Source organism: Drosophila novamexicana, unplaced genomic scaffold (assembly GCF_003285875.2).
Source record: "Drosophila novamexicana strain 15010-1031.04,08,12 unplaced genomic scaffold, DnovRS2.1 tig00000564-arrow-pilon, whole genome shotgun sequence".
Taxonomy (NCBI): domain Eukaryota; kingdom Metazoa; phylum Arthropoda; class Insecta; order Diptera; family Drosophilidae; genus Drosophila; species Drosophila novamexicana.
Genome location: NW_020824810.1, coordinates 3,236,057 through 3,509,190, shown reverse-complemented (window position 1 = coordinate 3,509,190; position 273,134 = coordinate 3,236,057). Strand labels below are relative to the sequence as shown.

Genomic DNA, 273,134 nt, shown 5'->3' with positions numbered 1-273,134 from the left:
CGATTTTTTAGTCGAAATTCATGTCCAAATCTTACCCCAAATTTCCTATATAGACATGGGTCAAAAATTACCACCCCCATATCTCGGCCAAATCTCATCCGATTTTCACTAAGTTTGAATTTTTCTTCATGGTTTTCCCTCTAGATTAATCTGGCATTCAAATCTGAACACCGATTTTTTGGTCGAAATTCATGTCCAAATCTTACCCCAAAATTCCTATATAGACATGGGTCAAAAACGACCAGCCCCATATCTCGGCCAAATCTCATCCGATTTTCACGAAGTTTGGCTTTTTCTTCGTGGTTTTCCCTCTAGATTAATCTGGCATTCAAATCTGAACTCCGATTTTTTGGTCGAAATTCATGTCAAAATCTTACCCCAAAATTCCTATATAGACATGGGTCAAAAACGACCAGCCCCATATCTCGGCCAAATCTCATCCGATTTTCACGAAGTTTGGCTTTTTCTTCATGGTTTTCCCTCTAGATTAATCTGGCATTCAAATATGAACACCGATTTTTTAGTCGAAATTTATGTCCAAATCTTACCCCAAGATTCGTATATAGACATGGGTCAAAAATGACCACCCCCATATCTCGGCCAAATCTCATCCGATTTTCACGAAGTTTGGCTTTTTCTTCATGGTTTTCCCTCTAGATTAATGTGGCTTTCAAATCTCGACACCGATTTTTTGGTCGAAATTCATGTCCAAATCTTACCCCAAAATTCCTATATAGACATGGGTCAAAAATTACCACTCCCATATCTCGGCCAAATCTCATCCGATTTTCACGAAGTTTGGCTTTTTCTTCATGGTTTTCCCTCTAGATTAATCTGGCATTCAAATCTGAACACCGATTTTTTAGTCGAAATTCATGTCCAAATCTTACCCCAAATTTCCTATATAGACATGGGTCAAAAATTACCACCCCCATATCTCGGCCAAATCTCATCCGATTTTCACTAAGTTTGAATTTTTCTTCATGGTTTTCCCTCTAGATTAATCTGGCATTCAAATCTGAACACCGATTTTTTGGTCGAAATTCATGTCCAAATCTTACCCCAAAATTCCTATATAGACATGTGTCAAAAATTACCACCCCCATAAATCGGCCAAATGTCATCCGATTTTCACGAAGTTTGGCTTTTTCTTCATGGTTTTCCCTCTAGATTAATCTGGCATTCAAATCTGAACACCGATTTTTAAGTCGAAATATATGTCCAAATCATACCCCAAGATTCGTATATAGACATGGGTCAAAAATTACCATTCCCATATCTCGGCCAAATCTCATCCGATTTTCACGAAGTTTGGCTTTTTCTTCATGGTTTTCCCTCTAGATTAATGTGGCATTCAAATCTCGACACCGATTTTTTGGTCGAAATTCATATCCAAATCTTACCCCAAATTTCCTATATAGACATGGTTCAAAAATTACCACCCCCATAACTCGGTCAAATCTCATCCGATTTTCACGAAGTTTGGCTTTTTCTTCATGGTTTTCCCTCTAGATTAATGTGGCATTCAAATCTCGACACCGATTTTTTGGTCGAAATTCATGTCCAAATCTTACCCCAAAATTCCTATATAGACATGGGTCAAAAATTACCACCCCCATATCTCGGCCAAATCTCATCCGATTTTCACGAAGTTTGGCTTTTTCTTCATGGTTTTCCCTCTAGATTAATCTGGCATTCAAATCTGAACACCGATTTTTTAGTCGAAATTCATGTCCAAATCTTACCCCAAATTTCCTATATAGACATGGTTCAAAAATTACCACCCCCATAACTCGGTCAAATCTCATCCGATTTTCACGAAGTTTGGATTTTTCTTCATGGTTTTCCCTCTAGATTAATCTGGAATTCAAATCTGAACACCGATTTTTTAGTCGAAATTCATGTCCAAATCTTACCCCAAATTTCCTATATAGACATGGGTCAAAAATTACCACCCCCATAACTCGGTCAAATCTCATCCGATTTTCACGAAGTTTGGCTTTTTCTTCATGGATTTCCCTTTAGATTAATGTAACATTCAAATCTCGACACCGATTTATTGGTCGACATTCATGTCCAAATCTTACCCCAAAATTCCTATATAGACATGGGTGAAAAATGACCACCCCCATATCTCGGCCAAATCTCATCCGATTTTCACAAAGTTTGAATTTTTCTTCATGGTTTTCCCTCTAGATTAATCTGGAATTCAAATCTGAACACCGATTTTTTAGTCGAAATTCATGTCCAAATCTTACCCCAAGATTCGTATATAGACATGGGTCAAAAACGACCAGCCCCATATCTCGGCCAAATCTCATCCGATTTTCACGAAGTTTGGCTTTTTCTTCATGGTTTTCCCTCTAGATTAATCTGGCATTCAAATCTGAACACCGATTTTTTAGTCGAAATTCATGTCCAAATCTTACCCCAAATTTCCTATATAGACATGGGTCAAAAATTACCACCCCCATAACTCGGTCAAATCTCATCCGATTTTCACGAAGTTTGGCTTTTTCTTCATGGTTTTCCCTCTAGATTAATGTGACATTCAAATCTCGACACCGATTTTTTGGTCGACATTCATGTCCAAATCTTACCCCAAAATTCCTATATAGACATGGGTGAAAAATGACCACCCCATATCTCGGCCAAATCTCATCCGATTTTCACAAAGTTTGAATTTTTGTTCATGGTTTTCCCTCTAGATTAATCTGGCATTCAAATCTGAACACCGATTTTTTAGTCGAAATTCATGTCCAAATCTTACCCCAAATTTCCTATATAGACATGGGTCAAAAATTACCACCCCCATATCTCGGCCAAATCTCATCCGATTTTCACTAAGTTTGAATTTTTCTTCATGGTTTTCCCTCTAGATTAATCTGGCATTCAAATCTGAACACCGATTTTTTGGTCGAAATTCATGTCCAAATCTTACCCCAAAATTCCTATATAGACATGGGTCAAAAACGACCAGCCCCATATCTCGGCCAAATCTCATCCGATTTTCACGAAGTTTGGCTTTTTCTTCGTGGTTTTCCCTCTAGATTAATCTGGCATTCAAATCTGAACTCCGATTTTTTGGTCGAAATTCATGTCAAAATCTTACCCCAAAATTCCTATATAGACATGGGTCAAAAACGACCAGCCCCATATCTCGGCCAAATCTCATCCGATTTTCACGAAGTTTGGCTTTTTCTTCATGGTTTTCCCTCTAGATTAATCTGGCATTCAAATATGAACACCGATTTTTTAGTCGAAATTTATGTCCAAATCTTACCCCAAGATTCGTATATAGACATGGGTCAAAAATGACCACCCCCATATCTCGGCCAAATCTCATCCGATTTTCACGAAGTTTGGCTTTTTCTTCATGGTTTTCCCTCTAGATTAATGTGGCATTCAAATCTCGACACCGATTTTTTGGTCGAAATTCATGTCCAAATCTTACCCCAAAATTCCTATATAGACATGGGTCAAAAATTACCACTCCCATATCTCGGCCAAATCTCATCCGATTTTCACGAAGTTTGGCTTTTTCTTCATGGTTTTCCCTCTAGATTAATCTGGCATTCAAATCTGAACACCGATTTTTTAGTCGAAATTCATGTCCAAATCTTACCCCAAATTTCCTATATAGACATGGGTCAAAAATTACCACCCCCATATCTCGGCCAAATCTCATCCGATTTTCACTAAGTTTGGATTTTTCTTCATGGTTTTCCCTCTAGATTAATCTGGAATTCAAATCTGAACACCGATTTTTTAGTCGAAATTCATGTCCAAATCTTACCCCAAATTTCCTATATAGACATGGGTCAAAAATTACCACCCCCATAACTCGGTCAAATCTCATCCGATTTTCACGAAGTTTGGCTTTTTCTTCATGGTTTTCCCTCTAGATTAATGTGACATTCAAATCTCGACACCGATTTTTTGGTCGAAATTCATGTCCAAATCTTACCCCAAAATTCCTATATAGACATGGGTGAAAAATGACCACCCCATATCTCGGCCAAATCTCATCCGATTTTCACAAAGTTTGAATTTTTGTTCATGGTTTTCCCTCTAGATTAATCTGGCATTCAAATCTGAACACCGATTTTTTGGTCGAAATTCATGTCCAAATCTTACCCCAAATTTCCTATATAGACATGGGTGAAAAATGACCACCCCCATATCTCGGCCAAATCTCATCCGATTTTCACTAAGTTTGAATTTTTCTTCATGGTTTTCCCTCTAGATTAATCTGGCATTCAAATCTGAACACCGATTTTTTGGTCGAAATTCATGTCCAAATCTTACCCCAAAATTCCTATATAGACATGGGTCAAAAACGACCAGCCCCATATCTCGGCCAAATCTCATCCGATTTTCACGAAGTTTGGCTTTTTCTTCGTGGTTTTCCCTCTAGATTAATCTGGCATTCAAATCTGAACTCCGATTTTTTGGTCGAAATTCATGTCAAAATCTTACCCCAAAATTCCTATATAGACATGGGTCAAAAACGACCAGCCCCATATCTCGGCCAAATCTCATCCGATTTTCACGAAGTTTGGCTTTTTCTTCATGGTTTTCCCTCTAGATTAATCTGGCATTCAAATCTCGACACCGATTTTTTGGTCGAAATTCATGTCCAAATCTTACCCCAAAATTCCTATATAGACATGGGTCAACAATTACCACTCCCATATCTCGGCCAAATCTCATCCGATTTTCACGAAGTTTGGCTTTTTCTTCATGGTTTTCCCTCTAGATTAATCTGGCATTCAAATCTGAACACCGATTTTTTAGTCGAAATTCATGTCCAAATCTTACCCCAAATTTCCTATATAGACATGGGTCAAAAATTACCACCCCCATATCTCGGCCAAATCTCATCCGATTTTCACTAAGTTTGAATTTTTCTTCATGGTTTTCCCTCTAGATTAATCTGGCATTCAAATCTGAACACCGATTTTTTGGTCGAAATTCATGTCCAAATCTTACCCCAAGATTTGTATATAGACATGGGTCAAAAATTACCACCCCCATATCTCGGCCAAATCTCATCCGATTTTCACGAAGTTTGGCTTTTTTTCATGGTTTTCCCTCTAGATTAATGTGGCATTCAAATCTCGACACCGATTTTTTGGTCGAAATTCATGTCCAAATCTTACCCCAAAATTCCTATATAGACATGGGTCAAAAATTACCACCCCCATAAATCGGCCAAATCTCATCCGATTTTCACGAAGTTTGGCTTTTTCTTCATGGTTTTCCCTCTAGATTAATCTGGCATTCAAATCTGAACACCGATTTTTTAGTCGAAATTCATGTCCAAATCTTACCCCAAGATTCGTATGTAGACATGGGTCAAAAATTACCACCCCCATATCTCGGTCAAATCTCATCCGATTTTCACGAAGTTTGGCTTTTTATTCATGGTTTTCCCTCTAGATTAATGTGGCATTCAAATCTCGACACCGATTTTTTGGTCGAAATTTATGTCCAAATCTTACCCCAAGATTCGTATATAGACATGGGTCAAAAATTACCACCCCCATATCTCGGCCAAATCTCATCCGATTTTCACGAAGTTTGGCTTTTTTTCATGGTTTTCCCTCTAGATTAATGTGGCATTCAAATCTCGACACCGATTTTTTGGTCGAAATTCATGTCCAAATCTTACCCCAAAATTCCTATATAGACATGGGTCAAAAATTACCACCCCCATAAATCGGCCAAATCTCATCCGATTTTCACGAAGTTTGGCTTTTTCTTCATGGTTTTCCCTCTAGATTAATCTGGCATTCAAATCTGAACACCGATTTTTTAGTCGAAATATATGTCCAAATCTTACCCCAAGATTCGTATGTAGACATGGGTCAAAAATTACCACCCCCATAACTCGGTCAAATCTCATCCGATTTTAATGAAGTTTGGATTTTTCTTCATGGTTTTCCCTCTAGATTAATCTGGCATTCAAATCTGAACACCGATTTTTTAGTCGAAATTCATGTCCAAATCTTACCCCAAGATTCGTATGTAGACATGGGTCAAAAATTACCACCCCCATATCTCGGCCAAATCTCATCCGATTTTCACGAAGTTTGGCTTTTTATTCATGGTTTTCCCTCTAGATTAATGTGGCATTCAAATCTCGACACCGATTTTTTGGTCGAAATTCATGTCCAAATCTTACCCCAAGATTCGTATATAGACATGGGTCAAAAATTACCACTCCCATATCTCGGCCAAATCTCATCCGATTTTCACGAAGTTTGGCTTTTTTTTTCATGGTTTTCCCTCTAGATTAATGTGGCATTCAAATCTCGACACCGATTTTTTGGTCGAAATTCATGTCCAAATCTTACCCCAAAATTCCTATATAGACATGGGTCAAAAATTACCACCCCCATAAATCGGCCAAATCTCATCCGATTTTCACGAAGTTTGGCTTTTTCTTTATGGTTTTCCCTCTAGATTAATCTGGCATTCAAATCTGAACACCGATTTTTTAGTCGAAATATATGTCCAAATCTTACCCCAAGATTCGTATGTAGACATGGGTCAAAAATTACCACCCCCATATCTCGGCCAAATCTCATCCGATTTTCACGAAGTTTGGCTTTTTCTTCATGGTTTTCCCTCTAGAATAATGTGGCATTCAAATCTCGACACCGATTTTTTGGTCGAAATTCATGTCCAAATCTTACCACAAAATTCCTATATAGACATGGGTCAAAAATTACCACCCCCATAACTCGGTCAAATCTCATCCGATTTTCACGAAGTTTGGATTTTTCTTCATGGTTTTCCCTCTAGATTAATGTGGCATTCAAATCTGAACACCGATTTTTTAGTCGAAATATATGTCCAAATCTTACCCCAAGATTCGTATGTAGACATGGGTCAAAAATTACCACCCCCATAACTCGGTCAAATCTCATCCGATTTTCACGAAGTTTGGATTTTTCTTCATGGTTTTCCCTCTAGATTAATGTGGCATTCAAATCTGAACACCGATTTTTTAGTCGAAATATATGTCCAAATCTTACCCCAAGATTCGTATGTAGACATGGGTCAAAAATTACCACCCCCATAACTCGGTCAAATCTCATCCGATTTTAATGAAGTTTGGATTTTTCTTCATGGTTTTCCCTCTAGATTAATGTGGCATTCAAATCTGAACACCGATTTTTTAGTCGAAATTCATGTCCAAATCTTACCCCAAGATTCGTATATAGACATGGGTGAAAAATGACCACCCGCATATCTCGGCCAAATCTCATCCGATTTTCACGAAGTTTGGATTTTTCTTCATGGTTTTCCCTCTAACTTAATCTGGCATTCAAATCTCGACACCGATTTTTTGGTCGAAATTCATGTCCAAATCTTACCCCAAAATTCCTATATAGACATGGGTCAAAAAAGACCAGCCCCATATCTCGGCCAAATCTCATCCGATTTTCACGAAGTTTGGCTTTTTCTTCGTGGGTTTCCCTCTAGATTAATCTGGCATTCAAATCTGAACACCGATTTTTTAGTCGAAATTCATGTCCAAATCTTACCCCAAGATTCGTATATAGACATGGGTCAAAAATGACCACCCTCATATCTCGGCCAAATCTCATCCGATTTTCACGAAGTTTGGCTTTTTCTTCATGGTTTTCCCTCTAGATTAATGTGGCTTTCAAATCTCGACACCGATTTTTTGGTCGAAATTCATGTCCAAATCTTACCCCAAGATTCGTATATAGACATGGGTCAAAAATTACCACCCCCATAACTCGGTCAAATCTCATCCGATTTTCACGAAGTATGGCTTTTTCTTCATGGTTTTCCCTCTAGATTAATCTGGCATTCAAATCTGAACACCGATTTTTTGGTCGAAATTCATGTCCAAATCTTACCCCAAGATTCGTATTTAGACATGGGTCAAAAATTACCACCCCCATATCTCGGCCAAATCTCATCCGATTTTCACGAAGTTTGGCTTTTTTTCATGGTTTTCCCTCTAGATTAATGTGGCATTCAAATCTCGACACCGATTTTTTGGTCGAAATTCATGTCCAAATCTTACCCCAAAATTCCTATATAGACATGGGTCAAAAATTACCACCCCCATAAATCGGCCAAATCTCATCCGATTTTCACGAAGTTTGGCTTTTTCTTCATGGTTTTCCCTCTAGATTAATCTGGCATTCAAATCTGAACACCGATTTTTTAGTCGAAATATATGTCCAAATCTTACCCCAAGATTCGTATGTAGACATGGGTCAAAAATTACCACCCCCATAACTCGGTCAAATCTCATCCGATTTCAATGAAGTTTGGATTTTTCTTCATGGTTTTCCCTCTAGATTAATCTGGCATTCAAATCTGAACACCGATTTTTTAGTCGAAATTCATGTCCAAATCTTACCCCAAGATTCGTATGTAGACATGGGTCAAAAATTACCACCCCCATATCTCGGCCAAATCTCATCCGATTTTCACGAAGTTTGGCTTTTTATTCATGGTTTTCCCTCTAGATTAATGTGGCATTCAAATCTCGACACCGATTTTTTGGTCGAAATTCATGTCCAAATCTTACCCCAAGATTCGTATATAGACATGGGTCAAAAATTACCACCCCCATATCTCGGCCAAATCTCATCCGATTTTCACGAAGTTTGGCTTTTTTTTTCATGGTTTTCCCTCTAGATTAATGTGGCATTCAAATCTCGACACCGATTTTTTGGTCGAAATTCATGTCCAAATCTTACCCCAAAATTCCTATATAGACATGGGTCAAAAATTACCACCCCCATAAATCGGCCAAATCTCATCCGATTTTCACGAAGTTTGGCTTTTTCTTTATGGTTTTCCCTCTAGATTAATCTGGCATTCAAATCTGAACACCGATTTTTTAGTCGAAATATATGTCCAAATCTTACCCCAAGATTCGTATGTAGACATGGGTCAAAAATTACCACCCCCATATCTCGGCCAAATCTCATCCGATTTTCACGAAGTTTGGCTTTTTCTTCATGGTTTTCCCTCTAGAATAATGTGGCATTCAAATCTCGACACCGATTTTTTGGTCGAAATTCATGTCCAAATCTTACCACAAAATTCCTATATAGACATGGGTCAAAAATTACCACCCCCATAACTCGGTCAAATCTCATCCGATTTTCACGAAGTTTGGATTTTTCTTCATGGTTTTCCCTCTAGATTAATGTGGCATTCAAATCTGAACACCGATTTTTTAGTCGAAATATATGTCCAAATCTTACCCCAAGATTCGTATGTAGACATGGGTCAAAAATTACCACCCCCATAACTCGGTCAAATCTCATCCGATTTTAATGAAGTTTGGATTTTTCTTCATGGTTTTCCCTCTAGATTAATGTGGCATTCAAATCTGAACACCGATTTTTTAGTCGAAATTCATGTCCAAATCTTACCCCAAGATTCGTATATAGACATGGGTGAAAAATGACCACCCGCATATCTCGGCCAAATCTCATCCGATTTTCACGAAGTTTGGATTTTTCTTCATGGTTTTCCCTCTAACTTAATCTGGCATTCAAATCTCGACACCGATTTTTTGGTCGAAATTCATGTCCAAATCTTACCCCAAAATTCCTATATAGACATGGGTCAAAAACGACCAGCCCCATATCTCGGCCAAATCTCATCCGATTTTCACGAAGTTTGGCTTTTTCTTCGTGGGTTTCCCTCTAGATTAATCTGGCATTCAAATCTGAACACCGATTTTTTAGTCGAAATTCATGTCCAAATCTTACCCCAAGATTCGTATATAGACATGGGTCAAAAATGACCACCCTCATATCTCGGCCAAATCTCATCCGATTTTCACGAAGTTTGGCTTTTTCTTCATGGTTTTCCCTCTAGATTAATGTGGCTTTCAAATCTCGACACCGATTTTTTGGTCGAAATTCATGTCCAAATCTTACCCCAAGATTCGTATATAGACATGGGTCAAAAATTACCACCCCCATATCTCGGCCAAATCTCATCCGATTTTCACGAAGTTTGGCTTTTTTTTCATGGTTTTCCCTCTAGATTAATGTGGCATTCAAATCTCGACACCGATTTTTTGGTCGAAATTCATGTCCAAATCTTACCCCAAAATTCCTATATAGACATGGGTCAAAAATTACCACCCCCATAAATCGGCCAAATCTCATCCGATTTTCACGAAGTTTGGCTTTTTCTTTATGGTTTTCCCTCTAGATTAATCTGGCATTCAAATCTGAACACCGATTTTTTAGTCGAAATATATGTCCAAATCTTACCCCAAGATTCGTATGTAGACATGGGTCAAAAATTACCACCCCCATATCTCGGCCAAATCTCATCCGATTTTCACGAAGTTTGGCTTTTTCTTCATGGTTTTCCCTCTAGAATAATGTGGCATTCAAATCTCGACACCGATTTTTTGGTCGAAATTCATGTCCAAATCTTACCACAAAATTCCTATATAGACATGGGTCAAAAATTACCACCCCCATAACTCGGTCAAATCTCATCCGATTTTCACGAAGTTTGGATTTTTCTTCATGGTTTTCCCTCTAGATTAATGTGGCATTCAAATCTGAACACCGATTTTTTAGTCGAAATATATGTCCAAATCTTACCCCAAGATTCGTATGTAGACATGGGTCAAAAATTACCACCCCCATAACTCGGTCAAATCTCATCCGATTTTAATGAAGTTTGGATTTTTCTTCATGGTTTTCCCTCTAGATTAATGTGGCATTCAAATCTGAACACCGATTTTTTAGTCGAAATTCATGTCCAAATCTTACCCCAAGATTCGTATATAGACATGGGTGAAAAATGACCACCCGCATATCTCGGCCAAATCTCATCCGATTTTCACGAAGTTTGGATTTTTCTTCATGGTTTTCCCTCTAACTTAATCTGGCATTCAAATCTCGACACCGATTTTTTGGTCGAAATTCATGTCCAAATCTTACCCCAAAATTCCTATATAGACATGGGTCAAAAACGACCAGCCCCATATCTCGGCCAAATCTCATCCGATTTTCACGAAGTTTGGCTTTTTCTTCGTGGGTTTCCCTCTAGATTAATCTGGCATTCAAATCTGAACACCGATTTTTTAGTCGAAATTCATGTCCAAATCTTACCCCAAGATTCGTATATAGACATGGGTCAAAAATGACCACCCTCATATCTCGGCCAAATCTCATCCGATTTTCACGAAGTTTGGCTTTTTCTTCATGGTTTTCCCTCTAGATTAATGTGGCTTTCAAATCTCGACACCGATTTTTTGGTCGAAATTCATGTCCAAATCTTACCCCAAGATTCGTATATAGACATGGGTCAAAAATTACCACCCCCATAACTCGGTCAAATCTCATCCGATTTTCACGAAGTATGGCTTTTTCTTCATGGTTTTCCCTCTAGATTAATCTGGCATTCAAATCTGAACACCGATTTTTTGGTCGAAATTCATGTCCAAATCTTACCCCAAGATTCGTATTTAGACATGGGTCAAAAATTACCACCCCCATATCTCGGCCAAATCTCATCCGATTTTCACGAAGTTTGGCTTTTTTTTCATGGTTTTCCCTCTAGAATAATATGGCATTCAATCTCGACACCGATTTTTTGGTCGAAATTCATGTCCAAATCTTACCCCAAAATTCCTATATAGACATGGGTCAAAAATTACCACCCCCATAAATCGGCCAAATCTCATCCGATTTTCACGAAGTTTGGCTTTTTCTTCATGGTTTTCCCTCTAGATTAATCTGGCATTCAAATCTGAACACCGATTTTTTAGTCGAAATATATGTCCAAATCTTACCCCAAGATTCGTATGTAGACATGGGTCAAAAATTACCACCCCCATATCTCGGCCAAATCTCATCCGATTTTCACGAAGTTTGGCTTTTTCTTCATGGTTTTCCCTCTAGAATAATGTGGCATTCAAATCTCGACACCGATTTTTTTGTCGAAATTCATGTCCAAATCTTACCACAAAATTCCTATATAGACATGGGTCAAAAATTACCACCCCCATAACTCGGTCAAATCTCATCCGATTTTCACGAAGTTTGGATTTTTCTTCATGGTTTTCCCTCTAGATTAATGTGGCATTCAAATCTCGACACCTATTTTTTGGTCGAAATTCATGACCAAATCTTACCCCAAGATTCGTATATAGACATGGGTGAAAAATGACCACCCCATATCTCGGCCAAATCTCATCCGATTTTCACGAAGTTTGGCCTTTTCTTCATGGTTTTCCCTCTAGATTAATGTGGCATTCAAATCTGAGCACCGATTTTTTAGTCGAAATTCATGTCCAAATCTTACCCCAAAATTCCTATATAGACATGGGTCAAAAATTACCACTCCCATATCTCGGCCAAATCTCATCCGATTTTCACGAAGTTTGGCTTTTTTTCATGGTTTTCCCTCTAGATTAATGTGGCATTCAAATCTGAACACCGATTTTTTAGTCGAAATATATGTCCAAATCTTACCCCAAGATTCGTATGTAGACATGGGTCAAAAATTACCACCCCCATAACTCGGTCAAATCTCATCCGATTTTAATGAAGTTTGGATTTTTCTTCATGGTTTTCCCTTTAGATTAATGTGGCATTCAAATCTGAACACCGATTTTTTAGTCGAAATTCATGTCCTAATCTTACCCCAAGATTCGTATATGGACATGGGTGAAAAATGACCACCCGCATATCTCGGCCAAATCTCATCCGATTTTCACGACGTTTGGATTTTTCTTCATGGTTTTCCCTCTAGCTTAATCTGGCATTCAAATCTCGACACCGATTTTTTGGTCGAAATTCATGTCCAAATCTTACCCCAAAATTCCTATATAGACATGGGTCAAAAATTACCACTCCCATATCTCGGCCAAATCTCATCCGATTTTCACGAAGTTTGGCTTTTTTTCATGGTTTTCCCTCTAGATTAATGTGGCATTCAAATCTGAACACCGATTTTTTAGTCGAAATATATGTCCAAATCTTACCCCAAGATTCGTATGTAGACATGGGTCAAAAATTACCACCCCCATAACTCGGTCAAATCTCATCCGATTTTCACGAAGTTTGGCTTTTTATTCATGGTTTTCCCTCTAGATTAATGTGGCATTCAAATCTCGACACCGATTTTTTGGTCGAAATTCATGTCCAAATCTTACCCCAAGATTCGTATTTAGACATGGGTCAAAAATTACCACCCCCATATCTCGGTCAAATCTCATCCGATTTTCACGAAGTTTGGCTTTTTTTTCATGGTTTTCCCTCTAGATTAATGTGGCATTCAAATCTCGACACCGATTTTTTGGTCGAAATTCATGTCCAAATCTTACCCCAAAATTCTTATATAGACATGGGTCAAAAATTACCACCCCCATAAATCGGCCAAATCTCATCCGATTTTCACGAAGTTTGGCTTTTTCTTCATGGTTTTCCCTCTAGATTAATCTGGCATTCAAATCTGAACACCGATTGTTTAGTCGAAATATATGTCCAAATCTTACCCCAAGATTCGTATGTAGACATGGGTCAAAAATTACCACCCCCATATCTCGGCCAAATCTTATCCGATTTTCACGAAGTTTGGCTTTTTCTTCATGGTTTTCCCTCTAGAATAATGTGGCATTCAAATCTCGACACCGATTTTTTGGTCGAAATTCATGTCCAAATCTTACCACAAAATTCCTATATAGACATGGGTCAAAAATTACCACCCCCATAACTCGGTCAAATCTCATCCGATTTTCACGAAGTTTGGATTTTTCTTCATGGTTTTCCCTCTAGATTAATGTGGCATTCAAATCTCGATACCGATTTTTTGGTCGAAATTCATGTCCAAATCTTACCCCAAGATTCGTATATAGACATGGGTGAAAAATGACCACCCCCATATCTCGGCCAAATCTCATCCGATTTTCACGAAGTTTGGCTTTTTCTTCATGGTTTTCCCTCTAGATTAATGTGGCATTCAAATCTCGACACCGATTTTTTGGTCGAAATTCATGTCCAAATCTTACCCCAAAATTCCTATATAGACATGGGTCAAAAATTACCACTCCCATATCTCGGCCAAATCTCATCCGATTTTCACGAAGTTTGGCTTTTTTTCATGGTTTTCCCTCTAGATTAATGTGGCATTCAAATCTGAACACCGATTTTTTAGTCGAAATATATGTCCAAATCTTACCCCAAGATTCGTATGTAGACATGGGTCAAAAATTACCACTCCCATATCTCGGCCAAATCTCATCCGATTTTCACGAAGTTTGGCTTTTTTCATGGTTTTCCCTCTAGATTAATCTGGCATTCAAATCTGAACACCGATTTTTTAGTCGAAATATATGTCCAAATCTTACCCCAAGATTCGTATGTAGACATGGGTCAAAAATTACCACCCCCATAACTCGGTCAAATCTCATCCGATTTTAATGAAGTTTGGATTTTTCTTCATGGTTTTCCCTCTAGCTTAATCTGGCATTCAATTCTCGACACCGATTTATTGGTCGAAATTCATGTCCAAATCTTACCCCAAAATTCCTATATAGACATGGGTCAAAAATTACCACCCCCATAACTCGGTCAAATCTCATCCGATTTTCACGAAGTTTCGATTTTTCTTCATGGTTTTCCCTCTAGATTAATGTGGCATTCAAATCTGAACACCGATTTTTTAGTCGAAATATATGTCCAAATCTTACCCCAAGATTCGTACGTAGACATGGGTCAAAAATTACCACTCCCATATCTCGGCCAAATCTCATCCGATTTTCACGAAGTGTGGATTTTTCTTCATGGTTTTCCCTCTAGATTAATGTGTCATTTAAATCTGAACACCGATTTTTTGGTCGAAATTTATGTCCAAATCTTACCCCAAAATTCCTATATAGACATGGGTCAAAAATTACCACCCCCATAACTCGGTCAAATCTCGTCCGATTTTCACGAAGTTTGGCTTTTTCTTCATGGTTTTCCCTCTAGATTAATCTGGCATTCAAATCTGAACACCGATTTTTTAGTCGAAATATATGTCCAAATCTTACCCCAAGATTCGTACGTAGACATGGGTCAAAAATTACCACTCCCATATCTCGGCCAAATCTCATCCGATTTTCACGAAGTTTGGATTTTTCTTCATGGTTTTCCCTCTAGATTAATGTGTCATTCAAATCTGAACACCGATTTTTTGGTCGAAATTCATGTCCAAATCTTACCCCAAAATTCCTATATAGACATGGGTCAAAAATTACCACTCCCATATCTCGGCCAAATCTCATCCGATTTTCACGAAGTTTGGCTTTTTCTTCATGGTTTTCCCTCTAGATTAATGTGGCATTCAAATCTGAACACCGATTTTTTAGTCGAAATTCATGTCCAAATCTTACCCCAAGATTCGTATATAGACATGGGTGAAAAATGACCACCCGCATATCTCGGCCAAATCTCATCCGATTTTCACGAAGTTTGGATTTTTCTTCATGGTTTTCCCTCTAGCTTAATCTGGCATTCAAATCTCGACACCGATTTTTTGGTCGAAATTCATGTCCAAATCTTACCCCAAAATTCCTATATAGACATGGGTCAAATATTACCACCCCCATAACTCGGTCAAATCTCATCCGATTTTCACGAAGTTTGGATTTTTCTTCATGGTTTTCCCTCTAGATTAATGTGGCATTCAAATCTGAACAACGATTTTTTAGTCGAAATTCATGTCCAAATCTTACCCCAAATTTCCTATATAGACATTGGTCAAAAATTACCACCCCCATAACTCGGTCAAATCTCATCCGATTTTCACGAAGTTTGGCTTTTTCTTCATGGGTTTCCCTCTAGATTAATGTGGCATTCAAATCTCGACACCGATTTTTTGGTCGAAATTCATGTCCAAATCTTACCCCAAGATTCGTATATAGAAATGGGTGAAAAATGACCACCCCCATATCTCGGCCAAATCTCATCCGATTTTCACGAAGTTTGGATTTTTCTTCATGGTTTTCCCTCTAGATTAATCTGGCATTCAAATCTCGACACCGATTTTTTGGTCGAAATTCATGTCCAAATCTTACCCCAAGATTCGTATATAGAAATGGGTGAAAAATGACCACCCCCATATCTCGGCCAAATCTCATCCGATTTTCACGAAGTTTGGATTTTTCCTCATGGTTTTCCCTCTAGATTAATCTGGCATTCAAATCTGAACACCGATTTTTTAGTCGAAATTCATGTCCAAATCTTACCCCAAGATTCGTAAATAGACATGGGTCAAAAATGACCAGCCCCATATCTCGGCCAAATCTCATCCGATTTTCACGAACTTTGGCTTTTTCTTCATGGTTTTCCCTCTAGATTAATGTGGCATTCAAATCTCGACACCGATTTTTTGGTCGAAATTCATGTCCAAATCTTACCCCAAGATTCGTATGTAGACATGGGTCAAAAATTACCACTCCCATATCCCGGCCAAATCTCATCCGATTTTCACGAAGTGTGTATTTTTCTTCATGGTTTTCCCTCTAGATTAATGTGTCATTCAAATCTGAACACCGATTTTTTGGTCGAAATTCATGTCCAAATCTTACCCCAAAATTCCTATATAGACATGGGTCAAAAATTAACACCCCCATATCTCGGCCAAATCTCATCCGATTTTCACGAAGTTTGGATTTTTCTTCATGGTTTTCCCTCTAGATTATTCTGGCATTCAAATCTAAACACCGATTTTTTGGTCGAAATTCATGTCCAAATCTTACCCCAAAATTCCTATATAGACATGGGTCAAAAATTACCACCCCCATATCTCGGCCAAATCTCATCCGATTTTCACGAAGTTTGGATTTTTCTTCATGGTTTTCCCTCTAGATTAATCTGGCATTCAAATCTGAACACCGATTTTTTAGTCGAAATTCATGTCCAAATCTTACCCCAAGATTCGTATGTAGACATGGGTCAAATATTACCACCCCCATATCTCGGCCAAATCTCATCCGATTTTCACGAAGTTTGGCTTCTTCTTCATGGTTTTCCCTCTAGATTAATCTGGCATTCAAATCTGAACACCGATTTTTTAGTCGAAATATATGTCCAAATCTTACCCCATGGTAAGACATGGGTCAAAAATGACCACCCCCATATCTCGGCCAAATCTCATCCGAATTTCACGAAGTTTGGCTTTTTCTTCATGGTTTTCCCTCTAGATTAATGTCGCATTCAAATATCGACACCGATTTTTTGCTCGAAATTCATGTCCAAATCTTACCCCAAAATTCCTATATAGACATGGGTCAAAAATTACCACCCGCATAACTCGGTCAAATCTCATCCGATTTTCACGAAGTTTAGCTTTTTCTTCATGGTTTTCCCTTTAGATTAATCTGGCATTCAAATCTGAACACCGATTTTTTAGTCGAAATATATGTCCAAATCTTACCCCAAGATTCGTACGTAGACATGGGTCAAAAATTACCACTCCCATATCTCGGCCAAATCTCATCCGATTTTCACGAAGTTTGGCTTTTTATACCCTGAACCCATTAAAAATGGGTACAAGGGTATATTGTTTTTGTGCAAAATCCAAATGTATGTAACAGGCAGAAGGAGCTTCTCCGACCCCACAAAGTATATATATTCTTGATCAGCATCAATAGCCGAGTCGATCTAGAAATTTCCGTCTGTCTGTCCGTCCGTATGTATGAAAGCAAGGATCTCAGAACCTATAAGAGCTAGAGAAATTTTAGATGTAGATGCTCCTAGTTCCCGCGCAGATCGAGTTTGTTTCGGATAATCGATAACTTACTCCGTTTCCAAGCAATCGATAAAAATCGATACCGATATCCTGTTTTTTGGGCAATTTTGGTAAATAATAAGAGCTAGAGTCACCAAACTTGACATGTATCTTGTAAAATAGAATATATATATTCATTTGATGCTGGAAGAAGAGAGTTCAGGGTATCCCCTAGTCGGGAGCTCCCGACTAGAACCCGTTACTTGTTTAATTTTGTTTAATTATTTTTATGTCATTTACTTAACGACTTTTTGCATATACATTTGCTTTCATAGCATATATTTAGATTTGGGACATTGAGTAGTTTTCAATAAACATAACTATTTGCTTTTAATTTGGATTATTTAATTTTATCTACATCGCTTTTGAGTGCAGCTCTCATTAAATTTCAATTAATAAACATTCACAATATCATTTAAAAGTCCAGCTTCCAATATATTCTAATAAAAGCAATATTCACGCTTTAGTCCCAGTTCTGTAGTACAAAAGCCAACTTCGGGGTTCGGCTACGAGCATGTTTAAAACATTTCTACTGCTCTTTCTGGCTGCCACGCCCACGGGCAGCGCGCGCTTTAAGTTAACAGGACTTGAATGTCAAGCGTTGGATCCGAAGTTTTGTGCCTTCGAGAATTGCGTAATAAAGCCAGTGAGTCGAGGCATCAAGGAGATCAACGGAAAGATCATATTGCTGCAGGTGCCGGTGAATAATGTTTCGGTAGGTTTCGATTCAAGTAGAGCCTAGCAGCCTATTTATGTTTCTACAGATACGCCTTGAACTGACGCGCCGCGGATATGTAAAGCACATGTTATACGCCGTCGATATCGATGGCTGCCAGTTTTGGATAGGTAAACGCCGCAATCCTATTGCCAGCAGCATTTACAAGTCCTTGCGCCTGGACGTCTTTACCAATATCAATCACTCGTGTCCCTATAATGTGAGTCCTTCCGCTTTTGACTGAATGGGTATAATAATTATTGGGTTTCAGCACGATATTATTGTGGATCACCTGCGACTCGACGAGAATCTCAACCTCAATCTGCCCATCGCTGTGGGTGAATATATGATTAAGCTCCATTGGAGGGCCTATAATATTCTGCGCGCAATTATCAGCTGGAATTTTCAAATTGAATAAGGCTTTGAGAGCTACTAAAGAGCTGCAGTCGGTGCTGGAATCAAAGGGTTCAGGGTATTCCCTAGTCGAGATTTCCCGACCAAAGCCTCTTACTTGTGCATATTTTGGTATTGAACAGCCATTAAAACGTATTTGCTTTTAATTTGGTGTAATTAATTATATCTAGATCGTTTTTAGGCTCAGCTCTCATTATATTCCAGTAAATAACTATCCACAATATCAGTCTGGCTTCCATTATATTCTAATACAAACAATATCCACGCATTAGTCCCAGTTCTGTAGTACAAAAGCCAACTTCGGGGTTTGGCTACGACCATGTTTAAAATACTTGTGCTGTTTTGTCTAACTGCCACGCCCACTGGCAGCGTGCGCTTTAAGTTAACAGGACTTGAATGTCAAGCGGTGGATCCGAACTTTTGTGTCTTCGAGAATTGCATAATAAAGCCAGTGAGTCGAGGCATCAAGGAGATCAACGGAAAGATCATATTGCTGCAGGTGCCGGTGAATAACGTTTCGGTAGGTTTCGATTCAAGTAGAGCCTAGCAGCCTATTTATCTTTCTGCAGATACATTTTGAAGTGGCGCGCCGCGGCTATATAAAGCACATGTTATACGCTGGCGATATCGATGGCTGCCATTTTTGGATAGGTAAACGCCGCAATCCTATTGCCAGCAGCATTTACAAGTCCTTGCGCCTGGACGTCTTTACCAATATCAATCACTCGTGTCCCTATAATGTGAGTCCTTCCGCTTTTGACTGAATGGGTATAATAATTATTGGTTCTTAGCACGATTTAATTTTGGATCACCTGCGAATCGACGAGAATCTCAACCTCAATCTGCCCATCGCTGTGGGTGAATATATGATTAAGCTCCATTGGAGGGCCTATAATATTCTGCGCGCCATTGTCAGCTGGAATTTGCAAATTGAATAAGGCTTACATTCGAAAGTTTACAACTGAGTAATGAAACGCGCATATTACGTTAGACTTCTCGAATAGACTTCTTTCTGAGCAGCAGAGCTCGCTGTGTCAAAACTGTGCACAATTAGAAATAAATAATTATTATGCCAGAATTAACCTTGATTGATTTATAATTTCAATTGGATTGTTGAAAAAACTAACATCAACTGTTATTTAGCAACAAGCTAATGAGCTACTTTAGTCTATTATTCGGTTTGTAGAGCTGCCGCCCAGTTGGTCGGTGTATCGAGGCCTGATTTCCTTATGGAAACAATGTCTATAGTTTTGCTTCTTGTTGCTGTGCTTGCCACACCCACACGGAGTACACACATTAGGTTTAAGGCACTTGACTGTCAGGCCGAGGATCCGGCATTTGCAGTCGTCCAGAGCTGCATTATGAAGCCTATAGGTCGTGATGTCAAGGATATTTCCATAGTTGTTAAATTGCTGCAAACACCGGTGACTAATATAACGGTAGGTGCCTGTCATATAGATCTGTATTTATATATATATATATATATCTATATACACCCATATTCCACGGCAGATTCGTGCAGAAATCATGCGACGCGGCTTCTTCAAGCCCCCGTTATACACCTTCAATGTGGATGGTTGCCGTTTTTTGGAGTCCGAAAATCGCAATCCCGTTGCCAATGCTCTCTATAAGTTCATGCGCTTTGACATGTATTCGAACATGAATCATACGTGTCCCTTCGATGTGCGTGAGCCCAACTAAACTAACTTAAATGAATTCTATATATCTTATTTATTGCAGCACGATATTATTTTGGATCACATGCGGCTCGACGAGACCTTCTATTTGCCGCTGCCCATCGGCCTGGGCGAGTTCACGATCAAATCCTATTGGCATGCATACAATGTCCTGCGTGCCAAAGTCAATATTAACATTGAGATAATATAAGGCGGCAAGGATTTCAGCTACATATTTATATATACCAAGTATACAAATCGGCAATTATAACTGTTATGATAGTTCCTTTGACAAAATACAACTTTGTCCGAAGTCATGCGTAGCAAAATATGTTGCACGATAATAATATGTTTTGGTTATTAGGGAATAAATTCTGATCGATTTACTTGATTGGGCTTCGTTTACACAATATTTAATATATGGAATAATAATAATGAGTTGGCCGCTTAGTCAGTTGGAAAGTTCAATGGATAAAGTTGGACGTATAATGCGCTTTAAAATATATACTAGATTTAGTGCGCGTTGTAAATGGTCCAAATGAGGTTCTGGCAAAATTGCTTACGTTTTAGCATGTGGATTATTTCTATCTTTTAAGGATATGAAAGTTCAATATGGGCTTAAATTTTGATTAATGAAAAACTCGCCCTAATTCCAAATGGGGTTTGTTTTCAGAGCTGCTTGGGCTTAGCCTAAGACATCTTTTCTTTTACAGGAAGTCGAAGATAAAGGTAATGTTGAGTTAATTTTGTTGATCAGCTAATACGGTCAAGTCTTGCAGGCATTATAGTACTTTTTATTAGTACATATACCTGATTTAAGTACGAGTTTCACGATTATTTCTCTCCGTGTAGGCTCTAGCGATTCTTTGAAATATTCAAAACCAAAATGTCGAGCAAGAAAGTGAGCTAAAATGAAAGCCAATAGCTCTTTATTAAGCCTGCCGAATATAAAAATACCCTTTCCCCTAACCTTAACCCTATCCATGCTGTGGGCACTCTCTTGAGCGGAAAGTCCACCTAGTACAGAGTGAAGGTAGCCTGACTTATGGTGTTAAGAAAGAAAATGTTCGCCCAAGTGGGATGTCCGCTTAACAGGAGTGTCCATTAGAAGAGTTTTCACTGTACTTGATACTGTCGAAGCTATCTTCTTCTGTGCCTGTCACACAATCTGCACGATTAAAAGCAATTTAATTGCCCTTCTATTTAAACATTTTAATAGGCATTTTATCAATACTTTTAATCAGCTGGTTGGATATAATTCAAAACAAATAAATAGGCAACAACAACAATGGCATAAAGCGGATTCAAACTAGATGGCAGTTAGGTGTGGAGATGATCAGTCAACCTTTACGTGCAATGCGCTTCACTTGTTCAATGCAAATATTGTGCGTGGCATTTTCACTGCTTGCCACGCCCACTTTGGCGGCATTCATAAAATTGACGGGCTTGGAATGCCTCAGCGTCGATCCGAGCTATCTTGTGTTTGAGAACTGCATTATAAAGGCATACAATCGCGAAGTCAAGGAGGTATCGGTAACTGTCAAATTGCTGCAATTGCCCGTGACAAATGTGACGGTAGGTGCACATATATCTGCTTATATAGAAAGTATTTATATATATTTTTCTTCTTGATCTGCAGATACGCGGCGATATCAGGCGTCGCTTCAAGCTACCATTTTACAGCTACAACATAGACGGCTGCATTTTCATGCAAAGCAACAGGCGCAATCCCATTGCCGATGCCGTCTACAAGTTCCTGCGCCTCGAATTCCACTCGAACCTGAATCATTCGTGTCCCTACAATGTGAGTCGTTCGAGAATATATATGGCTATCAAATTTATAATACTTGAGCTTTTGCTATCTAGCATAATGTGATAGTCGATCGCCTGCGCCTCGATAAAAACTTCAACCTGCCGATGCCCATTGGCACGGGCGAATACGTAATCACAACGCATTGGCATACGTACAACAAAAACTTTATGATTTCCGGATGAGTAAAAAAAAAATGTATTACTCAATTTGCAGAAGGATTTTATGGCAACAATATACAGAAAGAGCACATATGATAAACGTGAAGAAAAATTCGTTCTTTTCTTTAAATGGAGCAAATATTTTGATTGAAATGTTCAACTATTTGAAATATTCCAGAATTTTCTTAATAATCTGTCAAAGGAACAACAGCTAGAGGAAGGGCGAAAGAGCGAAAGTTCGCAAGCAAATACTTAAAAATTTCCACTTGAAAAGGACATCAAAGAAAAGTTTGATTCTTTTAAAGATATAATAAAACTCTTGCTTGTCAGTGCCTTGTTTACATATACTGGCATTCTGCCAGCATACTAGGGCAAAATTAAACTCTATAAGTTCGTAAATTTACAAAACAAGTACCATCATTAAACTGGGATTTATTTTTATTTAAGAGCCTCTTGACCGTGAGTAACAGCTTGGGTTTGCTCATTTGTCAGCAACTTGTTGACAGGCAGTTAAAGCATTTTTAGTTGCTGCCACAAGTGAAAGCAAAAGGCAGCATCACTAAAATATGAAACACAGCAAAACCTGAGCCAAATGCTGGCCAAGCTCTTGTGTACATAATTAAATGGTGCTGCATGTGGCAGATCGAGAGTTGTGTGACTGAATGTGACTGTGAGTCTTTCTCTGCCCGGTTCAATAAACAGCCAAACACACAGCAAGGCAACACCCTCAATTAAGCAAACGATGACAGCAAACAAATAAAATGGGCACCAAACTCCGTAGGTACGTTAAAGCCCCAAAGCAAACACAGTTGTAGCTGGACTCGACAACTGCAACGCATAGACTGCCTGCCCGCCCACAGGTTTTATGTGCATGAGGAATTATGAATATTGCATGCGCCCTGCCAGGCTCTAAGGAACTTCTCCCAACTTCTTTACAGAGTTGACATCAAATCACTTCTAAAGACCCTCTAAACAAGCGTGTGTTGTGTTTTGTGTCTAGGCTAATAAATATATGTGCCTGTTGTTCCTGTGTGTGTGTAAATAATTAAATTCTTAATTATCTCATGCCACACACTCGGTCGTAAACTCTTGTTTCAGCCTGAAGGCACCTGATTAGCCGCATTCAACTTCATTTGCACTTTGCCCAAAAAGAACACGAAAAATAAACCAAAAACAAAATCTCATTTAATTAATTTTAATAATTCATACGTCACAAACTCACACGTGAAGACTTTTTGGCTTTAAAGCCAACAACTAAAAGTAGAATAAATGTTTTCTCGCAACGTGTCAGAGCGTTAATGAGCGAATTAGTATTCATTATTAGGTGTCGCTTCGGGGCCTTGTGGTTTTTCCATTGCAATTTGCATAATGCTTCGCTTATCTCTCTGTCTTGCCTGCCAAGTGGGCGTGGCAGTTGCAAGCAGAGTGAGTAAATTAATATAAATGACGCCAAACATTGTCATTTTAATGGCCATACTTGTAGCTGGTAAGTGTTAATGTTCAACTGGGAATTTATGACTTTTTATCCTAGTTTGGAATAATTGCGTGTTGCAATTGTCTAGGGAGCATATCGTATAGATAAGCATGGAGGTAATAGCTACTAATACTAATGTCATTATAGCTTTTATTCGAAAGTTTTACACTAATGTTATTTATTTAACATGCATGTTAGGATCAAAACTGCTTAATACAACAAAATCGAATGCCTGAGGACTTTTATTCAAGCCTGAAATCGTTGGAGAAATTTAAGATTAATGTTATTTTTTTAACATGCTTGTTAACAAGGAATAAATGAGCTTTTAGCATTGCTCATTAAATTCAAACCGATTTTTACTGAATTATTTGGTTCCTTTACTCCTTAAAACGTCAGTGAAAATTAACATTAATGTTATTTTTTAACATGCATGTTAGCAATGAAAACGAGAAGTTACTTTCATCGCTCGTAAGACTCAAAATTAATTTTGTTGAAGTCCTCGCTGAATAATTTGCGGTAGCTACACTTATCGTAAGTCCAGGGTCTAGCAGGGCCTTAGAATTTGAAGTCTGGCAAAATTAGGCATTCATATCATATAACACCTACCCTATACATTTCAGTACCTCAGAACGATATAGCACACAGAAAAGTTACAAAATCGGATGCCTTAAGAAATTTTTTCAAGCCTGAAACCGTTTGGGAAATTTAACATTAACATTATATTCTTAACATGCATGTTACGAATGAAAAAGAGGAGCTAATTTCATTGCTCGTGAAACTTAAAACGATTTCTGCTGAATTCTTCGCTGAATCATTACCGGAAACTACACTCTGCAAAGGCCTATCGACTGTTAAGGCCTTAGAAATCGGAGCCTGGCAAAATTAGTCATTCATATCACATGACACCTGCCCGACTCATTTAAGCACCCCGCAGCGCCCCGGCGCAATTAGCCGCCGTTCAACCTTGGGCAAGCTTTTGTTCATGCAACACGGTCCACTTGACTGTCAGATGGTGAAAGGCAGCCCAATTGGTCGTTTGGAAGTTCATGACGCTTACCTTGCTGGCGGGTTGATGACTTCTAATCCAATTAGAAAATTTACTAGCAGCACGTAGTTGTCTCTACGACTGCGACTGAGACTGAGACTGAGACTGCGGCTCGTTAGGCAATTTACTTGACAAGAAGCGCGGGCCCTAAGACCAGTTTCTTGGCCAATTTCAATTGACAGCGACCCGCTGACAGTTGGGGTGTACGGTTAAGAGTGCAAATTCAATTTGTTAACATTTCAATTTTCACCTTCGTTATTCAATTATGCATAAATGCGAACACACGCACACACGTACACACACTCGCACACACTCAACGTCAACGTCATTAGAAAATCAGCACGCGTAATGATATGCGAGACGACAGTTCGAGTCCACTTTAACCCTTTGGCCCGGCGATGCGCTGAACTTGAACAAATTTAGCACAAAGCCAAAATACAAAATGCAACGAAGCGGAAATTTGTCGCGTCCTGTTGCAAAGTACAAACAAATTTTTTTTGGCTTTATGTCAAGGCTCGATTGTCCAAAACAATAATAAATGGCACGCGAACTCAGTTGGAAAGCGTAGCGAAGCTTTTACGTACACGGGAATGCGCCCCAAATTGTGGCAATATCCGCTTGCACGTTGTGTTGTGCCGCGTCTGAAAACCGCAACTGATTTGCCGCTGCCAGAAGCCGGAGACAAGGACACGCTGTCTACCAGTGGCAACATGCCTGGAGACGCCAAGTCTGGCATCGAACAACGCGCGCGTGTGTGTGTGTGTGCCGTGGCGTGGGTGTTTGAACACTTTGTTTTGGTTTGGCTCGCAACCGGCTTCAAACCGCGTTGCATACGCACAGGCGCACTTGGAAATTTACTCTTCGCTTGCATTGCGTGCGATTTGTCTAAGAGAACGTCTTGCTTTTGCCGCTCTCTTTCATATTTATTTTGCGTTTTTAATTGTTGCGAATTATATTATATTATGAGAGCTACTTGATGATGATAATGAGTCGAAAGCTAATAAAATTATAGATATATATATATATATATATATATATGTATATTAAATCAAGCAGGACAACGGATTTTTAATTTAATTTGTGGTTTTTGTGATTATTTTTAAAATATTTAATAAAATGAAGCTTGAATGGGATGCATTGTACTATGAATAATTTTACAGGTAAAAGTTGGGAGCAGCTCGAGTTTTAATAAATTAAATTATATTAAAGACATTTTAAAGTATAATTTGCAATAAATTGCATTTAGTTTTATGGTTACTTTTTTGTGCGAGTTTTTAAATATTTATAATTTATTAATTTAGCAATTACAATAAATATAACTGGAATCAGTTGTAATGTGAAGTAGAGTTGAGGACAATTGGATATTTTTAAAAAATGATTAATTAATCATTATAATTTTGTTATTTTGAATAGAAAAACGTTCTTTTTCCACTTTTCATATTGGTTTTAGTTAAACTTGAATTAGTTTTCAATGCCTCAAAATTATAGTTTCAATAAAAATCGAAAGCAATTCATCAAGTAGCCAGCTCAAAGGGACATTCAGCTGTTGGTCAATGAAACGTAATGAATGTAAATGCATGAGAATTAAAATCAATCAGTTTTAGTGTTAGTTAAGCCCCGACAATAATGCAGCCACTTAAGCTATCAGCCAGCACAGCGACAAGAGGAACTAGCTGGAGCGGCGAGAAAGACGAGCCAAGTTGAGGGACAACATTTATGCCACCCTTGAGATTTGGCATTTACGAGAGGCAGCGGCAGCGGCGGCGGCGGCAACGGCATCGTCGTCCTTGCGGCTACGCCACGGATGATGATGACGATGCTGCTGGGCATGAGAGGGTGGCGAAGTGGCCAAGTGTCCTGGCAACGGCCTGGCAAGAGGTGTATGGGGTGGCGACTTGTGGCCAGCACAGTTTCGCGGCAACTGGGCGGTCGGGGTTGGGAGCAGGGAGCACTTGTGCTTGAGCTGGGTCGTGTGCCTCGACAGCTTTGCTTAAAGTTATGCGCAATTCTTATAAATGTGCATGCGTTACGCAAGGTTGAACAATTGCCGGGGTGGAGGCCAATGAATGGCTGATGATGTTGCCCAATGTTGAGGACATCGGGGCACCGGCAAGGTGCGTCCCCAAAAGGCAATTCAAGCTGCATTTACCGCTGCTGATTCGACTTGGCAACTACGTATATTTATTTCTTTGCCTTTTTTTTGGGGGGGTTGGGCTGGGGTTGCTTTTGAAATCTGAAATTGAAATTACTTAGCATTTGGCCATTTTTATGTCAATAGCTTTGGCCACACTGTGCGCACTCATCAAATGCTGCCACTGAAAATGAATGTGTGAAAAGGCGCACAGCGACAGCAAAATGGGCACAGTTGGCTATAAAAGCCATGTTCTATTAAATAGTAATAACGATTGCCAGATTTCAGTGCCAGCAACAGCAACAACAACAACTACAGTGGGTCGCACAGTAGTCAACACTTTGTTCGCATGTGTCAGTCGCAATTTTACGAGCGAAATACTTTTGGCCAAAAAGTTTTTACGGCAACAAGCGGAAATGGCATTTTTACTGGCCATCTAAACAGCGCCCAGATTGTGCCCAGCTCCAGCTGTGCGGCCACAGCCCCAGCTCCATTGATGGGCAAATTGAAAACTATGAAAGCGAAAAGGGAAAAGGGAATAGCGCATAGGAAAAAGGCAAAACTTTGCTGGATTGTCGGGTGGCAACATTTTCTGCTGCAATGGCACAAAAATTGATTTGTTGTCGATTTCAGTTGCCTGTCCAACCCGCCCCCTAACCATAGTCCGCCTCCACCTTCCCCTTTGGCGCCCCTTTGTCAGGCATTACAGCTTCGTTTTCAATCTAATTTATGGCACTGCAAGTGCAAGTAAACATGTGCGACAAACGACCTTATGAAGCCAAAAGTTTTTCGGGGCCAAGAGCTGTTAAATAAAAATACTCTTTTTCTTAATATTTTTATTTTTATTTATTTTTGGTTTATTGGCATTTGAGTTGGACAGTGAGCAGTTGGAGCTGCAGCTGAACGGCTGGCCAGGATGCGACGGCTATGCGTCGCGCGCTGTCAACAGCAGAAGCGTTGGCCATTTGTCTTCTCGGGAATCGGGGATACGTTTCGAGTGCTGACAACGTGTGTTGAGTGTGTTGTGAGTGCTGTGAGTGCAGGGTGATTCGCGTTCAGATTGCAGATCGCAGTCAGTGATCGATCGAATGGGCACAAAACAAGCGACAGCGATGGCAACGACGACAGCAACGGCGTTGCCATATCTAATATAGTTTATGTGCATAGGTATTTTCAGCAGCGCCTTTCTATTAGCTTCTCACAAATTGCAGCTATCAGAGCAGATACAAGAGCGTTGCCATATCTCATGTGATGGTTGTCAGCAGCGCCTTTCTATACGCTTCTCACAATTGACAGAACTATGTCTAACTAGCTCTAACAGCAAGAGCGTTGCCATATCGAAATAAGAATTGCTTTGCGCTTATCACAAATTGTATCTGATCGGCACAGCAGCGCAGAGCAATAGAAAGACAGAGGATTGCGCCTAATAATACTTTTGATAAATAGAAAATATATATTACGCACTTAGAGACCGTGCCTTTCACTGCGCTTCTCATACGCTTAGTCGGATATATTGCTTAACCTCACAGCTGCTCATTAAAATTCCAAGCATAGGCAAGAGTTTTACCCACAATACGCTAGCATTTTTGCAATGTAGACCTCTCTATGCGCTTCTCATTAGCCAGTAAAATTACATATGGTTAACCCCAGAGCATTGTAGCTATGCGCAGACATTTAGCGTTGCCCTTTTAACTCATTTACCAATTTCGCTTGGGGCAGCCATTTACCACGTCTCGCGTCCACCTACTTAATTATTTGAAGCATTCGCACAATTTTCACAAACATGTTCTTCTTATTCACTTAATTCACTTTTTGTGTGCTGTCAGTTCGAGTCTTGGCCAGTTGAGAGAACAGGTTGTCAAGGTGGTACACCCAATACACACACACACACACACACACGCAGACATGTATATATGTATATATGCTTGCAGTCTAGATAGCAGCCGCACATTCCTTCGCTGGAAGCTTCACATTTATGCCAAAGTTAAGTGAACTTGAAGCCTTTTGCCAGTGTCTTGGCCACGGCTACTGGCTCTGCATTTGCCCTTATCTGCGCGGTATACCTATCCCCCCTCCCCACCACATGCCGTGCTGCTGCATAAGTTGTGAGTTTTTTAATTGCAGTCTAAATGGACTTCAATGAATGCTGCTGCAGCAACTGGCGACTTGCAACCTGCGTCTGGCGGCAGTTTATCTTTTGATTGTTGCTTCTGCTTCTGTTGCTGTTGCTGTTGCTGTTCCATTGGGCAACCACTCGAAGCGAGCGAAACAAAGTCACAAACGGAAGACGTCGACAAGGATGACGCCTTTTTCAGTCAAAGATTTTTAATTACTGCAGAAAATGTTTGTCTGCATTTACAAAGTGCACTCAAAACTGCAGCACAGACTTTGAGTGCACTGCCTGCCCCCTCGCACTTGATTCTATTTGTTATTTAAAAGAAATTAAGAGTTTGCGCTGAGACCACGTCATCGACGGGCTGGCTTAATGCAACGATTGATATGGCACATTAAAATCGCCGGCAACTGGCGATCCGTAAGGCCGCAAGATTGATGATGCCGCACGGCAGTCGTTCGTTGCCGGAGCTTATCGGTGGCAACCGCAGCAGGAGCCAACAGAATGCTGCAGCAATAGCAGCAGCAGCAGCAGCAGAAGCAGCCAAAGCAGCAGCAGCAGCTGCCCAAAGTGCACGTACTTTGTCTAACTGCCAATGGTTGAGCCAAGCGAACCAATGGCCATTGGCAATGGCATTGCGTTTGGCCACATGCCGCGCACGGCCACAATTCGTAAATTTATTAAACGTCAACACGGCACTGAGCCAAATAAACTTGTCTCACGACAACTGCCTCGATTGCCAGTCCAAGTCCAAGTCCAAGACCAAGACCAGCTCCGATTCAGCCGGCACGCAGCAAACGGTTAAAATTAATAAAGCATCTTTGCTTTTGCTCGTTCGTTTTGCTTTCGCCTCTACATGCCAGGTTCTAGACAGTGAATACGGGAAGGGAGCCGGGCTGTAAGACGTTTAGAGTTGGCGAAACGAAGACGTTGCCAATCTATGGCTCGTCTTACCATTTGCTGTTGACCACTTTTTCCAGAGAGTGCGCGCAAACAACGTCAACTTGGCCAGAAAGTTGCCCCGACCATCCCACCCCTTCGTCCCCCCTAACCGAACCCAGCGCAGAACCCATCGCAATTGCAGTCATGTGGGTTTTCTAACAGTGATATTTATCTGCTAGTGCAATTACCGTTGTATGGACTCGATTAGGGTTCGGTGGCATACTCATAACTTGGAAAATGAGCAGCGGTTAGACGTTCGCTTCGTAATGCATGCATATTATATATCCATGCCCATACAATGGGCAGCAGCAGCACAGTCAGAGCTATGTCTCTCATATCTTTTTCATGTAATGTGCCATAAAGTGGAAAAAGAAAAACCAGAGGACTTCATTTTTGACTAAAATATGTGGAAAGGTAAGTTGGTTTTAAATTCTTTATAGATTTTGGAGATTTGCACGCAAATCGAACTGGAGAAGAATACCCTAAGCAAAAAGTTAGACCTCATAAAAATCGGTGCCGTTTTGGCAAAGTTCTAATAGTGGCATATTTTTAAGCAAGCCCAGGCTTAAATTTATTATAACTCAAGGAACTGAATAGAGATGTAAACTATGCACCTTTGTGGCTTGGGTCCGATAAAAACAGATTCCTACACTAGCCTGGGATTTTAGCTCGAATTCATGCTTATGCTATTGTCATACATTTGAGTACATTTCTTACATGCATTTTGAATACGTATTATATACTCAAATCAAAAGTCAAAATCAACTCAGGGCTGCCGCTTGAATAGGCCTTCCGCATGAAGCTCGGATGAGTTTTAGTTATGTTCAAAGTCGACACAAATTTTTAACATGATTTTCGACTACAAAATTCAACAGCAAAAAATCAAATCAAAATGTAACTTGCACAATCCTTATGTGTACATTGCCTAGCGGGCAGATCATGTTTGAGCTGAGCTGAAATTCAGCGCAGATATCTGCATGTAAATCTAGAGATGTGATTAGAAATTTAATAAAGCAACTGCTGCGCAACGGCAGCTACAACGGTTGCAACATAATAAGTGGCAGAAAAAGAAAAAGTAAAACAGATCTTAACTTGTTGCTGGGCCTTTGTAATTGCCTATAGAGACGCTCGCTCAGGTTGCACGGGCCGTCCTCTTGTTTATGCAGCTCGTTTGTGTTAGTTGTCGTAATTAAAGTACGAAAATGGACGGTTGCAACAAGGTACAACAAACAAACACACACACTAGGGTACGCGATTAAAAAGGAAAATTTCTGCAGAACTGAGGAGCTGGCTCCAAGGGAGTCTCGCTGATGATCATGGTGATCAACAACAACAACAACAACAACAACAGCATCGCGTAATTAGACTAAGAAGCAATTTACAATTTCAACTTTAATCTTGTTAGTTTAATACGCTGCCGAGTCAACCAAGGCTGAAAGTGTGAGTGTGCAGCTGCGATTGGGAACTGGCAACTGGCAACTGGCAAAGGGGCCCTGGACAATGCGTTGCGTGTCTGCGCGAGAGGATGTGGGTGTGGCACGCCCAAACACGGCCAGCGACCACGCCCCAAAACAAGCACGTCCACACAGCTGAGGTCAGTCTACAATGGCCAGCCAAAAAAAAATCAAAAAGAAAGAAAGAGAAGGCATGTCATGTTTAAGTTGTCGAAGCTTTAATGCCCTTCCAGACAGACATGCACACAAATAACGGCAGCTGAATATGTGGGATATAGTTAGGTAATATTTTAAAGTATATGAGCTTTAAGTCGAGCTGAAAAAGCTCTCTTTCGACAAATTTATAACATGGCAGGAACCGATTTGACCTGATTAGGCAGAAAAGAAAAGCTCCAGCTCATTTTTAGGGGTAAATATACTTTTTGCTTGTGATTCCTATATCTTAGTAATGCATTTTTCGATCTAAGTGCACGTAAAGTGAATGAAAAGCAAAGAAATATTTTCGTTGATTCCGGTTCCAGCTAGGAGTTCGGTTCCTGCGAGCCTTTGCTCATCTCATAACAAATGCTACTGAGAAATATGATCGTTGGTTCCGGTTCCAACTCAAAATTCGGTTCCTGCGAACCTTGGTTCATAAATTTTCTTTCGTTTCGATTTAGACTCGGGTTGGCATCTCATGACAAATGCTGTAAACCCTTTAGTTAGGGCATACAACAAAAAATTGAGCTGTTGGTTTAGCCCTGCGCCTGGCAGCCTGACTCTTACGTTTGGTTGACTCCTGTGACTTATGTGGCAAATTACAGCGACTTGGCTTCCAAGAAATTGAAAAAAAAGGCGCCAAATTATCTGCATTGTGTTTTATTGCCCGGACAACAACAACAACAACAACAGCAGCAGCAGCAGCAGTAACTCTTTTCGCCTTGATGCGCAACGTGGCACGTCATGGACGCCTAATTGAATTTCGCATGAGGCGCTCCTCGGACTAATCCTTGCTCCAGCTCCACACGCTGCGTGTGTAAGCGATAGCTTTGTTTTGGCTTAAATATGGCTGCAGCTGGGCGCGGGTAGCGGGTGGTGTGCGGATACGGATACGGAGACGTCGACATGGACGGGCAACAATTAATTTCACACAGACACTTGAACTTTTTGGCTGCAGCAAATCCGAGTCATCTTCATGGGCAAAACTTTTGCTCCATCCCCAAGCCTTACCCCAGCTTGAGTTGCGGCATAGTTTTGTGTGTTTTGTGGCTTGCGCCAGCTTTGGCCAAAACAATTTACAGGCTTCCCAACTTGCCTGTTTATTGTTTATGGCATCATTGTGCGCCATTGTTGCTCCCGTTGCCAAAACTTAAATCCTTTTAGTGCTTTGTTTATGAACTTGCGTATAAATTTTGTAAATTTTCCGCTACAGCAAAGTTTTCACTTTTTTTCTCTGCTCACTTTTTGGCATTGTCAGATAATCCTCTTGGCTTGCCACAGTGTGTGCGTATGTGTGTGGCATGTGTTGCACAAATGAGTTGCAATTGCTTTATTAAAATTTGCTTAAAATATGCCATAAATTTTTGGCATTAAAATCAACAAAATTAAGCAGGGATAACCAAACATTTTGCTGCATATTCATTTCGTTGACAACACTGACAACTGGCTGGCAGTGATAAGCAGCGTTTGCTTATGCTAATTTGGCAGTGTTGCTTAACGTTTTAATTTACAATTTACAGTGTTTTTATGGGAATTAGTGCATTCGTTTGGCATGGGAATTAGTGCTTTTCATGCAGCCCGATGCATTAAATATCTGTTCATTTATGTTTTTTGATAAAGGCTTAAAAAGTATTTAGCATATGTATGCGCTTTAATCACTAAGACTGTTATGCAAGCGTTTGATAAGGCTGTTCACATGTATGTAACAGGTAAACGATCCACATATAGTGTATATTGTGTGTCTGTAGTCTGATGAGTAAGTCATGAGCTCTTGTCAAGCAGCTCTCACCCAGACACTACTCTCAAAGATAATACTGCAACAGGTGCATCTGAACCAAAAGCCAAGCTAACACACAATTAATTTCAGTGTACAAGCTGGAGCTGCTGTGATGGGACAAAATCTAAAACAGAGCTCGCTTTGCCAACGATTAGCATATTCCTGGAATGTATTTGGATTTAAAGAGGACATCAATCCAGAGCTCTTGTATGCTGCCAGCAAAGTGTTCGATTGTACACCAACACAAGCTGGTAAATGGGTTCCAAGGATGTCAACAACAAGAGCTCTGCTTCCAGCGGCTGGAAGAGTGCCATGCAGCAAGCACTCTATGTAATTTGATGGGCTCTACGCGTATAAAAGCTGACAAGATCGAGTTGTTGGCCATTGTCGCTCGTTACTTTCATTAGGCAGCCGCCGGTTGACAATGATGTATCCGCAGAGCATGTGAAAAATTGAAGATGTCCGCAACAACAACAACAGCAGCAACAACAACAGCAGAAGCAGCAAAAAATAAAAAACGGTCAGTCGGAACCGGCTCTGCATGTGCAGCCGCGTGTGAGAGACAAAAGGCTCACAAACTTAAATTGGGCTCCCCGTTTTCTGTATTTTCTCTTATTGTTGTTGTTGTTGCTGCTGTTGTTTGTTTGCTTAAATGTTGCATTGTGCAGTTGAAGTTGTGTGCGTGTGTGTGCTGGGCTCTGGCTCTGACTCTGACTCTGTTAGCCGCTGACTGCATTTAGCGTTCATTTGATGAACAATTCAGGCCCCGGTCTTTGCCTTGCACTTGTTGGCCAAGGCGTGGGCAAACAAACGGTAGCTGCCATCACAGCCCAGTCCAGTCCAGACCAGGCCAGGCCCAGCCACCAGTCGCCATCTCCATCTCCAAATGCATCTGTCGCTGTTGTCTTTCTTACCACTCCCCGGCTGGTCTAAATGACTTTGACATTCTTTAGCCGCAAAGCGTTTCTTATGCTCAAAATATACCCTTGCCAAAACCAACAAAAAGAGCTCAAAAGTTTTCATATTGTAATTGGCATGCATTTCGATAACTATATATCGAGCTGGAGCTGAACATTTTATTATAGGTTTAGAAAAATGTTTAAAGAATCCTCAATCGTTTGTAGAAGATAAGTAATATTCATTGTTATAAAGAAAAGCCAAAGTCTTTATATTGTCTTTGGTGAAGCTCATCTAAAATCTGTGTAAATAGACAGGAAATCAAAAGTTCTAAGCAAATATATTTCATGCTCTGTCCGAATTTGTCTTTATAAAATTAAAGACATACGTCCGGAGAATTTGGCATTTACACAAACGTACTTGAGAGCGGAGTTATATCAAAAAATGTAAAGAATTCATGGGTCGGAAAAGGATCAGCACACAGAGCATGAAGTTAAGGGCTCAAACCCTCGGGAAGACAAAGCATAGATAGCTTGAGAAGGTTTCCAATCCATGGTCAAAGTTTTCAAAAACTTCTTGGCTGACTTATACTAAGAATATTTGTTATTCGTTGTGCTGCTGCTGTTTTCGGCTCTTGTCTGCTTCTTATTTTTTGCTGTCTGTTGTGGCATGTTATGCGACTGCGATTTGAATTCAATCAAAATGAGGCACACACACACACACACTTGTGAACGAAAAGCGAATGCCGCTAAATTGGCCGCTGGCTTTTTATGTTTCCTGTGACGATTCTTTGTTTATTAAACTAGCAATTTCTACTTTTATTTCACAATTTAAATGCCACACACACACACACACACACACACTCACACACACACCAAAGGGGGCATATGGGCCAGAGACTATCTAGGCATGTCAGAAATGAATACATGAACTTTGTTGACCGCCGCCGCAGCAGAGATCGAGATTTATGTGCGCATGCGCAGTCCGCAGTTCGCAGTTCGCAGTCCGCCGTGATCTGGACTGGGCCGCCAATTGACGTTAATTTATGGCATTGGCATGCATTACTCGCCAGGCCTAACAAGCCCAAAATGCAGCCAGCCCCAAGGAGCTGAAGCCGGAGTCAAGCCAAAAACAAAATAAAAAAAAAAAAAAACAAAAGCCAGAAACGCAAAACTTATGAACTGCTTATGAGTATTTATTTTTATAGAAATAATCAGAAAGGCAGTCAAATTTATGGCCAGAACCAGAACATGGTCGGGCCCCGACAGAAATGCCCGGCCAAAAGACAAAAAGGTGGGGCAATGCAATGCAATCGCCTCGTGTCTGGCCAAAAGGACTCTCTGGGCTTATCAGCAGTCGCTAAATGCGCTGACATGTTTAATTTTCGGGCGTGTTCGATAAGAAATGCGCCGCTGTCAAAGCGAAGTTTATTATGCAAACGAGGTGCGCTTGCAAAGTATGCGAAAGATGACAATTGAAGAAACTAAAAAGTCTTATATAAAACAATTTTAAAATCCCTTTTTTAAGGCTATAGTAGGGTCAAGCATAGGTGGAAATACATACGTATGCATGAAGAGCGGAAAATCTATCAATATTTATGACAAAATAATAACTGAGTAAAATGTTTACAACTTAATTTTTAGCATAACGTTTAAATTTTGTAAGATTTTCATAGGCACTTTTCATGCTAAAAAAATATATTTTAAATGATTTTTTTTTAGTTTTAAAATCTTTGAATTAACCCACGTTGTGGATTTCACAGCACCTGTCCGAAAATGTAGTGTTATCCGAGTGGCTACCAGCTGTACCACCCAGAACCAACCTGGAGCACATTAATGGCAGACAAATGCTGATTGCTGTCGTTACTTAACGGTAGCTTCATGCCGCCAAGCTTGAGTGGAAATTATCCGAGGAATTCGTTTATCATGCGGATTGACTTTTAAGGTTGCTGCAGCAATGCATTGCCAAGCGGCTGCGTAATTGAAAGCGAAAGGAGTTTAAAGTGCCTGCGATATGCAAAGACATTTTCGTTGGCAAGCAGTAAAGTGTGGCACAAATGACAGCGGCAGTTGCAGCAGGCGTTGCATGTGGCCAATAAACGACGTCAATTGCGTGTTTTGCAAATGTTGATTTGTTTGGGTAAGGTGGGGTAGGGGTGGGAAGCGGGTTTACCTGGGGTGGGTGTGGATGTATAACACACTTCAGGCAGTTACTGCAACTGCCACTGTAACGTTGCATAAACATAAACACAGGCATAAACATTTGATAACATTCAAAAAGCAACTAAATTTGACAGTGCGCTATTGCGGCGCGTTTTGCGCGCGTTTTGTACGCGTTTTTTCGGCATACGCAACCAGCAGATGCCTCCGCTTGTTGCTGTTGTTGTTGCCGCTTATCTCAGATGCAACAACTGTCGATTTTTTCAATCTGGACAGTAAAATTACATGCAAATCCAATTAAGTTGTTAACTCAACGCTGGATGCCGCGACTTTTTGCTCTTTTATTTATTTTTTCCCCTTTATTTTTGCAATTTATTTTAAATTTTTGTTTTACTTTGTATTGTTGTCTTTTGGTTGTGCACACACAGCTCCCCTGTGTGTATGTGTGTGTGTGTGTTTTATTTAAGCTCTTTGGGGTCAGTGCGGTGCACTCTTTCTGTTTTTAATGAGCACAAGTGCTGCGGAGTCGCCTCCAGTTTGGGGCGCAGCGAGCTGTGTTTTCGCCGTCTGCCAAAGTGTTGGCGTTTGGGGCTTTTGCTATTGACCAGTTGTGATTTAATCACAATCCCCCCGTCCTTGTTTGCGTTGTTTCACTGTGGCCAATTACTCGCTGATTTACAATGCATCCAAAAGCCAAACGATTTTTGTGCTTTAATTTTAGTTTGCTTTGGTTTTATTTTTGATTTCATTTCGTTTTATCGGCTTAATCGGCATCTAACTGCAAGCCGCTTATAATTGGCAATTTAAAGCTAGCCACAACAGTGCATATTTAAATCAATCGACCACAAGGCAACTATATATAAGCCATAAAGCCAGGCGATTAAGTGCGCCCAATGATACTAGCTTAAATCAATGGCTGGACATGTCTAATTTAAAACACGAAGCAGGAGAGTACAGCAAAACAGTCGTATGGGAAGGGAGAGTGAGGGAGAGAGGGAGTGAGAGAGAGAGTGGGGGAGAGAGGGAGAAAGAGGAGAGAGAAAATAAGAGCGAGAATAAGAACCAGAGCGAGAGAAAGTGAGAGTTGTAACAAAACATAACCAACTTAGTTTGTCTTTTACAATTAATCGTATTTGAGCTTTAATGTGCTTTCAAAGCTCTAAAGCGTATTCTGTAGTTTTATGCTTGAATGTTGATAAGCTTCAGTCCTGGCATTGTCAATTAGCGATGGATAGAACAAGTTAAACTTGGAGCTTTCAATTAATTAAATGTGTGTGAGCTTTAATGAACTTCAATGAGCTTTGAAAGCTATTATTTAAAGAGACACCTGGACAAAAGATTTCGTCATGAATAAACAACTAAATAACTGAATATAGGTAGACTCTAATTATTAATCGCCAACAGAATTATATTCAGGATTAATCTTATTGCATAATGACAAAATAGGCTAGTGTCATTAAGTCATTTAAGCTATGTAAACTAATACATACTAATACATAGAGCCTTATTTAAACTGCACCATAATGCTGTTTGCAATTGCTGGACACGCCCTTGCAATTAACAATCAGCCTGCCTACACAAACTCACATAAGTATAAACATATAGGTAGATACATACAGAGTGCTCACCCGTGGCTGTGTAGTCGGTAATCCAATGTTGCTGCTAGTCTATAATTGAATTCACATAACTAATGATCCATAAGCAAGTCGTTGTCGGCAATTAGAAGACGCACACACACACGCACACACATTGATGAAGGGGTAATGGAGTCGCATGGAATGCATCGCAATTGCGTTAAATGCACAAATTTATGAGAATTTAAACAGTGATTTTCACGCTTTAATTATCCAGTTGCAGCGCAACCGGCAGGCTACAACAACCGACTAATAATAGTTCCAACAACTTGGACTTGCATAGAGAAGCGCGGCATTCACGCATGCGCGCGGCAACAGGGGCAACGACTGGTCTCTCTGTCTGCTTCTGCGCTGCTCTTCCTGGCCGCGGGCGGAGCTGCGGCTGTGCTACCTTTCCCAAAATTAAAAACTAAAGACAACAACAAAAAATAAACTAAACTAAACGTAGCCGCGCGAAACTGCAACCGTGCAACTGGCAACTGGCAACTGCTGCTGCTGCTTCGGCTGCGTTTGCCGTTCACAAATTTCATTTGGCCTCGCGGCAATTTTGGCTTTAATTTATTGCAGTTTTGTCGGCTTCGCACTGGTAGCGTTTTTATGCCTTCTTCTTCTTTGTTTTTTAATATATGCGCCGTGGTAAGTAGTTGCAGTTAGATTAGAGATCTTAGCTGCAGCAGCAGGAGATCATTCACATTTTGATATTTTACAACACTGCAGCCGCGCTTTAGTTCTGCACGCGTTGAGCTTTGTTTTCGCACTGGCAACATTGTCGGCATTCGCGCAGTCGCAGTCGCAGTCACTGCTACTGCTGCAGTCGCCGTTGACGTCGCAGTGCACAGCAACGAGTTTTCGGGAATGGGAATGGGAATGGAGGATGGGAGCTGCCGCTGCTGGTGCATTGGAAATGCGCAAGTTCTTTTACTCGCCGCACAGGTTTTATATATATATATATACATATATATAAACTTTTTTTCTGCCTTCCATCAGGTTGAAATTGAACTTGGGGAATGCGAGAGCAGCAAAGCGCATTAAAGTGGGGAGGGCATTAAAAAAAAAAGGGAGCGTTTGGCGTTGCCATATGACAAAATACTGCCAGAGAGCAGCGAATAGCGAATATTTATGTTTATTTTGTGAAGAGTTTCTTATCAAGTTGTTAGCGGCATTTAATGCAAACTGGGCAAACTGAACGCATTTTCGAGCTGAACAATGATAATAATATGCCTGGCTTAAGCGCAGTTAACAGAGCTCGAACCGGTAAGGCGCCTGTCAGCTTAGCCAAAGAAAACCCGGCCCCAACTTGGGCCATACTTTATTGCCCCAACCACTTTGCGGCTATCTGATGTACGCTGTGCGCCTTGACGCATCATATTTCATATGCAATTTTGAGTCCAGAAAATGCAAGCAGACAACTCCTTTGAGCATGGATAGCGACACTAATGGCCGTTGGTCTGTGATGGGCTGAGCCCTGGCCGAGAGCGAAATGCGCCTCATTAAAATTACAAGCTTTTATGCTATATAATTTAATTGATTTTCAAGCACCTTTCAGTGCGAGCTGTGACTCGATTTGAGCGAACAGCGAATAGCACGCAGCAGCATTTATGCTATTAGATAAATGATAGTGTTAATCATCGACAGCCCTGGTTCAGATCGGCTTGGGTAGAGCCATAAAAATGTAGCTGCCATTTGGCTCGCACAGATCATCATAATCATAGTCTTGTATTTTATGATGTAAGTAATTAAGCCATAATCGTAAAATGCCGTTGTTTTCTCATTTAAATTAACATACTAAATGCCGTAGGCTGTGCTAACAAACTGGAGCAGGCTGCCGCATTGGCCAGCTCTGTTAACGGTCCCAACTGCCAACCAGTTGCCTGCGGCCATCCGTCTACGTCCTCGTCACAGATCTTTGGCGACAACGACTCAGACAACGACCACGACGACGACTACGACTTGGCTCCGCTTTCGATAATGATGTGCAGCCTGTGAGTTTGAAAAATGCAACACCATTGACTGGTTCCGGCCAAATAAATTTATAGCCAGCAACTAATTCTTCTTCTTCAGCTTCGGTATTTTCTTCTTCTTCTTTACCTTCTAGGCAGGTGCAACCCACGCCCAGTTTTAGTCGCGAATTCCCATTGCATATAACAATAATTAGCATAAATGTTTGCCCATAACCATAACATTTCATAAACATAAAGAGCCCAACATATGCCCCGCCTTCCACTCCACAGGAGAGCCCTCTTCTCCTCTTCTCCGCTTCTCCTGTTCTCTTTCCTCTGCCCCTCCAGCAAATGCTGGGCATCAATTTAAATTGCTTTCTAATTTTACAAGCTGCAGCCTGTTGCACAATGTTTGGCCATTTATGGCCCGCTGCTCATTAGGCTGAAATTCTCCGTGAGCCCCACGCCCCTCCTGCTGCCATTTAGCCGCAATTTTAATGGCCAATGTTCTGTTCTTCGTTGGTTCTATTGGCGACTTCATTGGTGGCATAGCTGCCAATTTGCAGGTGCAACGGCAGCTGAGCAAATGCGCTATTACAAATTGCCCGCGACTTCCAATTTGGCCTTTGCACACTTCCGGCTAATGGCCAGACAATGTTTTGAGCATTTTCAAGATTTTCACTCCAATTAAGCATACTAATAGGCTTTTCAACAGTTGCTTAACTGTGCGTATTTATGTAGGAAATATTCCTTGATAAATACTTTTAGTTAACAGAAGTCCTAATACCTCTAACAGTATTTCTATTTACAGGAGCTCTAATTAACATACAATTTTTATGTTACAGTATCTCTAAAGATTTTAATTAAGCATACTAATTGGGTTTTCAATAGTTGCTTGGCTGTGTGAATTTAGTTTAATTTAGTTAACAGTCTAGTTAACAGAAGTCCCAACAGTACTCACAGAATTTCTGTTTACATAAGCTCCAATTAACATTAAACTGTTTTTCAAGCTTTTCATTTGAACATAGGTTTTTCTGTGAAAATGTATGTTTGAAATACATTAACATCGGAAATCCTTAGCAAAAGCTTATAGTTAGCAGAACTCCAAGCATGACTAACAGTTTATCTGTATATATGTTAGTAACAATTTATACGTATGTAAAATAAAGATATGGATATTTAAAAAGAAAATTCCGTTCGCAACTTGAACATTAAAAAGATGAACTGAATTTCACTTAGCGAGAATTACAGCTCGCCGAATTCTCTCAGCCTGTTTAATTTGGTTCCCAGCTCACCTGCCGGAGCACCTGAAAAGTCTGCGCATTCGTCACGTTTTTGTTGTATTTTTTTTTTTTTTTTTTTTTTTTTGTTGTTGCTGACGAGCTCAAGGAACGTGGCTTGGAACAGACGAGATGATGTTGGTGGCGGCTTGCGGAGTTTGCTTGCAGGTATTTTCATTTCTTTTATCGCACATTAAATTTACAAAAATAGTTTTAACACCTTTTAAGCTTACAAGCATGTGTTGGTCTGCTTTTCAGGCCTCGTTTGGCACCGCCGTTGATTTATCCCTGCCCTGGCGTACATGATCTTTGCTGGTAGACATGCGCTGACCATCGCTAACAACAACAAAGACGACAACGACGACGACGACGACGAAGTCGACATGATTCGTACATAATCCAGCCATTATTTCTGCTCTACCTCGACGCCCCATCCGTGCCAGTGCCCTGGCCCATTGCCCGTCTCAGTCTCAGTCTCATCCTCATCCTGGTCTGTGGCTCTGGCTGCGGCTGTCGACTTATCGCAAAAATTGCGTCAAGATGTTTTAATGCGGACCCGTCCGCAGCGCGTTTTGCGGCTATAAAAATGAAAGCAACTTTGGACAGAGTTGCGTTCGCCGCGAACATCCTTTTTAATTTAAAACATTATCGTAAATTCTCTGGCAATTATGCGCGTTGTTCAAACGCTGCCTCCCTTGGCCAAAATATATATATATATATACGCTTTTTGCATTGTCCGCAGTCACAACACATGTCGCCTGTTGCAGTTGCAGTTGCAGTTGCAGCTAATGCTAATGAATTGCTGTTGCGGCTGCTTCTTGCGCCTGCTACGGCCCGCAGATTAGCGGTTGCCACCTGAAGGCTCAGGTTCAGGCTCAGGCCCAGGCCCAGGCCCAGGCCGAGCGCCCGGTTCGTTATACGCGTTTTGACTAACTAGACAGCTCGTATCTTATCGCCGTGCCCTGTCGACACGTCGTTTGCCCAAAAGATATCACCATTTCAGCGTGTGCGTGCATTGTTGTTATAAGTCAAGCCCCAGCTCAAGTCCAGCCCAGTTCAGAACCCAGTCCAAGCCGCGGGCCAAGCCTTCCGCATAAATCGACAGCTGCTTTGGTTATAATTCCATAAAGCCGATTGTGCACATACATATGTATTTGAAAGGATTCTACAAGACGTGGTGTGCGTATTTATGACAGGCAGACACAAGAAATTACTTTATAAATAAAACTATTCTCAAAGCAGTTCGTTTTATTTTTGTCTCTTACTTATTGTCGCTAAATATATGTGAAGTAAGGTGATTGTCTAAGACAATATTATTAAGTTTTTATTGTATTTCTTAAAAGAAAAAGGAAATTAAAATACGATTCTTAACGGCGAGCAGGTCAACTAAGTCAATAACTAGGCCAATACTCATATGCCTTATTAGAATTCAAGGAATTCCTATCCAGAAAAGGCTCTTTAACATGAATGCGTATGTTATAGTTGACTCCCCAGCTATCAATACCATACATCCAGTTCGATAGAATCCATAAAATGAGAGCAATTTGAACCAGCGACCTTCTGAAATGCAAGGCAAATGTTCATTCCAAGCTTCAAAGCCCCATGAGCAGGCCTAAGCTAAAGTGTTTTCCTTAGGAAATACCAGTTTAATAAGGCGTTTATCAATTCTCAATGCTGACTTTTTCTTACTTGTAATTTTCTCACTTCTTAAACTGCTTTCTCTCTGTTAGTTAGCTTTTTTTTTCATTTGCAACTAAAAAGCAGCAGAAGCAATAAAACAATTAAAACCGCATTTGGTTGGGTTAAACAAAAGTTCACAACTTCTGCAAGCAGCCAACATCGTGCGGCTCCTGCGGCTCCTCTGGAGATAACTAAATGTATTCCAATCTCAATATGGAAATGTCTGCAATGTCTGCATATTTTACGAACTGCAAAGTAGACAAGTTTTGTTTTAAAACTGTCAACGCGAACCGGTCGCAACGCCTACAAAGGGGTGCGCCGTGCACAAAAAATGGGAAGAAAAAATACAAGGCGCAGGCACAAATCCTGCGTTGACAAAAAAAAAATAAATAGAAGGAAAACCCAATAAAATAAATTGTTTCAATGCACGGCAAGTAATCCGCTTTTCCGGCGCTCATTCCTTGCGGTTTAAGATTTATGCACTGCAAAGGCAAAGGCTTTTCATTGCGTTTTCTTTTCGCCGTTTCCTTGGCGGCGAAAGTGAAAGGGGTTGGCCATAAATTAGCTACGCGCGGAATGTCCTGTTCTCTCTCCTTCTCTCTCTCTCTCTCTCTCTCTCTTTCTCTCACTCTCTCTCTCTCTCTGAGTGGCACTTAAACACAGTTAATCCCCGCATTGCTGGCAACAGAAGTTTTGGTAATTTCGAGTGCTTTTTTGCACTCTACCTTGAGGCATTTTTCAATTAAAGTGTTGAAAATTTAAAGTCGCGCGTGCACAAACAAAAAAACACATACACACACACAAAACACATGACAAATTAGCTTCCTAATGAGCTGAGACATTAATCTTGACATGCTTTTGGCACGCACTCGAGCAACCCCCTCTAAACAATGGGGCAGGAGGCTGCCCCCCGCTCCGACTTTGACTCCGTCTCCGCCTGCCTTCCCAAATGTCTTGTACACGTGTTAAGGCAAACATGAAAGCCAGGCGACGGCATTAGGGCTTCATTACAAGGACTTGCTCCTGTGCGCGCTCCTGTGTCTTGTTGCTGTGTAAGCCGAGCTATTATTAAAATGAACTGTTAATACAAAGACAGCGCCACGCTTGATTTAATTGCACAACAACCAGGACGGGCAACCAAATTGAATTGAATTTTAAATCAGGAAATCAAGGAATTTGCATTTGACTAACAAGAAATCAACGAACCAAAGGAATGTGACTATTTGAATATAGTTAGAGAGGACATGAAGTGGACTCGGAGTACACATCAGGTTTAAACCCCGAACTTTATGATCAAGGGGACTTAACTTGTTTATAATAAAAAGCTGTGCATGCATTTTAAGTCTTTTCCCAAAAACCATTCGCAAGGCGTTCCAACAGCTTAGAGGCTCTTGGCCAAGGCAAAGATCAGCTCCGCTCAAGCCAAAATCCACTTTATTCTACAGCAAAACCAAAAAAACAGAACAAAAATCAAGGCGAACATAAAAAAAAATGCCCCACACGAAAAGCTTGTAAATATTTAAGAGGCCTTTCATATTTTTGTCGGTCAAACATAAATACCTCAAGCAGCTGTTATAAATAATATACAAATAAAAGTATGTATATTTAAATGCCCATAAATTTGCAATGCGGATTTAAGTTATTAAACTGTAATAAAAACGGCACAGTCACAAAATCACAAAATCAGTGCCTGCTTCTAGGCGCACATATATATGAGGCCAACCCACCCCTCTCGCCGTCCCTCTCTTGCAGCTGCCATAATACTCCAAGTTAACTGTTAAAGCCCCATTGGTTAGACCATTCCAGTGCGTATTATTAGCATAATAAAAATACAAGCACACATTCCACACACACACACACACACACTTAGACACTCTCGCATGATGAGGGCTTAGCCGGGAGCGATTTGGGCTTGGAATATTGCCGGACAGCACAGAGCACTGCGTGGACAATATAATTTTATGGCCACACTTTTATTGTGGCAAAGTGTCTTGAGCTTTGAGCTTCTCCGAGGGCGTCGGGCAACACCATCATCAAGATCATCATCCGAGGGTAGGCGTTGAAAGCCAGCGCTGCATAACATTTAAATGTTATGTGCTCACACGAATAACCATAAATGATATAACAAATAATCTGTTTTTCTTTTCATTTTTGACTAGCTAAAATTGCCATTAAAATATCATGTGCATATGGCGTTGACTTTCAAGTGCGGCCGCAGTTTTATTAAATGCCGGCTCTGACCACAAATTTCTATATATGTCTATGCTCAACAGCTCCCTGGCAGCACCTGGTTACAGGTGCCGCTGGCAGCAGCTGCCGCATGCCGTGCTCCGTATGCAGCTCGAATGTGTGAGCGTGAGTTCGGGAGTGTGTGTGCATGGAGCTGGAGCTTGGCCAGAGATGAGCACGTGCTGGCCTACGAATCGAAGGCATTGCATCCACAAATCGGTTTTGGAATCGAATCAACTTGAATCCGGAATTCCTATTCTTAAACCAGCCCCAAATATAATATAAATAACAATATAGTATCTATATTATCTCTACCTGAACCAAATCCATCTTTAATTTAGCTTGATAAAAAGCTAAAGAGCCGCACTTAATTCAACAATAGAACACATAAAAGCGCATTAAATATACTCTGAATATGTCGATCTCGGGAACTTTAGAAGCTAGATACAGCTAAAAGCTTAAATTCAGAACGTGCATATTCTTATTGCCGGACCAAATCAAGTTCATCTATAGCTTATCGATATCTTTCGGCTTTTGTGCCAAGCCGATAAGTATCGATTGTCAAATTGGATTGCTTACACATATCGCATGATGCATTAAAGCTAGAGATATATTATTTGTTATGCAGTTTCTCGAATGCATAGATCTACAATACTTCACAATTTTTTTAAGCGCGTGCTCCCACGGCATTTTTTGCCGGGAGCTGTCGTGTCACGCGCTCCGCTCTAGTTAGGCTTTTTACTGCACCTTCTTAAATATAGCTCGAGTCACATTAGGAGTCTCTTATGCACAGCTATTTATTTGACTCTTTCTTCACCTCGTGCTAGCACACGCATTTATCGCAAGCTGTCGTGTCACGCGCTCAGCTCTAGTTGAGTTTTGCCTGCGCTTGTTTTAATTAAATATTCCATTTGCCTAAACCAAAACCCAAAACGCGCAGTTAGTTTGTGCAATGGCCAATGTGGGCGGGTGTGTGTGTGTGCGAGTGTGTGTGTAGTGCATAAATTTGGCAGTGGCCCGTGGTCAAATTGGCAGCACTGTCTACCTGTGCGTCCTGTGCCCAGCTGTATCCTGCATGTTTGCATTAAGGATTATGTGCGACTGCTCACGGCCGCATTTGCGGACGCACACAATCACAACTGTTGGGGTTATGAAACACCCGTGCCCCACCTACCCCCCCAGCCACCACTGCACCAACCCCTTTAGCATTACGGGCACAGTCATTAACACGTGCGGCGGCAGGTGCTTTGCGGTTAGCGACAACTTTAAGGCTTAAAGTGCCTGACAATGTTCAATTTTTTTTTTTTTTTTTTTTTGTTTCCATCATATTGAATTTCAATTAGCCGTAAAATAACATTTTGCGCGTTTGTCCTGAAATGCATTTAAATGCAATGTGACCAATAATGAACCACAAACATTTTACAACTGAATAAATAATTTGCACATTAATTGCGCGTATTTATTGTAAGCTCTTAATTGCACAAACGTCAAAGTTTCCCTTTTTTTCAGATAGCTTAACCCACCACAGGCCTAAAAAACTGCACTTTAGTCATATTAAAAAGTGCTAATTAATTAGGTTTATTGCTTTAATTATATAAAAATATACTTATTTAGTGTTAATTATTTAGGTTTTTTTCTTTAATTATCTCCATATATAAAACTGCGCAGCACATACCGTAAGAGCTCAAAATTTATATGAAAATGGTGCCCTTAAATATCCTTATAGACATAGGTCGGAATTTCCCACTCCCATAACTCTATTTAACCTCATCCGATTTCCGCAAGGTTTGGTTCTAGAAACTAGATTTAATTAACAACAAAACTATTCGGACTAAACCCAGTCATAATTTTTATACCCTGAACCCATTAAAAATGGGTAAAAAGGGTATATTGTATTTGTGCAAAATCCAAATGTATGTAACAGGCAGAAGGAAGCATCTCCGACCCCATAAAGTATATATATACTTGATCAGCATCAATAGCCGAGTCGATCTAGCCATATCCGTCTGTCTGTCCGTCCGTCCGTATGAATGAACGCAATGATCTCAGAACCTATAAGAGCTAGAGACTTGATGTAGGTGCTCCTAGTTCCCGCGCAGATCGAGTTTGTTTCCGATAATCGATAACTTACTCCGTTTCCAAGCAATCGATAAAAATCGAAATCGATATCCTGTTTTTTGGGCAATTTTGGTAAATAATAAGAACTTGAGTCACCAAACTTGACATATAGCTTCTAAAATAGCATATATATATGATATAGGATTTTTCTTCACGGTTTTCCCTTTAGATTAATCTGACATTCAAATCTGAACACCGATTATTTAGTCGAAATTCAAGTCCAAATCTTACCCCAAGATTCGTATGTAGACATGGGTCAAAAATTACCACCCCCATATCTCGGTCAAATCTCATCCGATTTTCACGAAGTTTGGCTTTTTCTTCATGGTTTTCCCTCTAGATTAATCTGGCATTCAAATCTCGACACCGATTTATTGGTCGAAATTCATGTCCAAATCTTACCCCAAGATTCGCATGTAGACATGGGTCAAAAATTACCACCCCCATATCTCGGCCAAATCTCATCCGATTTTCACGAAGTTTGGCTTTTTCTTCATGGTTTTCCCTCTAGACTAATGTGGCATTCAAATCTCGACACCGATTATTTGGTCGAAATTCATGTCCAAATCTTACCCCAAAATTCCTATATAGACATGGGTCAAAAATTACCACCCCCATATCTCGGCCAAATCTCATCCGATTTTCACGAAGTTTGGCTTTTTCTTCATGGTTTTCCCTCTAGATTAATCTGGCATTCAAATCTCGACACCGATTTTTTGGTCGAAATTCATGTCCAAATCTTACCCCAAAATTCCTATATAGACATGGGTCAATAATTTACCACCCCCATATCTCGGCCAAATCTCATCCGATTTTCACAAAGTTTGGCTTTTTCTTCATGGTTTTCCCTTTAGATTAATGTGGCATTCAAATCTCGACACCGGTTTCTTGGTCGAAATTCAAGTCCAAATCTTACCCCAAGATTCCTATGTAGACATGGGTCAAAAATTACCACCCCCATATCTCGGCCAAATCTCATCCGATTTTCACGAAGTTTGGCTTTTTCTTCATGGTTTTCCCTCTAGATTAATCTGACATTCAAATCTGAACACCGATTATTTAGTCGAAATTCAAGTCCAAATCTTACCCCAAGATTCGTATGTAGACATGGGTCAAAAATTACCACCCCCATATCTCGGTCAAATCTCATCCGATTTTCACGAAGTTTGGCTTTTTCTTCATGGTTTTCCCTCTAGATTAATCTGGCATTCAAATCTCGACACCGATTTATTGGTCGAAATTCATGTCCAAATCTTACCCCAAGATTCGCATGTAGACATGGGTCAAAAATTACCACCCCCATATCTCGGCCAAATCTCATCCGATTTTCACGAAGTTTGGCTTTTTCTTCATGGTTTTCCCTCTAGACTAATGTGGCATTCAAATCTCGACACCGATTATTTGGTCGAAATTCATGTCCAAATCTTACCCCAAAATTCCTATATAGACATGGGTCAAAAATTACCACCCCCATATCTCGGCCAAATCTCATCCGATTTTCACGAAGTTTGGCTTTTTCTTCATGGTTTTCCCTCTAGATTAATCTGGCATTCAAATCTCGACACCGATTTTTTGGTCGAAATTCATGTCCAAATCTTACCCCAAAATTCCTATATAGACATGGGTCAATAATTTACCACCCCCATATCTCGGCCAAATCTCATCCGATTTTCACAAAGTTTGGCTTTTTCTTCATGGTTTTCCCTTTAGATTAATGTGGCATTCAAATCTCGACACCGGTTTCTTGGTCGAAATTCAAGTCCAAATCTTACCCCAAGATTCCTATGTAGACATGGGTCAAAAATTACCACCCCCATATCTCGGCCAAATCTCATCCGATTTTCACGAAGTTTGGCTTTTTCTTCATGGTTTTCCCTCTAGATTAATCTGGCATTCAAATCTCGACACCGATTTTTTGGTCGAAATTCATGTCCAAATCTTACCCCAAAATTCCTATATAGACATGGGTCAAAAATTTACCACCCCCATATCTCGGCCAAATCTCATCCGATTTTCACAAAGTTTGGCTTTTTCTTCATGGTTTTCCCTTTAGATTAATGTGGCATTCAAATCTCGACACCGGTTTCTTGGTCGAAATTCAAGTCCAAATCTTACCCCAAGATTCCTATGTAGACATGGGTCAAAAATGACCACCCTCATATCTCGGCCAAATCTCATCCGATTTTCACGAAGTTTGGCTTTTTCTTCATGGTTTTCCCTCTAGATTAATCTGGCATTCAAATCTGAACACCGATTTTTAGTCAAAATTCATGTCCAAATCTTACCCCAAGATTCGTATATAGACATGGGTCAAAAATGACCAGCCCCATATCTCGGCCAAATCTCATCCGATTTTCACGAAGTTTGGCTTTTTCTTCATGGTTTTCCCTCTAGATTAATCTGGCATTCAAATCTGAACACCGATTTTTTAGTCAAAATTCATGTCCAAATCTTACCCCAAGATTCGTATATAGACATGGGTCAAAAATTTACCACCCCCATATCTCGGCCAAATCTCATCCGATTTTCACGAAGTTTGGATTTTTCTTTATGGTTTTCCCTCTAGATTAATGTGGCATTCAAATCTCGACACCGATTATTTGGTCGAAATTCAAGTCCAAATCTTACCCCAAGATTCGTTTATAGACATGGGTCAAAAATGACCACCCCCATATCTCGGCCAAATCTCATCCGATTTTCACGAAGTTTGGCTTTTTCTTCATGGTTTTCCCTATAGATTAATCTGACATTCAAATCTGAACACCGATTTTTTAGTCGAAATTCAAGTCCAAATCTTACCCCAAGATTCGTATATAGACATGGGTCAAAAATGACCACCCCCATATCTCGGCCAAATCTCATCCGATTTTCACGAAGTTTGGCTTTTTCTTCATGGTATTCCCTCTAGATTAATGTGGCATTCAAATCTCGACACCGATTATTTGGTCGAAATTCAAGTCCAAATCTTACCCCAAGATTCGTATATAGACATGGGTCAAAAATTACCACCCCCATAACTCGGCCAAATCTCATCCGATTTTCACAAAGTTTGGCTTTTTCTTCATGGTTTTCCCTCTAGATTAATCTGGCATTCAAATCTGAACACCGATTTTTTAGTCGAAATTCATGTCCAAATCTTACCCCAAGATTCGTATATAGACATGGGTCAAAAATGACCACCCCCATATCTCGGCCAAATCTCATCCGATTTTCACGAAGTTTGGCTTTTTCTTCATGGTTTTCCCTCTTGATTAATCTGGCATTCAAATCTGAACACCGATTTTTTAGTCGAAATTCATGTCCAAATCTTACCCCAAGATTCGTATATAGACATGGGTCAAAAATGACCACCCCCATATCTCGGCCAAATCTCATCCGATTTTCACGAAGTTTGGCTTTTTCTTCATGGTTTTCCCTCTTGATTAATGTGGCATTCAAATCTCGACACCGATTATTTGGTCGAAATTCAAGTCCAAATCTTACCCCAAGATTCGCATGTAGACATGGGTGAAAAATTACCACCCCCATATCTCGGCCAAATCTCATCCGATTTTCACGAAGTTTGGCCTTTTCTTCATGGTTTTCCCTCTAGATTAATCTGGCATTCAAATCTGAACACCGATTTTTTAGTCGAAATTCATGTCCAAATCTTACCCCAAGATTCGTATATAGACATGGGTCAAAAATGACCACCCCCATATCTCGGCCAAATCTCATCCGATTTTCACGAAGTTTGGCTTTTTCTTCATGGTTTTCCCTCTAGATTAATGTGGCATTCAAATCTGAATACCGATTTCTTGGTCGAAATTCAAGTCCAAATCTTACCCCAAGATTCGTGTATAGACATGGGTCAAAAATTACCACCCCCATATCTCGGCCAAATCCCATCCGATTTTCACGAAGTTTGGCTTTTTCTTCATGGTTTTCTCTCTAGATTAATCTGGCATTCAAATCTGAACACCGATTTTTTAGTCAAAATTCATGTCCAAATCTTACCCCAAGATTCGTATATAGACATGGGTCAAAAATTTGCCACCCCCATATCTCGGCCAAATCTCATCCGATTTTCACAAAGTTTGGCTTTTTCTTCATGGTTTTCCCTCTAGATTAATGTGGCATTCAAATCTCGACACCGATTATTTGGTCGAAATTCAAGTCCAAATCTTACCCCAAGATTCGTATATAGACATGAGTCAAAAATGACCACCCCCATATCTCGGCCAAATCTCATCCGATTTTCACGAAGTTTGGCTTTTTCTTCATGGTTTTCCCTCTAGATTAATGTGGCATTCAAATCTCGACACCGATTATTTGGTCGAAATTCAAGTCCAAATCTTACCCTAAGATTCGTATATAGACATGGGTCAAAAATTACCACCCCCATAACTCGGCCAAATCTCATCCGATTTTCACAAAGTTTGGCTTTTTCTTCATGGTTTTCCCTCTAGATTAATCTGGCATTCAAATCTGAACACCGATTTTTTAGTCGAAATTCATGTCCAAATCTTACCCCAAGATTCGTAGATAGACATGGGTCAAAAATGACCACCCCCATATCTCGGCCAAATCTCATCCGATTTTCACGAAGTTTGGCTTTTTCTTCATGGTTTTCCCTCTAGATTAATGTGGCATTCAAATCTCGACACCGATTATTTGGTCGAAATTCAAGTCCAAATCTTACCCCAAGATTCGCATGTAGACATGGGTCAAAAATTACCACCCCCATATCTCGGCCAGATCTCATCCGATTTTCACGAAGTTTGGCCTTTTCTTCATGGTTTTCCCTCTAGATTAATCTGGCATTCAAATCTGAACACCGATTTTTTAGTCGAAATTCATGTCAAAATCTTACCCCAAGATTCGTATATAGACATGGGTCAAAAATTACCACCCCCATATCTCGGCCAAATCTCATCCGATTTTCACGAAGTTTGGCCTTTTCTTCATGGCTTTCCCTCTAGATTAATCTGACATTCAAATCTGAACACCGATTTTTTAGTCGAAATTCATGTCCAAATCTTACCCCAAGATTCGTATATAGACATGGGTCAAAAATGACCACCCCCATATCTCGGCGAAATCTCATCCGATTTTCACGAAGTTTGGCTTTTTCTTCATGGTTTTCCCTATAGATTAATCTGACATTCAAATCTGAACACCGATTTTTTAGTCGAAATTCAAGTCCAAATCTTACCCCAAGATTCGTATATAGACATGGGTCAAAAATGACCACCCCCATATCTCGGCCAAATCTCATCCGATTTTCACGAAGTTTGGCTTTTTCTTCATGGTTTTCCCTATAGATTAATCTGACATTCAAATCTGAACACCGATTTTTTAGTCGAAATTCAAGTCCAAATCTTACCCCAAGATTCGTATATAGACATGGGTCAAAAATGACCACCCCCATATCTCGGCCAAATCTCATCCGATTTTCACGAAGATTGGCTTTTTCTTCATGGTTTTCCCTCTAGATTAATGTGGCATTCAAATCTCGACACCGATTATTTGGTCGAAATTCAAGTCCAAATCTTACCCCAAGATTCGCATGTAGACATGGGTAAAAAATTACCACCCCCATATCTCGGCCAAATCTCATCCGATTTTCACGAAGTTTGGCCTTTTCTTCATGGTTTTCCCTCTAGATTAATCTGGCATTCAAATCTGAACACCGATTTTTTAGTCGAAATTCATGTCAAAATCTTACCCCAAGATTCGTATATAGACATGGGTCAAAAATTACCACCCCCATATCTCGGCCAAATCTCATCCGATTTTCACGAAGTTTGGCCTTTTCTTCATGGTTTTCCCTCTAGATTAATCTGGCATTCAAATCTGAACACCGATTTTTTAGTCGAAATTCATGTCCAAATCTTACCCCAAGATTCGTATATAGACATGGGTCAAAAATGACCACCCCCATATCTCGGCGAAATCTCATCCGATTTTCACGAAGTTTGGCTTTTTCTTCATGGTTTTCCCTCTAGATTAATGTGGCATTCAAATCTCGACACCGATTATTTGGTCGAAATTCAAGTCCAAATCTTACCCCAAGATTCGCATGTAGACATGGGTCAAAAATTACCACCCCCATATCTCGGCCAAATCTCATCCGATTTTCACGAAGTTTGGCCTTTTCTTCATGGTTTTCCCTCTAGATTAATCTGGCATTTAAATCTGAACACAGATTTTTTAGTCGAAATTCATGTCCAAATCTTACCCCAAGATTCGTATATAGACATGGGTCAAAAATGACCACCCCCATATCTCGGCCAAATCTCATCCGATTTTCACGAAGTTTGGCTTTTTCTTCATGGTTTTCCCTATAGATTAATCTGACATTCAAATCTGAACACCGATTTTTTAGTCGAAATTCAAGTCCAAATCTTACCCCAAGATTCGTATATAGACATGGGTCAAAAATGACCACCCCCATATCTCGGCCAAATCTCATCCGATTTTCACGAAGATTGGCTTTTTCTTCATGGTTTTCCCTCTAGATTAATGTGGCATTCAAATCTCGACACCGATTATTTGGTCGAAATTCAAGTCCAAATCTTACCCCAAGATTCGCATGTAGACATGGGTCAAAAATGACCACCCCCATATCTCGGCCAAATCTCATCCGATTTTCACGAAGTTTGGCTTTGTCTTCATGGTTTTCCCTATAGATTAATCTGACATTCAAATCTCGACACCGATTATTTGGTCGAAATTCAAGTCCAAATCTTACCCCAAGATTCGCATGTAGACATGGGTCAAAAATTACCACCCCCATATCTCGGCCAAATCTCATCCGATTTTCACGAAGTTTGGCTTTTTCTTCATGGTTTTCCCTATAGATTAATCTGACATTCAAATCTGAACACCGATTTTTTAGTCGAAATTCATGTCCAAATCTTACCCCAAGATTCGTATATAGACATGGGTCAAAAATGACCACCCCCATATCTCGGCCAAATCTCATCCGATTTTCACGAAGATTGGCTTTTTCTTCATGGTTTTCCCTCTAGATTAATGTGGCATTCAAATCTGAACACCGATTTTTTAGTCGAAATTCATGTCCAAATCTTACCCCAAGATTCGTATATAGACATGGGTCAAAAATGACCACCCCCATATCTCGGCCAAATCTCATCCGATTTTCACGAAGATTGGCTTTTTCTTCATGGCTTTCCCTCTAGATTAATCTGGCATTCAAATCTGAACACCGATTTTTTTGTCGAAATTCATGTCCAAAACTTACCCCAAGATTCGTATATAGACATGGGTCAAAAATGACCACCCCCATATCTCGGCCAAATCTCATCCGATTTTCACGAAGTTTGGCTTTTTTTCATGGTTTTCCCTATAGATTAATCTGACATTCAAATCTGAACACCGATTTTTTAGTCGAAATTCAAGTCCAAATCTTACCCCAAGATTCGTATATAGACATGGGTCAAAAATGACCACCCCCATATCTCGGCCAAATCTCATCCGATTTTCACGAAGTTTGGCTTTTTCTGTCTGTCCGTAAAGGATCTCAGAACCTATAAGAGCTAGAGACTTGAAATTTTAGATGTAGGTGCTCCTAGTGCCTGCGCAGATCGAGTTTGTTTCCGATAACCGATAACTTACTCCTTTTTTTGGGCAATTTTGGTAAATAATAAGAGCTAGAGTCACCAAACTTAACATTTAGCTTCTAAAATAGAATATATATATGCATTTGATGTTGGAAGAAGAGGGTTAAGGGTATCCACTAGTCGGGAGCTCCCGACTAGAACCTCTTACTTGTTCCTATTTATTCCGATTATTTGCAGATTCTTCTATAATATTCCGAATTATTTCGTATTTTACTAAAAATATTCATTTAATGGGGAATTTTTTATTTATTTCCTTTTTATATTCGATTTCAGCTGCATTTTCCAATTTTAATTAATTTCTCTTCAAATAGGCTTCTAATTTCTGGAATTAAAAACTGCTCTTGTAAATTTTCGCAGCACGTTTTAGCCATTAATCATTTAGCTGCCGAATTCGCTGCTGTCCCATGAACCCGTAGCCATAATTAATGAAATCAAAATCCTATCATTAAAATTCAATAGAGGCGAACATAAATTTTGGTACATTTAATTTGAGCAGCGCGACATAATTCACTTTACGCACAATTTTTAATGAAAATGTCAAAAGAAAAGCGCACAACGAAATGTGAAAAACGAAAAAGTTTTCCACTCCACACTTTCTGCTTCTTTTTGTGCCGGCAACAATGGCAACATGCAAATCTGAACACCGATTTTTTAGTCGAAATTCATGTCCAAATCTTACCCCAAGATTCGTATATAGACATGGGTCAAAAATGACCACCCCCATATCTCGGCGAAATCTCATCCGATTTTCACGAAGTTTGGCTTTTTCTTCATGGTTTTCCCTCTAGATTAATGTGGCATTCAAATCTCGACACCGATTATTTGGTCGAAATTCAAGTCCAAATCTTACCCCAAGATTCGCATGTAGACATGGGTCAAAAATTACCACCCCCATATCTCGGCCAAATCTCATCCGATTTTCACGAAGTTTGGCCTTTTCTTCATGGTTTTCCCTCTAGATTAATCTGGCATTTAAATCTGAACACAGATTTTTTAGTCGAAATTCATGTCCAAATCTTACCCCAAGATTCGTATATAGACATGGGTCAAAAATGACCACCCCCATATCTCGGCCAAATCTCATCCGATTTTCACGAAGTTTGGCTTTTTCTTCATGGTTTTCCCTATAGATTAATCTGACATTCAAATCTGAACACCGATTTTTTAGTCGAAATTCAAGTCCAAATCTTACCCCAAGATTCGTATATAGACATGGGTCAAAAATGACCACCCCCATATCTCGGCCAAATCTCATCCGATTTTCACGAAGATTGGCTTTTTCTTCATGGTTTTCCCTCTAGATTAATGTGGCATTCAAATCTCGACACCGATTATTTGGTCGAAATTCAAGTCCAAATCTTACCCCAAGATTCGCATGTAGACATGGGTCAAAAATGACCACCCCCATATCTCGGCCAAATCTCATCCGATTTTCACGAAGTTTGGCTTTGTCTTCATGGTTTTCCCTATAGATTAATCTGACATTCAAATCTCGACACCGATTATTTGGTCGAAATTCAAGTCCAAATCTTACCCCAAGATTCGCATGTAGACATGGGTCAAAAATTACCACCCCCATATCTCGGCCAAATCTCATCCGATTTTCACGAAGTTTGGCTTTTTCTTCATGGTTTTCCCTATAGATTAATCTGACATTCAAATCTGAACACCGATTTTTTAGTCGAAATTCATGTCCAAATCTTACCCCAAGATTCGTATATAGACATGGGTCAAAAATGACCACCCCCATATCTCGGCCAAATCTCATCCGATTTTCACGAAGATTGGCTTTTTCTTCATGGTTTTCCCTCTAGATTAATGTGGCATTCAAATCTGAACACCGATTTTTTAGTCGAAATTCATGTCCAAATCTTACCCCAAGATTCGTATATAGACATGGGTCAAAAATGACCACCCCCATATCTCGGCCAAATCTCATCCGATTTTCACGAAGATTGGCTTTTTCTTCATGGCTTTCCCTCTAGATTAATCTGGCATTCAAATCTGAACACCGATTTTTTTGTCGAAATTCATGTCCAAAACTTACCCCAAGATTCGTATATAGACATGGGTCAAAAATGACCACCCCCATATCTCGGCCAAATCTCATCCGATTTTCACGAAGTTTGGCTTTTTTTCATGGTTTTCCCTATAGATTAATCTGACATTCAAATCTGAACACCGATTTTTTAGTCGAAATTCAAGTCCAAATCTTACCCCAAGATTCGTATATAGACATGGGTCAAAAATGACCACCCCCATATCTCGGCCAAATCTCATCCGATTTTCACGAAGTTTGGCTTTTTCTGTCTGTCCGTAAAGGATCTCAGAACCTATAAGAGCTAGAGACTTGAAATTTTAGATGTAGGTGCTCCTAGTGCCTGCGCAGATCGAGTTTGTTTCCGATAACCGATAACTTACTCCTTTTTTTGGGCAATTTTGGTAAATAATAAGAGCTAGAGTCACCAAACTTAACATTTAGCTTCTAAAATAGAATATATATATGCATTTGATGTTGGAAGAAGAGGGTTAAGGGTATCCACTAGTCGGGAGCTCCCGACTAGAACCTCTTACTTGTTCCTATTTATTCCGATTATTTGCAGATTCTTCTATAATATTCCGAATTATTTCGTATTTTACTAAAAATATTCATTTAATGGGGAATTTTTTATTTATTTCCTTTTTATATTCGATTTCAGCTGCATTTTCCAATTTTAATTAATTTCTCTTCAAATAGGCTTCTAATTTCTGGAATTAAAAACTGCTCTTGTAAATTTTCGCAGCACGTTTTAGCCATTAATCATTTAGCTGCCGAATTCGCTGCTGTCCCATGAACCCGTAGCCATAATTAATGAAATCAAAATCCTATCATTAAAATTCAATAGAGGCGAACATAAATTTTGGTACATTTAATTTGAGCAGCGCGACATAATTCACTTTACGCACAATTTAATGAAATCAATTTTAATGAAATGTCAAAGAAAGCGCACAACGAAATGTGAAAAACGAAAAAGTTTTCCACTCCACACTTTCTGCTTCTTTTTGTGCCGGCAACAATGGCAACATGCAAATAGCAGCTGAAGGAGCTGAAGGAGCTGCAGGAGCTGATGATGATAATGGCGACTGGTGGCAGCCAACGGAAGCGGAAGTAATGCCAAATAAGAAGTCGACAAACAGGAAAAAAAACAGCACCAGCAGCAGCAACAACACAAAGAAATGTAGAAGGCGCCAACATATAAAAATAATAATAATAATAATGCCATCATCAATGCCAAACAAGCAACGGAAAACGGCAACTCAATCCAAAAGTATCGACAATGGGGAAACTGAAGCCGTCTTACGGGGGGGAGGCCAGCCAGTGGCAACAACAAATGATGGAAGATGCTTTAAATTAACAAGCAAATGCAAATAAGCCGCAGCCGTGGCTGAGGCTGGAGGCCAAGAAAAGGGAAATAAATTAGATAAAGGCAAAAGGCAACAACGCAGAACAACGCACAGGACAACGCCGCGAGCCGCGAGCCGCTCAGCACGCGCACGGAATTATAGCGTACAACAGGACAAAGCTACAGCAACAACAATAACAAACAAGAATACTTAAGTCGGAAGTGACCGACTAGCATATACCCTGCGCAAGGCATACTCAAATGTGAAGAGACCAAAGCAAAGCGCATTGAAACTTTGAGACTTTGTTTAGACTTTGTAGAACGAGGCGAGGCAGCGAGGATAATGAAATAGTCATCTAGGAAGATGAAATATCCCGGACCAGTATATACTCTAGAAGTTCCAAGAAGTAGTCACGATCTGTATATTATTAACGAGTTCCTAGGCAAGATTAAAAATTCAGGTTCTGTATATACACAAAGAGTTTCAAGACGGCATTGCACATTCCATTATCGGTTAACAGTGAGAAAGACTTCGATAAAAACAAATAAATATGTTCTGAGCATGATATAGGATACTATATGTATATCGAATTTCAGAGATATCGAGTTGAAGACCGGACTTTACCAGCTCGACTCAGCTTACCGACTTAATCAAGAGCATGTGCACTGCATGTGGACGAAAATGCCGCCTTCTGCCTGTCACATACCTCGGCACAACATCCCTATGCCCAACTCACACACAAGGCGAGCAGGGTATAACAACAACGGCAGCAACAACAATAGCTAACGCAAAAAGGACAACGCGCCCTCGGGCCAAATGGATATCCATATACTCGTATTTCTTTTGTATTGAAGCAGAAGATTTTGCTGGTTCGTTAAATATACGAAAGTCATTTTCGGTTTGGTGTGGATTTTGGGGGCCCAAGTCAAATGTCAATAGGTTAAGTGGGCATGGTCACGTTAAATGGCCGCCAGCCTGTGTGACTGGCATCCCAACAAAAGAGAGAGAGAGAGAGAGAGAGAAAGTTGCCTGTGATAAATATGATTAAAACATATTGCGAGGCGAGTTGATAAATGTTCAAAGTTTTTCCATGCCTCGGCCAGGCTTAAAGCACAGCAGGCAGCAGCGAAAATCCAACAGATGCCGATATAAATCCAATTTAGTAGCTACCATAAAAAGTGGCAGCAATTCCAGCGCCCAGGTCTATCCAACTATTTGCATGATAAAAATCTTTCATCAAGCGCCAGAAACAATCTCAGTTTCCGTCTCCGCCTCAGTTTTGGCTCCTCTTCCACCCCCAAGCCCCCCGTCCCCCCTCCCCGTCGGGTAAGCCATGATTTCTGCATAATTCGACGATTGCAGCGAGAAGCGGCGGCGGCTTTGGCCTTTGTGTGGTAAACACCTAAAGTAGTAAACTGGGATTTAAGCACACACACCAACACACACACACACACCAACACCAACACACACACACACACACATCTACGTGTGTCTATAAAAATTTTACGTCGTTGGCAAGGACAAAAACTTTTGCCAGGTCTGCCAACGGCAACAGCCAATGTTCAAGTTGTGCTGTGGCCAGGGCCAGGGGAGGGGAGTCGGGGGACGTGGGGTTAGGTGGTAAAACGTTATACAGGATATGGCTTTTATTGCTCTGCGAGCATGGGAAATTGTGATGCCTGAATACATACATAAATTCTGAGCTCGAGTCTGGGCTGCTATGAAAACCCAATAGGGACATTACGAGCACGAGTCCTACTAGAGAAATCTATAGAATATGTAAAATACTTTTCAGAAAGATTAAAATTTTTGCAATTTTAATAAGACAACACAAAGGTGTAGCTGGGAAGGACGACGCCCACACACGCACACACACACACGCACACACACACACACACGCACAACAACTCGTTGCAGAAAGTCTGAGAGCAAACAACAAAATTTAAAAGTTATGAGTGCGGGACGCAACTGTCCTCCCTCTCTTTGGGTCTGTGTTTGCACTGTAATTGTTTTTCGAAAAGTTTTATAAGCAGCTGTGCTTATAGCAAAACTCCGGCATAAAAAATTTCCATTGCCCTTTGCAAGAAATAAACTGAGATTCTATCAAGTTCCGTTTAAGGAATTCAAATTAAACATACCAATAAAATTGTATCAATATTTACTCCTTAATCGAAGTAGTTACAAAAAGATATCCGAGTCAAATTACATTTTTGACTACAGTTAAGGGTCCTTATAGATATAGATATTGCCCGTTCTTATTGAAGAAAATTCTTTAATTTCCTTACATTTTTAAACAGTTGTTGCTCTTGGCTTGAAATCTCTCATTAGTTCCTCTTGAGAGCATTTTCAAATTTTCGATTTTCATTGTGAATTTACTTAAACTTGCTTTTCGCCTAAATCATTCTTACCCTACTAAGCTCATTGGTCACGCTTTCGCCAGCTCGGACTCGAACTAATAACTCAGCCGGGCGTTGTCCCGAGTTTTAAAGCCGCTTAGGTTCATGAATTTCGGCAGCGTCCACTTCCGCTAGACCATCCGCTTATTAAACAACCCGCGCGAGCTGCTTCCGTTGCCCCCTGGCAACGCAGGACGGTGTGTTGCCTAGCTATGACCAGCCTGCCCAACCCTAGAAAATATAATCTAAAGGTGCCCCAAAAGAAGACGTTAGGACGCAGCAGCAGCAGCAGCAGCATACAAAGAAATGGAGCCAGCCCCAGCTCCAGGACTTGGCATTTAAGATAAATGATCGCCTGCCCAACAATGCACAAAGAAGAGTCACAAAAACTTTTGGTCACGTTTGTGCTATTTGGCGGCGCAGGCATATGCTACAATGGGGGTTGGCTCCATTGTCAGGGGAGGGTGGCTAGGCAGCGTCTAGGTTGCATTCACCTTGCCGCAAATTTTAATATGAAGCTCAAGTTTAAAATTCAAGACACATGCAGCAGCTTAAACGTTTTAGAAATCTATTTTTCAAAATGCCAACTCCGGACAGACGGATGGGCGAGGCGGGGCGGTCACATGTGTGCGTAGAAATTGGTAAACGTTGTGCGCATTTAATTGAAACGTCTGAGCGGCACACGGCTTGCAGGCGTGGCAAGAAGGCAGCAGGTGAAAGTGTTCATTCACTCAAAAGAAAAACGATGCCAAATAAAGGCCGATGAACAGCAGCAGCGCATATAGGATATACAGTTCCATTTTGAGGCCAGACATGGACTGCAGCCGGTCGAGCGTTCGCTGCGCCGCCTTCAATTTGGTGCAGTGCTCGTAGAGTATCAGCGTGTGCCGTATTATCGTGTGCTCCACCCATTGCAAGTGCTCCAGCTGTTTATAGAACTCGCCGAAACTGGACGTGAGCATCTGCTCATAAATCTGCGCCAGCACTCTGCTCGGTATATAAGTGTCCATGCTGGTAATTACACTGGCGTCCAATTCGGGCAGCTGCAGCTCATCGATTAGCGCTTCGCAGGCGATCAACGTGTCCATTTTTCGCATGCCCTGCAAACGTTTCAGCAGCTGGCGCAAGGACTGCTCCTGCCCGGGCGGCAGGGTGCCGCTCGAGCTGTTCAGCGAGTCCAGGGCTGGGCCATAGCTGCCGCGACAAATGGATGTGACGATGCCGTTGGCCACTCTGCGCTGCAGTGGTGTTAGTGTGTGTAAAAAGGACATAGCCTGCAAAGGCTTAGCCGTGCTCAATAAAAATATACAGTCTAAAACAGTCTAAAAATATATTAGTCTTGTAGATTCTCTCTTATCATGTGCTTAGCTCGTGGGGCGTGTAGGGTGAATTGTGGAGTGAGTGTGTTTGTTGTTTTTGTTTGTTTACATATTTTTAGAAATTTTGTTGTTTTTTTTTTGGTTTATTTTTATGTTTGAGTTGTAAAACTTTGTTTGCCAGTGTCATTTTTCAATATAAGCTCAGCTCAGCAGGGCGCTCTGTTAAGCTGCTGTTAAGCTTCCTCTCTATTCATTCATTCGATTACGCGCTCTGCTAAGCTGCTGTTAAGCTCTGCTCTCTCTTCATTAATTTGTTAAGCTTTTCTCTCTCCCTTTATTAATTCGATTGCGCTCTCTGCTAAGCTGCTGTTAAGCTTTCCTCTCTCTTCATTCATTCGAATGCATTCTCTGCTAAGCTGCTGTTAAGCTCTCCTCTCTCTTTATGCCAAAGCCCTTAATTGAGCATTTTAGTTCTCCATTTTGTTAGTATTTACCTTTCCTTTTTTCATATACCCTAATTTGTTAAAGTTGAAAACGTGCCTTAAAGTTGACGTTGCATACCGCTTGATGATGACAGGCGCGACTGCCTTCGCACACGGCTTGAGGCCCATAAATCGAGCCACATATGGGCGACATTACAAGTGGCTGCCGTCTGTGCGCTCAATTCAAATGGAAATCAAAGTGGGCGTTCATGAGTTAAACACTCCAGTACAGTCACAGCTACAGCTACAGTGGCAGCTCCTATGCAGGTCCTGCCAGGAAGTTGGAATGTGACAAAGTCGCTGGCAATGCGCGCACTTGTGGTTTACGACCTGGGCTTCAGCTCTTTTTGCTACTCTTGCCGAGCTCAAGTGTGGCCAGAGGGTGCGGCTGGGCTATAAAATGGCGTAGCGTTTCCGCTCTCGACTGCCACATTGCTCAAAAATTTATTATTCTCATCTAGATGAGTTCATTATTTTGCAGCATGTTGCATGCGGAATGTAAAGTGTAGCAAGTTGAATGTCGAATGCGAAAACAATTTAATTTTATTGTTTTGCACATAAATTTTTCGGTTTGCCATACGCCAGAATTATGCATTGTTTTTCATTGGAATGGCAAAAGGAAACAACTAGAAACAAATGCTTTCTTCGGCACGCATACCATTAAATACCCTTTTATATAGATAGAAAAAATACCCACTTCAAGCGTTTAAACAGAGCGACAAGAAAAATATAACTGTATTCCAATTGCGTACTTAAAGTAAAAATATATACATATACATATATACATATGCATTTTAATAATATATAAAGGAGCACGCTTACCTACTTTAGAAAAGCTCTCTCTCTCTCGCTCTCTCTGCACATGGAATACGTTTAATTGCCGCCAATTTATCTTCAGTGCAAAAGCTCTGCATCAAAAATTACGCAACGCACATTCTACCGATGGTTAAATATTGCAAGCCAGCTGATGAAAGGTGAATATCACTATTAAAAACTATTAAAACACACACTCTGCACATATTAAACGCATTTCACACAACATAATTATTGCAAATGGTTTTTAAAAACTATTTTTCACACACGCACAACAGAAACAACCGATCAAAGGGAGGAACGCGCACTAACTAAATGTTCTCATTAAGGAAGCGCCTACGCTAAGCCGGCAACGGCATATGCACTAATACAAGCACAGCCAAGAGCATAAATTTCACAGAACTCGCTCGCGCTCTCAGCTGAACCAATGTAACGGGATCATAAGTGTCGCGGCCAATGGTGGACATTGCACGACTTCTCCCCAGTGAGTGAGCTATAAGTAACTACTTAAATATGCAATGACTTCTCCCGGTCATAACATGCACAGTGCTCAGCAACTTGAGCATATAACGGAATCAAAAGCATGAGAGCAAATAATGTGTGCAGAATGGCCGAAAAAGTCATCTCCCACGCTCAACCATCTATGTTCGCTCTTCAGATAAATGCGCTCTCTGCCAGTGCCATGATCCGTGCATACGCTTCTGCTATGCGTTACAAATTTCATATCAAAATTATGATAGCCGCTAGCAGGGTATTAAAAAAGGAAACCCCTATGAAATCTGAGACACTCGCACATATGTGCATGTGTCTGTGTGTGTGTGGGTGGGGGGCGGGCATAAAAAGTTGCCTGCTTCGCTGCTGGCCATATAATTGAGTCACGTTTGGCCAGGGCTTAGATGCGCCTGTGTAAGATATTCAGATTTATGCCGCGATGTCGATGCGAATTGGAAAAATATATATGTATTACATACACATGTATATAAACAAATTGCTGTACTGTGATTTATGTGAGCGATATTCCTGATTGCATATTAGTAAAGTCGGGGGTTGGGTTTTTTTTTATTTTTTCGGCCACATTTTTGAGCTGAAATTAAATACAGAATGTTTTTAAGTTAAAGCATAGAAAACGTATCTACAGAAAATCTGAATTATTATTAAAATTATATCAATTAAACTGTTAATTGTATTTGGACTCAGATTCGAACCAGCAACTTCTCTTTTATATAAATATTTTGAAAAATATGTAATTAGTTTTAGTAAAGATATTAAAATTATGCAAAATTAAATAGCACAAATATTTTCTGAAATTCCTATTTGAACCCAGGGATAAGCACACACACACACACACACACACACACACCGAAGCGCATATCACAGCAGCCGTTAAGACCACAAATAAACGTATTTTGTACGTTTTTATTAAAGTAATATGCCAAACGCTATGCTCTCATTTTGGCTACGTGTTTATAATGCCAATAACCCGGCAAACTGCAGACCCAGCCCGACCCAATCCAGCCGGGGGCATCGTCAATAAACAGAAACTAATACATGCCAGGACTGCAGCAGGAATCAAAAGGCGTGCTGGCATCCGCGGCCAGGTTCAATGTACGTTGACAACGAAAATTTAATTTATCTGTATCAGTTCCACTTGCCCCGGCTGACGACTGGAGCTGAATGCCAGTTGACAGAAGGCACAGGAGCTGCTGCCGGCACAGCTGGCGGAACACATGTTTCAACAAATTCATCTGCCATGTCACAATGCGCAACGGTATGCAGAATTTTTGCCACCCCATTCCAACCCGCCCTGTTATTGACATGGATATGGATATGGCTATGAGGGAGACATGCTAGTTTCGGCCAGGCTGCACACAAACGCTGCACGTGACAGGACTCAACGAAAAGTGAAACTTTCTGTGCAAATATTTTGCAGGCAAACAGCTCGCACTTAAAGCGAACTCCCAACTGGAATCTTCCGGTCTCTGTCCCTTTAAGCTGTTAGTGTCATTAATCAAATGGCGCCCAATAACTTTGCCGGAGCGCGTCAGCGGTTGCCAACCCTTTCAGTCGGCTGCCCCGCCTGCCGCAGCAGTCCTTTTTCGATACCCTGTATTAAGCTTTAGAGAGTGTAGGGGGGTCCTATGAGGTTCAAACGGACAGCAGTAGGTGAAATCGGGCCCATTTAATATATATATATATATTCCTGATCAGCAAAAAACACTTGCAGCATTCATGCCGTGAAGTCCGTCTGCCTGTCCGCCTGTCTATCTTAGATCATCCTTTCGTCCTTTCGTCCTTCAACGAGAACTTCTTGAGACTTTCGAAATCCGAGACACACCACATTTAATACGAAAAAGGAATCTTTTAATAATTCGATATGGATTTTTGTTTAATCGAAATCGATAAGTATAGATTGTCATCATAAATATCTATCTTACCTCAAATGAGGCACGCAGGCTTTCGTTTAGTAAACATAGATCCTGTGTATTTTACTTAAAAGACAATCCTCAGAAATGCATCCAAAATGGTTGAAATAAATAGAGCTAGAGCTAAGATTTTTGGTATAAGTAGATACTAAAATGCTTTATTGAAGTCTTCAAAATAGCAAAGCGATCGCAGTATAAACACCCGAGTTATTGACGAATAACTTTACCGCAAGCTAGGCCTGTGTTAGCTGAGTACAGGGTATCTGGTCGTGGCGCACGCCCGACTAAAGCAGCCGCACTTGTTAGCTGTTGGCGCAGTTTCAGCTTGTTAGAAACCATTTTTGAAATATGAACTTTTTGAGCTGTTGTTGTTGTTGTTGTTGTTGTTGTTGTTGTTGTTGCTGACGAATGCCGGCAGTCATTAATAAATTAGGGGTTAAAATGCCAGGCGAGGAGGGGATGGGCGGGAGACGAGTCGGTGCCCAAAAAGTTGTTTATTTAATTGAAAGTGAAACGAGCGACAACTGATTTGCTTAACTCAATTAAACAAGGCGCCGCAGTGGGTCGAAGGGGGCTGTGCATTGATTTTACGTTCCAGCCAGTTGCTGTCAAATAGTTTTAGTTTGATTTAAGCACAATCTTTAGTTGGAACCCCAAGAGATGAATAAAATTTTAGGCAACTGGTACGTGGCCGGCGAGTGCCGTGCTCCGGGCCTGCTCAGCCCGGTGGAGAGCGAAATTCTGAGCGCCAGCGACAACGTTGACTTTGGCGAGGTGGAGGAGCCCGATCTGGATCTGGCCTACGATCAACTGGAGGCCATCAAGCGGCGTCTTAAGCAGCTGCAAGCCCACTTGATCTACCCGCCCGCCGATCCCTGCGAGCTGACGGGCACCAGCCGCACCGCGTCCGAGGACCACGGCTGTCTCACAGACAAACAGTTGATGCTCCAGCAGCTGCGACGCAGCAACTCTAAGCTGCGCTGCCAGCTGCGACTTCAGGCGCAGCATCTGCAGAGCTCCCGCAAACATCTGCGGCTGCTGGAGGACATGCGCTGCCAGCTGGGCAACAGGCTGCGCCAGATGAGCGCCCAGCTCGACGAGTTAGAGCAGTTCAAGCAATCCATCCAGCACCAGGCTGGCCTCTGTATCGAGCGCAACGAGCAGATCAAGGCGACCAAAATCGATAAGCAGAATTTCCAGACGGAGCTAAGCAAGCTCAGCATCCATTCCAGAAATCACATGCGCCTCATGGCGCCCCTGCGCTGCCACAATCAGCTCCGATACGATCTTAGCCTCGACTTGATACTCACGCGCATCTTCCTGCATGCGCTCTTCGGCAACATGGTCGAGGACTGGAAGTTCTGCATTCGCCGTCTCAAGTGAGTACTGTAATTTACTACTATCTACTACTATCTACTACTATATATTACTATCTACTACTATCTACTACTAATATCTATTAATATCTACTTGTATCTACTACTATCTACTAGTACTACTATCTACTACAATTTACTACTGCATACTACTATCTACTACTATATATTACTATCTACTACTATCTACTACTATCTACTACTAGCTACTACTATCTACTACTATATATTACTATCTACTACTAATATCTATTAATATCTACTTGTATCTACTAATATCTACTATTACTACTATCTACTACAATTTACCACTGTATACTACCATCTACTACTAGTTACTACTATCTACTACTGTCTACTACTATCTACTACTATATATTACTATCTACTACTGTATACTACTATCTACTATTTATATCTACTTCTATCTACTACTATCTTTTACTATCTACCATTTTACCACTATCTACTACTATATACTACTATCTACTACTAGCTACTACTATCTACTACTATATATTACTATCTACACTATCTACTACTAATATCTATTAATATCTACTTGTATCTACTAATATCTACTATTACTACTATCTACTACAATTTACTACTGTATACTACTATCTACTACTATATATTACTATCTATTACTATCTACTATTTATATCTATTAATATCTACTTCTATCTACTACTATCTTTTACTATCTACCATTATCTACTACTATCTACTACTATCTACTACTAGCTACTACTAGCTACTACTATCTACTATCCACTACTATCTACTACTATCTACTACTTTCTACTACTTTTATCTACTACTTTTATATTCTACTATCTACTACTACAATCTACTACTATTTACGTCTATATACTTCTATCTACTAATATTTGCTTCTATCTACTACTATCTACTACTTCTACCCTACTCCACTTTCTAGTAATACTATATAATACTATATAATACCACATATTTTGTACTTCTGCTACTATTTACTACTCTATTATATACTACTATCTACTACATAAAATACTACTATATGTTACCATTTTCTATTTATTTACAGAAAGAATTGCCGCGGCGTTAAGCTTCGCATGCTGCCGCCCACGGACTTCCCCCCGATCTGGCCCTGGCGTGATTAAAATGTTGACCCAAGTTTCGGTCATTAATTGTTTCAAAAATGTGTTGTGTTTTTCATTCGGCGTTTTATTGGCTGCGTTTTTTGGCTCCAAAGTTTTTGGTCTCGTTCTAATTGCTTTTGAAATGTCGCTCAATTAAGATTATTGGCGCTTGGCGGCTTTTATGGCACTCTTGTGGATGGGCCCGCTCGGTCCTGCGGCGCACTCGTAATAATTATAAAATTTCAGCTTGGCGCATCTGAAATTGCCTCAGATTAATGGCGTGCGCTTTTATTTGAAGGCGTTAAAGTTAAAGTAACAATATCATAGCAGGAAGCCACCCTACCATCCCGTTACCGTCCCCTGTCACCACATTCTAATCCGGCTTGAAACGCCACACAAATGTACGCATTCCCACCAGGATAAGAAGCTGCAGCTAAATACGAAATGGCATCAGATAAAAACAAAGCAGATTTGTCTCTCACACACAGAAAAATACCCTGAAAAACCCTCAAAAAAAACCTGAAAAACCGAGCCCCTGACAGCCCGCAGCTAAGCCGAAAGGCAGCCCAACACATTGGCATTGACACTGGGCTCCACATCCTTGTGGAGCCTTGTCAAACTGCGTAAAAACTCAATTGCTGCGCATTGGCAGACAAGGAGCACGCGGACACAAACTATGCATCCAGATCGGGTCCCGTTTCGTGTTCCCTTGCTGACAGTGCCCGGGGCCAAGGCTACATTGGGTTAAATACGCCTCAGTCCTTCGCCTGCTGCTGCTGTGCTGAGTGAGAGATAGCGCCAAACGGCAAAAGCGAATTTATTGGAGTCATGTCCTGATAAGCGTTCGCTTCAATTCCATGCCAAATTACAATGTTACATGGGCGAAAAAGCGATTAACCGCAGCTAAACGAAGGGCGAATGCCCTATAATAAGGCTGGGCGTGATTCATAAACTATATCAGAATATCTTGACTTTATATGGAGCTTACCCTCTTTGACTATTGCCTTTAGAATATCTAGACTTAACATGTAGCCTACTTGTTCTCCGCTGACTTTATCACTCAGAGTTGCATTGGGAATATCTGGACTTAATATGAAGTCTACACTTATCCTCACTGACTATATCACCAAAGTTTTTCCGCTTTTATAAGGGTATACTATTATTTCTCACACAGCCTTGTCGACCTTCATATAAACATTTATTGTTTCTTTATTGATCGATTCTACAAGTACATTTCATACTTATATGGAGGTTGAACCAGAATACTTGTTCAAATTTTCAAATATTTGCTTCTTGATTTGAACCAGAATCCTTTTTCAAATTTTCAATTCATTTGTTTCTTGTTCCAATTATAAATTTTTATTTTATTTGAAATCAATTCCATATGCTCACCTAATATGAGTGCCAAGCCCAATCAGAAAATCACCTTAATCTCCTTCGTCGTAATGTAGGGTATACAAACATAGATAGACACATCGAGATACAGGCAACATAACACATCAGACTACATGGCTGATACACAGGAAACGCATTAGATACTTTTTGGTACATACTCCTGGCTAACTGGGCAGGCTGTGTGCCGACTGGGCCGAGTTTGGACGGTTCTGGCCATTGCGGCGGCTGCTGTTGGCTGTTGCGATAAAAATCTGCGTAAAATGATGCGGCAATTTGATGAGCAACTAACTTCGAGCAATTAGTTTGGTCGATTCGTAGTCGGAGGCTGGAATTGGAGTTGTCGTTCATGTTTTCCGGCTGCTAAACTGTTGCTCCAGTCAATGAATGGCAACTGTTATGGCAGCTGACATTGGTAGAGGCAACGCATTTAGTGTTAATGTGTTTGGCAACTGTTTCAAGTTTTGGTGATTTATGTGCCAAGTAAAACTAGAAGCTTTAAAGGTATCTTTGGCAGTAGATACTTATATGGCTCAGGCGGACGAGCAAGTCGAGGCAATGCCCATTTGGTAAAAATTGGAAAGCCTCTAGCCAAACGCTCTGTGTCAGTGGAAACGGTGGCAGCGAGTGGGAGTTGAAACTCTGCACATTTGCCTTTGGGCTGTTTTTCAGCTGTTTAGCAGCAATCTCAAAGATACATTTCAAGTGCTTAAGTTGCTGCCCGGCCGCAAGAGTACAAATAATTTCCATTTGGCCAAAGGCAGCGCCAACATTTGCATTTATCTTCAGCTCTGCTCAGCAGCAACAAATAGACAAACATGCCTACTGCCAGCTGTAACTCTCCGAGTATTTGTATAGCGTGTGAGAAGGAGAGGGCGAGTGGAAGAGAGAGCGAGAGATATGTCTACTTATAAATACTTTGTGGACTGGCACACAAGTTGTAGATAAATATGGCATAGATTACATAACTAGTTCTTGCCGCCGAACAATAAAAAGTTTTCCTTCTCCCCCTCTCTCCTCATCAACTCACACACACTCTCTCTCTCCCTCTATTTAAGCGTTTCTCTATTTTCCTAGATGCTTTTCCTGTGCACAGTTATTTATGATTTTTCTCGTACTCCACACGGCGTCTGCGGCATTCGTGTAGCACATTTGTCCGACTCGGTTGTCAGGGCGCCGTGGCTTAGTTGGTTAAAGCGCCTGTCTAGTAAACAGGAGATCGTGAGTTCGAATCTCGCCGGGGCCTTTGCACTATGCCAACAAGTTGGTTGACTTTTTTTTAAATTTATTTTTCGTTTCATATTTTTCAATTGGAAATTAGCAAATACTGAGTCAGCCATTTGCCACTTATTGTTGTTTCCTTTTCCGCCCCATGTTGCCTTTACTGTTATTATTTTCTTTTCTATTGTTGTTGTTGCTTGTTGCACGCCAACTGACGCACTCGCCCATTAACATGACTTCAATTGCCGCAATAATTGTTTCCATTATCGTTAAAATCGCTGAAAATTGCGCCCTGCCATGAACTCTGTACAAATTTTCAGTGCCAGAAATAAAGCTTCAGCAGAAAAAAAGCTTTGCCTATTTTAGCTTTTTTCAGACAGGTACTTTGCCTATCAGAGCGACAGCTGATAAGCCCAACTATATTTAAAGCAAATTCTATTTATTAATGCATAAAAAAGGCAAAAGATAATGTAGACAGGTGTGCTTGTTGCAAACATACCCTGCAAAAAGCAGGGTATTTATATTTATTAGTATTTATAAATATATTTATTTGTTAATTTGTTGTGGGATAATAATTGTTGAATATATAAAAAAAATAAATTATAATATTTTCTTGGAGAAAAATCTTTTTACTGCACATTTTAAGTATCTATAGACTTGCCTGTAGGTCTAATTTCTAAATGATGTGTCGGATAATAAGCCATTTTTATAGGGTATGAGAACTTTAACCAAGTTTTAAACATATGTTTAAAAAAATTATATATTTGCTTATCTACTTGTAAACAAACTTTTTGCCATGTTGTACCCTATAAATGCCTGCCATTATTTATACTATTTCTCTATATATTTCTCAGATACTAGCAACAAAGCAACCCACAGTCACATCAATATTATTTTCTGCATTGTTTTCCATATCTGTACCAAAAACATTTGAACAAATATTAATTCAAACAATGAACCGCTGAAGTACCCAGCTGTCAGAAAACAAGAGAACTTCACAAAAAAGTTCTCTCAAGTTGACTATTTTTACAGATGAAATCACGAGGGCGCCGTGGCTTAGTTGGTTAAAGCGCCTGTCTAGTAAACAGGAGATCGTGAGTTCGAATCTCGCCGGGGCCTGCAATTGAAGAGTACGGTTCTCTTCAATTATATATTCTTTTTATTTGGCTACAATTTTAACTACTTTCTAAGCGCTAATACTCTGAAACAGTCCTTAGCCTATTATAATTTCCAACTGGTTTGTGCAGTGGCTGCCCAGCTTTTGACGAGCTTTATCGAAAGCTTTCACAACTTTCACTCGCAGCTAGTCCTGATAGACCAAATACAAGACAACAATCATGAAGTACGTGGGACGCTCAAAAACCAGTTGAGTAAAGTTATCTCGCTTCTCGTCCATCAGATGGCACATCCGCTGATAAATGCCCTGGTTCTGCTTCTCGGCAATCGACAGCAGACAGACAATGCGATGCCTGTGAAAGATGTATATATGTATATATATATTGATAATGGGGTCATTTGGTTGGCTTTGTGGCTGGCAACGCATTGGATTATGATTTGCAACACTCACCGCCTGTGGTTTAGCTTCTTGACCCGGTCTCGTATCTCCGCGGCCAGACTCTCGGCCAGCTGCAGCGCGCGCCAAGAGTCATAATTGCGGCTGAAACGATCCCACAGCAGACGCTCCTCAATGCAATCTTCGATGATTTTATGGGCACGTTCCATATTGAAATTGGTGTGAAAGAATTTCCAATCATTTTTCGGCTTCTCCTTACGCTCGCCGCCCAACTCGCCGCCCACGCCGCCAGCCTCACCCTCGCCCGCAGCACTCTGGAGCGCGCGCCGCCGGCTCAGCATGGACTCCGACAGCAGCGCATTCATGCGATTGGTTGTTCGCACCGAGGCGGTGATGCTGCAGATGATATAGAAATCGGAACAGGTTAATTAAGATCTCAGCCATGACCGGGGCGCACATACCGCGTCTTCATTGTGCTCCAGCTGGACGCGGCCGTAGCGCCCGACATGGTATATACTTAGTATAGTCGGGATTTGATATATTCAACAAGGAAAACAAATTCCATGCGCTGCTATCTGCACACTGACAGCGCAGCGACGTCAACAACAATGACGATGTCGGCACTCTGACATGCTGACACGACGAGCAGGTCTATCAACCTGCCAGACCCCCCCCCCCCCCCCCCTGGGATCGGAACTTTGTTGGTTTTTGCCAAACTCTTCCGGCTCGCGTGCCGCTTATCATAAGCCCAAAGGCAGGCGCTCCAATTGCAGCAAACGACGACGTGGGTGTCATCGGCAAACGGAGCACAATCAAAAGTGTTGCCATATGGACGCCTCACAACCCCTTTCACTCTCTCCCTCTCTCTCTCTCCCTCTCTCACTCCCACTCTATTGAACCCTGCATGCACGGCACGCGAAGACTTTCGAGCCTTGATGAGTTTTGATCGGTTTGTTTGGGACACCTTTTCCGGCGGCACCAAATCGCGGCCATTGTGCGGTTTACGGCCATAGTTCAAGTACTTTGATTGCATTTACGACACTTGGAACTTTCATCTATTCCTTATTCAAAGTTCGTGCCATCGCTAACTGATAGTTATTCCGGCAAAATTTATGAAGTTATTAAATTAGATATTGCCGCAGAGTCACGTGCGTCGTAACAATTTTCTTCGGGCTCTAATTGTGTGTTGGGGTAGTCCATGGAATGCATTTGTAGGGCATTTCTTATGCCGAACAGCGCCGGGCAGCCGAATAGAACAGGTGAAAATTGCATGATTTTGATAAGTTTGTCTAGTCTGCCTGATTATCCATCTCTTTTTGCTTTGTGTCTTCTCTCTTTCTATCATCAAATACTCTTTCTTTTCCCTCTCGCTCTCTCGTTTGCTATGTCAGTGTCTTTTCCGTCTCTTTCTGCCTCTCACTTTTTTGCCTTGTCAATGTCATTCAAAATCCCATCCTGAATCTCTCGTTCTCTCTCTTTCTCTCTCGCTGTCTCTCTCTCTCTCCCTCTCTATCTTTACCAATCTCTTTCCCTATTGCTATCGTCTCTATTTCTCTCTTTCCCTGTCTCTCGCTCTCTTTTTCTCTCTCCCTCTCTCCCTCCCTCTCTCCCTTTCTCCTTCTCCATCTCTAAGAATCTCTCATTATCGCTTCTTATCTACATATAGATAGATTCCTCGCCGTTCTTTCTCATCAGTTCTCCTTCTCTCTCCCTCTCTCTCTCCCTCTCTCTCTCTCTCTCTCTCTCTCTCTCTCTCTCTCTCTCTCTCTCTCTCTCTCTCTCTCTTTCTCTCTCTCTTAATTCTGCATTTCTTCTCAATGCTTTAAATGTTATATTATAATATTTCGACTCAAATTTTAAATCTTCTTTTGACCTGTGCATAAAGATTTAAGAGCAGATACGATAATTGGATGCACAGGATCGAGTATTTGCCGGGACGGCTATAAATCTTTTATTACTCAAGTAATAAAGATGTGGGACAATTATAGCCGAGCAGTTCCATAAACCAAATACGACGCGAACCCAGCAATAAGCAGTCAGAAGTTTAACTGTAATTTCTGTTACCTCTGAGGGGGTGGAGGGTGGGGGGGCGTGGCGTACGAACTACCTGGGGCTTACTAATTGCCGTAGCACAAAACTTTACGACACGTGAATATGTGCCAAAATTAAGCAGCGACGCCGCCGCCGGCAACAAATTAACCAATTTTGTTGCAGGGGCGTGTGGGCGTGTGGGCGTGCCCACAATGCCAACACTTTAGCTGTGATGGGGCACACACACGGCTTTTATATACGGTATTTGCATAAACTTACGCTTGCATGCGACTCATGAGGCGCCTCGAATTATGCTACGAACTAAGACGAGTTGACTGCCGACTTCTCACTGCTTACTGCAGACTGTTTACTGCGATTTGGTTAAACGGGCAAAACTGCACGTGAGCTCGTCTCGAATGTGACTGGCATTTGGCTTCCAAAAACATAAAAGCGCACATGGCCACAAAAGGTAAGGCATACAGCTCTAACGGCACGACCAGAAGGGTTAGCAGTGGGAGTGGCAGCAACAGAAGGGGCAGGTGCAGGGGCAGGTGCAGGGGCAGGGGCAGGGGCAGGTGCAGAGCTTTGCCCCAGTCCTGGTTGGTATCTTCATGGCGTCTCGCATTGGTTTCAGTGGCATGTCTAAGGACAACTCTGACTTTTTGGTAGCAGCAGCGGCTCATGTCTGTCTCTCTCTCTCTCTCTCTGTGTGTGGGTGTGTGTGTGAGTTGTCTAAATTCTATTTATTTTGAGTAATTTAGTTTCTATTTGATGCATGCCACACCCACACACACACACACACACACACGCAGCTGGCCGGGAGGCAATTAAAAACTTGGGTTACAAACTGTCGACAGGGCTGCATGCAAAACCGTTTACTCCGACTGCCAGTACAGGTGTGTACTGTGTGTGTGTGTGTGTGTGTGTGTGTGTGTGTGTGTGAGCTCGCGTGCCACATTCACGTTGAAACATGTCCACTTAAGAATTGCATTTAAAAATCCACAAAAATCGGAACTATATATGCATGCGCGCACCGTTTAGCTTTGTTGGCCAAAAATTGTTATGGGTCCAAAGTTTGCATTTGACATGTATTTATAAAAAAATATGTTATTTGAGCACAGGTGAGAGAATATGAAAGGAGCTCAATTTGGCGCCTTTCCAACTATGAGAAGGGATATTTTGGAAAATTTTAAAAAAGAAAACCAAACTCTGGAAAGTTTTTTATATTAAAATTCAAATAAATTAACGCTAAAGCCTCCAAACGTAGGCAAAAGTAAAAGTATTTTAGAATCAAATTTGTAGATATTGCAGATCTTAGTATTTCATTCTACAGAGCAGCTATTGCATAAACATTTTCCCAAACCAAAAACTCTCAAAACTAAAATGATATCTATAAGTTGATATATTCAAAAATATATTTCAATACTCTTATTCTTCTAGAGGTAAAGTTCAAGTCAAAATTTCCTAGCTAAATCGATTCCCATTGCTTTCCACAACATAGATTTGATAACTAAAACTTGCAGAATCTACTTCCAACTTAACATGGCCTAAATTTTCTCAAAACTTGTTAGACTAATTCGAAAATTAGTTCCCTTTGGTAATATTCTAGTCAACATTTGCTGGCTAAATCAGTTCCCATTGTTTTCTATAACCCAGATTAGATTATCAGACGTAATGGAGATTACTGAAGCTTTCAGAATTTCGTCTCAACTGGAGTTTTGATTGAACAATAAAATTCTAAGTGACGTGAGGATCATTCCGTTTTTCAAAGCGAAAAATACCAATAAATAAATAGTTAACTTAAATAATATTTTATTTTGTATCTACTCAAGCATCGTTAACATTTCGGAGTATGTCATATAGTAGTAGTACATGTTGATTGTATTTGGTATATATCCTAATATCTGGAACGACGTTGCTCGTTGTTAAAGTTGATGCCCAAAATGGTGGCACACACAAAGGCGGCGGCCTAAATAAAATAATAAATTAATGAGTCAGTTTGGCTAGTTTTGCTTTTTTTAGTTGCCGAGTGCGCAAATAGAGTAGATAAGTGTACTTACCTCAACGGCTATCAAAATCCAGCCAAATACCCTAACGAACTTAAAGGCGTGCTCGTAGAAATCGATCAATTTGTTTAAGCAGCCGTCGGGGTAAACCGTGTGCGTCGATGTGGTCGAGGTGCTATTGGTGACATAACAGCTCTGCGGGATTGTGATATTGGCCTTGGTATAATCGATGGGGCCATTGATGCCGCAGCACTTCAGCTGCAAAGGAAATGAGTGCGTATATATAGAAGAAGTCTCTTCGGAAATCGTCAAGAGCTTACGTTCGTCTGATAGATGGACATGGCATCGGTGCCATTCTTTTGCTTGTCCCAGGCCTGGTTCAGTTGCTCCCGCGACAACGTCTGCTCATCGATGCGCTTCAGATAGACAAAGCACAGCACGCTGCTCAGGATCAAGATGATCAGCAGCACGATGGCATACTGTGGGCATGATATATAAATTGATAGAAGTTATGTAAATATTATAGATGGATATAAATTTACTCACCGTCCAGGTGAGGCATAGGTTTTCCTTGATGGCGCCACAGCAGCCAAAGAATGAGATCAGAAACACAATCGAGCCGGTCACAATAAACAATATAATTATGGGGCGTGTCTCATCGGCGACATCTTTCAGTGCAATCGAATTAACCACAATTACGCTAATGCCAAGTATCTGTAAATATCCGAAAAAAACAAAAATGAAACAAAATTCAGTTATGAAATAACATTTCGTGCCACTTAGATATGAATGGGACTCTATGACGAAGCGCAACAGGTAAACAGCTTAAAAAAGTGTTTTTGCTTTTCCGTGTGTGCCGCACCCAGAGCCCTATCTCTACGTACATATATATATATATATATATATATATCTGTACAGTATATATGTGTACTTGAATTCCGTTGATAACCCAACTTTGCTGAACTTTGACGCTGACTAACTGCGACGCAGAGTTTTCCATTTCTTTTGTTTTGGTTTTTTTTTCTAATTTCTTGTATATATTTTGTTACTCACCGCGCAGAGGGCATTGAATATGAATACCAGATATTTGATCGTAGCCGTTGCACAACCCATTTCACTTTTGTTCTATTTCTAAGTATATAAACCAATTTGGCCCAAAACAATTGTTAATACTGCAACACAAAGTCGAATCGTTGCACGCTCGCTGACGACTTTTTTTAGACTGAATTACTAAAAAAATATACAACCGTCGGGCGGTCGCTTCACCGGCGGTTAGTTGCGATAAAAATTGTACGGGAAGTTTTTGTTTGACGGCGTTGAAAATAGAAAAAAAAAATAATAAAATAATAATAACGATAATAAGCGAGTCAGACATACACTGCGAGAAATGCAATGGTAACTCAACTACCTAAGCCCCAAAGACACCGTTTATCAGCAGGGCTAAGACCTCATATCTGGCTGACTAAACGTTACGTGGGGGTGAGTCGTTAACTTGGCTGAGTTATGGGAACTCAATTTTAACATATGTACTTTGTAGCAAAAACACGCCCATAAATATGACTGAGTTATTTAAATGGCAAGATACCCGCACCTAAGGTGTATATTTGGTTTCATTTGGGGGTAAAATAAATAATGCAGGTGAAATGCAAGTGAAAAGCAACGCAAGTGGAATGTATGTAGGTGGAATGCGAAATATTCACAACTCAGTTGAATATTTGGTTTCATTTGCGGGTAAAATAAAGTTGGGTGAAATGCAAGTGAAATACAAGTGAATTCAAATGCAGTAAAAGTGGAATACAGGTGGAATGTAAAGGGAGTACCTTGGAACTTTAAAAAGCTGAGTGAAATACAAGTGGAATATAAGTAAAGCACAAAATGCACATCAAACCCCAGTAAGCCTTATAAGGCAAGTGAAATATGGATGGAATGAAGGTGGAATACCTTGAAACGTTATGTGCTTAAAGTGACCTACAAGTGGAATTCTTTGAAGCATACATATTCACTGGATAAGTGGAATATAGGTGAAATAAAGGTGAATTAACCATAGGACTTATATGAAATGCAAGTGAAATATAGATGGAATATAGGTGGAATACTATGAGACACTGAACATAAGTTAAATGACAGTGGAATATAGGTGGAATATTTTGAGACACTGAACATAAGTTAAATGACAGTGGAATATAGGTGGAATACTTTGAAAAATTATATGATACAGTGTATTTCACAGTCGTGCATACCCGTTTGACGCTGCTTAACCCTGAACCAGTGAAGGGAACGTAGTGTAAACTAATTTGAAGATAACAGCGCTTACCTCACAAGCACTCAACTACACACAGTTATCACAACTGATAGTATTCGTTGACAATGCGCACTAACTCAAGTCTTTATGTGTGCGTATAAAGAAGCCAATTCTAAAATATATATACATATGTATACTTATAGTTTTTGCACCTGGTTGCGTTTGAGTGCACATCAAACTTGCTGGCTAATTGGCTGCAGGAGGCATTGCAGCTGAAAATCGATTTGTGACCAACTCATCAAATTCCATGCCATATATAAACTTTGCATGCCTCTGCACAGCTGTTTTGGTCTGTGAAGCAGCCTTATCAGCTTGAGCTGGAGCTGCTATCTTCGATGGCACTAAGCTTCAAATGGACATTCGTGTGTTATGTTTGATTTGGGCGTTAGGCTTTTTTTTATTCATGCCGCTCAGTTGGGTTATTCACGCTGTGCCTGGTCGACACGGCGAAAGAAAACGCTTTCAAATATATTCACAAAATGAGCTGCGGTACGCAAACGCTGAAAATCTCTTCATTCGTTTTGGATTTTCTTTGCTGCGTAAGTGTTTTTTTTTAATGAATTTTTTTATTGCTAATAGTTGTGATTTCTTGACTTATAGATATTTGCCTCACTGTCCATAGCTGCGTGCTCCTACGCATTGATAGTGTTCACACACAGCCAGGCCATACGCATACCCTGCATTTTGGGCATCGTGCTGGGTATCTTGCTCTTCGGCAGCACCGTCTTTGGCTGCGTTGCGGCGCTGCGTGAGAGCATACGGCTCAGCTGGATTGTGAGTACCCAAAGCAGATCGTTAAGTGTAGAGATTACAAATTGCATATTTCATATTTTCGCCAAAAGTATGCTGCCATTTTGCTGGCCTTGATATGCGCCCAAATTACCGTTATATTCGCACAACCCATCAACTTTGAGCTGCTGGCCAACGAGACCATCTCGAATGCCTGGCAGGAGCAGCTGTATTACAATGGCAGCATGTCCTACTATGAGATCAAAGTAAGTTGAAATTTAATTATTTAATTGATATAAATGAAAATAGCTTGTTTAGTACCACTGCTGTGGCAAATCGGGACCCCTGGACTATGCTGCCAGCGGACTGCGAATACCCGCCAGCTGCTATTTGAACCAGAACTCGACCATAGCCCCGGATTTATATACCGTGGGCTGTAACAAGCGTCTGGCCGGGGCTTATGTGATGGGCACCAGATACGAGCGCATCAGTGACTGGACTGTTGTTGGCCTGGAGGTACATATACATATATATATATTTCAAGTAGATTTACTAATTCCCAAAAATTTGCAGATATTGACTGTTATGGTTGCCGGCCTGCTTGCAATCACATTACAAAATGCGGAGCGTAGACGTTTGTACCGTTAGATCAGAAATTGGGCTTTAATTTGAAACAGTATTTAAAATTGTACAAATATTAAATGTTTGTTTTGTTAAGCATGCGATTTAAAATGTGCGCGTAAGCTAAAAGTTGCTCAGTTAAAAACAGCGCCATCTGTTGTGTATGAAAATAACTATTCATTTAAAATTAGCAGTTGAAGCAATTTAAATGCAAGGCATGTTTGCTGTTGTAGGTGATGCTGTGATCGGCAAACTCATCTGATGCATAAATTAATCTAATTCTTACCTAATAACGAACACCTTATTCAGTAAAATTGTTATGCATATTGCAAACTTATTAAGTATTGGCGCGCCTTTCATGGTTTCATTTGCGTAATGCGACACAGTGCTGCCATCTGTGCGCCCGAGTTATCGAGCGACCGCCACAATATATCGCATCGCCTATCGATATGTTGTTTACAACTTATAGCAGAATAGAAAAAAACAGGAAATTCGCAGCGCGTTCAACTAGTTTTCCGCTTAAAAAGATGAGATTTCAGCAGACAGCATGTATTCATAACGCATTTAGTAGCGTTGGCCATTAGGAGACGCACTCGCGGCTATCGAAGTGCTTAAACTGAACTGTGCATTGGTCGTGGCCAAGTTCAACGCTGGCCACAACAAACAACAGATCAATTTTCTTGGCCAACGCTTAGTTTGGCGCAAAGAGAGTGGGACTCCGAATTGTTGCCGGTCATTAGCACAGCGTAGCTGAAGCAGACAACAACAACGTGCGCGCAAGACACGGGTGTCCCAAAACAATTAATAAAGCAAACAGCCGTTCGTCAAAATGGGTCTGCGCTTCCAGCAGCTAAAGAAGCTCTGGCTTCTATACCTGTTCTTGTTGTTTTTTGCATTCTTCATGTTTGCAATTAGCATAAATTTATATGTGTCAAGTATACAGAACACTGACGCAGAGCCGCGGTGAGTAATGCAAATATAATCAGCTCTATTGTTATCTATGAAAATGGAGTGTGTGCTAAAAGTCTTAGTGAAATTTGCCACGAAATTGCAACCAAGCCTGGCTTCAACCGCGCATCGCTGCATTCGTCCCATTGCATAATTTTCTTCAAGGCAGCAGCGGCAGTTGTTGTTGTTGCAGTGTTGGCAACTTCCAAAAAGAAGCCAATGCAAAAATAAGCTAAAAGTAGCTGGCAGCTGCTTGGTTGACTGCCCACAGATAGCTAAAGCGGCTGAGGACCTCTGAAGCTAGCCAAATTGAGCTAGAAAACAGCTGAATTGTCAACACTGGTTGGTGTTGCAAGTGGCTGCCGGCGCTGCGGTTGTTTCCACTTGAGTGGGCCGCTGGCTGGACGGGTATCTCTCATCTCCAGCCTTGCTTTCGATTTTGCTGGCTACTTTGCATTTTTTTTACGGCATTTCTACTTGTTTTGCTGCCGCTGCTGCTGCTGCTTGTCTTATTGTTAAATGCCCAACATTATTGCTATTGTCATCTTTTGTTTGTTTGCTTGTTTATTTTTTTTATGTTTTTGTCTTTTTTCTTCACTTTTGGATCACTCAACGTGCAAAGTCATCCAAAACCGCCGCCCAAACGACGCTCGCTCTGGCCGTACAAAAACATTGTGGCCCACTATATTGGCAAGGGAGACATCTTCGGCAATATGACTGCAGGTTATTAAACCACAACAAAAAAAAAAAAAAAAACCCATAAAAAATTAAAATAAAATAAAAAACATTCAATGACCATACATTTGCAGATGATTACAACATCAACCAGTTCGAGCCTAAACAGGGCGAGGGCGCCGATGGGCGACCCGTGGTCATACCGCCGCGCGATCGTTTTCGTATGCAGCGCTTCTTCAAGCTAAACAGCTTTAATATCTTGGCCAGCGATCGCATACCCCTCAACAGAACGCTCAAGGACTACAGAACAAATGAGTAAGTCGTGCGTTAAGCTCTATTAATATGCTCTTGATTTGCCGTCTTGCCATTTCCAGATGTCGCGATAAACGTTATGCCCATGGCTTGCCCAGCACCTCGGTGATCATTGTGTTCCACAACGAGGCCTGGTCCGTGCTGCTGCGCACCATTACCAGCGTCATAAATCGCTCACCACGCCAACTGCTCAAGGAAATCATTTTGGTGGACGATGCCAGCGATCGCTGTAAGTCTCTACTTAATCTTAGTTAATCTTACATTCTTATCATCGCTGCCTGCATTCACAGCCTTTTTGAAACGCCAACTGGAGGCCTACATCAAGGTGCTAAATGTGCCCACGCGTTTGTATCGCATGAAGGAACGCAGCGGACTGGTGCCCGCTCGCCTCATGGGCGCCCAGCATGCGCGCGGCGATGTGCTCACCTTTCTGGATGCGCACTGCGAGTGCTCCCGTGGCTGGCTGGAGCCATTGTTGGCACGCATCAAGGAATCGCGCGAAGTGGTCATTTGCCCGGTGATAGACATCATATCGGACGACAATTTTAGCTACACGAAAACCTTTGAGAATCATTGGGGCGCCTTCAACTGGCAGCTAAGCTTCCGCTGGTTCTCCTCGGATCGCAAACGACAGACCAGCGTTAAGCCCAAGGACAGCACAGCGCCCATAGCCACGCCGGGCATGGCTGGCGGCCTGTTTGCCATCGATCGCAAATATTTCTACGAGATGGGCGCCTACGATAGCGAAATGCGCATCTGGGGCGGTGAGAACGTGGAGATGTCCTTTCGCATTTGGCAGTGCGGCGGACGCATCGAGATCAGTCCCTGCTCCCATGTGGGCCACATATTCCGCAGCAGCACGCCGTACACGTTCCCGGGCGGCATGAGCGAGGTACTCACCGCGAATCTGGCACGAGCCGCCACCGTCTGGATGGACGACTGGCAGTATTTTGTGATGCTCTACACGGCAGGTCTATCGCTGAGCGCGCGGGACAAGGTGAATGTGACGGAGCGCTTGGCATTGCGCGAGAAACTCAAGTGCAAGCCGTTTTCGTGGTATCTTGAGAACATTTGGCCGGAGCACTTCTTTCCCGCACCGGATCGTTTCTTTGGTAAAATCATTTGGCTGGATGGCGAAACGGAATGCGCCCAGGCGTACAGTAAGCACATGAAGAACCTGCCGGGACGTGCCCTGTCCAGGGAATGGAAGCGCGCCTTTGAGGAGATCGACAACAAAGCCGAGGAATTTATGTCGCTGATCGATTTGGAGCGCGATAAGTGCCTGCGTCCGCTGCATGACGATGTGCCGCGTTCAACACTGCAGCCGGTGACAGTCGGCGATTGCACATCGCATGCACAGACGATGGACATGTTTGTCATTACACCCAAGGGTCAGATAATGACCAACGACAATGTCTGCCTCACATATCGCCCGCCCAAAGCGGGCGCGCTCAAGCTGCTCAGAAATCGGAATGCAACGACTTCGAATGTGATGCTGACGCAATGCGCCACCGAGGCAAGTCAACAGTGGACCTATGACATGGATGTGAGTAATCAGTGGGCGTCGGGCCTGACTTTTCGATTAATTACATGCTTATCTCCATTACAGACACAACAGATTTCGCATCGCGAGACAAAGCTCTGTCTGACGCTCAAAGCGGCCACAAATGCGCGCAACCAGAAGGTGGAGAAAGTGGTGCTTACCATGGAGTGCAACTTCAAGGATATAACACAGAAATGGGGACTCATACCACTGCCGTGGCGCATGTAAAAACACGGCTTCAAAAACACGATAACGACAAAACGAGATAACAAAAAAAAACCCCCCTGCCAGCGATCTAATACAATGTGATATTTATTGAAATTGTTTAACGCCCCCTCACACACACACACCGACACATACACCGGGACACGCCCACAAGAATTGTTTTGAGTGTTAGCCTGGGAGCTTTTCTCCCCTGCACAAAAAACTTGAATGGTACTCTATGCAATTCTACGTCATATTTATTAAGTCAAATTTTTTAGGCAATTTTAAGTGGCAAAGTAACAAGTACTTTACTTAATACTTTTAACATTTTATAACACTTTAATTTTCTAACAAATTAAATAAACAAATATTAAAAAATTTAGCTTTGCTGCGGAATTTGAAACGGCGACCTGTCGCTTTTCATAGAGACTCATAAATTACATCAAAAGAATGAGAAATAATGTGGAAAATGTCAATGTGCTATCTCCACCTTTAATTCATGTTCATATATATAAATTATATTCAGTCTCTGTAGATTATCAGCTTTGCAGCCGCTTTAAAATTGCAGCATCTGCTGCAGATTGTCGCATTCGCGTTCGCAACATGATCTGCTGCTATAACACCATTAAATACACCGGACTCTTGTCCAATCTGCTTTATATGGTAAGGTGGCGTGTTAGCATTCGCTTAGCTTACATGATTAACTCAATCTTATCTCTTGCAGCTACTGGCCATAGGCGTGTTGGTCGCAGCTGGCCTGGGCCTGCAAATGGCACAGCCAAACACGCCGGAGCATACATACTTTGTGGAGAGTCTCGTGCTGGGCGCCACCATCTGCACCATAGTCATATTCGGCTGCTATGGCCTGGTCTGCGATCTGCTAAGCGTGAATTTAATTGTGAGTCTATGCATTCATGAATTATTCATGCTAATCTGTCTCATATTTCAGTTCACCTGCTTTATACTGATCGTGCTGGGCGTAGAGTATATGCAGCTGCACAACTATCAGCCGTATAGTCGCTATAGCGGCGCCTGGCAGCAGCTGGAGCTGACGCTGGCCTGGCATGGCCTGGACAAGCAGCCGGAGCTGATGCAACAGTATGAGCAGCAGCAGCAATGCTGCGGTTACAACGGCGCCAACGACTACAAGTCTTTGCATTTGCCCATACCGAAAAGCTGTTATCAGCTTGCTGCTGCCGACGACAAGCTCTTTACACGCGGCTGCCAGGCGACATTGAACCACAACCAGAGCCACATACAGCAGTGCGATAAGCTATTCATGTGGTGCATCATTGGCCTTGAGGTATGCAGCAGCCGCGGCATCCGCAGCTGCCAGTTCACTGATCTTTCTAGTAACTAATATGCGCATACCCACAGATCTTTATACTCGTCCAGACCATCGCGCTCAGCGGTCTGCTCTACAAGCTGCGTCAACGCGAGCGACGGGCACGACAACAGGTGCCGCCAGGTGTGCGCCGTGAGCCGCGCGCTAATCATGTGGGCTCGCGTGCCCAGCTGCTGGACAATATTTGAGTAGCTTCTCTATGGATCATAGCAGTTAAGTCGTTTATTGTAGTTTAGCAAATGCAGCGTATAAATCTTAGTTCTAGTACGCGTAACGGCGTGTTTTTGTGGTCAGCTGACAACACAGCGTTATGCCCAAAATAATGCCCACAATCTGAAAAGATAAACACACACATATAAAAGGATACATATTTTTAAATCAAAAGCTGCAGCTAATAATTCACCTCATAGCCAATAAGTCCGCCGTGCGCCCATCTCTCGGAGCGATAGATATTCAAATGGGCACGTTTAACGGCTGTCATGCAGCCCTCGGCATAGGGATAGAGCGCATGCACCCCATCCTTGGTATGGAAACAGCTCTGAGGCACACGCATGCTCAGGCTGGTGTAGTCCGAGAAGCCTTTGTCGCCGCAGCACTCGTACTGGACAACAGAAGTTACAAATATGTTTAACATTTGTGCGAACATGGACTTACCCTGCGCTCCACTTGATGCATGGCGCCCGGACGCACCAGCTCCTTCATCCAGACGCCCATGACAAACTCCTCCGTGGCATCCACATGCTTGGACTCATTGTAGTGCGCCAGACGATAGACGTGTGCACCAATCAGCAACACCAATAGAACCAAATGCTGGAAATCACAATCATTTAGCTAAAGCCCCTTTTTTGATATGGGATTTCCTTAATTACCACCGCCAGCACCTTGATGGAGCCCAGAAAGGCGCCCGAGCAGCCGATGACAGCGGCCAGTATAAGGCTGCCGGCCATGGCCAACTGCATGATCTTGTCCGCATCAATGTGATCCGCGGAGCCCTCGTCCAGTTTATAGAGCAGCTCATAGACGCCAGCCAGGGCGGCCAGGCTGCCAATTAGCTGTGCAAACATAAAAGTGAAATTAATTGGGAAAATAAGAAAATCATGTGAATTAACAACGCGTCACACAAAAACAAATTAAAAAACAAAAACCTGGCCAAAAATATAAAAAACAAAATAAAATCAAATATCTTGCCTGCCTTTGTCAGGCAGCAGAAACCAAAATAAAAACAAATACAGACGCATGAAATTACTTTCGGCTTTATTTTTAAATGCCCCGCCGGACACGCACACATACACACACACACACTCAAATTGTTGTGCGAAAAATGTTAGCAATAATTAAAAATAAGTAAAATGACATCTTGTCTGGGCATCGCATCGGAGGCAGGAGATTTGTTTGCTGCCAAATTGGCCATACAGAATATGTAAATAAATAGCAACAATTAAAACGTAAAGCGTGAAAAGTGATTGAAAATTTAATGAGATTTAACAGCATATATATAGGCTATATATATGTATGTGTGTGTGCAATCGAGTGCTTAATGAGCAAATTACTCATACGCACCGTGAGTCAAGCGGCGAGCTGTTTGTTAATGGAATATCTTGAGTAAAATCGTATAAATGCTAATGAGCGTACATATGTCAGCATAGCACTAATTCACATGCCTATTTTCGAAATAAGTTTATGCACTAAACTAAAACTAAACAAAGAGACTAACTGGATTTATGAAAACTCACCAAAGTAAATGTATTGAACACGACCGCGGTCCATTGCAGACACACCTGCAGTGTGGGCATTGCGTGTCGCAGCTACTAAATCGTTTTTAATTTATGCTAATATATATATATATATTTTTTTTGTCTTTTTTATGTTTTTTATATGGCATTCGCTCTGGTACGATCTCCAATCCGCATGAAGACGCGCGCGTCTCGTGGCCCAAACTGTTAATGCTTTTCGGCTGCCAAGAGAACTCAACTCGCTCAGTTTAAAGAAAAACTGCGAAATGTTTACAAAAGCGTTGAGTGCTTTTTTTATTTTTCTTTTCTTTTTTTTTTTTTTTTGTGGTCGTTACTCAAGAGACACAATTCCCAGCAGCTGTGCCCCGCTGCCCCGCCCGCCGCATCGTTCCACAACTGCGAATTGTTTCACATGTATTTTTATATATATTCAACTTTAAAGGCAGCCCATATATCTATCCACTTAGCCGCTTATACTAGATATGCCATGGCTATAAGTAGTTTGGAAAATTTACAACAACAACAACAATTCAAATAGGAAGAGATTTATAGCATTTAAACGTATTATATTAACTGAGTAAGTTTTCGTTTGCAAACGTTTTGTACGATATTTATTTATTTATCATGTGTAAAATGCCAACACTTATAGATGCTACGTTTAAGTTTCAATTGCATTACGAGCTATTGATTAAATGGGGGGTGGGGCACATCTTTCAGAAACGCTCGCGCCGCAGTTTATTGCGCACGGTGATGCCCAGGTGGGTGGCTGTGCCCAGAGCGCAAAGCTGTGCAGATGAAAGACAGAAGGTGAAATTGTTTAAATTTCAAAAAAAAAAAAATCGCTTACTTCGTTGCGCTGAAGATCAAATACCCTTATGGAAGAGCAGAAAGTGTGTGACATATATCTATGGGACTTAAAATTTTCGTGAAATGTTTCTAGAACTCAAATAAATAACCTATTTTTTTTTTTATTTCAGCTGTTTTATATAGTTATGCGATTTCGATTGGATGTTGTAATAAAGAACTTCGCACAGCTGAAAAGTCCTTCAGTGGAGTCTTCTAATTACAAAAAGTAAGTTTTCATTCAAACTTTTTGTTTTCTACCTTTCGTTCCTATGTTATCTATATATACAACTACTATATAAGTGATCCAATGTGGATATATATCTGACATGTATACTTCCTGCAACAAAACAAACAGGCAGACATAGTGATATCGAGTACACTCTATATACTCTCTCTCTCTCTCTATATATATATTGTTATGACCCCGCATATATCGTGCGACAAAATTATTATGCTCTTTATGTTCCACAAGGGTATGAAGAATTGTTTTCAAAAATCTTTTCTTGGCCCGCCTAAGCCAGCCATAAATTATTGTCTGTAATGATGTTAAGGTCGGACGTTGAAAACTTGCCTCGAGCATAAACAGCAACCACTTGATGATCAGCCCGTTAATGACATTGTCTGTGGCATGTGCCTGCACAGCGTCCAAGCAGCCGCCGCTGAAGAGTTGACTCTGCACCCGTTCCTTATGGCCATAGCAGCTGAGCGGAAAACCGGACCCCTGGAGTATATAGTCCTGTGGCCCGCTTTGGCCACAGCATGTGTACTGTGTCGAAAAGGAATGCGTGAATCATTTGTTAACTGTACTCCGCCGGCTTACCTTCTGCTCCAGATAACTAATGCGTTCCACGTTGCGTCGCTGATCTGACCAGAGAGCTAGGAAATCCGCACGTGCCCGTTCCACATAGTCCGTGAGATGGGCAGCCGCAATTATATAGATTTGCAAGCCGATCAATATCAGCATGCAGCTGACAAACTACAGGGTATACAGAGACTGTTAGGTAATATCTATATAAAAGTTTTTTGGGAGCTTGAAAATTTGAGCTGCAAGTAGGGAAAACAGAGGTTCGGACTAGCAAGCCAAAGGTCGCTGGTTCAAATTTTATATGTTATAATTCCAAATGATATAAGCTAAGCCAACAAATTTAAAAAGAAGCACATAAATTCGAGCTTCAGGACGGTGCTTAGGGAAAACAGAGCGTCGGACTAACAAGCGAAAGGTCGCTGGTTCAAATTTCATATATTTTTGCTATCATTTCAAATGAAATAAGCAAAACCAACAAATTTAAAAGGAAACACTTAAATGGCAAGGAAATAGATCTTTAGTTTTAATATGATCGGATTTGTACCTATGTATATGAAGTTGGCTCGAATAGCATAAAAAAGTTTGGTAACACTTGAAACTTTTCAACAGAATTTCTACGAACCGTGCAATGCCGATTATTTGCATCAAACTTACGCTCCAAATGAGTCCCAGCGAAATGCGCGCGCCCGCAAAGCAGCCCAGCAAGGAGCTGAGCACCACAAAAGAGCCCACAAATATCTGCACCACGATGGCGATATGCTGAAAGCTGCCCGGCGTGACGTTGTTCAGCTCGTATAGGGACAGTGCAATCAATGTGACGCCAACCAGCTGCAAATCAATCGGGCCGTGAACGTCTTGTGCAATGCCACAGGAAATAACTCATACGAATATTACGCATACGCACCGATAGCAGCACATTCAGTGCGATAAGTATGGCTTTCAGGCAGGATACACGACTGGCCATGTTCGCAACGCAAACCAATCGATAGTGCGTCCAATTGCGTTTCGGTAACTTTCGTTCGTATGATAACAAAAAAAACCAAGTAGTATATGTGTTGTAAATAATAAACGCGCTCCAGCTCCAGCCCTTTTGCCAGACACGTTCAACTACGACTAAACGACGCGCATTTATTTTGAAATTATGGCGCCCCCAAAAAGGCCAACAACACCCACCAAACAGCACGGCAATCCGACTGTCTGACATTCGGCTCGCTGTTTGTTATTGGTGGCTTCTTCTGAGAAATCAACGTTCGAGTGCTGACTCTTCTTGTTGCTATACCCTGTAAATGTTCAAAGCAGTTAGATAGATTGGTAGATTGAAATCAACATTCGTATGCTGACTCTTCTTGTTGCTACACCCTGTAAATATTAGGTAGTTGGACTGAGATTAGGCAGGTCCTGAAATAGTTGCTACTTTAATCAGGTTTTTATCATACTTACGCTTAGAAGTGGGAAAGCCCCACAAAAAAAGTTCCAAGCAGAAACACATTCAAATATCTTGAAAAATACCTAAGTACAGGGTATCTGTGAGCTCAACAGCTTCACCTATGGCCATAATACTTGTTGTGCTATTAATGTTCAGTCTCTTGGCGGAGCATTTGTCCTATATAGTATACGTACGTAAGCGTTCATTGATAAAGTGCGCAGCAAAATGCCATTTGTAAATGATACTGTGATAAGGATATGATAAGGACAACAAAAGCAATGAGCGAAACCAAGCAACCTTTTCTTAAGGAACAATTTAGCTGGTTAAAACCAAGTGGGCGGGGAGAAACTTCTTTCTGTAAGGTTCTATAATAAGCTGAGCAAATATTCGAACTATTGAAAATGTTGTCCAATTTCTTGACTTTTTCGCTATTTATTGCTCTTGTACGTGGCATCGGCGAGTTAAGCGTGCTGCAAAGTCCGATGTCAATGGAATTCACCGGCAGCGATTCACTGGAGAGTTTTTACGTGGGCGATGTACTTCTGGCTGCATTGGGCAATAGTGTGACTGGCAAATCCGAGTGGACCGGACTGACCATCAAGGATCCCTTTCAATTGGAGCAGACAACGGTGATTCTTGTCCATGTGAAGGGAGTTTATCGTGTGGCGACGCCGGGCAATTACATGGTATACGAACTGCTTGATTCGGACACCGCGAATTCGATTGATAATTTCATAGCACAGCTGGAGCCCGGCACAGTTAACGATTTCAATTTTATTAATCATAATCTGGGTGTCTTAACGTACAGGTCCTATTTTGGAAATCAGGACGTGCCCATGGCCGAGCCCATACGTTTCTTAAACCCTCGCGATTATCTGAGCCATCAGAATTTTCTCGAGGAGGTCGGCTATATGAATGCCATTGCGGGGAACTTGAGCGGCCTGCTAAAGTCCTCGCAGGTGATCGTCTTTCGCCTATCGCTGGATCGCATTGCCAAGGTGACCAAATACACCATACTCTTTGAGGCCAAGCAACTGGTCGCCGCAGCGATTGCAGATCTCCTGGCCGCTGCGAGGAATATCAGCAACACCTTGCTTTTCGTGCAGACCACGGACAAGCAGATGTCTGCAAGCAGCTTGAGACACGGCAATAAGTCGCAAAACTCGACAAATCCGTTCAAAAAATTCAATGGTTTCGATTATCCGATTATATGCAACATTGTGGTATGGCTCAGTCTGGCATATACGCTCTCGCTCGCAGTCATTTGCTATGTAATTGTCAATATCGATCCTGGCAGGGATTCAATCATCTATCGCATAAGCTCTGTCCACAATTTCCGCTCAGACGCAAATCAACATAAGAAGAAGCACTAAGAGTTGATAGATGTGCTGTTAAATTTATTCTAATGCACTAATTAAACGGCCAATATATGTTCACAAGCGATAAGAGCAATTTTCATTTGTAATTCGCAAACGGTTTAAGCGCTGGCAAAGATAAACACAATGCGTCACTTGAGGGCTCACTTAATATTTTACTTAGTAATATGCAAAAGCAAAAAATCCAATTTCCATTTCCATATATATAAACATTTCAATTAGTTAAAGATATCACATAAAGCGGCAACACTCAATGGTTCGCATTGGATCATCAGTTTTGGCATACCCTAAACTATGTGCCTTGTTTACCAATTAGCCAGCCCTCGTTTTGGCCAAAACGCATGCCAAAAAAGCAAAACAAATTTGACAAATAGACGCTAATACATATTTACATGTGTCTGTAGCTAAGGTATGAGGCTGGCAGATGAGCAACAAGTTGTCTGCCTCGGCCAGCGCATATTTTCATTTTGGCCCGGCCCGTACGCATTTTCCTCTTTTTGGCCTTGAACATGTGACGTTGCTCTATTTATAAACAAGCCAAATTTTGTTGTATCTTTGAAAACGGGAATCGTAGTTGAGAGCGCGCTCGCACCACGTGTGGTATACGCAATATTTTGAGATTTAACAAAAGAATCATAATAAGGGCTATAAAAATTCGCTATAAACTCTGACGGCATTGAATACGTTTCATGCGGCCAGATCGAATTACTTTATCATATAGCAAGCATGGGAATTGGTTTTGAACAAAACTGTCAAATTCTTATATGGCGAGCTTTACTGTTATTCCCATAATTCTTATTCTTATTCCTTATAATTCTCAACAAGTTTTTCAAAAGGAACTTTTGATAAGTTTCGCCTCACCTAATCCCAAAAACCCAAAACAAACGCTATCATTTATTAGAATACACGCACAAACACATACATATTTAGTTTTATTTGCTTTATAAACAGTTCAAATAAATTAAAAATTATAAATTAACTAAGTACTTAGCTTATGTTTGTAGCATTTGAAGTAAAGTTTGCAGCTTATGAATTGTATGCATATAATTTTTGTTTGGTTTGTTTGGTTTTTTTTTCATGATTAAAAATAAAGATTTATGCTCGAATAGGCGGAGCACAAATCAAATACTTAATATCCTGCCCCCGTTTTGTACTTGTCATCTGCCGCAACAGTTGGCCATTAAAATTGCATGCGCCGCTGTTTGTTGCGGAAACTGATGGCCAGAAAGACGGCCAGCACAAAGCACAACAGCTGCAATTGGTAACACGATTATTAATGTATTCAATATGTAGTTGTATATTCAATATATAGTGGACACCCACCTCGAAGGCCACCAGCACCCAGGAGACAATGATGAAGCGCCGCTTGTCGCTCTCGTAATGGCACTGCAGCTTCTCGATGCAGCCCTCGACAAACAGGTGCTCCGGCTTCTGCTGCAGATCGGCATAACAGCTGGGCGGTATCGATTGCCGTAGATGGACATAGTCCTGGGCGCTTGTCTTGCCGCAGCACTCGTACTTCTGCTGCAGTCCGTCCATGTTGTTCGCCTGCCAGGCCAGCTCCACGGTCTGCTGGGCGCTCTGCACCTCGAACTGATGCAAGAACATGCAGGTGCTCACAATTTGCGGTATGGCCAGCACCAGCAGAAACACAGCACTCTACAGGGAGAATATTGTACAGTAATTACTCGCTATAAATGCAACAGCTGCACAGTTGAACCCTACCGTTGCGGTCAAACAGACCGATTCGCGTATGGCCGCAAATATGCCCAGAAAGGCGAACAGCACAATTATCGCGCAGGCCACGTAGGCGGCGATAACAAACTCCTCGCTCTCCGTATCCGAATTGACGGCTATCCAACCGATGGCACCCACTGCGAGGAGCTGTAAGATTAACGCAACATATCAAACTGGAAATTCTACGGGTGAGTCATCTGACAATATATACTACATAGGATGCGAGCACAAGGTCCAAGTGCAATATTATGAGTTTGAGTCGAAATCGAAACGCTTTTCGCAATTTGTGGCACATTAATTGAGGTTTGTCAAATGATACAAATATATATAAATATATGGTATATAGAGATACCATATATGTGGCACAGAACCGCAGAGCGCGTCACTTGAATGATTTCTATACTCCTTCAACAAAGTGAAAAGAGTATATTGGTTGTGTACAGAGTATACTTATTTTGTTAATTCTCGCTTTGAACCTTGGAAAATGTATTCAAGCACCACAAACTCCTTTAAAGCTCAAATCGTAAATTTATATTTTACAGAGTTCTACAGCTTAAGTGACCAAATTTGGACTGGGAACGAGCATAGCCTAGTCTGTTATACCCCACGGCAATAATTTTAAATTTTACCTTTTTTACTAGCAGAGAGGGTATTAAATTTTGTTACGACTTACATCAAAGCAGACACCTACAACCACATTAAGTCTATATATATATATACATCTGATCTGTAAAAACAGGCTGAGTCATGGCTAGGAACATTCGGTCAAATGATCATAAATTGGCTTATGCGTGCTAGGGTATTTAATGTTCGAGAGCTTTTCACTTTATTTTCGTTCTTTGTCTGAAGACAGTCAATTGGTTGATTACATTCGGGCGGGGGTGTTGTTTGCGCCAAACACACCCCGTTTGGCATTGAGGGTTGAGGTTGAGGCCTATGCCTGGATTCGGATAACGCTATATAGGTCAAACTACAAGTAAGTGTAGTTTGCCATGATGACATCATTCGACAGCCAGAAACTGGTGCAATTGTGGGCGCAGGGCGTCCGTTTCCTGCACAAGCACAAGACTTGGACTCCCCGGCCCAGTCAAAACAAACCAAAAGCTGCAAGTGTAAACATGCTAGCTATGGTAACAGGGGCAAATCTCAGGGGGCGGGCAGGGGCTAGTCAAGGGGGTGTTGTGCGATGCGTGTGTGTATTGGCCAAAGACCTGTCGTCGACGTGGCTAAAGTGTGTGAAACTGACAAATGACAAAATATTAAAAATACAACATGGCCAAATATAAGTGGCCATACGTGGGTTTGTCTACTAAAGACGTGGAGGGAGGGGGGGTGCAAATAACATTGGGGCCATGTGCATGTGAGAATTTTTGAATATTCTAGCATCTTGCAGAACTGCGGTCTAGCCTTATTAAATATATATTTGGTTAAATTCGGTAGATAGCCCAAAAGCTGATTTCTTTTCGCTTTCATTCTGGGGCCATATGACATCATGCTTGCAAGTGGTTTATTTCCTTTTATTTTTTGTTTTTGTTTTTTGAATTGAATGCATCAGTGAAATAATAAATGTCAATGAAATATTTAAATAACAATTTGTGCATGTGTGTGTGCATTTGCATAACTTGCTCTGTCTCGCTTTTTGTTATATATACAATTTTTGTTTTTTTTTTGTTTTATCAAAACTTACCGCCAAAATGGCATTCAGCACAATGGAGCTAATCTTGACGGTTTTTATGGCGCAGCCCATTTTTCAAAATTGACTTTGGCAAGCTGAAAATTGAAAACAAACTTTTAATATATACAAATACTAATTCAATCACTTTTTACTACAAAACTAAATAGTGTTCATCGATAATAAAATGCATTTAAATCGCTTTGAATTGGATTTAAGTGCAATTTTGAAGTTATGTTTATTTTTATTTTTTAATAATTGTGCATAATTAGCTGGGAGCTCATAAGCATATGAAATTGTTCTCAATTTACACACACACACAAATATCATAGCACAAAGTTTCTTAACCTTTTGACTTCCAAAACAACAAAGCGCTGTTGTTTGTTTTCGAAATAACAAAGTAAATACTTTTTCAAATGTACTCGAATCCGTTTCAGAGACTGGCGCGTTCCGCGTTTGCTTGCAAACTGAATCCAAATAAAAAAGTTCGTTATTTTCAACATTCAAAACGCCTCACACACACACACACACACGCGCCCGCTCACCCACAAGCACTCTCTCTCTCACACACACACACATGCGCAGCAGTAGCCATTGGTCACACACAAACACAGTCACATCTTAAGAGAGAGCGCCAATGCGCTCGCGCAGATGAGCGCTGCTCGGCTGTGACGTCACCGTCAATCGCTCAATACGTCATATTGTAAAGCGGAACAAGTGCTTCTTCTTCTTCGTGCTGCAGACTTTTGGGGATGTGAATTGAGTAGCGGCTGCGAAATAAAGCTAATTCGGCCATATCCTTGCAGGTTTTAACGTAAACGTCTGAGGATCAAGCAGTTAGAGTCTTTGAGCGCATACGAATAGCTCCCTATTATCGCAGAGCTCGTCAGGACAATTTGAATGTGTTCTGACCAGCGGAAAGCACTTGCCTTTTCGAATTGTTGGACACTTAACTATCCAGATTCTATAAGGTTTTTGCCTAAATAAGCGAAATAAGTCCTTATTGGAAATATTTCTCTAAGTCGGCCGTATCCTTGCAGAATTTCAAAGGACATCTTTCATTAGGATCGCGAGAAAAAACTTTATCGATCAGCATTCAAGGATATGGGGATCATCTAAGAATACAACACACAAGTCCTGTTCAAAGGACTTTCGTCCTTTTAATTGCATATGTCGAATCTGCAGGATTCGAATTTCCTTTTAGCCAAAGGACATCGGGATTGTCCTACAAATGGCCAAGATATTCAAATTTTTGTGCACAAGTTCTTTTATAACAAGCGCGGAGCCAGATTGCTTTCCGTTGCGCTGCCAAATCAAATTAAACGAGATTATATTTAATGCCCTTCTACTCGATTTTCAAAAACTCAAGTAAGCGACGCAGGTTTCAGGCTGTGACCGCAAGTGTTTTTTTTTTTTGTCGTGTTTTTTTTTGTTCTGTTTGTTGTATGTCTGTATGTATGTAAGTATGTATGCATGTTTGCATGTATGCATGTACGCATGTATGTATGTATGTATGTATGTATGTATGAATGTACGCATGTATGTACGCATGCATGTTAGCATGTATGCATATACGCATGCATGCGCATGTATGCATGTATACATGCATGCTTACATGTGTGCATGTGTACATGTAATGTAATGTAATGTACATGCATGTATACATGCATGCTTACATGTGTACATGTAATGTACACATGTGCATGTGTACATGTAAGCATGTATGCATACATGCATGCAGGCATGGATGTGTGTGCGCGCGTGTTCGGGCATCTTATGCCAATCGAAGACAGGCGTACTTTTTGCTGTGCTGCAATTATCTGCCCCCTCCTACTATCAGATAGCAAATATTTATGTGTGTACATTTGCAGTTTAGGGTAAGCACATTTTTACATATATTTCTATATGAAAATAATCATATTAAAATCAATACTAAATCAATGCGTACTTTTGACTTTTTAATAAATTTAATTTTATTTCAAATATATTTTTTCAAGCTTGTTGCATTTGCGGTTCCTACTTAAAGCTGTCAAGATAAAACTGCAGCTCTCTCGCTCTCCTTCCCTTTCTCTTCCCCACTTTCTCTTAATATCTGGCCTTGGCCATGGGTGTAAACTTAAATATTGTAGATATCATTTTGGGGAGCTAAGCTGTGCCAGCTGCTTTCCCGCAGATGGGCTAGAGAGCTTAATCAAGCGTGTCGTCATTGGGAGCGCGATAATTTTTGGCTTTTTTTACCCCCACGTTTCGATTGACTTGCCTAATTGATTTGAAGAGCTTGCACTGTGGAACAAAACGCGATGGCTAGCTGTCGAAAAATGAAAGCAATTGCAATTGTTTATTCGAGCTAAGTTTATATTTAATTCATTTGATTGCTTGGCAAGTGAACACATGGCGCTCTGTGCGGTTCAAAGATTGCATAAGTAGGTACATTGGTGACACTTATAGATGAGGTACTAGGAGTACAATTCGACTGACTTAGTTCTGGCTAAATATAAAATTAATAATTATAGCGACGTCTGCGATTCGAATAGTGTATGGCTAGTATGATCGCCAGTCCGAGTATTATCAGCTGAAAGCAGACAAATTGTAAATGTTAGAGCGCGAGGCAGTCGGGCAGCTGACGGCGGAGGCACTTACATCGAAACCCAGCAGGCCCCATTCAAAGTAACGCGATGTGCTGGCCTCATCAGCAAAGGCCGCCTCCACTTTGCTCAGACAACCATCTGTATAGACATTCAATGGATTCAGGCAGTTGTTGCCCTTGCAACAGCTCGACGGCACTGTATTATTTCTATGCCCAATGGCAATATAGTCGCCAGCTCCATAGCGTCCACAGCAGGAGTACTATGCAAACGAGTTAACTTTAAATTGGAAACACTTTTAGTTAGCCAGCACTCACCGTCTTCTGTATCAGATCCATGCTGCCCGGCTTGGTCAGCTCCAGTTGCCAATGATCCTCCACCGTCTGCATTGCATACCTCTTGAACACGTCGCGGGTATTGAAGAAGATGAAGACGGCTATCAGCACCAGCAACACCAACAGCAGCGACACATACTACACAACAAAGAAGAGAAGTCTTAACCCAACTCTGCAAAACTCGTATCTATTGAAATACTCACCGTCCAGAGCATGCGCGACGATTCGCGTATGGCCCCAAAGCAGCCGAACATCGATATCAACAGTATAATGCCGCCCAGTACCATGATGCCGATGGCATATTGCTGCGGCATGGCACCCCAGCCAAGGCCGCCAAACACGATGACCAATATACCAAGTATCTGAAATGTTCAATATGGCACATAGAGAGCGTAAATTATAGAATGGCAGATTTCAGTATAGTGAATCATTATTCAAAAGTGGGCGTTTGGTTACACGCCCTCCCATTTCTACTGAGAGGCAAACAAATTATTGTTTCTATTATACTTAGTATTGCCTGAGATTCGAATCTGGATTCTCATTATTCTATATTATCTACCAAGGATCTCAAGGATTTGGATTCAGAGGGTTCTTCTCACACATACACCGTTAATACTTTTATTCATTGCCAATGCATGATCTAATTGGACATATCAGAGCTGATGTCATTACATATGTGAGCATATCGTCATTTTAGCAGCAAATGACTGGTTCAGTTAACTACCAAGCACATCAAAGATTTGTTTCTCTTAACTTTTCAGAGGGTTGTCTTCACACATATTCCATAAATGCATCAGACATTGCCGATTTCCGCAACTTTTCTTCAAATGCTTAAACTCATTATTTCTGATGCATGATATAATTGGAAATATCAGAGCTGATGTCATGAAATATGAGAGCATATCATCATACTATACAATATTCTGGCCAATTTGTGGTTTTGAGCACCAAAAAGAAACGAATGTAGCTGCTTTCATCGCCAGGTGTTGACATTGGTGTCTCGTGTGTTTTCTAATCCGGTTTCTATTACGATTTTTTTTTCTTCGGTTTTTAATTATTATACTAAATCTGAAGGCATGACGTCGTTGTCGCTGGTCGCTTGTTAACAAAGAAGCTTTCCAAGCGGCTCAAGGAATGCAAAAAGCCACAGACAATAGACACAGATACTCGCACACACACGCCCGCTCGCTGAGCGCTAGAAAACGCGCATGTATGTGTTTTTTTAGACTAACAATAATAGTCGTGAACTAAGCACGCATATACAAGATGATATCATCTGGTGTTAGGTAGAGCTACAAAAAGGTTTGTTCGTTTTTTTTTTCTTTTTCCTGATGTGAAACATTTTTGCCAATATGGCATAGCAAATGCAATGCTTCACATTTGCCAATGCCAGATGTTTCACTTGAAAAACATTTGAAAACTTTTACAACTTACCGCCCATAATGCATTGAAGAGGAATAATGAGTATTTAATGGAGCCCGTAGCGCAGCCCATGATTGCAACTAATCAAATTTCTTACAATAATGTTTGTATATAAACAAATGTGGACACGTGCAACAGTTTGTCGAAACAAAAAAGACAGAAAACAACAACTCGACAATGTACTTGTTTTTAAGCTATTTTTATTTTTTGATTTTTAATTACAGCCGAGAACTGTGAGCGCAGACGGTCGCGTACGAACTACAACTGAAACTGAAACTGAAACCGAGGCCCGAAGCTGGCGAGCAAAGAGCACAAAACGGCACAGTGGCACGCGGAGCACCACCACGGAGCACCACTGAGCACCACAGTGCAAACAAAAAGACGGTAAACAAACATGAAAAGCAAAAATAAAAAAGCCAAAATCAAATGTCAATGTGTGTACATGTGTGTGCATGTTTGTATACCAAAGCCCCAGCGATGTCGGAAGCCAAACAAACAAACAAACAAACAAATAGCCGGGCGGTCTGACCCAGCCGGAGAGCTAAATGATTGAGCGGCCAACGAGCTACAAAGTGGTGCACTCTGGAACTGGGTCTATGGTAAATAGCTGCGACGCCAGCTCTCCAATGTGCCAGATGTTACAGCCGAGAAAGAGAGACGGAGAGAGATACGCTGTGGCGATCAGACGGCTCTTAGAAACTAATGCGCTGTGATTATCGAACACATTGCGTCATGAATGGGTAGCATGAGTCGATTGGGAATGTTAAGATGAATGAGCCGAATGACGCCAGCTCCAGGCCAGGCCGGGGTATGCATCCATAATAGATAATTAATAATAATTATACAACTGCCCTGTGCATTTACTACCGACAGCAGTTTATTTGTAATTTTCTAAAAATAATGTTGACAAATTTTTTGAAAAATTATATTCCAATTCGAAAAGTTGTAAATATTTGAGATAATTTAACACAATAAGCAAATAAGAATGCGACAGACGGCTGTAACCGACTGCTTAATGCTCGTTCACACTCCAATTGTGAGAATATTTTTTTAATGTTATCGATTTTGTCCATTTTGCTATCGATCTTCAACGCTCATCGATAGTTATTCTTTTAAATTTTGTTAACCCAAGTAAGATATAGATTTTTGATTAGATCTTTATAGGAGATCTATGTTATAAGAGTTGAGATATATAGAGCCCCAGTGGAGCCTGGCTATACAATTTTAACACTACGACTGAAATATATTCAAAATTCAAGTCTTTAGCTTGCAATAAAATTTGCATTCAGATTGGCGGACAGACAGGCATACGACAAACGGAATATACACTTTTTGCGTTTGTGATCGAGCTTGAAAATCAGTTCGTTTTAATAATGATACGTGTATCTTTGGCGTTCCTTGCGAAAACGTTGCACCAAATAGAAAGTACAGAAGCACAAGAGAGCCTGAAATGGAAGAGTTTAATCAAGTTTAATAAAAGTATCTGAATATAGCTAAAAAGGAACTCACCGTAACTGCAAATGAGCCCCATTTACTATTATCAGCATAATTAAAGAATCTCAAGAACTCATCGGCAGCGGCATTTACGCAGCCCGTGGTAAAATAGGGTATATTGCGTTTGCCATCGGGATAGCAACTGTCCGGCAATGTAGCACGATCGATGCTCACATAGTCATCGGGTCCATTGCGTCCGCAGCACTGGTACTGTGCGGCAACATTATGAAGAACTCAATTAGTGCCATATGAGAATTTCGAAGTTAATTTCACCTACGGTACGCTGTATTTTATCCATGGCACCGGGCTCGATCATCTCCAGTTTCCATTTGACATCAACATCTTCGACCGCATAGCGTTTAATGTAATCCTCATCGAAGCTGTTCCCAAACAAGCCAAACAATTGCACAATCAGCAAGGCCAGCAAGATGAATCCATACTTGGGTATTGGATGTTCGGGATTTAACATAGAATATCGAGTCAGGCAACGGCCTCTGGCACTTTGTTTATCAAGTTCACTCACCGTTGTGGTCAGGCACACACTCTCCTGGCAGATGCCGCAGCAGCCGATAATAGACGATGCAAACAGAACCCCGCCAATGACATACAGATAGATAATATATGCAGTCGGCGCCTGGCTCAGACTCAGCGTAGCAATGCCTATTATCAACAGGCCAAAGAGCTGTACGTTTATATAAAAGAGATAATTGATAATTATAGAAATTCCGATTTATTTGCATTTTTGTGGCATATGCAGGTTATCTTAACTTGAAATAAACTGGAATGTTTTTGGTGTAAGTTAGCTTTTGGATGACCAAGATTGAATACTTTTTAATATATATAGCGGCATTTTTGTATACTTATATTCAAGTTAATTTGCTAAAGGTACTTTATGATATATTGAGACGATGTTGAGCCTATTTGAGTCCGTTTATAGAGTTTGGATCCGGTTTTTTGCGAGTCTAACAAACTCTTTCAGACAAGAACTATGTTTTAGATTATTTAAGTGCATGAAAGTCTATGATATAGTCTTCCAATCCGACCTAGTTACAATCAACATAAAGATACAATGGGTATACATAAAAACAGAGGGACGGATATGGCTATATGCAGTCGGCAGCTGATCAAGAACATATATATATATATGGTTTATGCTGTAGATTCCTAAGATTCTGAACAACATTTTACTATAGCCTGCAAGCTCTTATGCTATATATATATAGCTTTATTTATTGAAAAACATAAAACGTCTCACAATATAAACATTTTATAACCCTTGGCTGTAACATATATTTTACATATATAAATAAGCGCTCACATATAAGTATTTCCACCTATTAAGTACACTGTCTAACCAAAAACCGGCTATAAATTCGGACAATTCTGATACAAAGTGCGAAATTCGAGGTGTCTATATATTATCTCACAGCTAGAAATATACGCTTTATACACTCAAGAACTTGTCACTCGACGGACGAAAATTGAATTTCTTAGGCGAAACTTCTCTCTTCTTTAACTTACCGCATAGAGCGTGTTGAGAATGTTGAGGAAACACTTAAAACAACCGGAAGTACAGCCCATGTTGACTAACAAGATTCCAAATGTTGAATTAATTGGCGTATATATATGTTGTATATATATATAAAATATACACAACCGATCGCATCGGCGGCAGCTGCCCGAATGATGCCAGACACAAAGGCATTGAATATATTTTGTTCTTCACGTTTTGAACAGTGTTGTCGAGTTGCTGGAATTGGAATTTGTTTTCTTATGGGAGCCGAAATTCAAACTGCGTACGTCGCATATTTATGTATTTTTTTTTTATTGGAAAACGGCAATTAAACTAATTTAATTGTTTAGTTTGGCTCGAAGCGCGTTACAACTAACTAAATTGCACTACAAGTATGCTGCGCTAGGTCTAATCCTCGCTAATGGGTGTCTCGTCGTCCTTGATCTTCAAGAGCTTGCGCGCCTTGCCCATGAGAAATGCAAAGAGCATGCTTAAAAGCTGTAATAAATAATTGTTTAAATTAGCACTAAGTGAATATTTATTGGCCGACTTTACCTCCAGCACAAATATGGCAATGGCTGCGTAATAATTCACATCAGCCTGAAATTGCAAACCCTGTATGGCCTTTGTGCCGCAGCCCTCCTGATATATATGCCTGGACACAGTGCAATCGAAGGCATAACAGCAGCTGGCCGGCAAGGCGCCATGCTCCTTGACCAAATAGTCCTGCGGCCCCTCCAGGCCACAGCAGCGGAACAGGCTGTGTATGGGCTGCATGGTGTCATTCTGATTTGTTCTCTCCGCAAACAAACGCTTAATGCGCTCCTCGAACCGCCACATCAGCTGGCTTTTCATGCTCGAGAAGATGATAAAGTAAATGACCAGCATAACGCTAGCCAAAATGCTGCAAATAATATACTGCAAGATGTATGAAACTTGAGTTAAGGTCAAACGATATGTGATCTATATATGGGCACTCACATAATTGGAGAACTTGTAGGACTCCTTTAGGGCGACATAAAGTCCCAGGAAAGTGACAGCAAAAATAAGAGCGCCGCAGAGGGCAGACGAATAGCCACCGTAGACCGAAGCCGAAGAGCCCCAGGTGACAACGCCGCACGAGAAGAAGAGTATATTAAAGCCCTGTTACGAAGAGAAAGTGATTAATATAATCGCGACAACACATTAACGAATACAGCACGAAGAAGGAATACAAAAATCGCTTGATATTGATAAAAATCGAAATAGATGCAATGTATCTGCATATGAGATGCATTGCAGTAAAACGTTTAAGAATACAGCCACAAAGAAGAATTAAGAAATGGCATGGAATTGAATCAAAGCAAATCCCTGTGCAGAAACTGTGTACATATGAGTAACAGTAAAAGGCAGTAAAACGTTTACGAACGCAAAGTACAAAGCAGAATTGAAGAATAGCAAGAATATTTGCTTGGAAAGCATATTCGTGCAGCACAGTGAAGCGTTAATGAAGCAAACAAGACAAATTGAAATATCTTGTATTTTTATGAGAAACGAATACACGGTGCATTTGTAAATAGTGTCGGAAGACAGGCGGCATTTCGTTCAGTTTAAAAATATTACAGCTATAACTATGGGCATGAAATGCCGTGGGGCTCGACGCGAACTGGCAATTATGCAAACATTTTGCCGCATTACGTATACAACATGTATGCCAAAATGAGATCGAAAGTAAACATTGATATAATTTAAAAGCAATTGATGGTCAAGTGCTGACAGCTGTTTATAGCTCTGATAGCTACCATCAAGACAGCTTTGATGATAATATCGATTTTTATTTTTTCTGCATGTGCTGAAATATGTTTCGGTCGATATTTGGTGCAAACGGCCTGGTCAACGACTGGGTCAATACTTACCGCAATTAGAATGCATGTTGTGAACAGCGCATATTTCCAGGGCGTTATCGAAAATGACTTCTCCATGATGCTAACCAACAAGACGACTATAAGAACAACAGAAACTAGCACAGTTTTAGACACAACCGAATGTATTCACGTATGTTAAAAACTTACGAGCGATTTTTCACTAGCTGCAATTGAATAGAGGCCGTTTCCGCCTTTATGCGTCGTCTGTGACAATGACAGTGAACCCCGTGTCTATGCTGCGTTGGGGGGCAAGCATATTATTGACGCGCCGCCGATTGAGCCAAGTACGGACCCGGTTGCGTCATTTATGGCCCGAACGCTGGCAGTCGACTGACGGCTGACACGGTTTTAGCTTCAGTTTTAGTCGTCGCATTTGGCGCAGGCGCTTCGACTACTTATATACAGGGTGTCACATTGAAGGGTTTGTGCAAGAAATAAATATACTACAAAATATGTTATAATTGAACTTAGGCTATTTTGGTAATTCGCTTGTGTGTCATTTGGCCATTAAACAGTTGGCCAAAAGCAATCAAATGGACAAGTTGAGCATCGCATTCGTCTGGCCCATAACATTGTGTATATGCCTGATAAATATCGGCTATGCGCAGGCAAGTATTCAACGTGATTTATTTATACAGAACATATTTGTTATTTAGGCCACATTTAGGGCAGTTTTCTGAGATTCACGAACATTACGTGCGAGAGCAAGGATCTGAGCACAAGCTCGATAGAGTATTGCTATGTCGGGCATTTGGATCGTCTGAGAAACTATGTGAGTGTGCGCTATAAGCTGTTTCAGCCTTTACAAAAGGACTTTTTCGTAAGTATCTAACGGATAAGCCAAACTGAACTTGGTTTTAAACCATTCGTTTGCTGAAGTTCCGTTTCAGGTTGATGATCAGGAATCGCAACAGCTGGCAGCCGTTTCTATATGCCATCGATATAGACTTGTGTCGTTTCTTGAAATCACGCTATAATGCCATAGCCAAACTGTTATATGGCTTAATTGAGGGTCACACCAACCTGAACCACACCTGCCCCTATATGGTAAGACTCGAGTATCCTGTGACTTATATATTGCAACATACAAGTGCTGTCTTTCAGAAGGAAAAGTATGTGACTATAGACAGAGTGCTCAACACGGATATATCTAAGAAAATACGCGGCCTGCCGCTGGGCAAAGGACACTATGCGGTTTTTACCAGCTGGTCCTGGAAAAACACAACACGAGCCATGACAAATATTTACCTGGAGGTTTTGAATGATTAACCAGTTAAGTATATTGTTAGGCTTATTTTGATTGAACAATTAAAAAGAAATTATAATTGAAATCAAACAATTTTTTGCGCTAATTATACCCTGTAGTTAGTGCAAGTGGGCAATGATAAACTAGAGTGCGATATTCAATTCTGCAGCTCAAATCTAATTATGCGTTTGATTAGCAGCAAATCCTATCTATAGGAAAACGAAGCGATTTTTCTCTAAGTGTAGCTGTTTGATGCCAAATTTGACATACTGCCAATAATATTCGCTTATAATCTTAAATAGAAAGACAAAGCGGAAAATATTTTCAGTTTTTTTTTATGATTTTAAAATACAGGGCATCGGCTGGTCGTGCACATTCAGCCAGAACACAATAACATGTTAATGCTTATTTCTATGTGATCTTGCCAATCAAATTGTTTGCATAAACATTCGCCTATTAACAATCAAATGGACAAGTCGAGCATTAAATATTTATGGCTAATACCCTTGTGTATATGCCTGCTAAATGTCGGCCATGCAAATGTAAGTAACTCGAATATATATTGAACAAACAAGCTGCTTATAAACAAAATTAAGGCAATCTTTATTAAATTCACAAACATTACCTGCGAGAGCAAATATACAAATTTGGCCAGCGTGGAATACTGCTACATCGGGCATGTGGACCAACTGACAAACTATATGAGTCTGCGCTACAAGATCTTCGAGCCGATCAAAAAACAGCTTTTCGTAAGTATTTCAAAAAGAACAAATTCAAATTAAAGCAAATGTTAAGCTTCAAAAAAACAGTTCCATTTCAGGTTGATGGTCAGAAGGAATGGCTGGACGCCATATCTGTACGCATCGGACATAGATATGTGTCGTTTCTGGAAATCGCGCTATAATGCCCTGGCCAAGCTCCTGTTGGGATTTTTGGATGGACGCACAAACATGAATCACAGCTGCCCCTATGTGAGACTAGAGTGCATAGTTCGTTTACAAATAATTCACATCCACATTCAATACTTTGCAGAATGAGAACTACATCTATATTGATAAGGTCATGAATACGGATATATCGAAGAGGCTGCCGGCTCTGCCGCTGAGCAAAGGGCATTACGCGCTTTTCACCAGATGGTCATGGATGAATGTGACACGCACGTTGTCGAATATCTACATTGAGGTTACAAATGATTAGCCAATTGTTTATATGTATATACATATATAGTAAAATTTGTGGCTTTAATATTGAAACAATTAAATATTAGTGTAGTGTTTAATTAAAATAATACTTAAGGCTTAAGGTTAGACTTTGATTACATCCAGACAGCATTGTTGCGACGATCTTGGTTCTTTAGGCCTGTTAAGAGCAGCCAGCCCAAGGCGGCGCCAATTGCCTGAAAGAGTTCAAAGTTCAGCTAAATTCTGGAGCTCTCAATAATTAGTTAATTACCTCGCCCACGATTAGCAGCCAGCAGACGATCTTGAATATCAACAGCCTGTCATCCAGATATTCCACAAACTGTGCCTTGCAGCCCACTTTGTATACTTGGCTTGGATTCGTACACTTGAGCTCGGGACAACAGCTGCGGGGCACAGCATGATTTATGACCGCATAGTCCTCGGAGCCATTGACGCCGCAACAGTGCAGCCAGGACTCGTAGTAGGCCAAGGCGCCGGTCTCATTGCGTTCGGCATCCCACAGCTGCTCGAAGCCCTCGTTAATGCTGCCCGAGATGCCATCCTTGGTGCCATGCGAGACCATGCTCAGGAACAGCAGCTGTATGAGGATCAGCACCACAATCGAGATGACATACTGCACAATGAGGATTCAGATTTAGTTCAAGTATTTGAGGTTGGAGTCAGTGGCACCTACAAAGAGCAGACGCCTGGGCGACTCGTGTGCCGCCGCCAGGCAGCCAAAGACGGCAATGATGACTATGACGACGCCCAGGCCAATGATTAGGCCGCCAGCCACATTCTCGCCAATGCTCACCGAGGTTACGTATGCCCTAGAAAGACGCAAAAATAAGTAAGTTTCGATTATATATAAATAGTAGTGTAGGGGGAAAGCCTCGTGGAAAGCGCATGAGATTTTACCGAATTATGGGGTAGACAATTTCAAACCATGTCTATATCGGATATTTGAGGAAACTATTTTCACAAGAATTTGGACCAAAAATAATATTGTTATATTTGAAAATTGATCTAGAGGCCAAATCATGCACAAAAACCCAAACCTTATGAAAATCGGTTGAGTTTTGACCGAATTATGGAAGTTGGAAATGGCGACTTATATAGGATAATAACGGGTATACCCTGGCCTTGACTATGGCACTTGTAGAATAAATTCTCTCTTTGAAATGAGTTTTAAGCCGATCGGAGGGTAAACAAAAAACTTTCATGCAACTGTTTAGCACTGTTGCAGTTCTTCCAGCCATGCTGGAAAACCAACGTCTACTGTCGGAAAATGCACGGAAAACTGTGCAAAACCAATTTGTATTGCATTCAAACGACTTTCAACTCTAATTATTGCAAAATAGTTAAATACATGTTCTAGTAAAAAGAAATATATAAAATATAGGGAATACTGCGCTGCAATATAATGAATACTTGCCAGTTGTATATAAAATGACTTACAGAAAGAAAATGCCAAAACCAATCAGCAGCAAGCCGAGCACCTGCAAATAAATAGAAACAGGTGCGCAACAGCGATATATGTTGTTATTGTTACTGATTTTATTTTTTCTCAATGGCCAGTTTTACACACCGCATACACAAAGTTCAGCAGCAGCAGCAGATGCTTCACTGTAGTCTCCGACAGGCCCATCTTGCTGTTGTTGTTGTTGTTGTTGTTATTGTTGTTGTCACGTTGCAGCTAGCAAAGATGCTGACGAGACGTGCGACAGCTGTCGCCCTGGCTAACCGACTAAACGACTAACCGACTAACCGACTGGCTGACTAGTCAGACTGGACCTTGCGATTGTTGGCTATTTAAATCAGCGATACCTCGACGAATGCATTAGGTGAGTATTACGTATATGGCAGTAGCAAGTTTTTTTATTTTTTTTTTGGGATAGTACGTATAGTATGTGTATCCGTCGGATACAAAATCACAGAAATCTGTGCTGGCTGACCGCTGCCTTTCAGTGCCGTGAAACAACTGAAACTTGCTGTGTGTTTTTATTTTGGTTTTTTTATTTTGTTTGTTTCTGAAAATGCGAGTTCTATACAAATGTTTTCACTCAGCCATTGATCTAAGTATAAAAGCGAGAAAATCGAGAGACGTTCGAGACGCCCACATGGCTGCTCTTATTGGGAAAGGCGAAGGCGCTTCTCCGTGTGTGTGCGAGCGTATCTGTGTGTGCGAGCGTGTGTGTGTGTGTATCTGTGTTTTTCCATTTTATCTCTTGACATGCTCGTTGAGGCTTGTTATTATTGCTGTTTCCATCAAAGTTGAATCCTACTCATTTTCAGATTTATTTTTGCTGCGCTTATTTTATTTATCTGGCAGTCAACATGAAATTAGTCAATAGCAACAGGTTTTATTATGGGTTTTTTGTTGTTTTTGTATTATTTTATTCTTTTTTCTTCTGACGTGGGAGTTGGTTCACAATGCCGCAAACATTGTTTTTATTGATTCGATGCGCTGGCATTGATATTTTTATCAATGAATATAGTAAAATATGTTTTTTTGTTTTTTTTTTTTGCTGTACTAAATTACAAATCACAATGGCACAAAACTAACTAAGCATAATAATAATACAGTTACAGAGCGACAATAATCAACAATTAAAGCTTAATTATAGAAACGCACGCGATCGCGATGATTTCGTATGCTATCCACCAAATAGCAGGTGGCCACCGAGCCCATAAACTGCAGGTGAAAAAGATAATAAATGAAAAACAAAATAATTCATTTGCTGTTGGAGAAATAATTTTTCGTTTTGTATTGTGCAATTAAAGGTATTCAGTGCACAGTTAAGGATATATTTTATGAATCTAATAAGAATCAGACAAGTATCCAGTAGGACGAGTAACATATGCACAAGAGTATGAGTATTTTGAGTAGCATGTGTCTAACAGTTTAAGTATTATGAGTATCATGCTATTAACATTATGAGTATTTCGAATATTATAGAAACCGGCATGAGTAATATGAGTATGTCGAGTTAATTGTTATGAGTATTATGCGTAATACACACCTCAGTCAGTATTAAAAACCAGCTGATTGTATGAAAATTGGCTGTTTTCTTGCTGACATATTGTTTAAACTTGATCTCACAGCCTTCCATGAACAGATTCAAGGGATTCGTGCAGTCACGCTCAAAGCAGCAGCTGGCAGGCAGTTCCCGCTCCAGCAAAATGTAATCCTCGGCGCTGTTGCGACCACAGCAATGCAGCTATTAGTCAATAAAGAAACCAATTAGAACATGTCCTAGGTAAACCATTAACATATACTCACCCACTCCTCGTAGATGCTCAGTGTGTTATTGTGCCTGTGATACACATCCCATAGCTCGTCGAAGCCCTGTTTCAAGCTGTTTGGCAAGGCATCTCTGCTCGCCGCAAAGCTAATGCTAAACATGACAAACTGTATGACCAACAGCAGTATTAATAAGACTGCATACTGTTAAAATATAATATATATATATTTATTGAATGCTATTTCACATTTAAAAGCTTACGCACACTTATCAGCATCTTTTTGCACTCCTTGAACAGGGCCACAGTGCCGAATATGCTGGCCAGTATAACGACAATGCCCAACAGAATGCAGAGTATTGAAGCCAGTTTCTCGCCATGATCAACAGCATTTCGTTGCTCGGCAATGCTGTCCAGCAGCCAGGTGCCATACCAGATGAGCAGACAGCCATTAAGCTATTTAAGGGATGGGCATGTAGATTAACTTGGGAATACATTTGGTCAATGTCACAGCAAAATCAACAGATTGCAAAATGATACGATTTATTTTTGGGCGCTCAACACATTTCACTTTTCCATAAAACGCGAGATATTCCGAATATCGAATTTGAGAATTTGAGAATTCTCTAAAGTGTAGGCAAATATTAAGTTATTTTTTCATCACAATTCTCAAACGGCAAGCACTTTTTTAAGATATCTGCTCCGGGTTCTTTCATCTTCCACAAAAAAGACTGTGAACATCGTTTGCCAACACTGTAAATCATTTCGATCAGAATACGCCAACGCAAAAATATTGCTGAATGTTTTCTCAAGATGCTGCTCCGAGTTACGAAATCGTTATTCTGAATCGTCTACGAAATTGTTTACTATTTCATTTTACGCAATAATACATAGCTCAGTTTCAGGCCAAATCTTGATTTGGAGCACCGTTTGTCAACACTGTAAACCATTTCGATCAGAACTCACAGAAGCTTTAATATCGCTAATTAATTTTTTCCGAGTTACAAACTTGACTTAGACTAATGTCTACAAAATTGTCTACTCTTTTACTTTCGCAAAAAACAAAGTTTCAGGCAAATCTTGATTGTGAACACCGTTTGTCAACACTGTCAACCTATTGGAATTCCGCAAAACCCCAAATAAGTTTGCTATTAAGTCATTTTGTTTTGTAGCTTTGGCTTTTGGTAATTGGGAACAGGGCTGATTGTTTAACTTACAGCATAAATCACATTGATGACACACAGTATGTAACGCAGCAGGCGCGTGGTGCAGTACATTTTGAGTTTGGACGTGGCCACTAATAAAACATGACACACACGGCGAAACGCTCACTTATAATTAGCTGCGCTTAACGTTTCACGCGCTAAAATTTAACAAAATGAGAACTAGACAAAATATTGTTCGAAACACTTTGTTTTGTGCGGCACACCTTGAGCAGCGGCAATGGTCGCACGGCAAATACTCGTAGCCGACTCATAATCTGAATTTGTTTGGCCGCATCTGGCGATGTCGCTGGCAGTCGAACGATTAACCCACAGTTCTTGTCGCCAGTCGTCAGACGGCAATGCAATAGACAAAAAAAAAAAAAAAACCAAATATACAAAGACCCACAGAGAATTGTCGTCTATATCTATAAACATAAAGTCAATATCAAAAGAAAACTCAGCCAAACACATATGATGAAAATTAGCGTAAGGCGCCCACGCTCTAAAAGATGAATACACAGATACAGATACGGCTACAGCAATAGCTACAGATACAGATACATTTATAGATATGCATGCGGATGCCAGAAGACTGACTAACGGAAACTGCGGGCTGCCAGCACGGGGCCCAACTGTTTGGCCCAGAGACAATGATGTCAACAAACCAAATTTGAGCTAAGAACCAAATGCTTCGACTATTTTAGCATTGAAATTGCCCTTCAGTGCAGCGGGTGGTCAACAGGTTCTGGCACATAAATATTAAACCCAGCAGATCTCTCGATTCTATATACCCTATAGACGGGGAAAATGGGACTGTGGCAGGTAAACCACAGAAAACAAACTTGACTCTATTCGACGAAATGCAGCTCACAAATAGTTCGAACCAGCTCGTGGTTCAATTTCAATTTGAACACAATTTGAACCAGCTTTTGGCTCAACTCTTAAGTTCTAATTTGATTACATATTTAAATACTCTACAATTTTGTATTTACAATTGCCCGTTGTACCGAAAATATTGCATGCTCTACATATTTTCATATACAAAATGCGGGCTATATTTGATTTCCTCCCCAAATTGGCAGCTAATCCAAATATGGTTAGATAAATCCAATGGTTGGGACCCGAGACCAAAAACCTTTTTAGTTAAAAATAAAATAGGTTTTAGCAGTTCAGTTCAGCACTTATCATGGGCTTAAAGTGAAGTTCGTTTTAATTAATCTAAATCGCAATTCCGGGTTCAAATCGATTCGTTTAAAAATATTGTGAACTGCATTTTTAGGTATAAACCTTTGACTTGTAGTAAATATCATTTTAAGCATACAATCAAAAAAATTGCATTGTTTTATAAAGTGATTACAGGGTGTCTGCTAGTTGATTATACTCCTTACATTGTCTCTCGTTCTTGACAAACACTTTGTTCTTTTTGATTTAGTAGGTATTTATTGAAATTAATACAAAATCGACACATTCTATTTTATTGCTTGAAATGTTACAAATTACTTATCGTAGGCACTGTGTAGCGCTTTGAGTGAAAATCAAAGAGAATGAAACATTTGTGACAAACTTATACAAATAAAAACATGCATATAAATATTTTACGATATATATGTATATAAATATAGATATATATATATATATATAGACATCGAAATCGGCTTGAACACTGCTTTTGGCACCTGTTGTTGAGCTCTTGAAACGGAATCGTTTATTTTCTTCATTTATTTTTCTTGATTGGATGAACATGAGGTAGACTAGCAAACGCCGCAATATTTAGACTGGAAATTCGATTGCTTAGTGTAGTGTGGTTTAGTGCTGTGTAGTACAGTGTAAGTATTTGCACAGTATTGAGAATTCTTTGGCCTTGAGTATGCGCATTATGATGTGTGCTGAATACATGTTCAATTATTTTGGAAAATATTTGGAGCGTCTCCAACGATTCACAATGCTGTGGGCCAGCACATAGGCGAGCAGTGCGCAAATGATCTGAAACAGAAACGAGTGCAACAAATTCAATTCAAATTGAGCTAAGCAACAGATTTATGATTTCCACACACACACACCTCGACGCCAACCAGAACCAGCGCAAATATATTGAATGCTGTCCAGCGTTCGGCAATGTAGTCCAAAAACTTCTGACGACAGCCCTCCATGTTTAGTTTGTTCGTATTGCTATTGTAGCAGCTATTCGGGGGCAGCAAATAGTCCTTATAACTGACATTGCCGCAACAGTCGAGCTGTCAAAAGAGACATTAGTTGAAGCCTTCAGTTTGGTTATGTAGTACTCACCCAACGTTCAATGCTCGCGATTTGGCTGACATTGCCGGGCTTGACAGGCACCGGCTGATCGTGCCACAGCTGATCGAAGGTCTTGTCCACATTGATGAGCAGCGATGTTTGGAACAGCCAAAAGAAGCCCACTGTCAGCACTTGCAGAATGATGAGCACAACCACAATGGCCACAAACTAAAAGTGCAGCAATAATAGATTTCAATATGCTCTCAGTTAAATGACAAACCGACTTACCGACTTGGACATGCGACTGCTTTCACGTACAGCGCCCAGGGTGCCAAAGAGGGAGGCCAGCACTATGATGATGCCAGAGACGAAGATGACGAAAGCGGCTGTATCGAAATGCTCGAATTTGAAGAATATATGCACGCCCAGGCCAATGACAATCAGACCAAAGAGCTGCAAGACGCAAATATTTAAAAAAAAAACTAGTTTAGATAAAGCTTACAGTCAAAGTACGATCAATTTTATAGACTACAGCATGTGTCTAGCATTTAATGAGTCGCTTTTATTGAGCTATGCTGGCCACTTAATAATATTAAGGCTTTAACTAATGAAAATTTGTCAGACGCGGCGTATACTTAATATGCAAATGCATCAGCTAAGCGGCATATTACTCATACGCAGCGTATTCAGCCACATGAAAACACACTTTGTAGCTGCTCTGTTTTGAGCACATGCAACCAGTTAACCTTTATATATACAGTAAATATAGCATTAGCAGATTTTAAGAATTTTTTGCTTGCATCACGCATACGCAACGTATTCGCGCGCGCATTGCATTTAGCTTTAGCCTTTCACTAATTTTTTTGTTGACTTTCGCCTGCACAATTTGCTCAAATTTGCTGCAATTGCATTTTGAATTTTCAACAATGATTCACGCTTTCGAGAACATTTCACACTAGTCCGCGAATGTAAACAGTTTTCGCATTTGGCACTTGGCACACTTGGCAAACGTTGTGTTTTGTTAGTATTGTAGTATTTGCACTATCGGCAATCGGCACATACACTCAAAATACTTTAATAAATGCGCAATAATTATTTATACATTGTTTTTCCTGCATTCATGGTTTGTTCGATGTTTACAAACGACAATCTGTTGGCAACACAATTGCGAATAATAATTACAATTGTAAGAAACCAGTTAAAAATCCAAACAAATATCGCTGTTGACACCTGGCAATAGAGATGGACGCGTGACACGAACACGAGTCGATGGGCGGCATAATTCGTGTGTGTAAGTGTAAGGAAGGCGCCTTTCTGTGCACTTCTCATGAATTCAAGTAATGTTTACTAACTTAAATATTTTTAGTAAATTGGTGACTAAATAAGAGTAAGAGAAGAAATGTGAAAGCGAGTAACACAGAGACAGAGAGAGAGAGAGAGGGGGACAGAGATGTATAGAGAGAAGGAGAGAGTGAGAGATAAAAGTGGGCAACAGTGAGAGCAAGAGGCAATAAAGGATAAAGGATAGAGAGAGACATATATAGAAAGAGACAGAGAAAGAGAGAGAGAGAGAGAAAAATAGCAAGAACGACTCTCACACTCTCTCACTTCCATTCATCCGTATCCTAGCCCTTCTTAAATATCGCTCTTCTATGCGATTCTCAAGAACTTCACTAATGCTAACTGCGTTTAACATTCGATTGTTTAAGTCTAAGTCTTTTAGCCTCTGTTGAAGTGCACGTGCTTCTTCTGTCACGACACGAGCCCAACTCTACATGGCGCAGTGCCAAACTTCCGCTAAATGTTTGACTTGACATCTGGTTTGGATGTCACGTTAAATAGCCCCCAATGGCTTTCAGATTTTCTAAAGCCTTAGCCCACAATTGGTGAGCGCAACGCGGTAATTATGACTGATTTGTGCGATTTATCATGTTGACTTAATGTTTGTATATTTTTTTTGTTTTTATTATTTTGTTTATTTTTTTTTTTTTTTTTGGGTTTGTCTAGCGCAAACACATTTGGCATTTGCTGTAATTTGTAGCCATAACTGGTTGCGATGTCTTCATAAATTCAAAGTTTATCTGCGCACAGCTGCGCCTTTTAAGGCTGCATAGTGTAATTGAATAAAGGTCGATGATTAATAAATAGCTCGACAATATTAGCTGCCCGCCGTGCCCTCACCGATGAATAACAATTATGCAAATTGACAAATGGCTTAGTACCAGACAATTTGAACTGCCGTCGCTTAACAAAACGCATGTAAATGAAAACCGCAACTAAATATGGCCAAGAAAATGTTATAGCCACATAATATTAATAGACTGGTAAAAGCAATTTGTATGCCACAAGTCTACTCGTTTTTTCTCCCTCTCCCTCTCTAATGATAAAGTCATAAATTAAAGTCTGATAAAGTGTTTACATCACGCCGTAGATAACAACTCAACAGAAAGAACATCATTTAATTTTAAGCCTTTTTTGGGGCATCTGGCATTATGTCTAGATACAACGCCATTTAATTGTTATTTATTACGCTTGGCACCCAATTTTTTGTTAAGGGCCGGCGCTGACATAACACTCGAGTCTCTGGTATGGGCGTCAAGTCGAGCACAGCCCATAGAATCAAAGTGGCAATGGCAATGAATCCATGAGCACGTCATGCCTGCCACATGAAGCAGACCCAATCTTTGGCATGCCTCAACTCAATTGTGCTTTGCCAGCTCTTAACTTACTTAAGTACTCTCACATTTAAGGCATAAACTACAGACTAAAATGTCACATGTGTTATCTCCCCTAATTAGCACTGATAACAGGCAAAAGTCTTGCACAGCAACAGCAAATACAAATACAAAAAATAACAATTCGAATTAACATGGTACTATTATTAGAAAAGCTAGATAAGTGAAGATATCAAATATATGATGTACGTGCTCAAAATATTATTTTTTTTAGATAAGCAAGGTTGATAACATTATGTTTTGGATATGCAAATAATATGTACTTAAAATATTATTTTTATCAGATAAAGCTTGACAAAGCCATATTTTTGGCAAAGTGAGATTGTTGTTATTAGATAAGCTTTATAGACTGACAAAAGTTTATTTATGATGCCGATATGCTTACTGCATACATTTGTATAGATTCTTAGATAAACTATACAAGTATACATTTATATTAAAGATATTGACTGTCATTTATTTATTCATGATATTATTTCAATTAGATAAGTTAGACGTTAGATAGGCTAACAATACTACCTTTATAGTAAAAGTTAGTTTCAAAGATTGACATAACTATAATTAGAAACCAGATATATATGTGTAGGCTGGCGGAATTTACAATTCTACCTACTCCTACATATATATATATATATATATTCATTTTTAAAGCATTTTGGATAAGCTAGAAAACCCATTTTCATCATAAAGCTAAAGGCAGTTTTCTTAGATAAGCTACGAGAGGCAAAACTGGGCTTAGTCTAAAAAGTAGGTCTAATTAATAAACTGTTGCTTTAACAGGTGTTTTTCATGCGCTTTCCCACAGTCACAGCACATGAAAAACAACTGCTCAGAGCAGCAATAATTTCATGACCTGCTGATGCTTTGCCTTACAAACAAGTGAAAAGGGAACGTGTTTACACACTGTTTGTTTGTGTAGCGAGTACAAAAGCATTAAAAGTGAATTAAATATTGCTAATAAAGTCAATTTATATGCTTTAGCTGTTGCTTAATAATAGCTGTTACCTGATAAACTAATAACTAAAATAATAATAATTCAAAGTAAGCAATTTGCACTACCAAAAGTTACCTTTAATCAGGTCTATCTTTCTTTCCTTCATATTTGCTGTGCCAAAGTCAATTAGTTCGACATTTGATCGTAATTTGCATTAATAAACTTACATAACTTGTTCTAATTTGTCCAGCAGACAAACAATTAAATGCAATTATCATATACATATAGACAGACAAGTGTGTAAGCAAGGCCAGGCCGGTGGCAAATGTATATTTGCATAGAGCTGATAAGACATAGAGCTGATTAGACTTTGGCTCAGCTGGGCCCACACAAAACAAGCTCTCACAACAAATGCCCTCCTACTAGCAAATAGTTGCGAATGCGAACAGCATGTGGTCTATGGAAAATGCCAAAAAAAAGGCAACATTTAACTAGAATAACTAGACAAATGTCATTGAGCGAAGAGCATTGCTGAGATTTATGTGGGTTCAACAAAAAAACAAAACAAAACGCCAGACTTGACAACAGAAATGCGCATGGAAAAAAAAACAACAACATAAAAAGGTTCTGCCCTACCTCAAATGCAGGGCGGGCGTATAGGCACAGCTGGCATTTAATTAAAAACACGCGGCCGCACCGAATGAAGTAATTTTTGAAACCAAAAACAAAAAAAAACGAAAAACAACAACAGCAATAAAAGAAGAAGAGCTGCTCGTCAGTAAATCAAAGTTTATTCGCTTGGAACCAATGCGGCAAATGTTGCGCATACGCCGCGTTGTGCGTTGGTTTTTGGCATTTCCTTTGCTTGGCACATTTGTTGGGCTTATTTTGAATATTTTCCTTAAGGTTATTGCCGAAAAATATTTTGAATTTTCGAATTTTGCAACGCCAGCGCGTCTGAAAATGACATCAACAAAAATTTCAGTTGCCGAAACACACAGCCAAAAGACAAATAAACTACAAAATTCTATATGGCTAGGAGCAATGACGCGATGATATACACACACACACACACACACACACACACACACACAGAGAGGCACACACACATAGACATATTTTGACCGCCTTTTGCTCAGGGCCAAGTTTCGGCGTGGGTGACCAAGTTTTTATATATCAATAATTTTTTCAAATTTTATTTTTGCCGCTGAGCGCATAAGCTAAAATCTCGTTGTATATTCTTTGTGTTTTAAAACAAACATAGTTGCTAAAGAAATAAATAACAATAAATTAAGTGAGTTCGGCATGCAGCAATTTTGACATGTGGCTCAATATTTAGGCATTCGGACCAAAACACAATTAAGGCAAAGATCGTAAAACAAATAAATATTCACTTTGCAATATTACTTAAAAAAGCTTGGACAAGTATTTTTATATTTGGCGAAAACTGCGGCCAGATCAGACTGAATCATAAGCTAAAATATTTGGAGATGTACGAAGTTTCATTAATACAAAACGAACACGAACACGAGCCGCAATCGAGCACGACTTTTCACGCACGAGCATCTTTTGTTGTACGGGGAACTGCGCTCTATCACTTAACTAGACAATCTAGACTATATTTTTGTTAATATTTATTATTTATTATATATTATTTATATAATTCTATATATTTTTTTGAACTCGTGTCACGACACGCTGCACGCTCAGCTCTATTTAAAAACCCACAACTTGTCCGTGGCATGCACATAAAAATTAACTTAAACATTTGTTGCTAAATTTTATGCCTGAAATTCGATGAGCTGCGCCCAGTCTAGGCAAATTAACATAAGAACAAAACGTAGCATATTATTAATTTAATAGTAAACAAAAAAACAAAAACCAGGAAACCTTCAAATGTAATTGAAATGCTAGCAAATACAAACATTGAGCTATTCAATCAAACTGTAATGCCAGCTGTTGAAATGTTTAAATTAATCGGTATCAAGTATATATATATGTATACCGTTATCAGGCGCATTAATTACACAACACTAAATACTCATGTGCTGAAGTCAAGGCTCATATGTTACGTACTTTCCAACTAGATAAACAATTGCCAATGTTTTCGATACAAATATATTTGATAAACATCATCAAAGCGGGGAATGTGTGTGTGTGTGTGTGTGTGTGTGTGTGTGTGGAATTGTATAATTAAAAAAGCATATAAATTATATAGCACCGATTCTAGCCGTCGGCTGTAATTAAGAAAGAGTACAAACTTTATGTCAAACACAAGACCTTCAACTAGTTAGTCGCAGACACTTTCAAGTATTCGGGGGATTAGTCAACTCGGCGAGTTAATGAAACCTGACTACTTCATGTAATTACAGCTCTTTAATGCTATTATAATTACAATGCTCTAAAGTTCATAAGCCGACATTTCCATACGAAACTTTAGGCCTAATGTCTCGGCTGTCCATGCCAACTTACCACATAGATTATATCCCAGAACAGTGCGAATAACTTGAGTAGCTTTGTGGAGCAGGCCATTTTGTTGTGTTTTTTTTTTTTTTGTTTTCTAATCTTTTTTAGAATTTGCCAAAATGCACTCTCTGTGTACTATTTTTGGGTGTGTTTGCCACACGAGATACGCGTTGTATTTGATGTTCACTTGGCTTGGGGCACCAAAGCACTTGGCACTTGGCACTTGGCAACACTTGTTAGAAATTTGAAATATTTATTTCAACTTTTAACGGTCGCTCTGGAAACCAAACCCGTCATGTTCGCGCACGAATCTTAACTGATTTGTTGATAGCGCAAAACATTTTAGCGAAAAGCAAAAACAACTTTTCGAAAATGAAACGAAACGCCGGAACGCGGCTGAACCGAAACAGAAAGCACGCGCGCGTCAGGCATGGGCATCGCAAAGAGGGGCTCGCTGTTCCATTGCCAGCGTTCCTCGGCGGTCATGTGTGTGTGTTGGTAAACGTTCTGTGTAGTACGTGTAGAAATAGATTTGAATTAAAAAACAGCAAAAGCGACTACTTTTGCGCTAAGCTATTTTTATAATAGTTGATTTACATACTTTTCAGCGTTTAGTGAAATGCTTGAAGTGGGAAGGGGAAGGCGGGCTAGTTTATACCTATATATATATGTACATACATAATATATATGCAAATGTTGTAAGCTTTGCACAAGATGATTCATAGGTTTTGCATTAGATCAGCATGTTTGCAGTTAATACTGAAACTCTTAAAATAAGTCTAGCAAAAAGTTGTAAGAAAAGTCAGACAAAGCTGTACGCCTTCAAGAGTTCACGAATTAAAGTTCAACCACACGTTATTTGGGTATTTAATTTTATTGTTTATTACAAATTAATATTGAAATAAATTAATTCACATTCTTATATATATGTTCATACAAAATCGTTTTCGGTTTCTGTGCTATTAAACACCATTAAAAGCATAATAGGCCATTCATTTGGTTACAATATCGAGTATGTTTGTGTGTATGTACATCAAAAGCAATATCTACTGTAGCATTTTCTTAGAAAATTCGCAAGTGTAAATGCTTCAGAAGTTAATAACAATTTGTTGTAAAAAGTTTTGTGTTTAAAGCATTCATTTGTGAGGTACATAAAGAAGACCACAAGCTCTTCAGCTTTACATAATAGTATAATAATTTAAACGCCATATAATAATATTATTTGAAGCCATTCAATTTCAACAAATGCAAGTTCCATCAGCGGACAACACCTTTCAGTAGAATGAGCGACGATGATCGTTGCGAATACTGTTGCACAGGCCGCAGGACACAATGCTAAGGATCAGCTGCAGAGGGCGAGAAAATACATATTATACAATTAGCTTGTATTTACATAGATTATTTATGGGGAACAACTCACCTCAACGGCGACCAGCACCCAGCCGATAATATTGAATATACTCAACAGGTGTTGCCAATAGTTTTCAAACTCCACACGGCAGCCCGTGTGTATCAAATTGTCGGCCTTGCTTCTGTCGTGATCCCGGAAACAGGTAGCCGGCGGCAGGCGTTCATTCACAATGTAATCCTGAGGACTACCGCGACCGCAACAATGGAACTGTAAAACGAAAACAAATTCGTAATGTTGGTAAAGTTCAAGCCAATTCTTTTCATATATATGTATATATGTGTGTATATATGTGTGTGTGTGTGTGTGTGTGTGTGTGTGTGTGTGTGTGTGTGTGTGTGTGTGTGTGTGTGTGTGTGTGTGTGTGTGTGTGTGTGTGTGTGTGTGTGTGTGTGTGTGTGTGTATGTGTATGTACGTATGTATTTATGGATGTATGTATGTATGTATGTATGCATGTGTGTGTATGTGTGTGTGTATGTATGTGTGTATGTATGAGTGCATGTATGTATGTATGTATGTATGTATGTATGTATGTATGTAAGTATGTATGTATGTATGTATGTATGTATGTATGTATTTATGTATGTATATATGTATGTATGTATGTATGCATGTATGTATGTATGTATGTATGTATGTATGTATGTATGTTTCTATGTGTGTATGTGTGTATGTATGTATATATGTATGTATGTATGTATGTATGTATGTATGTATGTATGTATGTATGTATGTATGTATGCATGTATGTATGTATGTATGTATGTATGTATGTGTCTATATGTGTCTATGTATGTTTGGGTATAAATATGAGTGTACAAACATATAAGGTATATAAATATATATATATATATGAGTGTACGTACACATGTAAGTATGTATATATGTTTCTATGTATTAATATATGTGTATATGCATGAACACATATGCATGCTAGTGTGTTTGTATGTTTTCATTACGTATGAATGTTTATATTTATTAATGTAAGTTTGTATAAATGTATGTATGAATTTATGTATGTATGCATGTGTGTGCATGTATATATGTATATATTATGTATGCACTTATATGTGTAAATAAATGTACGCATACATTAACTATAGCTGCGCTGCAAGTTAAAAAAAAAAACGTATTCCTCACTGATGCCCTGCTCCTCGATTCTCATAAATTCAAGTAAGTCGCATAGAATTCACTTCACCTTAACAGGAGGAGGCGGCAGCTTCAACGTTGAAGGAGGCGGCTTCAACTATGGAGGAGACGGCGGCTAGTGCACGGCAGGAGGCGGCTTCAACGTAGGAGGCTTCAGCAACAGAGGAAGCGCCTTCAACTAAGGAGGATGCGGCGGCCCTCCTCCTCGATTCTCATAAATTCAAGTAAGTCGCATAGAATTCACTTCACCTTAACAGGAGGAGGCGGCAGCTTCAACTTTGAAGGAGGCGGCTTCTAGTGCACAGCAGGAGGCGGCTTCAACGTAGGAGGCTTCAGCAACAGAGGAAGCGCCTGCAACTAAGGAGGATGCGGCAGCTTGACCAAAGGAGGGTGCGGCGGCTTCAATAGTTATACGCATACAATAACTATACACTGATGCCCTCCTCCTCGATTCTCATAAATTCAAGTAAGTCGCATAGAATTCACTTCACTTTAAGAGGAGGAGGCGGCAGCTTCAACGTTGAAGGAGGCGGCTTCAACTATGGAGGAGACGGCGGCTAGTGCACAGGAGGAGGCGGCTTCAGCAACAGAGGAAGCGCCTGCAACTAAGGAGGATGCGGCAGCTTGACCAAAGGAGGGTGCGGCGGCTTCAATAGTTATACGCATACAATAACTATACACTGATGCCCTCCTCCTCGATTCTCATAAATTCAAGTAAGTCGCATAGAATTCACTTCACCTTAACAGGATGAGGCGGCAGCTTCAACGTTGAAGGAGGCGGCTTCAACTATGGAGGAGACGGCGGCTAGTGCACAGGAGGAGGCGGCTTCAGCAACAGAGGAAGCGCCTGCAACTAAGGAGGATGCGGCAGCTTGACCAAAGGAGGGTGCGGCGGCTTCAATAGTTATACGCATACAATAACTATACACTGATGCCCTCCTCCTCGATTCTCATAAATTCAAGTAAGTCGCATAGAATTCACTTCACTTTAAGAGGAGGAGGCGGCAGCTTCAACGTTGAAGGAGGCGGCTTCAACTAGGAGGAAGCGGCAGCTTGACCAAAGGAGGGTGCGGCGGCCTCAACCATGAACGAGGCGAATGTTTTAAAATTAGAGGAGGCGGCGATTGCGACTAAGGAGGAAGCGGCGGCCTCAACTTTGAGGCAGGCTTTAATATAAGAGGAGGCTGCGGCATTAACAGTGAAGGCGGCGGCGGTTTACATATTGGAGGAGACTACGGCAAATGCTTAGGCGGAGGAGACGCCATCAAGTTTAAATGTGGCCATTGAAAAAACATGTAAGTATTATAAACAAAACTTTATCTTTTAGATGTCACAACTATTACAATCGTATGCAAGTTTGTTGCTATGCATGTTTTTAAATGTGTGTGTATTGCTCTTCTACGCGATTCTCATTAATTCTTCCTTTTTCTCTTCTTTCAGATGTGTTGTTGATTATTGATTTGTATCCCGCCGACCAATAGATGACGAAAAAATAATCATGCCTGGGAATTTACAGGTAAGTACCCAATTACAAATTTATATTAATATATATTTATACGGCTTATAAAGAGCGAGAACCTTGACCTATGTCTATAAGGAACATTTAAAGATATCGTTTTAACTTTAATTTAGATGTATATTGTTGCCAGGTTAAGATCTAGAGGTCAAACCATGCACAAAAACCTAAACCTTATGAAAATCGGTTGAGTTTTGATCGAGTTATAGGGTTGGGAAATTTCGACCTATGTCCTTCAGTCAGTCAGAACAAACAGTTTAATATGTATGTACAGATGAGCAGTGTTGGTAAGCCCCTGCTGTATACTCACCCAGTTCTCGTACAAGGACATGGCACCAGGACTGTTGAGCTCCTCCTCCCAGGTCGTTTCCAATGAGTTGGCCAAATTGGATGCCGCTGTGCTTTCACTTCTCGTAAGCAAAAAGAGTAGGGCCAATTGTATAATTATGATAACGTACAAAATCGTGATAAACTATGAAACAGAAAGGTTGATTCATCAATTAATTGCCTATGGGTGTTGATGTCATGCCCATAGAATTAACAACTTACGGTCACAGTGCAGCAAACATTCTCCCGCCAAGCGGCCAGATAGCCCCACAGGAAGATGATAATGGCCGCAACGCCAATGCCAATGTACGAATAGGCTGCCAGGGAGCCAATCTGATTGGTATCGTAGGACACCAGTATGTAGATGCCAAAGGATATTAGCACCAGAGCCAGCAGCTGTATGCACCAAAATAAATAAATAAAACACATAAACTATAACTCAAGCGTAATAAATTTGAAAATATATAATCAACATGGAAAAAGAGGCAACTCCAAAACGTTGTGCCACTTTTATGTTTTTGACCTTAGCCAAGCGCAAATGTCGTTCGACACTCAAAGGACTCTGTGTGTGTGTGTGTGTGTGTGTGTGTGTGTGTGTGTGCGTGTTATCATATTAATGGAGGCTCCAGCTACTGGCTACATAGGCGTCCGCCAGACTAGTCTGGCTGGCGTCAGGAAATACGACAGCAGCAGGAGCAAAGCATAAACAGCAGGCGGGTGTGCGCGACTAGGAAATACCCTGTAAGCACACAAAAAGCACATGGCCACAAAACTGTGATGCTATGTGAAGAAAGCCTGGAATATACATATATATATATTTGTAATGCTACTAAGCCAAACAGACAGACAGAATGTGATACAGCCCGTCGCGCGCTTTAGCTACATGGTATCTTAGCTTGCAAATGTGCGGCAATGGCGTGTTGGCTTTGTTAGTTGTTTGTATTTTGTCAGATTTGTTGTCATATAAGCAATAAATTCCGACAGGAATAAGCATATTGACAAGGTCCTTTAATTAATACAGCCACAAGGCTGAGTAAATATTGATGCAAAGGGCGAAGAGTTAGAAATTCCTTTTTTGTTTAACAAAAACAAAAACAACTTGGGGAATTCTTGTTGTTAAATATGACAGCGAATCATATTTATCTATGTTTCAATATTATTATCTTAGATTAATATGAACAGCCGGCATTTGTTCTAGGTACATGTGAGCATTTTGTGCACTCAGATAAGCCCACTTTGAAGAACTTATAAGTTTTTAACAATAACAAATCAAATGGGAGCGCTGAAAGACTCGCAGCCGATGTAAACCATATTTCATATATGTATATATATATATATACATGGATCTATATATTGTCTATAGCATGTGTTTGTTCTCGGCATTAGCCTGTTATTAGATATGTAAAAAGAACACAAACGAACGAAAAACATGTGCTCTTAATAATTTAATAGTATTAATATTGATTCAATGACAAACTTAAAGGCGAACCTATTTAAAATTTTTTAAGAACCTATTCGAGCGGGCTTCCCTGGTTCTATTTGTTAATCAAATGCTCTCTGTTTCCTAAAAGCTGGCAAGCCCTATGCCTAGCCGAAAATAGTGATAATCTTTATATATGTGCTATTATTTTATCAAACGCTGATGATTGCGTGTTTTCTAAGCTGCCAGGCAAAGTCTTTGGCGATAATACCTTCGCACTGCGATAATGTGTGCGTCATATTTGACTTGGATACAATGATGCTATATGAGTGTATATGTAAGTGCGGTATATATATATATATATATACATATGTATCACACGCATATATATATATATATATATATATATATACATATGTATCACACGCATATATATATATATATATACATATGTATCACACGCAAAACAAATACCGCACTTCCATATACACTCATATAGCATCTGTCCACAACTCTTATATCCAATCCCTTATACATTAGCCCTAGCAGCTAGGCCCACCACTTCAATATTCTAATACGATATATTCCAATTGGATTGAATTATACATTTTTGGTGACAATTACACTCTCTGCCGTGGGGCCGATCATAACCGTAATACGCGCCAAATTTCCAACTCAGCTCCAATTCAGGCTCTTAGAATATTCCAGGAAACTCATAAAGAGAACACATAATGAGAGCATTGCCAAACGAGAGAGAGAGAGAGAGCTCATGATGTTGAGAGTCCTCAGCCGAAATTTGCTAAGCTTTAAGTTTGAGTCTATGCGACGCATCCAAAACCGTTAAGTTGAATATGCTATTCATGTAAATTCCGTTAAGCCGCGCATTGCTTAATATGGACTTATATACATACATATGTATAGACATGTGTCGTAGTAGAAGAAAATTGCCTCAAGTGGCCAGTTTATAGTTTCGTTTACGGCAAGTCAGACACAAAACGCGCCAATTGCCAGAATCAACAAACAAACAAATGCGACAATTGATGCCAATTACATATTTAACTTACCGTACAAAGTATGTGCAGGGCATAGGCAAACACCTTATAACCCGATGTCGAGGCCATTCTGTATCTGTATCTGTATCTGTACAAATTTGGAATTTCAGCTATACCCTATCCGGCGAAAATACTTCAAATTCCTATTGAGCCACTTGCGCAGTGCAACCCCAAAAAAAAAAAGAAAAGAAAAACTTGTTTTCTTATTTTTATTTGCCCCTTCTCCCGTTTTCGAGTCGCTCTGTTTCTCTTAGCGGGGCTCTCTTGAGACGTGCTCAGCGCTTGTGTTGATGATGCGTTTGTTTTTTTATGAGATCATGAAACGGAGTCTGATCTTCAAGATGATTTATCGAACTTTTGCACAAATCAATGGGACATGAGGTCGTCACTATTTTTATGACAATCACAAACTCGAACTGGCTACCACACTAAACGCTTTGCATATGGCTATAAGCATGTTGCATAGGTGCGTCTATATACTGAATAGATATTATGTATATATATATATATAAACAGATCTATCGAGAACTTGACGCGACGTTGTTTTACTGAGACTGTCTGGCACAATTTCGGTTCGCGTGCGTCGAATAACTGAGCGTGCGAGACTTTCTGTTTGGTCGCGTTCCCAGCCGGTTGGTGAGCTTCGCTGAGCTTTTTACTGCTAGCACATGATGGCCAGATAACGCTCATCGGCATGACGTCACAAATGTACCCCAGCCAGAGAGGGAGAGCGCTAGAGCTGGCCATGGCACTCACACACAGTTGCTCGGTAAGTTAACCTTACATTTGTATGCTCAACAAAGCTTTCATTCAATGCAATTCAAAAAATAAGCTTTGCGCCGTTAGCTACACAACTGCGCATAAATATAAGAACACTTTTGTTTATAATTTAAACAACTGCATTTTTATTTGAAATAACAACAAATTCACGAATGTAGTTGTACACGACAAACAGGCAGCCAAAACCGACAGCTATTTTGAAATAAAGCTAAGTAAAATAAGTTTAAGCAAATTTGAAAAAAAACGCATCTTACCTTTGATAAAAACACAGGTGTTGAACGTATATGCATCAAATTTGTAGTTCTCGCGCGACACAAACCAGATTTCCCAGCTAAAGGAAATGCACATCATGAATACAGTTATCGAAAACCATGCAAATAGCACACTTTTCATCTAAACACAAGAAATTCATTTGAGATAAATGCAAATGCACGTTTTTATACAATTTGTTCAACCTGAACTTTAAAGCAGACGAATATCAGGCCGCAAAGGGCATTCAGAAATTCGGTTATGGCCTGTATTACGAACATGGAAGCCGCAGAATCTGTTAAGATAAATGTAGGTGATAAGTTGTAAATGGAAAGTACAAATTGTTCTACCTGGATCCTCTTCGAAAATATTGTCATTTATAGACACAAGTTCCTTTATGCATATATAGGCAAGATATATGTTATACGATATGAAGCCCATAAACAGCACTATCATAAAATCGCGACACATGCTGAGCTGAGTCCAGCCAACTTTCAAATGTTCCAATATCTGCCACTGCAGGAAACTATATATATATATATATATATGGGAAGTTTGAAGGGAGGGATTATGAGCATAATTATTAATATGGTCAATAATTATGGAGAATGTCTTAACAATTTGACCAAAATTTTTATTCATTGAGCAAATTACTAAAGATATTACAAAATTCTCCAATAAAGTATAATATGGAATAATATATAATAATAAGCTCAATTTGCATTAGCCTCGCCATCCAGGGAGACAGAATCCCGATAGACGGCCAGGGAGATGAAAAACAGCATAACTATAAAGATATATATATGCAAGAAAGAAATGATTAATTAATAATAATATTGATAATAATTAGAGGAATACCCATTTCGAAAACTGTGATCACGGCGGAGACCAAGTAAATGAACGACCAGAATAAGAAAAGTACTTGTACAAAGCACAAAATCAATAATATCGAAGAGCCCAGAAAGAAATGTCTCATAAATTTGCTCTGTAAAATATATATTATTATATAAGTAAATATATAAATGCAAAAGTAATGAAAGAAAAAAGAACCTACCTTTAGATGGAAATGGCCAAAGGTCAAGCCAATCAGACAATGCATGAGCGATGCGACCTGAATAAAGGCCAATAAACCGTTAACAGTTGTCTTACTATCGGATGCTGCACAAGGGGAATATGGAATTTTAAATTATATATACTTGACACATATATACTTAGTATATCTCTTCGCAATTACCAATTGATGCTGGCCTGTAATAAATTGGCAGAACGCAGGCGAACGTGAACACATAAATAATTGCATATGACGACATGATGACAAAAGCAAAACATGTTAATATAAAACGCATTTGATGCATAATTCCGTACAGGATGCACGAGGAGTACGGCCAACTTTGAGGAAAGCACGCGACACTTTGGCCAAAAACGAAAGGAAATCCAGGTATCTACTTATATATTAAAGGTAGTTAGTCGACTGAAAACCTTTCACACCTAATACATTAGCTATAATTGTTGTTATTACGGTAATGATAATGATGATTTGAAGGTGGCAACATTAGGCAATTGATTCCGCCGGGCATTGGGAATTGGCATCGGCTGCCGGAGCGCGTAATCTACGAAAAAGATGATATGCAACAAATCCCAACATAAAGGCCAGCGAAGCTGCAATAAAATATAGCATATTAACATTTTACGTAATTTAACACATATCAAGGCTGCAAGCCGTAACGAGATTCGAACCAGCGCCCCGCCTGGAGATGCAATTCATGGTCAGAAAATTCGAATAAGCTCAGACTCTTTGTTTCGCCTTTGTTTTTTGGGTAACTCGATTGGTTAAGGGTTCGATTCAAGGCGAGCAACAAATGCCAAGGCTGCAAGCCTTAACGAGATTCGAACCAGCGCCCCGCCTGGCGATGCGATTCATGGATCTGTTACATACTTTTTGGCAGACTCTTTGTTTCGGTTAGTTTTTTGGGTAACTCGATTGGTTAAGGGTTCGATTCAAGGCGTGCAACCAAATGCGGATTCGAACCGGCTTGCAGTCTTGACAAAAGAAAAGCATACCAATGCCCGCAATATTCATATCGCTATCGGCAGCTGAATAGAATGGACTGTAGCATATGTAGATAAAGTAGCTGCAACAGGTGAGAGCCGCGTGCAGTAGAAGCCACCATTGCAAGTAGTACATGCTCTAAATGGGAAAGTTACAAAAACTCTATCTAGATATAATATAGAATATATATGCGCCACGACTTACGCTGCGATCGGTGAGTACAATAAACGGTGCAGCAAACACCGTCGGCAGGTACAGGGTATATATGGCAAAGGTGCTGTAGCAGTCCTCGGGATATGCGCCTTAAACGTCGGCCATTATTATTAAAAGCCAATTTATCTAGTTCTTATTTACCTGTCGGACGGTCATTGCAGTCGTCGTAGCAGCGCAGCACGAATGTGACAGCTATAAAAAGTACTATAAAATTATAGAATATGGAAAATGTAAGCGCTGCCACGCCCACAAATTTCCAACCCGTGCACATATTTGGCGTACTTTGCGTCAAAAACGCGAATGCCGAAAAAACAAAGCTAGCTGAAAAAGACAGCTGCTAGACATATATTAATAACTGAACATTAAGTTGACAAATGATATCATCATCAATTTGATATAACTCCAACTACGGACTCGTTCAATTTGTTGCATTCATTGCCATTGAGAAACTCTTTCTCGTAGTCATAAACTGTTTTGAAGGCGCGCAGAAATATAACTAAAGATTAATTAGTAAATTAATGAACAGCTTAATTAATTAATTAACATACTCAATATCAAGATTGTGAGCGCCTTCGTACCGTCGCCAGATATAAGCAAAATATATAGAAAGCCGTATATGAAGCACATGGAAAATACCAGCCATATGCTGATTACACACTGAACCTGCAACCAAATTGATATTTAAATTATAGAGTATACAATTCACATTTCAAATGGGAACCTGGCATTTTTTGCCGGCCAAGAGCTGTCCAGCCCAGCCGTGCACTAGCAGTATGCAATTGATGACCATAATAAGTATTATCAACATCTTTTCATCTGGCAAACAGCAGAAGTTGAGCTTATTTTCTATAATTTTATATTTAATATATATACACACCTCTGAGTCCAAGCAGACAATCTACTGTTGAAAACATAAAGAAGCTCTGCAAAAAACTTGTGCCCGCAGCCACAAACAGAGCCGTGAATAGAATACAAACCCGTGCTGCACCCATTGTATGCTTAGCACTAATCAAATAATACTCAAGAAGAGCAAATGCTCCGAGATATAATATATACCTTGCCCACTTGATGGATTAAAGGCATTATAGTAATTGTTAGAGATCAAAGTGTGGCGTCAGAAAATTAGAACATTTCGATAACAGATACGCTTTATAAAATACCCTATCTTAATTTAATTTATGCATATCTATGTCTCCCGAGTTCTAGGAACTTGGATCCCTAATCTTTGTAGATCAAATCATGCCCAATATCGAACAGTTCGTTTAAAGATATTCTAGTGAAAATAAAAATTAATTATCTTAATTTAATTAATGTCTCCCGATTTCACGGGGGAGATCAAAATGTGCCGTTAACAGAAACCATCCAAGTTTATTATATATTAATATCTTCCGACTTAACGGAAGTTCGATCCCTAATCATTGGCGATTTAAGTGTGTCAATAACATTATATAATCGCACAATTTGACAAAAATAAACCTTCTACATATCTTACAATTATTTCGTCTGCCAACTTTCCGGGGATTCGATGCCCAAGCTTCGTGATCTGTGAGCCAAGCCCATTGACTCAACCCACAGATATTTTAATCCAAAATTAAGATAGCGCTCAAACCTTACGTACAGCATAGTGTTCCTCTTATAGAAATCGTTTCAGTTTTGACCAAGTAATTGCGAGCGGAAAAAGCCCAGAAATATGTATGTGCACATATGTGCACGACCCCCGAAGGCTGCCACCCGAAATGAATACACAATAAACTTATCGCAAAGCTAGATATATATGTCAATTGCTTGGTAAACACAATGTTTAAGCAACGGAAGGTCAAAACTGTTGCTGCCATGTCAACGGCTGGGGGCACAACAAAAGCTGCCGCTGCACTTCGAGAACAATTTGCATGGCAATTGGGTACAGTGCGTGTCATGGGTAAGGGTATCCACAAGGCTTCCATATAATTAAAAATACAAACACGGATAATATGTGTTTCGGTTTTTTATTTCTTTTTTTTTTTTGGTTTATTATTTTTGTATATTTATGTATATAAATACGTTTTAAATGCTTTAATTCATTCACGTTGTTTGCAATTCGAGTTGTTGTTTTTTTTTTGTGGTTTAGCGCATTTAATTCAAATGTTATTAAAACTTCAAGAGATTCAAATGTACATGTAATATGATGAACAGCTTTTAATGTATACATATATTTATATTTATATATATATATACATATATATATATTCATTTGGACACTTGTTTTAGCCAACTGGTACAAGTATAGCATAAGGCTTTAACACTACATAGTATATATGTACGTATAAATTTATAAAAATGAAAACAATAATTTGTAATTGTAACATTGAGATTTGCTCTTCGTTGTATTTGTGTCAATTTGCTGTTTAGCAGTGTTTTGTTTATTATTTGTACAACGACTTTGGATTCGTTTGTTTTTGTTTTTTCTTGTTTTTTTTTTTTTTTTTAAAGAGCAATTAAATACGAAAGCGATGATTAAACAACATTTAAGCGTCTTACACTAGGTATACATATTTATTCGCTTTCTTCGTTTTTGAAAAGTATTTCCTTCTGTTCCGTATTTTAAACAAATAACTTAAATATTTTTGCAACCAAATGGTTTACTTCAAATATATACCGAACATTTTCCAAATTTGTTTTAGTTCGTGTGCGTTCTACGACAATACATATTAAAGAGTTAATGCGAATGTGTGTGTGTGTGTGTGTTGTTGTTGTTGTTGGTATGTATGGTGTGCGTGTGTGTATTTATGTGGTGTGCTGCTGTTCGATTTAGTAGCCATTGCGGCGCTTGTAGTTGCGCACATTATTGGCCAGGCAGCAGGCGAAGATGAAGCCAACCAGCTGCAATAAAAATGTACGTATTTATATACAAAATTTCACAGATATTAAGAAGAGACAAGAACTCACCTCGACCACAATCAGACCGATGCCAACATACTTGGCCTTCTCGGAGCTGCCAGACATCAAATCAACGAACTTCTCGCGGCAACCGCCATAAATGTTCAATGGGTTAACGCAGCTGCCGTCACAGCAGCTGGACGGCAAGCCCGAGGTTAGCACGCTTCCTACATAGTCCTGGGGGCCCATGCGACCGCAGCAGTGCAGCTGAAAAGGAACAAATGTTAAAACAGTTGACACGAGTGGACTTTGCAAGTAATTGGTACATACCGATTTCTGTATGGCATCGAAGACACCACCTTCGCGTGTCTCGCGGTTATCCCAGACCTTGTCGATCACCTCACCCATGGCATTATCGAGCTTATCCTTGTTGGTAAACAGGAGCACAACGACTGTCAACTGGAGTATGAGCAGAACCAGCAGGCAAACGGCATAGCTCATGGTCATGCACACAGATTCGCGTATGGCGCCGCAACAGCCCAGGAACGAGATGAACACCACAATCGAGCCGAGGGTGATCATGATGATCGGCAGTGCTGCCTGCGGCGGGAAGCCGACCTGGCCATTGACCTCGATGGTGCCAATGCTCTGCAGTATGAGCACGCCATAGACAATGCCCAAAATGCCAATAATCTGGAATGGAACAAGAGCAGCAAATCAACAAGTATTCAACAATGGTTATGGAGGGGGTTTAATACGTGTGCCAAGGTATAGAAACTTCGTCATGGTTAGGGCTTAATCATTCCATAGATTTAATAAGTACACTAAAACAAAGCCAGGGTTTATTTGGTGCATTTTTCAAGTTTGCCTGCAGTCTAATCTGTCATATATTTATATATGCCACATTTCTTGCTGTTGATAACAAATTTGCGGGTTTGCTTCCGGTGCTAAACATCCGGTTGCACACAAAAAAGTCGCGAGTGAATCACTTCAACGAGCTATAAAAGATATCGTAAGTAAAGTTGGTTCAACTTTATATGGTAGATGCCATAAGTGGAACAGTCGGCCGCAGGCCATTACGTAAGTCAAAAGCTGCAATAAAATTCAACACTCGACACTCGACAGTCGACAGTCGACGGTTGCAATTGCAGTTGCAGTTGATAGTTGAAAATAACATAGCGCTAATTATGCTTAATTGAAGGAGAGCGAATGTGAGTGTGGAGCGGCGGGCGACATTTGGCATGCCAAAGATAAATTATACAAATTCTTAATTACAACTGCGGTTGCCCCAAAGCAGCGCTGACCTTAGGGATAGGGCCAAAGTACGTGGCTAATGGCTATTAAAATTAACAGGCGCAACGCCGCTTACGTAATGCAAGCCAGCTAACTAGCGGAATTAAAACAGATCTAATTAAATAGTACACACACATATATATATATATATATATATATACTTTGCTATCTGCAAATATTTGGGCAGGCGGCGTCTCGTAAGCTAGCCCAGTTTTGTTTGGCTAAGCAAATCGCATCAAGCATACGCACCGTGCCACAAGGCTAAGCCCCGCTGATTAGATAAGCCTCATCTTATGTATACACATAATATGTATGTACAGCTGGAAAACACGCCCTAAAGTTCAAGGTGCAAAACAATTTACGTCAAGTTTATGCAAATTGTGAAACTTCCCCGCAGAAAATGCTTTTTGCTCAGCAATTTTTCTATACGTACGGGCATCGCATCAAGTGCAAGCCGCAACAATTGTTCGCCAATTAATTGAATTTACTTGATTTCATTATGCACACGTTTGGCATGTTTATTTATGTATATTTAGCTCTCTGTCTCTCTCGTATACCCTGTACCTCAAAGAACAAGCATAGCTGAATGAGCGTATGCAAATGCAAGCTAAAGCAAGCGCCACAAATATCGACTCACAATTTTTGCTAATGCACTTAAATGCCGGATTTGTTGGCCTCACAATGCTTAAACAATAAAAAGTTATTTCGACATGAATTTTTCATGGCCTGTGACTAATTGCGTCTGGAGCACTTTCGCTGGGAGCTGTCTCCGTGTGGGCTGCTTCATTTGGCACTTTGTGGGGGCGTCTCTCGTTGAACTTAATCCAATTTCTGAATGGATCTGAAGCATTGTCATAAGCTAAGAACGTGTGTCCAAATTGACCCAAATAGTCGGTACAAAAACAGCATTCGGCTATTCAAGACGTTTATTGTTCCACTTTTACAGAAAACAAAAGCGTTGCTCCTAATGTAAACATCACGTGCAAATAGCTCAGCCAGATGACGAATACCTCGAATGCACAGATATAGCATAATATATATATATATATATTATCTGTGTGTATATTATGAATCTCTGCTCGTGAAGAGTTTTCTCAATTGAAAGTTGAATTTTTTTTGTGGCCTCATGACGTCATGAGTCTCCCAAATATTACTCAAATGCAAATATGTTGAAGCACCAGAGACAAGGGTCATAAGCTGTTTATTGTCAACCCCGGGGCAAACAACAGGAATTGTATCCGACTGGGGGATACTCTAACTATAAGACTGTTATGGAGTTTAACTCTTACCAATACAAATAGTTTGTGTTATCATTTTGGACCTGTTTATTGTCAACCCTCGGCAAACAACAAGAATTGTATCCGACTGAGAGATACTCTAACTATACGACTTTCATAGAGTTTAACTCTCACCAACTTTCGTAATCATTTTAGCCCTCTTCTGCTCAGTACACAGCTTCATTATAGCCCCCTTCTGCTCATATGCCTGACTACAGGGTATACATGAATGAACTGAAACTCTGAGCTCATTTTATTAATATCGGTGGCAGTTCGTGCAACAACCCTCGAAGCATATATTTAAAGTTATTTGGCTGCCCATCAATTGCAATAAATAAATACGCACGCCGAGAGAGAATAGAATTTCTCTGCTCTCTCTATGTGTGAGGAACCACACCCAAAATTGCGGCCCGACCATGCGGCGCCGTATTTGTAGTCAGTCTGTCTGTCTGTTTGTCTGTCTATCGCTTGTAACTGGCAGTTATCACAGTCGAACAACAAGTGAGCAGCGAGATAGAGTCGTAGACAAGTAGAAGCTGCTGTCAGCGCTTGTGCAACAGGACGTATGCGTGATGTGGCTTGCCCCCCCTCAAATAGAACAAAAAAGAACATGCGACATTTTGATTGAAAGCGTATCTCAATTTTGAAAAAAATAATTACACCCAACACGTATTTATAGCTCAAAAACACGACACGACACAGAACAACAACAACAACAAGAAAAACTTCTAAAATGGCAAACGTAGCAATAAAATATAAAAGCTGCAAAAGTAAATTACACAGCAAATTTTGGTTCAAGTTGTTTTTTTTTTTTTGCCAAGGCATTCCGAGTTGCCAAGTCGGATTGTTTGTGCAAAAAGCTGAGATTCAGGAATGCAGAATGTTTGTTTGTCTTTTTTTTTCAGGAAAAATATGAAATGTAAACAGAATATTCTTGGCAGCTGCTTTTGGTCAAAGCTTAATTTACAACTCCAGTAATATATGTTTGGTTAAGGAAGGAAGGAAACTGCATTCGGAAAATAGTTAATTATACATTAATTAACTCAATGTTTAAACTATTTCGAGCTGCATTACTTTTGCATTTGTTATAGATAACATTAACATTGACATTCACTTGTTCTGATCAGATTTGTCAGGCAGTCTATATAATTATTTGTTGCATTCGATTAACGAAGCAATTTTAAAGCCCGCTTTTGCCCTGTTATTAACTAAATTATTTGAAATTAATCTTAAATTATTAAAGGTTAAAAAATACTCTATGATTTGTATCTATACATATTACTTCTATCAATGTATATATATGTATATCTTTCTATATATCTATCTATCTATCCATCATATTTCTATCTATATATATATATATATCTATCTATCTTTATATGAAATCATCTCTCTATCTGTCTATCTACCTATCCATCATATATCTATCTATATATCTTTCTATTTATCATATATCTATCTTTCTATCTAAATATCTATCTATTCATCATATATTTATCTATCTATCTATATATCTATCTATTTCTCTATATATCCGATCTATCTTTAGCGTCATCTATCGATCTATATATCTATCTTTGTATCTATACATCTCTATACAAAGCATAGAACAAGTTTTATTTACTTTAATAAGCTTCAATTATGTTGCTTTAAGATTTCAAGATTTTTAGCTGCTTGAAGATAACACATTATTCTTGTCAAGGCACACAAATCAACATCACATATCCGACATATATGTCTATATAGAACATCTAAAACCATTTGACATATATGTCTATATAGAACATCTAAAACCAAGACGAGTTTGTCATTAGCTGGCTGCAGCCAACATTCTAACTCGCATTTGATTCTCAAAAGTCAGACGTGTCGAGAATACAAAAAAAATATATAAAAACTCCCAATGATTGCATGAATCGGGGTAAAATACACGCCAACATATACACATTGACTGTGCGTGTGTGTGTGTGTGTGTGTGTGTGTACCAATACATGCACATGTATCTATACATGAACACGTACCTGTAGCTGTATCTGTATCTGTTGTTTCCCTTTTGTATTTAACCAAGCGAATTGCACAATGTTTTGTTGCTTTCTCGAGCGTTGCGTTGTTTTTTGTCGTTCATACACTAACAAAGGGTATTGTCACTTTGCCAGGAAGTGTGAAGCGCATCAATTGAGGTCAAAAATGTCAGAAATGCCATTAGCTACAATGTTATTGATGAACGTATCTAAAACTATTTGAACTTAGTTCTCAACGCATTTGCAGCCTGATGCATTTTTAGAACTAAGCGAATTTTTCTCTATAACATTTAACAGATATATTGGGGAAAAAATTATATTATTTCCAAGGTGTCGGCAAAATATATGGCCAGTTTATTTGGATATATAATAATTATAGCTTTAATAGTTATATTAAAAATATATTTGATTTTTATTTAATTTTTTCGATTGAATTTTTTAAATTTTTGGCAGACAAGTGTATTAAAATTTCGGCTTAAACAAATGATTTTATTTTTTATTTTTTTTTGTTGGCTTTTTTTCTTTGTCTGGCCGAGCGACGCTCAAAGGCGGCTTTTTGCTGTGGCCTGTTAATTTGCTTGCCTTAACTGTCAAGTGTGTTATGTACACACACACACACACACACACACACCCAAACGCACACACAGATGTACACACACACACACACACCCCCAAACGCACACAGACTCACTTGCGCACAAACACGACGTCTGATTCAGATGTGTATCTGTGTGTATATACACATTTATGTGTGTGTGCATGTGTGTGTGTGTGTGTATACCTGAGCCGCTGTGCTGCACGTGTAAATGTGAACTATGTAAATAACGTGTGCTTGCTCTTTCCACCAGTTGCTGGGCAATGCAACAAGTTTTTATTTTTTTCTGTTTTTTTTTTTTTTGCAGACTTATTTATTTATTAACTTGTTGAGATTGTCGACGTATTCATGTTTCTTTTTTTCTGTTTTTTTTCTTCTGATTCACAGGGGCGTCAATTTAGCGAGCTTTCAAAATTGCTAACAGAAATATACGTGCGAATATCCACATATATTTGCTGTGATTGAATGACTGACGGACTGACTTACTGACTGACGGACTGACTGATTGATGATCAACGCACTGACCAAGCCGTGAGGGCTGGCAAGCCGGGCTTTTCACAGTAATTATCTATTGTGATGCAATCTTTCGGAATCGTTTGTTGTTTTGCATTCTATCAAATTGATATTGTTAGAAAGCGCATCGGAAAGGTGTTTCACACTTTTCAGAAAATGCATTCGCCTTACAGACATCTGCTTCCTGTCGCCACCCCCTTTCGGAACATGATCAACACGTTCGAAGATCTGGGCAACGATGGTTAATACTTGAAGTAAATATATATATTTACATAATGCATAACTATATTTGAGTTGAGCGATTATTTGGTTTTAGGGTGTGTTTTTATTGCCATTTGTATGCGCACAAATATTTGCCATACTTATTTATATTTCAAATGCGTAGCTAGATACTTTTGTATAAGGTCTCTGGTGTAGTTGACTCATGCATCTGCTGATCGAAGAAGCACGTCGGTTGCCCTGTTATTGCTGTCAATTATTGAACTTGTGTGTGTGTAGTTCATCTTATCACAAAGCTGATGAGACACGAGTTGCATTGCCTGGAAACTGATTCATTTGAGAATAAACATATGACATCATGCGCCGTCGAATTCTGGGCAAATTAAATTAAACGCTGGATTTTAAATAAATATACAAGCTCAGATCTAAACAAATCTGCGGCTCTGCTGTATATAGTAGCTTATGAAAATAAGCAAACAAAGCAAAAGCCAAGAAATTCTCATAAAAACTGAAATTGATTAAGCTATGCCTACATCTCAGAGCAGCAGCAGCAGCAGCTCGACTCGCCACATTCAGATACGGCTACAGATACAGATTCAGATACAAATGTGCGCGTATGCTTGTGCGTGTGCGCCTCTGCTGGGAAGCTGAATACACACACATAATTGCGTATATATTATATAAAAACGATGATGTCATAGCCACAAAACAAGCCATGCCAAGAACGAGGCTGACATAAAGCGAACTAGAAAACAAGAGTGCTTCCAACAAAAAGTGGCCGAATAGAAGATACGCTGTATCTGCGATCCTTTTGCCTTTCTACAAACGAGCATAGAGATAGGGTCGCATATCCTTAACTTTGTCGAGGTTTACTTAAGCTGTTAACATCTCCATAAATCCATTTAACTCTGTCCTAATCAATTTCCAGGGTATACAGACTAGTTAGCTTCGCGAGCTTGCAACTGCCATCCGCATGGAATTCACAGTTCAAAACACTTGCGATTCTACGAATAGAGTAATTGGCAATTGACAAGTACTCTTATGAAATCTATATTTCCATTGAACTAAGCTTAACAAGGGGAATTTCGATATCGTCTCTCTATCATTTATATCATTTACTTACCGACACAATGGTATTGAATACGAAGAGTATATATTTAACCATAGACGTTCCACAATCCATTTTATTGTAGTTATTGCTTCCTGAAATGCATGAAAGGAAAGTCATTTAGTAGTAGTTATTTATTTAAACATTAAAACAAACAAGTTCGAATTATGCAAATGCATATCGAAAATGGATGCCATTACGCAATATGAATACGATTTAAATGATTTGTATTTGTATGCGATACAGTTAATTAATTTTATGCAGCCGAGTGTTCATTTAGTGGAAATTTGAGCTACAAATATAAACTTGTTTTGTATTTATTTATTGCTTTTCTTTCATGGCACAAATTTATTTGATTTGTTTTGCTTTTGAGTTGCAAAAAACGATATCTAGATATCGTATTATGTGTGCTTTCCCACTTTTTGTGTGCCCCTCAGCTATTTTGTTTTATATATCTGCCCATTTACGAAATACCAAATATAATTAATTCCAAGCTAATATACAGCTGAATTCAATGTTGAAAATAGCTAAAAATAGCTAAATTGAAGCCAATGCCTATTTAGCCAAAATTGCAGACGCCTGCCAATTTCAACGGTTTCTGGCAGACTACCTCTGAAAATAGCCAAATCTAGCTACAAAACTGCTGAGTTGGCCACACTGATTATACGATAGCAATTGCGATATTTGTTACAGGCGTTCTTCTACTTAACTTTATTTTTCCTTACTGGTCACACATTTAATGTTCATACTTAACCCCTAAAACCGGTTCGGCTATCGTAAAAAAAAAAACAAATTTTTATGAACAATAAAGGCAAACGTGTTAGCAAGCCGATTCAATTTTTTTTTAAATCGGACATTTGAACTCATGTTTCGGTGCTTTATTCTTTTAATTATTTATAAATGCGTCATGGTTAGCAGCAATTAAAAAGAATGCTTGCTAATTAAACATTGAAGTTCAACTTTTGCGCCTTGAGACGTGTTTACGCCGTAATTTCCATTCTTCGTCATTCTTATGGGTTGTCTTAGCAACCACAACAACAACAACAACAACAGTTTCAATAGTGGAAAACCTCTCAAGAACATATATTGACAGGAAAACCCAAAATGAAAAGTTCACTGCACTCGCATTGCCATACACTATCATTTAATTTGCATCTTTCATATATTTATCTTCACTGAGTAGCTGAGTTTGTAAGTGCGTCGTCTTTATTTTGAATGTGCTTTCGCACTTTCCGTTTTCCACCACTTTCACATGCATCTTCTTTCGAGCAGCTGCCGCTGCAGCATCTCAGGCAAATGAAGCAGAAGCAAATCAGCAAATACATATGTATGTGTGTATATGTACACAGCGCATTCACTTATTCGCTTAAGTGCACATTGGCCTTTAATACTTATTAAACATTACCTTTTCTGATTTTTTACTTTATATTATATTTTTATTCAAGTAACACGCTCACGGCACGTCCGACTCGGCGAAAAACTGTTTTTGATTTGACTCGACTAACACAAAAGCAACGACGCAAAACTGGTTTACAGTGTGACCAAACTGTGGTAACTATTAAAATCTGCTGTAGATATTTTAATTCTGGTTTAGGGAAATGCAAAAAAAATACTGCTTTACTATAAAAATAATATATCATAATTAATCGTATACATTCATTTTCAAAATAAATGCCTAGTAAAAATAATAATAATTCACACCCCTAAATACCAAAAAATATTATTATTTGGCATATCTGTGAATGACGGATGTGGTCCCATTCGATCGTGGCGTCCTGTCTTATTTGCGATAAGATTGATTGGGAAACCCCAATCAAAAGTCGTGCAGTGAAAAATTAGTTTTTATAACCTGAACCCATTAAATTATTATTTGTGCGAAATCCAAATGTATGTAACAGGCAGAAGGAAGTATCTCCGACCCCATAAAGTATATATATTCTTGATCAGCAGCAATAGCCGAGTCGATCTAGCCATGTCCGTCTGTCTGTCCGTCCGTCCGTCCGTATGTATGAACGCAAGGATCTCAGAACCTATAAGAGCTAGAGACTTGATGTAGGTGCTCCTAGTTCCCGCGCAGATCGAGTTTGTTTCCGATAATCGATAACTTACTCCGTTTCCAAGCAATCGATCAAAATCGATATCGATATCCTGTTTTTTGGGCAGTTTTGGTAAATAATAAGAGCTAGAGTCACCAAACTTGACATATAGCTTCTAAAATAGAACAAATATATGATATAGGATTTTTCTTCATGGTTTTCCTTCTAGATTAATCTGGCATTCAAATCTGAACACCGATTATTTAGTCGAAATGCATGTCCAAATCTTACCCCAAGATTCGTTTATAGACATGGGTCAAAAATGACCACCCCCATATCTCGGCCAAATCTCATCCGATTTTCACGAAGTTTGGCTTTTTCTTCATGGTTTTCCTTCTAGATTAATCTGGCATTCAAATCTGAACACCGATTTTTTAGTCAAAATTCATGTCCAAATCTTACCCCAAGATTCGTATATAGACATGGGTCAAAAATGACCACCCCCATTTTTCGGCCAAATCTCATCCGATTTTCACGAAGTTTGGCTTTTTCTTCATGGTTTTCCCTATAGATTAATCTGACATTCAAATCTGAACACCGATTTTTTAGTCAAAATTCATGTCCAAATCTTACCCCAAGATTCGTATATAGACATGGGTCAAAAATTTACCACCCCCGTATCTCGGCCAAATCTCATCCGATTTTCACGAAGTTTGGCCTTTTCTTCATGGTTTTCCCTATAGATTAATCTGACATTCAAATCTCGACACCGATTATTTGGTCGAAATTCAAGTCCAAATCTTACCCCAAGATTCGTTTATAGACATGGGTCAAAAATTTACCACCCCCATATCTCGGCCAAATCTCATCCGATTTTCACGAAGTTTGGCTTTTTCGTCATGATTTTCCCTATAGATTAATCTGACATTCAAATCTGAACACCGATTTTTTAGTCGAAATTCAAGTCCAAATCTTACCCCAAGATTCGCATGTAGACATGGGTAAAAATGACCACCCCCATATCTCGGCCAAATCTCATCCGATTTTCACGAAGTTTGGCTTTTTCTTCATGGTTTTCCCTATAGATTAATCTGACATTCAAATCTGAACACCGATTTTTTAGTCGAAATTCAAGTCCAAATCTTACCCCAAGATTCGTATATAGACATGGGTCAAAAATTTACCACCCCCATATCGCGGCCAAATCTCATCCGATTCTCACGAGGTTTGGCTTTTTCTTCATGGTTTTCCCTATAGATTAATCTGACATTCAAATCTGAACACCGATTTTTTAGTCGAAATTCAAGTCCAAATCTTACCCCAAGATTCGTATATAGACATGGGTCAAAAATTACCACCCCCATATCGCGGCCAAATTTCATCCGATTTTCACGAAGTTTGGCTTTTTCTTCATGGTTTTCCCTCTAGATTAATCTGGCATTCAAATCTCGACACCGATTTTTTAGTCGAAATTCATGTCCAAATCTTACCCCAAGATTCGTATATAGACATGGGTCAAAAATTACCACTCCCATTTCTCGGCCAAATCTCATCCGATTTTCACGAAGTTTGGCGTTTTCTTCATGGTTTTCCCTCTAGATTAATCTGGCATTCAAATCTCGACACCGATTTTTTTGTCGAAATTCAAGTCCAAATCTTACCCCAAGATTCGTTTATAGACATGGGTCAAAAATGACCACCCCCATATCTCGGCCAAATCTCATCCGATTTTCACGAAGTTTGGCTTTTTCTTCATGGTTTTCCCTCTAGATTAATCTGGCATTCAAATCTGAACACCGATTTTTTAGTCGAAATTCATGTCCAAATCTTACCGTAATCTTATTCGTATGTAGACATGGGTCAAAAATGACCACCCCCATATCTCGGCCAAATCTCATCCGATTTTCACGAAGTTTGGCTTTTTCTTCATGGGTTTCCCTATAGATTAATCTGACATTCAAATCTGAACACCGATTTTTTAGTCGAAATTCAAGTCCAAATCTTACCCCAAGATTCGTATATAGACATGGGTCAAAAATTACCACCCACATATCGCGGCCAAATCTCATCCGATTTTCACGAAGTTTGGCTTTTTCTTCATGGGTTTCCCTATAGATTAATCTGACATTCAAATCTGAACACCGATTTTTTAGTCGAAATTCAAGTCCAAATCTTACCCCAAGATTCGTTTATAGACATGGGTCAAAAATGACCACCCCCATATCTCGGCCAAATCTCATCCGATTTTCACGAAGTTTGGCTTTTTCTTCATGGGTTTCCCTATAGATTAATCTGACATTCAAATCTGAACACCGATTTTTTAGTCGAAATTCAAGTCCAAATCTTACCCCAAGATTCGTTTATAGACATGGGTCAAAAATGACCACCCCCATATCTCGGCCAAATCTCATCCGATTTTCACGAAGTTTGGCTTTTTCTTCATGGTTTTCCCTCTAGATTAATCTGGCATTCAAATCTGAACACCGATTTTTTAGTCGAAATTCATGTCCAAATCTTACCGTAATCTTATTCGTATGTAGACATGGGTCAAAAATGACCACCCCCATATCTCGGCCAAATCTCATCCGATTTTCACGAAGTTTGGCTTTTTCTTCATGGGTTTCCCTATAGATTAATCTGACATTCAAATCTGAACACCGATTTTTTAGTCGAAATTCAAGTCCAAATCTTACCCCAAGATTCGTATATAGACATGGGTCAAAAATTACCACCCACATATCGCGGCCAAATCTCATCCGATTTTCACGAAGTTTGGCTTTTTCTTCATGGGTTTCCCTATAGATTAATCTGACATTCAAATCTGAACACCGATTTTTTAGTCGAAATTCAAGTCCAAATCTTACCCCAAGATTCGTTTATAGACATGGGTCAAAAATGACCACCCCCATATCTCGGCCAAATCTCATCCGATTTTCACGAAGTTTGGCTTTTTCTTCATGGTTTTCCCTCTAGATTAATCTGGCATTCAAATCTCGACACCGATTTTTTTGTCGAAATTCAAGTCCAAATCTTACCCCAAGATTCGTTTATAGACATGGGTCAAAAATGACCACCCCATATCTCGGCCAAATCTCATCCGATTTTCACGAAGTTTGGCTTTTTCTTCATGGTTTTCCCTCTAGATTAATCTGGCATTCAAATCTGAACACCGATTTTTTAGTCGAAATTCATGTCCAAATCTTACCGTAATCTTATTCGTATGTAGACATGGGTCAAAAATGACCACCCCCATATCTCGGCCAAATCTCATCCGATTTTCACGAAGTTTGGATTTTTCTTCATGGGTTTCCCTATAGATTAATCGGACATTCAAATCTGAACACCGATTTTTTAGTCGAAATTCAAGTCCAAATCTTACCCCAAGATTCGTTTATAGACATGGGTCAAAAATGACCACCCCCATATCTCGGCCAAATCTCATCCGATTTTCACGAAGTTTGGCTTTTTCTTCATGGTTTTCCCTCTAGATTAATCTGGCATTCAAATCTCGACACCGATTTTTTTGTCGAAATTCAAGTCCAAATCTTACCCCAAGATTCGTTTATAAACATGGGTCAAAAATGACCACCCCCATATCTCGGCCAAATCTCATCCGATTTTCACGAAGTTTGGCTTTTTCTTCATGGGTTTCCCTATATATTAATCTGACATTCAAATCTGAACACCGATTTTTTAGTCGAAATTCAAGTCCAAATCTTACTCCAAGATTCGTATATAGACATGGGTCAAAAATGACCACCCCCATATCTCGGCCAAATCTCATCCGATTTTCACGAAGTTTGGCTTTTTCTTCATGGTTTTCCCTATAGATTAATCTGACATTCAAATCTGAACACCGATTTTTTAGTCGAAATTCAAGTCCAAATCTTACCCCAAGATTCGTATATAGACATGGGTCAAAAATTTACCACCCCCATATCTCGGCCAAATCTCATCCGATTTTCACGAAGTTTGGCTTTTTCTTCATGGTTTTCCCTCTAGATTATTCTGGCATTCAAATCTGAACACCGATTTTTTAGTCAAAATTCATGTCCAAATCTTACCCCAAGATTCGTATATAGACATGGGTCAAAAATTACCACTCCCATTTCTCGGCCAAATCTCATCCGATTTTCACGAAGTTTGGCTTTTTCTTCATGGTTTTCCCTCTAGATTAATCTGGCATTCAAATCTGAACACCGATTTTTTAGTCAAAATTCATGTCCAAATCTTACCCCAAGATTCGTATATAGACATGGGTCAAAAATTTACCACCCCCATATCTCGGCCAAATCTCATCCGATTTTCACGAAGTTTGGCGTTTTCTTCATGGTTTTCCCTATAGATTAATCTGACATTCAAATCTGAACACCGATTTTTTAGTCGAAATTCAAGTCCAAATCTTACCCCAAGATTCGTTTATAGACATGGGTCAAAAATGACCACCCCCATATCTCGGCCAAATCTCATCCGATTTTCACGAAGTTTGGCTTTTTCTTCATGGTTTTCCTTCTAGATTAATCTGGCATTCAAATCTGAACACCGATTTTTTAGTCAAAATTCATGTCCAAATCTTACCCTAAGATTCGTATATAGACATGGGTCAAAAATGACCACCCCCATATCTCGGCCAAATCTCATCCGATTTTCACGAAGTTTGGCTTTTTCTTCATGGTTTTCCCTATAGATTAATCTGACATTCAAATCTGAACACCGATTTTTTAGTCGAAATTCAAGTCCAAATCTTACTCCAAGATTCGTATATAGACATGGGTCAAAAATGACCACCCCCATATCTCGGCCAAATCTCATCCGATTTTCACGAAGTTTGGCTTTTTCTTCATGGTTTTCCCTCTAGATTAATCTGGCATTCAAATCTGAACACCGATTTTTTAGTCGAAATTCAAGTCCAAATCTTACCCCAAGATTCGTATATAGACATGGGTCAAAAATGACCACCCCCATATCTCGGCCAAATCTCATCCGATTTTCACGAAGTTTGGCTTTTTCTTCATGGTTTTCCCTATAGATTAATCTGACATTCAAATCTGAACACCGATTTTTTAGTCGAAATTCAAGTCCAAATCTTACCCCAAGATTCGTATATAGACATGGGTCAAAAATTACCACTCCCATTTCTCGGCGAAATCTCATCCGATTTTCACGAAGTTTGGCTTTTTCTTCGTGGTTTTCCCTCTAGATTAATCTGGCATTCAAATCTGAACACCGATTTTTTAGTCAAAATTCATGTCCAAATCTTACCCCAAGATTCGTATATAGACATGAGTCAAATGTACATCCCATAATCAAGGCGCAAGTCGACCACATTAACTGGCAATTTATTAGATCTGGTAGCTGGCCAGTGGGTGTGCGTATGTGTGTGTGAGGGGAATGTATATCGAGTTAATAAATTGCATGGCCAACAATGAGACGAATGTATTCGTAAATCAAGTTTAGGCAATGTTTTCGACATGGCTTTTCATACCCTGAACCCATTAAAAATGGGTATAAGGGTATATTGTATTTGTGCAAAATCTAAATGTATGTAACAGGCAGAAGGAAGCATCTTCGACCCCATAAAGTATATATATTCTTGATCAGCACTAATAGCCGAGTCGATCTAGCCATGTCCGTCTGTGTCTGCCTGTCCGTCTGTTCGTATATATGAACGCAAGGATCTCAGAACCTATAAGAGCTAGAGACTTGAAATTTTAGATGTAGATGCTAGTGCCTGCGCAGATCGAGTTTGTTTCCGATAATCGATAACTTACTCCGTTTCCAAGCAATCGAAAAAATCGATATCGATATCCTGTTTTTTGGGCAATTTTGGTAAGTAATAAGAGATATAAAATAGAATATATATATGCATTTGATGTTGGAAAAAGAAGGTTCAGGGTATCTCCTAGTCGGGAGCTCCCGACTAGAACCTCTTACTTGTTTTTATATATTCCATGAAGCACACTTAACCAAATGTGATATATTTATAAAACTAATCGCGATTAATTGTTCATATTTAGCTTTCTCTCTTTTAAGAATATTTTTATTTAAATAACATGAAATACATATCATAGTTGATGGGCATAGATTACCCTTACCGCATTTGCAGTTTTTATTTAAAAGTACACGTTTGCATTAAAGCTTATAGTACAGCAAATACTATATTATTATAAAATGCATGTGTAATAATAATATAATAACGAGAAAGTACGACTATCTCCGGCAGACCGAAGAGTTAATACCCTTGTAGACATTAGCCTTACGTCTTTGCAGATATGCTAGCATTTGGAAATGCAACACAAAAACATTATTCGACCGATTCTGATTATAGAGCTTATCCGGAATACATATACTCTATAGGGTCGGATATGTATCCTTCTATGCAATACATAATTCATGATAAAATTATAATTCCGTCTACAAGAGCGTAAAATTTAGGAGATACATTTCGTTATTGCAGGGTTAGCATCTAGTTATAAGATTAAAAATTTTGCCGTCTCTGATTGTTGCGGGTCTGATTCGCCAAACAGCATGCAAATATGAAGGCGACCAACTGTAAGCAGAGTAATTTTGCACTGAGGAACGAATTTGTAAAAAAAACAAATGCTCATAAGTTACCTCAACCGCAGTTACGCCCAAACCAGCATATTTGATAATGTTGGCATTTGTGTCCCATAGAGAGTCAACGGCAGACTTGCAGCCCGGCTTAAACATGACGGACGTTAAGCTACAGGTGCCATTTGTGGGCGTGTCACAGCAGGATGCAGGATAGGTAACGCCATAATCGGAAAACTTGTGCAGGCCACAGCATTTCAACTAGAAATTTTAAAGATGTCATTTTGTGGCAAATAATTCTATAGTAATTGCTCTTCGAATGCTTACGGATTTCTGCAGAGTATCCATCAAGAGGCCATCGGTTTTTCGCTGTTCCCAAATTGTTTGCACAACTTTATCCAGAGATTCACGTATTTGCACATGATTTATCCACACATAGATGATCAGTGCGATTTGGCAAAAGAACAAACCCAACATGATGATCGAGTACTAAATTTATGAAAATCCATTCCAATTAATATTGTTTCAATCACAATAATTCCCGGATCCATCATTACCGTTGTTAGGCCACAGGCATTCTCGCGAATGGCACCGCAGCAACCCAGAAAGGAGACCAGAAAGATGACACAGCCCAGGATAAGTATTATTATAGCCACACTATTTGCAGTGAAGGTTTGGTCAACGCTCGAAAAGTCCTTGATTTCCGAGACCATAAGGGAACCAAATATGATCAGCAAAATGCCGCAAATCTAAAAACAAATCAATCACAAATAAAGTAAGCATTTCAATTATTTCGGCGGGGCATGCATTGAAAATAGCATCGGTCCAGTCATAACAACATGCATTACTCATTTCTTGTTATCGCTCAATTGTCGATTGTTTCGAAACATCTGCCGCAGCTCATTTACTATAATTACGGTCAGCATTGGCATGTAATGTGTGAAAATCACGACATTCCTAGCCATTTCTCGATATGTGTGTTCACATTTTTCTCCACATAAGATAAGATAGGGCAGATATAACATATAATTCGCGCACGTAAGAGCCTGCTTTTTGCTCGTATTCGAACATCATGAGTTTATTTTACTTATTCCCTGAGATAAGATAAGCCAGCCGTTTGTATGAGTCGGTTTTTAGTCATTTCAAGTGAAATTGTATCAGTTCCCCTCTCTAGGGTGAGTGCTAAAACTTACCACAAACAATATATTAAATATGAAGAGCACATATTTAACAAAAACCCCACCGCAATCCATATTGAATAACTGTTTTCGTATTACTCGCGGGTAGCTTTAACTACGATCCGAATCGTTTCGGTTTCGACAACTAACTGAATATTATTTCAACAATTGCAAAATGTTCTAAGGAAGAGCTTTTTCTTATCTTTAAATGCGGTAAGCTTATTCAAACAGAGCGCGAGCATTAAAAAGCTTTGCATACTTTCGGGCGACACATAGAAAAAATACTAAATACCAAGTACTTATGCGGAAAAATAGCTTTGATAGGGATGTAGAGCTCACATATTATGAATCATACTTTCGGGCGTCGCATAGATAAAATACTAAATGCTTACGTAGACAAAAGTATTGACAGGGATATAGAGATATAGACCTCACATATTATAAATCATGCTCTCGGGCGACACATAGAAAAAAATACTAAATACTAAATACTTATGTAGAAAAAAAGCTCACATAACTTAACTCAAATCTAGCTTCGATCCGTTGTCCACCGGTTGATCTCTATAGATTCTCGAGTAGTAGCTAAAAACGAACAATACTTAAACTCATTTTCTTATTCCTTTCAAACTCCAAAAATCAGTTATAATTCTATATATATTTTATTATATGATAATTTAATAAGTAAGCGACAAAGAAAATCAGTTTTTTTTTGCCGTTTTAACTTAAAGAAACACTCGAGTGGAAGGTTTTATTTCTGATTTTCAGTAAGCCGAACAGATTTTTTAACTAAGGAATAACTTAACCGTAGACTTGTCTACCCGCATTCGCTTTACGCATGCAGTTGGCCAGCATGCCGGCTACGACGAAGACAATGAGCTCGTATATGCATATGCCCAGTCCGGACCATAGAACGATGTCGTTGTTGTCGCTCCAGAAATCGTAGAATTTCTGATTGCAGCCCTGGCGGGTCTCGTAAATGCTGGCCGGGCAGGTCTGCAGGCGATTCGAGTAGCCGCAACAGGTGCCGGGCACATTACCGTTATAGTCCTCAAAGCCCTGATTGCCGCAGCAGTCGAAAGTTAGCTCCAATGCGCCCATTGGATAGCCATTCGCCGCGTTGTTCTCATTCCAAATTGTGGTCACCAACTTGCTCATATCCTGCAAAAATTGCTGCCCATTCACAGCGATCCAGCAGGTGAGCACCAATTGCAGCACGAAAAGTAAAAACATCAGGGTAGCATACTAAAAATATATTGAAACCAAAATCAATCAAATATGAGCTGGCATTGGAAACCGGGAAAAAACCCACCGTGCTTGTCAAGCAGGCGCTCTGGCGCCAGATACCGCAGCAGCCAAAGAAGGAGACCAGGAATATCAGGACGCCCAATACGGTCACACAGACGGGTATGGTATTGGCACTGCTCAGCTGCTCCAGCTCGGTTAGGCGATTAAAGTTGGATAGCATTATGGAGCCCAACACAATCAGCAATATGCCAACAACCTATTCGAATATAGTTTAAATTTATTATAATACGATTTATAGAGAATATCTTAGATGCTTGCAGTTGTTTATTTGCCCCTCTACGCAATTCTCATGAATGCTACTAAGCGTCAGAAGCTTTCATATTTGTCTTAAAATTGTGTAATTTGCCTTCTAAGAAACTTTATTTCTGCTTATTTTAAAACATTTAATATAATAATATATGCCCTTCTACGCAATTCTCATGAATTGTACTAAGCATCAAAAGGTTTCATATTTGGCATACAATTGTGTAATTTGCCATCTAAGCAACTTTATATTATTTGAAAACATTTTTTCATTTTGGTGTACAAAGAGAGAAATTTGTATACCTGTATGAAATAATGTGATATAGTTGACTTGCTAATATCGAAAAAACAATGTTACATTATGATTAATGCCGTCTCTTTCGTTATCATTATTACAAAGCGGGCATAATCCATCATTGATAACGCCGCACACACTTGTGCATGTCACTCAGCTTGTATCTTAATGAGAGTACCAAAGCAATCAGTGTACATTCAAGTGACTCAGGCGCGGACAATGATAATGTCTGATAAAGCTTGCTATATATATAAAATTGCAAATAATAATCCTATGAGCCTTAGCACATGAGCAACAATTGTCTATATATATGTATATATAGATATATATCAGATACATATATTTGAACATTGTTAACTGCGAAATATGTCAGCTACCAGAGAAATATGTGCTTAATTAAAAGAAACTCGAATCATTTAAGATTAAAGATATACGACTTTGATAATTAAAGCACAAACTATTCGGTTGTCGTATGAAATACTTTTGGATTATATATAATTCGTTCTAAGCCCAATAATAAGCTATGTATTATTTGAAAAAGGACTTGTATTTTTCAAATATTTTTAACAGGCACTTCGTGATATCTAGTTGAATTATCTCGCACATTTCACTTGATTCCGTAAATAGTTAATTATGGTACGTTGTAATTAACTCACCAGAAACACAACATTTATGATATAAATGAGGATATTAAGTATTCCCGATATGCAACCCATTTTGAAGCCGTTTTCAAGGATCGTTTATTTAGTTAAATTCACTTGGCAAATTTTTGTTAGCTTTGATATTTTATCGCGCTTTGTGTACGCGTCGATTACTGTCGTTCGATTCGACTGTCCTCAAGCTGTTCCGGCCGTTATAAACTAACCGAGTCGTTGTCATATCTAGATAGACTCCCCATTTGTGTATCTTATCAGCCCGAGATAACACGAATATACGCAATCGTTGCTCTGGGTCTTCGCAAAAAGAAAAATGAAAAACAACAACAACGACGGAAAATAGCCAAAAAGTAAATATTTTGGGTACATGTTATGGCCAGAATTGATTCATTGATAAGCCATGAATCAGCTACAAGTTGTTATGACCTAATACGCACCGAGAGCCTTGCGACTATATCAATTTCACAAAAAAAAAATTATAAATACCCAAGAGTCCATCTGATAACGAGTTCTGCGAACTTTGCTAAAAGTTTTATTCTAAGCGAGTTATGGGGGTGGGAATTTTGACATATGTGTGTATTGGATATTTGAGGGTACCATTTTTATATAAATTTCGACTAAAAAAAATTTTGCCAGACTTAGGTGCCAAATTGATCTAGAGGCCCAGCCATGAACAAAGAGCTTAACCTCATGGAAATCGGGAGAGATTTGACAGAGTTATGGGGGATGGGAAATTTCAACTTATGTCTATATGGGATATTTCTTTGACTTTGACCAAAAATATTGTTGCTTAATTTATAGTTATATACAACTGGCACGACTACCAGAATACTCTGGAACCAGCCTGCCGCTACTAATATGCTAACTTCTCTCTATAAAATTCCAACAATTCTTCTTGTCTCAACCCCACACCCTAGCAAAATAGTCTTTAATAACTTCGGTGTTTATAGTCCGATCGTAATGAAATTTTCAGAGCTTAAATATAGTATAAAGTAGTGCATATATACCAAGGTGCAAGGTTCTATCACTCCTGGATGATATGGTGGCCCACAGCTGAACTATTCGTAATATGTTACCGAATTTCCATCGACGAACAGACAGACGAACTGATGGCTAGATCGTCTCAAGATACAAGACATACCCCTCTTAATAATAATTTGTATGGTATAGTTATCAACAAAACGATAAGATATTTTGCCATTTACACGCACATGCATGCATTTCTGATAGATCATAAAATGGACAGGCCACAATAAATTGTGTATCTAAAGCTAATTTGTTTATTTATGACTGTGATGAACGAATGTTGTATGTAAAATATAGACTAGATGTTAATTTAACGCTTCCTCATGGCGTTGGCCAAACAGCAGGCTATCACAAAGATGCCCAGCTCGAAGAGCGCCACAATCAAGCTGCTCCAGCTGATGAGATCCGTATAGGATTTCCAGAAATCGGTGAACGTGCCACGGCAGCCGGCACGCACTGAGTAAATGGCAGCATCGCATACCCTGTTCCTATCCGTATAGCCACAGCAGGAAGAGGGCACAACTGTATAATCCGTAAAGCTATTTACGCCGCAACATTTGAACTAAATTGCACGAAAACCAAATGATATGTTAGGTCTCACATTCCTTCAAGATATGCCAATGATCACTTACAGATATCTGCAGTGCATCCATGGGATAGCCATTGGCAGCATCATTTTGTTTGCCGGCGGCATCCACCAGTTCGCCCATTTTGCCCACGAAATAATCATTCTGCACAAAGATCCAAATGGAAAGCGCCAATTGCAGACCAAACAGTATAAACATGAAAATCGCATACTGCAAAACGAGAAGGTTAGTTAAGTTTCGAACAGAGTATCATGAGTGTGACTCACAATTGTCGTGCAGCAGGCATTTTCGCGTATGGTGCCGCAGCAGCCAAAGAACGAGATCACAAATATGACACAGCCGATGACAATGATGCAAATGGGTATGGTCCGGGCATTGAACGTGTCACTGAAGGAACCCAGGGTGCCCAGGCTGGACAGTATGATGGAGCCGACCACGATCAGCAAAATGCCGCCAGCCTGTAAGCAAATAAAATCCAATTAGATCCGAGGCAAATAATTGGGGTAGTCCATATCCTGGAGGAGCTGCTGATCAGATCCATTCCGGCAACGGATAGCTTTCCACATTGTCCACATTCCACACACTTACCAAAAATACGAGATTGAGTAAGTACAGTAAGTACTTGAACATCTTGGATAAGCAATTCATTTTGTTTCGTTTCCGTTGATTTTCGATCGATACCAAATTAAGTCCGTTCGTTGCGACAGCTCGCGTCTAAATTAAATACCATAGCCAAGATCTGGGCCTTAATAATGAAATTGTCGACCCAGCTAACCAGGCTGGGGCCCCAGCTTATCTACCCACTTATCTGGCAACAACAAAAACCATTCACATAACAACAATTCGTGGCGGACTTGTGGAAGCTTATCAATGGACCCTTATCGGATTGTACCCAAAACGGAATGCGCCGGTTGCGGATGATACTGTCAAGCCACCTATACTATTATTATTATTATTACTATTAACTAGTCGAAGGCGGACAAATAGAAGTTCATCCAGTCTGAGTCATAAACATGAGAGAACTTTGCGAACTTTGTACTCTAATCTTCAGGGTGTCCCAGTGCTAAGCCTTATGAGGCTGTTGCTGAGTCATCGATATCTAGGTCTATGTTCTGTACATTATATGGAATATACATATATAGCTTTAGCTAATTAACCAATCTAGCTCATGAGTCAAAATCGTCTTATCAAGTGCGAAAAAAGCCAACGCTACGGGAGTCCCCCAACATTTCCTAAATGATTTATTAATAACCAGCTTGAAATGATAAACAAAATGTTGTTCGATTTGCTCAAAGACGGTTTCAATACGCACCATTAAGCTTAGTTAATTACTTTATTGTCTGTTAGCGAAAGCTACTAAGCAAGAAATTAAATCAAGAGGTTCTAGTCGGGAGCTCCCGACTGAGGATACCCTGAACCCTCTTCTTCCAACATTAAATCCATATATATATATTCTATTTTAGAAGCTATATGTCAAGTTTGGTGACTCTAGCTCTTATTATTTACCAAAATTGCCCAAAAAACAGGATATCGATATCGATTTTTATCGATTGCTTGGAAACAGAGTAAGTTATCGATTATCGGAAACAAACTCTATCTGCGCGGGAACTCTCAAGTCTCCAGCTCTTATAGGTTCTGAGATCCTTGCGTTCATACATACGGACGGACGGACAGACAGACGGACATGGCTAGATCGACTCGGCTATTGATGCTGAACAAGAATATATATACTTTATGGGGTCGGAGAAACTTCCTTTTGCCTGTTACATACATTTGGATTTTGCACAAATACAATATACCCTTATACCCATTTTTAATGGGTTTAGGGTATAAAAAGCTATTCAGAAAAGGGAAATAAAATACATGCATAAAAATAGACCTGATAACTAAAATTTTTAATAGATATCACTTCCAATGGTTTTTTTTTTTATTTCCAATCGAAATAATTATTGTAGAGTATCCAGATATCATACACAAAAAGAAAAGCTTTTGTTTTTAGACTTTTATTAAATAAATTTCTCTTCAATTCTTAGCAAAGCAAAACATAAGAAATTTGTATACAAAATGTGGAAATATTTAAAATTTCATTTTATCAGCAACGATTATTTTCGAGCCCTAATTTACAGAGTATTTATGTGGCCTGTCAGCACAAACCAAAATAACCCAAGTGCTTTTTCAAAATATAGATAACAAATTGGAAGTGTCGAATATATGAAAAAAATCAAAAGTTTTCTATTGAACCAAATATTACGCTATCTTTCAATTATACTTAATATTATTTGATTTAATGAAAAAATTCCATTCACACCAAAAAGACATACAATTTATTTATAATTTTATTGCATTTTGTATAAATAATAAAAATCGTTACAAATACATTTACAGTTTGTACAGTAAAAAAAAGTTAGCACAATCATATGGAAAACAGTGCAAAGATTATGAATATAATTTTCAATAGATATTGTCAAGGTGCGTAATGTGAGAGTCGATATCGTTACTGAAATGGCCAACTGAATCATATCAACTAATAAGTAAGTGCATGATTTGTATTAAATTGGGCAACATAATTCGTACTTTCGGTTTGCATTAAAATTAGTAAGGCCTCAATGCCCTATGCTGGCCAGTTATCCCTGGAGGAGCCCATTAATAGTCCGCTCGGCGTCGATAGTTTCGAATGCTGTTCGCCAAACAGCAGGCAAACACAAAGCCCACAAACTGCAAAGGTAATTTTGTTGCATTAGCCAACGAACTGGACACAGATGATGGGATCTTACCTCAATGGCGGCAATTACCAGGCCGGTGTATTTGATAATGTCGCTGTTTCTGTCCCAGAACTCGACAAAGGCCTGCTTGCAGCCGCGACGATAGACGGTCTCCTGGCGGCAATTGTTGGTGTCCTTGCAGCACGAGGGCGGAAAATAGCCCTGGAAGGCATAGTCCGCAAAGCTGCTGCGTCCGCAGCACTCCATCTAAAACATGGAATAGCATGTCAGAATAAACTGTTGATAACCTCTGTGAGCTAGACGTACGCTTATCTGTATGGCATCCATGTAGTCGGCACGGCGTGTGCGACGCTCCCAGGCCTTCTCAACGACATCGCCCATTATCACCAGATACTTGTCCTTTTGCAGCCACATGTAGACGACCAGCGCCAGCTGGCCAATCATCAGCACAAACAGCAAAATGGAGTACTAAAAATGGGCCGAGCTACAATCATTCTGTTGAATATCCAAGCGGGTAAAGTACTCACCGTCATGGACATGCAGTAGGATTCGCGTATGGCGCCACAGCAGCCAAACCAGGAGATCAGCAATATCACCGTGCCGAGTACAATCATCGTAATGGGCACCTGTTGGGTGCGCAGCGCCTCGGCGAAGTCATCGATGTTGTGGATGTTGCTGAACAGCAGGGCGCCAAATACAATCAACAAGATGCCGCATATCTGACGAAGGGAAATAACAACAACAATATTGTTTATTGGGTAATTAGAATGGAAAGCTCAGCCGAAAAAGCTTTGGCTGATATGAAAAGCGGCCAATTCAAATAGCTGAAACTCGAATTTTCTCTAACAGTTCAATAAAAAGATACTTGTGCTGATCCTCAATTATGGGATATATCTATTAATAGTATATCTATCAGTAGAGACAGCATAGATTATAAAAGCAACAAAACAACTTCAGCCTAAAGCGCTCTGCTGCTGTAATTCACAACGAGTTAAAGCTGCGAGCAGCTGTAAGGGCGTTGTCAAAAACAGTTTATCGAACAATATTTTGTTCATTCTCTTTTTCTAATATTCTTGAGTATGGAAATTCTTAAAATAATATTGAAAAGCACAGTAAGTAGCTATGCTTATAACAAACTCTATAAAGTCTGGACGATAGGTCTGGGAGTGTAAGGAAGTCTCAGACTATTCTACATTAAATAAAGAAACTAAAAGAACATATTAATACAATAAGCCACAATTTTTCAAGTATATAGTTTCGATGAAATGTCTTCTATTTTGGGCTTAGTTTTAGGCCCTGTATTTACGATACCGCCAATTGATGGTGTTACCAAGGCTTATCATCGGTTCTATCTAATCGATAGAGGCAATCCAATTAAGCAATTTAGATTAAATGATAACCATAACAAATAAATATGCTAAAAGCAACTGTTTGCATTGATTTCGCGTGTGTGTGTGTGTAAAATACGTCAGCAAATTGTTTTTGCAATGCATAAATATGAATAAAACTTCGTACTAAATTTTAAAGCATAAAAATACAGCCAAGATAAGCCCCCGAATATTAAGAAACTTGCGTGGCAATTAACGAGAGAGCTTGAACTCGCATATTTGACCTATTTTAAAGAACGGGAAATAATCGAATTTATGCACAAAAGTCAACGAGCAGAGTGGCATTCATTGAAGATCAGACATAGATGAGCACTTTTATGAATGAGTACTATGAGTACTCGCGTGTGTGTGTGTGTGTGTGTGTGTGTACTCGTTTACTATATAACCCATAAGTCAAGCCAAATGAGTTCAAGTGTGCTGTCAACGTCGCCGCCCAATTTCCATTACAAAAATTTCCCCACAGTACGTTAAAGTGTGCGTGTGTAAATGCAATGGGCGCCTTTTTTTCGGACCCAGTTTTGAATGACTAACCGACTGACTGACTGACTGACTGACTGACTGACTGTCTGGCTGTCTGGCTGAGGAGCTGTGCGCCAAGTTCATATATAATTAAGCTAGCTATTTTAGGCGTGGACACCCTCGCGCCCTGTCGTCGCTCTATGTAATTGCGCAATTTTCCATTTGGCATTGCACAATTTTTGGCTGGGTGGGTTGTTTTTTTATTTATTTTTTTTTTGTTGCCTTTGCGTGACTAAACTACAAACTATATGAACTTTTTCTATATTACATTCGGTGTTGAGAATTTCCCAAGCCCATTTTGCATGCCATCAAAATACAAATATTGTTAAACGCTCGCTCGAAAACTGTTCTGTGGGTACAGTTTTTGCTCTTCTCTTTTTATTGGGAGTTATTATTCAATTTATAAAAAATACCATGAAAATACAAATATTGTTAAACGCACGCTCGAAAACTGTTCTCTAGGTACAGTTGTTTCTCTTCTTTTTTAATAGGTTTTATCAAAATGACATAAAAATACAAATATTGTTTAACACTCGCTCGAAAACTGTTCTCAAGGTACAGTTGTTTCTCTTCTTTTTTAATAGGTTTTATCAAAATGACATAAAAATACAAATATTGTTTAACACTCGCTCGAAAACTGTTCTCTAGGTACAGTTTTTTCCCTCTTCCTTTTTTATAGGTTTTATCAAAATGACATAAAAATACAAATATTGTTTAACACTCGCTCGAAAACTGTTCTCTAGGTACAGTTTTTCCTTCTTCCTTTTTTTAATGGGAGCTATTACGCAATTTATCAAAATACCATAAAAATATAAATATAGTTTAACGCTCGCTCGAGACTATTCTCTAGGTACAGTTTTTGCTCTTCTCTTTTTATTGGGAGTTATTATTCAATTTATAAAAAATACCATAAAAATACAAATATTGTTTAACACTTGCTCGAAAATTGTTCTCTGGGTACAGTTGATTCTCTTCTATTTTTTTTGTAATTGAAGTTTTTGGAAGTTGGCTTTCAGCAATTACAAAACAAATGAAAATGGCATTGCGAGAAACCAGTTGCCGTTGGCGACTGGTTAACCTCGGCAGCTGGCCGTGCCAAGTGTTTATAGAGACAAGAATCAAGAATCAAAATAAAAGACAACAATAGATATACTACTCTATACATACTACATACTCTATACTAAGTCAGGCACACAACAGTTGTTGAAGTTAGCCCCGATTTAGTAACAAGTTTCGCATTCCAGATGATCTCAAAAGTTGTGAGTTGTCGCATTTTTTCGGGTCAACCGGTTTGTAGGCCTCCCACCCCAACAATGTACAGTGAAGACTGTCTAAAAACAACGGTCTTGAGATTTTTGAGTGGGCTTTCTCGCCCACTTAAATATTTGAGAAATTTATTCTATTCTTAGCAACAGTTTTTGAGAAAATGTACATTCAAATAAAATTCTCAATCTATTAGCGATCTGTGTTAGTCTCCGACAGTTTTTACTGTATAGATGGATGTGTGTGCCTGAGAAAACCAGTTTTAATGTGAATTGAAAGCCTCGAGCTGCTTATGATATCATGCCAACAAATTAAGTTTGGCTCATCAAATGAAAATGTGTATGAAAGTAAAGTGCAATTAAAATGTAGAAAAAATGTTCAGTTCACTCACCGAGCACAGCAAATTGAATATAAATAGTATATATTTGACCATAGAGATTCCGCAGCTCATTTTGTTTGAGTTTGAGATTCGTTGGGACGGCTGAAGAACTGCAACTGTTTTTGTTGTTTGTTATCGCGGCACAGAAATAAAAAATATCAAGTATACGTTATAAATATATTATTGTATCATTTTTATTCAGAAGCATATAGAGCCAAAAGCACGCACATACATACATACATACACGCACACACACACACACGAACATATATATGATGCGAACTGAACAACAACAATATCATTTGTTTATAACTAAAACCAAATTCCTTCGTTCTTTTCAGTTTCATTTCATTAGCAGCAAAACACGTTCTGCTTTTGCTTTTTGCATAGTTTGGGATTTCCGTTGGATTTGTTTTTTTCGTGCAACTTAAAATTAAAATAACAAATTTAAACGTTCAACGTTTCGTTTGCAGCGCGCTTAAACAAGAGAGAACTATGAATATGAAAAGGGGGGCGTTGAGTAGAGGGCGTGGCCGCATTCAGCATTCAGCGCACCAGCTCCGGCAAGAGTTTCTGTTTGGGGAGCAGCGAGGCGCGCAGTTGATTGAAACGCTGCCAGATGAACGGATAGCGCGCCGCCCAGGCTAGCCACGCCTCCTTGGTGGCCGTGCTGGTCTCCACCTGACGCAGATGCTTGTAATATTTGCCGTTCCTTTTAACAGCCGCTGCCACATCCTGTGCGAACTTGGCAAAGCGCAGCTTGAGCAACGTCTCGGATACATCCAGCAGCCTGTTGCCCTTGGGCGGATGCACCAGGCACAGCTGGCACAGCACATAGTCCTGCGACTTGCTCTTGTTCAGCGGTATAAAGGTGGCCTCGCGTCCAACCAGACACTGCTGCAGCCAGGCGTAGCCATTGGCATTGACGCGCACGCCGGGCAGCTTGACAGGCAGCAGGCGGTCGCGACTGGTAAAGATGGGTATCAGCGGGCGATGCTTGATCAGCAGCAGCGTATCCTGATCGCGCTGCTGTATGCCGCGTATCTGGCCAGTATGCATGATCCTTTCGTTGATGATGCGTTCGGGTATGTGCGACGGCTGCTTGAACTGGCGCACCAAATAGGCCGGTTTGCGCTTCATGTAGGCGACCAGCAGCATCAGCGTGGATGTGCCATAGATGGCCAGTTCGCTGCCGACTGTGTCGCGCTCCAAATAATTACATAATCCTTGGTATTTATCCAAAAGATAGCTTTTCGTGGAGTCCATTGTGGGTTATTGATATGATTATTAAGTACACTAGCGCCTAAAATTGTGCGAGGGAAGGGTGTGGGAATTTGTTTGAGTATTTTATGCAATTATTTCAATGACATCATTTTTTACTTTGACAAACTGGCAGCGGCGGCAAACAACGCAAACGTCTTCGAATAGCTTCGTTTTCTTATATGTATATGCACTACTTATGTATATATGTACTGTGTGTACATATGTTTGGCAACGCAGTGGCTAATGTTATTCTTGTTTTTCGGTTTTTGTTATCATTCGTAGGTCTTCTTTATGTTTTGCTTTGCGTCGAAGACGAAGCAACCCGCAACTTTCACGTCAGACGGACACACTTTTTGACATTTACGCATGCCGGCGACGCCTAAGTGCAAGCGAGCTAGCATGTGAGTGCTAAACGATCTCAACTTGCTTTCCAACACTTAAAGCTTAACGTCTTGCAACACTCTCTGATCAAATACATGCACGCGCGCACACACACAACACACACACACACACACACACACACAAACGCACCTACACAGGCAAACGGAATTCAAAATACTCACACACACCTTGAGCGTATAATTTTCCGTTTTATTTTCGAGTTGTGTGTTTGGTTTTACGCGCGCTACGTTATGAACTGTTGCCGTTGTCGTTACAGACTGAGATCGGCGGCGACAACAACCGCCTGTTGCTTCATGCCGTTCGCTTGGGGTCGCTCTCACAGACGCACACGCACACACCAACGCCAACAGCGCGGGGCACGTTGGCGTTTTTGGCACTCGGCTTCCAATTGATTGTGTACCGTTTGATTGGCGCGTAGTATTTCTGTTCATGTTTTCCCGCCTCTACCCCGCGAACTATTTGAATGACGTTCGCCATCGTTGGGGGTGTACTGTATAAATGCATCAACTTTTATTTTGCTCGCTCATAGTAAATTTAATTTGTTATTTAGTTACGCTGACTTGCCCTTTGTTTGTTTATTTATGCAAATGCGTTGTGGCTTTGAACGTGATTCTCTTTTCGTTTTTTTTTTCTTTCTTTCTCTGTTGTGGTTGCGCGCCAAAACGTGTTTTAGACTTGGGGTTTTCATTGACATATGTTTTGTTTACCAATGCCTTGCACTAAGGTTTTTATTACATTGCAGGGCTTAAATTACTTAGCTCAGCTTCCGCGTTTAATAACAATCTCGAACCTGTTTCGAATTCTCAACTTTTTACTTTTGCTTGACATCGACAACAACAACAACAACAACAATGGCGGCCGCAACAACAACAACAATGGCGGCTGCAACAACAAAACTGGTTTACGTGCTACTGTAACTTGCGTAATCGAGTCGGATAAACGTGGCTTGAAAAGCCCAGTTGTTTTGTACGAAATATGCATGTCGTGGTTAATACACAAATACCTTGACAAAAAGCATGTGTATGTATGTGTGTGTGTGTGTGTGTTGACAGAACTATGACTGTGCCTCATTTTCATCTGCGGCGCGGTCACACTCACCAATTCTAATTAACGAGTGAGCACTGTACAATTAACCTCGGCCATATGTAAATGTATTTCCATGCGCAGACACAAACACAATTAATAACAACAAAATGTATTTACATGTTTTTACATGAATCATTCGCGGGCTTACTTTGACGGTACCTGCAATAATAGAATACGCTTTTCATTTGAAATAAAAACAAACGTCAGGCCTGATGCAATTTCCCAGCAGTTAAGTTCAGTTTTTTGCAGTTTTTAATGAAAATAATTTCGCCTTGCTTAATAGGCAAATTGCTTAGCCACAAATTGGCCTCGCCTTTGCCAAGAGACGTTCGCAGGCACATCAATTCAATTCCGCACAAATTCTACAGCTGCGCAAACAACTTTTGAGTATAAACAAAATGCCAATATGCACGATTATCTACAACTTCCAGCAAATCCATATTATTGAAAAGAGCTTTGATTTTTATGGGATACACATGTGGGGAAAATATACAGCTTTCATACAAGAAACTTATTTGGGTACGATTAATCCTCAGCTACAGTGATCGCTCGCAACGTGGAACTTGTGGGTTTCCGAGCTCATTAAAAAATCGCATTTCAACAAGCCTCAACACCTTCTAAACGTATAGCCGTTTCCTTTTATCCGACAAGCATGTTTCACTGTACAGGCAATTCACAGATTAGATAATTAAACAAGATTAATTGGAAAATAGGGACGCCATAGTTGTGTGCTTTATTGTGTGCTGCGGCTGCAAAGCAGCGTAGTCAAAAATCGAAATTATTTCCAGTTAAAATCGTAAAATTATGAGTGAGCTTAGCAAATTTAATATTATTATTAATACAAGCGTCGCGTGTATTGTATCTGCTGGCCATGTGAGGTCTGCCCGGCGCTGGAGCCAGCGGCCGGCTGCATGGACAGTTGTTGCCTGGTTAATTGCTGATCATAGTTATTGGCGGCGCGTCCCGGCGCATAGCCTTGCGTTATGCTGCCCGTTGCCTTGGGATTCTGCATGCAAATAGACACAAATGATTAATATGCATTTGATGGTGGATTGGACAGTATTCACCTGCGCCGCACTGGTGCTGATTTGCAGTACATTGGGATGCAGCGATAGCTCGCTCTGCATGGGCTTATATATGACACCGCCTTCGGACAGTAAATGCGGCGGCGGCGGTACATGGCTCTGTGTCGAGCCCTCATGCTTGACCTCAATGTGATAGCGATCCGGCAGCTTCTCCATGGTCACTTGCGGCTTGGACGTTTGCACGGTTAGGCTACTGGCGGCAGTCTGCACCTGCACCAGGTCAGCCTGCGATATGGGCGGTTGATCCAAATTGATGTGCAGCACCTGCATGGGCTGGGCTTTGGGTGATGGTGATTGTGAGCCGGGCGCCTTGCTGACAGTTGCACTGGGCCCAGTCTGTAGCTCCACATGGTATCCGGGCCGCAGTGGCAGGCCATAGTTGTTGTATATGGACTGTAGGCGTGCCTCTGCCTGATGCTGTGTGGTCGGTGGCGCCGCAGTCGTCTGATAGAATAGGGTACCCGTGCTCGGATACTGCGCCGTGGACTCTGTAAGCGAAATACAAAAAGAGAAAATAAGTAAAGCGTGCGGTCATGTAAGGGCCAATTGCTTTGTTAGAGTTCAACTGAGTCGCTTTAGGTGAACTACTCAAGAGTATCGATTAATATTCTTACTGTTCCATGACATTTTAGCATAGTCAGCGGCACGACGGTAGTCATCGTGTTCTGCGAAACGAATTACAAACAAATAACGAAATCAAAAGTAAATTAAGTGTATGTGCAGGTTAGAAATTAGTGCGCGCTATTCAAATGCGTGACTATGGCTCAGCCAAATCGATATAAACACATGTATATCGTATATGTTAGTAGGGTGAGGGAAGCAAAATAGTGCCAGGGCCTGTGCTGGCCAATGTTTGGGGCCTGGCTTACTCGTTTGCTGTTGTGCATAGTTGGCGGGGCTCTTGTAGTACGCCTGATGCTGCTGGCTGGGCGGCGAGGGGCTGCGTCCGCGTTTCACAGACGCCGCCTGGGTGCCCGGCGCAGGCGGCTGCTAATGAAATTTAAACAAATTAAATAATGTTTATTCTTCGATATAGTGCACATGTTTTACCTTTTGCAGTATAGGCAGCTGATGGTGTATACGACCGGAAGTCAAAAATACCTGGGCTGTGGCTGCGCTGGCCGCCGCCGCCTGCTGCATGGCCTGCACCTGCTGCAGGGCAAACAGTTCGTTCTCTTTCGCCTGTTTTTTGCGCGTTTCGTCATCGTTTAGCACCTTCTTCAGTTGCACCACCAGCTGGTGCTTCTTGTTATACAAATCGGCCACCTGCTCGTCCAGTCGGCTGATCTCACTACGTGTATCCGCTAGCGACAAATTATTTTCGCGTTCACGTGCTTCTCGCTCGCGCCGCAGGCGCAGCTCCTCGCATTGTCTTTCATACTCTGTACGTATAATATAATGGGCATTATTGTTCATTAATCATATTTAATTGCAGTTACCCTCCTGTCTGCGCTTTCGGTCGGCTAGAATAAAGCCTTTAAGTGACCCTCGCAGTTTTTCTGCACGCTCTGCAGCTGCGGCTTGCACAGCCGCATTGTTATTGTTCACCGCAGACGCTGGCGGCATCTTTGTGTTATGCTTAGTTATTTTGCCAATTTTATAAGCTTTTATGGGACAGGCACGCAGCGCGTAAATTGTGTTAAACCAAACCCAAAAAAACAGGCCAAAACGCCACAGCAGTTGGCTAAACTGAAACTGATTTATTTAATGCCCAAATGGCGCGGTGTTGTCACGTCTGCGCGCGTAATAGTTTTTGTTTAATGCAGAGCAAAGCAGGTCGAATTAGTAGTGAAATAATTGTCCCAACTTGCTTAATAACATTTCGCTTTATATGCTGCTTATTAGTTTTTAATTCTGGCCTTAAACTAAATAATAAACAATTTGTTGTTTTCAACGCACGCGGGCTGGCAACTCTGCTTGTGGCACACTATAGTTGTCTCTTGCGCACTTATGTTGATAACAGCTGGTTGCGTAGAGTTTGTTATTAACATCTGGTCACACTTAAGGCTGCACAACTATCGATAGCGACCAACTCATCGATAGTAGTAAATCTAGCAACTTGGCTCAGTTGCAGTCGAGTTTTCTTTGCGTCTTGTCACTGCGCGGTAGAAAATCACCAAAAATTCGCTTTCATACAACAAAAAGTGCTTAATAATATATATATTAGTGATATAAAGTGCAACCGCAGTTATCGCCACTGTGATTTGTGCTAAAATACGCGGGCCTAACGCTTTTGGCAGGTTATTCAATACAAATGCTGTGAAATGTGTGTTCAGTTCTTTGATTAACCCACTTTAATTTTGTGCCTGCCAATAAGATTTTTATAGCGTCGAAATAAACAAGAAAAAAAGGCGGCTAAAATAAGAGGAACCAGCGCAGCAAGCAACAAAAACTCCAACATCACAACTATGGCCAGTGAGTAATAACAGCAAGTTAGAAATAGAAATAAAATTATGCTTGAATTTTATGCGCACAGTTTGCGTAGCAGCTCCTAAAACCATTTCAGGCTGCATGCTTAATTCAGTTCTTAGGATAAACAAATGCAACTCATGCGTGTCATTGTGTGTGTGTGTGCGTGTTTGTGTGTGTGGCAATGTCTACATTTTATGTGCGCCTTTATATTTTACGAACTGCCGCTGAATGCACAACAGATTCGAGTACATACGCCCCGCTGCCAGAGACCAGGTGCTTCAAGTGTCTGTCTGTCTGCCGGCAAGAAAAGTTGTGGCAAGTGTGTTGTTGGTGGGAGGGTGGTGGGGGGAAAGGTTGCGGCAGCCTGCCGTCGCCGCCGCCGTCTTTTCCTCGGGGGAGTCATGTGTGAAAAATCAATATTTACGCACCATACCGTTTGTTGTTGTTGTTTTGCGCTGCACTTTGCACGCTTAAATGTTTAAGCCCAACCTGGTCACACTCAGTGATCGCCTTGTTACACTCTTAAACGGAATCCAATCAGCGCTTACATTAAAGTCTGAGCTAACTTAAGCTCAATCAGTTTGTCATAATTATTGTCAATTGTGGAGTAAGCATTAGCAAGCCATATTTTTGCATATCTGCAAATCTGAATAACGACTCTGTAGTCCAATTAGAAACGTATGTGGGATACGGAATTGGATGAGCAATTCATGTTCACCTTTGCTGGTCACACTTGGCGATCGTCGTTACGTGTTTAACTCTTCTACGTAATCCAATCAGAATTTCATTCCATTTAACTGTCAACCACCTTTCAGCAGCAAACACTCACCCGACGACGACTCCCATTAATAAATGAATATGCCCCTGTGAGGTGCCAGCTTTACCGGCAATACCAACAACATGCAACCCCCCTGGGGCATAACAACAAACGCACACACACACACACACACACACGCACACAAATTGTACGTGCCGGCGCACATTTAACGCCACCCCCCTCAGTTGGGTAACTGCTGCAGCTGCGTCCCATTCCCCCCCAAAACTCACTTTAGATTTTAATTGGTCCTTTGTGTCTCGCACCACCCACCATCGCAGCGCCTGGCCACACTGATAAGGCATATCGTTTGCCAGAAACACCCTGCGCTCAAATTTTGCATTCGGTTTGGGTCCTGCCTTTGCTTTTCTTGATTCTTTATTGTTATTATTATTATTTTCGGGCTTTTCATTCGTTTCACGCAGCTTTAGTCGAGATTAGCTGTGTGTGGGTTTTCCTAGTTTTGGATTTGTGATTTTTCTTCTTCTGCTTCTCCTCTTGCTTTTCTAACTGCTAATAAGATTTTTGGTCTGCGCTTAATGGCCTTGACTATGGCTGCGTAGGGGGCGGGGCGGAACTGTGCGCCCGGAATGTGCGCAATTTTAATTGAGTTTGGTCCCCATTCAAATTGGCATAGAAATTAATTTCAATTAACTCGAGCTTTGAGCTACAGACGAAGGACACGCGTTTCTGTCAGCGAAAAGTTTGAAGCATGCTTTTGGGACTGAAGCGCTGTCAGCTTGTCAGTTAGTTGGCCAATTCGCAATCAGACAGCTTTTGTTTTATTTAGGCCAAAGTGTGCCACACTTCAGGCAGTTGACAACAGCGCGCTGAGCTGCTAGAAAAGTTTAAGTTTGACATGAGGTTAAAGGTCATGCTAGCTTTAAGATATGCTAACATTATGGTTGGTTTTAGTTTTGACCAAGCTTATATTCTTTAGTCATAATTTACCTATATTTATCAAACATAAGTTAGTTTTGGGAGCTAAGGCGATGCTTTAAGTATTTCACTCACAAGAGTGAAAAATAAGTGGAAAACCTTTTTATGATATTACGTCGAAATTCATTCGAGAATTAACAATAACTATTCGATTTGTGACAAATTCATGCATGAAACTGATTTTTTAAATTCTTTTTTAAAAAATCCCTGTAAAGTATCATGCAAAGCATGAAAAAATCGCAAAATTCACACCAACCGGCGGAAAATGGGTGAAAAGTAATAATCTGGCAAATTTGCATATATCAAGCTTTGTGTGGGAGCTACTTTTGCTTACAAATTGTGCTCAAATAAATCATTCAAATGGACGTGTGTTTCGTGTCAAATAAATTCGTTAGCAAACAGGTTAATTGAATTAGTTTCGATGTGGATTGTGAATTGGAACTGTGTTTCAATTTGCTGCGACTTTATTCAAAATTAAATGTTTGAAGCTAGCTACCGCAGTTCACACAATTACACATAGATAGATACATACACAGACATACATGTATATCAAGTCAAAATTTTTGCTTACGCAAGCTGCCGCAGGACGCTGGAGCAGTGCAGCAGCCGGCGCCCAAGCCATGGACCCGGACCAGCGTCTGGCCAACGGCTGCCTGAGATTGGCCGTCGGCGAGCTGAGCGTGGGCAATTATACGCTGGCCATGGGCCTGATCAATGAGGGCATGGCACGCAACCATGGCAATCACAATGAGATCATGGCCCTGCTCGAGCTGAAGAACATTGTGGTGCGTTTGCGGCTCAAATGCGAAACGCCCGGCCAGCTAATCGGACCGACCTGCAAGTCCGCAGCGCTGCCGTATAGCTTCACCGTGGAGATGCTCGACGTTGTGCAGAAGGTGCTGCGTTGCCGCAATCATTACGAGGTGCTGCGCATCTCGCATCATGCCACCTACTCGGAGGTGAAGCGTGCCTATAAGCGTCTGGCGTTGCGCCTGCATCCGGACAAGAATCGTGCGCCCGGCGCCGATATCGCCTTTCGGCGCATCAACGAGGCGGCCGACACGCTGACGGACAATCAGAAGCGCATCGAGTACAATTTGTTAACTGCCGTTGGCGATTGCTTTGGCGGCAAGGCCAGTCTCTATGGCAAGGATGTGAAGACGGCGGGCGTACAGTATGAGCCGCACAGAGAGCAGCAGCCGGACGAGGAGCAGCAGGGGGATCAACCACGACGCAGCTACCAGCCGGCCAATCAGCGTGTGCCGCAGCGACAAAGTCTCTATCAGACCGAACAGCTGGTCATTGGACTTGTAGCCGCCCTGGTGTTCATTATCATCACGGTCCACTATTTGTCCACAGCGCCCAACTATAGTTTTACGCCCACCAGGTAAATCGGAAGAGTGTTCCAATTAGAGTTCTGCATCGGTTAATTTAGTTGCTGCAAACACGAGTACTCAATCGAATAAACCGATTCAAACCCGTTGTTCGACCTGCTCGAGTCTGCAACATGTTCGAGCTGTGTTCGAACGCAACCAAAATAGTCGAGAGTTTGAAGCGAACTCGAGCCTATTTCTTCTTGGTTTGAACTGACTGTTCGTTTGCAACTCGAACAGCTCGAGCATAAAGAATGTTCGCTTGGCTCGATGCAGGGCTCTAGTTGCCATCAACTGCAGTTGAAAATTTTCGTCGTTTACCTTGCAGCAGCCACAGCGTGCGACTGGTGAGCCGGCTCTGGCGTGTGCCCTACTTTGTGACGCCCAAACTGGCGGCCAGCCAAACGCCTAAGCAGCTGGAGCGCATGGAGTCGGAGATCGAGGAGATCTATCTGACGGAAATCAAGCACAACTGCAAGCAGGAGCGCAAGCTGCGTGAGTTTGGGGCGGGCTTACATCTCCGCTAGCTTCATAGTTACAACTCTAAATCCTTTGTAGGCGACAAGCTGTTGCAACGCGCTCGCAACACGAACAATCACAATTTGCTTGATCACGCGCTGAAGATGCCAACGCCCGCCTGCCACGCCCTCATCAAGCTGGATCAGTTCAAAAGCCAGCCGCTGCTATTGGACAATATTTCGGATAAGAATGACTCGTGGGATTAAAAATCGAAACAAAAACCAAAAAAAAAAAACAAACTGAACTCGGACCAAATCTTAAATCAGACGAAATCTTAATGTACTTCAGACTTTTACAAAATTAACATATATGCTGTACATGTATTGGGTATTATTTATAAAAAGAGAAATGTTATTTTTTTTAAAACACTTGCATAAGTTATTTATATGTGAAAAGATGTATCTGAAGAGTTATCTCTGCAAGCCAAATGGCCAATTAATTGCAAGAGGTTGGCAACTCTGTAGCCCGATAGAGCATAAAAACTACCCATGAACTACCCTACTCTACTCTCCTCGCATCAGGGAACTCGGCAACTAAAAGAGCTAGGGCTCTTAAATGGGGCGTGGTTCTAGTTGTATACCAAATGTAAACTAAGTTGACACAATTTTTATCGGAGTTACTACAAAAATCGATAAAAATCGATTTCCTAGCCAACTTATTTGCGCATATCTTAAAGCTATGATCGGCAAATTTGGAATAATTAATTTCTCGCAGTTGCTACAAAAATCGAAAAAAATCGATTTCTAAGCCAAGTTTCTTGTGAATGTCTTGCATATTTTCTTGTGGATACAGCTCAGTATCCAATAAAGTATATATGTATATATATATATATTTTTGATAAGCACTAAGCGATTTATCTTTCTATCTATATATCTGTCTGTCTATCTATCTATCTGCCTGTCTATCTATCTATCTATCTATCTGCCTGTCTTTCTGTCTTTCTATCTGTCTATCTACCTATCTGTCTATCTATCTATCTATCTGTCTTTCTATCTATCTATCTGTCTTTCTTTCTGTCTATCTATCTATCTATCTGTCTTTCTATCTACCTATCTTTATATCTGCCTATCTGTCTTTCTGTCTATCTATCTGTCTTTCTATCTATTTGTCTGTCTATCTGTCTATCTATCTATCTGTCTTTCTATCTAACTGTCGTCTATCCGCCTGAACATAGAAATATCTGTTCTTTCCAGTTTAGTTAAAGCTTTTATATGTGCATGGACTTGTCTGTCAGCTTATTATTCTAAAAATTTCAAAGCTATTGAACGATAAATATAAAAGTTATTCAAGAGTAACTTTTTCTGTAGAGCCAAAAAGGGCGCAGCTGTCATATTTTGAAGCATGAGCTCAAATAATTTGTGTAAAAAAAAAAAGCGGATTGTAATTTAACGATGCGGTTGCCATGTCGCCCGTTTATTGTCCTGTGCTCGTCTAACCCAGTTTTGTTTTGGCCAAAAGTGCACACGGGGCGAAAAATAAATAAATAGCCAAAAAAAAAAAAAATGATATGGGCCTGCCACGCCCCGCCCCCCCAAAGCAATTGGCCCACAATTGCTGCCAAGCGCAGACCGAGAAGCTAACGAACTTGGGGACATAGCCTGAATGCTGAACACGAATTGGTGAATACTGAATACTGAATACTGAATACTGAATACTGAATACTGAATAGTGAATACTGAATAGTTGAATAGCGAATAGTTGAATACCGGCGGGTGCCAGTTACAGCAAAATCCCAAATACAAATCCAACCAGGCACGCAAATGGAGCCAGACGAACAACAACTTTGATGTTGATGCGTTCCACTCACATAAAAGAAGTTGCGGCGGGGGCAGGGATGCGGGCGGAAGTGGCACGTTGCACCTGCCACGTCTGCCACACAAATGTTGGCAACACACGGCAACTGTTCAACTGCAACTGCAATTTCCAGCAACAACAACAACAACAACAACAAATGCAACAATTTCACTCGAAATGCAATGCATTCAGTTATTGGAACGGCATAAGGGTAACACATTTGTTCTATGTGCCAGGCAGGGTTGTGCGGCGCCGTGCTGGGTTGCCCTTACAGTGGCCGCGTTTCTATGCCAAATGCTTGAGCCGTGCTTTTCTAAAGACCTGTAACCATTAGAGAGCCCAAAAGGGTTGTCTGCAAGTGCTCTCAAATGCTTACAACTGGCAGCTGTTGGCAACTCTGAACCCCGAATCTATGAACCTCAGCTCTACTCTACTCTACTCGGCAACTATAAGAGCTAGAGGCCTTATATTGGATATGGGGCTGCTTTTAAAGCACACTTGGACTCAGTTGATATCATTTGCTTGATAACTTTCGCAGTTGCTACAGAAATCGATAAAAATCGATTGCCAAGCAAACTTATTTCAAGATATGATCAACAAATTTGGTATGTGGTTTTACTACTATTGCATATACATATGCAGGTTTTTCTTCTCTTATTATTTCACTGTTTGCCCCAAAATCGATAAACATCGATTCAATATTTAAGAGATTTTTAGACTAGGAACTTTGAAATCGTTCGAGTATTACATATATATGTATATATATACATATATATAATAACTTTATTGATAATTTCGCTGTTTGCCCGAAAATCGATAAATATCGATTTTATTTCTTAGAGGTTATCAGAACTATAGCCCTCATATTTGAAATACAGGCACCCGTATACGAAGCGCAACTGTTATGCATTTCATTTTAACGATAACTTGAGCTTTCTTGTATATGTAGAAAACTTACATATTTTTGGGTTTATCGATAAGTACACCCTGTGTACAGGGTGTCTCGTAGTCACGCTCTTGCCTCAGCAACATTCGGTCCATTTTTTTGTTGTTTTGGGTCCACATTCAATGTTTTGTTCAACTTTTATTCATTATTTATGCTCCACAAAGCTGCCTGAATGCCCTTTCTCGCCCACTCTCGTCTAGCTATTTTTGTTGTTGTTGTTGTTGCCACTTTTCAACTTGGCTTCGGTTCGGTTCGAGTCTGGCCCTTGCCCTTCGCTTGGCTTCTGCTGAGACGGGGGGAAAAAGCTTATCAGAATAGCATTAGACGGGGTTTCGGGCCATGTGTTTGTTTTTTATGCCCTACGCCGGGCTAAGGGATAATCACTTGTTGAGAACAGCCTGTGCTGAGCTCTACATTGGACTACTTTTGATTCCTTTTAGGGGAGTTTACTTTCGTCCCAGTCAATATGCTGGTTTTATGAGGTGGAAAAAGCAGGGAAGTGGAATTGAAAGCACAAGAGCAAATAGTTGAAATGTGTGGATAGGAATAGGAACTTGCTGCTTATTTAATATTGTCTTATTGTGTTTAAAGAATTTTATGCCTAAAGTGCAACTGTTTTTGGCTCAAATTAAGTGAGGATTAAGGATTCCTACACCACGAACTCCTTGACAGCATTTGACCAACTATTTCTTTCACTCGCAGATAGATATACATGCTGTGTAGCTATTATCAGCCGACTTTGCTATCGATTCTGGCCTTGCAAACGTCTATTAACCCTTAGGCAGCTTTAACTAGTTGGGAATTATAAACGTCTAGCTACGAAAGCGAGACAACCAGTTTATGTTTAAAGTGTCAACTATGACTCGCTCGCTCTTTTTAATATTAATATCATTTCTAATAGACTTTTTAAAATATGATTTGTAAGGGTATTTAATATTCGTTGCATGGCTTATCCTTTCGTTTCTTGCCTTTTTGCTGGCTTTATTTTTTGTTGCCTTCGCTTTTTCTGTTGCCAGCTGCGATGTTGGAGAATTTATGCAAATTGACTGTTTGTCTGTTGCCCGAAGGATTTCTCTCGCTCTCTCTCTCTCTCTCTCTCTCTCTCTCGCTCTTGCTCTCTCTCTGTCTCTCTTTTCCCGCAGCCTGGCCAGCAAATGAGCATTTAATGGGAGACACGCTTTAAGCATTTGCACATAATTTTCTGGTGAACTAAATTGCGCTGAGCTGACAATTCGCCAACAAATGATATTACATTTTCTGCTTCTTTATTTTTTTTGTGGCCAATAACCGCCGGAATTGTGAGCAATAAATTTGCCAGGCTACGCTGCGCTGTGGCATGCCTCGCGTGCCGCCAATAAATAAAAATAAAAGTGCCCTTAATATTTACAACATATTTAGTTTAACGAAATGGTTTGTGTCCCTTCCTTTAGCCGAAATGGACGAGCTCATCGAGCAGCTGAAAACGACAAGCGTCAGCCTGGACAATACGACGACGACGCTGCTCTGCGAGATTTCGGCCACAAAGGATCCCAAATTGTTTGACAAGCACGAGCTGGCCGATTGCTTTCTGCGTCTGACACAGTGCGAGGACACGACCGTGCGCAGGGAGGCGGCCAAATGCATTGCCGAGATAACCAAATCGGAGGTGCAACGAAAAAAGTTCACCAAACGCGACATCATCGCTGCCTTCCTCGAGTGCCTGCGCCATGTGCCCGCCGCGGATGGCAGCATGGAGCTGCCCATACAGATATGCCGGGCGCTGGGCAACATTTGTTATCTGAACGATGAGGCGCGTGATCTCATTTTGGAGCTGCAGGGCGATGCGGTGCTATTGCGCCTGCTCGACATAGCCGAGATCGAGGATGTGGCCAATGCGCCGCAGTTCATCAAAGTGCGCGGCGGCTTGCTCTCCAATTATCTGTTGGGCGGCGAAGGTCTGGCCAAGCGTGCCATGGAGCTGGGCATAATGCAACAGCTGCAACGCATTGTGGACACGGGCGCCGACAATGTCGAAAAGCACGAGGATCTGTTGCTCAACACGTTGCCGCTGCTCAGCATACTCACCGAGAATGTGGCCGATTTGAACTTTGAATCGCAGCTGAATATCAAATTATCACGCATTTTGGCCGCCTCCACAAATCCCGATCTGGCCGAAATGTGTCTCGAGCTGTTGCACTATCAGGCGGAAAGCGACGAGGTCAAGCTGCTGCTGGCCAAGGATGGCCTCTGCGAGACCATCTACAATCTGCTGGAGAAATACAAGACGCTGGCCAGCACCAGCGAGGCGCGTGCGCTCATGAAACTGGCCTGTGAACTGATTGTGCTCATCCTGACGGGCGGTAAGTGCCTGTGACTACTTCTAGTTCTACTCTCGCTCTCTCTCTCTCTCTAATACTTACTCTCCTCTGGCAGATGAATCCATGCACTATTTGTACACCACGCCGCTGCTGAAGAACATGGTCGATTGGCTGGACTCAACAGATATTGATCTATTGACCACGGGCGTCTTGGCCCTGGGCAATTTTGCGCGCACCGACAGTCATTGCATTTACTTTGTGGAGCAACAGACCATGAAGAAGCTGCTACAGGTGTTGGCCAAAAATAATGGCGTCAAGGACGATGTGCGTCTGCAGCACGCACTGCTCAGTGCACTACGCAACCTGGTCATACCCAAGCCGAACAAGAATGCGGTCATTCAGGCGGGCCTCGTGCAGACCATATTGCCCATGCTGGAAATCCATCAGCCGCCGGTTGTGTTCAAGCTGCTCGGCACGCTGCGCATGACCGTAGATGGTCAGGGTGAGTCCAACATGTGCCACATAATTGCAAACAGCTTCGCTTGACACTTGACTACACGCATTTACAGAGAAACTGGCACTGGAGCTGCTGAAGAACAAGACGCTGATCGAGCAGCTGGTGCACTGGAGCAAATCGTCCGACTATGCGGGCGTCACTGGCGAATCGCTGCGTCTGATGGCCTGGCTGATTAAGCACGCGTATCTCAATAAGATTGCCTATGCGCTGCCCCGCAAAGGTGATGCCCCGGCCGAACAGATTGCGGACAAGATACCCTTGGCCCATGACTACGATCGCAGCAGTCTCAGTGAATTTCTGGCCAATGAGGGCACCGTCGAGGCCATGGTCAGCATGCTGACAGCACAGCATCTGGTCATGCAGAACGAGGCACTGATTGCCCTATGCATACTCTCTGTGGTGTATCTATCGAAGCCCACCGAGGCGGAGCAGGCGCAACGTTTGCAGGATGAGCTCATCAAATGCAATGTGGGTGCCAAGCTGGCGGAGCTCATTACCAAATCATCGGACAGCATGACCAAGGAGATTGTCGAGAATCTGGAGAATTGCATTAATCTGCTAAAGACAGCCGATAAACTGGTCGCACATCTCGATCAGCACAACATAAACGAGCTGCTCAAATCCATACCCATTCTAACCGAATACTGCACCTTGTAAGGATTATAGGCAGCGGGAACAGGCACATTTGCATTTATACGAGAGAAATCTACCCTCGCTGTCCAAGCACCGCCAGTTGCCTATTTCAGCCCACACTCAGAGACAGACACACCCAGACAGACAGAGACACACTCCCAATTGTAGTTTCCACCTTAGAGCAACGATTCAGATCTTAGACTTGATTATATATAGTTTCATTAACCTGAAACCGAACAGACGTGAACAGAACAGATGATACGGGAATGTATTTTTTAGACGCAAGCGTATTTTTACTACATTTACCACATAAAACATATAATTAATTAAATATACATGCATACTATATATATACACATAATATATATATATATATACACGTATGTATTAATTAAGGCATATAAAAACATTTCTGTTACATGATTTTTAAGAGCACAATAACAACAAAACGAGGTGATATCGCTAAATATATTAAATAAATGTATTTTACGTATTGTACTTATAATTTGTATTTGAACAATTTACAAAAAAAAAAAAAAAAAAAAAAACATTTGTTGGCACACATCAAAAAACAATTTCAAGCACAATTTTGCATGCAATTTGTATTAAACATTTTAATTGTTGCACTTTTCAAAATTTATAATTAATATTAGTACCGTAAAACTCACCGAAATTCTCTCACACACACACATACACACAGTTGGAATTAACATTTTTTAAACAATTTATAGCAGAACACAAAAGAAAAATTGTAACCTTATAACAATCAGCGAAAATAGCTTAAACTCGAATGAAATATGCAAATTTTACAAAGTATATATATATATATTTAACATTTTAACAATAATTATTGTACTCGATTTGTGGTCACCAAACAACAACAACAACAACAAGAAAATTTCTTAAACCTAACACGTAAGGCAAGTTTAAGCACAATTTAAGAAAATATTTATATAACGCGTTGAAACACACAAATATTTATAAATTTGAAACACAATAATGTACATTTAAATAGTTCAAATACAATTTGAAATGCATGAGAAAATAAAATGAGAGAGAAAACCAAAGAAAATTTCCAGTAACGGTTTCGGACTGCTTTTCGACAATTTTCTAAAAACCGTTTCAAAACCGTTTTGAGCGGGCTTGATTCGGTTTACTATGCGAGTACTTTCCTTGAAAAACTTGGCAAGCTGTGGCGTATAAATACTTGAAGTTATGAATATTTTTGTTTTTTTTTTTTTTAATATTAATTTTAAATACTTACCGATATTTTTCGATTTGGTAGCGCCGTACTGCCGAGAAAAACGTAAGCAGAACGCCACAACCTTCCCCGTTTAACGTCGAATTCAATTAATTTGTTTTGGTTATTTTCGCGCTTGCGTAAAACGGTCACACTGATCTCTAATAAAAGTCAGACGCTAACGCTACGGAAAGTTTTTGTCATTTTATTTTGTTTTAACATGCTGAGAAAGTGTTTTTATTCAAGTGCTTTGCGAGCTCCATTTAAACGCCAATAATAACGCATATTTTGTGCTGCATTAACACTAAAACAAACAATTGTGATGCGAAAGACCCGCTCGCAAACTCAGGCGGAAAATGCCGCTTCAACCACACCGCAGCAATCAGCACCAGCAGCAGTAAACACATTTGATGCGGCTAAATTCAAGGTAACTTTATCTTTCAATGTTTCATTTAATGCACTTAAGCATTCAAAAAACAGTGTATTTTAGTAAGAAAAAAAAAACAATTGATAAGTAAAAACAATGTGACCGCAGGCAAGCCTCATTTTCAGCGCCCCCTGGTGCAACATACGCAAACGCTTGCTGCTAGACAAACGATTACTTTACAACACTATCATCCGCCATATTTCCTCCGACAAAACAAATTTGTGCGATTAAAAAGATAAATGCGGGGGGACTTAAAATAATAAATGTGTTGAATATCAGTAAATGTTTACATTAGTTACAAACCAATACATTAGTAATATAAAAGCGGTAATTGTGATGAAAATCATGGCTATGCCTTCGAACGCCATTTTCGCCCGTGTCGTTCAAGGTAATGTACAATTTGGGACATGCGATTTTGTATCCACTGTGCGGTCTGTGTGTAGCTTTTTTTTTTGCAAAGAATAAGCAATACAGAGCCGGCGTTTATCTAGCGCTTAAATGTTGTAATTGACTGGCCAAAAGCATATACTTTTTATGACTATATGCATATGCACATGGAACAAATGTCTTATGTACATTTCGGTAGAGCCACACACATTCACGCACACATGCAATACATACCCAAATGCCATTAGCTGTGTGCGTGTGTGTGTGTGTGCAGCGTCGTCGTGCCTTTTAGTCTGTTACTGTTATTTTACTAGCCTTCTCCTCCACCCACACCTTCTGCTTGCAGGAATGTGAGCAAATGGTGCAGATGCTACGCGTCGTAGAGCTGCAAAAAATCTTATCGTTTCTGAACATTTCCTTCGCTGGACGAAAAACCGATCTGCAAAGTCGCATCCTATCGTTCCTGCGTACTAACCTGGAGCTGCTCGCACCCAAGGTACAAGAAGTTTACGCTCAATCCGTGCAAGAACAAAGCGCCACGCTGCAGTACATAGACCCAACCAGGATGTACTCGCACATGCAGCTGCCCACTGTGCAGCCAAATAATGCGAGTCTTGTGGGCGGTGCACCGACCCAGGTGCCACAAGTGGGCGCCGGCAATCCCGCCCAGATACCTGTCGGTGCTGGCGGTGCGCCCGGCAATATGATACCCTACCTGCACTCGCACACCATGAACAGCCAAATGCCCATACATCCCGATGTGCGTCTGAAAAAGCTTGCATTCTACGATGTCCTTGGCACACTCATCAAACCATCGACTCTGGTGCCGCGCAACACACAGCGAGTGCAAGAGGTGCCTTTCTATTTTACGCTGACGCCACAGCAGGCTACAGAGATCGCCACAAATCGCGATATACGCAACAGTTCAAAGGTGGAGCACGCCATACAGGTGCAGCTGCGCTTCTGTCTCGTGGAGACATCGTGCGACCAGGAGGATTGCTTTCCACCCAGTGTCAATGTCAAAGTGAACAACAAATTGTGTCAGCTGCCTGTGAGTACTAACTACAATTTATTTATCCATATATTTAAATGTTAATTACCCACGCGCACAATCCAAATCGTGAGATTTAGGAAGCTGAAAATGCGGGTTTTAGGAAACGTAAGAAATTGTTTTCGATTGTAGAAGTGATTCACACTTTTCGGAAAACGTGGAAAGTTGGCGTCCAAGTTTGTTTGAAGAACGGCTCAAATTTCGTTCGATCAGCATAAAAAGTTTATATATTCATTTCAGCAGCACGTGTTCCTGTTTGATTTAATGAAAATTGCCTTTTGTACCTTTAACTAATTCTCCTTTGCTGCTCTACAGAATGTCATTCCTACAAATCGCCCAAACGTGGAACCGAAACGTCCACCACGGCCGGTGAATGTGACCTCAAATGTCAAACTGTCGCCGACTGTGACCAACACAATAACGGTTCAATGGTGTCCGGACTACACGCGCAGCTACTGCCTCGCCGTCTATTTGGTAAAGAAACTAACATCCGCACAGCTGTTGCACCGCATGAAGACTAAGGGTGTCAAACCCGCGGATTACACGCGTGCTTTGAGTAGGTTACAAGTAGAGAATTTCAAATCGATCAGAACATTGACGATATGTTTGAATTTCAGTTAAGGAGAAGCTTACCGAGGACGCTGACTGCGAGATAGCCACGACCATGCTGAAGGTGTCGCTTAATTGCCCGTTGGGCAAAATGAAAATGTCGCTGCCGTGCCGAGCATCAACATGCTCCCACTTGCAGTGCTTTGATGCCAGTCTCTACCTGCAAATGAACGAGCGCAAGCCCACCTGGAATTGTCCAGTCTGCGACAGGCCGGCCATCTATGATCATTTAGTAATCGATGGGTACGGTTTATTCAGTCTACATTTTGGCAATACAATATATTTATGTATCTATTCCTGCAGCTATTTTCAAGAGGTATTAGGCTCGTCGCTGCTGAAAAGCGACGACACTGAGATTCAGCTGCATCAGGATGGCTCCTGGAGCACTCCGGGCTTGCGCAGTGAGACACAAATACTGGACACGCCGTCAAAGCCTGTTTCTAAAGTGGAGGTCATATCGGATGATGTCGGTGCGTAGTAAATGATGATAATTGTCTGCCCCATTCGGTGGATTTGTGGATTATAATCGTGGAGTACTAATTTGTATATTGTTCAATTTGCGCAGAACTGATTGATGACACAAAACCGATGAAGTCTGATCTGTCTCCAGCGCCCGAGGAGCAGCCAACGTCCACGTCCAACAGTGAAACCGTAAGTGCAACCAACTTTCCTAACTTTCCTAATCATATTACTTATGTTTGTATCTTGTGCCGTAGGTGGATCTAACCTTAAGTGATTCGGATGATGATATGCCGCTGGCCAAGCGGCGACCGCCAGCCAAACAGGCGGCTGCCACGTCCACATCGAACGGTACGGGCGCCGCTCAACGTGCCTATGCCTCGTCACAGCAACAGCAGCAACCGGCAAAAACTGGTACGTTGGATCCATTTTTGTAATAAGATGAAGCAAAGCAACAGGCAACAATCGATTTGTTGAACACACTTTGTATAGCAAAAACAGATTTCAAACAAATATTTATAAAACGTTAGGGTAACATATACACATAAGGCAATATTCATACACACACACACCACATACACACACCATCATCATACACACACACGCACACCACATACCAGCCCCTCAAAAGCTTGTCAACTCAAGTTGCCTTCTTAACTTGCTATGAAAATTTCCCCCTTCCCTTCTGTCTGTTTTGTGCACTTTTCACAAGCTTTTCGAAAATTATAACTATTAAGAGTTATTTAAGCAAATCGGAATTAGATTGAAATTCGAATCTAATCTATTGGGAATTGTGTGGAGTTTGAGAATTGAATTGAAATGGTCTCGGCCATTGATCTGTCTCCATCCTGTAAATCTATGGATATACCAAGCGCCAGTTGACTGAATCTGTCAGACTATGGTCCGTTTTAGACAAGGCTACGCCATCCGGCCGGATGCCGATGCTCAATAATAGGCGTCAGTTTCTGTAGTCAGGACTTTATATATTTGCTGTAATCACAATTTGTACATAAATGCAATTTTCTTATAGATATATTAAAAAAAACTAAGCGTGCGCCAATTTATGAGCACGTTGGTATTCGCTTATGTCTACGGTCACGGTAGGTTATATCGTAGTCCCGTTATTCAACATAGAATTCGTTTTATCTATGTGCATATCTTACAGTAATGCAGTTAACAAGGCGCAACCGTGACGTCACACACTCAATACAAACTCACCCGATTGAACACTTCGAACACATTTATATATATATATATACATGAATTCAATGTTAACTCCAAATGTTTTCGATTATTTGTTTTCTTTTTAATTGTGCAAGAGTTTACTGTGCGTCCCCTTGTTTACCTGTATTTACATTGATTTGTTTAAATTTTATGCATCTCCGATTTAATTATATTTATTTATTGTCAGCAAACATACAATTGTACTCTGTTTGAAATATAATTAAGTTTTTTTTATTGTTCTCACTTTTTTGCCCAAATCGAAAACTGTGGCCACACAGAAAATAACTGTTTTATATATACATATATACACATATGTATATACAATTTAAAGTTTTGTAGTAACTTGTGCAACTCTCTCTCTGTCTCTCTCTCTCTGATTCTATTTTCTCTCTCCTCTCTCACACTCTCTTTATATATATATTTGTAAATATATGTATATTCTATTCTCTTCTCTTCTCTGCATTTTTTTCGACCATCGACTCTACGAAAGATTCCCCCGAGCAGCAAACACAGCAAGCGATGCCGTCGCCTGAAACGCTACAACAACAACTTTTGGTTGGGGATCAGCCAACGGCTGCAATGCATGCCAGTCTATTGGAGTCCCTCGCCGCTGCAGTAGCGGATCAAAAGCATTTTCAACTCTTGGATCTGGCTGCAGTGGCGGCCGCTGCTGCTGCCACGGCGTCTGCCTCAGCGCAGAATCCAAATACAGCTCCATAGACAGACACACACACACACACGTTCACACATATATGTAACAATTGTAAACAGTTTCACACACACACATGCGCACACAAGATTGTGCTTTTTACATGTTATGCTTTCGTTTTGTTTTCGTTGGCTTTGCTTTCGTTTTGTTGTTGCCCACTTTCGCTCGTTTCCTTTGCTGGCATTTAATCCCACACACACACACACACACACACACCCATCTGTATACATGTATATGCCGAGTATCAGAGGCTATTTAACTGATATTTTCATGTTCACATTCATTTTAAAAGCATTTTTACCGTTTGCTCTTTCTCCCTTGTGCTGGAGACCCTTACAATCTCTCTTGTGGCGGCATTTCTCAACTATTTTTCTCTTATGCCTATTTTATTTGCTTGATTATCATGACTATTAATCACATACAATCATTATCAGAATGTTTTATACAAATACTTGCAACTCGAAATACGGTTTGATAAAGTTTCAAAAGCGAATCGCTCAAAATGCCCTTTAAAATAGTTGCTGCCTGTTTGTTGCTGTTCCTAATTTTCTATAATTCTATTATTTATATTCTTTTGATTACCCTTCGTATTCAATTTATTTCAGGCCTCTACACTTAATATTATATTTGTTATCGCTTGAGTTTATATATGTTATTCTCCTCTTCTTAATTTATCTGTGTGTTGTGCTTGCCTCGATTAATACACACAAACATACCCCCACCCACCCACACACACACACACATAGTAAACACAACAAACTACGTTTTGCAACACATAATTAATTTATTTATTGGGTTGTTTATTTTTTGGCGTCAACCAACACTTCGTAATATGTATTTTTAGTTAAAAAACAAAAAAACAAGAAGAAAATACACAGAAACAAATAGAACTAAACATTAAACAATAGCGTAATAATAAACATAAATCAAATGTTAATGTTTAAGTCTCTTTACAATTATTCCTAATTCATATAGAAAAGCAAACGGAGTGGAACAAGAATCGCATCGATTTTAAGTTATATTTCGTGCATATTTTAGCAATTAAGTTAAAGTTTTTCCTATTTTTCTTGGCATATTCGGCTCGAGTTTGCTTAATAAAAAAAGAAAAACAAAGGGATACATTCAACAAAACCCAATTTCAGTTTATTTTATAACTTTACGTATATTATATGTATGTATTTATATCAACTCTTTTTGATTTTTGGAAAAGAATGCAAAAAAGTGATGCAAAAACTGGAAAACAAATAAGATATAAACTTCACTCAATAATAAATAAAGCTAAATCTATCGTATATTAAATCGCATCATCTTTGTAATTATTTATTTAGGCACTCTGGATTACTATTTTAAGCCGGTTCAAAGCTGATTTTATAGGATCATATATGTTATATCCATTCAAAATCGCACAATTTGAACGAACACACACACGCACACACACACAGAGACACATGTACAAAACGATATTTATGTCTCTGCGAATGACCAAAAGAAATTTGATCGAAACTTTTACCTTTATAGCCCATATATGAAAACTGAAAAGACACGCGCGCTAAAACGAATTTTTGTTTGAAACAATAAATCGCATTTTGAACCATTTATTGCATGCGGGGAATATAAATACACCATGTATAAGTCAAATATAATCTGCAAATTAAAGCTAAACAATATTTTCAAACAAGCCAAGTGTGTTTTATTTATTGTCAACAACCGTTTATTATTCCATAGTCTTTTACTTTCTCTTTTTAATATTAACATTTGAGATATTTTGCACATTTTGAGAGTTATTATTTCGATTTTGAATTGTTTTATATACGAATATTGTTTTCTATTTTGCAGATGAAGATGAAGCTGACATGGAAAAGAAAGAATCTTCTGTCATTGAACTTTCAGACTCGCCGTAAACGCGCACATTCAACTGGCGACAAATCTCCAAAGATTCTTATGCAATCCACTTCATTCTAATTCTAAGTATATTATTTTGGGCCCAACAACTTGACATCCGCAAAGTAATTTATGTACTGTTCGTTGTTTAAAAACTTAAGTTAAGTGAAAAGTAATTTGAAAATAAACAATACATATTTAAATGTATTACAATTGTGAAGTTCAAAATGCAAAAAAACCATTATTTTCCGTTACAAAAAATAACGGCTAAACACAGCTGAGTTGTGTGAGTGCTGCCACTCATTTCGATTTTTATTTGCAAGCAGTTGGCAGTCCGTTTTGCAGTGTGACCAGCTCAAATTAAATAACTTGTTTTTTTTTTGTATTTTTTCAGTGTGCTCAATTCCTCTGCCTTTATCAGTTAACAAAAACTGTGCTTTTCGTAATTCTCTTCATTATGTCTCAAAAGCCTATATTATATTACGCACTCTTCAGCCCTCCAGCAAGGACCTGCATGCTGACAGCCAAATTGATTGGCTTGGATGTGGAGCTTAGGTGAGTGCAAGATCAATCACATTTCCATACCCTTCACATGACATATTTTCTTTCTCACAGGGCCGTTGACTTTTCGAAAAAGGAACACTTGAGCGACGAGTTTATTAAAGTTTGTATATAAGAGTATATAGCATGCGGGATTACATCGTACACGGCATCGGGATATAGCTAATATATCGTCTCAAATAATTGCCTTTGCAGCTTAATCCGGAGCATCAGATACCCGTTTTCGTGGACACCGATGGTGAGGTGTATGTGGACAGGTTTGTGTACCTTTAAAACCACTTTCCATATCACCTCTTATATATATATATTTATTTTTTTAGTCATGCCATCGTCTGCTTCATGGTTGCCAAATATGGCAAGACCGATCAGCTTTACGCGAAGGATCTGAAGCGTCGCGCTCACATTGAGCATCGCCTGTACTACGAGAATGGCGTGCTCTTTCCGGTGATCAAGGACATTGTGGCGCGCAATCTATACGGTGGCGAATTGGAGTACAATGCATGCTCTGTGAAATTGTGCCAGAATGCTTACGCTACGCTGGAGCACTTCCTGGAGCAGGGCAGCTTTGTTGTGGGCAATGAGCTGAGCGTGGCGGATATTTCCATAAACACCACACTGATCACATTGGATCTGATGATGCCCGTGGATCGGGAGCGTTATCCCAAAATTGCCAACTGGCTGCAACGCATGCAGCAGCTGCTGCCCGACTATGAGGAGATCAACCTGAAGGGGGCTCAGGCTCTACAGCAGCGCATAGAAAATTGCATGGCCGAGAACAGATCTGCAAAATAAAAATTCTAAAATTCCAAAATCTCAGCCAATTGTATGCACCTCGACGCGCTCAACCTGCCCGGGATCGCTGTTTTTGTGTTTTTAGCCATATCTGCCACGCCCCTGCGAAAAGATAATCAAAACCGATGGTTCCTAGTTGACCCACATATCCTTGGTTATACCATACCATTGATATAGTCCTGGTGAACCTACAGTTCCAAATCCCAGCTAAATTCGCTTGAAAGCTTTATCCACAATTAAATTTCGGTTTGAAAATTAACGGACGCAAAATGCCTTGGCACTGTGCCCCCGGCCGTTGGGTTCACATTTTTCATATCAAAATTCAGCTGAAGTACCAGGCGAACAGCAATGCCCAGCAGGTAGATGCAGAGAAATTTTTATTTAACAAAAATTTCGTTGCATACCCACAAGGTGCAAAAATAATGACTTGCAAGTTCCTTAACAGTCCTCTGTTAATTAGCAGCTACGCAGCTGTAAGTTAACACGTCGCTGTTAAGCAAATGTTAGTTAACAGCTGCTGCTAAGCTGGGCGGCGTCAGGCTTGGACGCAAATTTGGCAAAAGTACCAGGCGAGCAGAAATGCCCAGCAGGTAGATGAATTAAATTTTTTTTTTTTAATTTGTAAATGCCCATATCTCGGTCAAATAAAGCCCGATCCCGGAAATTTCAAGGGCGTTGAACTCGTGGAGGTCCATAGAATAGATCGGCATCAAAGTTGTTTCTGTTTAGATATATTTGTATATTTTTTAAATAGAATTTATAATTGATTTGTTAAGCTAATTGGATTTAATTCTCACTATGATAATGCTTTGTGTCTTTTTTATTTGGAAGTCAAATGTATTTGTATTTGTTTTTATCCTTTTGAAATAGTTGCTCGTAAATTTGTTGCTTATACATTTGTTTTTTTTTTTTGTTTTTTGTTTTCTTGACAAGCCAAGCCGCTAATAGTTAACACAAGCTGTTTTGTTGTTGTTCTCGCACTATAACTAGCATAATAATAATATTTAAGGTTTTGTCTGGTAACATATCGTGCGTACGTCTAGCTATATACAATACGAATCCTAAACCTAATCACACTTATTTTGGTATATTTTCCAGCTAACTGTTGGCGCTTCACTCTAGTCAAAGGTCGTCCAGTTGTTCATGCCCTTGCCAGCGCCTGCGCCCGCGGTCAGTGCTGGCTTTGCATTGGCGCCACCAGCTGTCGCCGTGGCCCCATTCAGCGAGAACTGATCCAATCCGTATTTGCGCAACAGCTCAAAGTCATCATCCGGCGGCTTGGCTGCGAGTGCCCCGCCGCCGCTGCTTCGTTGGATTTGCGGCGGCGCCACGCGACTCGTAACGGCCGCGACGGTGGCCATGTGCTTGGGCGCAAAGTAGGGATAGAGCGGATTGTTGACGCTATTGTTGGCCTGGCTGAGCACGCTGCTGCTGTTGACGCCGACTGGCAGAGTGCTCGACTTGGACTTGTGGTTGCTGTTGAAGTTTCTGCCCAGCGGTGGCAGCGGGCGTGCATTCTGATTTAACGGATCGAAATCCTCCAGATCAAAGCTGGTATTGTTGCTATCGTCCAGCGATATCAGATCGTTCATGCTGTCCTCCGGGCGCGGTTGAGCGTTGCTGCTGCTATTGCTGCTGCGCGGTGACTGTGCGGGGAGTAGACATAAATAGGATAGATTAGTTAAGCGAATAACTCTCTATAGGCTAGACAATCTACACTTGGATTAGTCAACTACAATGGCAGGCAAATGCAAGCGGATTAGTCGCAAGGCTACTGGGTCCATGGTTAGTTGAGAGAAAGGGCTGTTTGGGAGGAGGTATGTGTGTGTGTGTGTGGCAGCTGGATGTATTAGTATGTGAGATGTGGAACCGCAACCAGGATATTTCTTAGTTAACTAGACAGCGCAGCTTGTTGTTGTACCTCTCTCTTGGCCCGCGGCGTTGGTATTGGCGCCGAGTCGGAGCTGAGCGGCGATGATATATTAAGCTGCGAGAATCTGGATGCGGCCGTAACAAATGAAGCGGCTGACGAACAGGACGAGCTGGACGATGACGACGCCGATCCTGATCCTGATGACGAGATATTCGAATCGTTTGACTCATCCTGCCAGCAATTGCGCTCCAGACGATTGATGCCAGCGCTGACAGCAGCCGCAGTGGCGGCCACCACAGCATTGGCGCTGCACTGACGTCTAGGCGGTATGGGCGGCGATTGCACGTCCGGTGGACTATCAAAGCTCGAGTCTGTGCTGGCAAGCGGACGTGGCGGCTTGGTGGGCGTTGACGTGTGCCGCGGCGGCTTCGAGTCAACCAGCGGATGCATGGAGCTGCTGACGATGGCGCTGCTGCTGTTCGGCGCATACGGATGATTGTAGTAGGAGGCGGGTTGTTGCGGCAGCGTGACGGGCGGCGGTGGGCGTGCCGGCGGTGCACCGTTGCGTGAGCGCGTGCTGTGATGCTCAGCGTTTGGCTTCAGCTGCGTGTCAAATGGCAATGGCGGTGGCAGTTGCATGTTTGTGATATGTTGGTGTTGGTGCAAGTTGCGAGAAGATGAAACAAACACAAGGCGACAACAAACAGACAGACAGACGGGACGAGGCGAGACGAGACGAGAGACAACACAAGAAACACATGAAAAAGGCAATGAAAAGAATGAACGTAACATAAATATCTGCTTGCAGACGTAACAACAAAAACAACGACAACATCGGCGACAACAATGAGAGTTTGCAACATTAAGCGGCAAGCGAAACGACGCTAGAGCAGCTGCAGCCGCCTCTCATATTCACGCACTAGACTACTTACGCTGCGATCGACGGCGGGCATTTTAAAGAGCGGATGATTCTGCAGCTCCTGCGACAGATTCATCTCCGATGAACAGATCGAGCTTGCCGAGCTAACAGCAGGAGACGCACCCACAATATGATCAAAATTAGCATTAAGCGGCGCACCCAACGCATAACCATTTGCCGGTATCTGGCTGCTCGAGCTGGACATGGCCAGCGGCACAGGCGCTCGTCGATGCTGCTGCTGTTGCCCAGGCAGCTGCAGCATGTGCTGCTCCATCGGCTGCTGCTGGCCATTTAAGTTCAACTCGCGCTTGCTGCAAACCGGCGAACTGGGCGCCGAACGATGTGTCACCTTACGGCCGTATAGCGTGCTGCTGCCGTCCGGACGATCCGAGTGTTGCGGCGAGCTCAGCCCGAAATGGAAGTGATTGTTGGGATTGTGGTTATGGCTGCCGTTGTCGCGCCACTTCTTGTAGGCGGTCTTAACGCCACGCGAGCTCTCCTTGACCTGCGGAAGGCGGAATTCGCAATTAATATCAATCCTCAATCCTCAGCTCCAGTCTTCAATCTGATTAAGAGAGTCAGTTAAAGCTACCACTCACCGATTTAACAGCAGACTTAACAGCTGGATTAGTCTGCAAGAGTGAGGCGCATTTGGTGATAATACGGTATATAAATGTATATAGGATCGGATCAAGTACCCAGAGAACGAGCATTAAGCACAGAAGCACAAACGTGAGTTCCAAGCAGGATACATGAAAGAGAGACACGATCGCGAGACGCAACGCACAAATATTAAATGAGATATATATGAATATATATATTTAATGTGAATATGGATAGCAGCACAAAATTACAATCAAACTACTATTAAATACTAATTGTTAAGATGGCAATGATGATAAATGTGGGCTTTAATGCAATGAGGCTTGAAAATGTTGTTTTTGTTTTTTTTTAATAACGATTTCAATTAATGGTTAAACGTTGTTGTAAAAAAATGTTGAATGGATTAGTAAAGTGTGCATTTAGGGTATTTTTTTTGTTTGATTTGTGAGTTCCCTAAGATATAATTTTTTTTTGGTTTGTTATTTATGTACATAGATGTCTATGGCATTTAACGCTTTAAAGTAAAGCTCCGGCGCGCTGTTACTAACATTTGTTTTCTCTGCTAAGCAGCTGTCAGTGATTGCCCGCTCTGTTGACAACATGTTTTGCCTCTGCTATGCAGCTCTAAGATTACAGCGCGCTGTTATTTAAAATATTAACAGCATAGCTTTAACATTTTAACCATTGGACATATATATATATCGTGTCCGGGATTAAACAAACAAAAAATCTCTATCAAAAACATAAAACTACATCGAAAATAAGAAAAAAAAACTTGTTAAATAACACTATTTCGTTACAAAATCAAAAAATGTTTAGTTTTGCCGTAAAACAAGGATTAAGTGCAATTGTTGGTTAAGATAAAAAGAGAGAGAGTAGAGAGAGGATATTAAATCAAGTAAACTAACATTTGTATTTTGTGAACAAGGTGTTTTGTGTTTTTGTGTGTGTTTGGAAATTCTACTCGTTTTTTTTTTTTTTGGTGATGGGCGGTGGCAATCAGTCTAATAAGTCGTGGCAAACACTCGCGAAACATTGCGCTTTCCCAAATTATACTGCGAAATAGATTAAATTAAATTAAAGAAAATATTGTTGAGCATAACGAAAAAAAAAAATCAAAAAATATCTTAAAAATTACAGCACACAAAATGTAGTCGGAAATCGGTAGAGGGCTCAATCCTTGTATGCACTCCAAGCCAAAGTAAAATAAATAAATACACAATTACACATAGAACCCAAGAAAAGATGGGAATGGTTGGATGTGAAAAATTGCACTATGATTAGGGGATGGTTAAGGCAATTGAGCTAACATCTATGGAGCTAAGGAAAAAGGTGGGAAAAATGTGCATCCTCTGCGCCGCTCACCTTGTCCTTGACATGCTTGAGGAAGACATAGTTGCGTCCGCGCTTCTTCATCTTCTCCGCATAGCGCACAGTTTCCAGTTCGAATTCATCCGAGAAACCCAGACCGCTGTTCAGCATTTTGAGTCTGTCGTCAACGAACTGGGCAAAGATTTGTAGCTCCATCATTTTGGTTAGAAATGGACGCAAGTGTGCGGGCCGAGATTCAATGAATTTGTCGTGATTGAACGTTTTGCAGGTATCGTGAAACTCAACAGCGTCCCGATAGCCGCCAATCAGTTGCACCAATGCGCCCAGAAATATTTTAGAAACACGATCTCCAATGTGATCTTGTGTGTGACTCAGGTATTTCTTCATCTGTGACACAATCTCTGGCGGCAGGGCGCGCACATCATCAAACGGACTCTCGAACACTTTCGTATCACAGTTTAAGATCACAACTTCGCCGAGCTCATCGGCGGAAACCTGAAACCCAACAGACAGATCATTTATATGGTAAAATATTAAATATGATGTGTTATTTACAGTTTCGAGCACAGGCTTGGGCACACCAATTAGATATGGCATGGGTGCGCCCAGGTAATCCTTAAACGCCCAGGGCAAGATCGGTATAAATATATGCTGCCAGACCATGGGATACAGGAATGCATTGGCTGCCTGTATGCATGAGGATAGACGATCCAGGTGACTCGATGTGAATATAATGCGGCGCTCGGCCAGCATGGCAGCAAATACACAGATCATCTCCTTGGGATCCACAAAGTTATAATACAGATTTAGATTGTGCTGCAAGGTATTGAGATTAATTTTGAATTTAAGTATTTAATTCAATGAAAATCAGTTGGAACTCACATTTTCTGGTATGCTAGGCAGCTGAAATTGCAACGGCCGCTCGAAAGTAAAATGCTGAAGGGAAAATTCATAAATTGATTAATTAAGTAAATCTTAAATTTATTCGCAAATTATTGAGCATTCAATACTCACGCTTTGGCCGCTGTTATAGAATACCGTTAGACTGCCGCCCGAATCGGGCACGCCTCTGTTGTAGGCCTCCGATAGGAAAGTGCGAAACCCATTCCGATCGGTGCGCCTCAACTCCGCCAGCACAATCAACAGCTTGAGGAAGGTATCATGCCACGGCAGATAGGTGATCAGAACCATGGCCGTTTCCGTCTTGGGATCATGTCGACAGAAGCCGAAACGCCACTTGGAATCGCCGGTGGTGTGCACAAATGAATACGATTGCACGGAGCCCCTGTATAGAGTAGAAATATGCATATGTATAGTATAAATATAATAACCTGCCAAAGGAAACCCATAGTAAAACAAACTTATCTTCGGCTTGCCGAAAATTAAATACCCCTTGCAGACAGCAGACGGGCAGAACTTTAGACAACTTAAATATTTGAGTTGGTCCGTTTGCGTTTAGGATTGGGCAGTTGTGTATATTAGATATAATTATAGCATTATTATTATAGCACTTCCGCTCGGCGACGCCATAAACCCAATGACCTTGACAGCAGCAAGCAACAGTTGTGTTTCTCAAGAAACGCTTCGCCGCATGTGTACATACATATTTTTATGTATGTATGTATGTTTCTGTACATTGCAAGAGCGAGACAACAAATTGTGAACGCACTCGCAGCGGGGCTTTATGAATGACTAACGCTTGTCCGTTGGCGCGGAAAGTTGATGATCAAGTTTTGCTTCTTCTTATGCGTTTGCCTCTTAACCCAAATTATAAGCATTTGGCAGACGGACCAAACAATCCAAAAATCACAACAAAAAAAAAAGAAACAAATTAAAAAAATTATATGTGCTGCTGCATTGAGTTTTCAGCATCTAAACATTTAGAATAAATGTATGTATGAGCATTTGATAAGCGGTGTTTCCTTTTGTTGCCATTTTCTTTGTGTCTTTGTGTGACAATTTGTGCGCGTTGATGATTATGTGTGAATAAAAGCAAAATGTACAACAACAACAGTTATTCGCACTGAGCTCCGTTTTCAATGCGACGTCGCTTGGCCTCCGCTTTTTTTTTTCTTTTGCAGCTCTTTCGCATTTCGCGGGCCATTTCGTGTTGTTGCTTTATTGTGGGCGTCGGATTACGTAAAGTCGTTAGATGCGCGCATTATTTAATAAAATATGCTAAACAGGCGCAAGCGACAAAATCGCAGCAGCAAAAATAAGCAAGGAAGTTGATGTGCGCTCTCGCTCTCACAACAGCTGTACATGTCGGTGCATTGACTTTACCGATAACTGTTAATTACAATAATGATAGCCAGCAGAAAAGGGGGAGAGGAGAGCGCGCGTGAAATAATCAAAGCCAATGAATGAAGAGAGCGCGCTGGAGGCTGCCTTTGCTGTTATTTCGCTGTGTGTGTCGTAACGGTGCTTGGCGTATGCATGTGCCGATTTTTTTTCTTTTATTGGGTGATCTTTGCTTTGGGCCAATATTTATAATCATTATTAGTTTCACTTTGAACGAATTTCGACATCAGATTACATTAGCCCAGCATTTGTTCAATTTCCCAAATTGTGTTTATCAGTGTATTTTGCCATACGATAACAATTGCAACTAGGGAACGGGTAGAGGGGTGCGGGTGCACTAAAGACAACTTGTTGCCCAGTCTTGAGGCAGCTGCACAGATAAAACCAGAAATGTTTACGGCGTGACTAACTGAAGACAATTGACGTATGTATGTATGTAACCGATACCGAGTGAGGAAATACTTGCTATAAAAAACAACAAGCGTAAAGTGCGAAAATAAATTGCGTTCAACGTAATCCGAATGAAATAATTCACCATTGCCCCTACAAACTGGCGCGCATATGTAAACAAACACAAAACTATACAACAGGTTATACAATTCATGGACAAACATGAAGTGGACGCTGCCGCTGCTCATGAGTCATCCGGCAGTGTTGCCAAATCGTGGTTTTTTAAAGGGAGATTACGGCTAAAATTCCGTTTGCTGTTAATAACATTTTCCAATTTCACTTTAGGTATATTTTAACTACAACAAGTGAAGATGTCCGCCTAACCAAGCTGGCCGTGATTAGAGCTTTCACTGTATTTTATAAGATTCTTCTAGCTTTTTTTTTTTTTGCTGCTCAGAAATTGACAACACTGGTCATCAGCGCCGTCAGCGACCATTCACCCAGTCAGAAAGCAAATATCAGGCCAAACATCAAACGGTCGTTGGTTCTATATGTTGTTGTTTTTGTTGTTGTGTCTATTGCCTGTTGTTTATATGTACGAATATGACTAATGTCAAATAACCGGAAACATGGCATGCGTAATAAGAATGTGTAACAAATTGCAGTCAGACGCACCTTTCGAGTTCGCAGGGAAACGCAAACGATGGGATGCCAGTGCTGAGCATCTCCTTATCGCGAAAGCCCTCCGGGAAGCTCTCGATAATAATACCATCGGGTTTAGCTGCTGCTCCACCATTGCGGCTAACGGTGCCACGATCGATGCCGCGTGTGGGCTTCACTTCGCACCAAAACTCAAAGAGTTTCTTTACGTCGCTTCTGCCAAAATGACAACATTTAATATATGTATTATTAGTATATATGAAAGAGATGAAGCCGATGAAAAATTTCACTGTAGTTGTTGCGCTCTGATCAGCCAAGCGTTACGCCCACTGCATATTTATTTATTTTTTTCATTTTTTCCCAGATGGAAATCTCCGACAGCGAACAAAATACTCACTTGATACGTGAACCCATCTGGAGAATTTTTTTTATATTCGTTTTTAGTACATGTTTCAATCAATTTAATATGTTGGATTTGTTTAAATGTGATACTATTGGGTTATTTTTATATGTTAACTTTTGATTTGAGATGTTGTGTCAGCAGCAGCAGCCCGCATAAACATATACAGGCGGCTGTTCACTCTGACTTTTCCCTTCTCTTCTTGCTCTTTCGCTTTGTCGATTCACGATTTGGTTTCGCGACGTCATTGAATCATATTCATTGTTGTTCAATGGCTATTGCGTTTGCGATTTAAAGAACACTGCAACTGTGATTCTGGGCGTCTAAATTGGCCCAATCTCTATTGATACGCTTGGCACACTTATTCTTATGCAAAGAAGTCGAATCAAAAAAACACTTTTAACGACAAAAACACCAACAAAATATAACGCAGCGACGCAAACGAACCGACCCCGACAGCAGTTGCACTTGTACTCGATGCCGTTGCTCAATACTCGATACACGTTAAGTCAGCTGTGTTGTTTTTAAAATTGGTTTTTGCCTATCGAAAACGATGGAATTCACATAGCAACGTAAAACAATATAGCATAGTACAATCGTTCGTTAACAGCGATGATCTGTTGTAGTGTTGTTATGCATCTGTTATCCAATTGCATAGTTAGCTGTTAAATTCAAATTGCACACTAACTACCTACCACTACCTTTGACTAACTGCCGGGTTAAACATCCCTTAGCTAAAAACTGATACTTTCATAGATGAGCTTTGAATTGTGCTAAGTATTTTTTGAAAATGCATGCAAAAAATCAACCGATGTTTTTTAGAAGCAAGTTATGTCTGCTGTTAACAACAGCACAGCGATGTTAGCTAAAATGAACGAACCAACTAGTTCATTTGAACAACGTCAGTTACTTTTACATGTGCAGCATTTGTTATTGTTTACATTTGGAGCTTGTTACAATTAAATCCTGCCACAAAGTCTATATGTAAAAAAAAGTTCATAAAATGTCTGTTATCGATTCTGTTATTATGTAATTTTTGTTTTATTCAATGGTTGTCACAGCAGAAACTAAAGTTCATTTCGAATAAACTAGAAAAACAAATCGCTTCCGATAGAAAACGGCAATTAAGGCGTCGGTTGCTTTACAACTTGTCAAGGCAAGTTAAATAATATATGAATTTCAAAAGATGCGTGCGTCATAATTGGCACTATAATTACCACCACCCACCTTCACTGTCACCATAAATAGCACAAAGGTTCACATCCCATACCCTTGGCCGTGGCTATTGATTTTGTTGTTGCACGTGATGCCAAGACAAATACTCAATACATATGTAAGTATTTGTTGCGTGTGTGTGTGTGTGCGTGTGTGTGCAACGGCCATTTTTGATTTCGAATGCGACGCGCCGGCCAAGTTACAACCACAAACCATGGCTCATTGTTGTGTTTTAAGCCATTGGAAAATAATCAAATTTACAAATCATATTTTAATTTAAATTGGGTGTGTCACAGCCCACATAAAATTATCCAAATTATATTTGAAATTTCGTTATTCTTTTTGTATATTTCTTCAAGGTAAGCGCACAAGCCCTCATTTCATTGGAACCTTATATTATGCGCGGCGGCAATAAACGTGTACAATATACTTTATCTAGCTGTAGACGATATATACCAAAGAATTTATAAAGTTGCTAGTTGCTCTGGCTAGTGATAAACATTAGTTAAGTTCTTTTTGCACCGTTGTGAAATTATGCTTGGCGCGTTCGTTCAGCTGCCGCTCAAGGCGGCGGCGATGACGTCACAAAAACAAAAACTGAATAATGAATTGCTAAGCATCGGCCGATTCGCGCTTATGATTAGTCACAATAGCAGAAGCGCGAGCACAGCATTAACCCAACAGCTGTGTCGCAACCAGCAACAACAACAAACACACCAACAACAACAACAACGAAGACATCTACAGGAACTGCTGTGAGTGCGAGAGATAAGCCCTATAAAAAAAAAACCCAAAAAAAAAAAAGTACTATCTGCGTTGTCATCTCCAATCTGGGCTTGATAACATTTAGCACCGCAAGGCTCGCGTTCGAGTGTCCGCCCGTGTGCCAGCATTTATGTCGCGCTTTATCAATTAAAACCCATACAAAAGCACCTTAATACCCATACTCGACTTCGAAGCCGATATTTGAATACCCTTACCCTTAGCCTTGCCCATTGGCCATGACTTTGACATGGTGATACGTTCTTATGATGGAGCTACTATTTGTAGAGATTGCTTAAGCTATTTTTGACTTAATTCGTATGTCAGATATATGATAAACTGCTCCGCAGCTGGGCAAAGTTCGACACGGCTGTTGACACGGATCATGATATGGATGCAAAGATGTATACATCATTATCATGCCCGTTGCGAGGGTATAACAACGATAAGATACGCCTCATAGTCATAGTATAAGCACATACGTATGTATATATATCATAGTCGTATCAGCCCGAGTAGCGGCCAGACAAAGACCGTAGTTCCATTCAACGATTCCGTACATATATGTACATATGTTTTGCGGCCTATTGTCATAAATTGTAATTTTGTACGGGTTATATCCAATTGCAGTCGCCGTCCCGCTTGGGATCAAAGTAGCAAATCGACTTTGCGCGGAATACACACGGATCCAGCGTCAGTCACCATGTTCTACTCCATGTACGCGTATCTGTCGCACTTGCCGCGCCTGCACGCCCTGGGCATGGCCATATTTGCCTATGTCATCTACTACCTCATTCAGGTGGTAAAGGTGAGTGGGCTGCTCTTACGTAATTGCACTAAACAATAACAATTTTGGTTTGGTTTTTTTTGTTTAGCGGCCGATCATCGCCTGCGCGGATGGCCCGTTCAAGCAATATCTGATCAAGACGATGCCCACGCTGGAGAACAAGTATTGGCCAACCTTCTGGTGCGTGGAGAGCCGTGCTCAGACGGTACTTGCGAGCCTGCTGCGCTCCAAGAGTCTGCCCCGCGTCAATTATCGCCGGTAAGTGGCAGCTGCGATTCGTTCTCTCGCTTCAATACAAAAAAAAATTAAATGCAAATATTAAGTTGCATAGCTTTTAGTTAACCCAGAAGTCGAAAGGTCTTGGAGCGGCACAAAACAAATAGTCAACGCTACAAATTACTTCAAATAATTAGCATAATAATAAATGAAGATCATCATCAACTGATTTGCATGCCCTGTACTCATTGCAAATGGGTATTATGTGCGCTGAGGCAGCTTTTGAACTCAATATATATGGATATATATTTTATAAGGACAGCAAATATTTCAGCTCCTGCTGCACTTTAGTTATCTGATAATTTCCTCAGCTTCAGCTAAACCTTCTTCTATATGTCTTATTATTTAAGCGCATATATCTTGTTTATGAAAACTTTCTGAGCTCAAGCTAAGCTGGCGTTAATTAATTTAAATCACAAGTTCACAGACCTGAAGCATAGTACAATCCAATTTCCAGCTCCAATTGATTATACTATATACCTTCAATTAGATTAGCGACAAATTTACATATATGTATATGCATGCATTCATATGATTCAATTGGCGATATTTATTTGTCTACTTGCACCGCATAGCGAAATACTCAGCCTGAAGGATGGCGGCGAGGTGGCACTGGACTGGATGGAGGAGGGCTGCGATGAGCGTGCTCCGTGTGTGCTTATATTGCCTGGTCTGACTGGCGAATCGCAGGCGGAGTACATTAAGTGTCTGGTCTTTGCCGCCCAGCAGGCGGGCATGCGTGTGGTTGTCTTTAATAATCGAGGCCTTGGCGGCATTGAGCTGAAAACGCCTCGGCTCTATTGTGCCGCCAACTGTGAAGATTTGTGCGAGGTGGTGAAACATGTGCGCCGCACGCTGCCCGCCCACTGCAAACTGGGCGCCACGGGCATATCCATGGGTGGCCTGATACTGGGTATGCGTGAAAAAACTTGTAACTATTTGATGTGGTCTAATTAACTTTTTGTGCAGGCAACTATTTGGCAAGGAAGAGCGATGAGGCGCGTGATCACCTGTCGGCGGCCAAGATTATATCTGTGCCTTGGGATGTGCACAAGGGCAGCGCGAGCATCGAGAAGCCTGTCATCAACAATCTGCTAGGACGTCATCTGGCCGGCAGCCTGTGCCGCACGCTGCGCAATCATTTGGAGGTCTACAGGGATATCTATCAGGATTCCGAAATTGACATACAGCGCATACTGCGTGTAAGTAATTGGACTTCCCATGCCATGGGCCTTAGACTAACTCAACTGAACTCAACTTTATCAATTGCCAGTGCAAGACCATCAAGGAGTTCGACGAGCTGTTTACGGCCAAGCAGTTTGGCTATGCCCATGTGAATGATTATTATACGGATGCCACGCTGCACAATAAATTGGATCACATTAGTGTGCCGTTGCTTTGTCTGAGCGCAGCGGATGATCCATTTCAGCCACTGGACGCCATACCCATTAAGGCGGCCAATCAGTGTACACATGTGGCAATTGTAATTACCGCACGTGGCGGCCACATTGGTTTCCTCGAGGGCTGGTGGCCATCGACCAAGGATCAGTATATGTGTCGCATATTTACCGAGTATTTTAGCAAGGCGCTCTACGACGAGGACGGTGAATTTGAGCGTGCCTCGGATAAAATGCATGAACGTTTTCTGGCCAAGCAAACCGTGGAGCTAACCGCCCGTCTCAATGTGCCCCGAGGTGTGCTGCTGCTCGAGAAGCCTGCGGCGGAGCAGCTGGAGTCGCACAAGTTAAAGCTAATGTAGATGAGTTCTAGCTAAAACTGGGCATCAACCTATACCTACTAGACTCCATATGCCCACATATATTTATATACATATAAATAGAAAAAAAATTACAGCGTGTGTAGACCAATTGCCAGTAATGGACGCCGGCTGGAGACTTGTGATATAAAATTGAACAAAATCCAAAGTGTTATTAACTAAACAATTAATTAAAATATTTGATCAAACAATACGACGACAGCTGTTAGAAACTATACAAATTAATTGTAGAACACAATTTAGTCACATATCAAATTGGAACAGTGAAAAGCTTTACAAAATAATTCATATTTTAGTGAGTACAAAATGCAAATTCGCAATTGAAAAACAAAACAAAATACTATATACAAAACTAAGGAACTATTTGACACAGAACAATAATCTTATTCAAACTATATATATATATATATTTTTTAATTCCGTATATATTTAAACTAATAAAAAAAGGAATACAACGCTTAACAAGTATATGCGCATGTACCTGGGCTCTTGACCCACAAATTGTATAAAGCGAGCAATTGAAAACAGTTTAGAGCTACAAAAAAAACGCTTACTTTTAATTTATGATTATTGTTAAGAATTTTGTATTATTTGGATTGGCGAGCCCGCGTGTTGGCCTAAATCGGCTTGTACAGCAACGTTGTCACATATTTCTTGCAGTAGCGATGCGTGGCGCTGAGCACCATGACGCCGTCCTTGATGGAGAGCGCGTACAAATGGTTCAACATGACATGATTCGGCTCTGGCAACAATGTGGGCTCGCACTAGAATACAAAATGGGGATTGTTTAATTATTGTTAAACGTATAAAACATTTATGAAAAACATTACCGATAGCGGTGTATCCTTGTTGAGTATAACCTGCAGCAGATGTGGCGGCAATACGGGCGGTCCGGATACCTTCTCCCAGGGCTTCACCTGCGGCACCTCCTGTGAGTACTCCTTTTCCGCATAATTGGGCACATTCTCGCTATCCTTGGCCAGCGCTTGGAACACCTCAAAATCTGAGGGTCGCACCGACACCAGATTATTCTTATCGCCGTCATCAGTTTCCACGCTTTTCTACAAGTCAGAACGAGACAAACAATTTTGCAATTAGAACGCTGCGCACATGATTAGATTTGTTTTCTTCCATTTATTATTATTATGATTATTCAGGGCAGAGCAGCGGCAGCGGCTGAGCAGCTCTCGGCGCCAAATCCACAGCCGCTGCGCCGCTTTGTTTACAGCCAGTCCGGAGCTGATTACACAACGTATTAGTGAAAAATCGAGTGCGTCGTCAGCAAGTGTAAACATCACGTATCGATTTTACCCCACTGTGCGGGCACACACACACACACACACACAGGGGTTAAGCTTACCAGCTTGGGATCGTGCTTCCATTCGCCATCCACACAGAATTTGTATTGGTGGTCGCCCTCGGGCAGATCGATGATGGTCACAAAATTGCCGTGACTGCGCACCATCGGTATGGGCTTCCATTTGGAGAAGGTGCCCGATATGGTTACATTTTTGCCACCGTAATCCCAGCGCAGGACTGTGGGCAGCGCCGTTTTCATTTGTTCCGTGTCATCGCCGCCCGTTGGCATTGATCCTGTTGCCTGTTCCAGTTCATCATCGTTGTTCTCCTCCATGGTGCTCTCTCTGTCAGCTGCTGCTGCTGCTGCGGCTGATTCGTTATCAACAGCTGTTGTGCGCTTAGCCGCCGCTCTCGTGTAATACTCGTCGTCGTCTTCTTGCGACGAACCTTCGTTTAAGACTGCCGTATGTTTTTTATCGAATGAGAAAGCTTGGCCGTGGCCGCCGCCGCCGCCACCGCCCGCTCCAATGCCGCCCAGAGCTGATGCGCCCGCGCCGCCGCCCCCGCCAGCCGCTCCAGCCCCCAAACTGTCACGAAAGTGTGCGGGAGAACTTGGCGTGGAGAGGTCCGTCGACTTGTGGCGCTCACGATGCATATGCACAGACGAGCTGCCCGCGTTGCCCATATTGCACCTCTCTCTCTCTTGCTATCTAATTTATATTAATTTTTTTTTTTTTGGAGGTTACTTAAAGCATTTAAAATTGTTGGACGATGATTGTTTTGGCACTTTGTTTTCCTTGAGGTTTTTTTTTGGTTTTGTTTTACCCGTAGTTTCGCTTCCGCGTTTATCGTTGTATATTATATTTTTTCAGTACTTGTTCTCGTTTTTGTATATGTTTGGCATTTATTTTTCTTAACTTTTATTATTTAATAGTTTGTTTTTGTCGTAAAATGGCTAATTATAATTACAACTACATGTATGTGTGTGCATCTGTATGCACAATATGTATGTAAGCACGTAGTATATATTCGCAGTTCCAATTGGATTTGATTCATATGGTGAGAACATTAGCAGGGTTGCATGAGCCGTAAATCGACTAGGGCGGCAGAGTCAGTGAGAGCACAATTGCTGATTGAGCTGCAACAATATGTACATATGGCGGTGACAGCGTCGATTCTTGGCACTTCTTATCGGAAAGGGAATCGCCCGCTTTTATATGCATTTATTTTCGTTTTAAAGCACAAAACTACTGACAGTTTTATTATTAGAAGTAGTAATTTTTGTAAAATCAGTAACTGCGTTTGAAAATCGAATTTAACAGCTGCTAAGTGGCTCTAACGATTGTTCTTAGCATAAGCAAAACATCGCGAACTCAGCTGTTTTACAATTATCCGATTCTGATTTGATATTATAATTTCACCGATACCCAAATATTTTTATAAAATTTATATATTTAAATAGCAATAGTAGCAGGTAAAAATTGCTAAAAAAAACTTTTGAGTTACTCAACTTATCGTTACTAAAAAAATAATCGATTTTTTCAGTCGATTTTACACACTGAAATGCGTATTAGCTGGCAAAACTATCGTTTCGCACACATCACAAGCTAACGAGTAGTTTCATTTGTTTATACTCGAAAAGTAGTGGTCGGTCGTCGGTAAAGTGTTGGATGCGTACAGCCCTGCTTCTTGGCCGCTTTAAGAAAGTGAAAGTTAAAAGAACAATTACAAATTATGTAAAATGCACAGTATAACAGTTTGCATGCACAAATAAGTGAGTGTGAAATTACGTGTGTTTCGAGAGTTTCCGTTTTATGGAGGCTGCACCGGCAATGCAGCTGCACCGAAAGAATTATTACCAACAACAAAAGCGCCAAAGCGAATCGGCGGCAACGCTTTAAATTGAAAATTGTCGGCGCCTATTGTTAAGCGCCAATTAGATCGTATGTTGAAACAATCGAGCACAATCAGTTGAAAACAACATCATTCGCCTAACACACCAAAGGAATAGGTTGTCTATTCATTAAACGCTCGCCTTGCGGCTGCTTTGGCTGTGCGCCATAAAACCAGCCCACAAAGGTGAAGGCACACACACATGCATGCCATTTTGCTGTGTGAGTGTATACACTGATGTGCGGAAGCTAGCGAACACAACCGAAAAGTGTACTTACTTTGGCAATATATGAAAATTATCAACATGTTAACTGTTCATCGATTATATAATACATACATAAATGCAACACAAACCATACGAAAATATAACAATAATGCGCTGTGCAGCCGCTGACTGCTTGCAGCGACTGTTCAATAAAACACTGCATTTGGTTATCCGCATTTAATGTTGTTTTTTATAGTTCAGTGCATGCATTGCATATATTTGATTGAAGAACAACAACAACAAACTATAAATAAATTAAAAGTGCATTGTATTGACTGCAAAGAATATTAATTTTCTTTGACCTTCATGAAACAATAATAGTTTTATTTAATTTAATTGATTTTGCTTTAATTAAACGCTTGGCAACATCTTAAATAGGCCGGAGCAACACAATGTGAAGTAGCCCAAGATAAATAAAAATAATTGAAAATTTGTAATGCAAACTAAAAACTATCTGTCAAACTGTAAAATGGTTTTCGCGCGTTTCCCGTTATTTAAATCCATTGAAACTTGACTTAACAGTGCCGTTAATTTTGCGAGCAGAGAACGTCTAGAACGGCAGACTGGAGGCCTCGCTCACATTGAAGCGCATTTTTGCCCGCAAAATTGCCTATAAATCGAAATCAAAATCTACACTAGCGGCCATGCGAACTAAACATTTAATATTGATACTAATCGGAGTGATAATCGCAACGCTCGTATTTATTGTGTTTGGACCCGCTGGCGAACCGAACGATTCCTTCAAGCACATTGTTGTGCAGACGCATCAGCAGTTCAAAGAGTTTCAGGTGAGTCCTCCGTCTCTCTCTCTCTCGCTCTCTCTCTCTTTCTATCTCTCTGTTAATAAGTTGCCAAACCCAACGTAACCAAATTTGTTTACACGTACCCAAACAGTTGAGGGGCGTAACTGTTATTGTAACTGTTGTTGTTTCTGTTGTTGCTGCTGTTATTGTTGCTGCTGTTGTTGCTGCTGCTGTTATTGTTGCTGCTGTTGTTGTTGTGATAACATGGTATGTTATCAGTGCAACTACGTGACAGCTTTCTTCTTGTACGCCAAGCAGATTTTTCCGTTTTCATTGAGCAATATTTTGCGCTTATCAGCCGCTCTCAAGCAGTTTGATATATAATATTAATATACATTAAATAATGTCAAGAATTCGATTTATTAAATTCATAAATTTGAATTTGAATTTGGGTTTTCCTTGCATGACTCATTTCAAGGGATTGCCAAATATTATCTGTTAGCATAGCTCAATGGTTGTCAACTATAAACCAATGTCAAGTGCGACTTGTTTGTATTTTTTTTTTTTTTTTTTTTTTTTTTTTTTGTATATTTTTTGGCAAATGATAATACAAACTAGCTGCCAGCTGGCATAAAGAGTCAGATATGGGTAGAGGGTCTGCAAATGAACTGTTCGAACTGTGGATTGTCAAGCATTTTGTGCTTACCCTTACACCTTGTACAAAGGGTTGGAAGAGGAGTGTATGCAAATGTTATAGGCAGCTTGTAATAAACACAGATTGAGATAACCCGAAGATATGTAGAGGGTATTGTATAGTCGGCCTCTTGTTCTTTATTCAGGAGGGCTTTTAGCTAAATTGAAACACGTCTCCGGTTGAAGAGTGCTGGCAAGAATAACCGGGCAGCCAGGCAGTTAGACAGTCCGACAGTCGGACAGTCGACTGGCCAAGGCAAGGCAAACAAGTAAATGACCCAAAAGATATCATCATTTGGCTGGCATGCCTGCCAATGTCCAATGTCCGTCTATCATCATTTGCCGGTGTGCCCACGGCATTCCTCAAGTTCCGGGCATTAGTTAAGCGAGGTCTTTAACTTTTCCAGCTGTTTGTTTACATGCAACTTCCAAACGAAACTTTCATTCTCACATTTCAAACATTCATAACATATGTTTTCACATATATGAAAGCTCACATACATACCTACCTATGTATATAACGATTGAGCTAGCGGCTTCCTTGACTCGAGTTTTGTTTACCTTAATTTTGTGTGGCCAGAACGTTTATTGTTTACTTTAATTAGATTGCGGCAACCACTTTCCGTATCCCAGCCCCAGCCCCAGCCCCGGCGTGCATATTAAATATCATGTTTTCAGCGGTTTTACTTTGAGTAACTTTTTAGCCTAACTCAGTTTTGAATTACATAAAGTAACACGCAAATGAAATATAAATTCGTGCCGCAAATAAGTGGGGAAATATCTATTTGTCATAATATGCTGCCGCATATCATATTTGCTCCAGTAGATATTGGATACGTAATATCGCAAGGCGAGATCGCCAACAACAGTTTGTGTTATCTGCTGTTTGAGTAAAATGTGCTGCATCGACTGCTTATCTGAATCTAATCACTTGAATATAAGCCCCATATAAGCCCTACAAAAACATAAAAATAAAAGAAAAATAATTATATATCTTTTTACTTAAATCATGCATTGTTTTTTGCGTGTGACTAACAATTCATTTAGGTTTTGTTTTCCAGCATTTTACATAAATATAGATCTACTCTTAATACTCTTGAAGAAGAATGTAGACGTTTAACCCATTAAGTATATACATATATACCACAGCCTGAATTGCCTTAACATATTTTCCCTTTTTATATGTACATATGTGTATTATTCACGGCTAAGAATTTTCATACATAGGTATATTCATAGTTAATCACACACAAAAGTTTAAAGCGTATTTGTGTGCCAACACAACATGTTATTACAACAATAACAATTGAAGCATGAAAACATGTGGGTCTTACTTCAAATCATGAGAATCGCAGAGAGGAGCAAAAAGCATGAAGCACTAACTGGGGTCGTTATACATGTATAGGATATATATTATTGCTCAGCATCAATAACCGAGTACCGAGTCGTGTTTTAAATGAAATATTGTGGCTTGCCTTGTGCTTTGTATGTTCCTATAGATCGGACAATAAGGCCCGATGCTATGCATGAAACCTTTTTTGTTCATTGAGTGCTTTGGCTGCTCGCTGAGTCCAGGGTATTTGCTAGCCGGGCACTCCCGACTAGAGCACTCTTGCTGCTGCTGTTAGTTTTCTTTTGCTGAACAGCTTCGTTGTTTGTTTGTTTACCTAATATATATATTTTGAACAGAGAAAACATATCGACTTGATGTTTGCGTATATGGATGCATAATTGGTATACATGTGTTGCTAAACTTGTTCTCACCATCTAAAACCAAAAGTCACAGACAACAGACAACAGAGAGCTCATTGTATTTCATTAGTCTCTATTTATTATCATTGTGGCTATCCATAACTGGTTTGCCAGGCCGCACTTACTTACGATAGGTCGTGTTACAGTTGCACATGATGATTTCTATTATCACAAATACAGGTGCAGGTAGGTGTGCATATATAGAGAGAGCTCATCCATATTCAATACTGTCTACTGCGTGGCCAATTGAACCAAATTCTAGCAGCTCAACCCCTTTTGGTACCGCCTCCGTCTTGCGTAAGACACATTGGGTTTGTTGTTGACAACTAAAAAGGTGCTTCAGAAACTGTCAAGTATCCGCAAGCTACTCACGCATCCAGCACAATGATGACGAATAATAAATTGCAATGATCATTGTCGTTCGATGCAGTGTCGGTTAAACTGACGTCAAGTGCTAAAAGCCGCGGGTTGCCCGCTTTCTGGAAACAATTCACAGTACACACAAATAAACCTATAGTGTGTACCGACATATTTCAATTCTCACAATATCGCCACTTATTATACCCTTTCGATGGGGTATACGAATTTTATCAACACAGCTGCGTAGCATATCTATTGAATTGTTCTGCTTGGAATCCCATCCTACTCCAGCAGGCCTCCTCAACTTGATCCTTTGATCTATTGAATGCTTTTTTTCCTATTTATTGAATTTTCTTAAATAATATAGAAAATTGAGATTGTTTTTAGTTCTTACTGAAGACTATTATTTTCTCTACTAACATCTGCCTTCAAAATAGGCTGTGAAAAGGGGCCCGGACGGCCAAATAAAACACCTTCAACGTGTCGCTGATGCTATTAGAAAATTGTGTATTCTAAGGTTTTTCGCATTCACTTTTCATAATTGTATTTGTGCAAAATGCAAATGTATGTAACAGGCAGAAGGAAGCATCTCCGACCCCATAAAGTATATATATTCTTGATCAGCATCAATAGCCGAGTCGATCTAGCCATGTCCGTCTGTCTGTCCGTACGTCCGTCTGTCCGTATGTACGAACGCAAGGATCTGAGAACCTATAAGAGCTAGAGACTTGAAATTTTAGATGTAGATGCTCCTAGCTCCCGCGCAGATCGAGTTTGTTTCCGATAATCGATAACTTACTCCGTTTCGAAGCAATCGATAAAAATCGATATCGATATCCTGTTTTTTGGGCAATTTTGGTAAATAATAAGAGCTAGAGTCACCAAACTTGACATATAGCTTCTAAAATAGAATATATATATGCATTTGATGTTGGAAAAAGAGGGTTCAGGGTATCCCCTAGTCGGGAGCTCCCGTTTAGAACCTCTTACTTGTTTATGCATTAAATAGTTAGAATAAATAAATATTCTGCATTTAGTATCAATAGCCTTATATTAGTCTATCTAGTCTCTCGGCTGCAATAATCTTTTTGAACCTGTATAGAAATATATCCTGGTTGAACAAATCGGCCAGCTTTATCATATAGAAATCGGTCAGAAATTGAGTTTTTGTATTTCGCAGCCCAACCCTGCTAAGTAAAGAAATATGCCTGTTTGTGTAAGGGTATGAAAACTACAGAAAAAATAAGTCTGTTTCTTGTTTTAGCTAACTACGAGTTTTATATAAATGTGCTGATGCAAGCGTGTCCAATTAAAGTTCTCCAGCTTTCCAATGGGAAACACACAGGTGTTGTGATATATATATATTTTTCTAGACGTAGCTAAGGGTTGGAATATTGGACCTCATCATACATAATTTTTTATGTTCCCTTTTAAAACGACAAATTTAGCCAACCTTTTTATCGAGCTGTGACATTCATCGACAAGTTGTGCCTGGAAAAGTAATATAATATGAGACTTTACAAATTGAATACGTGTTATCTTTAATCTTAATGTGGCAGTATTCAAATCAATTGGTAATTATACATTTTATGGAAATTTCTGTGCCCTAATCTACTTTAATTGACATCAAAGTCATTTGGCCACTTAAAGTGTTCCATCGTCTAACGTCCAACAACTGACCTCTGACTCCTGAACCGTTGACATCAATTAATTGCAGGGTTCGCAGTGAAATGTGCCGTCTATTTAGTTTACATTTACAGCTCGCCCGCGACACGACCTTTCATATCGACGCTCGATATTGTTTAATAATTGAATATAATATAGCACAAATGAGCTTTCGATGACCTAGACGAGCCCAACAGCCGGCTGGCCTGGCTTCAAAGTGCATACGAAAGTTTCAAGGTGACAAACTAAGCAGAAGACAAAAGAGTTCCGTTGACAACTAGAGTGCGCCAGTCAAGCGTGCCCGACTAGTAGATGCCCTGTATCCAGTACTTTGCTGTCCAAGCTACTCCGTTCATACACCTTGGTGAGTGTAGAAATGACTGTGCGAACTATTAGATTGCCAAGTGGAGCCTCTGAGTATAGTCTAGCTGCCAGTCGGAGCCTCCAAGTAGAGTATATGCATTCGGATGACCTGAGCGGCGTTTTTGATACAATGCGCAACTCCAAGCTCTTTGCTTCAAATATTAAAATTGTGATTGTAATCAGGATTGTTAATTTTTTACTAGAATGTACAATTGCTGCATAAAGTTGCCCTGTGTGTGTGTGTGTGAGTGTGTGAGTGTGTAATGGCGCCTTGCCTCTGCTCCGAGGTGCCATTAGGCACATGCGGACATTTCGAGTCACGCGCGACCAACCCAAACGAAATTCCACATTCAATTTGTTGTTCACGTGCAGCACAGGATGGCAAAAAAACAAAATTAAATAAATATGGATAGTACACTCTACGCTCTACGTGTTACCCTGGAAAAACCAAATGTTTAAAGCAATGTTTCGTATCGAAGATACCTTGGAAAACATAACTATATTGAGTTGTCCAATGCGGCTACAAATCCTCTGCCCAATCCAAGTCTCTAGTAACTGATTTGCATGGAAACAGACAGGCGGGAATATAATACCCTGTAAAAGGGTATAGAAAAGATTATATTGCCGACTTGCAGGAGCTGCGTGTCATGGCCTGGCCTGGCCTGGCCTGGCTTTATTGGGGCAGCTACACAAATGAAATGCTTTAGCAATGTTAAGTGGGCTCGCCATGTGTGCAATTAAAGGTGCTTTAAGGGTGGTTCAGGTGTGTATTTAACTATATTGTTGAGAACTGAGAACTGATTAATAGGCTGAGCAATTGCATATGCTTGCTGTTAGTTCTTAACGCCATTAACAAAGTCTTGAAAGGTTATTTTGCCATCGTTGTCGGCATCGATTTCCTTCATCATATCGTTGAACTCCTCGTCGGTGCATCGTTCACCTAGATTGAACATAACATTACGCATCTCGATGGGCGCTATAATGCCATCCTCATCGCGATCGAACAGCTTGAATATTGCCATTAGATTCTCCTCCTTGGAAAGGCCATCCATGCGTTTCGCTATCATTTGTTGAAACTCAAAAAAGTCTATCTCACCATCACCATCGAGATCAATCTCATCGATCAGATCGTACAGCTCCGCCTCTGTGGGACAGTATCCAAGCGAGCGCATCGCAATGCCCATTTGCTTGCCCGTAATTTTGCCCGTGTTATTTTGATCGAAAACCCTAAATGCATCGCGTATCTCATTTAATTGGTCTTCGGTCAATACGATGCCTCCAACAGCCTCCATAGTTCGTTATATTCGAAGATTTTTTGGAATTTTTTTTTTTGAAATCAGCTAAATATAATTTTGTGTGCTATATTTGTAGTGTTGTTGATTCCTTTTGAATAGGTAAACTAGATTCATATTTGAAAATTTTGGACTACTTTGCAGCCGGATAAAATCGATATATTCTTAAGGCCGAACTCTCAATATTCAACTATGATGGATCGTAACGATGATGCATAAATAAAAAAATATTGAGAATGCGACCCTAACTGAATGTAATATAACAATACGAATTTTGCACTGCGCTCCAAATATGAATATTATTATTATGTTAACTCTCGTCCAATGAGGTCATCATGTTGGCGAATTCTTCGTACAACAAAACCCCATCGCCGTCTAGGTCCGCCTCGCGAATCATTTCCTCAATCTCCTCATCGGACACTTTCATGCCAATTAATGCAAAAATTGTGCGCAATTCAGCTGCCGAAATGAAGCCATTGTTGTCCTTGTCGTACAATGTAAATGTCTCGCGCAGATCCTCGGGCCGATCCGTATCGGACATTCGGCGTAACAGTATTTTAGTGAACTCGTTAAAGTCCAGAGAACCATTGCCATCCTCGTCCGACTCATTGATCATGTCATGGATAACCCCATCGGGCAGATTGCCGCCCAATGCGCGCAGGACAACGCTCAGCTCCTTGTAGGTAACGCTGCCATCCTGTTCAACGTCAATAATGTTGAACAACTCTTGAAAAACTGCCAATTGGCACTTTGTCAATTCCTCCATTCCTGTGTGCTCCTATCTATTTTTTTTCCAGTTTTTAATTAATTTTCTTAAAAAGTTTTATTTTTTTTTTTTGGGTTATTTTTATTTTTTTTGTGTTTTTTTTTTTTTTAATTTATTTTCTTATTTATAGCATAGTTTTTTAATGTATTTTTTGTTTTTTTATGTTTGTGTTATTTTTTTGTGCTTAGTTTGTTGTTTTCTTTTGAGAATAGAGTGTAATAATAATATTTGTTAGTTTAACATATTTGAGCACAACTTGTGCTCCTGAAATTTAAAGCCTGTGCTACTCTTGGGAGTATTCGAATGGAAGCTCGAAAAACCATCTTGTTTCTGGGAAACAAGTAAGAGGTTCTAGTAGGGAGCTCCCGACTAGGGGATACCCCGAACCCTCTTCTAACATCAAATGCCTATATATATTACTATTCTAGAAGCTATATGTCAGGTTTGGTGACTCTAGCTCTTATTATTTATCAAAATTTCCCAAAAAACAGAATATCGATATCGATATCGATTTTTTATCGATTGCTTAGAAATGGAGTAAGTTACCGATTATCGGAAACAAACTCGATTTGCGCAGGCGCTAGGAGGACCTACATCTAAAATTTCTCTAGCTCTTGTAGGTTCTGAGATCCTTGCGTTCATACATACGGACAGACAGACGGAAGGACGGACGGACAGACAGACAGACATGGCTAGATCGACTCGGCTATTGATGCTGATCAAGTATATATATACTTTATGGGGTCGGAGAAGCTTCCTTCTGCCTGTTACATACATTTGGATTTTGCACAAATACAATACACCCGTATACCCTTATTTTTAAAGGGTTCAGGGTATAAAAACAATGTCCATAATGCAATTTCCTAGAAAATCAATAAGCTAGCTGCTTGTGCACATGCATTTAAAGGAAACTGGGCAGAAGGTGGAAAATGTGCCCTGTTTCTTATAATTGAATTGTTGCATATAATTGAATTTGTTTGCAGTCAGAGAAATAGATAGCGGCTGTTTACGAATATATATATATATATATGCCTTATGAAGTCGGCTCAAAATAAAATTCCCTTACATGTTTGTGAAAACTTCTTATCGTGGGTTAATTTTTCTCGTGTTTGTTTTCTTTTGAATTCTTGACTCAGATTTGCGACGTGCACAGCCCGCATTTAATGCTCAAGTCAAATCTGTATTGGCTTCAGAGAAATGCCCATTGATTCTAGAAATTATTTTGCATTTTGTGCAGTTACCAGTTTCAAGCAAATTGGGTCCAATGATTGAGGTTGAGCAGTCGCCAGCCTTGGCACACGATGTGGCCGGCAGGGAGAGGGAGAGCCAGCGGTCGGATGGAGGATGTCAGACTGTCATGCGATTTGCGGCAACGACAATCATAAAATGTTGGCTTATTTAGCCTTTTGGGCGGTGGCACCAGCACAATCAGTTTCGATTTGGGGAAAACAAATTCTTTACTGGCACATGACACGCCCGTTAGACTTGCAGGTATGAGTTAGGTAGGAAAAACCACGAAAAAATATTCCATTGTAAACAGCAGTTGGTACTGCGCCCATTGGGAACAATTTGGTTGCTCCACAATGATCGGAAAGAAATTGTGTGCTATTATCCTTGAGCACTGTTTACCCACGGAGCAGCTGCTAGAAAGATTACTCGCATATGAGCATTGTCCTAGAATTTGGATAATTTCGAGCCCATTTGTTTAGGTGTTGAACTAAAATATTGATTAATCGTCTTTCAACTATGCAAAGACCTCACTCTGTGGGGCATTCAATCCCCGAAATGTTAGATATTAGACGAACATTGTCTTTTTGGTTGGAAAGCCCTTTATGGAAAGCTGGTTCTTGTTATTTCCAAAATGTACAAAACTTTAGTTGATTTGTGCTTTGCTTTCAGGAGAACTTACGCGTTGGCCTGGAGCGCAAGAAACTCGAGCTAGAGCCAAAATATTTGGTGCTATTGGGATTCACGTCGCCGCTCACAAAGGATGATGCCTCTCAGCAGCCGCAGACAGACACGCCCGTCACGGCGAAGAGGGCGGCGCAGGAGATTGGCGAGTTGCAGCGTCAGCTGGGTACACGAGATGACACCAGGCAAATGTCAGCGGTAGCGTCAAATCCCCAGGGACAGGAGCAGCAGCAGCAGCAGCAGCAAAAGAGTCAGCGGAAACGCATTACGACGCCGTATAACGGCACAAAGGCCAACTTTACCATAGTCACCTATGTGCAGGAGGGACAGGTGTCATCGGCCATATTGTTGGCCCAAAACATTGCGGCCAAGCTGCCCAGCGAGTATTTGCTCATCTATGATCTGGGCGTGTCCGAGGAGCAGTTGCGTTCCCTGAACGCCTACTGCAATAACAGCCGGTGCGCTGTCATCACCTACGATCTGACGGAGTTTCCCTCGTTCGTCAACGATCAGCGTACGCACGCCTATCGCCCCATTGTGATAAAGGATGCCCTGATGCGGGCCAAATCGGTGCTGTTTACCGAAAACTATATGCGCATACGCGGCGGCTATCGGGAGCTGCAGGATCTGCAGAGTCGAGCGTTGGTCGCCGGCGTTTTGGGCTGGAATACACCGACAGCTGTTTCATCACGGACACATCCAAAGATGTTCGACTACTTTGAATCGGATGCGGAGGATTTTATATTTTTGCGTATGGTTGATCTCGATGCGGTCTTCTTTGCCGATACGCTCTTTGTCACAGACAAGATTATGCTGCCGTGGCTAAAATGCGCCCTTACCATGGAATGCATCGATCCAATTGGTAAGTGTTCGGTTTGTTTTTTTTTCTATGTGATGTCATTGGTTCTCAACAGTAGTTCCCTAACCCCACTCACCGCGCACCCAGTCAATCAAAGTCACATTCATAGCTCGCGCTCCACGTCCAACAGCTAACCGAGCGGCGACTGTGGGGCCCACAGCGCTAATGACCATCATTTGCAGCGCATTTAGCCGATGATAGCAAACGTGTCATACATGTATACATAATTGGGTCCACCAAACGCGAATCGGACATCTAATGTCCTTTCTCTGGGCAACCGTTAATGGAAAACGGCAATTAGGGAACGAAAAATCGATTGAATCAGAGGCTGTGTTTGAAGATTTACACAAAGGATTTCTGAATTTATTTTCGAATAAGCAAATTACGACAGGAAGTAGGATATATGGAATAGATTGTGATTTCGTTTTGAAAACAAAGTGGGGAATATGAAATAGGATATTCTATTTTATGTATCTATGTATTATGTTCTATCCATGTGTTCCGTTTTGTATGTCCCATATCCATATACTCTATTTCGCATTATTAGCATATTCCACTTGTGCGGCAATTTCGTATTAGCTCGATGAACATCACAAATGGTCCGAGCACAAGGTGCCTAATTAAAATCCACAAAAACTTGGGCACATCAGCGTGTATATTGACAGCGGCAAACACATACTCCTGCGGCTTAACATCGTAGCCATGATGGCCGCAGAGCATCAGATGTGTATCGTAGATAATATACCAGGCCTCCAGCGTACAACCGAACAGGCCAAGCAGCTTGAATAGCATGCCCAAAAAGTATGCCAACACCAGAAACAGTCCAAAAACCAAGAATATTATAATGACGCCCACACCATGAGAACATTTTAGTCTGTCCTGTTTAGTGTACAAAGCTACAGCTAACAGCTCGGTAATAACAATCAGTGGATATGCATGCAGCTGCAAAGGACAAGCATGTTAGATGTCGAACACAACATAGATTCATAGAATACGCACCCAACGTGTTTGACCGAACTGTATTAAATAGATACTCATGCTGATGGCGGTTGTGAGAGATGTCAACAGGAATACGCAGTAATTGTAGGGAGGATATCGTCGCCAATTCGGCCATAGATAGAGAAACGTGTACAAAATTAACAGCACCACAATTGTGACCACCCGTAAAAATAGCTGATTACGGGGAAACGTAAGGATAAACATAATCTCCGAGCAGGGCACGGCCAATGCAATCTCCAGCTGTGGATATTGTATACTAATAATCACATATATTCTAAATAGTTTCAACTGAACGACCTACCATTAGCAAATAATAAAAACGACGCACCAACTGACGCCTTGGTCGTATATCGGGTATATCGAATGCGTAGGTGCGTTCATCGAGCATAAGCTCACACTGTATGCTGACGTCTTGTGCTGTCGTTATAGGAAGGTTATCTAGATAGATATTGCAGGGGAATTTGTGTATTCAGATAGCAATACCTGCTTTGAGATCCCAGCCTTCACGAGACATTGTTATTTTAGTTTCGTTCGATTAATAACTAAATTATGCATAATAAAAAGGCTTAACCAAGAGCCGAGAACAATTTATTGTGATACAAAATCAGTACAAATTATTTGATATTTGTATCTGAATTGATAATAGGCTAATCGGTTATCTAATTGCTATTTGTTATCCTATCTACCTGTTAGGTGCCCAATCGAATGGCTGCAAATTTAACAAAAAGCCACTTTATCGTTATTCCGGCTGTCATGGCTATGATGCATCTGCTTTCAATATTGTTCTGGGACTGACATGGCATCTGGACGACTCAAAATACTCGTTGCCCAGCGACGCAAGGGAGAACATGTTCTACAAGGAGACGCTCGAGCAGGCGACCAAAATATTAGAAAGTCGTAGACGCAACAGCAGCGACACATCGGATCATCCATTCACGGAGGACTGAACAATTTGCAGCGGCAATTGTCTTTGATATACATCTAACATATTCCTTATTTGTATATACACACTCAGGAGCCGCTGGATCAAACTGCATATAATAAATAGCCTTTATTATTTAGACGAAGAAAACAAACATTACATTTACACAACTGCATACTTACGGTCAACTGCGCCAGATTATGTGAAACGTTTGAGAATATCAAGAGAAGTTCGTTGTATTTACAGTGATTTCAGCATAGAGTAGCTACATCATATACATAGATCAAATTTATACATAAATGTGTACTAGTGAACGTGCTATACTCTGTATAGGCGATTCGTGAGCAGAACAGCAGCCGGAGCAGCTTCTGTCCAGTAAATACGCCTTAGTTACTTATTTGTGTTATACTGAATACTATGGATATATTTTGTTTTATAATGATACTCTGCCTAACTTAAATACGATTATTTATGTAAATAATTAAAAGGAATTACATACGTTTTGTGATTGTATTTGATAGTTACACACATATTCATACATAATCAATACAAATAACTATATATAATAACATATATTAAATGTACTATAGAAAATGAGCCAAAAACGTTAGCTTAATAAAGGACAAAGTACAACAAAAATAATGCAACCAGTGTCTGTTCGCGATTTGAATTACCTAGTATAAAAACAAAATAGATTACTTTACTTAAAAGTCGTTGAAACAATGTTAAGATCAGGCCAAGAGTCTGATTAAGCGTTGGTTATAAACCCATTCAATATCGGCTAAATATATTTATTTTTCATCTGAATGTGCGTTTTGGCTTGCCATTTGATGGCCTTTATGTTTTGCTTAAATTAAAGCGTGCTTTTACAATTATGGGAGTCTTAATCTAAAATTATTTGGAATTCGTTTTTGTAAGTCAACTTTTAAGAAATCCTGTATACAATTAATAATAAATTCACATAGACATACACACGGCTGTGTAATTCGATTCATAATGTAAGCATTATGCAATATTTCTAAGTATCAAGCAAAAATCATTTACCTTCTGGCTAGACGCAATACATACAAGAAGATGCGCACCACATCTAAATACAATGTTAATGCCGCGAATATATAATCCTCCGGATTAAACTGATACTTGTGTGTGCCGCCAATTATCAATTGTGTATCATAGATTAGCAAGAAACTGGCCAGTAGAGCACCAAGGCATGAGACCGCCGTCTCACCGAAGGTTCCACGTAGAAATGCACCCGCAAAGGCAAGGATCAACAAACAGATAACAACCGTGATTATGACGCCGCCCCAGGCTGTGAAATCATATTTGGTTTGTATGGCGAATATGGACAGTGCCACAACTAACACCGCAGTTATACCCACAGCCAAGAGCACCACATTTGCGTCTAGAGTGCTGGCCACGGCGCCCAGGAGCAGGGACATCGTAGCCGTAAATAGGCCCAGACAGATGAAATTGATGGGAAAGTTGCGTCGAGCAGTTTCACAGCAGGCCATCGAGATCAGCACCACAATGTTGACGATCATGGCGACGCACACGACCATCGGCTTCTCCCGGACAAAGTGCTTTGTGGGCTCGTGATACACAAATATGGATATCACACCAAGGGTGACGAGCAATTGTGTCTACAAGTGCCAAACAGATGATTAGAGCAAATACATGAAATTTGATTAACTTCAGGCTTACCAAGAGAATAAAGTACACTTTTCGTATGAAGCCCTTGCGTATGGTTTGATCATTGAAAATGATATTCTTTGCCTGCAAGCTATCATCTGCATCTGCAAATCCAGGACTGTTGTGCATTATAATCTGCCCGCTCTCCAGAAATGGTGCCGGATTCGTAGTTTCCCTGTCGACTGCATTCGGATGATTCACGTTTTCTGCGGGCATCGTTTCTGGCCCGGCTGGCGGTGGCACTGGCAATGGTATCGGTGGATAGCGCTCACCATTGTTGAGGGGCTCTACGATTGAGAAGTATTCACATTAGCAGCTTGATAAGGGAAATTTCCCCTACCTAATTGTTGTTTATGTGTATCTCTGAATTCAAGGAATAAAATGAAATAAGAACTGCGTCATTCGCGCCGGGAAAAACACACACATATTGGGTACATACATATTATTTACATTTGCATGTAAACTCGCAGAACTCTGATTTCAAATGTTAAAAATTGATTTGAATGTTTTCTGGCAAATGAAAAGTGCACAATTTAAACTTGAAAATCATACTAATGCCAATGTATACATATGGAAATATATATATATATATATGTATTTTTGCAGATTATCAATTTTCCAAGAATGCATGTTTATGATTTTTTGCCACAGCAACTTACTTGCGACAGTAGTTAAATCTTTGGGCGTTTTCATACGGTTATACGACATAATTTTGATAGTTGTTTAAAGGTCGACTTAAATATATAGAAACACTTCTTATCTCTCTGGGTATTAGTTTCGTTCTGAGTGGACCAATTGGCACTGCTGTTCAAGCTGAAAGAGATGAGCGCGATCCGTGATTTTCATTTAAACAGGCACGAATTAAACAAGTTCTGAATAAGTTCTAACTGCAACACGTGCCGTGTTTTATATTATTTTCCTTGGCTCCGGTCATTGAAAATAAATCAAATTAACCACACAAACCATCTATTTAAGCAAACAAATGTAAATAATTTATTTTTCGTGTTGAAAGCTTTACATTGTGCATTTACCGTGCTATAAAACTCCTGCATATCTCTGGTCGTTCTGGGGCTGCCACGTTGGCGTTGCCCATCCGTTTCAAAAAGTAAGCGCGAAATTTGAAAATGAAAAAGCTTCTGTTAAGCACATGCAAGCATGCAAAATCCAACAAACTTCAGCCTAGTGCAGCAGCAGAGCAACGGATTATGGGGTAGTCAGTATAATTTGTGCCACAGCAATTGAAACACGTTTAAATCGAGCGAGCAACAGAAAACAAGTTTAGCGACCAAGACAACGAGCTACTGTGTACAAAAAGTAAAAGGGAGATACGCGTGTGTATAACTAGCAATGACTTTAATTGCGAAACTTTTCAATATTATGGTGATATTGTTGTGCGCACAACATGAACTGATCAAAATAAACGCATATGATCCAAATGATACCAAAATAGTTGAGTGTTGCCTGCCACCCGCTGGAATGTTTGAGGCCTTCTATCCGCGTGAAGTGGAGGGCATACCAAACAGTGCATCTCGGCCCGCTCACGGGCATGGCAGCTTCTTCAAGCATCGAAATCCTGCACTGGTGGACACAAAAAATGCAGCCGCCTATGGCTACCGCTTTGATGGGAAGCGGCGCTTCAATTTTGATTAGTTTGTAAGGTGTTCAACCATTGCAAATGTTCAAAAGCACATTCGAGAAAATAAAAAAAATTTCAATATGCATATTGTTTTTCAATTTTTACGATTAATATATCGATATATATCAAAATACAACCATGCGGTCTGAGTTCCATATGACATTTAGGATTGACAGTAGGAAAGAAGAAGAATATATTTTTTCTTCAAAAGTATGTCTTTGAAACAGATTTCTTGAACGCAGCAAAATTCAACATTTGAAATTGTAAATATAGTTGAAAACGCTCAAGGCCAGACCCAAATCACCTGCAAATCATGAACGTGAAAAGCTTCAGTATGCTGCAAATGCTAAAAAATTCTTGGCGCACGTAAGAATCGTGTGTGTTAGCATGGTCGTACAAAAACCCGGTAAAAATAAATGCATTTCATAATTGTTCAATTAGATTTCCACGGCGCTACGCCACAAAAGTAACCACTGTCGGTGGTGATGAAATTGGCAGTGGTACCGGAATTGGCCAAATCACCGGGCGCGTGCGAAGCAAAGACGGTGGCCCGCACAAGGTAAATAAGCCATCCAAGGAAATTGTTACGCATCTACCGCCACTAACCGAACCGCTGCCAAACTTGCCGGAGGCCATTTATGCCAACCCGTTGGTTGAGAGCGCCTCCACAAAGGTTACAACATTAATTAATGGTCTGCGCATTGCCTCGGAGCCGCGTTATGGACAATTCTGTACTGTGGGTCTGGTGCTGGACTCTGGACCACGCTACGAAGTAGCGTACCCTAGTGGCGTATCACATTTTCTTGAAAAGCTTGCGTTCAATGTAAGTGTCCCCCCCAAATAGTTTCAAACCTGTGTACCTTTCGAATTATATCTCTTCATCCATTCACAGTCAACAGTTAACTTTCCTAACAAGGATGCAATACTCAAAGAGTTGGAAAAGAACGGCGGTATTTGTGATTGCCAAAGCTCGCGAGATACCCTTATATATGCGGCCAGCATTGACAGCCGTGCTCTTGAGTCCGTTACCCGTTTGCTGGCTGATGTAACTTTGCGGCCCACGCTAAGCGAACAAGAAGTCAACCTAGCGCGTCGTGCTGTCAGCTTTGAGTTGGAGACGCTCGGAATGCGACCCGAGCAGGAACCAATACTCATGGACATGATTCACGCAGCCGCTTACAGAGACAATACACTAGGATTACCAAAGCTATGCCCGCCACAGAATCTGGACAGCATTGATCGCAACGTCTTAATGAACTATTTAAAATATCATCACTCGCCGGACCGCATGGTCATTGCTGGTGTTGGCGTAAGTTTAGCCGCAAGAGCATTACATCAATTTTTATAATGTTATTGAATAACTTTTTACTTTTCTCTAGGTGGATCACGAAGAGCTGGTGGAGCACGTAAGAAAATACTTTGTCGAAAATGAAGCGATTTGGATGAATGAAGAGTTGACAAACGCGGCTCCCAATCAAGTGGACACGTCAGTAGCACAGTACACGGGCGGTATAGTCAAAGTAAGCAACGATACCTTAACATAGGGATTTGCACAATTAATCTTGTAAACTTGAATAGGAGCATTGCGAAATTCCCATTTATGCGGCAGCTGGGCTGCCTGAACTGGCGCACGTTGTACTCGGCTTTGAGGGCTGTTCCCATCAAGATTCGGACTTTGTGCCATTGTGCGTGCTCAATATTATGATGGGCGGCGGTGGTTCGTTCTCCGCCGGTGGCCCTGGCAAGGGCATGTACTCACGTCTATACACGAAAGTCCTTAACCGTTACCATTGGATGTACAGTGCCACAGCGTACAATCATGCCTATGTGGACACTGGACTTTTCTGTATACACGGCAGTGCACCACCACAGCACATGCGCGACATGGTCGAGGTGCTCACTCGTGAACTAATGAACATGAGCGCCGAGCCCGGCAACGAAGAGTTAATGCGTTCCAAAATCCAACTGCAATCTATGCTGTTGATGAATCTGGAGTCCAGGCCAGTTGTGTTCGAAGATGTGGGCCGCCAAGTGCTGGTCACGGGTTATCGAAAGCGCCCCGAACACTTCATAAAGGAGATTGGTATGCAAATATATACACACATCAATTGCTATAACTATAAATGTCATAAATATTTCAGAAAAAGTAACAGCTGCCGACATTCAACGCGTGGCACAAAGACTGCTTAGCTCAGTACCGTCAGTGGCTGCGCGCGGAGACATTCAGAATTTGCCTGAGATGACAGATATAACAAGCGCACTCAATAGCAGTGGGCGCTCGCTTGGTCGCCGTTTATCGCTCTTTAAGTAAAGCTAAGCTACGCGAATTAATACGTTGTTGAATTCGTATTGCATTTTGTACCATAGCCATTCAAATCGATTTGATTTTGTTAAAATTTGCAATCTTCCCCCAACAAGTACTTGATTTTTTTTTACTTTTGTTATTATCAATTAGTTATTTGATGAACTCGATTTAGTTATAGTGCTTGATTTGCAATGCAATCGTTCAATAAAATTGAACTGAAGTACAGTGCAATCAATCTTACCACAACTCGAAGGACACCGTGCTAAGATCGCTTTTGCTATATTTATCATCAATGGACTAATTACAAGTTAACAAATTTACAATTATAATGATGACGAGGATACTGGAGAAATCGAAGCTTCCTGTAGACGAGGCCGTCGCTTTGGCGGTGTACTAGAACTGTCGGTATCACTACTGCTGCTGCTGCTGCTGCTACTTGCTCTCCTCGATATGTGAACTGGCGCTTAAATTGGAAAGGATCGAGTTCAATTAAAGATGCACTACTATGCAATCGATATTGTACTTACAAGTGGGTCTATTAGTAGCAACATTATCATCGTCATCATCTTCAGGCAATTCATCGCTGGATATATTCTCATGCATGCGATATTGTTTAGGCAAGTGGGACTCATCCTCAAGAGGCGGCGCATATTTAGGCTTCTTGACCCTATCGTCTTGGGGCTTATCGGCATCGGTATCCATTTCGCTGCCTGTTTGTTTCTTAATGCTCTTGGCAATGACACGCTTCTGATGGTCCAGCTGAGGAAACAAATCCCGCGAGTTCTCCAGCGCTTGCTTAGCCGCATTCATCTCTGCCTGTTGAATGGATGAGCCGCTGGCTGTGGCCAAACGCTTGGAGCGGAAATAAACAGCCACTTTGTACACGCGCGTATTTGTGGGTCCGCTAGCCTCGACCACCTTGTAGTATGGTATATCAGGCTCGCCGCCATCCATGGTGCGCAATGTGAGACAGCACTGTTGCAGCTTTGACTTGGGATCGTTCCAGTCCTGATTCATAATGAACAGCTGCAGGCGTGGGAAGAGGCAGACATGGCAGAACTGTTCGCAATAGAGCAGTCCCTTGTCGACATACAAAGCGCCCAAGAAGGCTTCCAGCAGATCAGCACGATCTTTGGTCTTCAAGTCGGCCTTGGGATTAGCATAGACGGCGTACTTAGGCATTCCCAAATCATCGCAGACAACGGCCTGTGTGCGATTGTTGACGAGTGAGGAGCGAAGCAGGGATAAATGACCCTCATGATGCTCCGGAAAATGACGGTATAAATATTCCGAGCAAATCAATTGCAACACAGTGTCGCCGAGAAACTCCAGCCGTTGATTGGAACCTAGCGTCAAGTGGGTAAAGCCAATCGAGCGATCGGTAAAGGCACGTGCCAGCAAACGAATATGTTTAAACTTAATGCCAATGGAATCCTCAAATTTGGTCAGATCCTTGAGGACACGATACGAATCAATGCAGCTACGATCGCCGAGCGGTTCCTGTTCCTGCAGCGGATGCTCCGGCAGATTTTTCCATATTTTCAACAGCTTCTCGTCCTGCCGAAACAGCGCATCGGTAAACACTTCATCGGCCACTTTGATGCCACCATCTAGGAGTAGAGCACCCATTAGGGCCTCAAAACAATTGGCCATGGCGTGACGAAGCTCTAGCTCATGACACAGATCGGAGCCGTGAGCATACAGCATGAATTCCTCGAGCTGTAATTTCTTTGCCAGCAAAGCCAGATGCTGATTCTGAACAATAGCCGCGCGGTAAGTGGCCAGGCCGCCCTCCTCTAACTCCGGAAACATGAAAAATAAATGTATGGAGCTCAGAAACTCGACAACAGCATCGCCAAGAAATTCCAGGCGTTCGTTATGCGTGATATTCGAAACAGTCTCGTGATCCTTGCCAAACCGAGACATTATGCTGACCAGCGTATTAATGCCACGCTTGCGTGTGTTCATATAGTGTATCTTTCGATCGCCGTATTCCGGCTGTCGTATTCCGCAATTCGTAAGTGAATTGCGCGCATGATCCGGATTAGTGCCATAGTTCTCCTTGTAGGATGGATGTGTCAATGCCAGTTGAAGCAAATAACGATTCTTGAACTTATAGCCAATGCTCTCCTCCAGCAAATCCAGAGACTTGTGAAAACGCAAATGCCCTGTGAGCACCGGTATGAGCATCGCATGCTGCACAATGTCGCACATAATGCCCGTGCGGTAGAAGCCCTCCGAGCTGATGGCCACGGTAATGTTACGCTTCATGCGTCCTTGCGTGCGCATCTCCTGCAGTCGCTGCTCCTTGTCCTCCAGCTTGCGCTTGTCTTTGAACGATGGCTTCGACATGTTTGCCATTAGATGACGAAATTTAACATATTCACGCCATGCCTTTTGATACTCGGGATTGCCCGCATAACTTAGTTGCGGTGGCCGTATGCCAAAGTGAACAATCGCCGGATGCGAGATGCCCGTCTCCCGATCCAAGCACTCTGGCAAATCAGAATTGTTGCGATCCAGCTGATCGACGCGCAGCGAACAAGGCTTATGCCCGGGCTTGGTCACCAGCATGCCCTTGATGAAGTCCACGTATTTTTGCCACTCATGCTGACTGATTTGGTTTAGGTGCAGCAGCTGTTGACGCTCCACCAGCTCGGCTGAATTGTCCAGTAGATACTTGAGCACCTCGCACATGGCAAGCACTTCTTTGCCGTTGTCGGGAAGCTCGCGCACAAAGCGCGGCAAGAAATGAAAGGCTGGACAGGATTCCTCGCCATTTATGGCGCCGTTTGGTATCAGATTGAAGTCAACCAGCTCCAGCAGCTCATGGAACAAATATTTAACTGAAACATAAAAATCAACTATCAAACTCCGAGACAACTAAAGTTATATGAAGCACACTCACAAAATAAATCCAATTCGCGTATGGTAAAGTTCTCGGGCATCTTCTCCTCGTCGTACTCAATAGTGTACTCAATGTTAAAGCGAATCACCTTACAGACAGGTAGATCGGTAAGCCGCACATGGGAAAGTAAAGAGAAGCCCTCGAAAAGGAACTCGTGCTCATCGTGCTTGATAATAGTCGGTGTCTTTGTCAGAAAGTTTGTGGGCGGCGATATGGTAATGCGATAATGGTAGAGGCTAGCCGCATTATTTGTATCCTTATCGCACAACGGATAGCCCTTTTCGCCGGGATAGATGCCGTGCCGTATGCCAATGCGTCGCGACTTGGCCGAACAGCGGCACAGCGGACCATCGTTCATCTCGCCGGCGTCGTTGTGCCACAGATCGGGATGTACCCGCTGCGGATGCTGCACCTTGCACGACAACTCTTCCATGCAGCAGTCCTGCTCAATTTTGAACGCATCCTCATCCGAGTCGGAATCAGAACTGGAGGAGCACGCCTCCGACTTGTGCTTGTGCTTGCACGCACGTCGTCGCGTTTTCCGCGCAGGCGGCACATAAACGGGCAAGGTCTGGCGCACACGGTCGGCGCGTTGAAGCAGCTCATCATCGAACAGAGCGCACAGTTTGTGCAGACGTGTCTTGGCCTTAACTTCATGCTCGGTCTTGGTGCGCTCATAGTAGAGCTCAGCGGGCGAAGAACGTACCCAGGACTCGGCAGGCACTTCTGCCTCGTTTAATGCGTTCATTTTCTTAATATAATCCTCCGGCTTTTCACAATAGTTAGAGCACCATTGGCGCAAAAGGCGATCACGTTCCGTTTCCAGCTTTGGCTGATTCGACGCCGATTCGCTCCAATCGCGCATGGATACGCCCTTAAAATTGGAGCGCCCTGGCGCGGGAGGGAACCCAGCACGCGGTTGTCGTGGATTATAGTAACGTGGTTCGTAGCGATTGCCGTAATTGTAGCCACCGTAGTTGCCTTGGTAGCTGGCATTGTTGTAGTTGGCGTATCTTTGATTGGGCGGTCGATAGTTTGGGGTGTAGTCATATCGTTCCTGATACTTGTACGAGTAGGAACTCTGTCCATATGTCTCATAGTCATATGAGCCAGCCGGCTGATGGTAGTTTGTATGTCCGTAACCCTCCTTGTATGAAAAGCTGTCATATGAATATGGGGCTGCGTACGGTGGCGGTGGTCCTGCAGCGTATGGCGCATAAGCCGGTCCAGCGTATTTAAAGTAATTTGTGGAAGAACTTTGAGCGTGGTAGGGATTATTCACACTCGAAAATTGCTGCGCGTAGTCAAAGGTGCTTGAAGTCGTCACATTCGGATCATTAATGCCAGGTGGGGCTTCGTTTTTTAAGCCGGGCGGCAACAGTTCCTCTGTTTTAGTTGGTGGTGGGGGAGGTGGTGGCGGAGGTTGCGTGGGAAACTCCTGCGGAGGCGGCAAAGGTGGCTGGTACATTATGTTTTAACAATATGTTTCTTGAGCTAGACTTTTTCGCCGAAAGTGACCATAATGGCAATACTTTCGGTAGCCCTTAAAGTTTGTTTACATCAGGGCTGGGTAGCTAACATGAACTTATTAGTGAGTGTTGTGAAACTAGTTCCGAAAGCAGTCTGGTTCAATGAACCAAATAGGTTGAAACATGTTCTGCCAAGCCATCGCACATGTTGATATTTAGTTTTAATTAAAAAATTAATCAACATGGATATAAACGGGCCAGAGCAACCTGCGGAGATTACGCTACGTAGCTGCCCCGGCACCACGCCTGGCACACCTCTAAGCAAAAACCAGTTGAAGAAGCAGCGGAAGCTAGCCGAAATGCTGGAACAGCGAAAGTTGCGGCGCCAGAAGGAGCGCGAGCGCCGAAAGGAGAAAAAGGCTGTGGCCAAGGCCAATGGGTTGCCGCTTAGTGCGGGACCCTCACGCAAGGAGCTGAAACGGCGGCAGCTATCGGCAACCAGTAGTCAGAGCTCTGCTGATGCGATCAGCGTAGCAATCGATTTGGACTACGATGACCTGATGCAGGAGCGAGATATTGCCAAGTGTGTGAAGCAATGTCTGCGTATCTATACGATCAATCGACGTGCAGCACAGCCGCTACGTTTGCACTTTACGGGCATTAAGCGCGAGGGACACATTCACGAATGCTTTAAGAAGAACGACGGCTGGGAAAACTGGCACGTGGACTACCACTTTGATCGCACGCACACGGAACTCTTCGACCAGAAGCAGTTGGTCTATTTAACCTGCGAATCGGATACGGTACTGGAGCATCCACAGCCCGGGCATACGTATGTGATTGGCGGCCTTGTCGATCACAACCATTTGAAGGGTCTGTGCCATCAACGTGCCACAAGTGCTGGACTCTTGACGGCGCGCCTGCCACTCAGCGAACACGTGGATATGAAGACACGTTCCGTGCTCAGCACCTTCCATGTGTTTGAGCTGCTAACACGCGTGGCAGCTGGGCAGGATTGGACGCAAGCGATTCTAGAAACTATTCCACAGCGTAAGGGTGCCAAAGCCAAGATTAGCTTAGGCACAAATGCGCAACTGAAGGAAGAGAAACCACGTGAGCCGCAGGAAGACGAACACAAAAATCAGCCAAAGGCAGAAAGTTGACCTCATTTGAAGTTGAAATTATTGTTTATTATAATTATTATTTGTAAATAAAAATCGTAATTAAATTGATTGAAGATACAACTTCGGTTGCGTACAACGAAAACAAATCAATTAAAATCCATAAAGTTGCTCTTAAAGCTAAGTTGTTAATGCCAAAATATAACTTTAAGAACGTGTGTGCGCCATAGTTGGACACTTAGCATACATAAACAAATAGTTAAAGGTTAATATAACTGAAAGGGTCTTGAATGTTGCACCTTTAAATATTTTTCTACAAGTCAAACATATAACTTAGAGCTAAATGTATATTCCCTATATGTATATGGTATCTATTCTAATTGAAGCAGCCGCTAAAACTACGCTGGACAAATTGTTTGCCGGCATTTCTTTCTACATGCTAAATGTATTTATGCTAGTCTAAATTTTACATAAGGCAGCATTACCTTGCACTGTGGGCAAGGACTTATAACTTGTTTACAAATATTTTGGAACTTGCCACGTTTACTCGCACTACAAATTCACAAAAACCATTTTTTTTCTTAGCATTCATAAGGTTAGATGCTTGTCAACTTAGCCTAGTTAATTAAATAGTTATACCCCAAAAGTATACACAAGCTGGCACAGAAAAAAAAATCTACATATACATTTCGTTTGGGCCCATCATCGATTGTGTGGACAACTTGTATGTGTTGTATCAAAAAGATTTCTCAAATAGTTAAAGCATTTTCAAACCAATGATTATCAACGGCCTTATCGATAAACTAACAACAAATGAACTTAGTCTAACATACAATCAGTACGGTTCTTAATGTGATTACAAGTAGGCACAAAATCTATATCGAAAAACCAAACCAAATTGGATGCTGTAAAGTGAACAAATTTTCTTACAGGCGATTGGACAAATAAGAAACGAATTAAACGGAAAATAGTTGGTGATTATATAAATGCAACTTAGGTCAAACCTGTAGGGACTACAGCGAACTAACAAACTATTGAATAAGAATAAAGGTGCGCCAGTAGCTAGACAAAAGATCTAGACAATCTTCATGGGCACATCGATGAGGCAGTCCGCTTCGAGACGACCGAGCGTTTTCTTAACACGCAGCGCGGTGAGACGCACCGTTGGATTCGGATGCCAGCACTCCTGCATAATTTTGGAGACGGTGGCAAGCACATCATCCTCCTGCCAGCGCAGCGGTATCGGCGGTCGGTAGCCCTTGGCGCACACAACGGCATGCATATCATCAAAGGTGGGATCGGAGGGCACGACGTCATGATAGGGCAACGCGTAGTCCTCGCAGGTGGTCGTCTTGGTGCCCGAAATTGGCGTATAGCAACGTCTTGCAATCTCCCATAGTACCAGGCCCACAGAGTACATGTCGGCGCGTTTAAATTCTTCGAATTGTTGCGGATTGAGTGTCTGGCTAAGGACCTCCGGTGCCATATAGCGTCGGGTGCCCACACGCGTATTCTGTGCAATGTGTATCTCATCCAGCTCCGAGATATATTTAACGGCTAGTCCAAAGTCAGCAATGGCGCACTGTCCGTTGCGCTTCACCAGTATATTCTTGCTCTTAACGTCCCTGTGCGCAATAGCCGGCTTGCCCGGCGTACCAAAGATCTCGTCGTGCAGATGGGCCAAGCCAGAGGCAAGCGAAAAGGCCAGCAGCTGTAGTTTCTGTGGATTGATCACCGATGTGGACAAGTAGTCGTGCAGGCTGCCCATCTCATGGTAGTCGGTGATCAAGAGCATTTGCGTCCAGCTTCCGTTACCCTTTATATCGGCGGCAATGAAGCCCAAAATATTCTCGTGTCGCATAAGGACCGTTTGGTATATTTCCGTTTCACGAAACCAGGATGCTTCCTCAGTGGTAAAGAAGGTCTTCACGGCAACACGCTCGTCGCGCCATTTTGCCAGCCACACCTCGCCGTAGCGACCCTTGCCCACCAGACGCACCATCTGGATCTGCTTGGCAATTGTACGCTGCACCAGCAGCGGTAAACCGGATCCTGATCCAGAACTTTGTTCCACCAGCTGTGAGATTTGCGAGTTGCACATGGAGTTTATAAGGCCGGGCTGTTTGCGCAGCTTCTCGCGGCGCTTATAGAACAGACAAAGTATAAAGAGCACCACAATAAAAACGGACATGCTCACAATGATGGAGGCGAACAGAGCTAGTGTGTGCACAGATTCACTGCTTACGGGCAACTCGGGCGCAGCTGTGGTCATCTTCGGCATGAATTCGGGCTGCAGCTCACGATTGCAGAAATCTTTATCTTCGCAGCAGGCAATATTCTTGCCATGAATGTGTGGCACAACCGCCACTTTACACATCAACAGGCCACCATTCTCCTCGGGCGGCATGCAGCCAAAAGTGCGCTCCTCCTCGTAGGTGCCAGTTATCTCATCGTATACCTCCTCGACGGCACTGAAGCAGCTGCCACCCGGCCGAGTCTCGCAGGTGCCGTTACTTACATTGTTCGGGCAGCTGCCATCGCAGTAGCAAATCATCGAGCGTGCATTATTTCTACGCTTTTCGTGATGGGCTGTGATTGCTGCACCGTTTAGCACAGCTGCAGCAGCAGTTTCAATAACTGCAACGTCTTCGTAGGCCCGAAATTCACCATTTTGAATTAGCACAAGCAACACAAAAACAATATAAATTGACGAAACACTTCGGTTCCACATTCTTAATGATATAACTTGTACAGAAAAACAGATTTTTTACTTTAGTTTATTAGCTTCTTTCTAGAGACGTGAGAAAAAAAACATCGGAGCATCGATCTATCGTATTCTTATGTCGCTTTAATTTTTGAAGCTAGTAAACAACTACTTTTGAATACTTGTACTTGTAACGGTTTGAGTAAATATCGCTAGGCCTTGGCATGCATCTACCTTGATTTGCTCACAATTAAATTGAGTTTTGCTAGGCATATGAAATATTGTTGAGAATATTAAGATGCTAAATTAAATTTAATTCTAAATATCGCTCTGTATAAATTTAGGATTTATTATATTCGAATTTCTTGTTCGATATTTTTTGACAGCTCTAATTCGAGAAATATCGCCCATCGCTAAAACCAAAAGTAGAACATTAGCCAGCACTGCAGAAGAAAAAACATTGCTAACCGGTAGAAAAGTTCCTTGCGGAAAAAAAAACGCTGCCCAAGTGCACAGTTTGTACAAAAAAGTTGCTTAGACAATGAAAATTAAACAACAAGTCATAAAAGTAAAAGACGTCAACAAGCGAAAGCTGCGAAATAAGGCATAAACAATGTCAGCAACGGCTCCAGATGCCGCCCAAGCAGCCGCCGAGGAGGCTTCGGCTCACGATTACATAGAGCTAAAATCTATGGAGGATGTGGAAGCCCTGGAGCAAAAACAGCTTTACGCGTACATAGAAAAGTTGCATGGCATTATTAGGAAATACGACACCAAGATCGCATCATATAAACAAAAGCTAAAACAATTCGTGAGTCTCAGTTACCAAGCAAGTTTTTAACGAACTATAATATAAACCAAACCCAATTGCAGCTGAACAAGGAATCAATAAGTTGCGGCGAAAAAAGCACGCAAGCGGCCAATGGCCATTCAGACGCAAATGGAGAGGAGGCACAAGCCGGAAAGGAACGTGAGTGTAAAAAGAGAACAATTTATTAATGCTATTAAATTCTACAATAACATATTTGTTGACCGATTTGCTAACTTTGGCTGCCGTTCACTTTGTTTTGCTGGCCACGGCGGCAACGAGCGCTGCGCCTCGTCCCGAACCATCCTCTGACAGCATAATATCGAACTCCTTGCCTGGCTTGACCAGTTTCTGCATCATTTCCCTGATGTAACCATCGAATTTTGGATGATAGCGGTACACAGAGCCATCTATGCCCACCACCACTCGGCGATCAATGATCTTGTTGATGAGGCCACTTATGCCAATAGCCACGAAGGTGGCAGCGCGCTTGGTCACACACTCGCAAATGTATTTGAGCTTCTGGCAATCCTCAACGGTGGTCTTTTCCACTCCGAACAGCTGCTTGATGATGCGTCTTGTGTTGGGAAACTCCGGAAACGAGTCGGCTTCAACTTCGGATATGTATTTGGTTTCAAAGATATCCACATTCTTTTGTAGCACAGCAACGAATGCTGCACGTTTTGTGTTCAGCTTGAAAATTTTATTCCGCTCGAGGGCGCGTAACAATACCAGACGCACCAGTTCACCCAAATACATGCCCGATGTCATTTTCTCGAACAGCTGTTCGGATCGGTTAATTGATTTTCTGTCCACCTCACGATCGTAGTCTGTGCGTACAAATTCCAGCTGTCCATGATCACCAAAGGCGCCCCACTCCACGTTAACAATGACCTGTTTCTGGATGCGCTTGAAGTCCGTATCTAGCAGATCCACATTATCCACATGCTCCACATAGCAGGCATTGCAGCCAGTGCCCACAATCACGCCCACACGACAGTCGGGATTGCGATGTGCGCAGGACATAAGCGTGCCGGTGGTGTCATTGAGTAACGCAACGACTGCAATTTCCGCATCGCCGCGTCGTTGAATGGCATCGTGCAACATCAAACCCACATCCTCACCCTCGACGCCGGGACAGTTAAAGCCCTTGGTCCAGCGCGTCAGCTTGGCCTCCCTGAGGCCCATCTGTATGCAGGGAAACGAAAACGTGAAACCGAGCGGCAGATAGGCATTATGCATGTCGTGCTTTGCCACAAACTTGGCCAGACATTCGGCTATGTGATCGAAGAGCTCCACGCCCGGCCCGACCATAAGATCCTTGGGCACAGCATAAATCTGTGACTCGACCGTCGCCTCGTGATGACCTTTGAGCGTAACGAGCAGCACCCGGAAGTTGGTACCGCCCAAATCAAGCGCCAGATACTTGCCCATCTCATCGCCCGTTGGCAAATCCTGCACATATGTGGGAAAGCATTTTGTGCTGGCCTGCTCATGTGTGGTGCGCCGCAAACCCTTGGCGATCTCGAGGCAGAAACGACTGTACACTTCTTGCACCTGATAATCGCTCAGCACAAAGGGTTGCATAAGTTCACGTATTTCCACATCGACCATTTTTGCTCTGATTAGCTGTTGCTTCTTTTTTGTTCCAACCGCCTGGCTCGAATAATGTGTAACGACTAACCAGACTAACCATCACCTGCCAATGGCGACGCCATCGTCAGCTTGCGCCGCACCTGATAAGAGTTAGCACAAAATTCGCATTGCATTCGCCCAGTCGTAGCAACAACTGTGCAATCTCTCTCCGCATCAATAGGAAATATATGAAATAAAAAACACCCAACTAAATCTGCTGAAACCTAATAGAAATACGCAACTTGTGCTGAACATCAGCTAATAAGTTGTGCCTGACAGCATATTTGATTGTAGTACGTTTTATAGTTTAGAGGCGTTTAACATGTTCTTTCGTTTTAGGGAAAGCTCTATAGAAGATGAACATTCAGATGACTTCAACTGAAAATTGTGGGCCGTGAAACAAATATTAATCATAAAAGAATATTTAAGTATTATTTTATTTTATTTTCATTTCGTTCTAATGTCTCAGTCTCCACTGTTATGGTTTATAATCTATCCCAAACTTTTCATTCTCGTTGTACAATTCAGTAATTACAATTTATACACTATTCAGAATTTAGACAGAATTTAGACCCGCTGACCTAACAAAACTCATAAAATCATACAAATAGTATATATTTAGCTATAGATAAGAGCTATTTAAACAAATAGTTTCGGTTCAAATGACTTTATTGGATGGTAACAACTTTTACACACGAACACCTTCGTTTACAAGATTGATCGCTACATCCGTTGCGTTTTAATCTTAATTATTTTATTATTTGAGCTATTGCAAAAAATTAAAAAAAAAATTTATTTATATATATACAGGCGCCAAGTGCGCGTCAATTGTGGTGCCTCGAAATAATGCCTGGGAGATTAGCGCCAGTTCCCGGTTTCAGTTGAGGGGCACAACATGATGTAAACAGGTTGACATTAGACACAGGCAGATGGTAAATAGGCGATAAGTTGGCCTTAGACTTAAATTGTGATTGTAAATTTTACTTAAAGACATATAAAAAAAATAATAATCAAGTATATAATTTGCAGTTTCGCCAACAGATGCCTTCAGTTTTGTGGATGAGATGCGTCAGGCGGCCAAGCATGCAGAGAACTTGAATAATTTTGTCTATGAACCGACATCGGGCATGTACTACGATCCCAAGACGGGCTACTACTACAATGCGGTAAGTAATTTACAGCAACGTAATCTTTATGACGTGCTGTGCCTTGCCGTGCCGTGCCGGGCCCTGCAGTAGCTTGTGCCTAGCGCGCTTGGTGACTTTTAGAGGTTATCGCGAATGATGAACCTACAACCACACCCCAAAGCAATGACAAACTAAATAATACTCTCTATGTAACAGGAATACGGTCTTTACTATGACGGCAATACGGGCTGTTATTATAGCTATGATCAGGCAAAAGATTCGTACGAGTTTCACTCGCAGGCTCAGGTGCAGGTGAGTGTGTGTGAGAAGCTAGATGTGAGACCTGACTGATTAAATTGATGACATTTCTCTTCCTCCTTCCTCCGTCAATGCAAGTGTGTGGCGCCGGGCGAGCGCCTCGATTATAGTAGCCTGTTAGCACGTTTTCGCAAACTAAGCATAGACCGAATGCGTAGCAATGCATTAGGTAAGAGCTGAGCATCAGAATGTGCGATAAAAACGCGGATTTCTTTTCTTCTCACTGGTTTCAGGCGAACAGTACGGCGGCAAAGGACGAAACAGGCAACGAGCAGCTGGAGGATGACAACGTGGACGATGATGTCGAGTTCGATGAATTTGGTGGCGTCATCACGGACAAGGCGACACTGCAGCAAATCAAAGCGGAAAAGCAAAAGTTGCGCGAGCGTGCGGCACGCAGCAAACGCAAGGCCAAACGGAAGCATAAGAAAAAGCAGAAGGAGCATCGTCACAAGTCCAAAAAGCGACACAAAGAACGCAACAGCAATGATGATAATGATGATGATGTTTCCGTTGATAAGAAGGCCAGTCGCAATCGTGCTCGCAAATCTCTTGATGTTGAAGACGGTGAACTGTCGCAATCGACGAGCAGCTCCAACTCCGATTCCAGCGACGAGGACAAAAGCAGCAGCAACAGCGACTGCGACAGCAGCGGCGTCCCGTTGTTCAAAGCCAACAGTCGCTTTCAAGGTGTTTAAAGAAATTCGCGTTTTTTTACTGATCATTTTATATCGTTGACTTTTGATTGGATTGATACTAATGTTTGCCCACCTACTCCATCCCACCTGCACAGACATTGCCAAGAAATATCCGCCCTCGCTACGCATCATTGTGCAGGAGACCAATGTGCCGGAGTTGACGGTGGGCAGCCTCCATTTGATTACCTATAAAGGCGGCACGCTGGGCCGTGAGGGCGCACACGATGTCATCATACCGGATGTGAATGTGAGCAAGTGCCATCTGAACTTTCACTACGATACCAAGCAGGCCATCTACAAATGTCGGGATCTGGGCTCGCGTAACGGCACTGTCTTGAACGGCGTGCGCATGTCCGAATCGAAGGCCGCCAGTGAGACGCTAGATCTCATGCATGGCAGTGTCTTGGGCATTGGGCAGACGAAGCTGCTGTGTCACGTGCATGAGGGCAACAGCACGTGTGGGTTATGTGAGCCCGGGCTGCTAATTGAGACACCAGCGCCGGCAGCAGCAACCGCGACAGCCAGCGGTAATGTATTAACACACAAGGAGCAGCTGAAGAAGCTGCAAAAGAAATACGGTTTAGAGAATGAAAGTAAGTGTGTTTAGTGAGTGTAAACGGGCCTTACCTAAATATTCTCTCTTAGAATTCGTGGAGGCGAGCGTCAATCCGAATCCAAATTATAATGATCGCAGTGCCCAGCGGCGCATCAAAGTGGGCAGCAGCACGGACAAGGAAAAAACCGAGGTGGCCTGTGTGCACACGTAAGCTGAGGCGTATATACCTGCTGTGTGGTTTGAGTTTAATTCGTTTGTTCGATTACAGTGAGATAGCCAGTTCCAACAAGGGCTTCAAAATGCTCAGCCAACTGGGCTGGCAAAAGGGCGAGACGCTGGGCAAAAGCAATCAGGGCCTCTTAACGCCTGTAAGTCGAATGCCAATAGAAACGCTATCTATTATTTATATTTTTATTTGCCAACAGATCAATGTGGTGGCCAACGAGGGCACCACCGGCCTGGGCAGCAGCGAGCCGCTGGCGAAGAGTGCCCCGCGTTCCATGGATAAACGAAAATTGGCCAATTTGAAGATAACGCAGGCGCGTTATCAGCGCGCGAATGACATATTTGTGGAGTCCGATGAGAGCGATTGAAAACGTAGTTTGATTTAAGTTTGAAACACATTTAATTAACAATTACTCATAAAATATGTGTACTCATAGGTATACAATATATATATAAGATATATCTATATATAAAGTATACAAGGGTGCATATCATATTATGTAATTCGAAAATCTTGCTATATAAGGTTAAGCTATCAGTCAATTAATTAATTTAGCTTCGCTCAAACACACAATAATTACAAAAAAAAAAACACATGGAAAAAATATGTTTAAAAACTAAAATAAATAAAATACATTTTGTTTAGATTGTGGTAAAAACTAAACTATAAACGTAAACGAAGTGCGTGTGCCAACCAATTTGTATATAAATTAATTATGAATTAGTTTTATGGTTACGTTTATATGTTTAATACAAAAGCCTCTTAAGATATGTGGTTTTCTCTTACCATGGATGTTGCAAAAGAATTGTTTTAATATATTAAACGTGTTGTTCTGGTTGTTGATTGTGTTGATAAATGCGCTAATACTTAGCCAAGTGCATATGTGTGTGTATATGGATGTACTGTATGTATGCTTGTATTGAATGTTGGCAGCAGCCTAAGGCCCTTGCATCGGTTTACAACACTAAACAAAACGCACAACGAGAATCTTTGGATGTTGGAACTACACAGAGATGCGCTATATATACGCACTATATATATATGTTAGTATATATGCTAATGTGATTTCTTGTTGATAATATTTCGCTAATTTGATCTAACATACGCCCGTAGCTCGGACGCCTATGAAATAGCCTGTGGCACACGAATCCTTGCGCATCTCGCACCATGAATTATATGTGTGATTGTTGTAGCCACAGATTTTATCCGCCCGGTATTGCTATGTGGGTAGGTATAAGAAAAATGTCCCGATATTAAGTTATTTCCCTTTATTTTTGTGACTAGCTTACCGTTCGCTGTTGCTTGCGTGCGCACTTGTAGCGGCAAGAGACGCACCGCGGCATGTGCGTCTGCAGGTCCACGAGGCAAGTATCCTTTGGGCCGCACTTGATGTCCGCACAGGTGAGGCGGTCCGCTGCAAAGAAAATAAATTTTACGAGTCATACATTTAAAGCAGCTCCACGCAAGTTTTTTTTTTTAGTTTTTGCATTTCCTGACTTTTTATGTCTGGCAATTTCAGTTGCTCGTTTAATGGCCCCTCGCGCATATCCTGGCCAAAAATCATGTGAACTTTGGCAGGTGTTGTTTCGAGATTTCTTGATGGCGACTGGCGGCTGGTAAAGCCACGAAATTCGTGTGTGCGTGTGTGCATGATTTTATACCCTGACATAGTAAACAAGTCTTGTGCATGCATATATGTACACACATACATACATATGTACACATATTTAAATATTAACATAAGTAAACATCATGCTTACATTTCCTGCTATTTTAATATTATGTGAAATGTTAAAATATGCTGGCAACGCCTAATTATGTTCAGGAGGCAATGATTAATTGCCTATGCACTTTACATATGGTTTACATTGCATTGTTTTAGACAAGGTGGCAACATAGTTATTATGTAATAAAATGTGACTCGGATTTGCAAGTGTTAAATTTCTCTAATTTCGTTGTGAATATGTTTAATAATAGATAAGTGAAGCTTAAAACAATGGCTTAAAACAGTGCTTATTATAAAACGTACAGTTTGCAGAGTATTTTAAGGGTGAGTGCTTTTATGACTTACATATGTATCTATGTATGCTGCCGAACCATTCTTAAACAACGCTTACAGCTATTTTGGCTTTTTAAATTGGGTGTTGTTTTCGTTGTTGTTGTTGTTGTTGTGGCACACTGCAATTTTCAACGCTGCCACATTATTCACACCACAGGCAATGGCCATGTGTACACGTACATATAATGTATGGAAGAGCCCGCCCCATTCCTGACATGCGCAAGACGGTAGCCAAGCCAAGTCAAGTCAACGCAAGGCAAGGCAAGGCAAGGCAGCCAAGCTGCGCAGCCGCACACACACACACACATACACACACACAAACACATATTGGAACTTAGCAACAATGTTGCAAAATGTTGCCCCGCGGCAAATGTGCGCAATTGCTTATTGGTTAAGGACGATGGAAGGGGGAAGGGGGGGGCGGGGGCTGGAGTCAGCGGGGCAGCTGCAGATATACTCTGCATAGCTCCTGGCTCTGGCGACGTTGCGTGAAAGGTTGACCGCCTGGCAATTCGAAACAGTTAAAGTTTATTAATTTCAACTGCCAATTTTCGCTGTAGTCTGGCAGCGTCCTTTGGCCCGCTGTACGCGGCCACGCCACAACGCACTTGTACTTGTTGATTGTGATGGATATGTATGTTGTTGGTGCTGGGCGGCATGGCTGCGCCGGCTGATAATGCCGTCACAATGCAAGCCAACTGTAATTTGTTATGTCGACGTGGTTTAATCAACGCCAGCGGCAGCCTGCGTCCATCCGGTTTTTACAGACGCGTCTAAGTCGACGCCGCTGCTGCTGCTGTTGGCTGGCGGAACTTATTGCAACATTGTGTGGCATGGCCAGAGATTCGTTGTGGTCGTATGGGTCACATACACAATGTGGACGGGACGAGACTGGACGGGACTGGACTGGACTGGACTGGGCTCAGCTGTCTGGCCATTTTGGCATTGCGTGTTGTTTAAGGTGATTTTAATACGATCGTAAACTTCAGCCGGCCCAGACGCAGCCAGCAGACGCTGAGCCAGACAAAAGTGACGTCGCGAACAGCGGTCGGTGGAGAGCGGCGGAGGGGGGGGGGGGGGGGGGTGGCTAGGGACACAAGCGAGACTCAACCGAACTGAACCGAACCGGACGGGCAGTTGCAATCACAGAACCTGCGTCGCCCCCATCTCTCTACTCCCGTCTGCCGTCTCCGAACTCCCTGTCTGCCGTCTCCCATCGCCCCGTCATCGCGAAAATGGCGTTTTTAATGGCTTGTACGTGTAGTCATATTTCTTAGGGGCAAACTTGCCCAGGCTGCGTCTGTGGTTGTGCTCGTTTTTGGGGGCTCTTATGGGCTCTTGATCGGGGCACAGGAAAATATTTATGTGAAAGCACACAAGCACACGAAAACCATAAACTTACTAACCATAAAGATAAAATGCTCAAAAACGCACAAAACACAAACTGAGAGCTATTGAATGTGTGTGTGTATGTATATATATATATATATATATATATATATGTATTATTTTATCGGCTGATGATCAACATGAAGTCGAGGACAGCGCAGCAGACGGCGGCAGCAGGAACAGAAGCTGGCTGCAAAGGAGGAGCAGGAGCAGCAACTGAAGCCTCTGCATGCCGAGATCATCAGCAGGCAACAAACAAACAAACTGCACGCACACACGCACACGCACACACACACACACGCACACGCACACACGCACACACGCACGCACACACGCACGCATACACGCAAACCTTTGTGCTAAAAGCAAAAGTGAATAATTGTTAATGATGTTAATTTATTTTAATATCCGGCTACCGTGCAACAACTTGAGCAGGGTGGCAGGTTGCACCAAAAGGTGTGCAAAATTTATGAGTTTCTTTTAGCGCAGACAGCCAAACTAATCGCGTAGTTGGGGCAACAGCCTTGAAAAGTCGTCTTAAAGTATGAATGAATACATGAATGCATAACGGCTGGGCTATAAGTAAGTCAGACAGCTGCCAAATGAATAGAGGTATTTGAATGGGCTTAAAACTAAATATGGCAACATTATTGTTGGTCAAAGTTCATGTGAAATGTCCCATATCGACAAAGGTCAAAATTTCGGACGCCCTTTACCCGGTCAAAACTCATCTGATTTTCATGAGGTTTGGTTTTTTGTATATAGTTTTCCCTCTAGATTAATCTGGCATCCAAATCTGAACACAAAATTTTTGGTCGAAATTCATGTCAAAATCTTACCCCTTATATTCGCATATAGACATAGTTCGAAATTTCCCACCCCCATAACCAGGTCAAAACTCATCAGATTTTCATGAGGCTTGCCTTTTTGTATTCAGTTTTCCCTCTAGATTAATCTGGCATCCAAATCTGAACACAAAATTTTTGGTCGAAATTCATGTCAAAATCTTACCCCTTATATTCGTATATAGACATAGTTCGAAATTTCCCACTCCCATAACTCGGTCAAAACTCATCAGATTTTCATGAGGCTTGCCTTTTTGTATTCAGTTTTCCCGCTAGATTAATCTGGCATCCAAATCTGAACACAAAATTTTTGGTCGAAATTCATGTCAAAATCTTACCCCTTATATTCGTATATAGACATAGGTCGAAATTTCTCACTCCCATAACTCGGTGAAAACTCATCAGATTTTCATGAGGCTTGCCTTTTTGTATTCAGTTTTCCCTCTAGATTAATCTGGCATCCAAATCTGAACACAAAATTTTTGGTCGAAATTCATGTCAAAATCTTACCCCTTATATTCGTATATAGACATAGTTCGAAATTTCCCACCCCCATAACCAGGTCAAAACTCATCAGATTTTCATGAGGCTTGACTTTTTGTATTCAGTTTTCCCGCTAGATTAATCTGGCATCCAAATCTGAACACAAAATTTTTGGTCGAAATTCATGTCAAAATCTTACCCCTTATATTGGTATATAGACATAGGTCGAAATTTCCCACTCCCATAACTCGGTGAAAACTCATCAGATTTTCATGAGGCTTGCCTATTTGTATTCAGTTTTCCCTCTAGATTAATCTGGCATCCAAATCTGAACACAAAATTTTTGGTCGAAATTCATGTCAAAATCTTACCCCTTATATTGGTATATAGACATAGGTCGAAATTTCCCACTCCCATAACTCGGTGAAAACTCATCAGATTTTCATGAGGCTTGCCTTTTTGTATTCAGTTTTCCCTCTAGATTAATCTGGCATCCAAATCTGAATACATAATTTTTGGTCGAAATTCATGTCAAAATCTTACCCCTTATATTCGTATATAGACATAGTTCGAAATTTCCCACCCCCATAACCAGGTCAAAACTCATCAGATTTTCATGAGGCTTGCCTTTTTGTATTCAGTTTTCCTTCTAGATTAATCTGGCATCCAAATCTGAATACAAAATTTTTGGTCGAAATTCATGTCAAAATCTTACCCCTTATATTCGTATATAGACATAGTTCGAAATTTCCCACCCCCATAACCAGGTCAAAACTCATCAGATTTTCATGAGGCTTGACTTTTTGTATTCAGTTTTCCCGCTAGATTAATCTGGCATCCAAATCTGAACACAACATTTTTGGTCGAAATTCATGTCAAAATCTTACCCCTTATATTCGTATATAGACATAGTTCGAAATTTCCCACCCCCATAACCAGGTCAAAACTCATCAGATTTTCATGAGGCTTGCCTTTTTGTATTCAGTTTTCCCTCTAGATTAATCTGGCATCCAAATCTGAATACAAAATTTTTGGTCGAAATTCATGTCAAAATCTTACCCCTTATATTCGTATATAGACATAGGTCGAAACTTCCCACTCCCATAACTCGGTGAAAACTCATCAGATTTTCATGAGGCTTGCCTATTTGTATTCAGTTTTCCCTCTAGATTAATCTGGCATCCAAATCTGAACACAAAATTTTTGGTCGAAATTCATGTCAAAATCTTACCCCTTATATTGGTATATAGACATAGGTCGAAATTTCCCACTCCCATAACTCGGTGAAAACTCATCAGATTTTCATGAGGCTTGCCTTTTTGTATTCAGTTTTCCCTCTAGATTAATCTGGCATCCAAATCTGAATACATAATTTTTGGTCGAAATTCATGTCAAAATCTTACCCCTTATATTCGTATATAGACATAGTTCGAAATTTCCCACCCCCATAACCAGGTCAAAACTCATCAGATTTTCATGAGGCTTGCCTTTTTGTATTCAGTTTTCCTTCTAGATTAATCTGGCATCCAAATCTGAATACAAAATTTTTGGTCGAAATTCATGTCAAAATCTTACCCCTTATATTCGTATATAGACATAGTTCGAAATTTCCCACCCCCATAACCAGGTCAAAACTCATCAGATTTTCATGAGGCTTGACTTTTTGTATTCAGTTTTCCCGCTAGATTAATCTGGCATCCAAATCTGAACACAACATTTTTGGTCGAAATTCATGTCAAAATCTTACCCCTTATATTCGTATATAGACATAGTTCGAAATTTCCCACCCCCATAACCAGGTCAAAACTCATCAGATTTTCATGAGGCTTGCCTTTTTGTATTCAGTTTTCCCTCTAGATTAATCTGGCATCCAAATCTGAATACAAAATTTTTGGTCGAAATTCATGTCAAAATCTTACCCCTTATATTCGTATATAGACATAGGTCGAAACTTCCCACTCCCATAACTCGGTGAAAACTCATCAGATTTTCATGAGGCTTGCCTATTTGTATTCAGTTTTCCCTCTAGATTAATCTGGCATCCAAATCTGAACACAAAATTTTTGGTCGAAATTCATGTCAAAATCTTACCCCTTATATTGGTATATAGACATAGGTCGAAATTTCCCACTCCCATAACTCGGTGAAAACTCATCAGATTTTCATGAGGCTTGCCTTTTTGTATTCAGTTTTCCCTCTAGATTAATCTGGCATCCAAATCTGAATACATAATTTTTGGTCGAAATTCATGTCAAAATCTTACCCCTTATATTCGTATATAGACATAGTTCGAAATTTCCCACCCCCATAACCAGGTCAAAACTCATCAGATTTGCATGAGGCTTGCCTTTTTGTATTCAGTTTTCCCTCTAGATTAATCTGGCATCCAAATCTGAATACAAAATTTTTGGTCGAAATTCATGTCAAAATCTTACCCCTTATATTGGTATATAGACATAGGTCGAAATTTCCCACTCCCATAACTCGGTAAAAACTCATCAGATTTTCATGAATCTTGGCTTTTTGTATTCAGTTTTCCCTCTAGATTAATCTGGCATCCAAATCTGAACACAAAATTTTTGGTCGAAATTCATGTTAAAATGGTATCCCTTATATTCGTACATAGACATACATAGTTCGAAATTTCCCACTCCCATAACTCGGTCAAAACTCATCAGATTTTCATGAGGCTTGCCTTTTTGTATTCAGTTTTCGCTCTAGATTAATCTGGCATCCAAATCTGAATACAAAATTTTTGGTCGAAATTCATGTCAAAATCTTACCCCTTATATTCGTATATAGACATAGGTCGAAATTTCTCACTCCCATAACTCGGTGAAAACTCATCAGATTTTCATGAGGCTTGCCTTTTTGTATTCAGTTTTCCCTCTAGATTAATCTGGCATCCAAATCTGAACACAAAATTTTTGGTCGAAATTCATGTCAAAATCTTACCCCTTATATTGGTATATAGACATAGTTCGAAATTTCCCACTCCCATAACTCGGTCAAAACTCATCAGATTTTCATGAGGCTTGCCTTTTTGTATTCAGTTTTCCCTCTAGATTAATCTGGCATCCAAATCTGAACACAAAATTTTTGGTCGAAATTCATGTCAAAATCTTACCCCTTATATTCGTATATAGACATAGGTCGAAATTTCTCACTCCCATAACTCGGTGAAAACTCATCAGATTTTCATGAGGCTTGCCTTTTTGTATTCAGTTTTCCCTCTAGATTAATCTGGCATCCAAATCTGAATACATAATTTTTGGTCGAAATTCATGTCAAAATCTTACCCCTTATATTCGTATATAGACATAGTTCGAAATTTCCCACCCCCATAACCAGGTCAAAACTCATCAGATTTTCATGAGGCTTGCCTTTTTGTATTCAGTTTTCCCTCTAGATTAATCTGGCATCCAAATCTGAATACAAAATTTTTGGTCGAAATTCATGTCAAAATCTTACCCCTTATATTGGTATATAGACATAGGTCGAAATTTCCCACTCCCATAACTCGGTAAAAACTCATCAGATTTTCATGAATCTTGGCTTTTTGTATTCAGTTTTCCCTCTAGATTAATCTGGCATCCAAATCTGAACACAAAATTTTTGGTCGAAATTCATGTTAAAATGGTATCCCTTATATTCGTACATAGACATACATAGTTCGAAATTTCCCACTCCCATAACTCGGTCAAAACTCATCAGATTTTCATGAGGCTTGCCTTTTTGTATTCAGTTTTCGCTCTAGATTAATCTGGCATCCAAATCTGAATACAAAATTTTTGGTCGAAATTCATGTCAAAATCTTACCCCTTATATTCGTATATAGACATACGTCGAAATTTCTGACTCCCATAACTCGGTGAAAACTCATCAGATTTTCATGAGGCTTGCCTTTTTGTATTCAGTTTTCCCTCTAGATTAATCTGGCATCCAAATCTGAACACAAAATTTTTGGTCGAAATTCATGTCAAAATCTTACCCCTTATATTCGTATATAGACATAGTTCGAAATTTCCCACCCCCATAACCAGGTCAAAACTCATCAGATTTTCATGAGGCTTGCCTTTTTGTATTCAGTTTTCCCTCTAGATTAATCTGGCATCCAAATCTGAACACAAAATTTTTGGTCGAAATTCATGTCAAAATCTTACCCCTTATATTCGTATATAGACATAGGTCGAAATTTCTCACTCCCATAACTCGGTGAAAACTCATCAGATTTTCATGAGGCTTGCCTTTTTGTATTCCGTTTTCCCTCTAGATTAATCTGGCATCCAAATCTGAACACAAAATTTTTGGTCGAAATTCATGACAAAATCTTACCCCTTATATTGGTATATAGACATAGTTCGAAATTTCCCACTCCCATAACTCGGTCAAAACTCATCAGATTTTCATGAGGCTTGCCTTTTTGTATTCAGTTTTCCCGCTAGATTAATCTGGCATCCAAATCTGAACACAAAATTTTTGGTCGAAATTCATGTCAAAATCTTACCCCTTATATTCGTATATAGACATAGGTCGAAATTTCTCACTCCCATAACTCGGTGAAAACCCATCAGATTTTCATGAGGCTTGCCTTTTTGTATTCAGTTTTCCCTCTAGATTAATCTGGCATCCAAATCTGAACACAAAATTTTTGGTCGAAATTCATGTCAAAATCTTACCCCTTATATTCGTATATAGACATAGTTCGAAATTTCCCACCCCCATAACCAGGTCAAAACTCATCAGATTTTCATGAGGCTTGACTTTTTGTATTCAGTTTTCCCGCTAGATTAATCTGGCATCCAAATCTGAACACAAAATTTTTGGTCGAAATTCATGTCAAAATCTTACCCCTTATATTGGTATATAGACATAGGTCGAAATTTCCCACTCCCATAACTCGGTGAAAACTCATCAGATTTTCATGAGGCTTGCCTTTTTGTATTCAGTTTTCCCTCTAGATTAATCTGGCATCCAAATCTGAATACATAATTTTTGGTCGAAATTCATGTCAAAATCTTACCCCTTATATTCGTATATAGACATAGTTCGAAATTTCCCACCCCCATAACCAGGTCAAAACTCATCAGATTTTCATGAGGCTTGCCTTTTTGTATTCAGTTTTCCCTCTAGATTAATCTGGCATCCAAATCTGAATACAAAATTTTTGGTCGAAATTCATGTCAAAATCTTACCCCTTATATTCGTATATAGACATAGTTCGAAATTTCCCACCCCCATAACCAGGTCAAAACTCATCAGATTTTCATGAGGCTTGACTTTTTGTATTCAGTTTTCCCGCTAGATTAATCTGGCATCCAAATCTGAACACAACATTTTTGGTCGAAATTCATGTCAAAATCTTACCCCTTATATTCGTATATAGACATAGTTCGAAATTTCCCACCCCCATAACCAGGTCAAAACTCATCAGATTTTCATGAGGCTTGCCTTTTTGTATTCAGTTTTCCCTCTAGATTAATCTGGCATCCAAATCTGAATACAAAATTTTTGGTCGAAATTCATGTCAAAATCTTACCCCTTATATTGGTATATAGACATAGGTCGAAATTTCCCACTCCCATAACTCGGTGAAAACTCATCAGATTTTCATGAGGCTTGCCTTTTTGTATTCAGTTTTCCCTCTAGATTAATCTGGCATCCAAATCTGAATACATAATTTTTGGTCGAAATTCATGTCAAAATCTTACCCCTTATATTCGTATATAGACATAGTTCGAAATTTCCCACCCCCATAACCAGGTCAAAACTCATCAGATTTTCATGAGGCTTGCCTTTTTGTATTCAGTTTTCCCTCTAGATTAATCTGGCATCCAAATCTGAATACAAAATTTTTGGTCGAAATTCATGTCAAAATCTTACCCCTTATATTCGTATATAGACATAGTTCGAAATTTCCCACCCCCATAACCAGGTCAAAACTCATCAGATTTTCATGAGGCTTGACTTTTTGTATTCAGTTTTCCCGCTAGATTAATCTGGCATCCAAATCTGAACACAACATTTTTGGTCGAAATTCATGTCAAAATCTTACCCCTTATATTCGTATATAGACATAGTTCGAAATTTCCCACCCCCATAACCAGGTCAAAACTCATCAGATTTTCATGAGGCTTGCCTTTTTGTATTCAGTTTTCCCTCTAGATTAATCTGGCATCCAAATCTGAATACAAAATTTTTGGTCGAAATTCATGTCAAAATCTTACCCCTTATATTGACCTATTGACATAGGTCGACATTTCCCACTCCCATAACTTGGTGAAAACTCATCAGATTTTCATGAGGCTTGCCTTTTTGTGCAGGCTTTGGGCTCTAGATCAGCATCTAAATGGTTAATTGGCCAACCGTTTGATCGTCTTCAAACTCATTTGTAAAGATCTTTAAGATAATTTATTTGAAATGTGCCATGGTCAAGGCCGGGCTATGTATCTGCTAGTATATTCATAAATTCGAGAAACACTTATGCCCTAAGCGCAATAAAAATATTAAGAGAGCTATGGTAAGAATTGGTTGAAAGTTTTTTAATTTTACTTCTACGATTTGTACCTAATTTTCATTTAAAATTATTATAAATCAAATTAAAAATTAAAATAATTTATAATTGTTGAGGCTTTTTCGTGAGCAGCTGTTCGGACTTGGACTTGAGATTTTAGTTGGTTTGCCTTTTGTTTTAGTTGTAGTTATAATTTGTATTTTCTTCAACATTAATTACAAGCTGTAATTTGCAACAAAACACTGCAATTAGCACGCAATTGCAGCCGGGCAGCCGCCTCTGACACACTAAACCAGTTTGGGCAGTCTGTCCGTCTGTCTGTATGCCTGTCTGTTGTTCAGATATGGCGCGCGAGAATGCAACACCCGCCACGCCTTTAATTGGTGCGGCGACTGACACCAAGGCGGCAACGGCGACTGCTGCCGCTGCTGCTGCTGTTGTTGTTGTTGTTGGTGCATCTCAGCAGCAGATACATCCCATTGTAGGCGTTCAGCGGCAGCTGTTTGCATGTAATTAATTGGAAATCGGAGTCGATCAATCGCAAATCTAACCACAAAATTAATAAGCATGAATTATGCCGAGCGAGAGAGATGTCGTTGTGGATGCGCGACAGTCAAAGTAGAGCAATGCTGACAGCAACAGCAACAGCAACAACAACTGCAACAGCAACAGCAACAGCAACAGCAACTGGCTAATCAAATTGCTGGCAATCATGGAGCCGTATAAGCAAATGTAGCAATTTCAGCCAACAAACACCGAGCGCAACTTGATATGGCACGGCAGTTGCAGACGACAGCGCGACAACACGACAGGGGCAACAGCAACAACAGCAGCAGCAGCAACAACAACAACCACTTGCGGTTGTGAGTCGACTTGAAACCTCAGCCAAGTCAAGTCAATCAAATGCAAAATTGCGGTTCTGCGTTGATTGTTGTTAAATTTGCACAGCCGCCATCGTTGCCGACAACAGCAACAGCAACAGCAACAGCAACTGCAACTGCAACAGCAATAGCATCCCAACAACAACAGTAACCACTGCAATTGCTAGCAATAATTTGCGTGCCTGCACTTGGCTGCGACTTTCAATTAATTTGATTGAGTTTTAAAGCTTATCAATCATGAAAAAGTATAAAAATTATACGCATGAGTTGTAGTTGTAGTTGTAGTTGTACATACCACGACACGGTCCCGGATATGCCACTGCAATTGATCGTCCAATTTTGCAAATCATACGATTTATATCACAAGTGCTCCTGTATGTGTTGCCATCGATGCCGCAAACCGCACGCTCCTCAGCAATTGTTGCCGCCTCATCCGGCTGCCCATCGTCATTCAGATCGTATGCCATATCATCCCAGGGACATTCGATTTTGCATGTTATACAATGCGGCATCATATACTGATCCTCCACACAGGTCAGACCGTTCAGACATTGAACACCATTGCAGCTCGCTGTGTGGGATTTCAAATGAAATGAGATTAACTTATAAAATGGAGAAAAAATACTGTGTAGCATATTATAAAAGTCTTCTGAAGTTGTTCAACATCTTGGGGTACAAAAAATTCTAAAATCATAAACATGAAACTCTCATAACTTTGTCAAAGCTCAACATAATATTGCAAGGAATGCAATTGCACCTACAAATCCCAAATGTACTCAATTTCCTTAAACCTAGCGACTCTTTCATACTTGGAGATACGTGTTTGGATAAAGCGAAACCCTAAAATCTAAATCTATCCCGACTGCGATCATGTAAAGCATCTACGATTACCAGCCGATTGGCCTTCAGAGTATGCCAAAGGTATTTGAAAGCCAACCAATTGGCGGCTTATTGGCCGCAGCTACATGTATATATAAATCTGCCAAACTTGTTAAATTCATATATATATACCTGAAAATTCATGATTATATAGGAAGACATTTAGCAATTACCTTGCCTATGCAACTTTGTAATATATGTGGCTATATATGCGTTTATATGCTGATTATGCTATAAATAAACAGTTTGCCAATTTCTATGATTAGCGCCAAAAGCGCGCGCACACACACACACACACACATAATTACACGTATATATATATACTCTATATGGCTGGCTATAAACTGTCAAATTTATCATTTTGCGCATGGGCCGTTGAAACGCCTTGGCGCCAACTGTGACACTTGCTAAAAATTGCATTCATTTTCCTGCACAAAATTACGAGTGAGTATTGCGAGTTGGCTAGAGAGGGAGGAGGGAGGAAGGCGAGAGCGAGAGATCTGCATGGCCAGATCTTCAGATTGCCCGATTGCACATTCCACAAAAGCTGGAGTTGGAATTGGAGCTGCCATGTCGGCACGCGCCAACGTTAGATGTTGCTGCTGCTGCTGCTGCTGCCACTGCCGTTTTATGTCTTGCCACGGCAACAAGAGGCGACAGGCCGCGCTTGCCGCTTGCGGCTAATCCAACAAGTTCTTGTGGCCTCGCAATACAGTTGGGTCCTCCATCGTTCTTGTACGTTTTTATTGATCATTTGAGCATGTTTGCGAGTGCTTCCTGTATCATTAAATTATTACAGAAGCGAGCGGCTCCGCTCGATCGATCCGTCTGTCCGTTTGCTCGCTTGCCTCGTCTGTCTGGCCATTGGGCCTCGGTTGATTTCCCCACTGGCGACAAGTTGTTGGCCGTAATTGAAATGTGCAATAATTTGTCATCTAATCTAATTGTGACGCTGCTGCGTTTTGGCACGCGAGCACACACTCACACAGGCACACTAATACTCATAGTACTCACACTAATACTCATAGGAATCACACTAATACTCATAGTACTCGCAATAATACTCATAGTACTCACTCTTGCAGTGGCCGCGATAGGCGACCTCTAGTTGGGCGTTGTTTGTGCGGCAGGCGCGTTTGCGCAGCTGGCATTCGGTGTTGTAGGTGCGTCCATCGTTGCCGCAAACCGGATTCGTGTGTTGCTGCTGCAACTGATTGCAGACAGAGAGAGAGAGGGAGAGAGAGGGAGAGAGAGAGAGAGATGCACCCAAAGAGTATGCAATGGTTTTACACAGAGACAACTTACCACTGGCGCTGCTTCATAAATTCCAGCCAGAAATGCTAAATCATCGACATTAGCCAAGTGGCCGTGACTGTTGCCCGATGACGCAGCCGTTTCACTTCCGTGTTCAGCCAGATACAAACGACGACGTCCGCCCGAGCCAGAGCCCAAACCAGAGCCAGAGCCAGACATTGTGGTATTTGTGCGCCGCTGATCCTTGTGGTTGTGCTTGTGCTTACGCCTGCGCTGCTGCGTTCCATTGTCGTATTGTTGTTGCTCGTGATTTGGAGCATGTTGCTGCTGCTGCTGCTGCTGTTGATGTTGGTGTCTGCCTCGTGCTGGCGCATTGTCTTGCCGCGACTGTCTATTAATGTCGTTGGCGGGTTCATTAGCATTTGCCAACTTGTGTCTAGACTGAGCCGTCGTCTGCGCAGGCGTCGTGGACGAGTCATTGGCTCCTGTTGCTGTTGCTGTTGCCGTCGTCATTGATCTTGTTAAGTGTTTGCCATTGTTGTTGCTGCTGCTGCTGTTATTTTTTCTATGTCTGCGCCGCTCGCTGCCCCACGGCGGCGTCATTCTCTCCATTTCTACCTTCATCTGCATTTGCACTTTGCCGCTGCTGCCGCTGCTGCTGCTGCTGCTGCTGTCCTCCATGTGCAGTCGTCTGGTTGTGGGCTGCTCTTGCAAATTGCTGCTGTCTATAATCAAAAGTCTTCTGTGCCTCGTCTCGCCCTGCCTCATTCCTGTTCTATGACTTGCTCGCTTTGGCATGCTCTTCTCTTGGCTTTGTTGCTGTTGCTGCTGTTGTTTTCTTTGGTTATCAGCGCGGTTGCTGTTGTTATTGTCGCTATGTTTATGCTGGCGTTTAGCGCCATCTAAACCTAAATTGCTGTTTGTAATTTCGCTACTTAGACTACGTGAACCGCGCGGCGACAACAACAACAACGACGACGCCCACTGTTGTTGTTGCTCTGGTGCATTGCGATGTTGCTGCTGTTGCTGCTGTTGCTGCTGCTGCTTTCGGCGTAACGTTGCTCCACAATCGGGCGCACAGACACATTTGGGCCTGCCCTTGCGCTTCACGCACTTCTTGTTTGGCCCACATTTAAATCCCTTGCAGGTCTCTGCAAAGTTCGCAATAAAGTTCGAACAAGCTTATAGCATCTGCTGCCATCTCAGGCATCACACATTTCTATATGTTATTCAAGGTTTTTGATACTCACCTAGGCACGGCGCACACTCAACTCCATTTCCGATAGCTGTTGCAAAGAAATGCTCAACGCTGCTCAGCTCGCGATCCGTGTAGGAGAAGGTCTGACTGGCGCCACAGCAATCCGATTTTGTGATGTTTGTTGAAAATATTTGATTGCATTTCCCACTGTCCAGATGTGTCTGCCAGCAAGTGCCAGCTGCAACGAAACGAACAAGAACAAAACGTTGTAAAATATCACTATTCTTGAATATCATTATAAAAGGTATTAACATCTGTAAGCGAGAGCGAGAGGCTTAGCGAGAGCGAGAGAGAGAGAGAGTGTGTGTGTAATAGAGAAACTGTTCATTTTATTGTTGTCACAACAAACACAACAAGCGTCTACAAGCGTTTCTTGAATTCACGAGAATCGCATAGAACGGCAGTCGAAAAACGTTTCGTTCAATTTAACTTGACTTTCGTCTAGGTAGGGTAAAGGTGGATTAAATTCTTTACTACTAATCTGGTTTTATTTCATAAACAATCTAGACTTGAAAGCATCTGTTAACAGCTTGTGAGTTGAGCTTGAGTTGTATACATATTAACTAATATTGATATGCATTTGCTTAAAGCAGTAATTATTTATTTTGTAAGATTTATTAAGGCCTTTACATGTTAATGTCTTTGCATAGTTGTATGGCAACGCATTTGTTATTTGTAAACAAGGAATTTTTGCTAAACAACTCTATTACTTTTAGCTGCTTGCAAAAACTCTCAGTCCGCAGTTTTTGCACTGATAAATTGAGCAAATATTATTTGCAAACGCGGACAGAATGACACCCAAGCACACGGCCTGAAATATCTGCGATTTGTTTTTTTAATATTTGTTTTCCTCTGATCAAACTGCAAAAAAATAAGTAAATAGGAACTAAAAAGGCTGCTAATAAATGGCAGGCGAAGCCGAAAATTTGTTTTGTATTTATTTTTTTGCGGTTGAAATCAGTTTTTTTTGGTTTTGGTTTGATTGATATAGCACATGGGATAAGCAAATAAGAATGTGCTGAAAAATTGCGTCATATTTGGGTATAATGTGTCACATTTATCGTACATGTCGAGGCGAATGAACGCACAACAAGCAAATATATATGCAAAGATACGGAGATTCCGAAATGTATGCTACCAAGAGAAAAACGGGAATCTTCAAACCGCCGAAGATACAATACCCTTGTGGAACAAAAACAACTAATTTTCGATCGACTTTTAATATAGGGCCAACTGATATTGTAGTGCGATATAGGTAAGGATTTGTTCAAGATATGAAGAGATAACAAGATATCATCAATATGTTTGCAATAATTATTCCTGTAAGAACTTTATAATTGAGGGACTCGTCTATATTGACTCGGTTTCATATATACATATACACGTTTTGGGAATGTACTTCGCGATAAAATAAAATATTCTCTCTGTAAAAGGGCATAAAACGCTACTCGTTTAACCGAACTGGCGCCACTTAAATATTCTTGGCTTGCGTGTGAGTGGGGCAATAATTTTAATTTTGGGTCATGCTGAATGAATCGAAGAGTGTGTGAAATGTATCTGACGGATGCGACTTACCCGATGCGAGGCGCATGCTCAGCAGCAATGCAATTAACAAAGTCATCAATGGCAGTCCAGACACGGCTGCTGCCGGCAACATGGCTCGCATTGTTGTTGTTGTTGTAGATGTTGTTGTTGTATATGCTGTTGTTGTAGCTGCTGCTGTTGTCGTGCAGCGGCTGCTCTTTTGTGGACTAGAACTAGATAAATGTGGCTGCTGTTGTTGTTGTTGTTGCTGCTGTTGTTGCCGTTGTTGTCGTTCACGTGCCGTTGACACCTCGTCATTAGCGTCAATGTTGTCGTGCTTGTTGCCGGCTTGCGTATTGCGTAAATGTGTTTGTATTTGTGTATTGACGTCATGGTCATGGCCAGCACTCACATACGCATTCCCCTCATCATCATCATCATCATCAGCAGCAACAACATCATCATCATCATTGTCATTGGCAATTATGCGGGCAGCATAGAGCAGGCAATTGGCCATTGCCTGCAAAGCTTTCCATATGATTACTATAAATAAACTTAGAATTGTGCTACATTTGCGGACAGTTGTTGCTGCCCCTGTTGCTGCTGCTGCTGCTGCTGGTGTTGCTGTTGCTGTTGCTGCTGTTGCTGCTGCTGTTGCTGACGTCTTTGACAATGTTGCCGCTAATTGGTTTGGCTTACGCGCTGCGAACGGAAGTGCGCGCATTGCCAGCATGTTTCTGCGCTTGTATTTGTAATTTGATTTTAGAAATGTCAAATTGTTCTGACTGTTTGTTTGATGCTGCTGCATGACAAGGCAAGCAACAACAGCAACAAGCGCGACAACAATTGATGAATGCTGCAAATATAAAAAAACGAACAAATTTTTCAATTAAATAACGCACAAATATATGCTGCGCAAGTTAAGTATTTTAGAAGAATCATTGTTAGCAGCCTCGAATGTAAGCACTTCAATGAAGCACATGCTACAAGCCACATGATGCAACCACAACGGCAGCAACAGCAACAGCAGCAATAGCAACAACAACAACAGCCGCCAGTCAGGCACAAAGAATGTTTTGTTAAAAAAATACTGCAAAGAGGCAACAATTAAGTCTCAAACGTTGAGTTGACATTGAGCAGGCGGTTTTCAAAATGCGACTACTAAAAATAAAGAACCTGTTGCTGCTGTGGCTGTTGTTGTTGTTGTTGCTGCTGCTGCCCTGTCATCGCTGTCGTTGTCTGCAATGTTGCTGCCACTGCGGCCGTTGCAGAGGCAGGTGCGCGAGCTTTAGGTAGGTTTGCTGCATAATGCAGTCGCGTTTGTCTTCAGCTGCGGCCCGTCTGTCCATCTGTCTGTCTGTCTCTCTGGCTGTTTGTCTGTTTTTCAGCCTGCCTGGCTCTGCCTGTTTCTGCCTGTGACTTGCAGTTTGTTTGGCGCGCTAGTTTGGCATTTGTTTTATTTTGGCTGCTGCCGTCATCGTCATGACATTAAGGACGTGCTCAAGCCAACATATGCAGACGGGCCGCACAGACTGACAGACAGACAGACAGCCGGCCGGCCAGACATGCAACAATTGCATTGAGTAGGCGCAAACGTAGCGAAACGTGACTGGAGTGTGACTTGTGTATGTGGCGGCTGTTAGCTTAACTCAAGCATCCTAATTTGCTCAACTTGGCAACGTCCTTGAGGCGCCCCCCCCCCCCCCCCCCCCCCCTCACCCTTTGCCCTCTCCACTGTTAATCCAAAAACCACAAATTGTCAATGCCTTTGCATCCAGCTAAAGTGCTGCTGCCTTCAGGCTGCCAACCCTAGCCCTAAATTAGCCTTCTTCAGCGCGCACTAGCTGTGCGTTTTACCTGTGCCGCGCCAGACATTGTACATTTCCACGTAAACAATTAATGACCTACTGCGTCATGGTTCATGTTCACCAGCGCGAGGAGCAGGCAGCAGCCAGCAGGCAACGCGTGGTGGGAGGTGGGTGGTGGCCAGCGGTGCAACAAATATAAAACAAGAGTGCTCTAATCGGGTGTGTCCGACTACAAGATAGCTTCTATCTTTCACAACGTTAATTTGACATATAGAACCCCAAACCCTCCAACAATTCCTTTTAAGCCCAAAAACCCTCCAATAATGTGGTGGAGTGAAATATTCTGGTTCTACTATTATATCTCTATATGTATATACAAATGTTTGTCCTGACTGACTGACTGGTGATCAACGCACAGTCACAACCGTAAGAGCACGAAGACGGGGTTTCGGAATGTCTGGAAAAATCGCGAAAATCGCGTTTGTCTGAAACTTTATTGTTTACCATCCGATCGGCCTTAACTCATTTTCTATTTTTCTATCATACATATATGCATATATACGTACATATACACATACATATGAACATACATTTGTACATACATACATAGAAGCATACATATATACAAACTTATATAGATACATACAAATAACATACATACATACGTCCTTACATACATGCATATATACATTTGTACATGCATTAATGCATACATATATATATATTAATGCATTCATGCATACATACATATTTACATGCATACATGCATTAATGCATCCATACATTCAAACATACAAAAATGCATGCACACATGTACACATGCACACATGCAAAACTTCCATTTCTCGGTCAAAATTTCATACGTAAAACGGGCAAGGCCGAGGTATACCCGTTAGTCATATTATATTATTGAGGCCAGCTTATATATATTTCGTAACTTAGACTACTCGGACAATAGGAGCTAAGTTCCTATTTTGATTAATCAACTATAGCATATGCCTAATGAGTATGGAGATGCCTGCTTCTGCCTGTTACATACATTTGCACATGACCATCATACCCTTTCTGCCCGTTTGCAATGGGTTCAGGGCATAAAAAAAATTATTGCGTTAACATGCGTTGCGACATTTTATATGACGGTCGGTCGGCTTGGCCTGTTGGCCGCTCGGTTGCCTGGCCAGTGGCTTTCCAGGTTAACCCGGCCAGCCAGACGCTGTCTGCACACACACACATACACACACACACACACCATCGCACACACACACAGATTGGCAGACGTAGCCGCCGCGGACCACGTCCAAGTGCAGCACACGCACTTGCATTGGAGCTGCATTCCTGTCGTGCCTCGTGCAAGACGCAAGAAGCTTGGTTATTTTTAGACCTGGCGCAGTCAGTGGGTTTTTTCATACCCTTGCAGAGGGTATTATAATATTTGTCGACAAATGTGTAACGGTTTCATAGAGTATATTCTTGATCAATAACCCCGAATCAATATGGTCAAGTGCATTTGTTTTTTATATCTGAAGCTATTGCAGGATACTTTGAATAGGTTCGTCTTTCTCAATCATTTATCTAATAGATAGATAGTAATTCGCCTGTCTGGACCAAAATATAGATTTGTTTGTTTGGTAAAGTTTTCTACTTTTCGTGATATTCTCATTAAACTGTATTTTTTCTTCGGCGTGCTAAAGTTAAACGATTTTTCTTGTTTCTTTTATATAATTTAAATACTAGCTGTTGTTTTTGTTGTTGTTGTTGTGTTTGCTGCTAGTTATTCGAACTGCTTTCCACGTTGTTTTTGTTATTGTCTCGTCTGTTATTATTGATTTAGTTTTTCCGCGTCATATGGCTGCGTAGTCTGCGTAGTTTCACAAATTTCGAGTGTTTACTGTACTAAAAGTTTTTGCGCGCGCAAATGCTTGAAATTCCACAGTGTTTACAAAGCAACAGCAACAACAATAACAATAACAACAACATCAGCAGCAAAATTGGGTTTGAAGGAGCAAAGCAAACGACAAGAGCGACAACAACAAGAAATACAACTATCAACGGCAAGCCGAAGCTTTAATATCCTTACCAAAGACTTGGTCGTAAATTGGCATAGAAAACTAAACATTATAGTTCCTATATCAGCATTATGATAGAGTACAATCGAGCAGTGCCTTTTGATCTCTACCAAGCGAATAAATAGGAGAAGAATGTATAGTTAAAAGTATGAAAATTATATGATATTTACAATGATGAGTTATTTACAATGAAGGGCGAGGAGATATTTAAATAATTCGCAGAATTTTACTAAAGCTTTAGTTTGTCGAACTAGGCCTAGATAGACTGAAAATAAAACTATTTTTCTTATACGAAATCAACATGGCAACTAGTCAATAATATTTTCGATGTAATCTATAAGATATGGAAGTTTGGTCAATATGTCTGAAGAAACGAACAACTTTTTCAAACAAGTGATTATTTCTCAAATAGTCAGATCTGGCATATTCCGACTAACGCCTGCCTAGACTTGGCTATATCGCCTTTGATGTTGATATTGATCAAGAATATGTCTAAGGTTTGTGTTACACATAACATGACATTATTATACTGCCCTTAGCAAGGGTATAAAAATGCAAGGAGCAGCAACAACAACAACAACAACAGCAACCGCATAAAATGCATTCACCGCAGCAGGCAAAAGCTTAGCAACTGCATTGCCAAGCCCCAATAATACACACACACACACACAATATATATATATGTATATAAACATATATAAATATATATATATATATATATATATATATATCTGTATTTATATATTCATTGCTATGTTCTTATATAGCTCGCCTTTTTCTTGATGCAGTTTGACCGTCGGCTTTAAAGACCTGTTTTCATGTTTTTTGGGCATTTATTCTGGATTTTCGCAAAACCATTTTTTTTGTTTGTATTGAATTGCATCCGCTGGCGTCTGTTGTTGTTGTCGTTGTTGTTGTTGTTGTAGCCGCTGCACTTCAGCAACAAGTGCATTATATTCAAAAGAAGAGCAAACCTAAAGAATTTCAAACTTTATCCGAGAGCGAAAATTAAGCTGCACTTCGAATGCGGTGCTAAATTTCATTGCAGTTCATGTTTATGAATATATATACATGAGAGATACATGTAACCCGAAGATGTACAGTGTATCGCATTAAGTCGCAGTTGCACGTTAGATATATGCATCACATATTCAGTTTCCCATTGAACATGTTCTATGCTTATCAAGGTCTACGGCTTGCTTTTGGCCAGGTCAAGCTCATTAGCATGTGCTACAGGTAAACAGATCTATTAGACACGCAGTGTGAAGAGTTTCATCAAATATACAAGTAAATAAACGCACCGATTTTACGCTTAGTGATGTGATCTCTTAAGTAGGCAACACACAGCTATCAAAATAGAATAAATAAATACCTTAAGCATTCTATGAATGGGTGTAGGAGATTAGATGAGAAAGTATACTTAAAAGTAAAATAATAAAATTAATCAAATTAAACTTGGCATTCCGATTCAAAGCAAAATGTCTACCCCGAGCTTAAGTTTCGATTCAAGATCCATTATTACGGATGCATCTGATTTGAAAGATGTTTTTCATATATTTTACAGCTTGTTATATATAAAAATATTTATATATATATAAAATAATACCTTACGCATGCTACGAATGAGATGAGATGAGAAAGTATACCTAAAATGAATATAATTAAATTTAGTATCAATACAAAATATCTATCCCGAGCCAAAGTTTCGATCCAAGATACATCATAATATGTATCTAATTTTTGCGTTATATATTATTATATATGTATATGCTGTATTCCCACACACACCCACAAATATTTGTAGACTGTTTTTCGTTGTGATAGCTTATCTACAGGTAATCCGTTTACCTACCAATTTTTATTTGGCATTCCGCGACAAGCTGAGAGGCCAGGGTCTGTGACCATTTGTGCCGCTTCCTGCTTCTGGTGTGGGGCAACAAAGTTGCCGCCGCGATTGCGCAATAACTGAGGACGCGCCGTCGCCGTCGCCGACCTGAGTTATTTTTAGAGCACGTCGCACTTTTGCAGGTCTCCAACTGAGTCTGGCCCCGAGTCTGGCTCTCTCTCAGTCTCTGTATCTGTATCTGCATCTATGTGTATCTGTATCTTACGCGCTGGCATAACTGTGTATCAGGCGTAGGTTCATGCTTAACGAGAAAAAAAAAGGGTCAAGCGCGTTTTTGGTTTCATGAATAACAAACAAAATCGCTTCTTAGGAAATATATTTTTTTTTTGGATTTTCTTCTTTTTTTTTGTGTGTTTTTTTTTTGTCATGACAGGAAATTCCTTTCAGCAAACTCATCAAGCTAAAGTAAACGCTGCTGTCGAAAAGCGTAAAGTTGCACAGTTTTTGCTGCGAGATTAATGACATTTTGGGCAAAGCACACACAAACACACACACGCACACCCCACCCCCCCAGGCTGTCAAGCAATGCCGCCCACTTACGCATACGCAATATTTGCATATGACAGCAGCTGCTGCGGGGTGGGGGCCGCTGGGAAGGGGGGTTGGGGAGCGAGTGATAGGGTCTGTCGTCGTTTGTTATGCAAGCAGTAAATTTTCAATAAATATACATAAACCAACAAACAAATCAAATCAAAACGACGCAGCGAGCCACACGACGACGGTCAATCAAGCAGCCAAACTGACGCTGCCCGCTGCCGGCTCTGTGTGTGTGTGTGCTAGTGTGTGTGTGTGTGCGGGTGTGCGGTTGTGCGGTTGTGTGTGTGCGAGTCGAGCCTCCCACAGCCTAGAGAGACAGCCGCCGCATCATGTGATCCATTGGGACGTTGCGTTTTGTTTATTTTCTTTGCGCTCGAACGTCACGCGTTCGTTTGCATTGCACATACGCAACGTTGGCCGAAAAGCCGACACTTGCAAAGTGCTGGGCACATATTTGCCAATTGTTGTTGTTGTTGCTGTGATCTAATGCACATAGACGAGAACAGAGAACAACAGCAAGTAGAAGAAGAGGAACGCCTCATTAACGCCAGCTCGAGACTCGCGTCTCGAGTCGCAGCTTTGGTAAACAGGAAATCAGCAGCATTTTCAATTGCCACGGCCAAAGTTTTAGAAAAGCGCGCGCTCAAAATTTCTACAGCTTTATAGAGGGTATTTAAGTTTTGCCATGAAATGTGTAAAGTCTACAGATATAACTTGATCGGGTTTAATTGGCGTGTCGATATAGCCGAGATCGTCTCTTTCTAGGCAAACTAGTCTCTCAGCTTAAGCTAGCTTTACCATAGTTATATGTGCATACTCAAGTCGAAATTGGCATCGATCAAAGATATCTCAAACAAAACTGGCATTAGTTTATAATAAAATCTCAATCGTCAGAATTGTTCAACATTTTCTATTATCATTATTAGAAAATATTCTAAGCAAGGTGCATAACTATGAGCTTAAGATTTTTTCTGATAGATCTGCCGCGATCAAAGATTAAATTCCTATCCAAGATATCTGAAACAAATCTGGCATTAAGTTATATATTAGCAAAATCGTATTTCTTAGAACTGGAACAACATGTTTAAATATTTCCAGCAAGGTCAACAATTATCTGCAAAAAACTAAGCCACATGCTAACAAGCGTATTGAACATTCGGTGTGTCGCAGATAGTTTCTTTTTTTCTAGTTGTTGTTGTTGTTGTTGTTGTTGTTGTTTATTTGCCATCTTAGTTGCGTGAAATTGTTGTTTGCTTATACTCTACGCCCTCTACGCCCACTCGCCCCGCCCTGTGCTGTGTGTTTTACAATTGCCGTTGTTTTCGTCTTCTATCGGAAGAGCAGTCAAAACTTTGCAGCATAATACATAAAAGAAATAAACCATCTAATATCGTAGTCGTCGTCGTTGTCGGAGCGAATGAAAATAAATATCGTCGCACATTGAAATTGGATCTGTTATTGAGTCTTTCGATAATGCTGTTGACAACTATGCAAGAATTTTGTTATTGTCTGAGAGCCGCAATTGTACGTGGAATTATTTTCATTATTATTATTTTTTCAATTTTTTTTATTATTGTTCTTGTGATGTTTTCATTATTGCAACTGCATTCCTCAATTGGTGGAACTGTTGCAGCTGCACAAATCGAAACATTTTGCAGACAGTTTTCCGCAAAAGCAAACAAAACAAAACAAAACACAACACAACCTAACCCAACCTTAACACCTTGTTGGCAAACAGCATAAAGGTGTTAAAAAAAGGAACATAGATCTGGTCTTTTGTTAGCTTGAAGATCGGGCAATCAAATGCTTGCCAAGCTATATGATTTGTTAAAAGGAATAAATACAATAATTGTATTAGGTGTTGGCAAAGAGAAGCAGTTAGTCTTGCAAAATTAAAACAACAAAAAGTTGACGCTAATTCCATTTTAAAACAATTATGTTTTGATAAGATTCTAACTAAAAATCGTTCTATATAAATCAAGTTTTAATAAGTTTTTCATGTTTCAACTTAGGCTTTCCAAATTCTTTAAATATATTCCCAAAAAGTCTGCAGATCTTGGCGGAATTGAAAACTTTTTTAAGTTCTGTTAACAATTTCATTTAATTTATAATTTAATTGGATCAGTTACAATAAGGTTTTAATATGGCTCTCATTTCGCTCACCTTTTATTTTTGGCAGCAATTGTTGTTAGGCAATTTTGACAACTTTTATGAATTTAAATGAATATTTTGTATAGCTCAATTTTCCCAAGAAAATAACAGAGCAATCGCAAAAAGCCGATATAGTTTATTTATTTTTTTTTTAGTATTATTATTATAATTTATTATTGCAGTCAATTTGCGTTGTTTTGCGAGCTTTTTGGCCGCACGCTTTTCAGTTAATAAAACGTTGCTCAACTTTTATTATCAGTTAAATTAAATATTTATATAAGAACTTAATTATGCATATATAAATATATATATATATATATATTTAAATTAAAAACTGCCTAGCTGGGCATTAAGTTGCTGTTTTTTTATTTAAGCGCGTCTTTTGCCAACTTTGCACAAATTAAAATTGTATAAAATTTAAATGTAAAACGAACTTGTTGTGGACAATTTGTTTAAATCATTTGTTGCACAAAGTGTTTGGTTTGGTTTTTATTTGAATTAACAACTTTTCGCGACAGCAAAACTTTCTGTTTCGACTTTTTGGGCGGATTGAAATACGTGCGCCCCAACTGATGGTCGAATGCCGACTGAATTTTGAAAACCAAAGTTCTCGTTTGGGTAGCCAACAGCCAGAGAGAGATGGGAGAGAGATGGAGAGAGAGAGGGAGAGAGAGAGAGCAAAAGAGAGACAGCTAGGTAGACAGTGAGAAAGAGAGAGTGCGAGAGCGAGAACTTTGCAAACGTTTTGAGAATTTCATGTTGTTGCTATTTCTGTTGACTTGTTGCTTCGTGTTTAAGGACTACTTCGCTTTTGGGCCTAAAAGCATTTGCGAGTGTTGTTTTTTTTTTCATTTTTAAAGTGTGCCGTTGAAAATTTAAATTTCATTTTAATAAGTTAACTGCAAGCGCATAAGAAACAGAGAGGGAGAGAGAGAGAGAGTTTGTGTTAGTATTGGGCGGAACCTGCTGCAGTTTCTGCTGCTGTTGCAGTTGTTGTTTGTGACTTGCTGAACAGCTGATGTGGCTCATGGCTCTTTAGTTGGCATCTTTAATACCCTGTAGCAATCAAAAATGCCTAGAATAATGACAGCATAAAAGTCTTGCAGGCAGTTCCCACTCGTAGAAAGTACAAACGTTGTTGATCAGCCGCAATAGCAGAGACTAGAGCTGTCCAATTCGTTGTGTACTTCCGCAGACGATCAAATTGAGAGAATAGAGAGAATAGAGAATAGAGCTGAATTTTTGAGCTTTAGCTTGACTTGTCTTAGGCCTTGAGGTTTGGATTGTGCGGCGATCTTCACGCGAACATGAACAAACGCATGAATTTCGTCTATATAGAACACGTTAAACTGATTACACATATTGTTACAGGGTATTTTCTAGTGTAGCTAGCTGTAGTTTTGCTTAATATTAATATTTATTAATATTTTGTGTGCGTCAAAGGGTATTTTCAAGTCAAACTTTTCTTTGCATTTAATATATCTGTGCCAGTTAATATTTAGAGGGTATTTTCTAGTGTAGCTTGTTGTAGTTATGCCGTTATAGGGTACTTTCAAGTCAGAGACTGCCTCAACTTTAACTGTTCATTTGATATTTTTGTGTCATTTAATATTTACAGGGTATTTTCGAGCGTAGCTTGCTGTTAAATACACTTAAACTAAACACAATATATAAGCATAAAGCCTGTATTATATTTTCTAGGGTATTTTCAAGTCAGAGACTGCCTCAACTTTAGCTTTTCATTTAATATTTGTGTGTGTGTGTGTGTGTGTGTGTGTGTGTGTGTGTGTCTGTGTGCATTTCCGGCTGTGAACAGATATGTGTGTGTGTGTTGTTGTTGTTGTTGTTGCCAAGCTGCTTGGCTCATTAAATGCAGCAAGTGCCATGCTGCGGCCATATAGTAAACATCAGCATAAACATAAACATAAAAATATCTGCCTGGCCTTAACTGTCTATTGTTTGCAGCAGCAGCAGCAGTAACAAGCTTACTGCTAACTGGGCAGCTGCTAACTGGCAGCTGGCAAGCGAGAAAAGCGATTTCTTTATGGCGCAAACAGCGTCATAATTTAGATCTAATTGCCAGATATTTGTTAAAGCAAACTGCACGTCGTCGTGCACTCGTCTTGCGCTGGATACTCTGTCTCAAAATTAAGAAATTTTGATGTGCAACGGACAGAGACGGCGAGCGAGAAGGAGATGGAGTAGGAGAGGGAGAGGTGGAAGGAGAAGGAGACGGCGTTGAGCTGCTCTTGGCCCCCTTTTATAGGGCGATGGCGTGCCGCGCGTGCATTAGGGCTCAGCTGCACTTGCTCCATGCCTGCTCGCTGCCACGTCCATCCCCCTCCACAGTCGTGCATCTTTTTGCTCGAACTAATGACATGGACAGCGGCAATGCATGTGGCTGCCACATTTGGCTTCGAAGTCTGCGCTGCGTGTGCTGGCATTTTGATAACAAACAAATAATTAAAAGAAAATAAAGCGCGTACCACATGACGTATGCGCAATCAGCTGGCCCAGCAATTTGTGTGCCACATTTGATATTTGCATTAAACGCTCAGATATATGTTTATAGCGCAGTCTGGAAACAATTTTTCTTTATTTATATATAAGTTTCCGATATTTATAATTGTATATGCAGATTTCCGGCTGTCGAAATTAAATGCAAAAATTCAAAATGCCACGTCGCACATCAAAGTGCAATATTTGAGCATGGGCACAGGAAATGAATCAGTTTTCGATCAATGACAATAAATAAGTTTATGGCGACAAAAATATGCCCACATAAATTATGCAGCCTGCTCTTTGGGTCATGCGCGGCGTATGCGTAATATTTGGTCCTGCCAGGAACAGGAAGCGCTTCAGGGGCGATTGTGGGCGTGTCGGGCACGTTGACCATATCATATATCAAATGAAATGGTTGAGCAAACAAAAAACGATTAATGGGCAAACATCAAAGTCAACTGCAGTAAAAGCTCTTTAGATGGAGAGCGAGATTTTCATGGCACAATGCAGAAATGCGGCATTTATCAATTTGAATGCACACGTTTCTCACGCTAATTAGTGCAGGGCAGGTATATTTAGTAAAAGGGTGAGAGAGAGAGAGGCGGGGAGGTGGGGGCAGCTTAAGTGGCGGCAATTTGCGTTGCCTCAAGGATATTCGATGACAAAAAGAAATTGCCTTATGTTAAGCTGTCTGCCCGTTGTCTCGTCTAGACTGATTTCTCTGTGTGTAAAGTGTGTGTGCGAGTGTGTGTGCGTGTGTGCTTATGCATGTGTGTGTGTGTATTAGTCCGCTTAGGCTTGTTCTGCTGTCGGCACTTTACATCAAAGCAAAAGCCATTGCAATTGGCTAGACAGCGTCATTATAATCCTCGTTAGTCGGTTTGCAGTTGGACAGCGCATATGTGTGCGTGTGTACGTGTGTACGTGTGTGTGTGTGTGCGTGTGTGTGTTTGACTATGTGCAACATAGTTGTATGTGTGCGGCATGTTCGTGTGCATGTGCATAAATTAATGGATGCGCCTATATTCAACTTAAATTATTCAGGTAAGACTTTGTGCGTGTGTGCGTGTGTGTGTGTGTGTAAATGTGCCATGCGTATTAATTATGTGAAATGTAGCATAAAGATTTTGTACATTTCAATTTATAATCGAAATTTGACGAAAAACGAAAAGAATTGCTACAAAACGACAAATCAAATTTGAACAGATTTATATTCCGCAATTATATTGAAAGTTTCTTTTAAAACTTTATATTCAATCGGTTTCTACTTGCACTGCTTACTCATTGCAATATTTTAAGAGCTTGTTCCGAATAGTGTGACTGCTTTTACCTATTTAATGAAATATGCAATATATTCCCAAACTTGTTTTATCTTTTCGAAAATTATTCTCAATGTGCGTTACGTTTGAAAGCTGAGAATTTGAATTTATCTGCCCGCGCACAAAAGTATGCAGTAAATTTTGTATACTTGCACAGCAGCTGACAAAGCAGTTACAACTGCTTGCGTATGGACTAATGCACTGCTTAGTCATGAATGTGCAACAGTTGGTGCGTGTCTCTGCTAAATGGATGTAGTTGGCAACACCAGCCAAATTCAATTGGTTGCGTTCAATTTAAAACCGGAAGCAATTCGACTTTTAGATAAATATTTTAAATATAACATTTATGGCTAAGTGGCAGTTAAATAAGGCATTAAACAAGCGTGGCTGGCACAGACCAACTGCTAACTATATGTAAGAGCTGCTGAGCTAAAAGAATGCCATTCTTTATGCAACTCACATGCCAATAAAGCCGATAACTATTTATGAAGATAATATACCCTTTTTTATATTTATAACAAAAACCCGAAGCGACTGCAGCTGCAAGCCGCAGGCCACGCCCCTCTGCCGCCCGGTCGCCTGATTTGAATTTTAATTACGCCGAGGAACACGTTCATGTGATGTGTCGAGAGCATTTAACAGATAGTTCGATGATTTTATGACGACAACGTGCGGACGAGTGCCTCGAGTTGACAATAAAATAATGCTGAAATTACAATTCGAGCTGATGAGCCGAATGTGACACAAAAGACGAGAATCTTGGCCTGACAAAAGATCTAGTCTGACATTGGGCTAGTGGTACTTTACGCTTGGCTATATATATTCAATTCAATTTGTTGCACGATCAATGCACGACCCCGAGTCAAATATTGTATTTTTGCCAAGTGCCAAAAGCGCTTGAATTGCGACAAAACGGTTCAAGATTCGATATGCTGCTCGTCTCGGATTACGCGCCCGATTCTGGCTTTGGCACAGTTGCGGGCGGACCGGAAAGCGCCGCCTGCATTTTATATAAGATATTGGGTTTTATTTTCATTATACCCTGGCAGAGGGTATTATGATTTTGTTGAGATATATGTGACGCATAGAAGGAGACATCTCATCAAGCATATATATTCTTGATCACAGCCGAGTCAATATGACCATGTTCGTCTGTCCGGATCGGATCTCCATATCATATAGCTGCCCTAGTTGATTCTTGTATGAACAACTTTTTTGTTGGGTCTGCAAGGGTATTCAATCTTCGGCGCGCCGAAGATAGCCTGGTTTCTTTTTTTTTTTTGCTGCCAGGCAGCGAAAGTGTTTCGCAGAGATCTCCCTCTCTCTCTCTCTCTCTCTCTCTCTCTCTCTCTCTCTCTCTCTCTCTCTCTCTGTCTCTTATTTAATTGTTTCTATCAAAACTTATGTTTTTTACAATTATTTCCATTGAAAGGTGACATTAAGTAGGCGTCGAGAGTTTCGCCTCGCCTTGAGTTATTCATTTGCCCAAGATTAAGCGATCGCAACCACGCACCTGCGACTGCTACACTTTCCGTTTCAATTAGTCGGGCGACAGCAATTTGTGCTCGTTTTTTTTTTTTTGTTTATAACATATATACCCTTATATATATGTAGTGTATTTACCTGCCAGACGGCGCCTGGCTCGCAAAGGGGTTGGCCATTTGGTTTTTATGGCAAGGGTTTGAGACTGTTTGAGATATTGATTGGCATTCAGTTTCCATTCAGTTTCCACAAAAGTGCCGTGGTTTATTTATGAAAACAACGCAACCCAGGCAAAATATTGACTCAATAAAACAGGGCCATAAAATAATGTGCTTGTTATTTGGGAGTATTAAAAACTTAGGCCTACAAAATATTGCCTAAAGTACAAAGTATTTTGTAGAACAAACACGTTTTATATTTAGATTGATTCTTAAATTGTTGAGCACTAAAATAAAAGTAATTTAATGAATTTTAAGGCAGGAAGTTAAGTGAACCGAACCAAGGAAGTCTTATCCATATCGGACGACTATATATATATTATATAACGCTCAGAATTAGCAAAGCTCTTATAATATTAATCAAATGGACTGCAAAGTAAAGTCAAGAATGTTTCTTTAAAAAAAAAAGAAATTTGATTTTCACTTTTGCACTTTTTTGAACAGCAACAAATCAATGTCGCTGACGTCAGAGGCCAGAGACACCTGCATTGAGTTCACCTTTAAAATGGCAGGCAGCACTTCCTTTTGTCAGCCCCTACCCTCCCTCTACCCCTACACCGCACCGCCCCTTGCACGTAGACGCCCCACACGTTGACCAAATAAGGCGCCGGCTCACAATATTTTCACAGCTGCAACAAAAGGCAACAGCTGGGGCAGAGCAGAGGGCGGGGGTACGGCCAGTAGTAGCTATAGTTATTTAGTTATTGTTGATGCGACTGCAACGACATACATATGTACGTGCAGGGAGATATAGCATGCATATACTTACATGGGGCCTGTGTTTGCCTGTGCTGATAAATTGATAAATGCATCTAGAAGCGCGAAGCATTCGTTATGTTGTAAATGTGGAAAAGTGCATGAAACTTCCGTCAAGTATGGCGACAGATAATTCTGACTACGAGCTAAATTCAATGGGGGGGAGGGGCAGATAAAAGGCGAAGCCAGTTTCACAGCAGCAACTGCATCATTCAAAATGAATTGGAGTAAAGATCAGCTCAAGGGCAGCCTCTAGTAAGCGAACCCCATTTGAAGGCGAAACACAATTTCAACAGTTCAATTTATACTCTATACTCTATCGCACAATGTATAACGCATAGAAGGAGACAACTGCGACACCATCAAGTATATACTATTCCTGATCCGTATCAACAGCCGAGTCGATATAGACATGTCCGTCTGTCTGTTTCTATGCGAACTAGTCTCTACCTTACTAATACTACCTTTTTCTGTTGCATGCAGCTTATATGTGGGAAACGGTTGGATCGAACTACTATATCCTAAGGCTGTCGGTCGAAAAATAGGCGCTAGTATGAAATTTGTTTTTGCTTTTCAAGATATCTACAAAATCCTATTAACATCGGACTACCATATCATATAGCTGCCATAGGAACAATCGGTCCAAAATGGAGTTGTTGTATGGAAAACTTATTTATTGTTCTCAAGATATCTGAACCGTACTCGACATTATTTTCCCTGTGCTTCTTAGATACGAGCAAGGCATAATGAAAAGGTTGCGTCTGCAAGGGTATTAAAACTTCGGCGTGCCGAAGATAACACTGCTGACTCGTTTGCTTTTTTGTTGCTGCCACAAGCACATGTTGCAGCCATTTCAAGTGCAGCAGCAACACTGAAGGGGCGCGGCGCACCAAAGGGCAGACGCGTGCGAGGGCGACTGCTGGGGCATGAACTTCAATTATATGCAACAGTATGTGTTGCTGCCTTCGTGCTGGCCATAATTGCTGTCAAATCAGCTGGCGAGCGCATAATTATGCCTATTGCATTATGATATTCAACTTGTGCTTGTGGGCGTGGCACAGACACAGCCGACACTTTGTGCGTGCTCCAAAACAACAATTTCCATCAATGCCGCATTTCTAGTTGCATCGAATGCTTACTTTGGAAACTTTTTAAATTGTTTTGCCAGCTTCAAAAAGAACATATATATAGCTGCTCGTTAGCGACTGCCTAACTGTTAGATACCCTGTAGTTAGAGATTGGTTTATCAAGCTAAAATCAACAAAACTTGTATACTATATGCTGATATATATATAAATCCAGCATTTGAATCAGAATATAGATTAACTTCTTGTTTTTACTGAAATAGACAAGAGAGGCAATAGTTTTTAATTACCCTATTACAGGGTATTAGAACACACTGTTGTCTGATGATGATATATACCAGAAGGATATAGGTCCACCATTCAAATTAGAATAGAGAAAGATTCCTGGTTTTTGCTAAGCAAATAGTTTTAATTTAATTTATTTAAAACAAGTAGCTCTTTCTTTAGTACCAAGCACTATTACAGGGTATTAGGGCACAATGTTGTTTGGCATTTTCACCGCGCCAACCCCAAAACAAAATAAACACAGATGTTTAAGACCTCGAACTATAGTATTACCTATTTATGGCTTTTAACAGGAATTTTATTTATGCATAAGGCATGTGCCTCGAATTCAAATTCGAGTTTGAAGTTGGAATACTAAATTGAAATTGAAATTGAAATGTAATTGGTATTTCGTAGCTCGTAACGCAAGCTGTGAATTGACATTTATGGGGCGATTCAATTGGCTTATCAGCGCTTGAACTTTCTTAGGTTTTTATTGTTTTACAATTGTGGCTGATAAACGGCAAACTAATTCAATTACACAAACACACAAGGGAGCCAGAGCCAAGTGCAGTAAATGGAAAGACGTGCATCTTATCAGGGCCCTGTCTGTGCTAGACCCCGAGCTCTCGCTGGCAGACTCGCTGCCTCTCTTTCTCTCTCATTCGTTGATTCTCTGGCGTAACTAAGTGCTTTCTAATTGAGCCGCATGTCAAACTGCCTGGCAACGCATATTTGGCTAGCATTCATGTCACGGGCACATAAACTGCGGTCGCTGCACATAACCTACCCTAACAAATTGTTGGGCTACTTTTCATATCGCACTGTGTAGCTGATAAGCTTATTTTATTGTGTATAAACAATGCGTTATTTAGCGCTGCTCCCGGTATTTATTTTGCTTACAAGTTCAATGACTGCAACAGCATACTGGGCTGAGCATTTCGGCTATATAAAGCACATGCCCGCAAGCACTTGCATGCACAACTAATATACATGCATATACATATGCATAAATATATACATACACACACACACACACACACACATATATATATATATATATGTGCTTATATAAATCGTCATCCTTTGTTGGGTTTTTATGGCCGACATGTGCTCTTCATTTGCATGTCCAAACCGATCGGACATTTTGAATGCTTAATGTTATTCTTAATTATAAGCAAATAAGTATTTATGCGCATCTTGAAAAATAAAAGCTGACAAATAGCCCGGCTGGGCTCCAAACGGAGTTATTCCTCATTAAAGGAAACAACCAAGTCCACTCACACGCATTCCACTCGCTCAATGGTGACAATAATGAACGCAACGCTCTTCGCTGCTTGTCCATGTGTGTGTGAGAGAGGGTGTAAAAATGCATGCGGGAGCGTGTGCTGCGAGCGCGGGTGGTTGCATGCACTGTTAAAAGAGAATTCCCTGCATGCCAGCCGACAAAAATATATTAAGAATGAAAAGGAAAAATACTCAATGGGAACAATAATTTCCCTTTCGCCATCAATGTGATTGCAGTATAATGAAACCGAATAATGGCAATTGAGTTCGAGCTTGCGACAAACATGTCGCCTGTACCACACATTCAAGCACGCATACAATCGAAATCAAAGCACAGTCCAGAGACCCAAACAAGAGGCCAGAGAAGCACACAACGGCAATTGAGCTGCTTCATTTTATTCGAAGCGCTCGTCGAGTGAACACGGGGCATATAAGGAGCGGAGGCTGAAGTATCGTGGAATCGTCGTGGCACGCATGATCTCTATATAAAAGATCAGCAGCAGGCGCGAATTACGTGAATTTCAAGAGTTTTTGTCTGTTTACTGCGTATAAGTGTAATTCAAGCGAAACAGTTGTAAAGCGGGTCTCGTACAACATCGACAACAAATTCGAGTTTCGGCTTAGGATGAAAACTTACAAACGTTAAATTCGTGTCGCTGAAATGCAATAAAAATAAATAAAACCAAATTGTGTATGCGTGTTAAATCATCAATTAAATTCAATAAATCATAAATATATAATCCTCGAGCTCGTTTTAATTGTGATTTATGAGCTTAATCAAGCCCCATATGTGATATATACAAATATATGTATTTAGCTGTGCATTGTTAATAAAATTCAATTTAAAGTCAAGCTAAAATTACGCATGCGCAAATTTAATTTGATGTCTTTCAATGCAAATTGAATTTTAACTGCCAAACAACAACAACAACAACAACTACAAGAAACAAGATGTCCCGCCTTTTGGTGTGTCTGCTGCTGGCGCTGTTGCGTCCCGGAGGCGTGGCAAACGCCTTCAATTACGCGCCTCGCGCCAACTTTGTGATACGCGCGCCCCAAGACCTCAAATTCCATTTGCCCCAAGCGCGCAGCAGCTACTTTGGCTACACACTCGTCATGCGCCCCACCAGGTGAGTGAGTGTCGTGTGAGTGTTTGAATATGAATATGAATACGAGTGCGAATCAGCCGGGCTGCTATGCGCCTTTTGCAAATATTTGTCAAGAACAATGTGGGAAACTCAGTTTATATTTGACGTGACGCCAGACAAGCAACGCCTTTTAGTCTTGCCCCCCCACCCATCCCCCCTCGGTTGCAATTGAGCTGCTGCTCGGCAAACACCTTTGTCAATAATTTGCAGCTGTGGCTCAATTTTTATGACAAATGCTCGAAAATATTTCAGCGCTCGCCCAAAATTGAGCAATCAGAGAAGCTACTTCTTGAACTCGAACCGCAGTCACCAAGTCTGAAAGTGACTGACTAACAGATGCCCTGTAATGTATACGAAATAGCAATTACCTTCTTTTACCAGAGTATTAGCTGCAACTGACAGACTAGCAGATGCCCTGTAATGCATTCGCAATTTATGTTATGTTCTTTTAACAGGATGTTTGCTGAAAGTGACAGACGAATAGATGCCCTGTAAAGTATTCGAAATTGTTATTATCTATCTTCTTATCAACCCCAAATTGATTTGCATTACATCTCTGACAGATGGCAAAAAGTCATGCAACTTTCCATCAATTCTCAGTAGTTACAGGGTATGTTACACACTAAATTTATTAGCATCAATTAGCACTTTGGGCGGCATTTAACAGCGTTGACTACATTTATGTGGCCCATAATTAAATATAGCCAAATAATGGCGATAGTTCGCCAGAAAAAACTCGTTCTCAGACGTAAATTTTCGACTTGGCAGCTGCATAAATAAAAACTAAAACAACAAAAATAATAGTTAACAGCACGGAAACCACTCGAAAAGTAAAAAAAACACAAAAAACACTTAACAAACTGAATTTTCTAAAAATAACAAACTTCAACTACAATTGCCATCAATTCCAATTGCCACAGATCGCAGCGCTCAGATCTCTCGACAATTGACAAACTCTCACTTCTTGTCCGCCGCGACCCACATACGCTCTGGATATAGTATATAAGTAGATATAGCTTCGGTTAGATACTTGTACGTAGACCTGATGGCGTCCACTTTTGTTTAGAATACGCGCACACCGGCAATGACATCACACCAAAAAAAAAAAAAATAAAAAGCTGCACAGCAAATCAAATCAAGCTTTAAATTTCAAACAAACCCAAGACATTGGAGATCAACTATTGAGCATGCGAGGTCTCAAGGGAAATACTCTAAGATAGTCATAAAACTACATTAAAAAACATTCGTTACAATGTATTAGACTCAGACATTGCTACAATTCATTGGCTTCGACTTTGTTGGGTTCTTGGTTGGGGAAATACTCTAAGATAACAATACAACTAATATATTAGACTCAGACATTGCTACAATTCATTAGCTTTGACTTTGTTGGGTTCTTTTTTGCAGTAAACAATATATACAAAAAGTTTGCTTGGGGAAATACTCTAAGATAACAATAAAACTAATGTATTAGGCTTAGACATTGCTACAATTCATTCATTAGCTTGAAGTCATTATGCAAAAAGTTAGTTTAGCTTGATTTAGGTTTAGATTATGCTGTATTAGTACCTGTAAACTTATCGTCAATCAGCACACTCTGATAAGAGTACTCCATTTCCGAGTGAATGCAAATTTCTGATTCAGATTTCTTTCACAGCAGATGAGTCAGTCCCATATATCTATGGCTTATACAACTTACCCAAAGTAGTGCCTGACAATGGGATAAGGAGTACAATGTAAATACAACACATTTCATGTGAACACAATACGCATTATCAATGCCGGGCTTAATATGATATTTCCAAGACCCCAGCCCCCCCTTGTAGCAATGATTCATTGCAACAATGAATCAAGTAGTCAATACATGTCGGAAAGACGTTTTGATGACTTTGTGTTATATATTGAAAGTCTGTGAATCAAAGCATATATAAATATATACAAAGGTTATTATCTTTAGTAAGATTTTCTTTTCATTTTATTCCTTCAATTAGCAAAATAATTAATGAAATGTGCATTTGTAACAATTTATCCTTCGCTTATCCACTCTAATGCCAACTTATTCAAAAAATATCTTACAATTGATTTCTGCAAGCTGATTCACGCACTTGATGTGTCTCTTTTTCGGGAAGGGCATAAGAAAGATTCGCCAAATTTGGGCCACAGATTCAGATGACAAAGCATCAAATTTCATACTGTTTTTTATTGTTATTTCCTTTTCTTTTTTTTTTTAATTTTGCGTGCAGTTAGTAGTAATAATTTTGTTCTCAGTTTATAACCATATTCGTATGTTTATGAATGTGGCTTTTTATACCCTGAACCCATTAAAAATGGGTAAAAAGGGTATATTGTATATGTGCAAAAGCCAAATGTATGTAACAGGCAGAAGGAAGCATCTCCGACCCCATAAAGTATATATATTCTTGATCAGCATCAATAGCCGAGTCGATCTACCCATGTCCGTCTGTCTGTCCGTCTGTCCGTAAAGGATCTCAGAATCTATAAGAGCTAGAGACTTGAAATTTTAGATGTAGATGCTCCTAGTTCCCGCGCAGATCGAGTTTGCTTCCGATAATCGATAACTCACTCCGTGTTCAAGCAATCGATAAAAATCGATATCGATATCCTGTTTTTTGGGCAATTTTGGTAAATAATAAGAGTCTAGAGTCTCCAAACTTGACATACAACATTTAAAATAGAATATATATGTGCATTTGATGTTGGAAGAAGAGGGTTCAGGGTATCCCCTAGTCGGGAGCTTCCGACTAGAACCTCTTACTTGTTTTTTTTTTTTTTGGGGGGGAAATTGACAATCTTGTTTTTATGCATGACTATGAGTAGTACGTGTTTATAACGAGTTTCGCATTTGAGTGCTTTTTTTTTTTTGGATGGACACTCGTACAACTAATTGGGTTACTTCCTCTGCCCGTTTTTTTGTGACTCGCACTTTAAAAATTGTAATGCAATGGGCCACAAATTTGTTTTTATTGTGATTAGCCAACTGCGCCCTGCAATTACCTGCGAGTGCGCCTAATTATTTACGGAAATTACGCGTAAAATCACGACAACTTGTAATTTATTTCACATCAATTCAAGTTGCTAGAAACAAAATTAAAAACAGAACAAACAAGTTAGATATAGAGTTTGTACACTGAGAATGGAAATACGCTTTAACTAAAAGTGTGAGCAGCTAATTGAAAGGTTTCAAAGTTTATTGAACCGCAATATTGATGAGTTTCATAAAAGAAAAATTCAACTTGAAAGTTGTTTGTGTAAATATTCACTTTCCATAAAGATTTCTATCGATTAATGTGCAGATTATATATTAAGATATCTACTGACTGACTTTATCGATAATGGAACCATATTGACAATATTAAACAGAGTGTACTTAGATAAACTTCAAGAACTGTGACCAGAGCTAAAGAAATACTCGCGGCTGACATTTTCCCAGGGCAAATAAGCGTCGCGACGACAGTTTCCTTTTGGTTCGCTGTAAAGAAAGATTATGATTCATTTCGCCTGAACGAATATCAAGCGTGTGTAAAGTGAGCAGCAAATGAATTGCGCAACACATGAATACTCGCTGGAACAGGCAACTGGCAACTGGCAACAGGCAACAGGCACATGATTGGCTTGGCGACAATTGCCGGGGTTGGATCTGCCTGCAGCAGCTGCATATTGTAATGCATAAAGTGCTGTCTGTGGCCACGGCGCCAGTACGTCAGTATGGCACGGCGTTGCGGCGCCCCCGCGACGCCGCAAAGTTAACACTGCACACAAATATTTTTAGCTGCTTTTCTCTTGGTCATTAAACCCAATTCCAAAACGAAGCAACAGCAACAACAACACAAAGCTGCAGCAACTCTTGCTGCAGCGGCTGCTTTTGTTCTTAAACATTTCTTGACCGCAAAGTTGTTGCTGCTTTTGTTGTTGTTGTTGTTATTGTTGTTGTTGTTGTTGTTGTTGTTGATGGAGATGGGCACAATCACGGCGCGAAAGAAAGAAGATTTGTGTGGTCCACGACATGGCTTATTCTTATTATATGCACACACAGACATACAGAAATCGATATATATATATATACATGTAT

At 40.7% G+C, this 273,134-nt stretch overlaps 48 protein-coding genes and 2 non-coding genes across 70 annotated transcripts; 21 read left to right on the top strand and 29 right to left on the bottom strand.

Moving 5' to 3' along the window:
- The first annotated feature begins 18,328 nt into the window (after positions 1-18,328).
- Positions 18,329-19,881, top strand: LOC115762358. Its single transcript, XM_030704527.1, has 5 exons — positions 18,329-18,514; positions 18,579-18,749; positions 18,801-18,863; positions 19,513-19,683; positions 19,735-19,881. The coding sequence occupies exons 1-5, from the start codon at positions 18,329-18,331 to the stop codon at positions 19,879-19,881; spliced, it is 738 nt and encodes a 245-aa protein (XP_030560387.1).
- A 2,094-nt stretch (positions 19,882-21,975) lies between these two features.
- LOC115762357 lies at positions 21,976-22,614 on the top strand. Its single transcript, XM_030704526.1, has 3 exons — positions 21,976-22,194; positions 22,259-22,423; positions 22,486-22,614. The coding sequence occupies exons 1-3, from the start codon at positions 21,976-21,978 to the stop codon at positions 22,612-22,614; spliced, it is 513 nt and encodes a 170-aa protein (XP_030560386.1).
- A 44,110-nt stretch (positions 22,615-66,724) lies between these two features.
- On the top strand, positions 66,725-68,663 carry LOC115762207. Its single transcript, XM_030704333.1, has 2 exons — positions 66,725-67,482; positions 68,549-68,663. The coding sequence occupies exons 1-2, from the start codon at positions 66,764-66,766 to the stop codon at positions 68,622-68,624; spliced, it is 795 nt and encodes a 264-aa protein (XP_030560193.1). The 5' UTR covers positions 66,725-66,763; the 3' UTR covers positions 68,625-68,663.
- Positions 68,664-71,167: 2,504 nt separating this feature from the next.
- On the top strand, positions 71,168-71,241 carry Trnat-agu. Its single transcript has one exon. It is a non-coding gene; the product is annotated as a tRNA-Thr (tRNA).
- A 1,020-nt stretch (positions 71,242-72,261) lies between these two features.
- Positions 72,262-72,335, top strand: Trnat-agu. The gene has a single exon. It is a non-coding gene; the product is annotated as a tRNA-Thr (tRNA).
- A 184-nt stretch (positions 72,336-72,519) lies between these two features.
- LOC115762356 (tctex1 domain-containing protein 2) lies at positions 72,520-73,237 on the bottom strand. The gene is made up of 3 exons (XM_030704525.1): positions 73,191-73,237; positions 72,784-73,125; positions 72,520-72,685 (listed from the first exon to the last, which is right to left on the bottom strand). The coding sequence occupies exons 1-3, from the start codon at positions 73,235-73,237 to the stop codon at positions 72,520-72,522; spliced, it is 555 nt and encodes a 184-aa protein (XP_030560385.1).
- Positions 73,238-76,555: 3,318 nt separating this feature from the next.
- LOC115762493 (protein late bloomer) lies at positions 76,556-77,985 on the bottom strand. The gene is made up of 5 exons (XM_030704730.1): positions 77,820-77,985; positions 77,313-77,480; positions 77,087-77,245; positions 76,821-77,024; positions 76,556-76,729 (listed from the first exon to the last, which is right to left on the bottom strand). The coding sequence occupies exons 1-5, from the start codon at positions 77,877-77,879 to the stop codon at positions 76,658-76,660; spliced, it is 663 nt and encodes a 220-aa protein (XP_030560590.1). The 5' UTR covers positions 77,880-77,985; the 3' UTR covers positions 76,556-76,657.
- Positions 77,986-79,273: 1,288 nt separating this feature from the next.
- Positions 79,274-80,674, top strand: LOC115762494 (protein late bloomer). Its single transcript, XM_030704731.1, has 5 exons — positions 79,274-79,607; positions 79,669-79,842; positions 79,911-80,063; positions 80,116-80,313; positions 80,371-80,674. Exons 1-5 carry the CDS (start codon positions 79,548-79,550, stop codon positions 80,443-80,445), a joined length of 660 nt encoding a protein of 219 aa, XP_030560591.1. The 5' UTR covers positions 79,274-79,547; the 3' UTR covers positions 80,446-80,674.
- Positions 80,675-80,909: 235 nt separating this feature from the next.
- On the top strand, positions 80,910-84,450 carry LOC115762490 (polypeptide N-acetylgalactosaminyltransferase 3). Its single transcript, XM_030704726.1, has 6 exons — positions 80,910-81,381; positions 81,989-82,089; positions 82,176-82,356; positions 82,416-82,582; positions 82,644-83,899; positions 83,963-84,450. The coding sequence occupies exons 1-6, from the start codon at positions 81,248-81,250 to the stop codon at positions 84,122-84,124; spliced, it is 2,001 nt and encodes a 666-aa protein (XP_030560586.1). The 5' UTR covers positions 80,910-81,247; the 3' UTR covers positions 84,125-84,450.
- Positions 84,451-84,623: 173 nt separating this feature from the next.
- Positions 84,624-85,702, top strand: LOC115762491 (protein late bloomer). The gene is made up of 4 exons (XM_030704728.1): positions 84,624-84,763; positions 84,825-84,998; positions 85,050-85,403; positions 85,478-85,702. The coding sequence occupies exons 1-4, from the start codon at positions 84,704-84,706 to the stop codon at positions 85,631-85,633; spliced, it is 744 nt and encodes a 247-aa protein (XP_030560588.1). The 5' UTR covers positions 84,624-84,703; the 3' UTR covers positions 85,634-85,702.
- On the bottom strand, positions 85,658-87,298 carry LOC115762492 (protein late bloomer). Its single transcript, XM_030704729.1, has 5 exons — positions 87,179-87,298; positions 86,315-86,497; positions 86,100-86,255; positions 85,849-86,046; positions 85,658-85,778 (listed from the first exon to the last, which is right to left on the bottom strand). Exons 1-5 carry the CDS (start codon positions 87,236-87,238, stop codon positions 85,707-85,709), a joined length of 669 nt encoding a protein of 222 aa, XP_030560589.1. The 5' UTR covers positions 87,239-87,298; the 3' UTR covers positions 85,658-85,706.
- A 497-nt stretch (positions 87,299-87,795) lies between these two features.
- On the bottom strand, positions 87,796-89,924 carry LOC115762495 (protein late bloomer). Its single transcript, XM_030704732.1, has 5 exons — positions 89,734-89,924; positions 89,484-89,657; positions 88,845-89,000; positions 88,596-88,790; positions 87,796-87,963 (listed from the first exon to the last, which is right to left on the bottom strand). Exons 1-5 carry the CDS (start codon positions 89,791-89,793, stop codon positions 87,892-87,894), a joined length of 657 nt encoding a protein of 218 aa, XP_030560592.1. The 5' UTR covers positions 89,794-89,924; the 3' UTR covers positions 87,796-87,891.
- Positions 89,925-90,737: 813 nt separating this feature from the next.
- Positions 90,738-91,628, top strand: LOC115762355 (renin receptor-like). The gene has a single exon (XM_030704524.1). It carries the CDS (start codon positions 90,738-90,740, stop codon positions 91,626-91,628), a length of 891 nt encoding a protein of 296 aa, XP_030560384.1.
- A 915-nt stretch (positions 91,629-92,543) lies between these two features.
- Positions 92,544-95,484, bottom strand: LOC115762499 (protein late bloomer). The gene is made up of 5 exons (XM_030704735.1): positions 95,389-95,484; positions 95,056-95,138; positions 93,357-93,515; positions 92,955-93,290; positions 92,544-92,883 (listed from the first exon to the last, which is right to left on the bottom strand). The coding sequence occupies exons 2-5, from the start codon at positions 95,113-95,115 to the stop codon at positions 92,812-92,814; spliced, it is 627 nt and encodes a 208-aa protein (XP_030560595.1). The 5' UTR covers positions 95,116-95,138; positions 95,389-95,484; the 3' UTR covers positions 92,544-92,811.
- A 1,890-nt stretch (positions 95,485-97,374) lies between these two features.
- Positions 97,375-99,610, bottom strand: LOC115762496 (23 kDa integral membrane protein). Its single transcript, XM_030704733.1, has 5 exons — positions 99,395-99,610; positions 98,164-98,322; positions 97,943-98,098; positions 97,681-97,887; positions 97,375-97,612 (listed from the first exon to the last, which is right to left on the bottom strand). Exons 1-5 carry the CDS (start codon positions 99,452-99,454, stop codon positions 97,541-97,543), a joined length of 654 nt encoding a protein of 217 aa, XP_030560593.1. The 5' UTR covers positions 99,455-99,610; the 3' UTR covers positions 97,375-97,540.
- A 211-nt stretch (positions 99,611-99,821) lies between these two features.
- Positions 99,822-102,539, bottom strand: LOC115762497 (23 kDa integral membrane protein). The gene is made up of 5 exons (XM_030704734.1): positions 102,398-102,539; positions 101,400-101,558; positions 101,154-101,315; positions 100,892-101,086; positions 99,822-100,827 (listed from the first exon to the last, which is right to left on the bottom strand). Exons 1-5 carry the CDS (start codon positions 102,455-102,457, stop codon positions 100,750-100,752), a joined length of 654 nt encoding a protein of 217 aa, XP_030560594.1. The 5' UTR covers positions 102,458-102,539; the 3' UTR covers positions 99,822-100,749.
- A 159-nt stretch (positions 102,540-102,698) lies between these two features.
- Positions 102,699-104,602, bottom strand: LOC115762218 (23 kDa integral membrane protein). Its single transcript, XM_030704352.1, has 5 exons — positions 104,441-104,602; positions 104,285-104,370; positions 103,371-103,532; positions 102,945-103,307; positions 102,699-102,887 (listed from the first exon to the last, which is right to left on the bottom strand). Exons 2-5 carry the CDS (start codon positions 104,348-104,350, stop codon positions 102,798-102,800), a joined length of 681 nt encoding a protein of 226 aa, XP_030560212.1. The 5' UTR covers positions 104,351-104,370; positions 104,441-104,602; the 3' UTR covers positions 102,699-102,797.
- A 224-nt stretch (positions 104,603-104,826) lies between these two features.
- Positions 104,827-105,601, top strand: LOC115762354. Its single transcript, XM_030704523.1, has 4 exons — positions 104,827-104,901; positions 104,961-105,113; positions 105,173-105,340; positions 105,398-105,601. Exons 1-4 carry the CDS (start codon positions 104,827-104,829, stop codon positions 105,560-105,562), a joined length of 561 nt encoding a protein of 186 aa, XP_030560383.1. The 3' UTR covers positions 105,563-105,601.
- Positions 105,510-106,755, top strand: LOC115762412. Its single transcript, XM_030704601.1, has 5 exons — positions 105,510-105,565; positions 105,894-106,081; positions 106,136-106,288; positions 106,349-106,510; positions 106,572-106,755. The coding sequence occupies exons 2-5, from the start codon at positions 106,007-106,009 to the stop codon at positions 106,734-106,736; spliced, it is 555 nt and encodes a 184-aa protein (XP_030560461.1). The 5' UTR covers positions 105,510-105,565; positions 105,894-106,006; the 3' UTR covers positions 106,737-106,755.
- A 13-nt stretch (positions 106,756-106,768) lies between these two features.
- LOC115762411 (protein late bloomer) lies at positions 106,769-108,702 on the bottom strand. The gene is made up of 5 exons (XM_030704599.1): positions 108,309-108,702; positions 108,179-108,219; positions 107,415-107,550; positions 106,992-107,354; positions 106,769-106,935 (listed from the first exon to the last, which is right to left on the bottom strand). The coding sequence occupies exons 1-5, from the start codon at positions 108,366-108,368 to the stop codon at positions 106,855-106,857; spliced, it is 681 nt and encodes a 226-aa protein (XP_030560459.1). The 5' UTR covers positions 108,369-108,702; the 3' UTR covers positions 106,769-106,854.
- A 382-nt stretch (positions 108,703-109,084) lies between these two features.
- On the bottom strand, positions 109,085-111,469 carry LOC115762208 (CD151 antigen). Its single transcript, XM_030704334.1, has 5 exons — positions 111,181-111,469; positions 110,231-110,419; positions 110,004-110,168; positions 109,744-109,941; positions 109,085-109,415 (listed from the first exon to the last, which is right to left on the bottom strand). The coding sequence occupies exons 1-5, from the start codon at positions 111,238-111,240 to the stop codon at positions 109,338-109,340; spliced, it is 690 nt and encodes a 229-aa protein (XP_030560194.1). The 5' UTR covers positions 111,241-111,469; the 3' UTR covers positions 109,085-109,337.
- Positions 111,470-112,615: 1,146 nt separating this feature from the next.
- Positions 112,616-119,828, bottom strand: LOC115762141 (tetraspanin-9). Of its 2 annotated transcripts, none has more exons than XM_030704252.1 (5): positions 114,150-114,313; positions 113,692-113,856; positions 113,455-113,631; positions 113,229-113,402; positions 112,616-113,151 (listed from the first exon to the last, which is right to left on the bottom strand). In XM_030704252.1, the coding sequence occupies exons 1-5, from the start codon at positions 114,210-114,212 to the stop codon at positions 113,071-113,073; spliced, it is 660 nt and encodes a 219-aa protein (XP_030560112.1). In that variant the 5' UTR covers positions 114,213-114,313; the 3' UTR covers positions 112,616-113,070. The 2 variants fall into 2 exon arrangements, with proteins under 2 accessions (XP_030560112.1, XP_030560113.1); XM_030704253.1 differs by lacking the exon at positions 114,150-114,313 and adding an exon at positions 119,545-119,828 and having other exon boundaries at positions 112,618-113,151.
- Positions 119,829-120,412: 584 nt separating this feature from the next.
- On the bottom strand, positions 120,413-126,979 carry LOC115762421 (protein late bloomer). The gene is made up of 5 exons (XM_030704616.1): positions 126,424-126,979; positions 124,162-124,335; positions 123,923-124,084; positions 120,959-121,156; positions 120,413-120,884 (listed from the first exon to the last, which is right to left on the bottom strand). Exons 1-5 carry the CDS (start codon positions 126,478-126,480, stop codon positions 120,813-120,815), a joined length of 663 nt encoding a protein of 220 aa, XP_030560476.1. The 5' UTR covers positions 126,481-126,979; the 3' UTR covers positions 120,413-120,812.
- Positions 126,980-131,791: 4,812 nt separating this feature from the next.
- Positions 131,792-141,078, bottom strand: LOC115762120 (23 kDa integral membrane protein). The gene is made up of 5 exons (XM_030704225.1): positions 140,988-141,078; positions 139,598-139,677; positions 132,890-133,252; positions 132,629-132,826; positions 131,792-132,562 (listed from the first exon to the last, which is right to left on the bottom strand). The coding sequence occupies exons 2-5, from the start codon at positions 139,655-139,657 to the stop codon at positions 132,491-132,493; spliced, it is 693 nt and encodes a 230-aa protein (XP_030560085.1). The 5' UTR covers positions 139,658-139,677; positions 140,988-141,078; the 3' UTR covers positions 131,792-132,490.
- Positions 141,079-147,686: 6,608 nt separating this feature from the next.
- On the bottom strand, positions 147,687-149,478 carry LOC115762121 (CD63 antigen). The gene is made up of 5 exons (XM_030704226.1): positions 149,364-149,478; positions 148,728-148,919; positions 148,498-148,659; positions 148,234-148,431; positions 147,687-148,168 (listed from the first exon to the last, which is right to left on the bottom strand). The coding sequence occupies exons 1-5, from the start codon at positions 149,421-149,423 to the stop codon at positions 148,097-148,099; spliced, it is 684 nt and encodes a 227-aa protein (XP_030560086.1). The 5' UTR covers positions 149,424-149,478; the 3' UTR covers positions 147,687-148,096.
- Positions 149,479-150,051: 573 nt separating this feature from the next.
- On the bottom strand, positions 150,052-152,022 carry LOC115762259 (23 kDa integral membrane protein). Its single transcript, XM_030704415.1, has 3 exons — positions 151,848-152,022; positions 150,658-150,849; positions 150,052-150,590 (listed from the first exon to the last, which is right to left on the bottom strand). Exons 1-3 carry the CDS (start codon positions 151,905-151,907, stop codon positions 150,147-150,149), a joined length of 696 nt encoding a protein of 231 aa, XP_030560275.1. The 5' UTR covers positions 151,908-152,022; the 3' UTR covers positions 150,052-150,146.
- Positions 152,023-153,130: 1,108 nt separating this feature from the next.
- LOC115762284 (23 kDa integral membrane protein) lies at positions 153,131-154,177 on the bottom strand. The gene is made up of 4 exons (XM_030704448.1): positions 154,049-154,177; positions 153,727-153,918; positions 153,506-153,670; positions 153,131-153,435 (listed from the first exon to the last, which is right to left on the bottom strand). The coding sequence occupies exons 1-4, from the start codon at positions 154,106-154,108 to the stop codon at positions 153,184-153,186; spliced, it is 669 nt and encodes a 222-aa protein (XP_030560308.1). The 5' UTR covers positions 154,109-154,177; the 3' UTR covers positions 153,131-153,183.
- A 1,610-nt stretch (positions 154,178-155,787) lies between these two features.
- LOC115762203 (23 kDa integral membrane protein) lies at positions 155,788-161,659 on the bottom strand. 2 transcript variants are annotated; one of them, XM_030704326.1, is made up of 6 exons: positions 161,565-161,659; positions 159,745-159,848; positions 156,711-156,902; positions 156,490-156,651; positions 156,235-156,429; positions 155,788-156,175 (listed from the first exon to the last, which is right to left on the bottom strand). In XM_030704326.1, the coding sequence occupies exons 2-6, from the start codon at positions 159,802-159,804 to the stop codon at positions 156,104-156,106; spliced, it is 681 nt and encodes a 226-aa protein (XP_030560186.1). In that variant the 5' UTR covers positions 159,805-159,848; positions 161,565-161,659; the 3' UTR covers positions 155,788-156,103. The 2 variants fall into 2 exon arrangements, with proteins under 2 accessions (XP_030560186.1, XP_030560187.1); XM_030704327.1 differs by having other exon boundaries at positions 161,559-161,633.
- Positions 159,970-161,510, bottom strand: LOC115762201. Its single transcript, XM_030704325.1, has 2 exons — positions 161,113-161,510; positions 159,970-161,035 (listed from the first exon to the last, which is right to left on the bottom strand). The coding sequence occupies exon 2, from the start codon at positions 160,996-160,998 to the stop codon at positions 160,279-160,281; it is 720 nt and encodes a 239-aa protein (XP_030560185.1). The 5' UTR covers positions 160,999-161,035; positions 161,113-161,510; the 3' UTR covers positions 159,970-160,278.
- Positions 161,660-163,209: 1,550 nt separating the features above from the next.
- On the bottom strand, positions 163,210-165,461 carry LOC115762136 (G protein pathway suppressor 2). Of its 2 annotated transcripts, none has more exons than XM_030704246.1 (5): positions 165,008-165,461; positions 164,619-164,950; positions 164,438-164,555; positions 163,551-164,056; positions 163,210-163,489 (listed from the first exon to the last, which is right to left on the bottom strand). In XM_030704246.1, the coding sequence occupies exons 1-5, from the start codon at positions 165,132-165,134 to the stop codon at positions 163,319-163,321; spliced, it is 1,254 nt and encodes a 417-aa protein (XP_030560106.1). In that variant the 5' UTR covers positions 165,135-165,461; the 3' UTR covers positions 163,210-163,318. The 2 variants fall into 2 exon arrangements, with proteins under 2 accessions (XP_030560106.1, XP_030560105.1); XM_030704245.1 differs by having other exon boundaries at positions 164,438-164,558; positions 165,008-165,460.
- A 181-nt stretch (positions 165,462-165,642) lies between these two features.
- Positions 165,643-176,159, top strand: LOC115762177 (rap1 GTPase-GDP dissociation stimulator 1). Its single transcript, XM_030704297.1, has 4 exons — positions 165,643-165,983; positions 173,796-174,704; positions 174,778-175,164; positions 175,232-176,159. Exons 1-4 carry the CDS (start codon positions 165,977-165,979, stop codon positions 175,834-175,836), a joined length of 1,908 nt encoding a protein of 635 aa, XP_030560157.1. The 5' UTR covers positions 165,643-165,976; the 3' UTR covers positions 175,837-176,159.
- On the top strand, positions 168,131-169,847 carry LOC115762178 (dnaJ homolog subfamily B member 12). 2 transcript variants are annotated; one of them, XM_030704299.1, is made up of 3 exons: positions 168,131-169,120; positions 169,438-169,601; positions 169,665-169,847. In XM_030704299.1, exons 1-3 carry the CDS (start codon positions 168,276-168,278, stop codon positions 169,829-169,831), a joined length of 1,176 nt encoding a protein of 391 aa, XP_030560159.1. In that variant the 5' UTR covers positions 168,131-168,275; the 3' UTR covers positions 169,832-169,847. The 2 variants fall into 2 exon arrangements, with proteins under 2 accessions (XP_030560159.1, XP_030560158.1); XM_030704298.1 differs by having other exon boundaries at positions 168,133-169,120; positions 169,435-169,601.
- Positions 176,160-177,121: 962 nt separating the features above from the next.
- On the top strand, positions 177,122-183,948 carry LOC115762468 (E3 SUMO-protein ligase PIAS1). Of its 5 annotated transcripts, none has more exons than XM_030704680.1 (8): positions 177,122-177,479; positions 178,213-178,917; positions 179,233-179,473; positions 179,535-179,769; positions 179,830-179,996; positions 180,092-180,177; positions 180,243-180,399; positions 181,700-182,510. In XM_030704680.1, exons 1-8 carry the CDS (start codon positions 177,375-177,377, stop codon positions 181,927-181,929), a joined length of 1,926 nt encoding a protein of 641 aa, XP_030560540.1. In that variant the 5' UTR covers positions 177,122-177,374; the 3' UTR covers positions 181,930-182,510. The 5 variants fall into 5 exon arrangements, with proteins under 5 accessions (XP_030560540.1, XP_030560542.1, XP_030560545.1 ...); XM_030704682.1 differs by lacking the exon at positions 181,700-182,510 and adding an exon at positions 183,755-183,948 and having other exon boundaries at positions 177,124-177,479; XM_030704685.1 differs by lacking the exon at positions 181,700-182,510 and adding an exon at positions 182,524-183,557 and having other exon boundaries at positions 177,124-177,479.
- A 250-nt stretch (positions 183,949-184,198) lies between these two features.
- On the top strand, positions 184,199-185,795 carry LOC115762469 (glutathione S-transferase 1). The gene is made up of 4 exons (XM_030704686.1): positions 184,199-184,354; positions 184,415-184,463; positions 184,556-184,617; positions 184,681-185,795. The coding sequence occupies exons 1-4, from the start codon at positions 184,257-184,259 to the stop codon at positions 185,150-185,152; spliced, it is 681 nt and encodes a 226-aa protein (XP_030560546.1). The 5' UTR covers positions 184,199-184,256; the 3' UTR covers positions 185,153-185,795.
- A 112-nt stretch (positions 185,796-185,907) lies between these two features.
- Positions 185,908-194,083, bottom strand: LOC115762467 (DENN domain-containing protein 1A). Of its 4 annotated transcripts, XM_030704679.1 has the most exons (10): positions 193,628-194,083; positions 193,246-193,446; positions 190,894-191,164; positions 190,762-190,815; positions 190,435-190,695; positions 189,913-190,374; positions 188,544-188,576; positions 187,958-188,449; positions 187,074-187,628; positions 185,908-186,798 (listed from the first exon to the last, which is right to left on the bottom strand). In XM_030704679.1, exons 1-10 carry the CDS (start codon positions 193,642-193,644, stop codon positions 186,271-186,273), a joined length of 2,874 nt encoding a protein of 957 aa, XP_030560539.1. In that variant the 5' UTR covers positions 193,645-194,083; the 3' UTR covers positions 185,908-186,270. The 4 variants fall into 4 exon arrangements, with proteins under 4 accessions (XP_030560539.1, XP_030560537.1, XP_030560536.1 ...); XM_030704676.1 differs by lacking the exon at positions 187,074-187,628 and having other exon boundaries at positions 185,917-186,798; XM_030704677.1 differs by lacking the exons at positions 187,074-187,628; positions 188,544-188,576 and having other exon boundaries at positions 185,916-186,798.
- A 763-nt stretch (positions 194,084-194,846) lies between these two features.
- LOC115762243 (phospholipase ABHD3) lies at positions 194,847-198,453 on the top strand. Of its 3 annotated transcripts, XM_030704386.1 has the most exons (7): positions 194,847-194,963; positions 195,205-195,600; positions 196,238-196,415; positions 196,483-196,652; positions 197,246-197,583; positions 197,640-197,872; positions 197,944-198,453. In XM_030704386.1, exons 2-7 carry the CDS (start codon positions 195,380-195,382, stop codon positions 198,427-198,429), a joined length of 1,626 nt encoding a protein of 541 aa, XP_030560246.1. In that variant the 5' UTR covers positions 194,847-194,963; positions 195,205-195,379; the 3' UTR covers positions 198,430-198,453. The 3 variants fall into 3 exon arrangements, with proteins under 3 accessions (XP_030560246.1, XP_030560248.1, XP_030560247.1); XM_030704388.1 differs by lacking the exon at positions 195,205-195,600; XM_030704387.1 differs by lacking the exons at positions 194,847-194,963; positions 195,205-195,600 and adding an exon at positions 195,134-195,204.
- Positions 198,454-198,489: 36 nt separating this feature from the next.
- On the bottom strand, positions 198,490-200,640 carry LOC115762245 (5'-AMP-activated protein kinase subunit beta-1). The gene is made up of 3 exons (XM_030704396.1): positions 199,808-200,640; positions 199,278-199,508; positions 198,490-199,211 (listed from the first exon to the last, which is right to left on the bottom strand). The coding sequence occupies exons 1-3, from the start codon at positions 200,429-200,431 to the stop codon at positions 199,065-199,067; spliced, it is 1,002 nt and encodes a 333-aa protein (XP_030560256.1). The 5' UTR covers positions 200,432-200,640; the 3' UTR covers positions 198,490-199,064.
- LOC115762244 lies at positions 199,622-214,274 on the top strand. 6 transcript variants are annotated; one of them, XM_030704392.1, is made up of 4 exons: positions 199,622-199,734; positions 202,283-202,692; positions 211,438-212,311; positions 214,001-214,254. In XM_030704392.1, the coding sequence occupies exons 2-4, from the start codon at positions 202,549-202,551 to the stop codon at positions 214,252-214,254; spliced, it is 1,272 nt and encodes a 423-aa protein (XP_030560252.1). In that variant the 5' UTR covers positions 199,622-199,734; positions 202,283-202,548. The 6 variants fall into 6 exon arrangements, with proteins under 6 accessions (XP_030560252.1, XP_030560250.1, XP_030560253.1 ...); XM_030704390.1 differs by lacking the exon at positions 199,622-199,734 and adding an exon at positions 201,358-201,520; XM_030704393.1 differs by lacking the exon at positions 199,622-199,734 and having other exon boundaries at positions 201,359-202,692; positions 211,441-212,311; positions 214,001-214,274.
- On the bottom strand, positions 208,243-208,782 carry LOC115762247 (neo-calmodulin-like). 2 transcript variants are annotated; one of them, XM_030704399.1, is made up of 2 exons: positions 208,577-208,782; positions 208,386-208,514 (listed from the first exon to the last, which is right to left on the bottom strand). In XM_030704399.1, exons 1-2 carry the CDS (start codon positions 208,770-208,772, stop codon positions 208,471-208,473), a joined length of 240 nt encoding a protein of 79 aa, XP_030560259.1. In that variant the 5' UTR covers positions 208,773-208,782; the 3' UTR covers positions 208,386-208,470. The 2 variants fall into 2 exon arrangements, with proteins under 2 accessions (XP_030560258.1, XP_030560259.1); XM_030704398.1 differs by having other exon boundaries at positions 208,243-208,782.
- On the bottom strand, positions 209,072-209,599 carry LOC115762248 (calmodulin). Its single transcript, XM_030704401.1, has one exon. The coding sequence runs from the start codon at positions 209,536-209,538 to the stop codon at positions 209,083-209,085; it is 456 nt and encodes a 151-aa protein (XP_030560261.1). The 5' UTR covers positions 209,539-209,599; the 3' UTR covers positions 209,072-209,082.
- On the bottom strand, positions 212,344-213,770 carry LOC115762301 (protein lifeguard 1; the record flags this gene model as incomplete). The annotated part of the gene is made up of 3 exons (XM_030704468.1): positions 212,344-213,250; positions 213,308-213,547; positions 213,609-213,770. Coding segments are annotated over 3 exons (801 nt in total), but the record flags the coding sequence as incomplete, so codon positions are not given.
- Positions 214,275-215,220: 946 nt separating the features above from the next.
- LOC115762246 (protein lifeguard 1) lies at positions 215,221-216,712 on the bottom strand. The gene is made up of 3 exons (XM_030704397.1): positions 216,578-216,712; positions 215,931-216,205; positions 215,221-215,869 (listed from the first exon to the last, which is right to left on the bottom strand). Exons 1-3 carry the CDS (start codon positions 216,624-216,626, stop codon positions 215,270-215,272), a joined length of 924 nt encoding a protein of 307 aa, XP_030560257.1. The 5' UTR covers positions 216,627-216,712; the 3' UTR covers positions 215,221-215,269.
- A 449-nt stretch (positions 216,713-217,161) lies between these two features.
- LOC115762281 lies at positions 217,162-217,662 on the top strand. The gene has a single exon (XM_030704445.1). The coding sequence runs from the start codon at positions 217,266-217,268 to the stop codon at positions 217,566-217,568; it is 303 nt and encodes a 100-aa protein (XP_030560305.1). The 5' UTR covers positions 217,162-217,265; the 3' UTR covers positions 217,569-217,662.
- An 86-nt stretch (positions 217,663-217,748) lies between these two features.
- Positions 217,749-219,974, top strand: LOC115762464 (mitochondrial-processing peptidase subunit alpha). The gene is made up of 6 exons (XM_030704672.1): positions 217,749-217,920; positions 217,996-218,377; positions 218,447-218,863; positions 218,934-219,074; positions 219,133-219,637; positions 219,696-219,974. The coding sequence occupies exons 1-6, from the start codon at positions 217,868-217,870 to the stop codon at positions 219,863-219,865; spliced, it is 1,668 nt and encodes a 555-aa protein (XP_030560532.1). The 5' UTR covers positions 217,749-217,867; the 3' UTR covers positions 219,866-219,974.
- A 5-nt stretch (positions 219,975-219,979) lies between these two features.
- On the bottom strand, positions 219,980-224,361 carry LOC115762463 (ribonuclease 3). Its single transcript, XM_030704671.1, has 3 exons — positions 222,768-224,361; positions 220,387-222,705; positions 219,980-220,322 (listed from the first exon to the last, which is right to left on the bottom strand). Exons 1-3 carry the CDS (start codon positions 224,233-224,235, stop codon positions 220,183-220,185), a joined length of 3,927 nt encoding a protein of 1,308 aa, XP_030560531.1. The 5' UTR covers positions 224,236-224,361; the 3' UTR covers positions 219,980-220,182.
- Positions 224,362-224,469: 108 nt separating this feature from the next.
- LOC115762466 (tRNA methyltransferase 10 homolog A) lies at positions 224,470-225,422 on the top strand. Its single transcript, XM_030704675.1, has one exon. The coding sequence runs from the start codon at positions 224,479-224,481 to the stop codon at positions 225,397-225,399; it is 921 nt and encodes a 306-aa protein (XP_030560535.1). The 5' UTR covers positions 224,470-224,478; the 3' UTR covers positions 225,400-225,422.
- Positions 225,423-226,417: 995 nt separating this feature from the next.
- LOC115762465 (bone morphogenetic protein receptor type-1B) lies at positions 226,418-228,134 on the bottom strand. The gene has a single exon (XM_030704674.1). The coding sequence runs from the start codon at positions 228,086-228,088 to the stop codon at positions 226,433-226,435; it is 1,656 nt and encodes a 551-aa protein (XP_030560534.1). The 5' UTR covers positions 228,089-228,134; the 3' UTR covers positions 226,418-226,432.
- A 363-nt stretch (positions 228,135-228,497) lies between these two features.
- LOC115762254 (angiogenic factor with G patch and FHA domains 1) lies at positions 228,498-234,010 on the top strand. 2 transcript variants are annotated; one of them, XM_030704408.1, is made up of 9 exons: positions 228,498-228,872; positions 228,935-229,031; positions 231,534-231,670; positions 231,848-231,943; positions 232,028-232,118; positions 232,743-233,240; positions 233,293-233,410; positions 233,472-233,571; positions 233,629-234,010. In XM_030704408.1, exons 1-9 carry the CDS (start codon positions 228,675-228,677, stop codon positions 233,794-233,796), a joined length of 1,503 nt encoding a protein of 500 aa, XP_030560268.1. In that variant the 5' UTR covers positions 228,498-228,674; the 3' UTR covers positions 233,797-234,010. The 2 variants fall into 2 exon arrangements, with proteins under 2 accessions (XP_030560268.1, XP_030560267.1); XM_030704407.1 differs by lacking the exon at positions 232,028-232,118 and adding an exon at positions 232,183-232,639 and having other exon boundaries at positions 228,499-228,872.
- LOC115762255 (hexokinase type 2) lies at positions 229,033-230,547 on the bottom strand. The gene has a single exon (XM_030704410.1). The coding sequence runs from the start codon at positions 230,481-230,483 to the stop codon at positions 229,119-229,121; it is 1,365 nt and encodes a 454-aa protein (XP_030560270.1). The 5' UTR covers positions 230,484-230,547; the 3' UTR covers positions 229,033-229,118.
- Positions 234,011-234,471: 461 nt separating the features above from the next.
- LOC115762183 lies at positions 234,472-251,347 on the bottom strand. Its single transcript, XM_030704303.1, has 7 exons — positions 250,567-251,347; positions 248,984-249,169; positions 247,785-248,884; positions 247,557-247,689; positions 245,896-246,171; positions 234,719-234,843; positions 234,472-234,648 (listed from the first exon to the last, which is right to left on the bottom strand). Exons 1-7 carry the CDS (start codon positions 251,321-251,323, stop codon positions 234,526-234,528), a joined length of 2,700 nt encoding a protein of 899 aa, XP_030560163.1. The 5' UTR covers positions 251,324-251,347; the 3' UTR covers positions 234,472-234,525.
- Between the last annotated feature and the right edge of the window lie 21,787 nt (positions 251,348-273,134).

Bases quoted from the DNA above. Each gene is read 5' to 3' on its own strand.
- LOC115762358 (XM_030704527.1), top strand. From the start codon at position 18,329: ATGTTTAAAACATTTCTACTGCTCTTTCTGGCTGCCACGCCCACGGGC. The intron at 18,515-18,578 runs GTGAATAATGTT...ATGTTTCTACAG, and splicing joins TCATATTGCTGCAGGTGCCG to ATACGCCTTGAACTGACGCG. The intron at 18,750-18,800 runs GTGAGTCCTTCC...ATTGGGTTTCAG, and splicing joins ATCACTCGTGTCCCTATAAT to CACGATATTATTGTGGATCA.
- LOC115762357 (XM_030704526.1), top strand. From the start codon at position 21,976: ATGCGCTTCACTTGTTCAATGCAAATATTGTGCGTGGCATTTTCACTG. The intron at 22,195-22,258 runs GTAGGTGCACAT...CTTGATCTGCAG, and splicing joins TGCCCGTGACAAATGTGACG to ATACGCGGCGATATCAGGCG. The intron at 22,424-22,485 runs GTGAGTCGTTCG...TTTGCTATCTAG, and splicing joins ATCATTCGTGTCCCTACAAT to CATAATGTGATAGTCGATCG.
- LOC115762207 (XM_030704333.1), top strand. From the start codon at position 66,764: ATGAATAAAATTTTAGGCAACTGGTACGTGGCCGGCGAGTGCCGTGCT. The intron at 67,483-68,548 runs GTGAGTACTGTA...ATTTATTTACAG, and splicing joins TTCTGCATTCGCCGTCTCAA to AAAGAATTGCCGCGGCGTTA.
- LOC115762356 (XM_030704525.1), bottom strand. From the start codon at position 73,237: ATGTCGGGCGCTACGGCCGCGTCCAGCTGGAGCACAATGAAGACGCG. The intron at 73,126-73,190 runs GTATGTGCGCCC...TATCATCTGCAG, and splicing joins TGGAGCACAATGAAGACGCG to CATCACCGCCTCGGTGCGAA. The intron at 72,686-72,783 runs GTGAGTGTTGCA...CATCTTTCACAG, and splicing joins AAGAAGCTAAACCACAGGCG to GCATCGCATTGTCTGTCTGC.
- LOC115762493 (XM_030704730.1), bottom strand. From the start codon at position 77,879: ATGGGTTGTGCAACGGCTACGATCAAATATCTGGTATTCATATTCAAT. The intron at 77,246-77,312 runs GTGAGTAAATTT...TCATGCCCACAG, and splicing joins ACCTATGCCTCACCTGGACG to TATGCCATCGTGCTGCTGAT. The intron at 77,025-77,086 runs GTAAGCTCTTGA...TTTCCTTTGCAG, and splicing joins TGTCCATCTATCAGACGAAC to CTGAAGTGCTGCGGCATCAA.
- LOC115762494 (XM_030704731.1), top strand. From the start codon at position 79,548: ATGAGCTGCGGTACGCAAACGCTGAAAATCTCTTCATTCGTTTTGGAT. The intron at 79,608-79,668 runs GTAAGTGTTTTT...CTTGACTTATAG, and splicing joins TTTTGGATTTTCTTTGCTGC to ATATTTGCCTCACTGTCCAT. The intron at 80,314-80,370 runs GTACATATACAT...AAAAATTTGCAG, and splicing joins GGACTGTTGTTGGCCTGGAG to ATATTGACTGTTATGGTTGC.
- LOC115762490 (XM_030704726.1), top strand. From the start codon at position 81,248: ATGGGTCTGCGCTTCCAGCAGCTAAAGAAGCTCTGGCTTCTATACCTG. The intron at 82,583-82,643 runs GTAAGTCTCTAC...CTGCATTCACAG, and splicing joins GGACGATGCCAGCGATCGCT to CCTTTTTGAAACGCCAACTG. The intron at 83,900-83,962 runs GTGAGTAATCAG...TCTCCATTACAG, and splicing joins AGTGGACCTATGACATGGAT to ACACAACAGATTTCGCATCG.
- LOC115762491 (XM_030704728.1), top strand. From the start codon at position 84,704: ATGATCTGCTGCTATAACACCATTAAATACACCGGACTCTTGTCCAAT. The intron at 84,764-84,824 runs GTAAGGTGGCGT...TATCTCTTGCAG, and splicing joins TGTCCAATCTGCTTTATATG to CTACTGGCCATAGGCGTGTT. The intron at 85,404-85,477 runs GTATGCAGCAGC...GCATACCCACAG, and splicing joins GGTGCATCATTGGCCTTGAG to ATCTTTATACTCGTCCAGAC.
- LOC115762492 (XM_030704729.1), bottom strand. From the start codon at position 87,238: ATGCCCACACTGCAGGTGTGTCTGCAATGGACCGCGGTCGTGTTCAAT. The intron at 86,498-87,178 runs GTGAGTTTTCAT...ATGTTTGCACAG, and splicing joins TGTTCAATACATTTACTTTG to CTAATTGGCAGCCTGGCCGC. The intron at 85,779-85,848 runs GTGAATTATTAG...TTATCTTTTCAG, and splicing joins GCGGACTTATTGGCTATGAG to ATTGTGGGCATTATTTTGGG.
- LOC115762495 (XM_030704732.1), bottom strand. From the start codon at position 89,793: ATGGCCAGTCGTGTATCCTGCCTGAAAGCCATACTTATCGCACTGAAT. The intron at 88,791-88,844 runs GTAAGCCGGCGG...TTTTCGACACAG, and splicing joins TTAGTTATCTGGAGCAGAAG to TACACATGCTGTGGCCAAAG. The intron at 87,964-88,595 runs GCAAGTTTTCAA...TCATCTGCACAG, and splicing joins GGTTGCTGTTTATGCTCGAG to CTTTGCGCTCTGGGCACAGC.
- LOC115762355 (XM_030704524.1), top strand. From the start codon at position 90,738: ATGTCAATGGAATTCACCGGCAGCGATTCACTGGAGAGTTTTTACGTG.
- LOC115762499 (XM_030704735.1), bottom strand. From the start codon at position 95,115: ATGGGCTGCGCCATAAAAACCGTCAAGATTAGCTCCATTGTGCTGAAT. The intron at 93,516-95,055 runs GTAAGTTTTGAT...TTAATCTTACAG, and splicing joins TGCTGAATGCCATTTTGGCG to CTCCTCGCAGTGGGTGCCAT. The intron at 92,884-92,954 runs GTGGGTGTCCAC...TACCAATTGCAG, and splicing joins GGGTGCTGGTGGCCTTCGAG to CTGTTGTGCTTTGTGCTGGC.
- LOC115762496 (XM_030704733.1), bottom strand. From the start codon at position 99,454: ATGGGCTGCGCTACGGGCTCCATTAAATACTCATTATTCCTCTTCAAT. The intron at 98,099-98,163 runs GTGAGTATTTCA...TTTGTTGTGTAG, and splicing joins CGTCGCGCATGCTCTGGACG to TATGTGTCGCTGCTGTTGGT. The intron at 97,613-97,680 runs GTAAGTGCCTCC...GTCTGCTTTCAG, and splicing joins GGGGCCTGCTGGGTTTCGAT to CTGATAATACTCGGACTGGC.
- LOC115762497 (XM_030704734.1), bottom strand. From the start codon at position 102,457: ATGGGCTGTACTTCCGGTTGTTTTAAGTGTTTCCTCAACATTCTCAAC. The intron at 101,559-102,397 runs GTAAGTTAAAGA...ATAAACGTACAG, and splicing joins TTCTCAACACGCTCTATGCG to CTCTTTGGCCTGTTGATAAT. The intron at 101,316-101,399 runs GTGAGTGAACTT...CCAATACCCAAG, and splicing joins GTGTGTGCCTGACCACAACG to TATGGATTCATCTTGCTGGC.
- LOC115762218 (XM_030704352.1), bottom strand. From the start codon at position 104,350: ATGGAGAAGTCATTTTCGATAACGCCCTGGAAATATGCGCTGTTCACA. The intron at 103,533-104,284 runs GTAAGTATTGAC...TCTTCGTAACAG, and splicing joins CAACATGCATTCTAATTGCG to GGCTTTAATATACTCTTCTT. The intron at 103,308-103,370 runs GTGAGTGCCCAT...TACATCTTGCAG, and splicing joins CCTACAAGTTCTCCAATTAT to TATATTATTTGCAGCATTTT.
- LOC115762354 (XM_030704523.1), top strand. From the start codon at position 104,827: ATGGACAAGTTGAGCATCGCATTCGTCTGGCCCATAACATTGTGTATA. The intron at 104,902-104,960 runs GCAAGTATTCAA...GGCCACATTTAG, and splicing joins TAAATATCGGCTATGCGCAG to GGCAGTTTTCTGAGATTCAC. The intron at 105,114-105,172 runs GTAAGTATCTAA...CGTTTGCTGAAG, and splicing joins CTTTACAAAAGGACTTTTTC to TTCCGTTTCAGGTTGATGAT.
- LOC115762412 (XM_030704601.1), top strand. From the start codon at position 106,007: ATGGACAAGTCGAGCATTAAATATTTATGGCTAATACCCTTGTGTATA. The intron at 106,082-106,135 runs GTAAGTAACTCG...AACAAAATTAAG, and splicing joins TAAATGTCGGCCATGCAAAT to GCAATCTTTATTAAATTCAC. The intron at 106,289-106,348 runs GTAAGTATTTCA...TCAAAAAAACAG, and splicing joins CGATCAAAAAACAGCTTTTC to TTCCATTTCAGGTTGATGGT.
- LOC115762411 (XM_030704599.1), bottom strand. From the start codon at position 108,368: ATGGGCCTGTCGGAGACTACAGTGAAGCATCTGCTGCTGCTGCTGAAC. The intron at 108,220-108,308 runs GTGTGTAAAACT...ATTTATTTGCAG, and splicing joins TGCTGAACTTTGTGTATGCG to GTGCTCGGCTTGCTGCTGAT. The intron at 107,355-107,414 runs GTAGGTGCCACT...CTCATTGTGCAG, and splicing joins CGCCCAGGCGTCTGCTCTTT to TATGTCATCTCGATTGTGGT.
- LOC115762208 (XM_030704334.1), bottom strand. From the start codon at position 111,240: ATGTACTGCACCACGCGCCTGCTGCGTTACATACTGTGTGTCATCAAT. The intron at 110,169-110,230 runs GTGCGTAAGCTT...ATATTTTAACAG, and splicing joins GCAAAAAGATGCTGATAAGT to TATGCAGTCTTATTAATACT. The intron at 109,416-109,743 runs GTGTGTATTACG...TTTCACCTGCAG, and splicing joins GGTTTTTAATACTGACTGAG to TTTATGGGCTCGGTGGCCAC.
- LOC115762141 (XM_030704252.1), bottom strand. From the start codon at position 114,212: ATGCGTGATGCAAGCAAAAAATTCTTAAAATCTGCTAATGCTATATTT. The intron at 113,632-113,691 runs GTAAGTCGGTTT...CTGCACTTTTAG, and splicing joins GCAGTCGCATGTCCAAGTCG to TTTGTGGCCATTGTGGTTGT. The intron at 113,152-113,228 runs GTGTGTGTGTGT...TTTCTGTTTCAG, and splicing joins TGGTTCTGGTTGGCGTCGAG to ATCATTTGCGCACTGCTCGC.
- LOC115762421 (XM_030704616.1), bottom strand. From the start codon at position 126,480: ATGGCCTCGACATCGGGTTATAAGGTGTTTGCCTATGCCCTGCACATA. The intron at 124,336-126,423 runs GTAAGTTAAATA...TGGTGCATACAG, and splicing joins CCCTGCACATACTTTGTACG to CTGCTGGCTCTGGTGCTAAT. The intron at 120,885-120,958 runs GTGAGTTGTTCC...CGCCCTCTGCAG, and splicing joins GGGTGCTGGTCGCCGTTGAG to CTGATCCTTAGCATTGTGTC.
- LOC115762120 (XM_030704225.1), bottom strand. From the start codon at position 139,657: ATGGATTGTGGAACGTCTATGGTTAAATATATACTCTTCGTATTCAAT. The intron at 133,253-139,597 runs GTAAGTAAATGA...GTTCCATTCCAG, and splicing joins TATTCAATACCATTGTGTCG to ATTATTGGCATTTTGGGCAT. The intron at 132,563-132,628 runs GTGAGTTCTTGT...TTTTTATTGCAG, and splicing joins TCGGTCTGATTGTGGTCGAG to CTGGTTGGCTTCATCTTCGC.
- LOC115762121 (XM_030704226.1), bottom strand. From the start codon at position 149,423: ATGGATTGCGGTGGGGTTTTTGTTAAATATGTGCTCTTCATATTTAAT. The intron at 148,920-149,363 runs GTAAGTTTTAGC...ATTTGTTTTTAG, and splicing joins TATTTAATATATTGTTTGTG to ATTTGCGGCATTTTGCTGAT. The intron at 148,169-148,233 runs GTAACTTATGAG...CTCTGCTTACAG, and splicing joins TGGGCGTAACTGCGGTTGAG to TTGGTCGCCTTCATATTTGC.
- LOC115762259 (XM_030704415.1), bottom strand. From the start codon at position 151,907: ATGGGTTGCATATCGGGAATACTTAATATCCTCATTTATATCATAAAT. The intron at 150,850-151,847 runs GTGAGTTAATTA...ATATTCGAATAG, and splicing joins TCATAAATGTTGTGTTTCTG to GTTGTTGGCATATTGCTGAT. The intron at 150,591-150,657 runs GTGGGTTTTTTC...ATATATTTTTAG, and splicing joins GCGCCTGCTTGACAAGCACG to TATGCTACCCTGATGTTTTT.
- LOC115762284 (XM_030704448.1), bottom strand. From the start codon at position 154,108: ATGAATTGCTTATCCAAGATGTTCAAGTACTTACTGTACTTACTCAAT. The intron at 153,919-154,048 runs GTAAGTGTGTGG...ATTTGCTTACAG, and splicing joins TACTCAATCTCGTATTTTTG to GCTGGCGGCATTTTGCTGAT. The intron at 153,671-153,726 runs GTGAGTCACACT...CTCGTTTTGCAG, and splicing joins ATGCCTGCTGCACGACAATT to TATGCGATTTTCATGTTTAT.
- LOC115762203 (XM_030704326.1), bottom strand. From the start codon at position 159,804: ATGAGCTGCGGAATCTCTATGGTCAAATATATACTATTTATATTCAAT. The intron at 156,652-156,710 runs GTGAGTACTTTA...GCCCATTTTTAG, and splicing joins CCTACTGCATGTCCATGACG to TACTCCATTTTGCTGTTTGT. The intron at 156,176-156,234 runs GTAAGATCCCAT...TTACCTTTGCAG, and splicing joins TGGTAATTGCCGCCATTGAG to TTTGTGGGCTTTGTGTTTGC.
- LOC115762201 (XM_030704325.1), bottom strand. From the start codon at position 160,998: ATGGACTCCACGAAAAGCTATCTTTTGGATAAATACCAAGGATTATGT.
- LOC115762136 (XM_030704245.1), bottom strand. From the start codon at position 165,134: ATGCCGCCAGCGTCTGCGGTGAACAATAACAATGCGGCTGTGCAAGCC. The intron at 164,057-164,437 runs GTAAGCCAGGCC...TTTCGCTTACAG, and splicing joins CTATGCACAACAGCAAACGA to AGTCCACGGCGCAGTATCCG. The intron at 163,490-163,550 runs GTGAATACTGTC...ATTTGCATGCAG, and splicing joins TCAGCACCAGTGCGGCGCAG to AATCCCAAGGCAACGGGCAG.
- LOC115762177 (XM_030704297.1), top strand. The intron at 174,705-174,777 runs GTAAGTGCCTGT...CTCCTCTGGCAG, and splicing joins TGTGCTCATCCTGACGGGCG to ATGAATCCATGCACTATTTG. The intron at 175,165-175,231 runs GTGAGTCCAACA...ACGCATTTACAG, and splicing joins CATGACCGTAGATGGTCAGG to AGAAACTGGCACTGGAGCTG.
- LOC115762178 (XM_030704298.1), top strand. From the start codon at position 168,276: ATGTATATCAAGTCAAAATTTTTGCTTACGCAAGCTGCCGCAGGACGC. The intron at 169,121-169,434 runs GTAAATCGGAAG...TTTACCTTGCAG, and splicing joins TATAGTTTTACGCCCACCAG to CAGCCACAGCGTGCGACTGG. The intron at 169,602-169,664 runs GTGAGTTTGGGG...AATCCTTTGTAG, and splicing joins CAAGCAGGAGCGCAAGCTGC to GCGACAAGCTGTTGCAACGC.
- LOC115762468 (XM_030704680.1), top strand. From the start codon at position 177,375: ATGCGAAAGACCCGCTCGCAAACTCAGGCGGAAAATGCCGCTTCAACC. The intron at 178,918-179,232 runs GTGAGTACTAAC...GCTGCTCTACAG, and splicing joins ACAAATTGTGTCAGCTGCCT to AATGTCATTCCTACAAATCG. The intron at 179,997-180,091 runs GTGCGTAGTAAA...CAATTTGCGCAG, and splicing joins GGTCATATCGGATGATGTCG to AACTGATTGATGACACAAAA.
- LOC115762469 (XM_030704686.1), top strand. From the start codon at position 184,257: ATGTCTCAAAAGCCTATATTATATTACGCACTCTTCAGCCCTCCAGCA. The intron at 184,355-184,414 runs GTGAGTGCAAGA...TCTTTCTCACAG, and splicing joins GGCTTGGATGTGGAGCTTAG to GGCCGTTGACTTTTCGAAAA. The intron at 184,618-184,680 runs GTTTGTGTACCT...TTATTTTTTTAG, and splicing joins GGTGAGGTGTATGTGGACAG to TCATGCCATCGTCTGCTTCA.
- LOC115762467 (XM_030704679.1), bottom strand. The intron at 190,816-190,893 runs GTGAGTATTGAA...TTTTCCCTTCAG, and splicing joins TCTATAACAGCGGCCAAAGC to CATTTTACTTTCGAGCGGCC. The intron at 190,375-190,434 runs GTAAATAACACA...GTTGGGTTTCAG, and splicing joins CCAAGCCTGTGCTCGAAACT to GTTTCCGCCGATGAGCTCGG.
- LOC115762243 (XM_030704386.1), top strand. From the start codon at position 195,380: ATGCTTGGCGCGTTCGTTCAGCTGCCGCTCAAGGCGGCGGCGATGACG. The intron at 196,416-196,482 runs GTGAGTGGGCTG...TTTTTTGTTTAG, and splicing joins ACCTCATTCAGGTGGTAAAG to CGGCCGATCATCGCCTGCGC. The intron at 197,584-197,639 runs GTATGCGTGAAA...CTTTTTGTGCAG, and splicing joins CATGGGTGGCCTGATACTGG to GCAACTATTTGGCAAGGAAG.
- LOC115762245 (XM_030704396.1), bottom strand. From the start codon at position 200,431: ATGGGCAACGCGGGCAGCTCGTCTGTGCATATGCATCGTGAGCGCCAC. The intron at 199,509-199,807 runs GTAAGCTTAACC...TCTGACTTGTAG, and splicing joins GGAAGCACGATCCCAAGCTG to AAAAGCGTGGAAACTGATGA. The intron at 199,212-199,277 runs GTAATGTTTTTC...TTTGTATTCTAG, and splicing joins ACAAGGATACACCGCTATCG to TGCGAGCCCACATTGTTGCC.
- LOC115762244 (XM_030704389.1), top strand. From the start codon at position 202,549: ATGCGAACTAAACATTTAATATTGATACTAATCGGAGTGATAATCGCA. The intron at 202,693-211,437 runs GTGAGTCCTCCG...CTTTGCTTTCAG, and splicing joins AGCAGTTCAAAGAGTTTCAG to GAGAACTTACGCGTTGGCCT. The intron at 212,312-214,000 runs GTAAGTGTTCGG...TCTACCTGTTAG, and splicing joins GGAATGCATCGATCCAATTG to GTGCCCAATCGAATGGCTGC.
- LOC115762247 (XM_030704398.1), bottom strand. From the start codon at position 208,772: ATGGAGGCTGTTGGAGGCATCGTATTGACCGAAGACCAATTAAATGAG.
- LOC115762248 (XM_030704401.1), bottom strand. From the start codon at position 209,538: ATGGAGGAATTGACAAAGTGCCAATTGGCAGTTTTTCAAGAGTTGTTC.
- LOC115762246 (XM_030704397.1), bottom strand. From the start codon at position 216,626: ATGTCGTATAACCGTATGAAAACGCCCAAAGATTTAACTACTGTCGCA. The intron at 216,206-216,577 runs GTAAGTTGCTGT...TCTCAATCGTAG, and splicing joins AGATTTAACTACTGTCGCAA to AGCCCCTCAACAATGGTGAG. The intron at 215,870-215,930 runs GTAAGCCTGAAG...TGGCACTTGTAG, and splicing joins AAGTGTACTTTATTCTCTTG to ACACAATTGCTCGTCACCCT.
- LOC115762281 (XM_030704445.1), top strand. From the start codon at position 217,266: ATGACTTTAATTGCGAAACTTTTCAATATTATGGTGATATTGTTGTGC.
- LOC115762464 (XM_030704672.1), top strand. From the start codon at position 217,868: ATGAACGTGAAAAGCTTCAGTATGCTGCAAATGCTAAAAAATTCTTGG. The intron at 219,075-219,132 runs GTAAGCAACGAT...AAACTTGAATAG, and splicing joins ACACGGGCGGTATAGTCAAA to GAGCATTGCGAAATTCCCAT. The intron at 219,638-219,695 runs GTATGCAAATAT...TAAATATTTCAG, and splicing joins ACACTTCATAAAGGAGATTG to AAAAAGTAACAGCTGCCGAC.
- LOC115762463 (XM_030704671.1), bottom strand. From the start codon at position 224,235: ATGTACCAGCCACCTTTGCCGCCTCCGCAGGAGTTTCCCACGCAACCT. The intron at 222,706-222,767 runs GTGAGTGTGCTT...TTTATGTTTCAG, and splicing joins ACGCGAATTGGATTTATTTT to TTAAATATTTGTTCCATGAG. The intron at 220,323-220,386 runs GTAAGTACAATA...TTCCAATTTAAG, and splicing joins TGCTACTAATAGACCCACTT to CGCCAGTTCACATATCGAGG.
- LOC115762466 (XM_030704675.1), top strand. From the start codon at position 224,479: ATGGATATAAACGGGCCAGAGCAACCTGCGGAGATTACGCTACGTAGC.
- LOC115762465 (XM_030704674.1), bottom strand. From the start codon at position 228,088: ATGTGGAACCGAAGTGTTTCGTCAATTTATATTGTTTTTGTGTTGCTT.
- LOC115762254 (XM_030704407.1), top strand. From the start codon at position 228,675: ATGTCAGCAACGGCTCCAGATGCCGCCCAAGCAGCCGCCGAGGAGGCT. The intron at 228,873-228,934 runs GTGAGTCTCAGT...ACCCAATTGCAG, and splicing joins AACAAAAGCTAAAACAATTC to CTGAACAAGGAATCAATAAG. The intron at 233,572-233,628 runs GTAAGTCGAATG...ATTTGCCAACAG, and splicing joins ATCAGGGCCTCTTAACGCCT to ATCAATGTGGTGGCCAACGA.
- LOC115762255 (XM_030704410.1), bottom strand. From the start codon at position 230,483: ATGGTCGATGTGGAAATACGTGAACTTATGCAACCCTTTGTGCTGAGC.
- LOC115762183 (XM_030704303.1), bottom strand. From the start codon at position 251,323: ATGCAGCAGCATCAAACAAACAGTCAGAACAATTTGACATTTCTAAAA. The intron at 248,885-248,983 runs GTGAGTATCAAA...CGAACTTTGCAG, and splicing joins TGAGTGTGCGCCGTGCCTAG to AGACCTGCAAGGGATTTAAA. The intron at 247,690-247,784 runs GTAAGTTGTCTC...GTCTGCAATCAG, and splicing joins TTTATGAAGCAGCGCCAGTG to TTGCAGCAGCAACACACGAA.